The 288,358-nt window shown below is 42.2% G+C and overlaps 2 protein-coding genes across 3 annotated transcripts; one reads left to right on the top strand and one right to left on the bottom strand.

The window, feature by feature from the left end:
* The first annotated feature begins 147,407 nt into the window (after nucleotides 1–147,407).
* Nucleotides 147,408–173,841, top strand: PGRMC2 (progesterone receptor membrane component 2). Its single transcript, XM_074950847.1, has 3 exons — nucleotides 147,408–147,834; nucleotides 171,781–171,936; nucleotides 172,674–173,841. The coding sequence occupies exons 1-3, from the start codon at nucleotides 147,423–147,425 to the stop codon at nucleotides 172,769–172,771; spliced, it is 666 nt and encodes a 221-aa protein (XP_074806948.1). The 5' UTR covers nucleotides 147,408–147,422; the 3' UTR covers nucleotides 172,772–173,841.
* A 10,878-nt stretch (nucleotides 173,842–184,719) lies between these two features.
* Nucleotides 184,720–282,632, bottom strand: LARP1B (La ribonucleoprotein 1B). Of its 2 annotated transcripts, none has more exons than XM_074950842.1 (19): nucleotides 282,188–282,632; nucleotides 270,656–270,717; nucleotides 261,938–261,997; nucleotides 250,878–251,046; nucleotides 239,439–239,582; nucleotides 234,183–234,326; nucleotides 233,721–233,889; nucleotides 229,630–229,774; nucleotides 219,862–220,036; nucleotides 215,009–215,172; nucleotides 213,899–214,273; nucleotides 211,781–211,883; nucleotides 197,198–197,400; nucleotides 196,651–196,757; nucleotides 193,925–194,085; nucleotides 193,055–193,199; nucleotides 188,116–188,225; nucleotides 187,861–187,988; nucleotides 184,720–186,777 (listed from the first exon to the last, which is right to left on the bottom strand). In XM_074950842.1, the coding sequence occupies exons 1-19, from the start codon at nucleotides 282,519–282,521 to the stop codon at nucleotides 186,532–186,534; spliced, it is 3,144 nt and encodes a 1,047-aa protein (XP_074806943.1). In that variant the 5' UTR covers nucleotides 282,522–282,632; the 3' UTR covers nucleotides 184,720–186,531. The 2 variants fall into 2 exon arrangements, with proteins under 2 accessions (XP_074806943.1, XP_074806944.1); XM_074950843.1 differs by having other exon boundaries at nucleotides 197,198–197,367.
* Nucleotides 282,633–288,358: the final 5,726 nt, after the last annotated feature.

Raw genomic sequence — 288,358 nt, 5'->3', positions numbered from 1 at the left:
GTTGAAGTAATTTAACTTTTACAAGTCTATCAATGTCAACTTGGGATGTTTAAGACTAAGAGTTAGAAGGATCAAACTGAAGAAGACTGACTGCTAGGCTGCACCAGCAATTTTGGGAATTTTTCTGGAAAGAGCAGAAACCTTGGATGGAGCATCCCATGTTGTCCTTCTTTAAGTTCCACTTGGTGTTTTATGGAACTGCCCTTGAGTTAGTTCTACTTGTGATCTCTCCTTGCAGCCTCTTCCAAATCCCATGATTCACCCAAAGTTCAGTGAAGTTTAAACTGAGGCCAGACCAGGAAAAGTGACGCCTCTGACAGTGTCTAAAAGATCACAAGTTTTTCATTTTGAGTTAGAAAATTAAGGGGAGTTCATGCTATTAAAACTGAATAAATAGAGAAAATAACAAGTTAAGCAAGTGCTCTAGGAAGGAGCTTCCAAAGTGTGGGGTTTCCCAATGAGGCAGAGTACAGCTGTCCTTTCTGCACTTGTGCCATCACTGCCCATGTCACAGAAAGGTGCACAAGAAATAATCTGCATTAGCCAAATAGTACAGACATGGTAAGAGTCCTGAGTATACAGACCCACGACCAATTCTTCCTGTGCATTACCACAACTCCAGCAAGGATTGTAAAGTAAAAGTAAAGTTCACTCATGATACTAGTGATGAATAACACTTGAAACCAGATTATGACAACTGGAAAAAAGATACAGTACATAACATCACAGGGAAACAATTAGGCAGTAAATAGAGAGAAGGACAGAGGAGAAATTTCACTCACAAAAGAAATATTCCCCACTTCAGCTTGTATATCATCAGCTACCAATACTCTAATCCTCTTGTGGGGATGTTAATGATTCGTTAATAAAGGGGAGAAATCTGCCTGAATATTCAAAAGGTCCTCTCTTGCTCCCATAGAAAACAACAACAAAACTCCCATTAACTTCAATAAGTCTACAGTTTAGCAGCTGTTCTAGATCAAATATTCATAAATTCCAACTCCATTTTACCCAGATGCTAGGTAACTGGGGTCAGAAGAAGCTCTCTTTTTACAGAGGAGTAAGTGTTGGTGTATAAACAGTCTGCTGCACAATTATTTTCAATTGTTGAATGTTTACACAGAGCAGAAATAGCTGAGGAAACAAATCTCTAACTCCAAATAGAGTGCAACAAGGACATTGGTTAGCTTTACAATATGCAGTGGGTTTCATTACACAAATGATCAGATTAATAAATTTTAATCAGCCTCATAAAAAATAAAGGGGTAATCAAACTGTCCTATGAACTTAATTCTTGCTATTTTGTAAGGCATTCAGGGGGTTATCATTTCAGCCAGGCCTCTACCTGGCCTGAACTTGTGCTTTCACAAAACTATGTTCATATACTTATGCCTACACTTTGCTAATAGTCCTAGCACACACATGCACTCGTTAAGTAGTCTAACACCTGCATGTGTACAAATCTCCAATTAAAACAAACTGGCTCCAGTTTTGTGAGTGCAAATTCTAACACTTGGGTTTAGGTGTTGGACTGTTTAAGAGATAAGGACAAGTATTAGAACATGTAATGTAGTCACCAATCCATTCCATTGCTTAATCTGGCCAGGACTAAGACCAAATACTGCAAAAATTTACATCCACTTTTAACTCCAAGATTGGGACTTTACACAGCCCCCATGTGGTAACACCATGAAGCACAAATTGTCTTCTCAATCTGCAAGCCAGTGAGCCCAGGAACTACAGGTTCTGTGTGTGCCCAGCAGCTCAAGAATAAATCACCTTTGTGTTGTCCTGTCTTTTCTCTTTTCTTGCAGATATTTGGTCCTGCAAAGTGCAGGCACAAGTATATGTGTGTGAAATTTTCTACTAGCACAAGTGAAATCCAAAGCATGATAATTCAGCCCTCAAAAAAAGAAAAGTAAAATGCTATTAAAAAAGAAGCTTAATTAGACTGTGTAACTGAACACAACTATTTGACATTACAATTCAGGTCAATGGTATTTTACCAACATTTTGCCAAGTCCTGAAGACCTTATTCAGTTCTTTCTCAGGCAAAAGTCTAGTGTGAGTGAGGTCTGAATGAGAATTTTAGGATTTGACCCAATGGTTGTATGTAATAACCAGAATAATTTGCCGTATGTGTTAAATATGTGATGTATTGTTGATGTCTGGAATAATACAGTATGTGTTTTTGAATGTTTTTTTTTTTGCCCTTTATGATGAAAATACATATTTTTAAAAGAAAGATGCTTAAGGATTTTCATGTAACAGCAAATAAAATAAAAATAATCATAATTAATGATGTCCACTTATATAGCACCTTCCATCTGAACATCTTAAATCAATTTACAGACATTAAGTAAGCAAGTCTCCCAATATCCTTGTCAGATTGGAGACTAGTATTCTATCCATTTCACAAATGGAGAAATTGAGGCACAGATATTAAGGGATTTAATAAGGCAAAGATGAGACCCCAGATACCTTAACTCCCAGGCCTAATCTCTAGCCACAAAATTACACATCCTTTTCCTTCTATGCTATTAAAATAACAGCAGCAGCAACAAACTACGCATGCAGTTACCAAACTGTTAACAATGTAATTCTGTACTGCATGTCTAAAATGGAATCTGTGTTGCAGTTTCAGGAAAAAGAGAACATTTCATAAACCAATGGTCACCTGCACTCAAGCAGACCTAAGGAATGATTTCTTCAAATGTTTCATTTAAGAGAGTATTACAGTGAGAGTTTCAGAGGTAACATGGTCTTTGCATTTAAACCTATGCAAAGGAAGAAACTCAAACAGCTACCTGGTAAATTCTCAGTGCAGATGAAGGAAATGTTCAAGATGTAGATGGCCTTGGAGTCATTTCATACCATTCATAACAGTAATTCTGAAATTATATCACAAAAACATCAGACAGAGCTGATTACTTATTAGAAGGTGCGGCTTCTCTGCTGTTGTTCCAAACCCAGGGCTTCAAAAGATATGTTTAATAATGTACGTAAGGAATGATGAAGACTTGGAAATTAAATTGTTACTCTGGCTCTTGTGAACTTTGATTCAAGTAAGCAAAAAAAGAAAAATCTGCTCTGCCTGTGCTGACAGATTTTGGCACTGGGTAAACATCTGTTTCTTCAGCTGAAATGCCTAAAGCCACACAATTACAAAAGTACCGACCTTTTGCTTCCTATGGTGAACATCTTTAAACACTGGGTATTTTCCATCTGAAATAGTTACATTTACTGGGGTATCTGAGGCAGGCCCTATTCTAAGTGTAGGAGATATTACAAGTGCCACAATAAAGGTGAGCACTGGTGTATGGTAATTGATTTTTAAATGTGTCAACTATATTGGTATTTGTAATTCTCCCCAATGTCTCCAATGGGGAAATTTTGCTGCTGCTGCAAAGGAATGCAAAGAGGAGGCCGGGAGTGGAACAAATTCTGCAGTGAGGATGTGTGTCCTTCAGTAAATATCCAGGGGACAGTTCAATGCTGCTATGCTTCTGAAATATTCAGCCCCACCAGAAGCAGCACCAGCAGGGAGCTAGGCATAAGTACAGAGCCTGCCAGCTCTTTCCCATTGGACCATACTCCAGCTTTCTCAGGGCATTAGGCCCAGTGGCTCTCATCCTGACCACACTCACTCCACATGTAGAAGAGGAGCCTCCAGAAGATGTTTTCAGGGTGGTCTTTAAAAGCCCAGACCTCCCAGAAGGCATGCATGCACTATGATTAACAGCAGCACCAGCAGGTTCTTTTGAACCCCATGTCGACTCTTCCTGGACTCTGGCATCTGCATATAAATTATCCTGACAGAATGGCTATTCAACCATTCCATGACCCAAGGGAAGTATTCTTCAACCCCACTTCTTGCACATCTCCTGAAGCTGTACCTTGGGCCGAAGATTTGGCCCTAACTGTATATAATTTAATTGTATTCCATACGTTTCAAAGACCATGTATTTCAAAGTGCTTTACAACGTAATACTGGTATTTCCAATTACTGTCTTGAAAAATACTGTCATTTGTTTGTGTTCAGCAATAACTGACACACACAGTCTTGGCCACCAAGCATTAGATTCCCAGCAGGCATCCCTGATTTCAGCCATGGAAGAAGTAAGCGGGAATTGAGGCCACCCACACTTTTGCAGGAGGCAGTTAGCAATTTGCACAATCAGGCCCAGAAACCAAATTCGCAATTGCACACTCCCTTAGTCATTCTGTGTGGACAAATGTTGGTTTCTGGAGTATGCAGACAGATGCACCCAGAAATATTGTCCCACTAAAGGATCCCAGTAACCAACCACATCCCTTTCATAATGTGATCATCAGGTCTTCATTTAGCTTGTCTGCTCTGCTACATAGCTAGTTAACATTTTTAATCCTTTTTATGGTTGTTGCAGACAAGTTCGTATAAAGAGTTTTACAGTTTGTCTGGAAAACTTGTGCAGTTGTTCAAGGAAGAAAGCCATAGATCAAGTCCCAAGCAACAAATAAATAATTAAAATAAACACACTCCAGCTACAAAACAATGGTAAGGAAATGCACAAGCCTATTAAGAGAAATTATGATTGTTTTCAAGGTAAAAGGCATTAATATTTGTCTTGTTTTTAAAGTTCCCTAGATTCAACTACACTTTGTAAGTGTCCTTTAAAATAAAAACAGAGACTAAAATCCTATCCTTATTGAAGTCAATGACATTTGAGTCATCTTTAGTATATACAGCAGTAACAATTTAAATTATACTTTACAGGGGATATACTACACTACACCAGTTATAGTCTCATAACAGAAAGTATACCCAGACTTATTTAACTTCTGTTCAAATTTAGGTCCAGATCCTGCAAACATTTAAAGCAGTAAAGTTACTTTTGTGTATTTGGTGGACTGAGCCTTTATTCTACTGCCTCCTTTCCTGCATTGCTATGGATTAAAAGGTACTGCGAAGGCCCCAGTTTAGCAAGGCACAATCTTCAGCATATGTATATCTTTCAGCACATATACTCCCATTGAAAAGCAGTTGAACAACATTTTTTTTAAAAACTTGTTTTAAAAACTATTAATGAAAAGATGGTTCCTTTTAAACGCTCTGGTTAGTGAAGAAGCTTTATTGTCCTGGTTGTGTATTGACTGGAGGTTGTTACACTTCACCCTGTTCAATCACTCAGAATATAGCTTTCATACAAGCCTTTGTATAAACTAATCATAAATTTGGTTTATTTTATATTTTTCTATGAAAAACAACAATGTATTTTGTATTCTTTTGTCATTGAAAGACACTAACAAAGTCAAAAAAAGTCAAAGTATGGCAGAAAATAAAAAGGGGGACTGTCATATTATGCAAACATCCTGGAATCAGCAACCCAAGGTGCATTGCATGACAACATAAAAGAAGAAAAACAACCCCTTCTGCAAAGCAGTTCATTTTTATGTATCAAGATAAACCATATGACCGTGTGATCTTGCCTTTGGGAAAGCAATAGGAACTGGCTTGAGTCTACCAGCCAGCCCTAAGAAGCCTAATTAGCAATAGCACCTTGATGTAAAAACCTTTGCTTTTCATCCCATGTGTTTTTAAGTAATTATTTACTTCCAAGTATGAATACAGGAGGAATGTTTGCCCCGGGACATTCTTTTTTTCTACACTAAATTGTATTTTTTGAAGGAATTTTAAAACTGTTCCTTTACCTTTTTAGGGAGAAAAATTAAATGGTGACTACAGAACACATTAGGCTAACACCTAAGCAGGTGAAACAACTCTGCATGCATGAGAAGAAAATAAAGAAAACAGCATTTTGCAGTGAAATTCCTTATATTGAATTACTAAAGAGTCACATAGCCTTCTACACCTAGTCTTTACATCAGTTTGAGTGCTAGCCGACTGGAAAGCTAGGATGCCAAAAGTTGCCTTGTCAAAACCACTAATTTATTTAATGAATTCCACTTATTGATTTTTTTTCCCATTATTCACCTAGTTCTGTAAACTGGGAGAATAATTAGCAGGTTCATACAAATTTTCCAAATTTTCCTGGTCGAATATTTATAAAGAATTTAGTTCATTTTCCCAGCTCTGAACTAGACCATTATACATCACCATATTTACATGAAAAGCAAAGCCTTACCAATTTTAGTTTGTGTACATCTCACCTTTTTAAAAGAGCAAAAATAAAGAACAGGGAAGAAACATGTTCAGTGCAGCTTTATGCTTCACTCCCTTTTCTGGGAACAGCACAGGCATTTCGTGGATGGGACCAACACAAGCCATTTCCAAGTCAAGTCTTTGCTTTTTATTTTTTAACCCTGGTGAGTGGTGCCAATGTGTTTGACTTACATTTTCCCAGGATTAAGTCATTTTGCAGTGTTGCAGATACAGGGATGCTTTTGTTTTTGGATAGGGTTCAAAATATTGCAGGCATTAGTAGAAACAGATTATAATAATAATAATATATTTTCTGAAAGGTGAAATGTACAGGCATATTGCCCTGATTGACAGGGACAGCAAACCACAAGAATTTCCTCAGGAGGAAAATTTGCACAAGGAGCTAGTAAGCACTTTTCTCATTTTTTCTTGACTTAAGTCACAGCACTGTTATCACTTTAGACCAGATATCACTAATAACCCTGCTGCCTGTACTTCAGAGAAATTGACTCTAAAATAGTTCAAGGAAAACCAACTAGAAGCTGCACAGCAATGCCTTCTCAGTCTTAGGCCTAATTTTCAAAGTGGCCTCAACCCACTTAAATTTGCACTTAAGTTGTGTATCCAAAATCCAGCATTTACATGTGCAATTGGGTAGCTGGACATCTAGCTACTCAAGCTGCAAACACAAAATTGTTGGGGCAAATTTGGGCCCTGCTCCTGCAAAATTCTTAGACATGTGCTTAACTGTTCTCACATGAATCTGTTCTCATGTCTCAGTGAGACCACTCATATAAGTAAAGTGAAGTAAATGCCCAAGTGTTTGGAGGGGTTTAGGGGACACTTAAAAGTTTCTCGACTACCATAAATCGTGAAAAGTATGTCCTATGTAGTTGCTAGGTAGGTTGTGGCTTAAATGAGTTCAGTCAGTTGAGGCTGCTATCATTGAAAGAGTATGAAAGAAATTTTGCTAAACAACTCTTACTGAAATGTTATATGGAGAAGAAGACCTAAGCTTCAATATTGCAGCTGGATTCCTATGGGCAGGACTGTGTGCCTGTGTTGGAGCCCCACTGACAGACAAAGGGGTCTGCCCATGAGGATTCACTTGAATGATCAGAGCTCTATTTGTGATTATAAAACTATATCCAAATCCATCTTGCACCAAGACTGCTCTAGTTCCTACAGAAGTGGGTTTTTTGGCTTGATACTGCAAAACACTGAGATGCTGTACTCCAAGCTATTGAAATCAATGGGCCTTAAGGGCCCTCAGCACTTCGTAGGAGGCATTAACATCTTGCTGGATCAGGCCCAAGGCTTAAGATCAGCCAGAACTGTCCAGCGGGATCCCCATGGTGCCCCGGAAGGCTGAAGCCCCGAGCCATCCCACCACCCCATGGAGCTGAAGCCCTGGGCACCGGTGCCTCCTCCCTTGGGGTTAAAGCCCTGAGACCCCATCCTCGCAGCTAAAGGGGCAGTGTGGGGAGTTCCGGGAAATAGTCTCTGAGAATTTAAGCCCAGATCAGGCCCTTCATCACTAAACCATACAGTGACATGGAAGTAATTCAGTATAATTATTCAGCCCACAAAGACTCTTATTGTTTCTAATAAAACTTTCATTGAATTACTTGCATACATTAAAAAATGAAACGGAAGGATGCACAGAATACTGCTGGGGCAATGAATGGATATGCCATCTTGCATTGCTTCACTCCCTTCTCAACTCGAGAGAGAGAGAGTCTGTCCAATTATCTTATCTTTTTGGGACAGACAGAATTTTAAAAGGCAGTCAAGGGCCTGATCCTGCAAACATACACTCAGTCGGAAGTCTAAGGGACTGTTACTACTATAGTGAAGTAAATGGGGCTATTTTCTCCTTCCCTGCGTCTCATGGAGATTCCTTTATGTTGTTCCTCAGAGCAGTAGCAGCCACACAGGCTGGTGCCATTTGGTCTCTTCTGGCGCCAAGGAGGACAAGAAAGTTATCCTGTGGCCTCTGGCAGGGGAATGGTTGGTTGAGTAGATGCCCTCTTGCTCAATGATCTTTTGGGGGACAGATCTTGATGTGGATGGGTTTCCCACCAACTGTTGGAGGTCTCATCCACCTACTCAGAGTGTGAATTTCCCTGGCTGGTGGTTTTGTGAACATACAATTACAGTTTCTTTGCATTTGTGTTTTCTAAAGTATAGTTATTGCAATATTTGTTGGGGGGTTGGGGTGGGCAACCACCATAGAAATGGGCAACCATAGAAAGAAGTGGTTTTGGGGTTGTTTTTAGGAATGAAAATTCAGATACATGAGTTATAAGGGCATCAAAATCAATCCAAGTGTAGATGGGCTGATCAGAGTTATTCCAACAAATGGAGAGTAATAATGCCCGCAGTATGCCTGACGTTCTTTTAAATTATTAAACTTCACAATTTACAGTGAAAAAAGGTCAACATTTTTTTAAAAATTCTCAAAATTTCTAGGATACCCATGGATAAAAGGCAAGTCAGTTCAGGCCTGCATAAATATAAAAAATAGCATCACCGTACTCCAAGGATCTGCTTCCTTAATACACACACAGTCGTACCTGCTCACTCCAGTGACAAAAATAAAGTGGGTTGGGGTTTTTTTTAAGACTGCTTTTTACTGTTATCTCAGCATAGTCAACACAGCTATGGGAGAGAGAGCTGGATTCCATTTCTTTTTGTACATCATCAACAGAATGTTGGACTAAATTTCAATCATTTACACCAGAAGACAGTGGGGCCATAGGTGCCAACTCTGTGGGTGCTCCAGCTCTGGAACACCCACGGAAAAAAATTAGCGGGTGCTAAGGATACTCCGGCAGCCACCTGCCCCCCTCCCTGCCTTCCGGCAGCCCCGCTGATCAATTCCTCCTCTTCTCTCCCAGCATCTCCCGCCCACCACAATCAGCTGTTCCGTGGCATGTGAGAGGTCCTGGGAAGGAGGGGGAGGAGTGGGGATGGAGCGTGCTCAGGGGAGGGGGCAGAAAGAGGTGGGAAATAGGTGGGGCGGGGGGCAGGAAGAGGCAGGGCGGGGTTGGGGCCTGTAGGGAAGGGGTGGAGTGGGGGCAGGGCCAGAGTAGGGGTGGGGCTTGGAGGAAGGGGTGGAGTTGGGCCTCGGGTGGTGGGGGAGGGTTGAGCACCACCCCAGGTAGAGAAGAAGTTGGTGCCTATGAGTGGGGTTACTTGTACAACAGCTCACCAAATTGAGTAAGGGTTTGCTTACACCACAGAGTAAGCCTAGGTCTGTGGGACCTGGGCTAAGGACTCGGTGTTTCCAAGCCCATGCATGGGCATCCACACTGCATTGTGTAAAGCCTGGTTTTACAGTTGCCGGACCCGGGTCTCACAGCCATGCTAACACATCCATATTGCACTACACAGACCTTCTCAGTTGGGTCTGTAGCTTGATATTTGTCCACACTGCAGAATGACAGGGCTTGGATTCCAGTCACAGCAGGACTTGGGTTTTGACTGTCCCCCGCCAGGGTCCTTGCTGACTTGAATCAGACTAATGTGTGTGTGGACAGAAGTGGGGTTTGGACTCAAACCCAAGTCAGAGCCCAGGTTTAGTGTGCAGTATAGACATACACAAGGGTGGCACAATCTAGGCCCATATGTAGACACCCAAATATTGCAAATAACTTTCACTTTTTTACATCAGGCTTTTCTAACCAATAGGAACATAGTAGTCAACATGAATTCCAGTCTAGCTGAAATGTAGATACCCTGAAAATTAATTTATTCTTTACTACTGGAATAACTTATTGTGGAAAGCACACACACTGTACCTAAGAATTTGAAATCACAGTTGTTCGCATGCACAAAATTCTGCCAGTCAGGTACTATAGTTAGTAGGTGCAAAATTATGGATGCAGATGTAGAGGTCACTTTTGAAAAATAGGGCCTTAATATTCAGATAGAAGCCATGAGGTTTTCACAAAAGGTAGCAGATCTGTAATTTCCTTACTTTCAAATATTCTGAATACTCAGGTATTTCTCAACCTAATTCAATTCTTTTGGAAGTCAATTCTCTTTTTAGCAGACAAGTTCTCTTAAGTATCTTTCCAGAAAGCTCAGTATGATCCTCCATTTTAGTCTCCAAAGAGCTATTTCTGACTTTCTGCTTTTGCCAACAGCCATTAGTTTTCCACAGTGCTTAGCTTCCAGACATAGCCATGATTTTGTTTTCTAAGGATGGCAATGCAGAGCTACACCTTTATCATTGTTTTCACTGACTATTGTCAACGTCATTTCTAAAGTCCCCATGGAGTTTTCTGCAGCCAAAAGGATGTGAGAGTCATGTTTCCACAACACTGTCTAAGAAGCCATGCTACCACATGGGAAGAAACATTAATTTACTGGCTTTATTTCTAATTTTAGGCATTTTGCCAATTGTTGGTGTTACTTTAACACTGGGATATTGTTTGTAAGCTTAGAGGAAAACAGACTGCTAAAGAATTCTTCACTTAGTAAAGTCAGCCCAGAGTTTATCACAGTTGGAACCAGTATGTTCAGGTACTGTCCCCGCTCGCCAAGAGACAAGTTTTCAAAATTCACTTCTCTGGATTGCTGGATCCAGATTACAGCTTGGGTTTCTCCCCATCTCCCATTATTACCCAAATAGGAATCTGGCCAGAACAACAATGCTACTGCTCTTCTGCTTGCTTGCAGAAGTTGTCTGGGTATCCTTAATTACCACAGCTAGTCAGCGTCTGATATCTGGAAGGCATCACCCCAAGTAGGACAGTGCCTCGTAACACTATACTGGGCCACTGATTGAGTACCAACTCATAAGGAAGAGCATGGTTGAGCAAATCACTAAACAACATTTCTACAGAACCTGGGTTTTTCCTTTGATGTTTCCCACCCAAGTAGTGACCAAGCCCAATCCTGATTAGCTTACAGACATTAACAGGATCACAGTCTTAGGGAATATGGCTGTAGGCTTCTCATTAAGGCTCAGATTTTGTCACGGTTATTTTTAGGAAAAGTCTTGGACAGGTCCTGGGCAATAAACAAAATTCATGGAAGCCCATGACCTGTCCCTGACTTTTAACTAAAAATAACTGACAAAATGGGAATGGAGGAGTGTCCAGCATCTACCACTGCTATGGCTCTGGGGTTGCCCCACCACCCGCAGCAGCTCAGAGCTATGGGGTCTGCGGCTGGGAGCTATGGGGTCCACCTATGGTGGCTGGGAGCTGCAGAGGGCCCACAGTGGCTGGGAGATCCAGCCCTGCCACCCTGGGGCCGAAGCAGAAAAGGTCACAGAGGTCTCTGCAAGTCAAGGATTCCATGACTTCCGTGACCTCCATGGCATAATCTTAGCCTTACTTATCATGAATGATACAAACAATGCTGGATGTAGTTTGGCATAGTAGTACCTGCCAGTGCTAATCCCAGAAGAGAGAAATAAAACCCAACTCCACCCATAACTCTGAAAAGTAAACTATACTGAATACAAATGACATCCCAACAGCTGTGCAGTTGCTTCATTGTGAAAACAGCCATAAAATGTGACATAAAATTGTTACAAAATATGATATAGTTCACACAAGTTTAACAATTCCCTTCTATGAATATTTAACTATGGCACAAGAGAAAGGCACTCTTTGCAAACAAGATTAATCTAGAAGAAAAGATTGGATAGTTTAAAGGATTGAAAATGGGCTCCAGATCTTTTGCCTTCAGGTTATTGATGTGAATCTAGACCAGGTTGAGAGTGTCCTTATTCTGTGGACAAACAGAGGATTTAAATTTCTGATGTCAATCTGCCACCTTTTGAAAAAAACTACACTCAATTTTATTTTTTTAAAAAGATATATCATGAAAAACAATCATCTCAAATCCTCGAGACTATGAAACCTACTCTAGATTCCCAGTACTGTAGTGCTAGGCCAGGCAAGGTGAATACTCCCTTTTCTTTTGGAAGCCAAAAGTCCTCACATTCAATGCATAACTTACACAGTTACACCAGATATACATTTATGGAACTCTACAAAAGTCTTCAAAGAACACAAGGCTCTATAATAAGAGCAATGAGAGGGCATCCCCAAAGAATTTCCCTGCAAATTACAAATCTTTCCAAAACCAAATTATTCGTTCTTGCTCTTGTGTATGACTCAGCTGAGAAAGCCTTTAATTTAATTGCAAATTGCTTGCTGATCCAATCATGGATTTGGGAAACTTGGAAAAATAGTGCATTGAGCTGCAATTCAGCAACTCAGGACACAGAATTGTTTCTTTATACTGATCTGAGAGGTGCACTTTAATTTCAGTTTCCTTACTATATTGTAACTATATCCAAGGTCATTTCCTTCTGGCATTACAGTTCCCTTGGGAGTTTCTCCTTTAATTAATCAGGCTCCTTTAATTAATGCTGCTTAGTATTTCAAGGGCTAAAACCCCTTTTACAAAGTTTATTGTATTCATGCATCCATTCAGTAGTAGCTATCTATCTTTACTGTCATATAGGCACCTGACATGATTTAGCTGACCACTGTGGATAGGGACAAAACATGTCAGAATAATCGTGTTTTAGTCTAGGACAATGTCTAGTCTAAAGAACAGTTTTTGAACATTGCCCTAACACACCCAGACTGGCCACTAATTTTGTTTGAGCTTAATTTGGCTACAACTGAATTTAAACCTATAAAACTTTATGGAAAAGTATAGATTAGCCATAATGTCAGTATCCCTCTCTAACAGCTCATTTAAAGATGTCTTTTCAATTGATCTGAATGAGACCAGCAAGTCTAAAAGGAAAAAAATTAAAGAATCAATTAAATTAACTTCTGGGTTTTCCAGACACTGCCTGCATTTCATTCCATTCTGCATCTGACTTCATCTCCACCCATTCTTCTGCAGACTGGACTTCCTCCTTGTCTTTTCTCATAGATTTCCTATAGCACAGTTGAAGCTCTTAAAAAAAAAAAAAAAAAAAAAAAACCCTACGTTGGCCCATTTGTCTGGAACACTTTCCCCACTCTTTTTGCACTATTGAGTCACTTCCCCTTTTTAAGGGCTAAATTCTGCCCTCTAGGTGGTTCATTTGTTCATGTATGTCAATGACTTCATATGCCGGCAGAATGTGGTTTAAATCTTTCCTTAAGACCTTCCACTTCTGTTTGACTCTCTCTATAAAGCATTTTGTATTACCTTTATGAATTACAGTACATGCAAATAGGCATTGTATTCAGATACAGTGAGGCAATATTTAGCAACATACAGTGGAGGTCACCAATAAATTATCTTCTCATGGTAAATTCAACACAAGGCCACAGTAGCACTAGACCAGAATTATCTATTTTGCAGCCTAATGATATATTTACTGTGGGATCATTACACCTGTTGGCAATTCATGTATGGTAGTTTAAATGTTCTTTTTATGTTCAAAAACATAATGAGCTTTGTTCACTAGTCTTAAGATTTCAGGAGAACTGGATAACACTTCTATAAGCACATAAATCTCTCCTGGCTATGGAAGCACTGTATCTATTTCATAATGAACACACAGGCTCCGACTCCATGGGTGCTCTGGGGCTGGAGCTCCCACTCTGGAGTTGGAGCACCCACGAGGAAAAATTAGTGGGTGCTCTGCACACACCGTCAGCCAAGCTCCCCCCTCCTCGCCTCTTTCTCCTCCCCCCAGCGCACCACATCCCTGCTCCTCCCTCTCCCTCCCAGTGCTTCCTGCCCCACCACTGCCTAACAGCTGTTTAGGAGCGCTTAGGACTTTCTGGAAGGGAGGGGGGAGGAGCAGGGACACGGCGCACTCAGGGGAGGAGGCGGGGCAGGGACGAGGTGAGGGGGGTCGAGCACCCACCGGGCAGAGTGGAAGTCGGCACCTATGAATGGACATATAGTAAGAAATTGTCCTGCAGATTTCAGCTACTGTAACTAACTGTAATCCTATGGCTTTGCCGTTACTGCCAAAAAAGGCGGGGGCGATGTTTGTTTTTTTACAGTGAGATAACAAATGCATATTAGCTATCCTGCTGGGGAGGTAGTGGAGACAAGGCACTGTAGTTTTAGCCTGGGTTATTATTAGTGAATGCGTAAGTGATACAATAAAGGTGAAAGAAAAGTTTGAAATACACTATATAAAACACAGTTGTAGAAGTCAAAAATAAAAATGTCAAAGAGTATATCAAAAGGGCTTTGGTAGGTATCACATGTCTCAGCCATTCAATAGCCTCAGCAGTGTGTAGTCAGTAAAATCCTCCTGATAGACCATCACAAGATGAGCAGCCATTCAGTAGGTATGCAGCATCCTCAACCACACCACAGTTATGCAGAGGCTGTTCCAGAGGCATGGTCATCTGTAATGGTTGAGCTTGTACTAGACATAGCTTGGCAACTCAAAACCAGGCAGTCTCTCATCAGGCTTAGTGATGTAGAAGAAATTATTTACAGAGGGAGCAGCTTGTTCCCATTCTACCCATCACAATGAGGCAGTGTCTGCCATAGAGATGGTCATGGCATAGCCCTGACTGGTCTAGCCCAAGGTAAATTAGGTGAGGTCAAAGTGGGTATAAGGGCTGGCCTTGCATTTCTACCTCACAGTAAAAACTATAGGTGCTTTGACTCTACTAGGATTTTACAGCAGGATAGCTAATGTATGTTCATTATCCTGCACTAAAAACACACCATTTCTAATAGTGAAGACAAAGACTGCAACGTCAACCGGTGTTAAAGCTGGTTTTTCTCATGCCATTACCCTGCAAAGATCTCATGCCTACTGCCAAAGAGCCTGTTTTCCTTTGACTGAGACATTGTGTAATCTCTCTCTCCTGGGAAAATATGCAGCATCAAATATAGGGTAACAAGAATGGGATGTCCCTATGCCTATATCTGAATGTACAAATGTGCACATGGTGTAACTTCAGCCATAAGTGAGGTCTTCTCCCTCAGCTCTCTTATGAACTGGGCATACTAAAATGCACATAAATGGACTGAAGAATGAAAATTATTATCTTTTTTCTGATTTGTGTCGTGTGTGTGTGTGTGTGTGTCTTTTCTCTTTTTATTCATGTGTTAAATCTCAAAATGTAGTAAACAAAGGGAACATTTTCCATCACAATTTTTTCTCCATATTTGCATTCTAAAATTAGAATGAAAGTATCAAGTATCCTCTATTAGTCAAGGATATAAAAACCATAAAGAGAAGGGAACTCCTTCAGGTCCCTTTGCCAGTTGTAAAATGGAGCTCCTTAAGTTTACTGACTAAATTGACATCTGTTTGACTGAAACAAGTCTGTCCTGCACCAGTGTAACGCTCATCCTCAGAATGTAAACTGCAGCTATCATCAATGGCAGACAAGATCTGATAACTGATTAGGCCCAGAGCAAATCTGCTTGGGCACTAGAAAAGAAATCATGTCATTTTAAAAGCAGATGTATGTTCTTATTGTTTGCTTGTAAAGCAATAAAACAACTTGCTCTTTCCCAGTCTATCTCAACTGTTAAAAGTAAATACACTTACTGTAGACATGGTGTTTACAGTAGAACTATTTATTTTAGCACCTGCTTATTTTACCACATAAAAAGCTGGCCACATATTCAATTAGAATTATTTTCACACTGCTGGCCAGCCTTTGCTGGGGGAAAATACTACTTGCCTGTTGTGACAAATAATCACTGTAAATTAATTTCCACTGATTTTTCAAATCCCTGAACTTACACAAATTTAAATTGCAAGAAATATCTCCACCTCTGTAGTGCATCACAGCTCTTTGTAATATTTAGCTTGTGTAACGGAGACTGAAACTTAAATTTGCATATAGGCATTTTGTTTTCTCATGTATGGTGTCATAAATATAAAGGAAAGGGTAAATACCTTTAAAATCCCTCCTGGGCAGAGGAAAAACCCTTTCACCTGTAAAGGGTTAAGAAGCTAGGATAACCTCGCTGGCACCTGACCAAAATGACCAATGAGGAGACAAGATATTTTCAAAGCTGGAAGGGGGGAGAAACAAAGGCGCTCTCTGTCTTGTGTGATGCTTTTGCTGGGAACAGAAAAGGAATGGAGTCTTAGAATTTAGTAAGTAATCTAGCTAGATATGCGTTAGATTATGATTTCTTTAAATGGCTGAGAAAATAAGCTGTGCTGAATGGAATGGATATTCCTGTTTTTGTGTCTTTTTGTAACTTAAGGTTTTGCCTCGAGGGATTCTCTATGTTTTGAATCTGATTACCCTGTAAGGGATTTACCATCCTGATTTTACAGAGGTGATTCTTTTACTTTTTCTTCAATTAAAATTCTTCTGTTAAGAACCTGATTGCTTTTTCATTGTTCTTAAGATCCAAGGGTTTGGGTCTGTGTTCACCTATGGAAATTGGTGAGGATTTTTATCAAGCCTTCCCCAGGAAAGGGGGTGTAGGGTTTGGGGAGGATTTCGGGGGGAAAAGACGTTTCCAGGTGGGCTCTTTCCCTGTTATATATCTGTTAGACGCTTGGTGGTGGCAGCAATAAAGTCCAAGGGCAAAAGGTAAAATAGTTTGTACCTTGGGGAAGTTTTAACCTAGGCTGGTAAAAATAAGCTTAGGGGGTTTTCATGCAGGTCCCCACATCTGTACCCTAGAGTTCAGAGTGGGGAAGGAACCTTGACATATGGTATAAGATTAGAAGCCAGCATATGTCTCTATAGTTATAAAAAGCAATTGTTTTTACAGAACAGATACTGTATAAAGAATATTTATATTATTTTCAGTATGAGTCTTCTTTTTAGTAGGCTACAGGTCAAAACTTCAGTGCCTAAAGTTAGGCATCTAATACGGACATAAATCAGAGCTAGCTGTCTTAGATTCAGTCCACAAAAGAGAGAGTTGATGATAGCTGGGGCTAACAACTAGAAGAAATTGCAAAGATATTACCACTCCCTCTCATTAAGGGGAGTCAGGTAAGCAGAATTCTGGTTGGATTCCCACCTGCTACTTGGAGAGCAGGCAGCAGCTATGGCCAGATCAGCGTTCTCCCCATTTCTTGATATCTAGAAGGTGCAACTGTTTCTTTCAGATGAGGAATTGGCAATAGTCATGCATGGCTTTGTTACCTTCAGATAAGACTTTTACAATGTGCTCTACATGGGGCTCAATCCTAAATCTGTCAGCATTTCATTATCCAGAAACTGAAACTGTGGCACAATTAGCTGCTCACTTGTCAGACACATCAGGAAATAAAATTATACTAACTGTTAAAGTGAGTTAGTCTATATGCCCTTAACATGAACATATTTCTCTCACATTTTATATATAGCTATCTATTAGCTAATAGCACCTTGCCTTTTGGGAGGATGTGACGATTGGTACACTCCCTCTCTTTCAGGCACCTCTGACTTTTAAATGTGGCAACATTATTTCACTCAAAAAGAACATCCTGTGGTCAAATAAAAGGATGCTTTTATCTTAATCATCACTCCCACATTCAAAAATACACAGATTTTCAGCCTTCTACTTACCTTTTTACAACTTTTATGTATGAGAAAAACAGAAAGAAGTACCTTTACTGGATTTCAAAACACAGTTAAATTGGCAGACATGGTATATTGGCATCATAAGAGCATACTGTTGCTTGTGCCTGTTCGTAAGTTGCAAAAGTGCCCTACTGGAGGTGTGTAGAATGAGGTCACTTTCCTTATTCCAATCTCTTCCCAATAAAACACACTTCTCAATCATGATCAAACATGCCCAAGAACAGCATACAACTACTCTGCAATTAATGTACATTTTCTAACCTTCTAGGTGAGAAATATTTTTATGGAAGTTTTCTTAACTAAAATGCAATTAAAAGAGCAGGTGACTTCAAATGATCTTCACCTCTCCAGACTGGATATCTGCTTTTCAACATGACTTGCACTTGGAAGACATTACATTTCTTTTTGGACAAGCAAAAAGAGGCTTATTCTCAACACAACAGCATTTCTCTATTTGTGCCTCTCTGTGTATAACACAATAGCTTTGGTATAGAGCTTCCAATCAACTCCAAACTTTCAGGGAACATTCTAGCCATCAATGGGCAGAATCCTATTGATTCTGGTGGAAATCGGAAAATGAGAAGAGGGAAATGGGGGACACACGGAGCTCTTTGCATCTAGTTTGCAGACCCAACAGCTTCAACTACATTTGTAATTGTCTACAGATCAAAGAATTGATTGATGGCAGCCATTAACATCTTCCAGCCTAACATGTCAGCTTTGACCATCCCCCCAGTTCAGTTTTAAAATGTTGAATCCTGAATGACTTACCTTCCAGACAGAAAGAATGAATTTCATAGAATCATAGAATATCAGGGTTGGAAGGGACCTCAGGAGGTCATCTAGTCCAACCCCCTGCTCAAAGCAGGACCAATCCCCAATCAAATCATCCCAGCCAAGGCTTTGTCAAGCCTGACCTTAAAAACTTCCAAGGAAGGAGATTCTACCACCTCCCTAGGTAACGCATTCCAGTGTTTCACCACCCTCCTAGTGAAAAAGTTTTTCCTAATATCCAACCTAAACCTCCCCCACTGCAACTTGAGACCATTTCTCCTTGTCCTGTCCTCTTCTACCACTGAGAATAGTCTAGAACCATCCTCTCTGGAACCACCTCTCAGGTAGTTGAAAGCAGCTATCAAATCCTCCCTCATTCTTCTCTTCTGCAGACTAAACAATCCCAGTTCCCTCAGCCTCTCCTCATAAGTCATGTGTTCCAGACCCCTAATCATTTTTGTTGCCCTTCGCTGGACTCTCTCCAATTTATCCACATCCTTCTTGTAGTGTGGGGCCCAAAACTGGACACAGTACTCCAGATGAGGCCTCACCAATGTCGAATAGAGGGGAACGATCACATCCCTCGATCTGCTCGCTATGCCCCTACTTATACATCCCAAAATGCCATTGGCCTTCTTGGCAACAAGGGCACACTGCTGACTCATATCCAGCTTCTCGTCCACTGTAACCCCTAGGTCCTTTTCCGCAGAACTGCTGCCTAGCCATTCGGTCCCTAGTCTGTAGCTGTGCATTGGGTTCTTCCGTCCTAAGTGCAGGACCCTGCACTTATCCTTATTGAACCTCATCATGTTTCTTTTGGCCCAATCCTCCAATTTGTCTAGGTCCCTCTGTATCCTATCTCTGCCCTCCAGCATATCTACCACTCCTCCCAGTTTAGTATCATCCGCAAATTTGCTGAGAGTGCAATCCACACCATCCTCCAGATCATTTATGAAGATATTGAACAAAACTGGCCCCAGGACCGACCCCTGGGGCACTCCACTTGACACCAGCTGCCAACTAGACATGGAGCCATTGATCACTACCCGTTGAGCCCGACAATCTAGCCAACTTTCTACCCACCTTATAGTACATTCATCCAGCCCATACTTCTTTAACTTGCTGACAAGAATACTGTGGGAGACCGTGTCAAAAGCTTTGCTAGAGTCAAGAAACAATACATCCACTGCTTTCCCTTCATCCACAGAATCAGTAATCTCATCATAAAAGGCGATTAGATTAGTCAGGCATGACCTTCCCTTGGTGAATCCATGCTGACTGTTCCCGATCACTTTCCTCTCCTCTAAGTGCTTCAGGACTGATTCCTTGAGGACCTGCTCCATGATTTTTCCGGGGACTGGGGTGAGGCTGACTGGCCTGTAGTTCCCAGGATCCTCCTTCTTCCCTTTTTTAAAGATTGGCACTACATTAGCCTTTTTCCAGTCATCTGGGACTTCCCCCGTTCGCCACGAGTTTTCAAAGATAATGGCCAATGGCTCTGCAATCACATCCGCCAATTCCTTTAGCACTCTCGGATGCAACTCGTCCGGCCCCATGGACTTGTGCACGTCCAGCTTTTCTAAATAGTCCCTAACCACCTCTTTCTCCACAGAGGGCTGGCCATCTACTCCCCATGTTGCGATGCCCAGCGCAGCAGTCTGGGAGCTGTCCTTGTTAGTGAAGACAGAGGCAAAAAAAGCATTGAGCACATTAGCTTTTTCCACATCTTCTGTCACTAGGTTGCCTCCCTCATTCAGTAAGGGGCCCACACTTTCCTTGGCTTTCTTCTTGTTGCCAACATACCTGAAGAAACCCTTCTTGTTACTCTTGACATCTCTTGCTAGCTGCAGCTCCAGGTGCGATTTGGCCCTCCTGATTTCATTCCTACATGCCCGAGCAATATTTTTATACTCTTCCCTGGTCATATGTCCAACCTTCCACTTCTTGTAAGCTTCTTTTTTATGTTTAAGATCCGCTAGGATTTCACCGTTAAGCCAAGCTGGTCGCCTGCCATATTTACTATTCTTTCGACTCATCGGGATGGTTTGTCCCTGTAACCTCAACAGGGATTCCTTGAAATACAGCCAGCTCTCCTGGACTCCTTTCCCCTTCATGTTAGTCCCCCAGGGGATCCTACCCATCTGCTCCCTGAGGGAGTCGAAGTCTGCTTTCCTGAAGTCCAGGGTCCGTATCCTGCTGGTTACCTTTCTTCCCTGTGTCAGGATCCTGAACTCGACCATCTCATGGTCACTGCCTCCCAGATTCCCATCCACTTTTGCTTCCCCCACTAATTCTTCCCTGTTTGTGAGCAGCAGGTCAAGAAAAGCTCCCCCCCTAGTTGGCTCGTCTAGCACTTGCACCAGGAAATTGTCCCCTACGCTTTCCAAAAACTTCCTGGATTGTCTATGCACCGCTGTTTTGCTCTCCCAGCAAATATCAGGAAAATTAAAGTCACCCATGAGAACCAGGGCGTGCGATCGAGTAGCTTCTGCGAGTTGCCGGAAGAAAGCCTCATCCACCTCATCCCCCTGGTCCGGTGGTCTATAGCAGACTCCCACCACTACATCACTCTTGTTACTCACACTTCTAATTTGGGGGAAGGGAAGGAGAGAAGAGGAAATGGAAACACACACAGGTATGTCTACGCTGCAGTGTAAGCCCAAACTCAGACTTGAACCCAAACCCCCTTCCGTCTACACACAAATCTCTCAGGCTCAGAACTAGGGTCCCAGGACCCTATGGGGGTGGAGGATTCAAGTCCAAGTAAAGCTGGGACCCTGGGCTCAAGTCCTATTACTCTGCCCTGCAGATGCAATCTTCCCAACATGGGTCCCAGGAGTCTGCCAAAAGTATCCTACAATCCCATGGGCCAACTTCCTTTGACCTCTCTATCTCAAGAGTCCCCAGTCGACTGCATGAAAGCACCCCCCCTTGGGGTGGTGCATAAGCTCAGTGAGTTAGCATTAACCATTCCATTGTCTTTTGACTGCTGAGCTACGAACAAACCATCAGAGACCCTTCTGTGTTGGCAAAGGAGACTGAACAGAAGAAGTCTTTTGAAAAGCATGCTGCTTCATGGTCACAAGAACATAGACAGATTTTGTTAAATCTCTGGTGCAAGGCCAGCAAAACAGTGGACTTCAGTAAGAGTACCAGAAATGATCTTGTCTACCAGCAAATAGAGAAGAAGTTGGCAATGTTGCAAATATACCAGATTAGTAACAGTGCAGGGAGCAGATTAAGCCTCTCAAGACTGAGTATAGTAAAACGAATGATCAGATCTGCACCTCAGGCAACTCACTGCCATCATGCCTGCTTTATGAGACGTTTGACCGGTTGCTGGGCATTGCACCGAGCACAGAGCCAACAATGGGGCATGGTGACCTGGTCAGCTGGGATGGCAAGCTCCAGCACAACAACAAATGGAAACAAGCAGCAGGCGCTGAGTGAGGCCAGTAAAGTGACTCTGTTGTTGAAACCAGTCCTAAAGGAGACTTCGCTGCAGCTGCTTCTGCAGCAAAATCCTGGGGCCATACATGGAGGAGCTTTCTGATGCCCCCATGAGGAACAGCCCATCACAGAGCCTTCAGCAGACATGGAGGGGACAGAGCCTGGTAAGTTTCTGGCTCCATTTTAATATTCATTAATATAGAAATGGGAGGGATTTCTGTTCTATGAATGAATGCACGGAGCCCCAGCTAGCAACATGTATCTGCTAGTAACAGACTGTATGGCATGGCATGGTGTGACTCTCCCCCACCCACCCACCCACCCACCCAACCATGTGGAATTCAAAAGGGCAACCAGGAAATGCAAACAGTAAAAATGCCTTGAAAATGAATTTTTACTCAAATGGCACAGATTTTTTGCTAGGGATTCCTGTTTCTTAAAAATAACAATCCTACATTGCCATGCCTGTAAATACACCACTCTGTAACCCCATAACAGTGTAACAAACCACATGGAAACAGTGAGCAGAGGGGGCAGGAGGAAATGTTTTCCATTTACAAATCTAGTCCATTTTAGTTTAATGTAGTCCATGCAGTACATAGGTGACAAAATCATCTGTCCCAAATTCAACTGGGGTTTGAATTTTTGTCCAGACATGTACTGGTGAGGAAGGGGAGTAAGCAGGATGACTGTGGAGTTCTGTGTGTTTGCATGAAGTCAGAATACTCTAAGCCAGGTAGAAGATAACACAGCAGCTTCTTGACACCCTCATGAATTCTGATCCAATCCTGTGGGCTGATAGCTGCAAAATCTTTTCCAAGCAGGAACTCATCGCATCACATGATGACAGACAACTAAAAAGTGACAACTTTTATAAGTGTTGTATACAGGCATCATAGCACCTTGGTGGAATCATAATCAATGGAATTCCGTAATACCAGGGTACAAAATATATATGAATGACAGAGGAGGCCGTGCTGGTGGGGGAGTGGCACTACATGTAGTAGGAAGAAAGCCTGAGACATAAGCCCTTGTATCAGAGGCCTGGTATGAGGTAGGAACTCCTCAGAGAATCTGGCAAGAACAGGGCTACTATTGCAGAAATACACATTCCTAAGAAGTGCTAAGTACAGAGTGTGACGTTTCACTCCATATGCTTTATGAAAACATGCTTATGAATGTGAATATGATGAAACTGGAATATGCTTTATGCAAAAGGTCTCTTGTAAGGTATCACTACAAAGCTTATAATCTACTGAGTGTGTTCATCCTATTTGTTTGCATGTATTTTTTCTATATCTGAAGTTAAGAGGATAAGATATAAACTTGTATTACTAATGTAGACATATTAAGTGGAAGCCATTAAGGATGCTTCAGAATCGATGAACTGTAAATGGCTCTGTTTACTTGCAAACCTTCCTGTGTACATGTGGGTCAGCCCAGGAAGAATGGAGGCTGAGGTCTCACAAGACATGTGACCATGTCACATGATGCTGGAATCCATCTTAAATCTGGTACTTTTCCCATTTAGAAGGAGGGGTGGGGACCCAGAGAGACAAAAGATTCCCGCCTTGTGCCAAAGCTATAAAAGGGGGTGGAACAGGACAAAGGGGCCAATCATGAGAAACCCTCTGCTTACCACCCGAGATGTCTGCTGAAACTAACAAGGACTGTACCAGGGGAAAGGATTGGGCCCAGACTAGAAAGGAGTCTAGTCTGTAAAGGAATCTTATTGGAACATCTCTGAGGGTGAGCTATTACCTGTAATCAGTTTCTTAATGTATTGGGCTTAGACTTGCATGTTTTGTTTTAATTTGCTTTGTGACTTACTTTGTTCTCTCTGTTATTACTTCAAACCACTTAAATCCTACTTTTTAAACTTAATAAAATCACTTTTGTTTATTAATGAACCCAGAGTAAGTGATTAATACCTGGGGGAGCAAACAGCTGTGCATATCTCTCTATCAGTGTTATAGAGGGCAGACAATTTAGGAGTTTACCCTGTATAAGCTTTATACAGAGTTAAACAGATTTATTTGCGGTTTGGATCCCATTGGGAGCTGGGTGTCTGGGTGCTGGAGATGGGTGGCCTGCTGAGCCATTTTCGGTTGAGTCTGCAGCTTTGGGGGCGTGAACCAGACCCTGGATCTGTGTTGCAGCAGGCTAGCATGTCTGGCTCAACAAGGCAGGGTTCTGGAGTCCCAAGCTGGCAGGGAAAATGGGCTCAGAGGTAATCTCAGCACATCAGGTGACAGTCCCAAGGGGATCTCTGTGACCAAACCCATCTGACAGAGTAGTCACGCAAACACATCCCAACATCAAGTGACACCAGAACATCCCGATATCAAGGATGGTAGAAAAACATTCCCCAAGGATAACAGAAACACACTGACCCCTCCTAAAAGATAAGGTCAGGATGACAGTACATAACTTGTTTATATCAGGATATAAAGGTGTATCTCAGAGGGAGTATCTTTGGCCAGCCTGGGGGGCAGTGGAAAGTCCCGCCACTGGCTGAGCTGCATCCATTGTCACAGGCATAGTGTCTTAGTCTCCTCATAGAGTCTGCCAGGTGCTATTCCCATGCTTCGTTGACAATAAATCTGGCTGGGTGCCTTTGTACCTTGGGGGTTCTTTACTGAGTGTAGGTTAAGTTCCAGAACTTTAACCTATGTAACTCCTCATCCCTACAGCTGTCCCTTGATTTTCCATCCATCTGTTGCAAAGCATTAGATCTTCAAAATTAAAAGGGAGAGGGGAGAATGGAAATTTGAAATAAAAAAAAAATAAAAAACAAGAAGAGAAAACATTTCTAACTCACTTTACTTTCACATCTCAGAAGTTATACCAGTTTTATGAAGGAAATACAAAATAGCCATTTGCGGTGTATGTAGAACACACTAATCCAGAGACAAGATGGGTGAGGTAATATCTTTTATTGGACCAACTTCTGTTGGTGAAAGAGACATGCTTTTGAGCTACACAGAAGAGCTTGTCTCCCTAATATCCTGGGATCAACATGGCTACAACAACACTGCAAACACTGTATTATATCATTTAAACCTAAATATATAACATGCTGCTAAACAATGCCCCAATCCTGCAAAAGGACTGAATGTAAGACAGATCCCACAGCCTGTGTAGAGCTGCATTGCTCCATTTGAGTACCAGGGTTTTCCTGAGAACACCTCAGTGTAAGATGAGCTTTTTTCCATAGGATCTGTTTGTATGTTACAGTCAAATTAATCATTTGAACAAAGAAATTAAATTGATAGTTAATTGGCTAAATGACCATTTCACCTGGGTATTTGACTAAATGGCAAAAACTTCAAGCATTTGATCAAATGACTGAGAATTTGACCTAAATTTGCTTACTGAACTAAACCACCAAAAGAAAAAATATTGCACTTCAAAGCATAATGTTAACTATAAAAAATATCTGTCAGCCACTAACTGCAGATGAATTATAGTTCTGTAGCATTCTGTGCCTTCTTATTGGAGCAATTAAGCTTCAGGTGACAGACATTTCAGCATTTTTTAAAGCATTTATGCCTATTGGATTTGGTTTTGGATCCTAAGCAGTTACATTACGGAGGTCCCTTGCAGCTCCATAGTTAAGGTTGTGCTGGGATTTCCACTTAAAGTACAGACTGAATAATAATAATAATAATAAATAAAAAAAGAAAGCTAAAACTAGTCAGTCACACAATAGCAGTAGAAGTACAGCAAGAACACAGCCCTCACATATTTCCCAGATGTCACAATGTAGAGTAGCCCAAGGATCAAGTACAGCCACCTTTGCAGCCCATCCCACCTCAAATTTCACTGAGTGCCAGACTGCCAATCCTAAAGGTTCTGGACCATTCTGAAAGAAGCAATAGCATCTGGACATAAAGATTACTGCTAGGCTGCAGGCCTGATTGTTGGTAGTGGTGGTAACAGTGGTGGGGGGCAGGGAATAAGAGATGTAGAAGGGAACCCTAGGAAGCATCTACATTTCTAAATATTTGTTTTCCTGTACTTACATCAGCACCTGAAAAAATATGATGTACATTTGTTGTGTATGTATACAAATCGTATATTTGCGCACACAAATTGGATAACTGCACACACCAGGGTCAGATTTGTGAGTATAAGTGACTGCACTTGCAAATGTTGGGTTTGTATGCTCATTTTTTGCAGCTGCATCTCAGACTCCTATACCTGGAAAATTTAGTCCATTATATTAACTTTTACATAGTTTACCAATAATGTATTCTGTGTGAAGGGTTTGGAAGGTTTTGTTTGAGGGTGGTGAAAAAGGGTGCTTCATATTTATCTATAGCTACATCAACCTATTTCAGATCTTGGATTCCCCCTATTTGGGGCGGGGGATGGGGGAATTGAGAGATCAGACCATATCCCCTCTCACTCCCCCACAAAAAAGTATTTTCAGTTATCCTTTAATGCACTGTTTATTCATATGACAATTCTGTTCAAAGACCTGGCACCAACCTGAAAAGATCTGAGTTATCCAAGTTCTTTTGGGAGGGCTGGTGTGCAAATACATTATATATGAATGTGAATTAATTTCCCCCCAACAGACATAACATAAAGGACAGGATTAAGAAAATCTCAGGAAAGGCAGAGAGCAGATTTATATGAAGTCCTAAAACAGCACCATGTAGCTCTATGTTATGGCAAGATCATGCAACATGAGATTCATATGAAAATTAGATGCATTGACAATGTACTTTTCAAAAAAAAATTGGAGCCCCAAAAAGGCACTGTTTATGATAAGGATTTATTTATGTGAGTCACTTCCTCTAAAACCACATTTCAGATTCTAAAGCAGATGAACACTAGAGTCAAGGTTTAAGAGTAGCATGAAAGCAAAATCATCTCCTGTCCAGGGGTTCCAAAATATCTTAGGCTGTCATAAATATAAAGGGAAGGGTAAAGCCCTTTAAAATCCCTCCTGGCCAGAGGAAAAATCCTCTCACCTGCAAAGGGTTAAGAAGCTAGGATAACCTCACTGGCACCTGACCAAAATGACCAATGAGGAGACAAGATACTTTCAAAAGCTGGGGGGAGGGAAAAAACAAAGGGTCTGTCTGTGTGATGCTTTTGCCGGGGACAGAACAGGAATGGAGTCTTAGAATTTAGTAAGTAATCTAGCTAGATATGCGTTCGATTATGAGTTCTTTAAATGGCTGAGAAATTAAGCTGTGCTGAATAGAATAGATATTCCTGTCTGTGTGTCTTTTTGTAACTTAAGGTTTTGCCTAGAGGGATTCTCTATGTTTTGAATCTAATTACCCTGTAAGGTATTTACCATTCTGATTTTACAGAGGTGATTCTTTTTTTACTTTTTACTTCTATTAAAACCCTTCTTTTCAGAAACTGAATGCTTTTTCATTGTTCTTAAGATCCAAGGGTTTGGGTCTGTGGTCACCTATGCAAATTGGTGAGGATTTTTACCAAACCTTCCCCAGGAAGTGGGGTGCAAGAGTTGGGAGGATTTGGGGACGTTTCCAAACAACGCTTTCCTAATAAATAAACCCAGATAAACGTTTGGTGGTGGCAGTGGAAGTCCAAGGGCAAAGGGTAAAATAGTTTGTACCTTGGGGAAGTTTTAACCTAAGCCGGTAAAAGTAAGCTTAGGAGGTTTTCATGCAGGTCCCCACATGTATACCCTAGAGTTCAGAGTGGGGAAGGAACCTTGACATAGGCCAAAGTTACTTTCTTGCTAGAAAATAACATTGTGCTGTGAGCATTTATCCTACTATTTCAAATTATTAAGCATGGATATATAATTCCTTGCTGCCAGCACTGTGAAGTTCTGCCCAAACAAAAACACTCCAGGCGACGTAAATCTACAGTCTTCACACACAACACAGAACAGCAGTAGGAGATAGGGGAGCTGTCTGCAGCTAAGCTGACAGTGACAAACTTCAGGTTACACAGAAGATCTTGCAAGCCATGCCAACCAATATTACAAGCAAAGCCAGCAATCTGAACCAGCAGCACTCCAGTTCTCACTGCCTGCAGTATATTCCCACCTTCAGCAAAAAATCCTTCAGGGCAGCAAGAACAGCAGTAAACCTGTCATTAGCAGCCACAGTACTGTCACTTCAGCGACTATCATGTGTCAGCAACAGTCTTTAACTCAGCTGTTTGTTTCATTGGGGAAAGCTTTCTTTGATTGTCAGGAAATAGAACATGTACAATGGCCTTTCATAAACACATACAAGCTCTCCAGAGTACAAACAAATAAAACAATCGTGTACTTTGGTAAATGTGATGCAATTTTTAACCAAAGCAGATGAAGCCTATATGAATAGACCTGCATATAAACTAGCGTGGCATGACTTGCTTGTAATCTGTCATGTACAATACAGCAATTGCCACTCATTTCACTTACTCTGTTCCAACACTGGAAACTAGATTATTTTTAGACATGCTTTATACACAACTGTTTTCAAAGCCCACTGCTAAATTCCTTGAATGGCAGCCAAGGAGTTGGGTGAAAACCTACAAACCTACCTCACCCAGATCAGTACGTTGGGCACTGGCAACTCTAAGCAAAAAAAACAGCTCTTCCTTCATGACGTATCATCTTTGTGCCAGGGTCAACAGCAATTAAAAACACCTCCACCAGCAGAAGTGAAATTTATCTGTTCTGTAGTTCAATACACTATTTCGTTTCTGTTCGAGTGCTTGCACATGTCCATTCCAATGTAGGTGTGTGAGTGCCCTGCACAGTTGCTGGAATTTTTCCCTTAGTGACATCCATTGGGTCGGTTCTAACATGTCCTGGTGCCTCATGCTCAGAGCGCCAGTATAAAGGTCCCTGCCGAGTCTGCACCTTTTCAGTTCCTTCTTACTGCCTGTGAAAGTTGCTGGAACTTCCTTCATTGCTCAGGCAATCTTTTCCGATGGTTTCCTTCCTTATTTTTGTATATATAGTTCTCGTTGTTTAGTTAGTTTGGAAGTAGTTTTGGTAAATTTTGTAGTTAGTGTATTTTAGACATCTCTATACTTATTGGAGAGACTTGTCTCCTCCCTGACAGGGGTATGCCTTTTGTCACTGGGCTTTAAGCTCTGCTCTTCCTGTGGCAAGTCAATACCATTGAGTGACTCACATTCAAGTTGTCTCAAGTAGTGGAATCTCACAGGAAGGATCATTGTCAGATTTACAGGGAATTCAAGCCCACAGCAAGGCTGAAGGTCCTCCTGATGGAAGCAGCCCTGAGACCAGCATAGGAGCCATGATCGGACTTGCCACCGAGCATCTCGGCTTCAGTATGGAGCATGCCTCCCACCAGTAGAGACCCTCAGCACTGCTCCTCCTTCCTGTTAGCATGGATGACTTACCTCTTCTATGCCTTTCCCCCCCATCCCATTAATCCACAAGGTTCTGTCAAAGATCAAGCAGGACCATGCCCGGATCATCCTTACAGCCCCAGTGTGTCCCAGACAGCACTGGTTCACCACCCTCGTAAACCTTTCGGTGGAGCCCCCAGTCAGGCTCCCACTACACATGGACCTGTTCACACAGGACCATGGCCAGCTGCTCCATCCAAACCTCAGCTCTCTTCACATGATGTCCTGGAACCTTCATGGCTGAACCCTGCAGAGCAAGCATGCTCAGAGCAGGTTTGTAGAGTCCTACTGCTCCATAGAAAACTCTCTACTCGGGCAACATACCTGGTGAAGTGGAAACAATTCTCCATCTGATCTGAATGCAGAGTTCCAATTATGCAGTCCTCATTGCATCTTGTTTTGAAATATCTTCTACTCTTAAAACAGACAGGCCTGGCCCTTTGTTCAACCAAGGTCCATCTGGCAGCCATTTCAGCCTTTCATTCCAAGGTTGACAATAAGTCATTTTTCTCAAATGAAATGATCATTTGTTTTCTCAAAGCCCAGGTGTCAAGGTTCCTTCCCCACTCTGAACTATAGGGTACAGATGTGGGGACCTGCATGAAAACCCCCTAAGCTTATTTTTACCAGCCTAGGTTAAAACTTCCCCAAGGTACAAACTATTTTTCCCTTTGTCCCTGGACCTTATTGCTGCCACCATCAAGTGTCTAACAAATATAACAGGGAAAGAGCCCGCCTGGAAACGTCTTTCCCTCCCAAAATTCGCCCAAGCCCTACACCCCCTTTCCTGGAGAAGGCTTGATAGAAATCCTCACCAATTTGCATAGGTGAACACAGACCCAAGCCCTTGGATCTTAAGAACAATGAAAAAGCAATCAGGTTCTTAACAGAAGAATTTTAATTGAAGAAAAAGTAAAAGAATCACCTCTGTAAAATCAGGATGGTAAATACCTTACAGGGTAATCAGATTCAAAACATAAAGAATCCCTCTAGGCAAAACCTTAAGTTACAAAAAGACACAAAAATGGGCATATACATTCCATTCAGCACAACTTATTTTATCAGCCATTTAAACAAAACAGAATCTAACGCATATCTAACTAGATTGCTTACTGACTTTTTACAAGAGTTCTGACCTGCATTCCTGCTCTGGTCCCGGCAAAAAAAAAAAAAAACACAGACAGAGAGAACCCTTTGTTTCCCCCCACTCCAGGTTTGAAAGTATCTTGTCTCCTCATTGGTCACTTTGGTCAGGTGCCAGCGACTTGTCTTAGCTTCTTAACCCTTTACAGGTGAAAGGGTTTTTCCTCTGGCCAGGAGGGATTTAAAGGTGTTTACCCTTCCCTTTATATTTATGACACCTGGAGAGGGTATTCCCTCAGATAAAGGTCCCCCCCAGTACCTAAACCTTGTCCTGTTGAAACTGATGAGTCCACCCTTTGAGTCACTAGCAACATGCTCACTATGCACCTCTCCAGGAAGGTGGTCTTTTTGGTGGCCATTATGTCAGCGAGAAGAGTTTCAGAGATTCGGGCACTTACCTCAGAACCCCCCTATACAATATCTTCAAAGATAAAGTACAGCTACACCTGCATCCAAAGTTCCTCCTGAAAGCGGTTTCTCAATTCCACTGCAACCAATCTTTTTTTTTAAACCAGTATTCTATCCCAAGCCACATGCAGGAAAGAATGACGGCTACCCTCCTTGGATGTCAGATGGGCCCTGGCATTTTTCAGAGGACCAAGCCATTCTGCAGATCGCCACAGCTTGTTCAGTGCGATTGCTGAGAGAATGAAAGGGCTCCCCATCTCCACTCTGAGGATTTTGTCTTGGATCCCGTCGTATATCTGGGCATGTTATGACCTCACAGGTGTCCCCCCTCTGCCGAACCTGACCGCCATCCCACAAGGTCTCAGGCCTCTTCAGCAGCTTTCCTAGCTCAAGTTCCTATTTAAGATATCTGCAGGGCAGCAACTTTGTCCTCGGTACACATGTTCTCCGTGCATTATGCCATCCCCCTACAAGCCAGAGACAATGTCTACTTTGGCCACACAGTGTTGCAGTCAGCTTGCCCTTTAACTACAAGCCCAACTCCTGTGCAACTGTTTGCAAGTCACCTACATTGGAACGGACATGTGCAAGCACCTGAAGAAGAAAAAAATGGTTACTGACCTTTTGTAACTGTTGTTCTTCGAGATGTGGTGCACATGTTCATTTCAAGACTACCCTGCCAGCCCCTCTCAGAGTGGTTGGTAAGAAGAAACTGAGAGGGTGCGCTCTCAGCAGGTCCCTTAGACCAGCAGTATGAGCACAGGCCACCAGGAGGGTACATCACTGAGGGAAAAAATTCCAGCAACTGTGCTTGAGGCACACACACACCTACATTGGAATGGACATGTGCACCACATCTCAAAGAACAACAGTTACAAAAGGTTAGTAACTGTTTTTTCTCTATTACAGATAATAGCTCATTTTTAAACATCTAGAAAGATTTAAGATGCAGTTCATAAAAATCACATTTTGGTACAATTGTAACATTTACACAGAAGCTAAAATGTTGCAGTGACCAAGATAACTGCATTTTGATTAGCAGCATATGCCTTACAGGTACTTAGAGCATCCAGAGAAAAGTACTGAGGGCACTGAGATCTGAGATATTATTCATCAGTCCAGCCACTCAAATTGCAGCAAGTTGGGCCAAGTCGCAATGTGGGAGTGAGGAGGGAAGCAGAGGTGTGGTGGTCAAGAAGCACTGACATTAGGAGTGCAGTTGGTAGTATGGTTGAGAGACAGAAGGAATGAAATGTACTAGCCTCTCAAGGTCATAGTCCTCCACAGTCCTCCAGTATGTGGGAAAGTGATCCCACAGTAGTGACCAAATGTTCTCACCCTCTGTGACTTGAGCTGCTGATTTTAGTCTAATTCCTAGTGTGCAAATATCCATAAAACCCACTATTCCTATTGGCACTATTTACCACCACTAGTGGCAGTCAAAGGCTAAAAACTGAATGGGCATGGGGAATGAGTTACTTCCTCATACTAATGGGTGGTCTTTCCAGCACAGAGCAGGCAACACTGGGAAGCCTACTTTGCTGTTATCCTACTACACCTGTGTGTAGTTAGAGGACTAAAAACTCTAGGGCTGTCAATTCTGTACCTTACATGAGCATTAAAATTAATTTCCCTTAACATGTTAAAAGATAGATAGATCTCACAGAAAATTGGATTAGTCCATCCACTTTTTTGTGGACCTTGGGAAATTTGCTAAGTATTCGAATATTTGTATGTTAGTTGTCAATGAACAACAGTTTTAGCATCTGCCTCTTTTTTTTAAAAAAAAAATTAATTTAATTTTGAATAGGAATATGGAGTGATGTATTTTGAAAATTTCCCCCTGAAATTAAACTGAATTAGCAAAAAAGAATGATAAACATATTTATGTTCTAGTCAATTGCATCTGTATTTGCATACTTGTATGGTGGGCATAATGATTTAAAATTTATTTTTCATTTATAATATAGTAGCACCATTCGCTTCAGTCAGGGTCAATGCCCCGTTGCACTAGTGCTGTACAGATAACAGAAAGATGCAGTCTCTACTCCAAACAGCTTACTAACTAATTTAAAACAAGATGCAAAATATGTTTTGAGCAATGAGAAAGAACGGGGAAGAGAAGACAGGGTGAATATGGGACCACATGGTTACATAGGTTAGCTATTGCACAGCTTGATGGTTTAGGTTAGTTCTGCTTGACTATGAGACTTCCCATACAGACAAATGAGGACTTGGCCTCAGTCACTCCAGCCTCTCTCACTTCCTGGATGGACTACAACAGTGCCATATATCTGGACATGAAGCCTTCAGCGCTTAGGAAACTCCAGCTGGTACTGAATGCTGCAGCATACCTCCTCAGCAATACTAGCTACCATGAACATACCTGTGTTAGTGCTGTCTGCCCCAGCAGCCCCCTGCAGGTCGAACATGATGCTTCAGGTTCTCCCAGCCTCTGCTTTTCATCACCAGGGTTTTCTGTCTCTCCTGGGAATTCATGTGGCTCAGCCCTCTGGCTAAGTCATATCTCAGTTCAGACCACTTCCTGGGTAACACAAGTCACAAACACAAGGTTTTTCTGCCCTGCTTGGGCTCCTCTTTCGGCCACCCTCTGGGCTCAGTTCCTCCAGTCCCTCTGGCTCTGGGATGGAGTCCTGACCCAGCCTGCTTCCCTGGAGCCTGTCTCATATAGTTTCAACCCCACTAGATTACCTTTACACCTTCCCAGCTCTGGGATAGGGCCCTGACTTCCAGGCTCCTTCCCTAGCATCCTTCCAAATGCTCCTTCAGGGTCTTGCATAGAAGCACAACTTGTTTCTTGTGGTTCCTCCCCAAACTAAGATTTCTCATCCCTTTTATGAAGCCCATGTGTTTCAGGCTGGCATTTAACCCCAATTAGTCCTGCCCCCTTAGGCTGGAAGGCAGCTAATTCTGGAATATGTGGGACTAAGTGAACAGGGCTTCCCCCCTGGACCTTAAAGGAGCAGACCACCCTGTCACAACATCAGACCTGCCCTCTGCTCTGTGCACTGGCTTCCCATAGAATTCTGAACCAAGTTCAAGGTCTTGCTTCTTATCTTCAAAGTACTCCATGGTCCAGGCCCAGGATACCGAACAGCTGAAGCCCCTGAATAAAGACTGTGGTTGATAACTTTGCTTCTCATGCATAATGGAACTTTCTACAATAAGTCCGAATAAACTTATCTATGCTTATCTATGCGGGAGACTGAACTTTCTCTAGGGCTGGTCCAAGTCTATGGAATGAACTTCCACAGGAACTAAGGACCATCACAAACCTCACCATTTTCTACTCTAGTGTAAGGCACCATCCTTTGATTTTGATGCTAACAAACATGTAGCAACATGTATAATATATAAAAAATTCCAAAACAAAAACACTACGCTGTACATGTCTTCTCCTGGATGGGGAGGATAAGAGAATAAATGTGTGACAGACATTAGTCATGTCACTTAATGTACTACAGGAAGGCACTCAGGTACTATGATGATGAGAGCAGTATAAGAACCTCTATAGAACAGAATCAATATATTTTGAAAACGCTTTTTTCAATCTAGCCTTTATTAGTTGGCCAGTTTCTTGTAGGTGTCATAGGAAAAGGGAGTTATATAATGAGAGACAAGAGCAGTCAAGTAGGGAGGGGCAGAGTTATGAAAAGCAAAACTTGAAAGACCTTAATTTGATCTGGTAGAAAACAGGGAGACAGAAGAGGGATCTAAAGAAGGAAGTGACATGACAAGAGATGGCCAAACAGTTTCTGTAGTTTATGCAGATCCTGGGATTTACAAAAATAATGTTTGTCTTAGGAATTAACTGGATTGTTCCAAATACAGTAGCAGATATTTTGAAGAAGAAAAACTTTCCAGAAGATCCTCTGCTGCCCCTCCCTCTTGCAAGGTCTTCACTGCAACCCCCAAATTCAAACGACAAAAGCTGGAGACTGGGCTGTGTTATCAGTATGCTTTTCGTACATTTCAAGAATAAATTATAATCCTTTCTAGCAGGGGGCAACTTAAGATAAGTTTGTTTGCGAAATTTTCTTGCCTTCTTGCTTGGCTACAGTCAGAACAAAGGGTTTTTTGTTTATTTGGAAACTCAATTGTAAAGATTCCTCACTCTCTCCCAGAGAAACAGTTATTCAGAGAGTCCTTTGTTAAAACATTGGCAGCACATCACTATTGCAGGTGCAACCAGGCAGTTAGATGCCTAAAGTGCTATAAAATACACCCACAATTATTTCCGGCACAAAATTGCTGACACAGCATGAGAGGTAACTTTTCAAAATCTAGCAGATTGTCTCCTTTTACTGCATCCACACAATTTCCTTTAATGCTACACATACTTTTTTTAAAAAAAGACAATGAACTGACATTGCATTAGCAGATTAAGCAGGCACTACTGCACACTTTGATACTATATTGTTATTTCTCTTTTCAGAAGGCATTCCAGAATTCAGTGGAGTGGTGCCATCAGAATCATCTTTGATTCGCACTGTTTGCAGGAGAAAGTCTGCTTTGTGAAAAGCAGGTAGCTCTGTTTCTTCAACCATGACCTGATTACGAAACTATATATTATATATATATTTTTTTATTCCACTATAACATATGGATTAGAATTTTAAAAAAAGTGTGCTTACCTTATCTTCATCAACATATATCCTTACAGCGATGATTACTGGTGTCACAAGCCAAGTGCATTGAACCAGAGGTCACTGTCTCGAGAGCAGGAACTGTTAAGGAAAGAGAATCAATTATCTTTATCAAGATAATGAAGGAGGGACATTGTTACCCTAAGAGCTTCTCAATGCCAACTGACAGAGTTCACTGTACTAAACAGAAACTCCTATCAGGTCAGACAAACTCACTACACCAAACATACTGCTTTCATGGTATTTATCCAAAAAGAGTCATGTGTCATCCCTAATATAGATTTATATGATTCTGATCTTCATCATCATTGTGAGATGTATGTACAAATGAGATTTAAGGAGTTGTGTGTACATACTGAAAATGTGTTTTTGGGTCTGTGTCCCAGGCAGGGATGACAAGCAGGTTTTGCCAGACATAGGAATGTATAGTCACCTGTCTGCCTTGGTTCACATGTAAAATAAGCATTGTAAGCCAACACAATAGGAACTCATTTGCATACAAAGTCAACATGAAGCCAGCACACCAGGGGATACACCACAGGGATCATTCTAACTCCTAGGATAAAACAGTGATTTTGGGGAATATAAAGGCAAAAAGATACACCTTCGTCCTTCATTGAGGAAGCAAAAAAGACAGTGATTTTTGCATTCATGAAAGGGGATCCCAGCTACTTTGTTTGGAGATGCTGGGAGATTGGTTTAGGTAAAATAAACTACTTAAGACAAGGATTTTAGCCTGTTAAAGTTCAGTTTAGACTCCAGGAAGGGTGATATACTTTGTTTCATGAGTGGTGGGTGAACCGTGGGCTCAGGGAGGCTAGCCACCGGCGCAGCCCTTCTGTCTGTATTAGAGGTTATAATGATTGATGGTTATAATAATGCAGTACATATTAAATGTATTAATGTATGATTTGATTTCATCCTGCCAACCACCCTTTTTGATTTCAAGGCAGGAATAGACCAAAATAGTCCTTATGGCTGATTTTGGTCACCTTTTGTTTTAGGATAAGATTTCATTACAGTATTTGCTATAAGGGAATTTGGGAATGGGAATTTACAACTATAAAGATGGGGTGTTTTGCCATGAAACTCTGGGTTCAGTCCTGCAAAGCTTCAGAGCATCGGATTGTGACCGACAGAGCCCAGCTCTTCACTTGTGCTCAATCTAACTGGCCATTAGATTGACTCAAGCTACGACAGACTGGTACCTATAAAGACCATCTGCAGGACTGGTGCGTGTGTGTTGTGTAATTGAATGTATATGCTAACTGTTGTATTTTCAATAAACGTGGCTTATTGCCTTTTTCCCTGAAAAAGATCCCATGTGCTTCTTATAAACATAACAGCTGAGCCGGACATGAGATAGTAGCAATGTGCTTCCGGTCAGGCCAGTAATATATTACTACCTCCCCAAGAGCAAGAGGGTGAGACACTTACTTCCAAGGGCTGCCCGTGCAAAGGCAGAGATAGACAACATAATGTAGCCCATTATTAAGGATTTCCCAATCATGCAGTTGACAGTGGGGTGTAAGTGCTTTATAAACTATGAAGGGTCAGATGGTTGGGAACACAGAGGAATTACTGGATACTGTTGCTCCTGAACAAGGGAGTGAGCTGGCCAGTTACATAAAAAATAAAATGAACCAAAAATCCAAATGCACTTTGGTAAGCAGGTCTCTCACCCAGCTCCCTAAACATGTAAGACAGCTTGGAATATCTAGCTAGGTGCTAATAGAGTCCCCATTACTACAGAATCTGAGCGTATCCCAAATATTTAAGAATAAAAATAGTAATCATAGTACAGTATTTCTTCTTTTTTTTCCCATTCACTGCCTGTGGGAGAAATAGCTTGATTTGTGCTTTGTGCATGTGTTTGTGTGTGTGCGCACGTATGAGACGGAGAGCAAGTGAGCATGAGAGCGCGCACTGAATAAATTAGAGGAGTTTTGTATTTAGTTCCAAGGTAAGTCCAGGATGATTCCCTCCATTCCTGCAGCTTCTTGGGGGTCGGAGAGGAATATTTGAAGATCAACTATATCAAGTACCTCAGAGAGGCCCAGCAGCATGCACGGACTTTAAAGCTAGAAAGGACCACTATAATAATCTGGTCTGACCTCCTGCATAGCACAGCCACAGAATTTCACCACATGATTCATGCATCAAGTCAGTAACTTGTGGTTGAGCTAAAGCATATCTTTTAGAAATACAACCAATCTTGATTTAAAGACTTCAAGTGAAGGAGAATCCACCACATCCCTAGGTGAACTGTTCCAATCATTAATTGCTCTCACTTTAAAATGTGCATTTATTTCTAGCCCAAATTTGTCTAGCTTCAACTTCCAGGCACTGGCTGTTTTTATGCCTTTGTCTGCTAGATTAAAGAGCCCTCTAAGATCAGAAATCTCTTCACCATGAAGGTATGTTGGGCATGGATGTACTTCCCTTGTGCATAGACAGGTAGTGGTTATCCAAAGCAACACATGCCATGGCCTGAAGCCTGTTTTACAAGGATCTACTTGTAAAGTGACAAGTAGTGCTGGAGACAGTTATTTCGCTATCTTCTTGATTAGCTTGCTTAGAAAAAAGGAGGTTGGCACCAGACAGTAGTTCAGAAGGCTCCATCAAACAACAATGGCTTCATTGGTTGGACTACTGCTTGCTTTAGGGTGTGGTAGATGCTCTAATCAAAAGAAGGTGTTAATCTGTTAGTCTGTGTGTTCTCTACTCTTTTAGCATCTAGGAAGGGCAAAGTCACAGATAGTGGTCTCAACTGCAATCAATGCTTCCATGGCTTTCTTATGTGAATGAGCCACATTCTTGCAAGGAAGGGGCATTGTGTTTCCTCCCTTGTCTTTGCTTTATTATTCTTGGTGCCCTGCCAGGGCATCTCAGATGTGGGTGATCTTCTCGGTCAAATAAGAGAATAAATCCTCACAGCAAATGGTACTGGTTTTTGAGGTTGAGTGGAGGCACTTAGGGTTTAGGAAGCAATCTTCAGTCCAGCCGCATTCTGTGGGGCATGGCCAAAGAGAAGTATGATCTCTTTACTACCCTCATTGCAGTAGCATAGATTTGCAGGAACTCCTTGTGTCTGTTTATAAAACAACACCAGATTTTCCACCAACACTATGTGTGTTTTCTCACTTTTTCTATCACAGTTAATTTGAAAAGCATGGTGGATCTGTGTGGGTGGAAGAGGGTGACTTAGGGCTAGAGGGCTTGCAGCACTAGGAAAATCAAGGAGTGATTTTAGTGCTTGACTAATTCTTCTGTTTGTTAATATCTTGACCAAGCAGTCAGCCCCCAAAGAGGAGATTAACACTGCAGGGTGTGGTGAACCACTGTGCCTCCCTCAAGAAAGCAACATCTCAGGATAGTGCCTATATACCACCGTGATGGCATAATTAGAAATGGAGGTAGAGGAGTAGGAGGAATAGCTAAGGGCAGGTTGGAGGATATGGATTACGTGAGGACTGGGGAGGGAGCTTTGCATACCTTGTTAGGTAGAGGCCAACTGAATATTTGAACTGTCTGATACCTACATTAACCTGAACTCATGGAAATTCTGCCATTAGAAACACTCACCCATTTCAAAGATCTGGGTCTGGAGCAGACTGAAAATCAGCATGTTAAAAATGCAAAAAATACAGTGTGGATCGTCTAGTTCAAAATCTCTGTTACCTACTGTCAGAATTGTCAGCTGCTTTTAAACTCCATTAAAAGTTTTGGAAAGCTGACAAAATAGAGTATTCAATCAAAGCAGATTAGAAACAGGATTAGAATTTGCCAGCAAATTAGCTTTAAGGATAAAAGTAGAATTATTTTTCCTTAAATTGTGATGTACAGAGCTCTAGCTTTTAAGAATAAACCATTTTTGGTATGAAAAAAAATTATATGAGCATTGGCAACTCCATGTATGCCAAGCTTTGGCCTGTTATAATACAGACGAACCAAGATGATCAAATCCTGAAAAGCGAGTTTTGTGAATCATAGAAACATAGGGCTAGAAGGGACCTCAAAAGACAATCTAGTCCATCACACTGGGCTGAAGCGGTACCATGTATACCCACGTCATCCCTGACAGATGTGTGTCTAACCTGTTCTTATAAACCTCCTATGATGGGGATGCCACAGCCTCTCCTTAGAAACCTATTCCAGTGCTCAACTATCCTCATAGCTTGAAAGTTTTTCCTAATATCTAACCTAAATCTCTCTTGCTGCAGGTTAACCAGATTACCTCTTTACCAGATTACTACCTTCAGTGGACATGATGAAAAATTGATCACCATCTTCTTTGTAACAGCCCTTAACGTATTTGAAGACTTGTCATGTCCCCCGCCACCCCACCCCAGTCTTCTTTTCTCAAGACTAAACATGCCCCATTTTTATAACCCTTTCCTCATAGGTCATATCTTCTGAACCTTTTGTATCACTGAAATTCTCCAGAGTCAAATGAAAATCAAGATGTTGAAAATAAAAGCAGTGATAAACCACTTTAGATACAGTCATAAGTGCTCCATTTGTCTGTTCAAACTGCATCATAAAATTTGGAGAATTATGCTGAAATTGACAGGATTCAAAGAATATGACAAGAACCTAAGGAAACTGCCCTGAAAAGAAGAGTTTCAACTTGATACAATGTGTAATGGCTGAAATATCAAACCTGAAAAATTAGCTATTGTAATAATAAAATATTTTAAACCAATACTGTAGTGTCATAAACCATTATTAAAAAATGAGAGCACTATGTCCTGAACATGTTCATATTCTGAGAAGCTTTTTAAAAGTTTGTTTGGTCTTGTCATCTGTATTTGCTATGTGTTCGCATGTTCAAGTGTTCTCCAACTGGTTTCTGAATGTTACAATTCTTGACATCTGATTTACGTCCATTCATGCTTTTGCGTAGAGACTGTCCGGTTTGGCCAATCTACATGACAGAGGGGCATTGCTGGCACATGATGGCGTATATCACATTGGTAGATGTGCAAGTGAACAAGCCCCTGATGGTGTGGCTGATGTGGTTAGGTCCTATGACAGTGTCCCTTGAATGGATATGTGGACAGAGTTGGCAACGTGGTTTGTTGTAGGGATAGGTTCCTGGGTTAGTGTTTTTGTTGTGTGGTGTGTAGTTGCTGGTGAGTATTTGCTTCAGGTTGGGGGGCTGTCTGTAAGCGAGGACTGGTCTGTCTCCCAAGGTCTGTGAGAGTGAGGGATCGTCCTTCAGGATTGGTTGTAGATCCTTGATGATGCACTGAAGAGGTTTTAGTTGGGGGCTGAAGGTGACGGCTAATGGCATCTGTTACATTCTTTGTTGGGTCTGTCCTGTAGTAGACGACTTCTGGTACCCTTCTGGCTCTGTCAATCTGTTTCTTCACTTCAGCACGTGGGTACTGTAGTTTTAAGAACTCTTGATAGAGATCCTGTAGGTGTTTGTCTCTGTCAATGCGATATATGCCATCATGTGCCAGCAATGCCCCTCTGCCATGTACATTGGCCAAGTCTCTATGCAAAAGATTAAATGGACTCAAATCAGACGTCAAGAATTATAACATTCAAAAACCAGTTGGAGAACACTTCAACCTCCCTGGACACTCAATAGCAGACTTAAAAGTGGCAATTCTTCAACAAAAAAAAAAAACTTCAAAAACAGACTCCAATGAGAAACTGCAGAACTGGAATTAATTTGCAAACTGGACACCATCAAATTAGGACTGAATAAAGACGGAGTGGATGCATCACTACAAGAACTAAAAACTAATTTCTCCATGCTAATTTTCCCCCTACTGTTACTCACACCTTCTTGTCAACTGTTTGAAACAGGTAACCACCCTAATTACCACTACAAAAGTGATTTTTCCTCCTATTGAATATAGCCCACTTTAATTGAATTGTCTTGTTAGAATTGGTAAGGCAACTCCCATCTTTTCATGTACTATGTGTGTGTGTGTGTGTGTGTGTGTGTGTGTGTGTGTGTGTGTGTGTGTGTGTGTGTGTGTGTGTATTTTATATATATATATATATATATATATATATATATCTTTCTACTGTATTTTCCACTCCACACATCTGACGAAGTAGGTTTTAGCCCACAAAAGCTTATGCCCAAATAAATGTGTTAGTCTCTAAGGTGCCACAAGTACTCCTCATTGTTTTAGTGAATTTAGTGTTTGTGAAAGGTGCCAAACTGACAGCTCTGGAGAACTAACTCTGTTTGTCCACAGACCAGGTACAGCCTGAATAAATTTAGAGTAAGCTTCTTCACACAACTCTAACAGTGGGCCTGATTTCTGACCTGGAAAGATAGCTTATAGGATAAAAGGATAGTTTCAGTTCAAATATTCACTCAGTATTTGTCCTTTCTGCTGAGACAGCCAGCAAGAGCATCCACTAGGTTGTTTTATGTTGTGGATAACTGCCTATGAAGAACTGGACTGAGAACACAATTCATTTTACATATGTAGCCAGATAGGCTTAGTCAACTTTACAATAAAATGTTGATTGGATAGTCACAGTCTTTAAAATTACCTGGCCAGAATCTGAAACAGTGAAGAAAGCAAGTAATAGGAGGGATTACTTCAAGTGCTGTACTGAACACAAAGTATGCAACAGTTACCTTCCCTGTCAGAACAAATAACTTCAGCTCAAGACACCTCACTACAAATTTTTCATTGGAATCCTTACCTAAGAAGAGACCCTTCAAGAGGTACTGTCCTTCATTCAGTGGAACTAGAAGAATTTGGCTGCATAGACAAACAACTTGGAGGAATAAAAAGCAGGGAGCTTTTTAAAGGAATTGGGTGGGGAGAGAAGGAGAGGGCATCATAGGTCAACCGTATGGGAGACTGGAACTTTCACAAGCATCTTCACTATATTTTTTATTCTGCTAAGAAACCAAAATGGACATAGCCCACAAACCATCCATGGATAAAAATATGAGGGCATGGGAGAAGTTGTGTACTGTAATGTGCCCATCTTTGTAGCATCAAGAAAATGCCAGTGGGGGAAAGACTGCAGCCCCATTAACTGCATGACAAACAATTCCCGATCTGCTTGCACTAGACACTGAAGAAAAATTCACCACTAATAATAAATTTCCAAACTTGAAAGTTGAAACCTCAACTTTAACTTTTGCATGGACATATTTCTAGTGTTTGTTCATTTGATCAATAAGCATTGGAAAAACTATCCCAAGTTGCTAACATGAGAAACCAAGTCTATTTGGTTGATTACATGATATCTTTAAATTTAGATGATTGATCTCATGAGAGACTAACGGGCTACCTTTACTGTCACTTAGACCTGATGATGCAGCGCTAAAGGACACTTTTCCTAATGTGTCAATAGCTTTGAGAATTCTGCTCACGCTGACGGTCACAGTCATGAGTGGTGAGTGCAGCTTTTTGAAGCTCAGGCTCATTAAAACACATCTTTAGTTGATGATGGCCAATGAGAGACTGAAATTGCTTGCTATTTTATCACTTGAAAATGCCATTGGCCAGTCTTTGATCTGACGGCATGCTTCAATTTGCAAGGGCAAAGGCGAGAAAAACGACCTTTGGAACTAAAGGACTAGGGTTAACATTTTAAGGCTGTCACCTACTGTAACACTGTTTAATACTGGTCCACACAATGTTGGTGCACAGTTCAATTTCCTGATGTTAGTACATTTTAGTTATTCTTAAAATTAAAAGGTTTCTATAAGCTTAGAGGAAACTTTTTTATTTGCTTATATATGGCATGAATAAATACATATTTACAGATCCTAGTGTGCAGGTTTATTTTCTTGTATGACAGGGATAAATCATGCATGCAAATAACGCATCGAAGTTGTGAATTGGGCTACAAATGCAATAAAAAATAAGGAATTCAAAAATTTAACAAATGGAGGAAGGGGCACCAAAGATACTCCTCACCTGGGATGCCATTTGATCCAGGGATGGCCCTGGCCACAGGTGCCCTATCTGCACAGTACTCCCACTACTGCCACCACTGGTAGAGCTGAACTAGAGGTAGCAAGAGTCAGACTTTAAGATGTAAAAAGGTTAGTTTGGACAAGGCTTCTGAAGGCTTACCATCGTATGCAGTTTATTCTGAACTCTGTCCGAAGGGGAGGGGACCGGGTAGTTTGAGAAACCATTTATTGCCTTGTTTATTCCTCACCCACAAACATTATCCCTTAATTAATGAAGGCTTCATAATGAAACACAGTTTGCTGCAAAAACATAGTGCCTGATCCAGTGCTTCTTATCTGGGCACTGGGAATTTTGCCTCAAGTAGTAGTGTGTGATCAGCCCGCATATTTTTGCAAATAATTTACAAAGTGTGTGTAACTTTGCACAACTCTTCCTTTCTATATAGTGAGAGCTCAGTTTAGAGAAAGAATTAAAGCTTTAAATCTTAACATATGGTTGAGCAGAACAGCAACAAAGGATTCATAATTAGGTGTATAGTTTTCCGTCATGCATGAACAAGAGTAAGTTATTTGTTGAGCTTGGTTTAGTTTTAAAACAATTTAGGTATTTCAAGCATATTCAGCTCAGAAAAATTTAATGTAGCATCAGGGAGAATTACAAACTCTTTTCTTTATTTGGTCTTGCAGGACAATGAAATGAGCACAGTATTAGGAAACAGCAGTACGTTGAGATAAGCAGTCATTTAAACAGCTACCTTGTGCCGAAGACAAAAGACAGAGAAAGAAACAAGTAACAAATATTGTGGAGTCCCAGTAGACACTTCATAGTTAAGTCTGCAATTGTGTTTCCATAATAGGTCCAATTACCACCCTCTCCTCAAAAATCCACTAAAAATAATCTTTATTTTAAGACTGGAGGTTAGATTTGGGACTCTGCAAAATTTGAAGTGAATTGGACAAGGGATTCCTAAACTAGAACACCTTAAGTAGATTGTATTTGAATTCTGATGAAAACCTTACATATATATAGTACACACTTGCCATTTGAGAAGGGACTGTGCAAGCTGCAGGAGAGGGTATGTGCTGCCACTGCAGAGACACATTAAGCCCAAATGGAGCACTGTAATTAAGAATCTGCGACTGCCCAAAGGGGTAAATCCTGCCTTAATCCAGGACTAAGAAGCTGAAGCTGCAGATGCATTCAAGACTGTTTATTATTGATGGAGTTTAGTTCCTTTAAAACATTTAGGAAATATGTTGTATTCTCACTGACTGATTGTTCTTTTCATTGACACCAAGGTTCTGCCTATGCTAAAAGGTACTGGAAAAGATCTGTGCATCTGAGTAATTCCTGCTTCCCAAAAGGGAGGAAAGAGTTTGGAAGAACCTTGCAGAAAAAGGAATCTTCAAAACACAAGTCACAATTCTGCACCAGATTATGGTGATAGAGAAAATAAGGCAGCTGAGCTGACAACAGGGCAGGGGTCAGCAACGTGTCCATACACAGACACAAGTGTCCGTGGTAAAAATTTTGAGGTCCCATGGTAATTTTTCAAAAAACGTTGAATGACTGAATGACATAACCCCTACAATGTCCATCACTAAATAGGGTAATTTTGTCAAGTGTCCACCACGCAACATGGTGGTGCTGACCCCTGCAATTAGAGTAAGCCAAACTCTACCTTAACACAATGTTCGATTCCAAACCAGAGCAGAAGCAAATGTGCTTGCCTGCGGGCTTCATGCTCACTCAGTGTGATGCTGGTAAACCAGGTGCCAGCTCTTGCAAAGTCTGTAGACATCAGCTGAGCAATGACAAATTCGTATGGAAACCAGACCAGCTCACCTATATGTTAATATTGTTCAACTTTTAAGAATGTGTTTAGTCTCTATGAAATGCTTGTAAGTTGCTGCATGCATTAATCTTAGTTGTAATGTCTGTTTCCCATGCTAAAAGGTAGAAAATAAATTTGTTGTATAATTGTAAAAATACTTGCTCTGAACTTGTGAGCGCAGACAGGAAGAGTGGCTCCCCCTACCCATCCAGGAGGACTATCGAAATTAAGTGGGCCATTATATGACAAAAGCTTTGTTGCTTGCCCCATCCACCCATGGAGAAGTAAATTCAGAAGGCCTCATCCCATTGGTTTGAATGCTGGAAGAAGGAAAAAAAGCTAGCTGACAAAGATTTTTCATTTCTTTAGGAAAATAGGAACTAAACTATATAGTTATCCCACAACAAATTCAATACAAATCACTTTCTAAGAACAAAATTAGGAGCAGAAAACTGTCTTTTTCCCTTTGATATCCAAGAATTTATCATCAAAATACTACAGCCCATGAAATTACTTTTCAAGTTGCACTTTCTGCATTTTCATTCTGTAGTCTCGTAGTTTTATGTTAAAAAAAACCCCACAAACAAACAAAAAAACCTTCCTAGGGCAACTTTTCCACTGGTACAGTGATCCTTAACAGCACAAAATGGGATTACAATACTCAGTGAGGTTAATACATAATCACAAAAGCAAAACTACGTAACTAAATTTAAACATGGACATTAACTTATTAGTATTTAATAAACTAATCTAGGTCGCATTACATCTAAAGGCCCAGTATTCTACATCCACTGTAATCAAAGCACTACAATCTACACTGGTAGATGGATTTTTTTTTTTTAATCACAATTATTTGTTTAACATTAAACAAAGTGCAAAACTAAAAACTGCTATTTTCATCAGATATTTTTAAGCAGTTGAGGCTTCTACCTGTGCAACAGTTGCAACACAGGCAAAAATGTATCTGCAATCATTTTTCCTAATTTACCCCACTGGAAACAAACTTGCCAGATCAAAAAGCAGATATGACCATTTGCATATCATGATCTCCATGATACTTTGAGCAGCAGCATTATTTCCAACCCTCATCTTTATTATTTCACTTGACCGATGTTATAAGGTGTGAAATTAGGAGGTGTTTGGAAGTGCAGCATTGTACTTAGCACAGAAATTGTTCTATGAATCCCCAACTGTCTTTGTGCAATGTGTCTGTATACTGTAATCTCAATTCTTAGCATGCAGATATGTGCAACCGAATTGGAAAGTCAGTTTGAAAACTTGTAATTGTTACAGCAATTAAACCTCAGTTTCCCTTTAAAAAAGCCAGTTGATGAATTGTATAGACAATTCCAGCACATCTGTTTATTATATGGAAGCAAATACAAAATGGTGTGGGTGTACGAACGATAGGCAGACAGTCACAAGAATTGAGAGATGAGACAAACTCACAAAGAGACATACAGGGACAGAGAGATAACTAATTCTGTACAATATGAACTTGTATGAATTTGAACTTCTGCAGGGTCATGATCCACTGGTAGACTGCAGCTCATTTTTTGGGACTCACTTTGTGACACACTGACCCGGGAACCCCTTGCTGCTAACTGGGTTACAAAATATCTTGATTCTGGTATGTATATATGTATTTTCTGGTTCACCAAACAATATCATGTGAGGTCTTAAATAAAAACTGGGGTCACAATGGTCACTAATATCACTGTGAAATGTATGTACAAATACTATATAAGGAGTTATGTTTAAATACTGAAAATGTGATTTTAAAGTCTGTATCAAGGCAGGGGTGAACCACAGGTTTTCACTTGACCAGGAGGTAAGAAACAGCTCGCTCTCTCTCTCTGGCAGATGTAAATTAAGTATTGTAAGCTAACATAATTGATACACATTTACATACAAAATCAGAAGTTAGCAAAGATATGAAGTCAACATGGAAGCAGCACACAAGAAAAACAAACAAGCTTTGAGGGAAAGAAGATACCCCATCATCCTACACCTAGGAATTTAATGGCAGTGTGTTTACATTCATGAAAAACAGGAGCTCTAGACAATCTTGGTTGAAATGCTACAGAGGACTTTGTGGGTGAGATAAACATTTTTGGACAGAAGGTTAGTTAAGTTTCATCTCTAGAAAACGTGATGATTTTGTTTTATAAGTAATCATTTGTTTCTGATATTCTTACTCACAATCACTTGAATATTGAATCTTTGATAATAAAACAGATATATTTACAGTGAAAATCAGAGTAAGTACTGTGATATTAAGCAAGATGCTGATCCTGAGTTGAGTCAGACAAGCTGGTGTGTACACTATACATTTAGAGATAGCAGATCTGGTATTTCTGAGAGCGTTCAGTGGATATGGGGCAGGGAATGCTTCAAAGTACCCCAGTCCCCGAGTCCCACCTATTTTTAATCTGCAAGGCAAAGTAAGGGCTAGCCAGACCGGAGGAGAGTGCTTGGGAACTAATAGGCTAATGGTGTCAGGGAGTTGACACCCAGTTAAGCACAAGCAAGGCTCCCTCACCCTGAAGGCAGGTAGGTAACAAGGGAACTCTCAGGCCTGGTTAACCCAAGAACTGTCACTGTCATAAAATCCATTCTTGACTTGAAAACCTTTGTTGGTATTTACACGTGATAATATGGGGGACTGGAATTGGGTGGGGTGGATTCTTCCAGGGGAGGTGAGGAGGTAAAACTAGTGAATTTACTATTTATGAAAGATACTGGATTGACAACCGTGAAGTCACCTATTTATTCCCAGAACAAGCACATCAGGGGCTGGGGCAGTGTAACCTTCTTCAAAATACTCTGCCAGTGTGCCTCAACTTTGATCTGGAAGGATCACCTCTTGGGAAGATAACAGATAGTGGTCAGAAGATAGTTCATTCTCTCTACCCCTCTTTACTGAGGCTGCCAGCAACAGCTCCACTTAATGCCAGTTGTGGTGCCGCATTTGAACATTTGTCCAATAAATTACAGGCTTAGGCCACTAATTAATTTCATTTCCTCAATTGTTCTTAGATGCTTATGTTGCGACTGTGACCCAGAACTTTTCCTCATCTGTGCCTCTGACCTGGACTCATGTTCCTCCTAGCTGGCTGAGATAGCAAGGAATGCCTTGCTCTGCCGCTGACAATAAAAAAGCTCCCACAAAAGAAGGTCCTCTCCAAACTACACTGGAGCACACAATTGTCTGACTGTCCACAAAGAATGAATGCTTAATACAGATGATCTTGCTAATTACCACGGAGTCTGAAACCTCTTATTCTGGGGCAAGCAACCTTTTTTTGTTTGTTTTTTGGATGCAGACCTTGCTACCAGTACTACCTATGTCTATGCCACCTTGAGGTTACATTACTACAGTGTGCCCTGCTGTGGGATGTGTTGCTCTAAATCTTAGGAGAATTCAGAAACAAATTGACACAATATGTAACTTCCTGCTTATTAAGTAGTGTTTCTAAGAGACACCACTTCAAATTGGTGAGATTTGGGGATGAAGGATGCCAAATTGGTGCTCCCTAATCTGGGAGATTTTCAGCAGAGTTGTCTTTGATTTTAAATCATTAACTGGTATGAGACCTAGCTACCTAAGAGATGGCTTGTGTCCTTTTGTGATACCTACTGCAGTTAAGTGGAGATGCTCAACCCCTTGATTTAAAAGAGAGGTGTTGGGAGGTCATTTTTTGTGAAGGATCTTTGAATCTAGAACTCATTCTGCCTGAGATGTGGCTCATTGTGTTTTTCTGGAATTTGTTTTTTGGAGGGGGGCAGGGAGAGTGTGTTGAGGCATGTTTAGTAGTTAGATATATGTAAGAGGGTTATTGTTTTGGATGAACATTATTTTTGATCTGATTTGATTATTTTTGGACTTAAAAAAATTGTTTAAATATATGTATACATATTTGAGGATCTTAGAAATAGATACTATAAAAAAAGTCTAAATAAATAAAGCACCCTTAAAGTTAGGCTTCCAAATAAGTGTCCTGACTTTAGTGGGGACTTGATACTTCTAAAAATTTAGGAGCCTAAACAAAGTTTAGGAGCTCACATTTTGGCCAAAATAAATAAGGATATTTGGCCACTAGAGACCTGGTCTAGTTTTAAAATCAGTCAAATAGCAAGAAAGATTCTGAATTTCTATTGCAGCCTCCATGACCCACCCTTCCATGGGTATTATTTTTCCCTCTGTCTAAAGTAAGTATATTCTGGCCTGGTCTGGTCTGGTCTACACGAGGAAATTAGGTCAGTATAATTACATCACTCAGGAGTGTGAAAAATCCATACTCCTGAGCCATGCAGTTAAACTGACCTAACCATGGTGTAGACAGTGCTAGATCAATGGACAATTCTCCTGTCTACCTAGCTACCACCTCCCGAGTAGGTGGAGTGCCTATGCCAACAGGATACGTCCTCCCATCAGGGAGGATACGTCCTCCCATCATTGAAGCACTACAATAGCACCACTGCAGTTTTTAAATGTAGACAAGCCCTCTGTATCACATCTCCTGAAGCCTGGAGGACCAGAGATACTGAATGTAGCAGACAAGCCATTTCACACAACATGACTGGTGGCACTGCGGATGAAGTTAAATATCTCTCTCTAGCAGCGTGCTAATGAAAGGCCTGATGAGAATAAAATTAAATGTTGCTCCCAATGCATTAAAATTTCATACAACAGCACATGCTCATCTCTCCTCATGCTGACACCACTTGGCAGCTATTTTACTCCTATATCTGGAGAGGAGTTGGTAAGTATGGATGACCTGCCCATAATAGACCTGGAGTCGTTGGTAGAGGCAGAGAAGACTTTTCCTTGCTTCAGAAGCAGAGCTTGTTGTAATGCAATTGTTTCAAGCTGCTCCATACTGTCAACAGCTAATGCAGTTTGCCTCTGTCTGCAAGACTGGCAATAACATGTCCAGGACATATTTGAGATTGATGATGGTGGACACAAGGAATTCATGAGAGCATTGAAAGTAGAAATAATGTGAGAGGGAGACAGAGATATTGAGACAGAGCAGAGCAGGGCAGAACTAACAATTTCCAGGAGAGCAGTGAAGAGGAATCCTAAATTTAGAACAAAATTCAGAACGGAAGCCAAGATACTGTCACCACCAGAGCTGTGCCGTTACTGTAATAAGAACAACTTCAATAATTCAGCAAATATAGAATTTAGATGGTCATTGCGTCAAAGGTGACCTGTTAAAAGACTTATAGAAGACTGCTGAGATAATTCTGATTTTATTCATATATATACACACACATACACATACACACACACACTTATATACACACACACAAATATATTTGTGCTAAAAAACTGGAAAAGGGAGATTAGGTGGTACTGTGGCTTTAAGAGAATCCCCAGGGTGTGGGAGCTGACAGTGGAAGAAGGCAGCTGGTTTTAGGTTAGACTGAGATTGACCTGTGTTAAGACTCAGTTCGTTTGGGTTTAAAACAATGAAGCTAAACTAACTCCATTTCATGTGAAGCTTGTTTGGGTCCTTTGAATCTTCTCCTCAATCCTCTCTGCCTGTTTTGGAATCAGGGGCACAGAGAACTGTCCCTTTCCTGTACCCAGAACAGGCACTGCAAAAATGTACCTATTTTACTTATATGCATTACAGTAAACTTTATATATGTATCTGGATTTTTTTGTCCTCCAGACATGCATGAGCATAACTAATTAAAGGAGTCCCTCACTCAATAGCTATACTCACTAAATGTGTGTGCTGTACATTACTGCAGTAGAGAATTGAACGAGATCAGTGGTTCACATAGACAGCAATTCTATCTGATGAACGAATAGTGAGGCTCCCTGTGGCTGAGCCATTCTTCTCAAAATATACTACTATATTCTACAGTAATGGCCCAAATAATACCACTTACAAAAACATCAGTATAGTGCAAAGTGTTGTAATAGGATTTTATAAGGACTATAAGAAGCTGTGTTATGCTTGCCTCATGTAGAAGTCATTTTTCATCTTTTAAAGATAATCCATTTGTGTGAATAATTTTATAAATGTGAACACAGTAAATAATATAGCAATATACAATACAGTGGTGTTATTCATCCAAGTAAATACATGTAAACTATAGAGGTTATACCATACTGAAAGCAGCTGTAGATGTGGTAGAGAGAGTGTGAAAGGAGGTGAAAAAGCTAAATTTCAGAGAGAATGCCCAAAATACATGGAAACTGGGATGGCCAGGAATTAGAATTTGATTGTTTCATTAGGGACATGGTTAAGAATCATACATTGGAGAGAAAGAGCTTGAGACAAGATTTGAAAATAGTTACAGAGATTCCAGAAGGCTGATCCAGATGGTTGGGACAGAGTGGGAGACAAACCTACTTCCCGGTATAGAGAGACAAGGAGCAGAGAGTAGAGAATTGTCTGGTATTTGAGGAGCGCAGAAGAATAAATTGTGTGTCAAAAGTGAACACACTGAAAAAAAGCAATGATTGTTCATGTGTTGCACAGTCATATATTGCAGAGAAAAAACTTAGTGCATTGTCTTTATAAAGAAATTGTTCACATATATGATTGGGCAAGAAAGGGGTACTTCCCTAAACCCATATTTTTGTTTCTTTGCATAAATGCCTATGGAACTCATCTAAAACTCACTCACCACCAGTATGAATGAACCCACATAGCAGCAGAACTGTGTATTTTCCTTTTTTGAATCAGACGCCTGGTTCAAGATCCTGAGCCAAGTTCAGCCTTGGGATGAAATCCTGGCCCAATGACTTATATGGCAAGACTCCCATTGACTTAACTGGGGCCAGGATTTCACCCCTGGTGTACAAGTGCAACTGCACTCAAATTTAATAAACTTCAACCAGCTTACTCCAGGGCCTGAACTGGACACTTGATTTAAATAAAGAAATAATTTTCCTGAATTTGAAATTCATCCTTATTTTAAGCCCAGAGATTGACTTTCTAACGATCCACACAGCTCCTCACAGGAAGGTTTACCCCAAATATATTCACACAAATCAGTTTTTAGTTCACTTTTGGAAGCATAAATATAAAATGTGATAACTTTGGACAGCACCATTACAGTGCAGTCAACTGTTGTTGGTTGGTGTTGTGACGTAATTAAGTCCTAGAATATTCTAAGGGCTGTTGAAGTTCTGGGAATAGATACTAAAGATGGTGGCATTGACTAGTTTGGAGGTAGGCCAGCAGGCTGATTTGAAAGTATAAGATAATATGCATGCACAAACGTTTTTCTTAAAATTAATTTTTTTTCTTGCACTTACATACAGCTAATCGTGCAGCATCCAAAACCCCCTTTTAGTTTTTTTCTGCAAGTATTCATGTAAGAAAAGTCTCAGATATACTCATACAGGTCTATATTCACACCAGAAGTGCTCACGCAGCCATCTTGAAATGTTTGTCAGGGAAGACAAAGTGATATCATGTGTCCTAAGCAACCAGTTACACAGCTCAAATGTCCAACTGTGACTATAAAACATCCACCACATATAGTTTATTTGCTAACAAACTTCAGCCTGTGGATTGCTAAACATATTTATTTATTTAACAGCTTCAAATTTGTGTCCAATCTGTTTACTAACAATGGTGGCATTTGCCAAATATGTTGTGTGTTGAACATTGTTCATCCAGCTCGTCTCATAAATAAAGTCACATTTTGGGAGGTATTTTCTCTGTTCCTTCCTATTATTTCATCATTTCCAAAAACAGCCCCAGATCACTTCTGAGCTATTTGCTTATTTGTTGAGAACAGCTTTAAAGATGATGTAATTAAAAGAAACCTATTAATTATTTATTTTCAAATCAATAATGTTGACATAATGTTCAAATAAACCCATCATTTACCACAATCTGTTTTTAGACAAGGCCTCCACTTTAACCTCCAAATGGGAGGAAAACTAAGATTTTCCTCATCTTACTTAATCAAGAACATATGTTCAAAGATAATACTGAAAGCTTATTCTGAGAAGCTCTCTGTTCTTCCTCTGACAGAGATACAGTGAGCTTGCATAGTAACACTGGTACATAATGAAAGTACACATTGCCATAAATCTTATGCATTGTGGAGATCACTTCAGAAAAATAGACTGCTGATCAAATAAGCACTAGCTCAACTGAGGCACACTGAAAAAAACCCTGTCAGCTGCTATAAACACCAGAGTGCTTCCTGTTAGTCATGGGGGCAAGCCTAACAGCCTTCTCAATGCAAAGTTGCTGTGTGATGTTTTTCGGGGTGTTCTTGTCACTGTGAATTAGAATTAGAAAATTGAAATAAAACTGGGAGTGACGTTTTACAAAATGTGCATGATAGTTGTTTTGGGAGAATTCTGGATGGAATATGCCATCAACTGTTAACACTGACTTACATTTAAAAGCACAGACCTATTCATTTTATAATCTTTTGTTTATGGAAAATGCAGAAAGGCACCCAAGATAGCCAGCCACAAAATACAAAGAACTTTGTCAGAGAACCATTTGAAAAACCACAGAACAAAGCATATAGTCCACAGTCTTCCCCAGGTTCTAACCATCAGTTAGTACAAGGGTTTAACCTGCATCTTCATCACAGTGATACCAAAAGGCGACCACAGTTTTCTTTCATAGGCTCATTTTTATCAGGGGCACCGCTGTACTACTGTCTATAACCAAAGGGCCAATAGGTCATTTGGCCGGGGTCACTCAATAGTTTCATTGACTTCAACAGAGGTAGGCCTACTTATCTTATTTGTTTCACTGGTTGATCAGAGGTGTGGACTTCCAACAAAGGATAATCACATATCTTGAAACATATGTCATTTGAGATACCAGCTCTGTATTTTACGGAGAAGAGCCATTTTCCATTCTTCAGCCCAGTAATGAGGATTTAGGGCCTAATCCAACCCCCCTTAAAATCTTTGGTAACAATGAGAGTTGAATAAGACCCTAGGGGATCAGCACTGGCAGTAAGCAACTGCCTTGGACTACACCACCAACATCCACTACCTTGGATCTGTGGTGTTCCCAGCAGATATGCAAATATGAACCCATTCTTCTAGAGTGTTCATAGTTTAATTTATCAGACTGGACTAAAAATATCTAAATAAAAATATATCTGTATGTGCAGCAGAGAAATATAAATGAGTTATTGAGCACATCTGACCAACTTCTGCACTTAACTCCTTTAGTCATCTCTTCCATCAGCTCTGTATTCCTGCTACCAGGAAGAGATTTACCATAAGTAAGGTAAGAGGCAGAGTATGAAGTCGAATTTCCTACAGATCTGTGCCTTGATACTGTCCCAGGTGACAGCCCTTTCTTGTGAACTGCTGAGCCACATTTTATATATTCGCTTATATATCTATCAATCTGCTCTAGGCACATATAAAATAAATTATGAGCACACAAATACTGAGCACCAGATAAATTGTTAATAAATTGAAAATGAAAAGACTCCCCCGCATACAAAAATACCTTGTGCCCCCTCAAGTAAACATCTCAGAAAAAGTAATGGTAAACACATATACATAGCTTTGTGCAAGCCCTATCAATACATTTTGGCTCTGTCAGACAAAGAGGGGAAGTCAAAGCCCATTTAGTAAGAAAGCTTTTCCCCGGCCCGTGACATGCATATGTAGGGACTAGCCATCCTAGCTGATGTCTCTTTCCAGAGTAGAATGGAAGAAAAGAGGCTGTATGGGGAGATTTTGGCAAACCAGTAAAGTGCCTGAAAGTACTATGGCTTATTGCTAAAAGTAGCCAAGTCAGCAGGCTGTAAATTGGCCATTCAGCAGTCTCAGTTTAACCAAGGCGGGGGGGGGGGGCAGGAGGGGGAGCGTGTGCTACATAAAGGGCAGCTTGACCCCCCCCCCGATAAGAATTGTGCTGAAGTTGCTGATACATGCATTTTAGAAGAGCAGGATGTGCCCTGGGAATGTCTATTGGGGTCTCAAGGCTGCAAACTTGGGAAAAACCCACACCTGGTTAATCAATAAGCAGAAGAAAGCCTCTTGCTTGACCATTGAAACTGCTTGCTTGACAAGTTTTCTTTAGGGGACATGTCATTCTATTACTAATGTATAAATAAAGGGGGAAAAGTTTGAGGTGGTGGGACTCTTCAGGACTGGACTCTCCCTCTGGGTGCATCTTGTGTTCTGCACCGGCAGACAGGCTGCCTCTGTGCCACTCGAGAGCCACACTCAGCTTTGGTAATTATCAAGGGTTGGGGGTGTTTTACTAACCTGTTGTGGACATGTGTATAAGTAAAGTTTAGCTTTAAGTGAAAGCACTCGTGTTGTCCAGTTTGTGCCAGCCATCTACCGGTTGGATGGCCATGTCTCCTCTGATTTATTTCCTGACATCACCTTGCACAGAATAAAAGTTACCAAGAGCTTTGGGTTGAAAGAACCCCGGGTAACAAGGCAATCTCCTGGGACACAAACAACAAAGGGCTCTGTAGAGACAAATCAACACCTTTAACCTCACCAGAAACAGACTGGAAGCTGGTTCACTCTATGGAACACCAGAGTAATGTGTTCCCTGTAAGGTACACACTAGATGATGGAAAGCTACATTCTGCATTGGTTCTAAATTCATCCTGAGACTCTCACAAAAGACTCACTCATACCTAAATTAATACAACATTGAGCGTCAGATCTACTTTCAAGGTCAAATATAACAAATGTAGCTACTATACCCCTCCATTTCATGCTGAACCAAGTACCGAACAGGATACAATTGGACCAGTAACAGCCTGCCGCTAGGTCTTGATAACATGAGCCAAATCAGAAAACCAACCACCAGGCGTTCAACTGTGAATTAAATACTGTAGCAGGGTCCCAACCAGCTAACAGCCATCATAACTGTTAGGTACTCTGGAGCTCATTGCAGGATCAGGGGCCAAAGTTAGAGAAGTTTGGCCAAAATAACTAAATATTTAAAAAATTCAGGCGTAGTGAACAGAAGCTCGCAGAGATGCTTATTCCAATATTTATCTGCATATTCCCTTTTTAAAATTTCATTTCATAAAAGGAGCAGATACATTTTTATCTCCACATAACATAATTGCTGCAGGTATAGGTTTGTTAATGTAAAATACTTTTCATAGGTTTCAGATTTGAATGTTAACCTGCTCTTGATGCTTGAAAGTTTTTCCCCACAATTCAATATGCAAGAAATTCTCTGGGATCAGAAACAATTTCCAATAAAAGAAAAAAATTCTATTGCATAAAAACAATATAGAAATACCTCCAGAAGGAATAAGGATGTGTTGCTACATAAGGATTTACTGACCCAAACTGGTTAGTCATAGATATTCCTTCAAACACAAAATTATGTACCATTATACTAGTGCCCCCAGGCTTCCACAAATGTGAAACCTTGACAAATTCTAATAAAAGCCATAAAACCAATCATTTTTTAAACCAGTATGAGTGACATGAGGAAAATTTTGCACTAGTGTTACAGGTCATTTTGAAATGAGACTGTCATAAAGCAGCTCATGATGCTGTAATCAAAAAGGTTACAGTTTGAGACAAGCTCTTGTTCTCATAGGGCTATTCCCTGTCTGTCCCTATAAAATGGATGAGCCTGGAATAAGTAGTAGTTCTATACCATGTGGCAGAAAGACCTATAACATGACAGAAGCTAGCATGAGCTACCCCTGAAAGCAAGTTGAAAAGCTATTTATTCTGTTGTTGTAATTCTGAAGTAATGTTTTTAAAACTTATTGGTAGAGAATGAAAACCTGGACAGTCAGCAATTTAGCTGTGGATGTTTTATGTATGAATCCTTATGTGTATTCTACCATCAATTTAAAATGCACAGTTGAAAATTTGCATGGCACAAAGGCAAGGTGTGAGTGAGCACAGATCTGAACGCACAAATCACATGCAGATATGCAGATGCAACATTAGAAGGACTAACAAGGACATCAACGCAAAGTAAGATTTAAATAAAAAGATAAATAGTGGACAATGCTCACTGCCAGGGTTTAAATGTTCCTGTCGGCTGGGAATACTCAGTGAAGATCATACCTGTGTTATGATCATTGGAACTGAAGTCATAGGGCCCATGTTCCCTGGTGGGATTGTTATTGGGGGACACTATGGAAACAGGGAACATAGGCAGTTGGGCTGGAAGCAACTCAGCCAAAGGACAGAGTGGTGCACAGGGTTTAATAAAGTTCCACTTTTTCAACTTCACTTGCATTATTCACTCTTTCCTAATGAAACATGGTGGCAGCATTGGAGCTGAGAGTTCTCTTAAGTGCAGCAGTTGGCAGTGTGAGCCACAGAACTCTATCTGAAGCCCCCAGGAGCTCTGGATTTTGCAGACACAAACCTGGCGGAAGGAGGAGCTCAAGGTGAACACAGACGTGGCCATTCAGGAGAATGACAACAGCAGGAAAGAAAACGATTTTGCCTTACTGGGGAACAAGTCAGAGAGGTCTGCAGAAGTCTGAAGTTCACCACTGCCTCAAGCCTCACAGCAGTCCTAGGAACCCTGAGGATCTATTGCGCCCCAGCACAGAACAAAACTGTGGCCCAACAAAAGTTTTTCAATGGAGATCAATCCAAAGTTGAGGGGATAGACCCCGGTGTTACTGCCTTACTCGCAATGGTTGCTACATGGAATTTTGGGAAGTTGACAGGCTCCCTGATTTGGGACCGGAGAGTCTGTGGCACATGGGTTCGCAATCAGTGGAAGCGGCTGCTCCAGTAAGGTGATCTTACATTAAAAAAATATTTAGATATGGATAGCAGAAGTCTCAAGGGGAAAGGATGAAAGCCGTAAGAGGCACAACTCTCCCAGAAGTACATGAAGTGAGACAAGAGCAAAGCATAGCAGGTGGCCGGGGTTCCATACTCATAGTGAGATGCATTTACTGTGGGAGACAGTATGAGCAGGTAAAAAAGAAGTGCCCCACTCTAGGACAGCATCATAAGGAATGTGACAAGTTGATCCATTGTAGCAGTATGTGCAAGAACAGAGGAAGGTCCCAGAAGGATTCAGGCAGATTTGTACAATAGGAAGATGGCACATGGGACAGAGGGGATGACATCTTGACTCTCGTTGAATCAAAGAGAGTATCAGGTTTTGGCACTGGAACAGGAAAGCAAAAAGGGGAAATGCCAAACTCTGTGCATGCAAAAATGTTAATAGGGAAACACCCTCTGCAATTTCAGCTAGATAGTGTTACGTCCTTTTTCGGAGTGAATTGGACTCAAACACACCCATTACAAAAAGCAGATGCACTCTAATAATGTACAATAAGAGTATAATGCAGCCCATAGGAAAATGTGACCTCACAGTAACTAACCTGAAAAACAACAGAGGGTACCAATTGAAGTTTGTGGTCGTGGATGGTAAGTGGCATAGACCCTTCTTGGGGAATTACAGCCATATAAGCAATGGGTCTGATCAGGATGCAGCATCAGAATTGTATAGCTGCAGTGCAAGAAGCAAAACAGAGAGTCCATGGATAATGGAGACAATTTTAAAAGCATATGGGAATGTTTTCAAAGGTGATGAATGCCTCAAAGAAAAGCTCTGGAACCTGTGTGCTTACCACAAAGTCTAATTCCAGTGGCACTATGTACTCCAGTATGCAAGGAGCTTGAAAGTCAGCAGAGCAGGGGTATCATAGCGCCTGCAGAAGACAGTATAGCATGGGTAAACAGCATGGTGGAGCAAAGAAGTCAGCAGACAAATTACACATTGGCACCGAACTGGGCATTGAAAAGATGCCACTATCCACTACCCACAATTGATGGCATCTAACCAGAACTTTCCAAAGACAAAATAGGTATGGTCTGTAATGTGAGGAACAGATTTTGGCACATTTTGGCACAAGCCTGGATAAAGAGTCCAGCATGCTGACAACCTCTGCAATGCCATTTGGTCACTACAGATGGCAATGGGCATGAGCACAGCACCAGAGGTGTTCCAGAGAAGACTCACCCAAGTATTGGAAGGAATGCCTGGGGTGAAAATAATTGCAGGTGATATCCTTATTGTAGGTGAGGGTAGTAACAATACAGAAACTGAACAAGACCAATGACAGAAAACAACAACGTTTTCTATAGCAATACAGGGGCAAGTACATAAAACCAAACCCAGAAAAAAAAATGAGACAAACCCTGAGAAGTGATGTACATTGGACGTGTACTCACAGCAAGAGGACTGAAAGCAGATCCCAACAAGGTCAAAGCAGTCAGACATGCCATCCCCAGTGGGTCTGTGTGATGGGGCTTGACTCACCTCTACAGCGCCTCCTGCTGGCCATCCTGGGAATTAGCTCTGGTTTGAGGGTGCACCTTCATCTAGTGGCATCTCACTGCCGTCTCTTCTGTCATCAGGATCTGTGTCACTCTCAGGACAGTGGTGTCCTCTTCTAGACACAGCCCTTGGGGGGTGGGGGAGAGGGGCAGCCCTCTGTCCAGCCACTTGCCTCAGTGGCAGGCTGCAGTCCAGGATCTAGGCACCTGTGTCAGGGGCAACTGGGGCCAAAGCAGGGGGAGCCTGAGCCCGCCCTCTACTCTAGGTCCTGGCCCAGGGACCCTCTAGCCAGTGGCCACATGCTGCATCACCTCCAACTCCCACCGTCTGTTTGCCTGGGCCACTTCCCCACAGCCCTAGCACCTTCTCCGCCCTTATATCAGGGCCTCAGTCTGGCAGCAGTTGGCCAGGAGCTCACTCATGCTCCCCTGACCCAGCCCAGCACTGCTTGGACCATGGTGCCATCTCTTCCCCCTCCTTCAGGGCAGCCAGTCCTCCCTCCTCAAACTCCAGGGAGTGACTCAAGTGCTCTGTTCAGCAGCTCTTCTTATGTGCCCCAACCTAGCCCTGACTGGCAGCCTCTCTAAACCTTGTTCTGATTGGCTGTCTCTACAAGCTCTTTCCTAATTGGCTGCCTCCTATGCAGCCTCCCCAGGGCTGCTTTAACCCCTCCTCCACCAGTGTGGGGTAGACGCCCCACCACAATCTGAAAGGAGTACAGCTCTTCATAGGAATGAAGTTTTGTCCATGTCTGTCTGCAGTAGCAGAACACAAGATCACAAGTCAGTGATTGGCAAACTGGGGTCCCTCTTTGTAAGATATGGGATTCTGGACACTGTGTTCACGGACAATGGACTCCTATTTGTCTCAGAAGAATTCAAGGAATTTGCAAGCAAATGGGACTTTGACCACCACCCCTTTTCCCTCACATACCCACAGAGTAATGGTAAGGTAGAACCACTGTGAAAACAGCTAAGGGACTGTTACACAAGGCCGTTCTTCTGGTTCAGATCCCTTGTTAGCATTTTTGGCATACGGGAATATCCCATCACAGGGGTGCCAAAACAGTTCAGCATAGACACTGATGGGGCAAAGGATCAGAACCCTGTTACCAATGAAAGGAGACCTGTGGCAGCCAGAAGGATGGGGATGCCACCAAAAGGAGATGGCCACAATCAGAGAAAGCAGGCACTATATTCTGACAGATCAGCCAAAGACCTACTAGCCCTGGAGACAGGTACTCCTGTGAATATCCAGCCACTAAAGAGACACCACAAGGAGTGTACTAAAGGAGTCGTGAGGTATGCAGTGGCACAGAGCTAATACAAGTTGATTATACAAGAGAGACAAATGATCTGAAGGAACAGGAGGCACTTTGAGCCAGTAGAGACAACACAAAGAGAGCCTACAGAGACGATTGCAGAACAGAGAAACATCTGGAGGTGAACTGCACAGGGAGGGAGGAAACTATAGAAATAGTTTGTAAGACTCAGAGACAGGGAGACAGACAGAGATAAGTCACTCCCTGTGTGATTGCCTGTTCAGAAAACCAAACTGTCACAAAGACAAGATAACCAGCTGAGTCTGTGATAAAGACTAGACTCCAACTTGGCTACATGCTGGCAACCTTTGGCTGAAAGGACACTGTGTGGGGTTTGGGTGTCAATTATTTGTTTAGTGTTTATATTAAAATGTTTGTAAAATAGGGAAGATATATCATGATCAGTGGATGTATCATGATCAGTGGAGTCAGTGGGCCCATGTTTCCTGGAGGGGCTGTTTATTAAGAAAACACCAGGGGAAAAGGGAACAGGTGGAGTCAGGCTGAAAGCAACTCACCTACATGGACCGAGCAGGGCACAGGTTTTAATAAAGTTCCACTTGTTCAATTGAACTTGCATTCAACTTTAATCTTTGCTAATGAAACAGCTTGAACTTGCTCCATCCAGCAGCCCACCACACCCTAGCTTCCAAGCACAGTGCAAGATACTTGACTTTTTATAATGTTACTCTCGGGAATAATGACAGGTTTCAGAGTAGCAGCCGTGTTAGTCTGTATTCGCAAAAAGAAAAGGAGTACTTGTGGCACCTTAGAGACGAATAAATTTATTTGAGCATAAGCTTTATTCTAGGGAATAAAGAGTTCTGATAACAAACAGCAACAGTACTCTGTTAATTCACGATGCACTATTTCCATTTATGTAAAACGTGTCCAGGCTCCCCAACATTAGACCTTACAAATCTCTATTTTAATTATTATTTTTTAGAATGTGGTAAGATAGATGTTTTTATTATTAAGAATATCTGTATTACGTTCATATATGTATCAATGTTTGCCGATGTGTACGTTTACAGAAACGATGGTACTGTGAGTGAATATTCATTTACTGCATACATGTATGCACACATGGTAGGTAGCTAGGTAGGCAGTCTACTGAAAATATATATTATGTTCCACTTATCTGATACTTTATTTACAGTTGAAGGTGAGAAGGAGTCCATTCAGACTTCCTATTGTTTATATCCTAATACTTTGGATTTATTCAGTGCCTTTCATCTGAGCATCTCAAAACCCTTTAAAACCATTAAAGTCTTGCAAGTACTTCTCTAAAACAAATATGTATTATTACTGGGAGTGAACCAAATGACTTGTTTTAGTGTTTAACAAATACTTGGCAATAGTATTCAGCTAAAGTCAAACAAGTGAATGCAGCAATAAATGATACAGTCACTGGAACTGAATCTGATCTTTTATTGTAGCAGGATGTTATGAATCAGTACAATGGGCCAGATTCTTTGCCCTGCTCTGGCAGTGCAGAAGGGACACGCACAAAAAAAAAGCTAGCTGCTGAATCAGCCCAGCTGTAGACTCCTCTCACTTACAGTCCCAGCTAGTTATTTTTCTTTTGGATTGAATCCTTCTTGCCTTTCTCATTTGCGTAGTCCTACTGAAGTCAATAGGCCAAATCCCATGTGAAAAGTAATTAGAATTTGGCCCTTTGATTTATATGGTCATTCTAAATAAACCATTTTTCTAACAAAAACTACACCTTGAATATCTCTTTGGATGGCTACAGAACAGTCAATACTCCCGAAGAAACAGATTTCTGGCCCCTAGACACAGAATCTAGAATCCAAATTTATAAATTCATCCTTAATCAATATTGCATTATGTGTGTATTTTTCTACATTATAAAACATTTTCAGTGAGATGGTGAAAAAGTCAATAGCTTATTAAATGCCAGTGACTTCATTATAACAAGCTATTAATCACTTTTGTTGCTTCTTTATTCAATTGATACCACAGGACTCATTTGTTTAAACATTATTTCTCTTATTCATTTTATCATATGCCCTTCCAGATTTATTTCACTTATCTGATGGATTACAACAACACATGGCTGCAACACTATTCAATAGTGTTTTTATTTAAGGAAGTGTGCAGGCTTGCCAAATAGCTCTGTCCTTCATATGGCAGGAAATCTTATATGGCCCTAGTCTGCAAACACAGCTAATTGTTGAGCTTATTACCATAAGAAATCCCATTCACTTCACTAGGACTACTCAGGGTAAGGAACACTACAGCCTGCAATAAACATTTGCAGCTTTTTTTCAATGAGTCTTACAGTTTTCCATTTGCCCGGTCTCCTGGGGCAAATAATTTTTTTTCTGGACAGGCAAGTGGAATTTTTCAGATCGCTTTTTCAAACAGCTTGATATTCAGATAAGGTGTGTGAGAAAGTCATGAATCATGCCAGAGTTGCTGCTGCTGGTCAGTGTGACAGTGGCAGCATGCATCTAACTAACCTGGACAACAGGAGCCAGATTCCCAGTTATAGCTGGGCGCCAGTTCTCGTGATGGGGCAAAGGGGAATGAGTTGTAGCATAAAACACTAGAGATTTTCACAGCTGTTGTATATTCTCTTTTTAAGAAAACAACAACAAAGCTTACCTTGGAAGTCCCTTCTCTCTCTCTCACACACACACACACACTCTCTCTCTCTCTCTCTCTCAAACTTCCATCTCTCTGGCCTAGGATCTGATTCTCCACTGTTTTGTACCTAGACATTTACATCTGTGCAATGCTAATGCAAACTGAGTGTAAAAATGCCACCATTCTGATTTAGTAGCACAGCAGTTCTCAAACTGCGGGTCAGAACCCCAAAGTGGGTCATGACCCCAAAGTGGGTCATGACCCCGTTTTAATGGGGGCACCACAGCTGGCATTAGACTTGCTGGGTCCCAGGGCTCAAGCCCAAGCCCAAGCCCCACAGCCAGGGGCCAAAGCCAAAGTCTGAGGGCTTCAGGCCCCCTGCCCAGAGTTGAAGCCTTCGGCTTCAGCTTTGCCGCCAACCCGCCCACCCTCCACCCAGGGTGACGGGGCTCTGGCTTCAGTCCTCCCTCCTGGGGTCATGTAGTAATTTTTGTTATCAGAAGGGGGTCATGGTGCAATGAAGTTTGAGAACTCCTGTGAAGCATTTACAATCATTTAGTACAGCTGTAAATAAGTGCATACGGTGCAGGGCAGTAGAGAATTAGGTTTCTTGTGTAGATAATCCAGCTGTCAAGCCAGCAGCTTTTTTAATGACTTTTTTAATGATAGTTAAATATTCCTTTTAAGTTATATTTGAGGCACACAGCGAGAGATTTAGTCCTCTTTGTAATAACACTTTTCCTTTGACGGAGCAGTTGCACATCACTTTTCGAAAAGTAAGTCTGCAGAAAACAGCAAAGCTTAATGCCAGATTGTCCCATGTTCCCAAGCATAAGGAAAGCAACTGTAAGGCAAGATTCTCTGCATTTTCTACCAGTGTTTTGCAATGGACGATCCATCCCCATTTGAGCAGATTTCTGAGGATTGATCTAAAAAGCACTAAATCCATTAGGCCAGATGCTCATTTGTGAATCAGCATAGCTCTACTGACTTCAGTTTACACCAGCTGAGCTTCTGGCCCAATGGCTTTAGGATCTCAGGTGGACTGGGCTGCATAGGTGAAAGTCCATCCTGTTCTCATGCCGCATCATCTCTTTGTCATCAAAGGATTATTAAATCAGTGTTGAAGAGGCAGAATTAAAATCCTGTTCCAGATACTGATTGTACTGTAGCCCTTCATTAGTGGTCTGCTTAATGAAGTCAGAATAGCAGAGTATAACGTATTCTTGAATATATGTGATATTGATTTCCTCCACTTCACTAGCTGTGGAATATTGACCAGGCTTCTGTGCTTTATCTATCCAGTTCCGAAGAAATATTTTATTTTGCAGACTGTCTTTTCTCTAAAATTTCTTTCTACATAGAGATAGATTAAGTAAGAAGACTGTCTACCACATCTAAAAATCACCTCTTATATCCAGGTGTTCTGCACTCTATACCTCCTAGTGTCATCCAGCTTTCTCCTCATATTATAAAACCTGTCTCTAGGTTCTCCACTGCTATTTGCATCAGTAGTAAATGCTGTAGTCAACACTCACATTCCCTTTCAGGTGTTGCCAGTGAAGAATCTACTTTTCCTTTGTGGCAGGCCAAATCGATCCTCATCCAATTGACTCTGAGGACACTCTGAGCTGTGTACTGCTTTTCTCAAATGCTAAGCAAGTTTTTTTCCCCAGGGAATCTTATCACTAATATCATAGTTTCTGGTTGAGAACAAGTGAGCTAACATCTGTTTATGAAGCCAGCAGAAAGCACGTTCCTTTCTTATATATCTATATTATATAGAATATTCCTTTTGTCAACCCTAGTATAAAATGCACCATGTTTTCACTAAGGGCTTGTCTTCACTATTGGGGTAAGTCGACCTAAGTTACGCTACTCCACCTACATGAATGTAGCTTAGGTAGACTTACTGCCGTGTCTTCACTGTGCTGCGTTGACAGAAGACACTCTCCGGTTGACTTACCTTACTCTTCTCGGTGAGCGAGGGTACTAGAGTCGACCGGAGAGCGCTCTGCCGTCGATTTAGCGGGTCTTCACTAGACCCACTAAATCGACACCTGCTGCGTTGCAGCAGCATCAATCTCCCCAATAATGAAGACAAGCCCTACGTTTCCACAAAATGCAAAAGTAGCTAAGTCCATCCCTTGTTCTGCCTGTCCTTCATCCACTAACCCAACACAAAAAACCAACTGTAAACAGTCACTATGGCTACAACAGAACACAGCCTATAGGGCAATATATCCTTTTTGGCAATAGCTTTTAGAAAATGGAAAGGTGAAAATCAAGGAGTTCTCCTATACACATTAACCTTTGTTCACCCTCCATCACCCAGCCTCTTCAAAACAGTTTGACATTCAGAGTTACCATTGCAAGTTCTGTCTTCCTGATATTTTCCCTAATAGGGGAACACTACAAAGCTCTAAATAAATACAATGTATTATAGCCATCGCCTGCAGTGAACACTATGAAGTTGCAGAAGAGTTTCCATTATGACTTCTTGTTTTAATTCATTCAAGTCTTTCCACAACATACACCTTTGTGCTGAAATTTTCCATTTATGAGCTTTGAAGGTGATTTTAAGCTTCAGCAAAATCCCTTCCATTTGGTTTCAGTGAGTGTGAAAATAATAGTTTTCCTCTTGTGAAAAAATTCTCACCAAATGTTTTGAACACAGCTACAGCAAAAATGGATTAAGTTAGACATCTGATGCTTGTCAGTGACATTTCCCCTTGAGAACTAGTCTCTTCACTGAGATGGAGAAACTATAGAAGTTAAAAACAACTGGGGGGAAAAAAATCACACTGTTCTTGCTTCATTGTCATCTACTAAGAGTTTAGCAGAGTATGATGAGTCTCAACCCATTTGTGACTTAAATATTTTCTCTGCCTAGTCTTCTGTGACATCAGGCAAGAGCGTGAAAATTGAGCAATTGAGAAAGAAAGGGGTGTTACTCAAACTGTTTCAAGCTCTTCACGCTAGTTTTTGTTAACATCAGTAGAACTTCAATAACTAATTAATATCTGGAATAAGAAAGACTTTATTAAAGATTCAAACACCTTCATCCCTTCAAATAAGGTATTAGAGCTCACAATAAATATTCCTTGATCCTCAGAAGAGCCCTCCCACAAAACCAGGGAAGACCAGACTTCACATTCCTGATATTGCTAAGGGTAGAACTAAGCAGTAATATATTTTTTTTAAAAAACAGCTTTTGTTACCTTTTCTTTAGAAATCATAGAGAGGCAGAAAACTCTAGTGGATAGAGCACTGCACTAGGAATCAGGAATCCTAGTTTCTATTCCTGGCTCTGCCACTGGCCTACTGTGAAGGGACTTGCCCAGGGTCACACCTCTCTGTGCGTCTGTTTCCCCAACTACCATATGTCTGTACCATTTACTTAGATTGTCAGCTCCACAGAGCAGAGAGTATTTTACTATGTAGGTGTACTATGGGACCCATATCTAAGTTGGAACTTCAAGGTGCTACCATAATACAAAAAAAATAAGCAAAGAAAGGCTCAGATCCAATTCTTTAAAAATTCTTTACAGCTCAACTTTAACAGAGAGTCTAAAGGAAAACAGACTCCAGCCAAACAATGACACTTCTTTGTTTGTTGCTGTGGCAAATAGATCCAGTTTGGGATAACCTCAGATCTGGAAAATGTTGGAAAGAATGGTGTCGTTGAGTTCCCACTCGTGTTGTATGGGAAACGACTGGCTGAGCTCGTCTGCGGTGGTGTTCTGAGAATCTGGCAGGTATGATGTGGAGAGATAGATATTGTGTTGAAAGCACCAGTTCCAAAGTTTTACCGCCTCCGTGCGGAGGGAATGGGACCGGGCTCCCCCAGTCTGTTGACATAAAACATGCACGTGATGTTGTCGGTCATGATTCAAATTCAGCGGTTTTGGATGATGGGAAGGAAATGGAGGCAGGCATTGCATACGGCCCTGAGCTCTAGCAAATTTATGTGAAGCTTGGTTTCTGAAGTGGACCAGAGGCCCTGAGTGGTGAGGTGGCCCATGTGTGCTCCTCATACTGTGAGGGATGCATCTGTAGTGATGGTAATTGAAGGGGGATCTTGTTGGAAGGGAATCCCAGTACAGAGGTTGATGGGAGAGGCCTGTGTGTGTTTGGCTTGTATACTGTGGCTAGCCAACCCTGAAGGCATTGCATGTACACGCGAGCATTTGCAACCTCCTTGTTCTGTCATCAGCTACCACTGAGAACAGTCTAGATCCATCCTCTTTGGAACCCCCTTTTAGGTAGTTGAAAGCAGCTATCAAATCCCCCCTCATTCTTCTCTTCCGCAGACTAAACAATCCCAGTTCCCTCAGCCTCTCCTCATAAGTCATGTGTTCCAGTCCCCTAATTATTTTTGTTGCCCTCCGCTGGACTCTTTCCAAATTTTTCTACATCCTTCTTGTAGCGTGGGGCCCAAAACTGGACACAGTACTCCAGACGAGGCCTCACCAATGTCGAATAGAGGGGAATGATCACATCCCTTGATCTGCTAGCAATGCCCCTACATATACATCCCAAAATGCCATTGGCTTTCTTGGCAACAAGGGCACACTGTTGACTCATATCCAGCTTCTCGTCCACTGTAACCTCTAGGTCCTTTTCTGCAGAACTGCTGCCGAGCCATTCGGTCCCTAGTCTGTAGCGGTGCATGGGATTCTTCCGTCCTAAGTGCAGGACTCTGCACTTGTCCTTGTTGAACCTCATTAGATTTCTTTTGGCCCAATCCTCTAATTTGTCTAGGGCCCTCTGTATCCTATCCCTACCCTCCAGTGTATCTACCTCTCTTCCCAGTTTAGTGTCATCTGCAAACTTGCTGAGGGTGCAATCCACACCATCCTCCAGATCATTTATGAAGATATTGAACAAAACCGGCCTGAGGACCGACCCTTGGGGCACTCCACTTGATACCAGCTGCCAACTAGACATGGAGCCATTGATCACTACCCGTTGAGCCCAACAATCTAGCCAACTTTCTATCCATCTTACAGTCGTATAGGCGAAGAGCTTGTCCCCATCGAAGGGGAGATCTTCAACAGTGTTCTGTATCTCCATGGGAAAGGAGGAAGAAGCAAACCATGAGGCATGCCGTATCACGATGGCCGTGGGTCTGGCCGCTGCATACACCGCATCGAGGGCGGCTTGAAGAGCTGTCCAGGAGATCAATTGGCCCTCGGACACCGCTGCTTTAAATTATTGTCATTTATCTTCCGACATATCAATAAATTGCATTACTTTAGCATAATTTTTGTGGTCATATTTTGCTAAGAGCGCAGCATAGTTCGCTACTCTAAATTGTAAAGGTGGAAGAGGAATACACTTTGCGCCTGAAGGAGTCCAGTCTTTTGTTATCTTTGTTAGATAGGGTGGATTGGAAGTGTTGGTATTTATTTTCTGGTTGGCCTCATTGACCACTAGCAAATTAGGTGAGGGGTGTGCAGGTGTGAAAGTAAGTCTAGGAACTTATGGGTACAGGGCTGGGCTGGGACCGACTCTGGCCCCTGGAAGGGGTGGGGCCTTGGGCAGAAGAGGCAGGGCTGGGGGAGGTCAGAGCCAGCTCTGGCCCACCCTGTACCTGCAAGTGCCTCCCCGGGGTAACAGCGGCAGCTGGGGCCTCTGGCAGCAGTTTAAAGGGCCCTGGACCCTTTAAATCATCCCCAGAGCCCCGCTGCTGCTTCCCCAGGGCTCCGGCAGGCTCCGGGGACGGGGCTCCAGCCGCCACTCCCCGGGCCCTTTAAATCATCCCCGCCGCCACTACCCCAGGGCTCTGGCAGCAATTTAAAGGGCCGGGGGAGCCGCAGACCCTTTAAATTGCACCTGGGGAAGCCAATCCACCCCGGTATGGCGCACTGGCTCTTGCCAGTACACCATACTGGGGCATACCGGCTTACTTTCACCTCTGGGGGTGTGTAAATAGAAACTCAAAACCCTTAGATGGGACAAAATATTTGCAGTCCAGTCTCTTGCTAGTGGGGGTTATCGCGGCCAGGGTCTGCCGGATAGTTTTAGCAGGTTCCATAATGGCCCCATTAATTGGTAGGATAATTTGGAGGAGGTTGTAGCTTGCAAGATGTTGGTAAACTCGTGGTGTGTTTCAGGTACCTTCTCCAGGGTAATCTTGAGCTCCTCTGCTACTCTCTTAAACTATTCTTGAAAGTGAGCAAGCTTATCAGTAGTGGGAGATGGTGGGGATACCATGGCATATATACTGAATATATATGCAAAGTAAAGGCAACACTGGACTATGAGATTAAGGTGCCTTTACCTGGATTATTTTATGATTATCATAAGTAAACAAAATATTAGTCCTATCCTGTACTTTCTTGTGATGCAGCTAAGTTTTCTTTGCTGTCCTTTTCTTCTTTTAACTTAGACTTTCCTCCATCTCTAAACATTCTTTTACCTGAAAGTTTTCATTCTTTCAATATATCAATGCAACACTTAAACATTCCTCACGTAAATTGCCAAATCATTTCTAAAGATAATGCAGATCCCAAATTCTGTATACAAAAACAGCTAACACTCTCCCCTGAAGAACTTTGTGGCACTGTGGATCTTGACTCCAACTTTGCACCTGGCCCCTCTCTCTCTGAGCAAAACCAAAGAACCAGTCACCGCTGAAGTTTAGGAACATCTGGATTTGGATCCAAATTTGCAGCATCTTACATATTTTAGATTCTTCTTTAAAGATGCATGATAAAATCACAGCACTGTGCGTCACCGTAGGAAGAAGTACCTTACAGCAATGGTTTTTACTTTCCAGTGTCACAATACTAGTACTTCAGGTGCCTTCCTTCTACCTACTAAGTAAGGTTTTTACTAGAGTTTTGTTTTGGGTACCGTCTTGATGGTGTGTATGCCCTTACCACCCCAGGAGGCACTGTGACCCAGACACCTCCTTCAACTCACTATTCCTCCCTAAATTTCTCCTTGTCTCAAAAGGATAGCAATTGCCAGCTGGCCTATCCAGCAGTAAATTGCTACCCCATCTACAGCAGTACCTCAGCTACTCTGGCCAGAGAGAGATGGGGGAAGAGTAAAGGCAAGGCTTGCCCATTCGCCACCCATCTGCTCCAGGGAGAGGGTAAGCATGGGAATGAAATGCTCCACTTATAACTATGTCCCTGACTTGAAGTCTGCATAGCCCATGTAAAGAAGTTCCTACACTGGCATCTGAACTGTTCCACACCATGCTTGTGAGACTAGGATTTAAAGCTCCATTGTAGGTTAGAGTGACCATAACAAAACAGGGGCTGGTGGCACTGGCAGATACAGCCCAAGTCCTGGCCTATTCAACTTGACACTTTTTACATGAGACAAATAGTTGTACCAAAAAAGTTGTAAACCTTATAAGGATGGCAAATGTACAAAACCAAGTGTGAAATCTAGACTTTTTATATTGTACAGTTTTCTATGAACTGATAGCAATATCTGCTAACACTTTAAAAAAAATCCATAACCCACATTCTTGGTGAAAATTCAGGGAATTTTGAGCCTACTTTAGAGATCCTTCCCAGAATATTTCAGCATCTCCAGAGCAATAATCACATATCTTTAAAGCCTAAATAAATAAAAAGGGCTTTTATTAATTAAAAATTTTCAGTCCTCCTCACTGAACATTTATATAGTTTTACCATCTGTGGCTTTCTCCCTCCACCATTAATGGATTTATTTCTTACTAGATTATCCTTTCCACATCAGATATCAGAGTACAAGCTTCAGCTCTGATTTTGAGCTCCCAGTGCTTTCCATTTTCTAGGACTGATTCATATTCCAAAGTTCAAAGGTAGAGGTTCTGAAATTCTCTCTTACGTGACCTAGAATTTTTGCAGCCTGTGAAACAGACAATTGAATTATTCTGAAAAGACAATGAATGCTTGAAAATATCTCCTTTGAATATATTAAGTATACTGAAGATTTATCTTTAGGTAGCAATCCCAGCACCTTCTGCCACTAACCCAAACAGTGTAAGCATTTTCTGCTGATTGTTATGTCACAGAATAATACTTTTTCTCTGTTAGAATTAGAACGTGCACAAATTAGTCTGGGAGATTGACACTAAACCAGATAGTATCTAATACTCTTGTTACAGATGGCTTGCAAGCCAAGTTTGATTAAATAAAAACTTTTACAAAATGTGTTGAAATTCTATAGTATTGTTACCCCCATTAACTACCTGAGCCATTAACCAAAGTTCAGGTCCCAGGGAGTTGTTTCCCATAGGAGAAGAAACTGATGGAGTCAGATAGTTTTGATGCAATCCTGATGATTTACCAAGAACGTACACAAAGTCCTGCTTCCCTGAGTACAGAAAGAATCAAACACAAGCTCACTGCTCCAAGCCCCCTTCAGCCAGCACTCAGCCTAAAGGCTCTCTCTGGGTGTTTCTCAGAACCAAACACTCCGCGCTTTTTCAGACTGACTTTCTGTTTCTTCTCCGTTTCTCTTTCTGTGGTGTTTCTCCAGCTGCTCTCTCTCACACTCATACCACACTACTAAAACTATACTCAGCTAAGCTCCTCTCCCACATAGTTCAAATTCCTGAGTGGCGTCACCTGCATCTTTGTTTTGGGCAGTGATATATGTCTGTGTTTTGGGTGAAACAATAGCAGTCAAGGAGATCTGCTGTTTCTTACAACTATCAGAAAGGAAGGGTGGTGGTTATGACATTTTACACATCCCACAACAGTATCATCACTGCCTTGGACTTCAGATTGCACTGACCAGTTCTACATCAAGGTGGCTAGCAGTGACTTGTTGCCAGAACTCTATCTTGCCAAAGGTGGCAAAAACTGATTTGTCTTATCTGTGGCATTATTATTGATTTTTCTATTTTGGTTGTGCCATAGGCAGACACATTCTCCCAAAGGGATGATGCATGCAAATAGGGGTGTGATATGTGCAAAGGAGTGGCCTGCATATACCCTGCATTTAAGAAGACACCCTGGGAGAATTTATATTTGCCCAAGACTCAGTCTCTCTAATCACCAAGATAAATGTCCATCCACACTGCCCCCCTTACACAGGGCAGTACCTTAAATAATAGAGTCTAGTCCAGTCATCTCATTAGGATAAAGCAGATTTCTCCCTCATGTGCATTGGTTCCACTCTGTTGGCTGGTGTGGATGGGGGAAGGGATAGGACTCTGTCCTCTCCACATCGCTCCCCACACCTTTGCTGCAGACTTGCTCCCCTGGGGCAGGGAGCAGACACAAGCACTTGCTGTACTCCCCAGAGCGCAGGGAGGACAGGGACAGCTAGCATGGTAGGCTCCTGTGCAGCTGCACAAGAGATGGGGAGGCTTGTGGGGCTGAGCAAAAACCATCATAATTTAGCCCTTGTTATTTAATAATAGTAGTATTTTGAATTTCCATACAAGACTGCAGAGTACCTTTCAATCATTAACAGGCCAATCTTGAGGGGCATGAAGATCTTTTATTTCCTGTGTACTGAAGTTCTGTGCTGACTGGCTGTTCCTGAGGTACATCAGAAGAGTCAAATGGGGGACAGGGTGTGCTCCAGAGCAGAGTTTGGAAAACCAGAGGAAGAGGCAGTGAGCCCATGAATGGGACTTCAGTGGGAGCTGACAGTTCTCAGAACGTATGATGTCATGGATCATTACTTTTCTTGAGGCCAGCTTGGCTTCATTCTCACTGGGAGTAGTAAGAGGTGGTGGCCATTTTGAAAGAGGAGTGCACCAGTGGCCTTAAAAGCAATAGGTGATGGCAGCCATTTTGAAAGAGTTCTTTGTGGAATTATCTATAGGCTATTGCAGAATATTAATTGTCAGCCTCTAAAGAAAAAGAAATTTCCATTATGATGATTAATGGTACAAAACAGGCATTAATTCTAAAGAATATTCTTCAAATGTAGCCAGTGCATGAGATTTCAATGAGTTTTAACTAGATGGAAGTTTGAAGAGTCTTAATTATTCTGTGATTAAGATAATTTGGGACAAAAAATGTCAAGCACAAGATGCTACATTTCTTCAATAACCAATATTTTAATTAACTAAAACTAATTAACCAATTTACTTGTAAAGTCTCAGAAAATTTATTCTGTAGTCAAAGATTAAGAGCTGTAATTTCAGTGAATATATGCTATATTCTTCATAAGTAACAAAGTGGTTGAATCTCTTCATAAAGTGCAAAATTCAACTCCACTTTAACTGTGAAATTGTGAAAAGCACTTCCATAAAGTATCTGAGCATAGTATTGAACTCTGCCCTCTATGAATGCCAGCCCTGTGACTATGTGCCATCGTATTATTTTCTAGTGGCAAGTCTAAAGACTAAACTACTGCAGCTAATGGGATTCTCTTTCAGCTTAAATGGTAGGCACCTATGCTTTTGGAACAGAAAGTTGTAGGATCTAAACTTAATGCTCATTATTAAATCTGTGAGCCCAATTCTATCGCCTGGTGTATTGGTACAACTCCAGGTGATTGTACCCTACAAGCAATGGTGAGTCAATTATGCGCTCATATAAAAAGGTGCAATTTAGCATATTGCAGTCTACAATAAAAACTAGACTCTACACTACATCACATTGTTCTATATCGTACTAACTATTGTACTGATAATAAGTCTTTCAGGAGAAACTTATTTGTTTGATACATTTTACACCTTGTACAGTGCCATTACACCTACTGCATGATACGAAAACAACAGCACTGAAGTGATCTACCAGCAAAAAAAGTCAACCTGATTAAATAGCCTACTTTAGAAATTTGATATAAAGGTTTAGAAATCTGAAATTTATCATGTACTCTGTTTACAGTGATTTTGTACCATTTCAAATGAAAATCAGTAAACAGTCACATACATGTCAGTACTAATCAAAACAAATATTCTGAGTACTGTTTCCACTACAGCACGGTGGAACTCTGCCTTACTAAATAAGGAGCTTTCTGCCATAACACAACCTACCACTTCTCTAAATCCTAGATTACAAAAAAAATGAATATAGATGCAAGAGAGTGTCATAGCCAGTACATCAAAAGTTATAGCGTCTTTACAGGAAAACATGTACATTTAAGGAACTACGCCCAGAGAATCATTTTACCACAGTGTTGCCATTGCCTTTGGTTTGGAGAAGTAAAATACATTTTACAGTGCAGATAAAACAGTAACAGTGACTAAGACCAGCAAGTTTAATGCAGCAAATTTAAAAAGATTAATCTTCTGGTATGCTTAATAAATACTGCAAGTGCCACAACTGACTTCATATCCCAATGAGATTAATAAGACTCCTATCGTTGATCAAACTAGATATAGTTCAAAGTTGAATAAAAGTAATACGTAGAATTTCTTTTATATCTAGCCTGAGCACAACTTTTTCTAGGTTAATCAAATTAACGGGCATAAAGCTTGTTTGGTACATGAGAAGTTACGAATGTTGCTCACTGTTCTAGGTTGAAAAGTAGGGGAAAATCTGTGTCTTAAAAAAATCTTTGAGAACTTGATGTATCTGTTACTCTTAAAGCACCATTACAACTAATATTAATTTATATCTTTGTTGGTACTCATCACATAAGCCAATGATAGAATGGGCTTTGACAATGATCTGCTTTTCAGACCCTGGAGATAGTCAGGTTTCAGAGGAGCAGCCGTGTTAGTCTGTATTCGCAAAAAGAAAAGGAGTACTTGTGGCACCTTAGAGACTAACCAATTGATTTAAGCATAAGCTTTCGTGAGCTACAGCTCACTTCATCGGATGCATGCAGTGGAAAATACAGTGGGGAGATTTACATACATAGAGAACATGAAACAATGGGTGTTACCATACACACTGTAAGGAGAGTGATCACTTAAGGTGAGATATTACCAGCAGGAGAGCGGGAGGGGGCGGGGGGAACCTTTTGTAGTGATAATCAAGGTGGGCCATTTCCAGCAGTTGACAAGGCTGTATTTTCTACTGAATGCATCCGATGAAGTGAGCTGTAGCTCACGAAAGCTTATGCTCAAATAAATGTGTTCATCTCCAAGGTGCCACAAGTCCTCCTTTTCTTTTTGGAGATCGTCACTGTAATTCACTACTGAGGTATTTTGGTGTGGCAGTGGGAAAATTGTGCTGCTGCCGCCCACATCATGCCTATTCTGTGATTTAACAAAAGATCATTCATGTCTTCAGGATTGTAAATCCGGCATTTTCAAGGATTTACTTCTGGCGACTCTTCTTCTAAACCTGGTAAAGATCCAAACAAATATAATTTTCATAGGAAGAGGTTGTATACGTAAATTAGATCATTTAAGATCATTGCTAAGGTTCTTGCTTATTGACTGAAACTAGGAAAATCTTTACATCACGGCAAATGTCAATTACTGCTATTTGAACAACACTCTGCCATGTTTTTCCATCTTCTAAAAATGGTATTTTCATCAGTAATGGCACATCATTGAAAACTGGCATGCTATCTATCCTCGGGTATTTTCCTCACACTTCTCAGACTGAACTTTGTTATTCTAAGTAGAAAAATGGGGAGACAAGGACTCCTATGGCAGTGGAAGAATCAAAGTGAAAACTCAGACACTTGTCACTGAAAAGAAATAACTGAGGGAATATTACTATGGAGAAAAAAAATGTTTCAGACCTCAAAAATAACCAATATTCCTTACAAAAGAAGTAATAGTGATAAACAATTTCTGTTGCCATGACCCTGTTGTTAAAACTAAAACCTTAACAAAAGTCACAGAACACCTTCATCTGTGACACTTACAGTGCAAGTGGCAAAATAACAGAATATCTTCTGGACTGGTTTCTCTGCTTAAAAAATAGTTGATGCTTCAAGGAAAAGTTTGAAAAACAAACAAACAAACATTCCTTTAGAAGCAAGGTTTCCCATTTTCTTCTCTTCTCACTACCATGGACTTTGTTAAAAAAAAAAAAAAGATCTTTCTTAAGAATTTATCTGCTCCAGCTACTTAGTACAGATTTGAAATCTATCTTCTGTTTGTGATGTCAGTGTCATTTCCACTGCAATTAAGTGGGATATCAAGAACAAAGATTTCTGATGACTTTGGATTGCCAAGAAGGAGAAGAAGATATAGCACCATGTTTTCATGTACAAGCCCAAAGTGATAAAGAATAGGAAAGAGAAATATAGATAAAACTTAGATGATTACTGTAATGGAAAATCTTGAGAGGTGGAGGGAGAGATGGATAGGTAGACAGAGATTGCTGGAAAATATTTTTATTCTTTGTTATGCACCAACAGTGTGACCAATGCTTTACATAAACAGAGGAAGGTATGGTCCATGCTCCAGAGCTTGCCATCCAGATAGACAGAAAAACAAAAAGCTCTGGATTACAAGAAGGTTATCAAAGAATTTTTTTTAAATAAGTGTGCAACAGTAGTTCTAATTTAGATGTATCAATAACGATAAGCATGGTAGGAACAAAAATAACTAGGAGTCCTTGTGGCACCTTAGAGACTAACAAATTTATTTGGGTATGTGTGAATCTGAATGAAGATATATTGGTAATTTGCACACTACAGGTGAGAGAGAGTTTCAGGCATGTGATGCAGCAGATCTTCAGTGACAGCCACTCATATTTATCACTGTTTGAAAGGCATTATTCATGAAAAGATCAACAAAGTCAAGCTAGGAAAATCACAAATAATTGTGTGGAAAAGAAAAAGAGTTTATTGACGGTGTCAAGGTTCCTTCCCCACTCTGAACGCTAGGGTACAGATGTGGGGACCTGCATGAAAGACCCCCTAAGCTTATTCTTACCAGCTTAGATTAAAACTTCCCCAAGGGACAAACTTTGCCTTGTATTTGAACCATATGCTGCCACCACCAAGCATTTTAAACAAAGAACAGGGAAAGAGCCCACTTGGAGATGTCTTCCCCCAAAATATCCCCCCAAATCCTACAGCCCCTTTCCTGGGGAAGGCTTGATAAGAATCCTCACCAATTTGTACAGGTGAACACAGACCCAAACCCTTGGATCTTAAGAACAATGAAAACATCAATCAGGTTCTTAAAAGAAGAATTTTAATTAAGAAAAGGTAAAAGAATCACCTCTGTAAAATCAGGATGGTAAATACCTTACAGCAGGGGTCGGCAACCTATGGCATGCGGGCCAAAGACAGCACGCGAGCCAATTTTTAATGGCACGCTGCTGTCTGCCTACCCCGGCAGACAGCAGCGTGCCATTAAAAATCCTGCCCTGCTCTTCTCCGCCCTCCGCCCATTGCTCTCTCCTTGCAGGGCAGGCAAGCTTACCCCTCTCCCCGCCTCTTCCCCCAGCGTGGTGGGTTCCTGCCCCTCCTCCTCTCCCTCCCTGCGGCCGATCAGCTGATGCCCCTTGCTACAGAGGGGAGAGGGAAAAGCGGAGCCGCAGTGTGCTCTCTGCTCCAGGAACCTTGGGGAAGGGGGTGGAATAGTCATATCCCCTCCAGCCCCCTGCCATGAGCAGCTCAGGGCAGGGGGCTGGGAGCACCCCCACAACCCCAGCCCACCGCCCTGACCCCTGCACCCCCCCACACACACCCAAGCCCTCTGCCCTGACCCCTGCACCCCCCTCACACACCCCAGCCCTCTGCCCTGACCCCTGACTCCAGCCCCCCCCACGCATACCCAGCCCCCCCCAGCCCTCTGCCGTGACTCCTGCACCCCCCACACACCCCATGCCCTGACTCTTGCACCCCCCACGTCCCCACGCCCACCCTGAGCACTAAATGGGAGCTCCTGCACACATACACACACACACATTCCCACCTGCACCCCTCACACCAAATGGGAGCTGCCCAGGTAAGTGCTCCATACCCAAACCTCCTGCCCCAACCCTGAGCCCCCTCCCTCCTTCTAGCTCCTGGCCTGCACCCCAACCCCCAGCCTGCTCCTTCACCCCTAGCCCTGTTCTCAGCGCAATCCCACCTTCATCTCAGTGCAGAGAGAGGAAGAAAATGGCTAGAACCAGGGATAAGGTAGGTACCTATTCTACGTGGACAGGGCTAGGACCCCAGACCGGCAGCAGGCTGAGCGGGGCTGGCAGCTGGGACCCTGGCTGGCAGGAGCCCATGGACGGAACCCCAGACTGGCAAGCGGGCTGAACGGCAACAGACTGAGCCGCTCAGCCCACTGCTGGTCTGGGGTCCCGGCCGCCAGCCCCACTCAGCCCACTGCCGATCTGGGGTTCTGGCTGCCGGCCCCTTGCCAGTCGGGGTCCTGGCCACAGGCCCCACTCAGCCCGCTGCTGGCCTAGGTGAATGGAACCCCAAGCCAGCAGCAGGCTGAGCAGGCCGGCGGTGTAAAATCAGCATTTTAATTTAATTTTAAATGAAGCTTCTTAAACATTTTGAAAAACTTGTTTACATACAACAACAGTTTAGTTATATAATATATAGACTTATAGAGAGAGACCTTCTAAAAAACGTTAAAATGTATTATTGGCACGCGAAACCTTAAATTAAAGTGAATAAATGAAGACTCGGCACACCACTTCTAAAAGGCTGCCGACCCCTGCCTTACAGGGTAATCAGATTCAAAACATAGAGAATCCCTCTAGGCAAAACCTTAAGTTACACAAAGACACAAAACAGGAATATACATTCCATCCAGCACAGTTTATTTTACCAGCCATTAAACAAAAGGAAATCTAATGCATGTTCTAGCTAAATTACTTACTAACTTAACAGGAATTGTAAGGCTGCATTCCGGATCTGTTCCTGGCAAAAGCATCACACAGACAGATGAACACTTTGTTTCCCCCCCCCCTCCAGATTTGAAAATATCTTGTCCCCTCATTGGTCATTTTGGGTCAGGTGCCAGCGAGGTTATCTTAGCTTCTTAACCCTTTACAGGTGAAAGGGTTTTGCCTCTGGCTAGGAGGGATTTTATAGCACTGTATACAGAAAGGTGGTTACCCTTCCCTTTATTTTTATGACAGATGGTCTCAATTACATAGATATTCTCCATCTCTAATTACAACTTTATGTCATGTGTGCTAAGTATCTATCCACCAAGGGACAGACACAGTGAATATCTTTTATGAAATACATTTTATACAGACATAGTATTATACAGACATTTAACAAATAAAGAGACACTTCCTCATCTGATGAAATCAAAAAGAACCACAAAATAATTGTGTCATTTGCTCACAGTGTCTACAGTTGGATCAATGATGACTTTGCCTCTTTGTGCCTCAACATCAACCAGGGACTTCATCTGTGAGAATTCCATTACAATAGAATACATATTTCTCATGTTTGTAATTTATCCCAGTATAAATTAGAAGAAGAATAAAAACAGAATATCCTCCTCTCTGTAACCAGGTGGTACTCCGTTTATTGTCAAAAGAAACTGCCATATTTATACATATTGGCCCCAATTCAGCAAAGCACTCAGTGGGACTCAAAGTTGTCAATGGAACTACTCATGACTCTAATTGAGCAAGATACTTAAGTGCATGGCTATCATTAAGCCTGTGAATAGTCCTATTGAAGACAATGGGATTAGTCATATGCATACAGACAGGCACACACTTCAGTACCCAGCTGAATCAGGGCTCTCTTGCTTGAAGTTAAATGCAAGTTTACATGCTTTGCTGAATCAGTGCCACTTAAGAGGAAAATAGGTCACCTACATGCTGAAAATAATCATGTTTTCAAAATAAAAATCTACAACTCACCACCACCACTGCATTTATAGACAAAAAATGCCATGTGGAACTCACTGGTTTTACTCAATGTTATTGAAGTCAGCAATGTAATTTTTAAAAAAGGATTCTCTCTCTGTTCAACTAAGAATAGATTCTGGAATATAGGATACAAATATTTAACAAACCTCATATTTCAAGGAATAATATGATCACTAGATGGGGTTCAGGAAGAAAATCTTCCCCGGTCCCAAAGCCCAACAGAGTCAATTGAAAGATTCCTCTTGACTTCACTGGGATTTGGATCAGGCCCTTGACTTGCAGTGTTTCACAATTACAATAGGTGTATTATAAGGATTTTAAGCCTTCTTCAAAAGCTAGATATCTAATTAGATGACACATTGATCTAATCCACTATGGAAGTTTTTATGCTCCACCATATTCACAACTAATACTCCAGCATTTCTGACATCTTTGAAAAAAAGAAAGTAATTTCTTCTTTGTCACTCCACCGTTTAAAAAACAACTTGTACCACACCAATCTTATGGCAGTTCACTCTTACACTATCAGGCTGACCATATGATAGATCAACAGGTCCTAAGGTTAATCTGTGCTTCAGCATTGTGGCTAAAAGAAATAGGGCATTTGGCCTATTAGTATATTTCAAAATCTGTCCCTGGTTAGTTACTGTGAATGCATCACTTGAATTTGTGCCTTTACTTTCATGCACTTCGTTATGCAGTGGTAACACAAGGAAACCAGTCACTGAATACAGAATTCCAATGCAGGATGTAAAATTTAAAGAAGGTTATGGTCAATGAAAAAAGGACACAACAAGCAAACAGAACAGAACATTTTCTATTAAATCTTTCAAGATGCTTTTCCTACAGATTATTTTTAAATATTTCTAATTCTGAATAGCTTTCCAAGGAAGATTAGGACTAAGTCATTGTTCTTTTTTCAGGGGTGGGGGTGGGGGAAACAAATCCAAAGACTCTTTTTCTTTCTATTTGAACTATATGACTTGCTACCTACAATTCATGAGCCAGGATTACATAAAACATATCTGCTAGTATTATATCTACTGGCACTAGTTTTAGCTCTCAATTCCCTGCCTGAAAAGGTCTACTTTTAGGGAGAATTATATGGTTATAGTCAGGCATATCAAAAAGATAAAAACTACACTGAGGCCATGTCTGCACTAGCAAGCTTAAAACAGCACAGCTGTACTGTTGAAGCTGTGCCACTGTGAGATTGCTCATGTAGCTGCTCTATGCAGACAGGAGCAAATTCTCCAGTCAACATAATAAAACCACTTCCATGAGTGGCGGTAGCTATGTCATAGAATCATAGAATATCAGAGTTGGAAGGGACCTCTGGAGGTCATCTAGTCCAACCCCCTGCCCAGAGCAGGACCAATCCCCAACTAAATCATCCCAGCCAGGGCTTTGTCAAGCCTGACCTTAAAAACTTCTAAGGAAGGGGATTCCACCACCTCCCTAGGTAACGCATTCCAGTGTTTCACCACCCTCCTAATGAAAAAGTTTTTCCTAATATCCAACCTAAATCTCCCCCACTGCAACTTGAGACCATTACTCCTTGTCCTGTCATCTGCTATCACTGAGAATAGTCTAGATCCATCCTCTTTGGATCCACCTTTCAGGTAGTTAAAAGCAGCTATCAAATCCCCCCTCATTCTTCTCTTCCGTAGACTAAACAATCCCAGTTCCCTCAGCCTCTCCTCATAAGTCATGTGTTCCAGACCCCTAATCATTTTTGTTGCCCTTCGCTGGACTCTCTCCAATTTTTCCCACATCCTTCTTGTGGTGTGGGGCCCAAAACTGGACACAGTACTCCAGACGAGGCCTCACCAATGTCGAATAGAGGGGAACGATCACGTCCCTCGATCTGCTGGCAATGCCCCTACTTATACATCCCAAAATGCCATTGGCCTTCTTGGCAACAAGGGCACACTGTTGACTCATATCCAGCTTCTCATCCACTGTCACCCCTAGGTCCTTCTCTGCAGAACTGCTGCCAAGCCATTCGGTCCCTAGTCTCTAGCGGTGCATTGGATTCTTCCGGACTCTGGACTTGTCCTTGTTGAACCTCATCAGATTTCTTTTGGCCCAATCCTCCAATTTGTCTAGGTCCCTCTGAATCCTATCCCTACCCTCCAGCGTATCTACCACTCCTCCCAGTTTAGTGTCATCCGCAAACTTGCTGAGGGTGCAATCTACACCATCCTCCAGATCATTAATGAAGATATTGAACAAAACCGGCCCCAGGACCGACCCTTGGGGCACTCCGCTAGATACCGGCTGCCAACTAGACATGGAGCCATTGATCACTACCCGTTGAGCCCGACAATCTAGCCAACTTTCTACCCACCTTGTAGTGCATCCATCCAGCCCATACTTCTTTAACTTGCTGACAAGAATACTGTGGGAGACCGTGTCAAAATCTTTGCTAAAGTCAAGGAATAACATGTCCACTGCTTTCCCTTCATCCACAGAACCAGTTATCTCATCATAGAAGGCAATTAGATTAGTCAGGCATGACTTTCCCTTGGTGAATCCATGCTGACTGTTCCTGATCACTTTCCTCTCATCTAAGTGCTTCAGAATTGATTCCTTGAGGACCTGCTCCATGATTTTTTCGGGGACTGAGGTGAGACTGACTGGCCTGTAGTTCCCAGGATCCTCCTTCTTCCCTTTTTTAAAGATGGGCACTACATTAGCCTTTTTCCAGTCTTCCAGGACTTCCCCTGATCGCCATGAGTTTTCAAAGATAATGGCCAATGGCTCTGCAATCACATCCGCCAATTCCTTTAGCACTCTCAGATGCAACGCATCCGGCCCCATGGACTTGTGCACGTCCAGCTTTTCTAAATAGTCCCGAACCACTTCTTTCTTCACAGAGGGCTGGCCACCTCCTCCCCATGCTGTGCTGCCCAGTGCAGTAGTCTGGGAGCTGACCTTGTTCATGAAGACAGAGGCAAAAAAAGCATTGAGTACATTAGCTTTTTCCACATCCTCTGTCACTAGGTTGCCTCCCTCATTCAGTAAGGGGCCCACACTTTCCTTGGCTTTCTTCTTATTGCCAACATACCTGAAGAAACCCTTCTTGTTACTCTTTACATCTCTCGCTAGCTGTAACTCCAGGTGTGATTTAGCCTTCCTGATTTCACTCCTACATGCCCGAGCAATATTTTTATACTCATCCCTGGTCATTTGTCCAATCTTCCACTTCTTGTAAGCCTCTTTTTTGTGTTTAAGATCAGCAAGGATTTTCACTTTCCAACCGACATAGCACTGTCCACACCGATGCTTCTGTTGGTGTAAACTGTGACACTCCAGGGTCTGTTTTTTCACACCCCTGAGTGACATAATTTATACCGACAAAAGTGGTAGTGTAGACATGGCCTTAGGAAGACAAGGTATTGTCCTAATAGGTTAGTCATTTTCCTGGATGTCTTGGCGAGAGAAGGAATGGTACAGAAACGTCCAACCTGCTCATCCATCCGCAAGTATTTTTTTAAATATATGTCCTACATATGAGTTATACAGCGAGTGGGACTGCTATTTTTAAATTTGTTTTACCACCTTTTGGAAGTCAAGACTCTACTGCTAGAAGTGACATACAATTTCAGTCAATGCTAGACAATACCAAGACATCTAAAAAAGTGCCCAGGCAGACCATCTGGGAATTCTCCCCTTCCTAGGACCCTACAGAAGGTATGAGAAATGCAAGAAGTAGATTATCAGAATCCACAGTAAAATAAAAAATAGTTAGATTTGATTTTGTTGTTTTAATAAGGTGTTATTAGCCCATACAGGAACCGAGACGGAGAGAACTGGGCAAATACAAGAAAACTTTCCATAGATATTAACATCTTTTTTAAAATGAATTTGCATCTGCCAAATTCACACTCCTTTTGTGTTCCCTTTCTATTCAATGGAAACAGGATCAGACCCCCAGGTTGATTATAGCCATTCATATGAGTCAGCCTTCACTGGCTCAGGCGGTTCTACTGCTTGGTCAACCAAATGTTCCAGTCTGGATACTGATCATCCACCCTGTACTTTTCCACACAGTAGGTAGTCAAGTTACCATCATGTATGGGATTTCATAGTGCCCACTGATTGCATGCTGTGTAGCGAATTTCAGTGCCCATGCACCCCTGCCCTGGCCCTGCCCTTGCCCCACCCCTTCTCTGAGGCTCCGCCTCTGCTCACTCCATTCCCCCTTTCCCTCCATCACTCACTCTATCCCACCCTCACTCACTGTCACCAGGCTGGGGCAGGGGGTTGGGGTTATGGGGAGTGAGGACTCCGGCTGGGGGTGTAGGCTCTAGGGTGAGGCTGGGGATAAGGGGTTTGGGGTGCGGGAGAGGGTTCCGCCCTGGGGTAGGGAGTCGGGGGAGGGGGGTGCAGGCTCCGGGGTGGGGCCGAGGAAAAGGGTTTGGGGTGAAGGAGGGGGCTGGGATGCAGTGGGGTACGGGCTCTGGGCTGGGGGTGTAGGCTCCAGATGGGGCCAGAAATGAGGGGTTCAGGGTGAAGGAAAGGGCTCTGGGCTGGCGCAGGGGGTTGGGGTGCAGGGAAGGTGCAGGCTCTGGGGTGGGGCTGGGGATAAGAGGTTTGGGGTGAAGGAAGGGGCTCTGGGCTGGGGGTTAGGGAGGTGCAGGGTGCAGGCTCCGGGAGGGAGTTTGGGTGCAGGAAGCGACTCCGGGCTGGGGCAGGGCATTGGGGTGTGGGAGGGGTTTCAGAGTGCAGGGTCCCAGAGGCACTTACCATGGCTCCCAGGAAGCAGCCACCAGCTCCCTGCAACGCCTAGGCGCATGGGCAGCCAGGGAGGCTTCACATGCTGCCCTCTGCGCCTGCAGGAGCCACACCAGCAGCTCCGATTGGTCGTGGTTCCCAGCCAATGAGAGCTACAGAGCCAGCAGTGGGAGGGAGGAGGGGTAGCATACGGAGCCTCCCTGACCGCCCATGCGCCTCGGCGCTCCAAGGACCTGGTGGCCACTTCGGGATCCATGCAGAGCTAGGGCAGGGAGGGAGCCTGCCTTAGCCCCAGGCCCCTGCTGTGCTGCTGACCGGACTTTTAATGGCTCTACCGGCAGTGCTGACAGGAGCCACCAGGGTCCCTTTTCCCACAGGTGTTCTGGTCAAAAACCACATGCCTGGCAACGCTAATACAGACCTATAGCTATAATAGCACCTGCAGGCACGTTTCCATTACTGCATGACAGCCAAGGTAGGAAGAAGCCACCTTTGCCACCATGCCCTGCATGGAGCTTTTACATGAACTAAGCCCTGGGTCCAGGATTTTGCCTGTGTGGAGGGATCAAGAAGGCTTTAGCTTCAGTAGCTTTTCACTGTGGGCCCAATGCTGCTGCCAACTACCTCACTGGCAAAACTGTCTGGCTTCAGAGGTACAGGCCCTTGCCCTATGAGACAATTGCAGGATGTACACAATGAAGAAATAACACTGTTTTAGAGAAGCATTTTAGCAAAGGCAATGCCTGCTAAAACATATTAAACATACTTCTTGAAAAAACAGATGTAGCCACAAGGGGATTTTTTTATATCTATAAGCCTATAGTTTTTTGGGATGTACTTGAAGAAAAGTGGATGATAAGCACTGTAAAGTGAGACATTTGCAAATAAACAGTGCATGGAGCACTGCCACCTTTTGGTCATTTTCAGTAAAAGCAGCTTTGCTATTTAGAAGAAGAAACAAGGCTATTTAGAAAAAACAAGAATGGTACATTAGCAGTCTGTTCCCACAGTATCTCAAGTTTAATGCCCTCCCCCTTTCCCTTCTCCCCCATTTCCTTTACTTTGTGGGGGAAGGGGCTATTTATCTGTTTAGGAAGAGTGGTTTAATGACTTTTGGTGTATTTGTTTTATATTAAGTCATGTTTTTTTGTTTGAAATTCATAATTTTTATGGTGCTCAGAAAGCTTCAGGTTTGAGTAGTGTGGGAATAAAAAGGAATGTTTTGTTATTATGTTTTCTATTCACATTGACAGGATTTTATTTAGGGTATTGTGATAACAGGGTTTGCCAACAATACTTGAGATGACAAATTTGATTAAAATCTATAGATACATCTGTTATAGCCATAGTTATTGAAAAATGTCTTTTAAAACCACAGCTAATACTCGCCAAAAAAAATGCTTTAAATTCAGAATTGGAAACCATATCCTGTGAGATTCAGAGAGCTTCTCGCAAGATACTAAAGGCCCTCAACTCCTATTGGCTTCTTCAAATCCTTAATGTAGGGAATAATTTTTCTGTTCCAGGTCGGGGCCAAATCTTGGTTTCCTCTGAAGTCAAACCGGAGTTATGCTTGAGAAAAGATTTGGTTGAAAGTTTTCAGATTCACATTTTCTATTTTCCTACATAGACTACTGCATTCACTTCCAATTTTTGTTCAGTGCATGAATATATGAAAACACAACCAAAAGCCATTCACAAAAGTTGTAGCAAATTACTATACATACTCAAAGGAGCACTAAATGAAGCATGTAATCATTATTCCTGCAAGCAAAGGCACTGAAGCCTTTCCAAAAAGTACCATGATCATATTTCAAGTTTCCAAATAAAGGACACTACTGGAGGGGGGAATACAGCAATACCATACCATGCCACCCTTACTTCTGCACTACTGCTGGCGGCAGTGGTGCCTTCAGAGCTGGGTGCCCGGCCAGCAGCCATCACTCTCCAGTCACCCAGCTCTGAAGGCAGTGCATCCACCAGCAGCAGCACAGAACCAAGGGTGGCAATACCATACCATCTCATGACTACACAATAGTCTTGAAACCCCTTTTTGGGTCAGGACCCCCAGTATGAGAAACACTGAGCTAGGGAAAACAAAAAGGCCCAATTCTGCCAGGTACTGAGTGTTTTCATCTTGCACTGAAGTAAATAGGAGCTGAGGGGTGGTGCACAACACCTGACATGATCAGATCCTGCCAGAGTACAGTTGCCATCACATTTCCTTTCATTATACAACAATCAAAGAGAATGCTCGCCTCTCTTTACCTCAGATAACACTTTTGAGGGGGGGGTTCATGACAAATTTTCTCACTAGGAAAGAACCAGAAGTCCATTTCAATATCTAACCTTCCTTTTGTATTTATTTATGATCTCAAATCCTTGGGGGGGGGATGGGTGATTTTAATGTCAGGATTCACCAAAGTGTGCCAATCATATTTGAAAAGTTTCCCATATTTCCCAGAGGATAGGAGGCAGGGGATTATTTTAACTGCTGCATTACACCCTTAGAGTTATTTTTTCAAAGCTTTGCTTGTGGAGTTCTAAACACAAATCCTGTTACTGCTACAGGATTAATGCACATAACTTCCTAACACTGCTTTGATTGTAGCCAAGAAACATTTGTATGTAGTTTTTGGAATTAACATGGGCTGTGATTATTGGCCAGTATTACAACAGCACTGCCACGTACAGAGCTGTTGATGTTCTGTCCACAGTCACTAATTAAAATCTGTTTGTTTGTTAACTGTGTGTGATGAAGTGGAATGTTTATGAAAAATGCACGACAAGACTGAAACTTCCACTTAACTCCTCTGTTGCTGTACAGTCAAATGACCAATCTTCTTTTTGTCAACACTATTTCTTGTCTATTTTTCATTTTTGTCCAGACTGCAGTTTAGAAGTTTAAAAAAGCTTTCTAAAGTTGGAGTGAATAGTTAACACTAAGAACTTCATTTTGCTCACACTCATAGAAACCTGAAGCCTTCCTTTCGGTTCTGGTATCAACCCACTTCTACTGATTCTCCAGCCCTGCCCAGTCTGATTACATTAATCTCTCGCTTTCTGAGTTATTTATTAAAAAAAAAAAATACTCTGAAAATGTCATTATGTCCCTACACAGCACAAGGAGTTAAAAAGCAGACCTAAAAGCAGAATTTGTTGAACACTACCAACTAACATCTATAAGTAGTCTGTAATTTCTTTGTGTAGAGCCTGACTCTTTATGTGATTTTACAGCACTTAGCACAATTGTGATTGTGGCTCTACTGTGGTAAAAATGTTAACTCCTGCCCCAAAGAGCTTACATTTCTCTTCTGTGTTTGTATAGCACCCAGCACAATGAGGTCAGAATCCACAACAGGGCCTCCAAGCACAACTTATTACAAATTATTAATCAATACTTTTGATAAGCAAATATAGGACAAAAATAGATGTTCCATACTGCTTAACATGCAGCACTTAACAATTGCAGCAAAAAATGTGATTTTGTTTTAAAAAGACACCAAACTCTGGAACTGACAGCACTAATATTGTCGGGGAAGAATCAACATGGTTTTGTAAAGGGAAATCATGCCTCACCAATCTACCAGAATTCTTTGAGGGGGTCAACAAGCATGTGGATAAGGGGGATCCAGTGGATATTTATGTATTTAGATTTTCAGAAATCTAGATTTTAGATTGAAATTACAGACTAATTATAGATGTTAGTTGGTAGTGTCCCCCACCAAAGGCTCTTAAGCAAAGTAAGTTGTCATGGGATAAGAGGGAAGGTCCTCTCATGGATTGGTAACTGGTTAAAAGATAGGAAACAAAAAGTAGGAATAAATGGTCAGTTTTCAGAATGGAGAGAGGTGAATAGTGGTGTCCCCCAGAGGTCTGTACTGGGACCAGTACTATTCAACATATTCATAAATGATCTGGAAAAAGGGGTAAACAGTGAGGTTGCAAAATTTGCAGATGATACAAAACTTCTCAAGATAGTTAAGTCCCAGGGAGACTGCAAAGAGCTACAAAAGGACCTCTCAAAACTGGGTGACTGGGTAACAAAATGGCAGATGAAATTTAATGTTGATAAATGCAAAATAATGCACACTGGAAAATGTGATCCCAACTATACATATAAAATGATGGGGTCTAAATTAGTTGTTACCACTCAAGAAAAAGATCTTGAAGTCATTGTGGATAGTTCTCTGAAAACATCCACTCAATGTGCAGTGGCAGCCAAAAAAGCAAACAAAATGTTAGGAATCATTAAGAAAGGGATAATAAGACAGAAAATATCACATTGCCTCTATAAAAATCCATGATACTCCCACATCTTGAATATTGCAGCAAATGTGGTCACCCCATCTCAAAAAAGATATATTGGAATTTGAAAAGGTTCAGAAAAGGGCAGCAAAAATGATTCGGGGTATGGAATGACTTCCGTATGAGGAGAGATTAATAAGACTGGGACTCTTCATCTTGGAAAAGAAACAACTAAGGGAGGGTATGAAAGAGGTCTATAAAATCATGACTGGTGTGGAGAAAGTAAATAAGGAAGTGTTATTTACTCCTTCTCATAACACAAGAACTAGGGGCCACCAAATGAAATTAATAGGCAGCAGGTTTAAAACAAACAAAAGGAAATATTTTTTCCACACAACGCAGAGTCAACCTGTGGAACTCTTTGCCAGAGGATGTTGTGAAGGCCAAGACTATAACAGGGTTAAAAAAAAAATAGAGCAGTTCATGGAGGATAGGTCCATCAGTGGCTATTAGCCAGGATGGACAGGGATGGTGTCACTAGCCTCTGTTTGCCAGAAGCTGGGAATGGGCGACAGGAGATGGATCACTTGATAATTACCTGTTAAGTTCATTGGCCACTGTGGGAAGACAGGATAATAGGCTAGATGGACCTTTGGTCTGACCCAGTATGGCCACTCTTATGTTCTTAATATCCTACAGAATAAGAACCCCATTTTTAGGGATACGAGTCCAAATTTCAGAAGCAAAATATACACACAAGGACACAAACCTGGTGACTGTGTGGGCAAAACACTTCATCGGATGCATACTGTGCAAACTGCAGAAGATCTTTTTATACACACAAAGCATGAAAAAATACCTCATGCTTTGTGTGCATAAAAAGATCTTCTGCAGTTTCCACAGTATGCATCCGATGAAGTGAGCTGTAGCTCACGAAAGCTCATGCTCAAATAAATTGGTTAGTCTCTAAGGTGCCACAAGTACTCCTTTTCTTTTTGCGAATACAGACTAACATGGCTGTTACTCTGAAACCTGGGCGAAACACGTAATGCTATTGAGCAAATGGGTATATGTACATCCAAGTACCTATTTTGTGACCAAACACATGTTCTCTACATACAACTACCTGCTTACTTTCTCCCCTCCCCATACCATGCTGACACTAATTAGACACCAGGGCCGTCCCTACCCATTTGCAAAGTACGCAGCTGCGTAGGGTACCAGGAAATTTGGGGCAGTGGGGCTGCGTAGGGAACCAAAATGGCTAGGGACGGCCCTGCTAGACACCTTTATTTGTTAATGTGGCCCTACAACTTTACTACCTGAGGGCTATATAACTCAGCCCTTTAACACACAAAAGTTTCATTCACTTAAATAGGAGTTAAGGCTTAATCCTACACATGCTCTATTAGCCTAACTCCATGCAAAGGGGCAGTAGGAGAAGTCATATTCAAAACAGAGTGAAAGTTACTCCATATAATATATACACACCACAAATGTTTTTCTATAGCAATTAAAGAGAATTAGTGCCCACCTGGAAAATATAGGTATGTGACCAAGTGCTAGGGCACTTCCAGGTATCAGCAATATAATGTGGGGAGGGGGGATGGAAAGTGTAAGCCAATTGTGTTTCCCAACAGGAAGACATTCTCTCAATGGCTGCTTGGGAGACAGGAGGGAACGACTTGCAGCAGGGAACATGTCACATCCAGTTGCTACACGGCTGAGATAATGGCCCAGACAGAGGGGTTCTGGTTTTGCTTTCTGGAAATGTGTAAAATCAGTTTACTTTGATTGTCGACTCTAAGCTATAGCTCTTCAAAAACCCTGAAGAATAAAAGCCTGAAGGCAGAACCCAGACAGCCTGAAAAACTGGGGTTTTTGTTTTGGGGTTTTTACACCTTATCCACCAGGTGACACTTTGCCTGCTTACAGGGTATATAGTTTCTCTCTTACAGAAGAGATGAAGTTTGAATGAAGCAAGATGTCACACATTCCTTTGCAGCAGCTGTATCTGAAATATTTCAAATGTTTGAAGAACCAGAAAGTGAAACTAGCACTTGAAGTGAAACTAACAGTTGAATAAAAATACAAAAAATAAGCAAACAGCATAAACGGTAAAACACACATTGGATTGTTTGAGGGGTTTCCTCCTGGTTAAATTGCCTGGATCATTTCAAGACTAGTCTTGCAGTTTATACTTTGTTTGAGGGGGAGTTCTCCACAACTTAATTCTATTTGGCTTATGATATGAGGTGCTGCCCTCCAACATATACCCTTGTGGCCTTTTGGGGCCATACAGGTGCATCGCACTCAGGGCCCCTCAGGTTCTTTCAGTTACCCTGACTAAGTTGGTTCAAGATATGTACCCCTGTGTTTTATTAAGCCTTTCTACCAAGTGTAACTCACTTTGGTTAGTTGCCCCAGGTCATTCCCTCTGGGTCCATATAAGAGTCCTGGCCTGCTCTCTCAAAACACCAGTCCCCAGCTCTCCTCCTTGGAGCTGCATTCCTCCTCAGCTTGCTTTTTCCCCTCAGCCACACAATTAGTCCTTAGGATCAGAGGGTTCAGCAGGCCAAGCTTCTCCTGCTAAATTTCTGCCCTGCTATAGGGGAGGAAGCAGTATTTATGCTGGTCCCCTTCTCCCAGCTCATCCCCAATTGGTTGGGTGAGAGAGGAGCCTTACCCTGCTTTCTCTGCAAGGCTCCTGGACCTTAAAAGTACAGTGATGGGATTTCCTCCCAAGAACCACTTATTCCAGGCACCTCTTCCTCTCAGTATCTCCTAAGTCTCTTGTATATATACACTGGACCTTTAGAAATCTTAAAAGGACTATACCACATAACGGGGTAGGTTGACCACCAGGCATCACTGCCCTTAAGAGGCAAACTACCCCATCATTAAAGCACTCTAAGCTGTTCACATGGAGAAGAAGGCACTAAAGCATCATAAATATATATTGATAGATATTATCTGGATATTATTTTGTTATTCTAGCCAAATTACTTTTTCACCTACAAACAATGCTATATTTAACCTAAAAAGAGGCTTTTACAGTGGAACAAACTGAAAAAGGATGCATATACACAAGGTAATTTATTAGCCAGTCACTCCCTATATGCCCACTGCTGCTATTTCACAGATTTGTGATTAGATATGAATTTATTCCGTTAAAACCCTGCTTCTCCTGTTTTTGATCCTGCAATAAAAAGTTAAAATCTAGCACTTTTTGTGACATAAAAGAGCCCATTTTTCCAATAAGAGCACCTAAATGCATAACTTTAGAGGTGCTAGAATCAGTACCATACAGGTACCATAGATAGGTGTTTAACTGCCACTTAGAGCATCCAAATGCAAGATCTGAGTGTCTAACATAGATGCCCAAATTTGAAAACTGGGCTATAGCCTGTTACCCTGAAAACACCTCTGAAGTTATGAGGTTGTGATGTTAACTTTAAAGGCAATATCATCAACTAGGAAGAGAATAAGGAAGATGAAGTTACTCACCTTGTGCAGTAACAATTGTTCTTCGAGACGTGTACCCCTATGGGTGCTCCACTGTCGGTGTACGTGTGCCCCTGAGCCTCTAATCGGAGATTTTTGGTATCAGCGTCCGTTGAGCCTGCGCATGTGCTCTCCCTCCCTCATGGTCTGCCTGGAGGCTATCTAATCCCACTCACTTCCTTCACCACCACAGAGCAGTACTCCGAAGTAGAGGGGAGGAGGGCTGTTGTGGAGCACCTATAGGGGGGACACATCTCGAAGAACCATCGTTACTGCACAAGGTGAGTAACTTCCTCTTCTTCTTCGAGTAGTGTCCCTCTGGGTGCTCCACTGTAGGGGACTCCCGAGCAGTACCCACCACTGGAGGCTGCGACTGCAGAGTACTCTCTGAAGTAACAGACTCCACTTTGGAGTCGAAGGTGGAGTCGGGGGTCAAATCTTCAGTGATCGCAAAATGTTCTGTGAAAGTATGGGCTGAGGCCCAAGTCGTTGCTCTATAGATTACTGAGATAGGGATATCTTTAAGGAATGTGACCAAGGTAGAGATTGATCTCATGGAATGCTTACGGATTCTGGATGGAAGCAGTTTGCGCCTTTGACAACAGAGATTAATGCAACCAGAGACCCATTTGGACAGTCTTTGAGCCGTTATCACAGAGCTTTTGGATCTTTCTGTGGATGAAAGGAAGAGTTTAGGGGATTTCCTAAAGTCCTTAGTCCTGTCCAAGTAGAATGCTAGTGTCCTTCTAACATCTAGCATATGCAGAATCGTCTCCCTGTTGTCACAATATGGTTTTTGGGGAAGAACAGGGAGATGGATCTGTTGATTCATATGGAAAGTGCAGAGAAAGAAGGGAGAAACTTGGGATATGGCTTTAGAGTTACTTTGTCTTTAAAAAAGGCCATGAATGGTGGGTTGGCCATCAGGGCTGCTATTTCTCCGATGTGCCTAGCTGAGGTGATGGAAATTAGAAATGCTGTCTTCATGGATAGATGTAAGAGAGAGAAAGTTGCCATAGACTCAAAAGGGAGATCTAGTCAAAGCCCCGAGAACTAGGTTAAGGTCCCAGGCTGGAGCGGTTGGTGTCACACGCAGGAAGAGATTCTCAATGCCCTTAAGAAATCTACACATCAGCAGGTGAGCAAACACCGAGTACTTGTCTACCTAGCAGTGGAAAGCAGTTTTCACCACGAGATGTACCCTAAGGGAGCTGAGTGAGAGTTTTGATCTCTTGAGGTCTAAAATGTAGTGCAAAATCAGAGGAAGGGAAGATGTGGTTGGGTCTCTGTGTTTAGAATAACAAACTTGGAATAGTTTCCATTTTGTAGGTCAGTATGTCGAATGGTCAACTTTTGGCTGTGTAGCAACACGTCTTTCAGCTCGTCAGAGCATTCTGCCTCTAAGTCTTGGAACTAAGAAGGAGCCAAGCCTGGAGGTGGAAGACCCGCAGGTTGAGGTGAAGGATCAGCCCACTGCATTGAGAAAGCAGGTGAGGAATAGGCCGAAGAGGAACAAGAGGGCATATTGCCATCTGTGTCAGCTAAGGAAGCCAGACTTGTCATGGCCAGGAGGGGCAATCAGAATAACTCTCTTTGTGGCTCACTGAATTCTCAACAGAATCTTGGATAGAAGAGGAAACTGGGAAAAGGCATACAAGAGAGCCATGTCCCATGGGAGGATGAGGGCATCTCCCAGTGAATGTTTCCCCAGACTGGCCCGGGGGCAATAATGAGGACATATCTTGTTCCAGTAAGTAGTCAAGAGATCCATAGTCAGGGTTGCCCAAAGGGCAAATATATCTTGAAGCACTTCTGAGTTCAGTACCCACTCATGGTCGTGACAAAAATTCCAACCGAGACTGTTGGCTGTCACATTCTGTATCCCTGGTAGATAGACAGCTGAGATGAGCACATTGTGATGGATGCACCAGTTCCAAAGTTTGAGTGCTTCCTTGCAGAGGGAGGGAGATCTGGCACCCCCTTGGTGATTTATGTAAAACATACAGGTCATATTAAGTCCATCATGACTTTTGTGTGGGTGTTCTTGAAAGGCAGAAAGTGTGCAGAGGCGTTCCTGACAGCCCTTAGCTCCAAAAGAGTGATATGGAAGGTCACTTCTGTGGAAGGCCATTTACCCTGAACCTTGTGGTTGTGCAGATGAGCTCCCCAACCTATTAGGGAAGAAACTGTCCCAGGATGGTGAGTGTGCATAGTGGGAGGAATGCTCTCGCTTGTACTGCATCAAGGTTGGTGCTGATAAACTCCAGTTGCTGTGCCGGGGTTACTGCACCACTACAATGGAGAGATCCGTGGGTGGAGCAGGCTGTACTTGTAATGGTCCTGCCCCAAAGGTAAACTGCAGGAAATCTCCTGTATGATTGTTATATCGTGATATGGAAGTAGACATTTGTAGGTTGAGAGCTGGAAATAAATAACCTTGCTCTAGAGCTGGAATAATGAGTGCTAGTGTGACCATCTTGAATGTCTGCGCCTTCCTGCATTTAATGCCCTTTGATCTAGAATGAGCCTCCAACCTCCCTTTGCCTTGGGGATCAGGAAATAATGAGAGTAAAACCCCTTGCTCCCAAGTTACACCGGGACTGGTTCAATGGCCCCTAGGCATAACAAATGATACTCCTGATGAAGTAGGCTCTCATGAGAAGGGTCTCTGAAGGGGGACGGGAAAGAAAGGTTGGAATGGGGGAAGGGTTATTAACTGAATGGCGTAACTCTTCAAAATTATCTCCAGGATCCATCTGTCAAATGTGATAATCTCCCAACTGCTGTGAAGTAGGGCCAGGTGACTTCTGAAGAGGCGTGATAGGTGTGTAGGTGACAGCTGATGTTGCAAGATAGAATGGTGCATGACCTCGACCAACCCATCAAAAATGCTTAGAAGAGGCAGTTTGAGAGGACATGGACTGGGGTGCAGACTGCTTCCGCTTTTGAGCCCTGGGCCTCTTACACTGTGGCTTGTAACAGAATTGAGATGGTGGTTATTGAGGAGATTGTGACCTGTGCTGTGGCTGAGAGGTATATCTTCTCTTCTGTCCCGCAGTTTAGATTCCTAGGGAGTGTAATGTGCTTCGGGAATCCTTCAGGATGTGGAGAGAAGAATCTGTCTTCTCCGCAAAGATTTTGGGCCCTTCAAACTGGAAGTGTTCTGCAGTTCTTTGGGCAATCCAGAAAGGTGTAGCCAAGAAGCCTGCCTCAGTACCACTGTCATGGAGACCGGGCGGGTAGCTATATCAGCTACATTCAATGCTGTCTCTAGCACCAGTCTTTAAGAAAAGTCTGAAACTGTTCCTTGTGAGTCTCCAGTAAATGTTCTAGAAATGCACTGAGTTTTCCATAATTAATAAAATTGTATTTGGCCATGACAGTCTGGTAATTTGCGACTCTAAATGGTAATGTCACCGACAAATATGCCATCTTGTCAAGCCCGATCGTATGGGGTCGACTTGCCATTATGTTGCTTGCTTCATGCCTTAACGACATCCACTATGATGAGGATGGGTTGTGGATGCTGAAACAAAGTCTCTCTCTTTGGAAGGGATGTACTTTTTTTTTTTTTTTTTTTTTAATTATTTTTGGCTCTGTTGCTGGTTGGTGCGATGGAGGCTGGTGTCTGCCAGATGACTTTGGTTCTAGAGGATCTAGAATCACCTCATTAATTGGGAGGGCAATTGTAGAGGAGGAGGAGGTGTGCAGAATATCCACCAACTTGTGATGTGTATCTGCCACCTCCTGTTGGGGAATCTGAAGCTCATCTGCCACCCTCTTGGTAAGTATGACGGGTTGGATCAGAGAAACCCCCTGGGAGCTGCCACCTGATGTGCCAAGACTCCTTCTGTTTTCCTGCCCTGACACCTTAGGACTTCAGTGCCCTGCCTGGTTTGAGCCAGACCCACTAGCCTGCTGCAAACCCAGACCCAGGTCTGAAACACGTCCCAACAGCTGTAGGCTTAACTGAAAGCAGCTTACAGAAGTGTTCCTGTCTTTAACACTCAGATGCCCAACTCCCAATGGAGTCCAAACCCTAAATAAATCCATTTTACCCTGATTAAAGCTTATACAGGGTAAACTCATAAATTTTTTGCCCTCTATAACACTGACAGAGATATGCACAGCTGTTTGCCCCCTTCCCCCCCCACCAAGTATTAATACATAATCTGGCTTAATTAATAAGTAATAAGTGATTTTATTAAATACTGAAAGTAGGATTTAAGTGGTTCCAAGTAGTAACAGACAGGACAAAGTGAATTACCAAGCAACATAAAATAAAACATGCAAGTCTAAGTCTAGTACAGTAATAAAACTGAATACAGATAAAATCCTCACCCAGTAAACTTACAGACTAGTCTCCTTCTAGTCTGGGTCCAGCAATCACTCACACCCCCTGTAATTACTGTCTTTTGTTCCAGTTTCTTTCAGGTATCGTTGGGGGTGGAGAGGCTCTCTCTTTAGCCAGCTGAAGACAAAATGGAGGGGTCTCCCAGGGGTTTAAATAGACTCTCTTGTGGGTGCAGACCCCCTCCTCTCTCCTATGCAAAGTCCAGCTACAAAATGGAGTTTTGGAGTCACCTGGGAAAGTCACAGGTCCATGCATGACTGAGTTCCTTACCAGCCAAGCCACATTCCTGGGAATGCCCAGATGTGGATTGGCATCTCCAAATTCATTGTTGGCTTAAGGGCTTCTTGACTGGGCACTTACTGAGAATAGTCTGGTTCACTAAAACCTACTCAGAATCACACAAGTATGCAGCCAATATTCATAACTTTGAATACAAAAATGATACATGCATACAGATAGGATTAATAGATTCAGTGAATCATAACCTTTACAGAGATATGTTACGTGGCATATGTGGCCTAAAACACATTCTAGTTATGTCATAGATACATTCATAAGTATATTTCCATAAAGCCTTATGGGGGGCACCGTCACAGTCAGATCCAGAAAGTTCTTAAAATCATCACCTAGTGATGGGGGCGAGAGAGGCAGTACACTCTCATCTGGTGGAGATGAGGAGAAATGTGCTGGAGGGCTAGCTTTCCCTTCCAGTCCTCCTTCCAGTTCCAAAAAAGCTTCCTCCTCCTCTGGCTCAGGGGCTCTGGACAGCCAGGCAGTAGGAGACCATCAGGTGGACTCTCTCAAAAGACACTGGATGGCCGCGACACGTGTGTGTACATCACCCAAGGATTGCAATACAGACATGGGGAGGAGGGTGAGCATGGGTGGTGGGCTTACCCCAGGGGGCCCATACCACAGTTTGTGGGTTGGCTCACTGGAATTGGGGAGGACCCTTCTATTGTGACAGTGGGCCACCATGAGAGGCCAGGAAAATGACCACCTCCTGGCTACTGTCAGACTCGTCACTGGGTAATGGCGGTGCTGACTGGGCTATTGGTGGTACACAGCCCGTTGCCAAGAGTGATTCCAGATGCTGGGATGTACTTGGTACCAGGGCCCTGGTACCTAGTAATGGGGATTGCAGTTCTTCCCCAACCTCTCCCCTCCCAATCAGGTCTCCAAGATACCAGAGACCATGCAGTACCTTGGGCTCACTCGGTACCAAGGAGGACTGTCCATGGTACTTTATCAGTACTGATAGTTGAGAAGGTGCAGAGCACTCCCTAAATGAGAGTTTTGTTGTGCCTGGTACAGAAAGTTTAGTCAGTGCCACTCTTTTAGAGATGGTACAGTAATTGTTTTTCCCTGGGTACTAGGGACACAGGTCTCCAGGGTACCAGAGATCATGTGGTACTGTGGGCTCACTTGGTACCGCAGAGGTGTGTCTGTGATAGGTTGTCAGTACCAATGGTTGGGAAGGTGCAGAGCACTCCCAAGATGGGAGTTTTGTCGCACATGGTACCAAAGGGTTTCTCTGTGCCTTTTTTTAGAGATGGGTATGGTAATTGTCTGTCTTCTCAGGGGGCGGCACCATTGCCTCAGAGCCTGATTGCAGGAGCCCCTGGCTTCTCCAGGTGGTGCAGTGCAGAGTGGAGATCACAGCAGAGGCTCCCTTCTGGGTACCCTGCTTCTGCTGCCATCGGTACCCAGGTGGCCACACTGGGGAGCCCCTCTGGCTGGCCAATGACTCGGACCCCTTTTTGAGCCTTTACCAGGAGGAGTCTGCTGGTTTTTCCCCACTGCTCTACCCCCTTTGAAGTTAAAGGCTCCAGGGATGATCCGGGGTCAGCACTGGAGTCCCCAGGAGATTGAAGGGCTTTCTCCATAAGGGGGAGTTTTAACTTCAGCTCTCAGTTCCTGAGAGACTGCTTTCATTTTAGCTGTGGCAGGTTAAGCACTTCTGTGAGGCTCCCCCAGGCACAGTAAGCGTGTCTAGCCCTTACAGGAATCGACTCCTTGCAGCAGGAGAGGCACCTCTTGGAGAATGGAGAGCTGGGCATGCCCTTGGTGGGGGCTAGCAGTGAGGAATGTCTTTACTCTTTTTTTTCAGTTGAAGGGGAAAAAAAGGAACTTAGGGTCTACTAAATGATGGGGGGGGGCGCACTAGACAGGGCAGGAAACTTTTCTTCTTTGTCTCTTTTTTTAATCCCAAAGGAGTTAAAAAAAAGACACCTAACTATTAATGAGAACAAAAGAAACAAAAAAACTACTACTTATGCTAACAACACAGATAAGGAAGGGACGGCTGCTCGCTCCCTTGGAGGCCAAAGGCAGTGGAGAAGAAAGTGACGGGGGTTTGCTGGTGCAGTGCTAGATAGCTTCCAGGCAGACTAGGAGGGAAGCCTTGGGGCAGACCACCAGGGAGGGAGAGCACATGCGCAGGATCAAGGGACGCTGCTACCAAAAATCTCCAATTAGAGGTGCAGGGGCGCACATACTCCTACAGTGGAGCACCCATAGGGACACTACTCGAAGAAGCAGCTCTCATTCAGTGCAAGCATCTCCAGTGTGTCAAGAAACATCACAGAACACATAGGAAAGATAAAAAAAGATTGAGGTCTTAAAATCAAATACATGTGCAAGTTCTCCTCAATTTGAAAGCCAATCTCACTTAAAAGCAGTTCATCTGCTATTTAGAGTATCCAGCCGTCTCCTTATTAGTACTTTACCACATATTTTTGTCAACTGAATCAGAACATCTAAAGGCTAGTCCATTTCTTCAAAAAAAAGATATATGATGGATGAAATTCTAGCCACAGTGAAGCCAATGGGAATTTTGCCATGGACTTCAAAGAGGCCAGGATTTTACCTGCTGGGATTAAGATAAAGATTAAATTACATCAGAGTCTAATGCAGTGGCAGGAGGAACATGAGAACACAAACTATCCAATCAAGGGCCACACAGGTAACTTGCCAGAAGCTTAAGGACCAAACCTAATTTTCATAAAAACGAGCAGACTACAACAGCTCTCCTCTGTGATACATAAGTGCAACCAACACAGTAACAGTGCTGAAGTGCAGTCCATAGCTTATACAGACCCCACCATTCAGTGCTCAGCCTTGAGCAGAAAGGTGTGGTCACTTGATTCAAGATAGAGATCTATATTGGAACCTGCGATAGTCATTGGTCACACATCTATATTAAAGAGAAAGTCTACAGCAGGCTAGCAGCCTATCCTCATCCCACAAGCCACATTTTGGCTACCTCCAGACTAAATCTATCTTCCTTTTCATAAAAAATAGAATTTAAGCATAATGCAAATAGAAAGAACAGAGATTATTCCTTTCTTCACTAAGTAATGATAATTTTCTTTTTGTGCTGGTGGAATAAATATGGATTAAACGTCAAATAGTTTTTGAAGTATCCACTTATAAAATTAGAATTTCAAACACTTATTTCACTGTTGAAAATCCTATATTATTTTCAGACAGCTAAGCTATAATTCCCCACAATCCTTAAACCGCAGTGGCCAAAGTCCCACCATCATCCATTAGTCAAGGATAGTGATTATGTCATTTGTAATAAGCCTTGACAGACAGGGCAGGAGATGGGGAGAGTCTTTTCCCTTGTCAAGTGAGACAGGAGTGCTACCTACAGGAAACAGTACTGAGAGGTGGCAGATATTAAAGAAAAGAGGAAAACATAAAATGTACAATGATGACTGTGAAGCAGGCCATTCAGAACTTTGAGGCAGTATTTCTTGCTTGTTGCTGGGATCCAGAACAACCAAAAATACTGTAACTTGCAACCCATTACAGAATAGAGTCCAAAACAGAATACATCCTCACATGAGCCATTAAGAAGGCAGTTACAAGCGGGCACTTCTAAAGAGTTTACTGTTTAAGCCCAAAGTAATAATTTAATTTCTAATCTTGCAAAGACTTATGCACATGCTTATCTTTATACAGGAGCAGTCCCATGAAATCAATGGTACCATATGAATAGAGTTAAGCATGTGAATAATCTTTGCAAAATCAGGACCCTAATGTGTACGAAGTACAAGAGTAGATTCAGTTTTAGGACAAACAGTGGAATGTGACCATATGTATAAAGGTTGCATACAGAGAGATACATTAAAAGAACATTAATGTTACAAAGTCAAGCATTCAAAAGTAAGGAATGCCAGAGTTAAGGTTCCCTGTGCAAAATAAATAGCCAGAGTGACATTTTCAATTCTCATCATCTTCATCAGCTGCTTTATAGTAAGTGACAGAAGATGATCAGATATGAGGATATTCAAAGCCAAATCCAGCAACTATCTCCATCAACACGGCTTTTGTTTTGGCAACTTTATTGGTAAGGACATATTGTTAGAATGAAAGACCAATGAAGCATGTTTTCCAAGAAATACTGCTACACTGATCACATGTGTGCCAAAAGCTTTGGTGGCATGATAAGATTGCCAGTAATAGATATAACCGGAATATCCAGCTAGACCATCTTGCGGACCTAGCCAGAGATTGAGGAGGTGGCACTCAACCTGCAAGGAAGCCAGATCCCTTTGGGATTTGCCATGATGGCTTACGGATGCTTTTGCAGATCCCAGGCACCTGAAGTTGGGCACCGAGAAAATGAGGCACACACAATTAGGGGCATCTATAAAAGTTTGGTTTAAGTAACTTGCTCAGCATCATCTAGAAACTCAGTGGCAGAGACAGGATAAAATTCACTTCTCCACAGTGATATTGAATTACATAAACCACAAGACTATTCTTGGTCTTCTTCACTATGCACTTTCTAACTTCTGCAACAAATTAAAGGGGTCCTACAGCCAGTGCCTTTAGCTACACAACTCTGACTCATTTCCTGAGCACTGTCCATACTGACAGGTTTCAGAGTAACAGCCATGTTAGTCTGTATTCGCAAAAAGAAAAGGAGTACTTGTGGCACCTTAGAGACTAACCAATTTATTTGAGCATGAGCTTTCGTGAGCTACAGCTCACTTCATCGGATGCATACTGTGGAAACTGCAGAAGACATTATACACAGAGACCATGAAACAATACCTCCTCCCACCCCACTCTCCTGCTGGTAATAGCTTATCTAAAGTGATCATCAAGTTGGGCCATTTCCAGCACAAATCCAGGTTCTCTCACTCTCCTGCTGGTAATAGCTCATCCAAAGTGACCACTCTCCCTACAATGTGTATGATAATCAAGGTGGGCCATTTCCAGCACGAATCCAGGTTCTCTCACCCCCCCCCCCACACACACACAAACTCACTCTCCTGCTGGCAATAGCTCATCCAAACTGACCACTTTCCTTACAATGTGTATGATAATCAAGGTGGGCCATTTCCAGCATAAATCCAAGTTTAACCAGAAGGTCTGGGGGGGGGGGGGGGAGGGGTAGGAAAAAACAAGGGGAAATAGGCTACCTTGCATAATGACTTAGCCACTCCCAGTCTCTATTTAAGCCTAAATTAATAGTATCCAATTTGCAAATGAATTCCAATTCAGCAGTTTCTCGCTGGAGTCTGGATTTGAAGTTTTTTTGCTGTAAGATAGCGACCTTCATGTCTGTGATTGTGTGACCAGAGAGATTGAAGTGTTCTCTGACTGGTTTATGAATGTTATAATTCTTGACATCTGATTTGTGTCCATTTATTCTTTTACGTAGAGACTGTCCAGTTTGACCAATGTACATGGCAGAGGGGCATTGCTGGCACATGATGGCATATATCACATTGGTGGATGTGCAGGTGAACGAGCCTCTGATAGTGTGGCTGATGTTGTTAGGCCCTGTGATGGTGTCCCCTGAATAGATATGTGGGCACAGTTGGCAACGGGCTTTGTTGCAAGGATAGGTTCCTGGGTTAGTGGTTCTGTTGTGTGGTATGTGGTTGTTGGTGAGTATTCGCTTCAGGTTGGGGGGCTGTCTGTAGGCAAGGACTGGCCTGTCTCCCAAGATTTGTGAGAGTGTTGGGTCATCCTTCAGGATAGGTTGTAGATCCTTAATAATGCGTTGGAGGGATTTTAGTTGGGGGCTGAAGGTGACGGCTAGTGGCGTTCTGTTATTTTCTTTGTTAGGCCTAACATTCTTTCAGCTATTTTGTGTGTAATTTCCAAGGTTCTTAAAACAAAACAAAACCCCTGAAAACAGAGAAATTCCATCATTTGGAACCATACTGACTCCCATATATTTCCCAAAGTAATCTTAGAACTCTTAGATACACAGCACAGACTTCTGCCATTTGGGGCTAATGCAGTAACTGATAGCAGCAGTAGGTTATTGTCCTTTATGTGGACCAGCCACTAGTGAGAGATGATGAGGCACACGTTTTTCCGGGGAGTTTCACAGAAATTTGCTGACAGCAGAGGGATGTTGAGACTCAAGAATCCTTGGTTCTATTCCAAGTTCTAAGAGGATTGTATCCAGTGGTCACAGAGATTTTCACCCCGCCAGCTCTTATAGCAAATTCTTCCACCCTACACCCTTGAGTCAGCTCCGTATCTCTGTCCTAACCTACCGGCTCTCCCTCAGCTCTATGTCCCATTCTCTGCATCCACATCTCCATGGCTCCATGTCCCACTTCTTATTTCCCTCCCCTTCATCCCAGTCCCCCCACTTCCAATTGTCCCAATCTCCTCTTATCTCTACCCCAAGGCCTGGGTCCTCACCCCTCTGTATTCTAATCAGGCAGCTTCCTCCTCCTTCTCCATGCTGCCTGGCAGCGGTCCCAGAAGCAGAGGGAGCACTGAGAGCACAGGAGAGACAATCTTCCTATTCCCAGAGCTGGTGCCTGGCATCACAGCAGCCCCTGACTGCGAGATGCATCAATTGCTGGGGAAGTCCAACTCAACCTCTGCAACCACGGGGAGGGAGCATGATCAATGAAAATTTAATCTTCTGAGAATTTAGCTGCCAAACTAACAGATATTTCAAAAGTTTATAACTTGGCCCAAACTGGGGAGATTTTCAAAGGATACTAAAAGACATCCCTGATACCAGGATGAGCACCTCTAGCACTACCAGAGATCAATAATATAAGGAGAAAGAGCTAGAAACTATAGTCAAATTATGTTTCCCTACAGGAAGGCATTCTGTAAGTGGTTGCTGAGGAAACAGAAGGAGGGATGACTTGGAGCACAAAATCCTCCTCATCCACTTACTACACAGCTGAGATAATGACCTAGACAGGCAGGGTGACCAGATGTCCCGATTTTATAGGGACAGTCCTGATATTTGGGGCTTTTTCTTATATAGGCGCCTATTACTGCCCACTCCCATTCCAATTTTTCCACACTCTATCTAGTCACGCTTTTGACGGGGTGTGGTGGTGGTGGTGGTCTGTTTTCACTTTCCGGCAATGTAAGACCAGTTGATAAAGTTATAGGCAACTGAAAACTGGGTATTATACTGGAAAGCGTGGAGCAACCTTAACTACAGACTTCACTACCTGCACCACTTAGAACAGGAGTTGGATGACCACATTATACAGTAACGAGTATAGTAGATAGAGGAATAGCAAAGGTAGCTGAGGGCTTCTTCAAGATGGGGATGGGAGGAACAAAATATGGCCTTTTAAAACATTTGTAAGTGACACTAAAATTATTTTTATTAAATATTTTAATTGTGTCTTTTACTTTTCATTTTCCCTTCCAATAGTTTCCATTTAAAAAACAAGAACAAAACAACAACAACAACAGATCTGGTTAGGTTTTTTAACAACAACCTCTCTTTCTTTTAGTGCATAAGCTAATATGACTATTAGTACTCCCCTTTGCATGTGACCATTTTCAATAGTATAATAACTGTTAGTGATCTCTGATAGCTCTATATTCAACTATAATATTGTTGCTTGGCCATATAATATACTACCAGGAATCAAGAGCAGATTTTCAAAATTATTTCTCAATATATAGTTTGAGAGGAGATTATTAAAATGTGGAATCTTTAAATAGCTCAAATTTAAGCCCTAAACTAATTAAGGTTATATATTATAAACACACTGCAACCATAAGGTCCAACCCTACTCCCACTGAAGTCAATGAGAGGTTTGATCATTAATACCAATGGGAGCAGAAACTGAACCACAGTATAATTAAATGGGTTAACAGGCTGTCTCTCAAATGGCCCTCACCTCCAGGGATATCATTCACATAAGTCCCAAAGTCACTAACATTTCACACAAATGTGGTGTCCTCATCCTTTTATCACTGAAAATTGATACACAGACTCACTGGTGGTTCACTACTCTGTGTCAGTTACTCAATGGGGGGTGGAAAGGCGGAAACAATAAATGGAAAAATGTGGAAATGGCAGAAGTGCTAAATGACCTTTTTGTTTCAATTTTCACCAAAAAGTTTAGTAGCAACTGGACACCTAACAATGAATGCCTGTGAAAATGAAGTAGAATGAGAGGCAAAAAAAAAAAAAAAAAAAAAAAAAAAAGAGAGAGAGAGAAAGAACTAGTTGATTACTTAGACAAGTTAGAGGTCTTCAAGTCACCAGAACCTGATGAAATACATCCTAGAATACACAAAGAGCTAACTGAAAAGATATCTGAGCTATTAGCAATTATCTTTGAAAAGTCATGGAAGGCGGGTGAGATTCTATAGAACTGGAAAAGGGCAAATATAGCACCAATCTATTAAAAAAAAAAAAAAAGAGAGAGAATGACAGCTTGCGGAATTACAAACCCAGTCTTCTTAATTTCAGCACCCAGAAAGTTAATGGAGCAAATAATGAAGCAATCAATTTGCAGACACCTAGAGTCATAGAATATTAGGGTTGGAAGAGACCTCAGGAGGTCATCTAGTCCAATCCTCAAAGCAGGACCAACACCAACTAAAACATCCCAGCCAGGGCTTTGTGAAGCTGGGCCTTAAAAACCTCTAAGGATGGAGATTCCACCACCTCCCTAGGTAACCCATTCCAGTGCTTCACCACCCTCTTAGTGAAATAGTGTTTCCTAATATCCAACCTAGACCTCCCACACTGCATCTTGAGACCATTGCTTCTTATTCTGTCATCTGCCACCACTGAGAACAGCCTAGCTCCATCCTCTTTGGAACCCCCCATTCAGGTAATAGAAGGCTATCAAATTCCCCCTCACTCCTCTTTTCTGCAGACTAAATAACCCCAGTTCCCTCAGCCTCTCCTCATAAATCACGTGCCCCAGCCCCCTAATCATTTTCGTCGCCCTCTGCTGGACTCTCTCCAATTTGTCCACATCCCTTCTGTAGTGGGAGCACCAAAACTGGATGCAATATGCCAGGTGTGGCTTCACTAGTGCAGAGTAGAGTGGAATAATCACTTCCCTTGATCTGCTGGCAATGCTCCTACTAATACAGCCCAATATGCCATTGGCCTTCTTGGTAACAAGGGGAGTGGACTAGAAGACCTCTCAAGGTCCCTTTCAGGCCTATGATTCTATGACAAGAACTCCTTTGTTATGCACCACTGAGGAAGCACAAATGACAGTGGTTTTTGCATCCATGAAAGCTGGATATTGGCCTCAGGGGCTAGTGATGCTGAGAGGTAGTTTTAGATGAGAAGCTTATCTTAGACAAAGCTTTCAGCCTGCTAATGTTATGTTTAGTCTCTTAGAAGCGTGTTTTACTTTTTGTTTTATTTGTGACCATAGTGGTTTCTACTATCATTGCTCAGTATCACTTAAATGTCTATCTTTGTTAATAAACTTTTGTTTTTATCATAAGTAGATTTCAGTGTTGTAATATTAAACAGAGTATGAAGTCTCAGTTGAATGAAAGAAGCTGGTTTATATGCTGTCTCCTTGGAAATAGCAAACTTGGTAATTTCTGTGAGTGTTTATTAACAGGGTCTGAATACTCCAGGGGACTGCTGCAGGGGGAATCAGGAACTGGAGTGCACTAAGTGTTACCTGTAAGGCAAAGTAAAGGCAGACAGAGCTTGGGAGGAGATTGTTTGGGTGGCTAACTAACAGAGTATTAGGGAACTTGAACGGACATACAGTTTACCACAAGCAAGTCTCGCTTGTGCTAAGGCACAAGGGTAACTAGATGACCTATAGTTCTGGGCACCCCAAAAAAGTATCACAATGATTTACATCCAAAATAAGTAAGCATGAAACCGAGATAGACTGAATCCTAAAATCACATTAAGTTTACCGCACGAATAATGTGTGTCCTTGTCACACATTGCATGGTGCATTTAGACCTGAGCAGGTTGGGAGGCATGAAGCAGGGTGTGTGAATGAAGCAGTGTAGTCCAGTGGTTAGGGCACTGGACTGGGATTCCAGTGACTAGTGTGACCAAATTAACACCCTACATACTATTGTAATCTTTGTACAAAATATGCATTGTGAGATATTTAAAAAGTAATAGCTCGCTGGTCAATAGTATCATGGTGAAATGGGTGTAGCAACATCCCATGTAAAGTTATGAACATAAGCTGAAATTATGTCTGAAATGTGTTTATCAGACAAGTCTGGGGAGTGGGTAAACCTATTCCTCAAAGACAAAGGACAAGCTAACACCTCTAGCCAGGTGTCATCAAAGTTGACTGGCAATCACCGATCAAGTGGCCATTCTTTGGTGGGGGGTGGGGGGGGAATTAGGAACTGACCCATCTGCATTTTAACAAATGACAACATGGAACTTTTCACCACAACACTCCATGTCTCCATCCTTACATCAAGGAAGGAACTTTATGCCTCAGGAAAATGCATTTCAAAGGGTGACTGGACTACAAAGTGAAGGACAAAAACACCCCTGTATTTTCTCTTGCTCGTTCTCTCTCTCACCCACCTGAGAAGACAAAGGAACCAGACTTTTGACTTTGGGAGGGTTCCTGACATAAGAATTTGATTAGTGATGTTGCTGGAAACATGTGGTGAGGATTTTACCTTGAACCAAGTTTTAGTTACTAGAAAGCATTTTATCTTTATTTCTCTTGTAACCAATTCTGAGTTTAATGCTTTGTACTCACTTAAAGTCTTCCTCTTTATTTAACTACAAACTAGTTTTATTCTTTAAATCAAAAATACAGAAGTGTGTTTAAACTGAATTGTTTGAGAACTCCAACTAAGGTAGCTTGTTGTCTCTTGACAGCTCGTGGGGCAACAGACCTCTAATATCTGAATTGTCCTGAAGAGGGCTGGACCCTGCAGAACACACATGGCGGAGGAGGGGAAGGGAGGAGAAGAGAGAGAGTTGGGACTGGGAGTTTGTTGGGGTCACCCTGCAAGAGGTAACAAAGGTGGGTGGAAGCCAGAGTGTGACTGAAGCATTTCTGGCAGGCTGCAACACACACACACAGTATGACCTGCATTTTGTTTGTAAGGGGCCCAGGTTGGGACTTACAGCAGCAAAGCATTACGAGGCACCCAAGGTTGTACAGAAGGTGATCAAAACCCCTCACTAGTCTGGAGTGCACCCCAGCATGACACACCCAGGTCCTGGCTTTCCTGGATGCCCTTGAGCAAGTCATTGCACCTGTTTCTCTGTTTCCCTCCCACCTTTTGTCTGTCTTGTCTATACCTGTCAGCTCTTTTCTTTCTGGGTGTGCATAGTGCCCATCACAATAGGACCCCCACTTTGAGATGATAGTGGTAGATGCTACTGAAATATAATAGCTTTCAAGAGAGCTTCAGGCTGGACTTTTTTTTTTTTTTTAAGTGTATAGTTTTCTGAGTTTTTCCCTGATGTCCATATTAAAGTGTATAATCTAAATGACAAATGTATGTTGGTTAAAAGTGTGTTAAATTTTATGGAGCAGGTACAATTTCAGTTATTGTTCTAACTCATGTCCCCACAAGTATGAGTTACTGCAGGCTGAGTGTGCAGCAGTTGATTAAATACATCATGGCCAACTTCATGTACAAACACTACAGTGATCTGTGGGGATTGAACCTCAGGACCTTCATCACCAAAACCAGGAGGTCTCTATAACCTGAGATAAAGGAGCTCCTTCAAGTGTATAGTCATTAGAAAAACAATGTTTATAGTTGGGAGGCAGCACCCAGGATCACAGATACGGGGGGGTGGGGGGGAGCCAGATTGCTGATGGGTGTATTTTAAGCGCTGCATTACCAAAAAATTGCTGCTTCCAGATTATAGACCCAACCCCCACCTTTTTCTGACTATTTTAAGCACTGGGGAAAAGCAACTAAAGGGAGACACACTCACAATATGCCAGTTTCTTAGATTTACACTATTTCTCCCACAGCATTGTAGAACAGGGGTGGCCAGCCTGGGCTCTGGAGCCACGTGCATCTCTTCAGAAGAGAATATGCAGCTCCTTGTATAGGCACCTACTCCAGGGCTGGAGCTACAGGTGCCAACTTTCCAATGAGCCAGGGGATGCTCACTGCTCAACCCCTGGCTCTGCCACAGACTCTGCCCCCACTCCAGCCCTGCCTGTCCCCTCCCCTGAGCCTGCAATGTCCTCACTTCTGCCTCCTACCCCCAGAGGCTCCTGCACACCATGGAACAGCTGATTGGGAGGTGCAGGGAGGAATGGGGAGGTGCTGATCAGCAGGGCTATCTGTGGGTGGGAGGCACTGGGAGCAGGGGGACTGCTGACTTATTACTGTGGCTCTTTGGTAATGTACATTGTTAAAATTCTGACTCCTTCTCAGGCTTGCCACCCCTGCTGTAGAATGACCCCATGAAGTTAGTATCACAAATGGCAGACAGCAGATGACAAAGAAACGGGGGATCTGAACACTGGAAAACTGGGGCCTCCATGCAGATTTCCCTTGCTTCCCTCAGATCCTTGAGATCCACAGGGATAACTGCAGGAAGTTCTAGCCTTTTATTTATGTATTTAAGGCACCTATGTAGATGTTAAGGATAGGGAATAATGGGGCCCTAAATTTATTACAAAAAATTCAAAGATTAATTTTCTACATTTAAACCAATTTCTCTTTCTCCCTTTCCATATTAACAAACTCTTATCAAAGAAGATAAACCCTGTACACACTAGAAAGCAAAACAAGAGTAAGTGAAAATGAAAGCTACTTCTGTCGCACTTACCTGATGAGACAAGAATGGTAATAATTAGGGCTGTCAATTAATTGCAGTTAACTCATGTGATTAACTCAAAAAATTAATTGTGCTTAATCAGTTTTAATTGCTTTGTTAAGCAATACAATATCAAGTGAAATTTATTAAATTTTTGGATGTTTTGTACATTTTCAAATATTTTGATTTCAATTACAACAGAATAAAAATGATAAAGTGAGCACTATACTTTGTAGAGTGCAAATGTTAATCAAAAATATAAACAGTATTTTTCTATTCACCTCATACAAGTACTATAGTGCAATCTCTATTGTGAAAGTGCAACTTACAAATGTTGATTTTTTTTTGTTACATAACTGCACCCAAAACACAAAATAATGTCAAACTTCAGAGCCTACAACTCCACTCAGTCCTACTTCTTGTTTGTCTTGGCAATTAGCTGAACAAGATTATTTACATTTATGGGACATACTGCTGCCTGCTTATTATTTACAATGTCACCAGAACGTGAGAACAGACATTTGCATGGCACTTGTGTAGCCAGCATTCCAAGGTATTTGTGCCAGATATGCTAAACATTCATATGCCCCTTCATGCTTTGGCCACCATTCCAGAGGACATGCTTCCGTGCTGATTATGCTCGTTTAAAAAAATAGTGTTAATAAAATTTGAGAGTGAACTCTTTGGAAGAGAACTGTATGTCTCCTATTCTGCTTTACCCGCATTCTGCCATATATTTCATATTATAGCAATCTCAGGTGATGGCCCAGCACATGTTTGTTTTAAGAAGACTTCACTGCAGTTTGACAAAATGCAAAAGGTGGTACCAAAGTGAGATTTCTAAAGATAGCTATGGCACTTGACCAAAGGTTTAAGAATCTGAAGTGCCTTCCAAAAATCTGAGAAGGACTAGGTGTGGGGCATGCTTTCAGACATCTTAAAAGATCAACACTCCTAAGTGGAAACTACAGAACCCGAACCACCAAAAAAGAAAGTCAACCTTCTGCTGGTGGCATCTGACTCAGATGATGAAAATGACCATACCTCTGTCTGTATTGCTTTGGATCATTACTGAGCAGAACTTGTCATCAGCATGGGTGCATGTCCTCTGGCATGGTGGTTGAAGCATGAAGGGACATATGAATCTTTAGACTATCTGGCATGTAATTATCTTGCCACACTGGTTACAACAGTGCCATGTGAACGCCTGTTCTTACTTCCAGGTGACATTATAAATCAAGCGGGCAGTATTATCTCCCGCAAATTTAAACAAAACTTATTTGTCTGAGTGAATGGCTGAACAAGAAGTAGGACTGAATGGACTTAAAGGCTCTAATGTTTTAGACTTCTGTTTTTTAATACAGGGTTGTTGGTTTTTTTACATAATTCAATGTTTGTAAATTCAACTTTCATGATAAAGAGATTGCACAAGAGTACTTGAAATGGGAGAATTGAAAAATACTATTTTTTACAGTGCAAATATTTGTAATCAAAAATATATACTGAGCACTGTACACATTGATTTCAATTACAACACAATTTTAACATGTAGAAAACATCCAAAAATATTTAAATAAATGGTATTCTACTGTTTAACAGCACGATTATTTTTTTAAATCACTTGACAGCCCTAGAAATAATGGAAGGATGTACACTGTCAGTGGGTGGGCTAGAACAGGAACAAAAAGTCTATTTTAAACTCAGGATGAAAATCGGGGCGGGGGAGAAAAACTGGTGGTGACATGCCAGTCCTATTGACAGATCAGAAATATTCTGGCTACATGCAGGTCTTTGACCATGAAAGATACTTCAGGAAGTATCTTTAAAAAAATAAAGTTAGCTGGCAAATATCCTCTATTTCTTCCTTGATCATTGCTGGACTGAAAGCTTTATGGTCAAACGTGCACTATTATCTTTACCATCTATTCTCAGTGTGAATTTGAAATAAACCTTCAAGGAGGTTGTAATCCAGACAGAAAAAACTATTTTTCTGCACCAGCAGGCCAGGTTGCCCAGGGCTGTCAGAGGTAAAACAAAAGGCATCTGGGTTTAGTGATGAAAACAGACAGTGCCTATGACTTAATTAAAGCAACTGAAAAAAGATATAGGGACTGATTTTGCCTCCCTTATTCATTACCTTATTATGCAATAGTTCCACTGATCTCTGAGGAATGCTCAGTGAGAGTAAGGGTGGCAGAATCAGACTCATGGTTCATTAGTAGCCATATAAGCAAATCAAGGTGAGATTAGACTCACGTCTCCATTGTGTGTTTCTGCCATGTTATTTTAATAGCATGCATAAGCTTGCAAAATCAAAGCATGAAGCTAACAAAGCCTAATTTATTGAAGAGATACCATTTTTCCTGACTGTACAACTTCAAACACTGTATAGCACTTGTACAGCCAAAAAGACAAATGAGCTTCCAGTGTGTTTCTGTCAGGTATTTTGATAGTCATGTAAGAAATTACTAGGGCAATTTTCAAACCACAAGGTCTACACCATGATTACACACACACTCTATACAGTTCAACTCACATTCAGGATAAATATATTTTTTTTAAAAGATATGGGGGATATCCTTTACTGTAAGATGTATTTCGACTTAGGATGCAGCAACAACATGGAGAAGTTCTCTTCAATACATTCTAAAGATTGCTGCTGTGAGAACTCTTTAGCATCGGTCCCTGTCTAGCAGAAAGCAGCTCCCCCACAAGAGCTAGTTGACAGAATCCCCCTTCTTTTGTCACGTTTCACATCTGTGAAGGTTACTTCCTGTTCCAGAAGGCAGGGAGTTCTCTGCCCCACAAGCTGCTGGGGGGGGCAGGGGAAAAGAGTGTGAGTAGGGCCTTGCATGAGATCTCTCTTGATTAGATTGATCTCCTGTACACCGAGTTTTGTTGGGCATGTTGGACTGAATAGGGCACTTACAGTTACGTAGCAAACTTGACAGAAATTCTCTGAGACCCAAATCCACACAATTATTGAATTCTTTTCATTTTAGCCAGTGACAAAATTGTTTACTTATTAAACTTCTTAATATAAGGCAAGGACATATCAAATGTAAAAAATAGAATACTACAATTAGATACAGAAGTCCTGATCCTGGGAGGCACTCAGGCCTATTTGTGCCATTAGCACCAAACAGCCCTAAACTGAGTCAATGCAACCCTAAAGGATTTCCCTTTGTAATGGGATACTCTGATGGTTTAAGCCAACCTTTTCTGTACTATGACCTCTTTTCTATACTGACACTTGTGTGGTTCTCCTATCCAGCTGGGCCACCCTTCCAGTTTATCACCATATGAAGGGCAAAGTAGTCATGACCTGGAGAATCAATAATTAAACCAATCCCTGCAGTTGGAATAGGGGAAAAACCGCATGAGGGACAAGATCTAGCTTACATTTCCCTGTACCCTTGCCACAGCATATAGCCATCTTGCAGACACCTGATGGCTGTGACAGAAAGTGAAATAAATAGGAGGCCCAAAAGAGACATGGAGACAGACACAGGTTAGTGGCTCCTTGAATAAGGCTAAATCCAATTTTGTCTGATATGTTCTTGTAAATAGTTCATTAAAACAATTTATAAGAGCCTGAGACTCCATGAATACTACTGCACAAACAATCCCTGGCTGCTTTCATGTTCTCTTCAGGTGGCACCTACCTGAGCCATGGGACTCAAGACCTTTTTCTAGTGTTACAAGTATTACTTGTATTTTGCTTGTCATCTTCCAAGATTTATCCACACAACATCACTAGGAGTTGAGCATCAGAACATTTAGGAGGAAATGGATAGTTTTACTCTTGAAAGTTGTGTGTCTTTGTTTTCTAAAAAGATGACTACAAATGAGCTCCAAATGGAGTTATTCCATTCAAAATCATAAAGAAAAAAAGAGAAACAATTGTGATTCATAATGACTAAAAACACCAACTTACATATGGAAAGGAAATCTGTCATTCTGTATTCCCATTCTTGGCTATGGATGGGAAATACTTTGTGGGTCCAGGCAGGTGTTACTTATCATACTTCACGAACAACCAACCAACCACAAAAAACCAGCTACTCCAGCATCTAGTCAAATTATTTCTGTCTCAAATACAGCAATTAAAGGAGTACTAGTTAACGAATCACTAGTTTGTTTTTCTTAGATAAATAAAACTCCCTTACAGGGCTGGATAAACTGCTTACAGTCTGTGATATGGTTGGAGACTGTTGAAGGAAATACATTTGCAGTTATCAGATTAAGATTTGGCACCATAAAGTAACTTTTTACAATCTATCATATGACATTAAGACTTAAAGCTGGTCACATTCCTTTCGTTACACATTCTTTGAGCTGTGCACAAATTCTTCCATCCATAGCAAAACTGAAGCATTTTTGATTTACAGCCAGTTCTGTATGGGTGTGAAGAGCTCTAGCATTTTATTTAGTCAGAAATGTTTAGATCATTTCAAAGTAGCAAAAGCACTTTGTGAGCATTCTTCCCAAACCAAAATAGCCCTTTCCACTTTCCAGATACATTATCTGAGTCTCAGTGTTTTTAGATCTATCTACATAGTGTAGTCTTGAGAAATAAACACTGGATTGAGAGTCAGGAAGTTCTGCTTTATGAGGCCCTGGTCATGCAACACACAACACAGATGTAACTTTAAGCATGAGAGTAGCCACATCTCATTAAAAACCGTCATATTGGATTACTTATGCACTTAACTGCTTTGGTGGATTGGGTCCTTCTAATTTGCTTTGTGGCCTGGGGCAAATCAATTTAATTTTGCCTCAGTTTCCTCATCTGTAAAATGAGCATAATACTTATCTGCCTATCTGACAGGGGTGTTGTGAGGATTCTTGTTCATGTTTATACCGTGTTTCTGATACCGGTAAATTGCTATGTAAGTGCTATTATCATAAGTTTGAGACAAACTCGTTCACAATGCCATGCCATGCGGCACATTGCGATGACCCGTGTTGAGGTTGTATTAAAACATTGTGATGCAGTATAAAAATGTCACGACAACATTGCACAAACCCAAGATTGATTTCATGACTTGTGAATGATGATTCCAAGAAATTCAAGATGGCTGACAATTCTTATCCTACCCCAAATAATATTTTCCAAATATAATCTTCTCTAAAAAGATTTAAACAGTTTGAGATTGTAGCACCAATGACCAGTGTTGTGCTAGAAAAATGCCATGGGACTATGGGAGCTACAGACAGATGTTGGAAATAAGTGCAACTCCATGATAGCAGAATGCCATCTTGATCGATGAAAGTCCCTATATAAGGTTCTTTGTTTTTCTTTTAGGCCCCTCAGTATGAAAGTCAACTGTGGGCACAAAGGTCACCAAAAAGACTCCCTTTACAAAGCTTCAAATGGTAAAATACAGATCATCATTCCTACTCTAGACACTGGGAATATGCATATCTGTTTATCCTTTAATCTCTTCCTCAGTACTAACAAGGATCCAACCCTACATCTTATTTTGGATGACTTTTCTTATTATGAGACTTAAGTTCTTTCCAGCTTTGACATCAATATAGATTTGGGAAGAATCCCCCCCTCTCCCCCCAAAAATTGGGAAGTTTGTCCAAAATTGTGCGTTTAAAAAAAAACAAAAACAAACACAAATATACTACATTAAATTCAGAAGCTTAGGTTGGCACCATGACAGAGACTGTTTTATAACCTGTTCTGCCCAGAAACACCACAAATGAAGTCTTTAGATACCTTTTGGTCTCTAAGATGTCATTCCAGCAGGAAGTCATATGTTAAAGCAAGTCAAACTGCCAGAATTCTTCATTCACCCTCTATAATAGTGGGAAAAGCAAGCACAGCTAGTTCTAGCACAAATCTTGACAAACATGTTTAGATAGAAGAGGGGAAAATATATACATATTAAGCTATTTTATTGTTATGACTATCTACTCTTTCTAGAGGAGATACAGGTACATGAAGATTTGGTGTAATATCAAATTTTGTTATAACATTTTTCTTTTTGGTATGACTATTTGTGTATTATTGCAGTCAAAACTCCTAAAAATATTGAACAGATATGTCTATTAGTTTCCTATTATATCTGTTAAAGTACATAGGTAACTATGTATAATCTTACACACTATACTTGCATAACTAGGGTGACCAGATAGCAACTGTGAAAAAAACAGGACACGGGGTGGGGGGTAATAGGCGCCTATATAAGAAAAAGTCCAAAAAACAGGACTGCCCCTTTAAAAAAATGGGACATCTGGTCACCCTATGCATAACAAAAAAAAAAAAAAAAAGCCACCTAGAGTGAAAAAAATATAGTGTGGAGGAAAAGAAGAAGAGTGAGAAATCATACCAGACGTAAGCCAAATGTTTATGGAACTGTTGCCCAGTATACTTATATATTCAGGATCTGGCTAGTTAAGAAACTGTAGTTTGCCAATGATACTGTAATGGGTACGCAATCTAATCAGGATATGAAAACATAGCCACATGTTGGCATCTATGCTCCAGATAACTTACCAGACTGGATGACTTTTATTCTGATGGATCTTGTAAAGGCAATTTTTTCCCCCCAAACCCTGATGTTTCCATCAGGGAACTGATCAATAGTTCCATATTGGGATCTATTAATCCAGATTTTTATGGGAGAGAATGAATATTTTGGCCATAAAAAGTTAGCTATTAGAAAATACTTGTATTCAGAGTAGGACATTTTGTATAGCTATGACACGAGAGTCAAAGCAAAATAATGCAGGGTAAAGTAAAAACATGAAGAGTTCTATCCAAACCAAGAGTGAAACTAATCCTTTTTAAAAGGTCCTTTCTTACACTTGCACATATGGAGTGTGTTTGATATAACATTTTCATAAACCACAAAGTTTGAGGTGGAGGGGTTGGGAATCACCCTTAACTCTATTCTGTGGCTATTGTTATTCAGATATTGTAAACACACACTGCTGGAAGAGCCTTTTGAATTGCAACAGATAAAGACACTTTTTACTTTGCTTTACATAATAATATATTTGACACAGGTGAGATCTTGTCAAATCTCTCTCTCAAAACAGTCTCTCTCAAAAAGAGATCCCAGTATCTGTCAGAGCACCAACCACGAGGCCTGAGCATTTTCTAATATTTCTTACAACCAAACTTAGTAGTAACCTTCCAATTTCAGGGCCCAGTCCTGCTCCCAATGAAGGCTGTGTGTCACCTTTACACTCCTGAGATGCCTGAGGCTGTCTGGGGTCATTTAGGCTTCCAGCAAAAGTTAGAGCAGCCTCATGGCTTGACATGTAAATCATGACTAGTGTGCACACAAAAGGGATCATAGGTTTGACAATCTGGACCATAATGAACCTAATTCCCACCACAGAAGTGTACATTTAGCAACCCCATTATGTGACATCCTATGTAGTACTACAGAGCTTTATAGAGCTAGGTATGGGAGTAGGATGGTGAAGCACAATAACCATAGCTCACTAAAGTCATAGTCCTTAGCTCTGATTTTTCCAGTTCAAAAATCAGATCAGGACCACGACAGGCTATGGCCCTTTGCCAAGATAAATATTTGGGGCCAAATTCATCCCCGATTCCAGTGGTATATCACCAGGTCATTTGGCCCATAGTCTTTTTTTTTATTATTATTATTATTATTATTTGCTACTTTTATAGACCCCTCCCCACACAAACTTCTAATGCCTTTCTAGCTGCCTCATGGTCAGATCAGATATTACATTATTTCTGCCTGAAAGGCCTCATTTTTCAACACCTTAAACCTCTAACAAAAATACTGCATGTTTGTTTGGTACTTACAGCTCTCTCAGACTATGAAAATACCCAGCACCTTCCAACAATCGGAAATGCCTGCTTATGAGTACTCTGTTGCACAGTCTATACAAATAGATATTCTTTAGAAACAAAATTATCCTTAAAATCCATACTTATTTTGGAAGAAGACTTAAGTTAATACACAGGGCATGCTGCTACTTTGCCTCTCCTCATTCATACCAGCTCTGCCCCCTGTATGTTAGAAAGTGTGGCAGAAATCAATATAGTTGAACACCTGCACTTAGGTCCTTCCACGTGTGGGAGTTATGTTGCATTGCTGCCTGCCAAAATTTCTTATTTTTTCTATTCAGAAGTAAGAGCTCACTTCCACATCTTTCTTCTTTGTCTAAGGACCCAATGCAGATAGGAGATGAGCTCCTGTGACCATTTTTAAACTTCAGTAGGTGTACCAGGTATTCAACACCTCTTTGGGTGACATTCTAGTGGAGCGCTGGCACTGTCTACTCAAGGAAGGTTCTTTTTGAAGAGTGATATGCCCTCTGTTTAAAACACTAGAAAAACATTCTTACTCTTAGAGAAGTGGTTTTCAACCTGTGGTCTGCAGACTATGTCTAAGATTTCCAAATGGGTCTGCACCTTCATTTGAAAATTGTTTAGGGGTCTGCAAACTAAACAAAAAAGGTTGAAAACCACTGTCCACGTCTGCATTACAATCAGGGGTGTGACTACAGCACATGTAGACATACCCTATCTAGCTTTCATCTAGCTAGCTTGAACAACAGTAGCTGTGAAGTTATGACAGCATACGCTATCCACACAGGCCTTGGATGCATATTAAGCAGCCAGCTTGTTCTGCCACCCATTCAGTTATGGCTTCATTGTTATTTGAGCTAGCTAGATGAAAGCCAGCTCAGATACGTCTATGCGTGCTCCAGTCAAGCCTCGGATTACAATGCAGACATACTTTAAGTGGATGAACTACTAGTTTTGGGGGCCACCTGTCTCCAAAACAATTTGCATTTCACAAGATCCAACAGTTAGGTCGATCCCTCGTTGACTGAGGATATTGCTTCTCCTGGTTTCTAGTGGGTTACCATTATGTGGGAATCTTTGGCACTTTAAAAAAGAAGTTCCTTTCTACTGCATTTGGTTGAAACTTGAACATCTGGCTATTCTTCAATATTATATTTAGTACCTTGTGAATTTACCTGTATCCGTTTTCATCTACAGAGATATCATCAAGTTCTTTTGGACTCTAATTTATACACCAATAAGATTTTTAAAAACCATCTGACTAAGCAATGTATAATTCTGACAGCATTCACCAAAAAATTCACAGAAGTGAATCATGAGTTATATTTGACATGCTGACAATTCTTTTTAAATTAGTTTAAACCATGAAATACAGCCACATATATTGGACTCTGATAGCGATAGATTGAGATGTTTGGTAAAAATGTTGATAGTTATAATTTTAGCATCCAAGTTTAATTCCTCTGTTAAAGTAAGTTGTTCCTGTTGCAGTTTGTACTTGGACACATTTTGTCTAGAACAAAACAGCAAAACTGAGCAAGACAGTAAATACATCTCAGGCTTCTGCTGATATCATAAACCACTCACGCTTTGCTTCAAATGACTCCTGATGTACTTATAATCCTGTAATTTACAGTTACCGCTCATTTATTCTATGTACAAGTGATCTACCCAATGTAGGTAGGAAAGTCAAAACGTGCTCATTATATGCAAACAAACAGTGAGCTGGCTGATGTTAAGACCACACCTTAACAAGGTCTGCATATGACTCTGAGAAAAGCATTTATCATTAAATAAATACCTCTACAACTATAGTGGCAGACTACTAGATTCTATCCATACAAATCAAATTTAAAATTACTGCAAAACAAGTCTACCGAGATAAGATAAAGCCCTGAGGTTTTGTACTTTGAGGATTCTTTTAGACAAATAGCTTCACTTCTCTTTGTGAAGACTAGACTACTACTAATTTGGGGTCTGAGCATGCTCCTGCAGAAATCAGTGACAAAAATCTTTAGGCTGGATCCTTGGCTTTTTCTGGTTCCTTTGCATCACTCTAGTGATCCATGGCCAGCATAGTAGACGCTTAACAGCTACTACCGTCAGGCACAAGCTAGAACAGCCAGAGTAAAGGGCCCTTCACGTAGATAAGAATCAGGCCTTTAGTGTTGTCATTAATTTCCATTAGCAATTTGACACACACAACCTGATGCCAGGGACAGTTTTGGATGACAAGTAAATGAACAACTAGCATCATTTGGGGGTAAAAATAAGAGGGGTCTACAGAACTCTGGCTAAGTCAGAATTTGATTGACCAATCAGGGTTTCAGGAGATGCATGTATCCAAGCATGCTCATATGCGTTATGTCTCAATGGTAAAAATTTTCCATCAGCTACATATTTACAACTCTGCTGACTGCAGTATGGTTACAATGGTGTGACTAAGGGCTGGATCTGGCCCATTATCCAGATACTCATGATGAAAGACTACAAAGGTTTGTGATGAACACAAACTTTTTCCAGAGCATTGTATCAATGCATTACTAGGATCACTTGATATTAATTTTAAGAGTAAAATTATTAGTTTTTAATATTGAGTAAAAATGTGTGCTTACCTGGGCCTGCCCCTACAGCTTTTGTAGCTAGCAGATAAACACTTGGCACATACAGTTTTTGGAAGAGGCTGCAGCAGAAATAAGTCAAGTGTCATTGAACCAAGCATCATTTTATTTTTTTGTTTAGAAAGATATTTATATTAGACTCAGCCTTTAAGGCCAGAAGGGACCATTGTGATTATCTAGTAGGACCTCCTGTACATTGAGGGCCACAGAACCTCACCCACCCACTCTAGTAATAGATCCCTAACCTCTGGCTGAGTTACTGAAGTCCTCAAATCATGATTTAATTACTTCAAAAGTGACAGAGAATCCACCGTTTACATTAGTTTAAAGCTGCAAGTGACCCTGTGCCCCATGCTGCAAAGAATGGCAGAGACCATGAAGTTTTTTGCCTATCTGACCTGGGGGGAAATTCCTTCCCCAATCCAAATACAGGGATGTTAAAACAATGCTTAGGGTTTGGGGTTTTTTTTTTTTAAATGAATAATTCTTCCACTGCAGCTAGCCCTCCTATTTCAAAAGGCAGGCAGTTGCTTTAATAAGTAGATCTAAATCCTCCTTGGGAAGAGAGTCAGTCTTTTGCTATAATGGTTTCTCTTTTTGTAACTGCTATGGAGTTTGGGCTATGAGAAATAAAGTGGCATTTAGTAGCTAAAGCCTAGAACGGAGAGTTGGGATTCCTGGGTTACAGTTCTGGATCTACCACTAATAAAGCATAGCACATCATTACTATTGCTCTGCCAGTTTCCTTAGTGTAAGAGTTAGAATATTGTTGCCCCTTTTTGACCCAAGTGGCAAGTCAAAGTCTGAGGGGGGAGGGATAGCTCAGTGGTTTGAGCATTGGGCTGCTAAACCCAGGGTTGTGAGTTCAATCCTTGAGGGGGCCATTTAGGGATCTGGGGCAAAAATTGGGGATTGGTCCTGCTTTGAGCAGGGGGTTGGACTAGATGACCTCCTGAGGTCCCTTCCAACCCTGGTATTCTATGATCTCCATTCCAGTTGGGAACAGAAATTGGAGACAGTCTGGTAATTATCTATTTTATGTCCAGGATTAACCTTACAATTATGCTAATTGAAGGGTACCTTCACATCAGTGTCAAGAAGATTTTAACACAACCCCTAACAAGGTTTCACCCAGATCATAACAGACCACCTAACTCACAGGGAGAGAAGGGGGGGTGTTTACTGAAGAGTTAACTAGTGTATGTAAAACACTGTGGCCCTTGAATGTAAGATATTAGAATAAGAGGTTCTCTTAGTAGATTGTTATTACAATAAAACTAAGAAAACCTTAGAAAAGTTACTGGAACCCAGAAAAACTTTTGTTGCTTAATCCTCATTAACCATTTATCAGGCATCACTGTGTGGAGGAAGGTGTCCACCAGGTTTAGGGGAGAGTGAACATCTTTTAGGATTGCATACAAATAATCCTTCCAGTTGAGTCAAGAGTTTACTTCAAACAGGAGAGCAGGGAACTACATAAAAGACACTAACAAACACACACCACTCAGTTTAGTGTTCCACCCAAACTGAAATAACCAGCATCGACTTATGACTCATCTACCACATGCTGCCTCCTCAATTTGTACTTTACCTCATGAACAGAGGGACTAAATCTTCAAGAAGGAAAGTCTGCAAAAAACAGCCTTGGAACCTCAAAACCAGAAATACAAGTGGATGAATTTCTATCAAACTAGGACTCATACAGCTCCCTGGATGTACACACAGGCGCAATACAGTATAACATTGTAAGCCCTGTCTATGCAGACAGGGATATAAACCTTGAGGATCGTTTAGCAGTTTGAACCATAATGTTTTAAATTACATAACTGTTAAATTCATCCATTTTTGCAATCAATTGAAAATCCAAATTCTGTGCATTGTAAAGCACAACTGCAGGACTAAAAAAAATTAAGAATGTTTAGTTTAGAGATGAAATGATAAAGATTTATAAAACAACAACAGAAATAAGGTAGGTAGATCAGGTACTTCTGTTTACTCAGAATACAAGAATAAAATTCAATAAAGTTGAAATATAGCTATGACAGATTATTATATTAGTCTGCATATGACTATATCAATCTACAAACTCCATTCTGTTTTGTGAATGCCATTTTCATTGTAAATGGTACTGTATCCTTCACGTTTGCACTGTAGCCTCCATCTTGGGCAGGAGACACCCAGGAGGTGTTAAAAGAAATCCTTATACCTAGAAGACAAGCTAGCAATGGGAAAGTCATCAGCCTTGATGATACCTCATTCAAATGGTTTCAGAGTAGCAGCCGTGTTAGTCTGTATTCGCAAAAAGAAAGGAGTACTTGTGGCACCTTAGAGTTAGTCTCTAAGGTGCCACAAGTACTCCTTTTCTTCATTCAAATGGGTCCACCCTAAAACAGGCTGGACTGTGGAGCTGGAGCTAAGCAGCTGATTGCCTGACAAGTGGCTGAACTGCTTGCACCTAAGAGAGAGCCAGAACTCTAAGAGCTGGATCTTCTCAAGCCAAGGGCTCTCTCACCATCCATTCACTGGATGATAACAGGAAGACTGAGCAGAGAAGGGTGGTGCAGAAGGATCCTGGAATCCTGAAATGATACTAACCAAATTCCAAAAGACTTTTGAGTGGTGAGGACATTGAAAGGAGGGGTGTGTGTGCAAGTGTTATTTTTGCCTAAATCTGTAACTCTTGTGCTTTGTCTAGGAATAAAGGGTATCTGGTTTAAAAGTTCCCTTGCAAAGTCAGAGGAACCGTGTGATAGGGAGGAAACAGAGTTAAACTATGAACTGGAGCCAGGGGTGGCTCTACCAATTTTGCCGCCTCAAGCAGTCGCCACCGAATTGCCACTGCTGCAACAGCAGCGCAGCTGCCACTGAATTGCTGCTGCACCTGGAGGAGCAGCGGAGCTGCCGCCCAAAAGCCGCCATGGCAGGAAGAGCAGCGGAGCTGCCGCTGAATTGCTTCTACGGGACATGGACTCCTGCCCCATTCTGAATGCCGCTCCAAGCACCTGCTTGGAAAGCTGGTGCCGGCCCTGACTGAAGCCATACAAATGGAAGTCTAGGGTTTGTGCTAGACCTACTGATGAGACTTCAGCTGGGCTAGGTCCCAAGACCAGTGCTGGTGCCCCTGAACTGTGCGATACCACATCCCATGAAGGGTACCAAACAGGGGCCTGTATCTTGGGAGTTTGCCTGAGAGGCTGTATTTAGATATAGTGTCTGGTCAGTGCTCAGACCCAGTAAGCCTGGAAACATAGGATCCAAAGGCTGGGTCCAATACTGCAGCCTGGTGACCATCCACAAGGGGAAGCTCAGTCAAGGCCATAAAAACAGTACCACATTTATAACTGTTAAAAGGATATTTTTGTGCAGTGTCCAATTAAGCTGTGGAACTCACTGCAACAGGATAATTGAAGCCAAGATGTTAGCAGGATTCAAAAAGGTTTAGACATTTATATGGAGTTTACATTCTGAATAGCTAGGGGCCTGGCTCATATACTGTAACTAAGTTTCAGCCAACAGATTTAGGTTTTGCATACATTTAAATGCAGTAACACTTCCATTTACTTAGGTTTGTGTTTTCTTGCACACCCCTTTCTACTGGTTTATCTGTGAATATCTATAGATTTCAAACATTTCTATTGGGATATTCTTTAATTTGTACATAACTTGGTTAGAAATTATTATTCAATTTCTGAATGAAATGGATAACAGTCCCACTCTAATTGCATGTTCTGTACTACGGTCCTGACAGCACTGCTTAAAGAGGTATTCATTCAATGCAGTGGAGAGACAGCCAGCCTAGAGGAATCAGTTGGTGGCCTTTTACAAGTCAAAGATTGATTTTTGGTGTTGAAGGATCAGGTACAGTCTGTGTCTGAGATACTTGTGGGGGCAGGGGGTACCCAACTGGAACTCTGCATACTAGTATTGTGACCTTGTTGTGCTACCACTGGAGCTTTATGTTACACTTTATTGACTATTACTACAATAGCAAAAATTAAATATCTGGTATACTTTCTGTGCAACAGGGAGCACGTGTATCATAGTTTATTATCTATTTGGCTGCATTGCTTCTTGCAAACACCTATATCTCAGGAGTCCAGAATAAAGTGTAATTGCTGCCTCATGTCTCACCGTCTTCTGTAGCACAAAGAACAAAGCAGTAGGAGAAAAAGTACAAAACAGATTTTGCAAAACTCAAAAGGTTGGACCACATTGTTACAGATTTGGAAGTACTGATACTAATAAGTTGTGTTTGCTTTGTTCCACCATCAGACCCTAAAACAGGTCAATATGACTAATTAAGAAATCCTAACATTGACATGTACAGACAATAGAAAAGAACAATGGGCCATATCTTCCAGTTATGCTTAGCATAATAGTAATACCACCAAGCTCTTATATACACCACTTTTTATAAGTAGATCTCAAAACGCTGGACAAAGCAGCGCAACATAGTTATCTCCATGTTACAGATGGGGGAACTGAGGCACACAAGGAGAAAGCGAGCAGGCTAGTGACAGACAGGAATAGAACCCAAATCTCCTGAAACCCACTAAGCCACAATGCCTCACATACTGTGAGCAGTTTACCTTTCAAAAAAAGACCAGAGGGGGGAGAACAGGACAAAGGTGACTTTATAATCTGGAGGCCTACGGAGCGGAGCGCTGATAAAGTCCCTGACATAAATTAGAGCAACTCTGGGGATACTTAGGCTATGCTTCCCCTACTCCTGCCCCTCTCCCTAAATTGTAGAGGGCAGGGTAAGAGATACTTCATTGGCTCTAAGCCACACAGGTATTCACCACTGAAGGGGGAAACTTCAGACAACCACTTCCAGCAGCTTCAGGCCAGCTTTGTGATGCTGGAGCAGTGAAAGATAGCTGGAGGGTCTGACATTTTTCTGCTTTGTTTTTATTTCAGAATGTTCCTATATTACCTGCAGCAATAGTTTGTTTTTTTTGTTCCTTTGCAATTTTACATGTAAGATTCACTTTTTTTTTTTAAAGTGTGAAAATGAACATTCAAGTCTGCACAATTCTCAGCCTAACAAATAAGATTATTACTATAATTAAATGTAAAGCTATGGCTACACTTGTAAAAAAGTCTCCACAAAAAAGAATCCCCAGATCCACTGTTCTATTTTAGCCACTAAAACTTAGTCTCACAATTTTTATAGTAATCACTGTAGCAGGAGAGAAATATTCTAAATAAAGACGTTATTGTTAAAAAATATCATGTTGAAGAGAAACATTGCAAGAGGTTGCAACCACAATGTTAGTGGTGGCAGTTCCACACAGAAAATAAACAAAGACCTGTAATCTATTAAAACTATACACAGAAAAACGTAACTATACGACAGCTACTCTAATTTTATGAGGTACTGTCTCATGTATTTATAATGCATTCAGCCCCATAGGATTTTATTAAAAAAAAAACATTAAAAAAAGTTATTTAGGTTGCAAATTCAAGAACACAAAAGTTAGGTAATGCCTGATTTATGGTTGCTTAGGCAAATTTAACTCTGCTCTCTTGCCCATCCAACCACCAATTGAATGAGGCAGGGTCCTGTGGGGGAAAAAAAAAAAAAAGCATGTGATGAAAGACTATAACGCATATGTGCACAGGATCGAGTTAAGGATGTTTTTACCTCTGCAGAAAGCATGTAACGATGGTTAAGATTTTTAGCAGTCTATATTTGTCAAGAGTAGAGATGGAAAGCTTAAGCTCCGAGGTCTTATCTGCACTAGCAAAAAAACACTAAATTTGTCTGTGGCTTCAACTCTAGTGTTGTTTGCAATGATGGAAGTTTAGTCTAGACTGGACTCAGGGCATTAAGGTTTATTAAGATGATGCTGAAGTAAAAAGAAAACAGTACAGAGTTTAAGCACAGAAGTTTCTGGTTATCAGGGAATAAGGTACAGATTATCAAGGGGTGCAAAATTCGGTTTAAGAATGGGTGGCATAAGGAATATATAATCTGCAATCTCCCCGATTGGGGGTAAAAGTTTAATGGGTCAAAGTACAGACATTGAGATATGGGGGTATGTTGTTCATATTACTATCACCACCACCACCAGTGGGGGAAAACAGTACATGCCCAATTTTTGCTAATGTAGGTGCACCTAACCAGTCAGACAGTTCCATCCTAGCTACACATCAAGTGAGTAATAATATTCAACCTATGTTTGATATTCTTGAAACGTTGCATACATTTAGACCTTGATATGACCTAGAGAACATATTGTTTTATTATGATCTTTATACTCAGTTTTGTATAAATGCTTTAAAAATACTAGGATAATTAAGCAGAAAAACACGAAAACTCCTTGGTAATCAGCTACAGACAGCCCCCCAACCTGAAGCAAATACTCACCAACAACCACATACCACACAACAGAACCACTAACCCAGGAACCTATCCTTGCAACAAAGCCCATTGCCAACTGTGCCCACATATCTATTCAGGGGACACCATCACAGGGCCTAATAACATCAGCCACACTATCAGAGACTCGTTCAACTGCACATCCACCAATGTGATATATGCCATCATGTGCCAGCAATGCCCCTCTGCCATGTACATTGGTCAAACTGGACAGTCTCTACGTAAAAGAATAAATGGACACAAATCAGATGTCAAGAATTATAACATTCATAAACCAGTCGGAGAACACTTCAATCTCTCTGGTCACGCAATCACAGACATGAAGGTCGCTATCTTACAACAAAAAAAAACTTCAAATCCAGACTCCAGCGAGAAACTGCTGAATTGGAATTCATTTGCAAATTGGATGCTATTAATTTAGGCTTAAATAGAGACTGGGAGTGGCTAAGTCATTATGCAAGGTAGCCTATTTCCCCTTGTTTTTTCCTACCCCCTCCCCCCCAGACATTCTGGTTAAACTTGGATTTATGCTGGAAATGGCCCACCTTGATTGTCATGCACATTGTGGGGAGAGTGGTCAGTTTGGATGAGCTATTGCCAGCAGGAGAGTGAGTTTGTGTGTGTGTGGGGGGGGGGGTGAGAAAACCTGGATTTGTGCTGGAAATGGCCCACCTTGATTTTCATGCACATTGTGAAGAGAGTGGTCACTTTGGATGGGCTATTGCCAGCAGGAGAGCGAGTTTGTGTGTGGCGGGGCGGAGGGTGAGAAAACCTGGATTTGTGCTGGAAATGGCCCAACTTGATGATCGCTTTAGATAAGCTATTACCCCAGCAGGAGAGTGGGGTGGGAGGAGGTATTGTTTCATGGTCTCTGTGTATATAATGTCTTCTGCAGTTTCCACAGTATGCATCCGATGAAGTGAGCTGTAGCTCACGAAAGCTCATGCTCAAATAAATTGGTTAGTCTCTAAGGTGCCACAAGTACTCCTTTTCTTTTTGAGAAAATAAAATGCATATCAATGAGCATTTAGACATTAAAAATTCAAACATGAAGAAATATCATAAAAGGCTGCATTGACATGATCCTTAATTGTGGCAACTACAGGTTCAAAATAAACCATAACCTATAATTTATAAAATTAGAAATGGGTAGTGAATTCAAAGGCTAATATGTTATCATTAACCTATTAACTCCCCCCCCATTACTGCTGTAACATTGTTTTAAAGCTGAAGTTGAATCCAGACCTCAACTTCATCAAAATTTTGGAGTGTTCAGATTCTGGGTCATGGTTTGTGCCTCTTTCTTAAAGAAAGAATATGAAATTTAAAAAAAAAAATCTAGCAGTAATTGTTAAGCAATTGATTTATTCCTTTGGGGATATGCAATTTCCCCCTCATAGCCACTGGGTGGAGCTTGAGGAACTAGTAAATTTTTTCAGATAGCAGCCAAGACTGAGGTATGTAAGCACCTGAGTGAAACATGTATTCTGGACAACAGAAGACATTTTCTGAAGAAAAGATCTGAACTTAAAGAGCAAGAGAGAGGAAAAGATTTTATTAAAGTTTTTATTTAAGACTTTCACTAGAACTCTGGTGCATTCTATGCAGTTTGAATATTGTACTGTGAAAAGAAAGCAAATAATTGTGGTATAGAAACAGATTTTGTAGGAAGAAAGTAAACCTGTGATTTAGCAGTAGAACAGAAAATATATTTGGTATAGAGTGCTGAAGTTCTAAGGTAGAATTACTAATCATTAATACTATTCATTGAGTTTTATGCAGGTAATAAAGCCAAAATATTTACTTTGTTGATCATGTTTGGAAATAGAGATGAACAATTAGAGTTCTGTTTGAATTTAAAAGGAATATTTACCTATCTTTAAATTGTTATATACTGTAAGCATAAATTATAGGACTATTTGTTCTAAATATAGTAATTCTGCCACAAGAAACAAGAAAAGAGGAATTGCTGTATATAATATAAAAAAATCATAACACTAAGTAAAAAATAAATAAAAATTAACACCCCCTGCAAACTCTGGCTGTTGCAATAGTACTTGGGATTTAGTATGGCAGTATTTTTGGTTTAAGAACAGCCACTATTTCAGTGTTTGCAGCAGTTGATATTCTATCCTGTGTTGCACTGTTGTGTTACAAAGAGATGTAAATGACACAGTTATATGAGGGAATAGCCACTAAATTCACCACTCACCACACAAAGTCAGTGTGTGGATTTGGAATGAAATTCATACACCTCAATCTGCAGGCAGAATTCAGAGGCATAACACAGCCCTTTTATGACTGCTGTTCCAGTCTAGAGGCTGAAATAATGGCTGATAAATACCCTTAACACCCTCTCTATAGATATACCCAAAATCATGATCCAAATGTGGATCCTATGGCTTTATCCTACTGTCAAGAGCCCCTGTACCATATTATTGAAAGCTGGGACAAACCTATCCACAATCGACAAATGTTGTGGAGGTTCCCCTGTATGCTTGAACTTTGTGCACCCTTGCCTTACATTACCATCACATTTAAGTAACACAGATCCATAAGTAGGCTCCACCCACTGGGGTCAATGTCACCCTGCTTTTTTATATCAGGAACTGGGGTGCTCCATAGAGTCCTGGGTATTGAGGGGTGAGGCATGTTGCTATGGCAGTGATAGAGGCCCACTTCAAAGGATGAGTGAAATCTAATCAAAGGGCATCTCTGTGGGTGGAGCAGGGAGGTTTGATCTGGCCCAGAGTCAAAGGCTGTTGCTCTCAGACTTCTACAGGAACAACATATGGGAGAGACATTGTAAACATGTGACAAACATGCACCACCAAAAACCACTCCCCTCCTTGAAAACCTCCTACCTTAACATCAAGAACTCTGGATAAAACTTCCAAAAAGATCAGATCCACAATTTTAGAATGTAACAGCTTTTCTGCTTTCCACAATATGCTGCAAATTTTAACCATTTACACCTGTGCAAACTCACTGTAAAACATTACTAACAAGAGCCCCAGCTCAATACCCAAGCACACGTGTAATTTTAGCATGAGTAGTCAGTGGGACTACTTGTGTATTTAAAAGTTATGCACATACTGTGCTGAATCAGGGCCTAAAAATGGGTCACTTTGCACAAGTGTAAGTGACCAAGCAATATGCAAAGGTGTGGAGAATCAGGTCCTGCATCCCCCATCCTTAGCCCCTGTTTTCATGAAGGAAATTCACACTGGGGTAGCTATATCTAGACCAGTGCATATTTCTTTAATGTAGACAAGGCTTTCGGCTCTCCTTTCTCTATATGGTATCTACTAGGAGTTTAATGTGACAACCACTAACTCACGTAAATCACCCATCTTCTTACCAATCCATAAAGCCTCTTTCACACATATGGCACTACATAAATAATAAGACTGCTTCTTTAAAATCTAATTCATATGATCCACACAATGTGGAAAGATTATGCTTCAGGTGTACAAATCCAGTTACTCAAAGACATACTGTATTTAGGAGTGATCCTCTTTTAGGCAGAACATGTAGGTAATTATTCAACACAGGCTGCTGAACAAGAATTTGCAGCCCCTTATAATTAGTATATTTGCTAAGCTCAATTAAAAACTAGTTTCCAGAGGAGTTGCAGAGTAACCTTATGATCCTGCTGCTATGACTCATTTCTCAGCCTGTTCTAAGGATAGGAAAAACGTGCAAGTAAATATTTTATATTTAGGGTATAAAGTATCAGACAATTTGTTGCTGGGTATACAAGTAGTCAGTATAAAGCTTTGAAATCTCTTCAAAGATTTTACAGGCAGCTGGGTTTTTTCTTCTTTTTTGGGGGGGTGGGGGGCTGGGTAAGCTGCTAGGAGACTTTACAATACTGTAACCAATCTGTTCCTGTTGTAAATTTAGATTGCATTATACTTGCAGTATTGAAGCAAAATATAAATAGCAAAAATCAAAAGGCTGGCAAGTGGTCACCGTTATCTATATGAAGGTCAAAGGGGGAGGAAAAATCCATCCTCATGTTGTGCTGTTCAGAATTCACTTGCTATACTAACAATCCCAGAAATCACCTGCGGCTATGTCCAGAATCCCAGCATCCCCTGCTCACCATGCCCACCTTTGTCAGGGCCACTATGAGGCACACATAAAAACTCTGCATTAAAAGATTTATACTGGAAAGGGGCGTAAGTACTTATACATGTTTATTGCCCAGTCACATTTGTTCATTTATTTAAAATGTATAACAATGCTAAAAAGGGCACTTATCCACATGCTCCAGGTGTCCTTGATACACTGTAAAATGCATCCTAAACACAGTAATTTAAAAATAACCCCCTTTGCCTCAAACTACAATTCCACTCCCACTTTTAAATGCCTGAGGGAAAAAGAGGAGTCTTGCAATGTGTACATTTGTGTATTGAATACAAATGTATTTATATGTATTAAAAATTGATATAGCAGGTATTGCTGTATTTTTGTAAATGTACAACACTTACATTAAAGTTTTTCACCTTTGCCTCTCTCATTAACCCCACTGTTCATTCCCCTGGTTTCCAGAACAACTAAATATTTATACTGATTGTAATTCCCTTACTGTATACTCCTTCCCCCTTATATGTACACTGTCCATTTCCCTAAACTCTAATGTATATACTGCTATCCCACTGTCAGGTTAAATGTGTGTCCAGAGTGAAAGGCATGTCACAGCCTTATAACCTATGGGCTGCCACTGTGCAATGTCATTGCTAGATTGTATTCTCTGCAGAAAGGGATCTGGGGATTGCAGTGGACAAGAAGCTGGATATGAGTCAGCAGTGTGCCCTTGTTGCCAAGAAAGCCAATGGCATATTGGGCTGTATTAGGAGGAGCATTGCCAGGGAAGCGATTATTCCACTCTACTCTGCACTGGTGAGGCCACACCTGGATTATTGTGTCCAGTTTTGGTGCCCCCCACTACAGAATGGATGAGGACAAATTGGAGAGAGAGTCCAGTAGAGGGCAACAAAAATGATTAGGAGGCTGGGGCAAATAACTTATGAGAAGAGGCTGAGGGAACTGGGCTTATTTAGTCTGCAGAAGAAGAGTGAGGGGGCCTTGATAGCAGCCTTCAACTACCTGAATGGGGGTTCCAAAGAGGATGGAGCTAGGCTGTTCTCAGTGGTGGCAGATGACAGAACAAGAAGCAATGGTCTTAAGTTGGTGGGGGAGGTCTAGGTGGGATACTAGGAAACACTATTTCACTAGGAGGGTAGTGAAGCACTGGAATGGGTTACCTAGGGAGGTGGTGGAATCTCCATCCTTAGAGGTTTTTAAGGCTTGGCTTGACAAAGCCCTGGCTGGGATGATTTAGTTGGTGTTGGTCCTGCTTTGACTGGGGGATTGGACTAGATGACCTCCTAATATTCTACAGCCCAGGTGAAATGCCACATAGGCATAGCAAGTCTGGGTGACATGACAAATATGTGAGATACCTTCAGTTCATTAGCCTGCATGTATTTTCCTTGGCATGCTAAAAAAAAATTCAACAAGCTTTCAGAACTTAGAAAATCAGTTTTATTCCACTGTACTGTTCTGAAGGAGTAATAAGAATATGGTACTCAAGTCACTCAGCCCAGGCAGTTGGAATTTGTAAAGCTGATGCCAAGTTACTTTCCCACATACAATATGTTTCTGAGTGCACTCATGCCAATAGATATTTCTTATCTCCTGACATTTCAGAGTGCAGATTACAATTCAACTTTTTAAAAGCATGAAAACTATAGGAGCATGTTTCCATGGGTCCTGTAACTATTTCTACTGGGTTTAGGATTTAACTTCTCGTAGCATTCACATAGCCTTTGTTCATTAAAAGTAAGTGTTCATACAAGGAATGCAACTTCAATAGCTATAAAAGTAGTTGGAAAGAAGAACTTGCATTTACAGGAATCTGGATATTCATAATCCTTTTACCCTGGAATATGTTTTTGTTCAGGTATAATCAACTCCCATAATTAGAGAATGCACACAGGCACACAGAGTTTTAGGGACAGAGTCAACGCTTAATTCCCTAAACAACGCCTAATTAGAAAACCATCACAACTGCTGTGGTGCTAGTTTTTAGTTCATTGAAAATCTCCTAAAATTACTTGACAGTTCTTATAGCTTAAGGCTGTAAGGGCCAGATTCTGATCTTCATTACACTGCTTTTAAAATGGAAAAGCTTCAACAGATTAACTCATGATTTGTGTAGTAGGAAGAGAGCCTGAGACATAACTTAACTTGCTTTACATCAGCAAAGTTTTGACTACTTTAGCCCAGGTCTCAGGCCTCATACCAGGCCTCTGATACAAGAGCTTATGTCTCGGGCTCTCTTCCTATTATAAATTCTACAGAGGCAAGTGTGATCAGGGACATCACTGAAGTGAAAGGCATGTCTCAGAACATTTTCCATTAAAATACATAATTGCTGTCCATGGCATGCCTATTTACTCACTAGATTTGCCTGTGGCGTGCCACAAAATGTTGTGATCCTTACTGCTTTCTTTCATAAAGAAAGTTCTTGGTGACAAATAAAATTTGAGAGATGGTCAAGCACATTATTCAATATTTGGCCCTACTGTGATTGTGAGCCTTGTATGTATTTTCAAAGAATATTTCTCCTGGCATATATTATTTCAGATCATTTAATTGAGGCCCTGGTCTTCCTGGGGAAAAATAACTGCACTTCAGATATGTTATTCATATATATTGATAGGGACAAAACTAGTGCACAGGGAAAGAGGATAAAGAAAAGAACAAAACACAGAAGGAACATCACATACCAGCAAAACGCAAGTGGGAAAAGTGATGCTGTCCATGTTGAACTCATGGAAACTCAGGAATACGGTGGTGATTTTGAAAATCCTTACTCCTGAAAATAGCCCTTATTCACATGAATAACCCTGTTGACACCAATGGGTTGTGTGAGAGTGAGGACCATTCTCACAATGATAGGATTACATCAAAAGAAGCTTCACAACCATGATAAAGCAGCCCACTCTAAACTGAATCTCCTTGTACAAATGTTGGATCATATTAAAGAAGTTCTGTATTAAAATCAAATGAGTTTTAGAGTAACAGCCGTGTTAGTCTGTATTCACAAAAAGAAAAGGAGTACTTGTGGCACCTTAGAGACTAACCAATTTATTTGAGCATGAGCTTTCGTGAGCTACAGCTCACTTCATCGGATGCATACTGTGGCTCACGAAAACTGCTTAGTCTAAGGTGCCACAAGTACTCCTTTTCTTTTTACAAATGAGTTTGATTCCCCATAGTTTAAATTCCAGGGTATTACTAATTAAGAGGTCTCTTGGTTTTTGGTACTGTTTCTCTCCCTCTATGTGTGAGACTTGCAAGCTGCTAATTGCGTTAGTACGTTCTAAGACAGAGTCTGTTCTCAAAGCAATTCACACAGAGAGAGACTCAAAGCAATACTCTAACAGAAACAGCACCCAGAGACTCCCCGCCCTTTTGTTGTATTAACAATTGCAATTAAAATAGAGATAGAGGATGTATGTGGATGGATGCTTGGTGTGGATAATAACTGAATGATCGGGGAGGTGCCAGCCTAAGAATCCAGTGTCCATCGGCTGAAGGCGGCATCAAGTGGAAATAACCAGAGGACCCCCGGAGGGCAGACTGGAATCCACCCAACAGCCTCAAGAATGGGAGAACCAAAGAACAAGATAACATCTAGCAGCATGGAGCCGTCAGGAATGTGCTATCTGCCGATTGATTCAGCAACAGCATGATGAAGCAATTCCCATAGACTGGCATAGGAAGAAATTCCTATAAAAATGGACTCTAGAAAGTGAGAACTTTGGGGTCTGATTCTGCAAACCCACTTCCAGGAGCATCAGATGACCATCTGACAAGGCCCTGCTCCCTCCTCCTGTCCAGGCCACCTGGCCAGTGGCTTGGCATGAGCAACTCTAAGACTGGGAACTATGATAAAAACCTTGCAGAACCTGTGTGTGTTTGTAGGAATGAATGTGTGTCAATGAGATTGAATGGAATGTTATAGCTATAAGTAACTGCTTACTACGATTCTGTATTCACAATAAATGTGGTATTTTGCCTTTTTCCCCTTTAAGAAGAAGATCCTGCTGGTTTTTATTTTATTGGTGTAACACAAATAGCACTAAACAGCCCCCTGAAATGGTCCTTTTGAGTAGTGTTATTTAGAAATCCTTGAATACAATGTATTACATAAATAAAAAAAAGTGTCAAATTAAAATAGAAATTGCATCCAAATATGGATATGTACAGACAAACTGCCAGTGAAGGTGTAGTATCATTCACTAGTTCAGTAAGGCCTAGAAGTCTTGATTTTTAAAAATGCATCTAGGCGTTGCTGCACTCAGCATAGCTATGCCCAACTGATTTATGAATCTAAATCTCATTTTCTAAAGCGACATATTGGAGGCAAAATTCCATTACTGTGAATGTAAAGAATGATTATTTTTCTAAACTTTGTGGCTCAAAGACAGAACTGAAGAAGCAGAAATCACTGAGACCAGTATCTTTATTTGCATGATAAACCTTCAGCATAAAGATGAAAATCCCTTCCAAAAAGCTATCAGTGCTACCTCAGAATAAAAATAGAGAGCAAAGGGAAGAGTCCCAAAGATTAATCTGGTAGAGCATTTGATTTCAGAGAGCAAATCTCCAAAAATTCCCAGGAAGAAAAACCATGTGAGTGCATCATAATAGGCAGGTATGCAGCCATTGACTAATCCTGGAGCCAAAACTTCAATATCTGAACAGTTCAGCAGAGAAAAAAAAAGTTACTTGCACAATAGTATTAAATTGCTAATAAAATACTAGAAAGCCATAATTCTAAGGGACACATTTTAACATGCCTTATTTAGAACTCAAACTGTGCAGCCAACCAACACAGCAATCTGTCAAAATATACAGCAACGTCTGCTCAGTGATTGATTTCAATGAGGTGATTGAAAAGAAATTCACCAGCACCACCTCCCCTAAACTAAGCTTTATGACCTTGGGAAAAATCATTTGATAATTAACCTCTGAGAGTCAATTTCCCTACCTCTGAGGAACAGTTAGAGATCCTGGTACAAAAGGCACTAAACATGAAAATTAGTGCCTAGCTTAGGCATGTAGTTTCTCCTTTCTATACATATTGTGGTTTGTATTATCATTTGCTAATTATGGATGCCATCCAACTCCTAGTGGAGTCCATGGAAACATTCCTACTGAGCTCAAGAGGATTTTGATCAGAACCATGACATTCTACTTCTATTCACAGCTCAAAGACATGTGTGTGGTTTCAGTCCCCATATGTAGACTGAAACCACAAATAAATCATTGAGTATGTTGCATGTAAGGTTAGAATCCAGAAGTAGTTATATGTTTTCCTTCTAATACAATCATTTGTGTTGTGTGGAACACCACAAGGCACCGATTCAGCTGATGTAGGGTGTGTAACTGAATTAGTATAGCTTACCCTCCAACCCAACTGGGTACTGCCCACACCAGCTATAAGAGAATACAAGTGCCTGTCAGTGTCTGCTCAAAGCAGTAGCTACCTGGCACCTTACCAGTTAAGTGCTGAGTTGCATTTTCAGAATAGAGCCTGACACTGCCTCAGCTGACCCAGAGTCTCTTGTGAGTGTTATCTTGTTCCAGGACAATTGCACTATTTGGTTAATCTTTTATAGTTGAGATGGGACAAATTGTCTGGGACCTTGAACATGCTGCAGAGCAAAAAAAACACGTTACCAGTAAGAGATGGTAACCTAATGAAATCTCAAAAGGAGGTTGGTGTTATTTTATAATTTTGTCATAAGTATTATTAGGGCCCCACCAAATTCACGGCCATGAAAAATGCGTCACAGACCATGAAAGTTGGTCTCCCCTGTGAAATCTTTATAGCATAGGTAAAAGTACACACAAGAGCAGATTTCACAGGGGTAGACCAGTGTTTCTCAAACTGGGGGACCCAACCCAAAAGGTGGTTGCAGGGGGGTGTGTGTGTGTCACAAGATTTTAGGGGGTTGTGGTATTACCACCCTTACTTGTCTGCTGCCTTCAGAGCTGGGCGCCTTGCCCCCAGCTGCTGCTCTCCAGCTCTGAAGGCAACTGCACAAAAGTAAGGGTGGCAATACCATGCCATTCTTACTTCAGAGCTGGCCGATCACAGCACAGTGGCTGCTGGCCAGAATCCCAGCTCTGAGGCAGTGCTGCTGCCAGCAGCGGCACAGCCTTCAGAGCTGGGCTTCCGGCCAGCAGCTGCTGCTCCTCTCTGGTCCACCCAGCTCTGAAGGCAGCACAGAAATAAGGGTAGCAATTCTGCGATGCCCCTACATTAACTTTGTGCACACACACCCTGACCCCTTTTTGGGTCAGGAGCCCAACAGTTACACCACTGAAATTTCAGATTTTTTAAATCTATGAGTGAAGTTGACCAAAATTGATAGTGAATTTGGTAGGGCCCTAAGTATTATACACCTGTGTGATGTTGGGGGGGTGGGGAGAAGGACACTGTAAAATAGTCACCTATGACCAACTACCATGCTGGTTGATGCCTGTAACAACTAAACTATAATGTTATAGTTTGCAGAGGAATTGGGGATGGTCTTGACAATTTGGGTCCTTGATGTCATCCAAGACAAGACTGGTTTGTGCTCTACTTGCCATAAAGAATTTACAACCATCTTGTGTAGGTTATTCTGCTCTCCACAGCAAGTCATGTCAACCAGAATTAGTGGGTTCCTCTTTAAGGCTAGAAAGAACATGAACTCTGAGACAGAGCAATATGGTTATTAGGTGGTTTAATAGGTAGGCCAGAAGGAATTCAAGTGAAATGAACAGAAACTGCTATGTGACATGAAGGATATTCTAATCCCTATAACTGCCAAGAACAGTATCACCCTCCCTCTCACCCCCCCCCCCATATTTGGGGCCTATCAAAAAACCCACACAAACAAGAAACAGAAGACATCATCCTATAGTGTGATGTAGTGTAAGTTACAAACAGGAAATATAGTTCTGCTTTTAATGAGAAAAGCAGAAATTTAATTTTTTTTTTGAACACAGAATTTGCCTTACAGTAACAGAGTTTCTCTGCTTTTCTCATGTATTCAGCTAGAATGCTGCATGGCATACACAGTAATCATTGCAGCAGAAACTCTCGTCCAAAGTATCTTTAATATGAAAGCTTCCCTATTCACACCCCTCACAGTTAAGCAACTGAGTGACATTTCTAAAAAACCTAGTTTACATGTTATGGAGATACATTTATATTTTCTTGGACAAAACATTTGTTTAGCTGCCTATAGTCACTTTCATCACTAATTTTCCTTTAAGACATGAGAGGCTGCAACTGTACATGGTGCAATATTTTATGCAAATTTAGACAATTTGCATATTTCTGGATAACATTTTAAATTTAATTATATGGTCCACATTTTGCCCCAAGTCATAGTGGAGTTAGACAATGAATCTTCAAGCTTTGGCAATCCCTCTCCTTCGGTCTATGCTTAAGAAGTTTTACTAACATAGTTGTCACTTAGGAGTGTGATTTTTTTGTAACATCATTATGTTGGTAAGATCCCTAGGGTCGATGCAGTTATACTTTCATAACAGTGTCTTAAGGCTGTATGGTTCGTTTTAGCAGAGCACTTTTATACTAGTATATCCACATCTACACTAGATCTTTGCTGCTTTTACTATGCCAGCATACTTCATTGTACAGGGAGAGAGTCTCAAATACTACCAGTTAGCAAAGTTAGATTTTTTTTTACCTCTATAAAATGGATGTAAACGCCTACCTAGACCACAAGGAAAGGTTAGAAGCAGAGGTAGAGCCAGGAATGGAACCCATGACTTTAATCTAAGTACTATACCCAGTGCTTAATTTGAAATGAAAGATGTGCTGGGGCTCAAGCAATTAAAACACACACACAGGTACAGATGAAGCAAGCCCAGGAGGTGCTGGGGCTATGAATGGCTAAGCCCTGACACAAGTTAAGCAGAGTATACCCCACTACTGTGGTTATAGTAAACTATTAAAAAAATTGAAGAATCACCACTTAAATGGTCAGGGTGGTTTGGTTCTGTTACCAGTTACGGGGCTCTGGAGAAGCTTGCAACTAGAGTCAGGTCAGCAGCAGACAGTGTAGAGTGCAGGTAAGAGTCAATTGTGCTTTGGTTTCAGGGAGCAGGTGGCTGTGATTTTGGGGTAATTGTTTAAGTACAAGAACTAAAATAGGGAAATGCTGAAGCCTTCTGGCAGAAGTATTTTTTTATGTTTATTTAACATCCATTTCTGTACAGCAGACATAAGTTACCTTTCAAGTAGTCATTAATCCACCAAACAGGCCTGTTCCTAAACCTGAACTTTGCAACAGTTCCATTCCCAATTGCTATTAACACTTGCTTCCTCCACATACCACCCTATTCCTATTTTTCCTCTACATAAGTGGATTGGGAGTTCTCCAAAAGTCAGATTTTTAAGTATTTTAAAATTTGTTTAGGGCATGAAATATAATTTGCTTTTAGGACTCCCTTCTCTGAGGTTAGAATGTTATTAGTTAATTTACAATGCAAGACAAGGTCTAGTAAAAGATAATCCTTCACCCACCAACTTCTATTGGAGGAGATAAGCTTTTGAGCTTCACATAGCTCTTCAGGTCTGGAAAAATATAGCCAGACAAGGTTAATACAAGGTCAAGCTCATATGATCCATAATTCAGTAATTATGTTTAGGAATGGAATCTATACTTACCTCTACTGCAAGTGCATTTGCTTAGAGATGTGTATGCTGCCAGGCCTGCTTATTTTGGCTCTCATTTCAACCTTTACTCAGTTTTGCTAATTGATACACCTGCAATTGTAGGTATGTTGTTGCATTTTCAAGTTACCTATTGTCAACACTACATTTTGCAAGTTTATAACAGAGTCTTTGACTTAATAATGCCAACCAGGAATAATGTAAACATTTTACTATTCCTTAAGGCTATGATTTAATCATGGTATTTTTAGTAAAAAAAGTCATGGACAGGTCATGGGCAATGAACAAAAATTCAGTGCCTGCGACCGGTCCATGACTTTTACTTAAAAATATTAGTGTTTAAATCAGGGGGTTGGGATAGGGGGAGAAGAGGAGTGCCACCTAGGGACTGCTAACTGGGGACCACTGTTGTAGTAGCAGCTAGGTTTCTTATTCAGTAAGAAAATTTAACTATTTCATTCTGTGACAGTGTGAATGGAGTCTTTAGAAGAAAGTTAAGTCACTGTAAAAAAATATTAGGATGCTTATCAAATAAGTTTTGTTGAAAGTAATTAACACCACTTAAGATATGGCTAGTATCACTTGGTTACAGTAAAAGTGATATTAGAAAAAAGTCAGATAGGGTTCTCTTGGAATGGTTGTATAGAAGGCCAATATATTCAAAAGTACTGCATCTGACTAGCAGCAATAAAACAAAACTGAAATGAAGTTATACCAGTCTGTTTTCCCCAGGAGTTGAAATTCAGAGGGGGGGCAGAGGGGGAGAAGGATCAGGGCTGATGAGGGGTAAGACAGAGTGAAGGTGGGCTGTATGGCACCATAGTAAAAACTGAAAAGTTTGACCATTTTATTAGAATTTAAAAAAAAAAAACCACACAAATTAAAGTTGTCTACTCAAGCCTTCTATGAAGCACTACATCTAAAATCCTTCTTGGTTTCTTGTTATAGATTTTGCACAACTCTGTTAATGAGCTTCTTGAATGCAATGCATTCATCTTTGGTGGCTTCTCATGTGTCCAGTACTTCCATTCCTTCAACTGATATGGTCATTAATTCATTCACAGGATCAGGCAGAAGGCAACTTTTCAAAACAGAATTCTATTCAATGTTGAAAAAGAATGCTCAACTGTAGCTGTTATGACTGGGAGTAGCAAGAGATGAATTCCTACTTCTTTCAGCCCAGGAAACGTAGCATAAAGAGTGGGTTGAGCCACTAGTGAGGATAAAAAACCTTGAAGTCAAATCTTCATTCATTTGTTTTAGGATATTCCACTCTATGTTCAAATTCTCTGTTCTGTCCTGAGCACATGGCAGCCCCAATCCTGGTAGTGCCTCACTCCACTCAACTGTTGGTTTTTTATAAGACAGGGATCTTTAAAAGCTACATAGAGGTTGAGTAGAACCTAGAAGTTGCTGTTGTAGATTTAAGAATCAAGTCCACTTTCAGTTGTCTTAAGGATTCAATATAAATGCCTTCATTAGTCAACTTCTGGACTGAAGTCTTTGCTTCTTCCAGTACTTTCAATGGATAGCTCTGATTGATCCAAATGTAGCTTCTATTGCTGGATCTTCTACAAAGATCTACTACTGTTGTAGCAGATGCCTGGATGGCATTGTTTAGTGACCCAAGTGGTTTCAACAGTAAACTTACAAGAGAGAGAATGGCAATAGTCTTCTCTGAATGTAGTAGCAAAAAGTTATCGACCAGCCTCACTACTTAGATCCATCCCATCTTGGATGATGCTTTCCAAAGCCAGTAGTAATGGCTGGAGTAATTTTAAGACAACAGCCAAGAAGCACTCTGAGAAAGCCATAGCATTTTCCCAGAGAAGTTTGCAGCTCCATCAAATGCACAAGCAGCCATCTGTTTGGTGTCCAACTGACAAGCATTTAACTCTAATATGTGGGTTGTCACAGATGCAGCCAATGTGTCATCTAGAAATGCACATACTGGCCTACCACTGACATCAAGATTATGTACACAATGACTTAATACTTGATGACCCTTTGCATTGGTGCATTCTTTAGCTATGTATGCAATTTTTTTTGCATGTGGTGAGAGAGGTCTTCACTTTTTCCACCTGTTGAGTCTCACTGTTGCACCACTGACTGGCTAGATGCACGTGGAGTTTCTTGCAGAAAGATAGTGAGCATTTACTGGTCTTGTTCAGAACCAGTGTTCAACTTCAGGATGAACAAGTGACAATGCACTTAATATTGGCCTCCAGTTTGTAGTGTGTGGTATCTCTTGCCGAAATAGAAAGTATGATGCCACAGCGATGTTTGTTCACATGAACTGTGTTGTGTCTCCAGCATTCTTAACAGCCTCATTAATACTCACTGGTGTTATCCTTGGTCAGTGTAGACTCAGAGTTCAGAGGTGCTGTCACATGAGTTCACCTCCCAGGTGGGGGGGCAAGAAGGCACCTTGCTTGTTCCTCCAGCTGCTCACTGTTCACTCTGGCCATTGTTTGTTGTGCCACTGTTCACTTTGTTGCTCTGTTGCCAATGGCCCTGCACTGTCACCTTCTGCTGCCACCATGTCCTCTGCAAGTTGGTCTCTTGAGGTTCCCCCAGCCCTCAGTGATTTCAGCTGAGCTCTCAGTGCAGGAATCTTGCTGAGAGTGCAGACTGGGCAGTCTCTTCCACAGAAACACTGTCCCACAGCAGGTCTAAGTGCTCAGACCTGATTGTCAGGAATTTCAGCTGTAGTGGTCACTTGGAGTCTTAGAATTTTTTATCTTCACAGAGAGAGATTTGGGATGTTAAAGGAACCTGATTCACCAGTGCATTACTCTAGTTTTATTGTGGTCTAACAGTGAGTTATACTGGTGTAAGTTAAAATGCAGTGGTAAGTCAGTCCCATAACCAGAGTATACAGATGTGCTGTGCATATCATAAAATAGTGCTTAGTGTCCTGCCGTATGGTGGTGTAATCCAACCTTATGCTATTAGCAGAATGGGAGTTCTAACATGACAAAACTGACAGCAAGTGGGGCAATGTCTTCTCAAGGCATCATCAAGCTTGGGGCTGCAACAGACTACGTAAAAAGAGAAGCCCACTCCCATTATCATTTAGCAGCCCAGACCTAAACAAAAAGTGGTACCTCCACGCTTTGCTACTTCAACTTGCTGTCCTCCACAGTGAGCGAGGGGATTTTACCAGATACTTTGTCCAGGCCTACTTTACATTTCTGATTACGAACATTGTGGGGGGACAGGGGGAGAGGGATTAGTTGTTGTTTCCCCCCCCCCCCCCCAATCATTTAACTGTACTGTTCTCCAATTTTTGGATCACTAGTTCCCCCTCATTTTACAAACAGATCACTTTCTAGTTCTTATCTTGTGTACCAGTAAGAAGTGACCTTTTCAATCATACATATTGGACAGCTATACTTACAGAGCTCATGATGATCAGCGTCCATTTCCTCACTAGCAGCTGTTTCTCTTCTGGTGACCTGCTAGAAGCTGTTAAGAAACTAAGTTCTGTGGCCAATGTCATAGCCTTTTAGCATTTATTGACCTCCTTTCATTGATCTTTATCTACAAGTCCAATTTAAGAGCTGTAAATTAGTCCATTACTGTTTTATCCTGGAAGTCTTCATTGGTATCCACATATACCAACAAGACAAGTCTCCACCAGTCCTTTGTCGGTTCTTTCCCTCTCCTAGCTCTTAGCTGTGCTCTAGAAAAAGCCATCAATCTGTGGTTACTATCAAGGGTTTGTATCAGATCTGGATAATTCAATATTTTTCATGGTACTGGGGTGGATCGGCTTCCCCAGGTGCAATTTAAAGGGCCTGCAGCTCCCAGCAGCGGCTGGAACCACCAGCCCTTTAAATTGCTGGCAGAACCCTGCTGCTGGAGCTCTGGGGTAGCAGCAGTGGGGCTGGGGCAGCGATTTAAAGGGCCCAGGACAGTAGTGGCAGCCAGAGCCCCATCCCTGGAGAAGCGGCGGCGGGGCTCCAGGGAAGATTTAAAGGGCCCCGGCCACCGCTACCGCCCAGGGCCCTTTAAACCACTGCCAGAGGCCCCAGCTGCTGCTGCTACCCCAAGGAGGGGGAAGGTGACAGCACTTGCCGGTACAGGGTGGCACAGGGCTGGCTGACCTCCCCCAGCCCCATCCCTTCTGCCTGAGGCCCTGCCCCTTCTGGGGGCCAGAGCCAGCCCCAGCCCAGCCCTGTACCGGTAAGTCCCTAGACTTACTTTCACCTCGGCCACACCTGGTATAGAGCTATCCGTGACTGCAAAGTAGCTGCTTTTTCAGCACACTAGAGGGAGTGTAGGAAGTTAACCACATGCAGTAGGAATTTTGAAACTAGTGTGGAAGGTAGAGCTGGATTAAGGTCTCCAGGGCCCTAAACCAGAACACATGGGGGCCCCTGGAACCATGGCCCTGCCCCTACTCCACCCACAGTGCTGTACATGCTCAATAGCATGGGTGGTAAAGCTACTGATCATGTGGAAAGTAAAGGTTTCATTTAATTGTCAATATAATACGCAGGGTGAGCCTACATAAGAGATCTCAAATTGTCAGAAATCCCAATCCCTGTTATATATAGGTTTAGGCCCAGTGTTATATTCTTCATTTAAAAATGAAATGAACCTCTATTTAATGATGTTAGTCTAAGTAGGGTGCATTGTAACTGCTGTGCTGTAATGGTTTCTTTGTAGTATTAGTCATAAAGGAATTTAAAATTGTAGGCATGCATAACTAACTGTCTGATAGTAAAGACTGGCTCTGGATTCCTAAAAATGAAAAAAGTGAATCCTATTATTTTCACTTTTAGTATTTAGTAATATTCCAATAGAAAGTCCCACTATAGTCTCTTGCAAAGATAGGAGCTCATGGTCTGTGCAAATACTTTAAGCCAGAGAGGAACTCTGTAGCACAGAATTGTTGAGTAAATAGACTTACCTTCCTGCTACATAGGTTACACATTCATCAGTGCTTGAGTTCGGTTTACTCAGCTAGGGGCTGATCCTGCTTCCACTTAATTAAATCTTTACAGGGTTGCCACAAGCAGCATGCTTATGCATGAGAATTGATGATGAACGTATGTTCTAGTTAAGACACTTATTTGCTGGTGGCAAAAAAAAAAAAAAACCCAGAAATTCTTGTATCTTCTCTTTCAGAAGAAAAAAAATTGTAAATGCAAGCAAAGCAGGTATTAATCAGTCTTATAGGAAGGTGATGGAAGTGACATAAATAGAGTATCATAATATATGTAGCATACGATAATTCAGAACAGAGAAAGCTGTATATCAGAAGAAAATACATACCTATCTGGAAAAATATTGATCTAATGACAGATAAATAGGAGAGATACTACTTGTAATAAGCTAGCCTTACTTGGAGCACCCTCCTGGGTAGTTCTCAGCATGCCAGTCACACTTGCCTCAGTTTCCACTCCTTCAGAGTTCCCCCAATAACCTCACACAAGCTTTGTCTCAATAATATCCTTCCTTGGGGTCAGTTTATGATCAAGATAGTACAAATCAGTCCATATCACACAATGCATATAATCCTTAAAATCTTATTCTGTGATAGGCCATGTGCTACCATCTTCCACCACACATCAGCTCTTTTATCCCTCTGCCAGGATGGCCACCTAAGCCCTCCAACTGAAGTGCAATTCTACACTGAAGTGTAATCCTCACAGCCTCTCTGTAGGGAGATTATTTTAACCAGAGGAGCATTCCTCACAGCCTCTTACTCTATATTCAGTTCTCCAACAGTAGAGGGTTTTTACTCTGCTGCCTTCAGCCCTAGGTCACTACTTTAGGACAAGGAGGCAACTAACTCAACTGCTTTCAGGCAGCCATTTCCTACATATAGTCTCTAGCTTGGCAGAAGTTAGCCAACAAGCCTCTCTTGCTACTGTCCTTACACTTAACATTCCTCCAGAAAACACCTTCTACTTCCCCCAGGAACCAAGGCCATCTCCACTCCCCTGGTCTCTGTCAGCTTTCAACTACCTTTCCTAACTGACCAATAAGCCCTAATTCACAAGCTTTCTTACTCACCCAATACTTCCTCAGCCAACTCTGACTGAATGGCTGGTTCACTCTCTGACCCTTTATAGCCCCAGGTACAACTCTATCCCCTTAATTGGGCCAACTGAGAGCACCTGTTCTGACACAAGGGAACTGGACTTATTTCAATTACAAGAGCTAGCCACCCTATGAAACTGATTTTCCCCTGCCCCCTACAAATTATTCATGTCAGCAATGGCAGGGCCTTTCATAGATGAAAGAGATTGTCATGGATGTTCATGACCACGAACCCCAGCAATGGGAGAATAGTAACAAAAGACATGTTTTGGTGTGAATGTAACAGTAAATCTGCAAAGCTTAATGAATGCCTACAAAATGAAATAATCATCAAAGTAAAAAAGCTGCTCAGCAATAACATATGTAATTAAAGATATTATATTATTCTAGTATGTATGTAATTTAGATGTTCATTAAGATCTTCCTGTAAAACTACTATGAAAGCATTCTCACTTTACCATTCTCCTCAATCCTGTAAAAATAGATGCAGATTAATTTCTGAATTTATGAAGACACTGAAGTTCTTTCCACAGGAAAAGGCTCACATCACTCGCATAGGTATAACTCCATTGATTCATGAAAGGAGCATCAGAACCTCCATCTCAACAGCCATGATCCAAAACTTCAGTAAGACAAGTTGGTGAAATATCTTTTATTGGACCAAATTCTGTTGGTGAGAGAGACAAGCTTTCAAGCTTACACAGAGCTCTTCTTCAGTCAGGGGGAAGAAAGAAAAAAAATTGGGGGGGAGGGAAGGTTGAGTGAGTTACAGATTGTTGTAATAAGCCATAAATCCAGTGTCTCTATTCAGTCCATGATTTTCAGTGTCTAGCAAAGCTATGAATTTAAGCTCACAGGTTTGTCTTTTGAAGGCATTGTGCAGGTTTCCTTTGAGAATGAGGACAAGAGATCAGATATACTGTGAATGCTTTGTGAAAAGTGTTCACTCAGCGGTGATATGGTGTTTTTGTCAATTATCATTTTTCTGTGTGAGTTCATTTGAGAGTGTAGTGATTGCCTGGTTTCACCCACATAGTTGTTATTGGGGCATTTAGTGTACTGGGCAATGTATACCACATACTGTGATAGGGGTATGTAGGATGCATGAATCTTGAAAGCTGTCTTATAGGCAGTGTTCATCATCGGAACAGTGGCGCTAGATCTATTTACATGTCTGGCAATGTCCTCACCTAGCTCTACCACTTAAAACTCCCCAAGCCCGGCCGGGCCCTGCTCTGCTCAACAGGTGCTAATCTTGTGCTTGCCTTTTGCCAAGCCCTGGAGCATTAGCCCAGCCCCTGGAGTGCTAAAGGGGAGATTCAACAAACCACCTCATGGCTAGGGAGCCGAAATCCAGAGCAGAAAAGTTACCCTACACCTTTATGACAATGGAGGGTGTGGGGGAATGACTGCAATACACCTTTAAATAGGGGGCTCAGTGTAGTAAGTGCGCCACCTTAAGAGTCCAGGGGAGGCGGCAAATTCTCAGCGACTTTATTGCCCGCCTACGGCTCGCGCACTCATTCGACGTTTCGCGCGCTCCCTGCGGCTCGCGCAGTAGCTCAGACTCTCGCACGCGCCCCAGCGAGCTGCACGAGCAATGCCAATGCCAATCTCTCTCTCTCTCTCTCTCTCTCTCTCTTGCGCGCGAGCCTCCTTGGCCGGCTGTGTGTCTCGTGCGCGTCCTCGCGCCCTGAGCAGGATTCTCGAGGCACGGCGGTTAAGCAGCTGGGTGTGTCTGAGTCTTATTCGTGGGTTTGGCGCGATCTTGTGAGGGTGACGTATCCTGCCGGTGACCAATCGGAGCGAGCAGAGGAGGTGGCAGAATGTGCCTCGCCCCCTCGCTCTTCCCTCATGTCCGTATTGGGCGGAGCCGGCGCTGGCCTGGTAGTGATGGCGGACGATGGGGATGGGAAACTAAGAACTGAGGATAACAGCGGTGGCGGCCTGGGGGGCGGGGGCGTAGAGGAGCCGCCCGCGGCGGCGGCGGGAGGCTGGGCTGTGGGCGGTGAGATGCTGCTGAACGTGGGGCTGTTGGCGTTGGTGCTGCTGGCGGCCTATCGGCTCTACCTGCGCTGGGGGAAGCGGAGCGGCCCGGGGGGCGCGGCCCAGCAGAGCCAGGCCGCCTCCCTGCCCCGCATGAAGCGGCGGGACTTCACGCTGGAGCAGCTGCACGAGTACGACGGGGCCCGGACCCCTCGCATCCTGCTGGCCGTCAACGGCAAAGTCTTCGACGTGACCAAAGGCAGCAAGTTCTACGGGCCTGGTGAGGAGCCGGCGGGGGCTGCGGGCGCGGCTTCGCCGCTCCGGGTTCCCCCCTCCCCTCCAGCTGCTCTTCGGCTGGGGTGGGATCGTGCCCCTCACCCAAGCGCAGCACTACCCCCCGCCCCCTCAGGCGGGGGAGCCCCGGCTCTGTCCAAATCCCCTTCCCGGCGGGGAGCAAGCGCTCCGTGTGCTTCCCCTCCGCTGTCTCGGTCTGTCAGGTTGCTCGTTGTGAGGCTGGTGTGGAAATGGGAGGGCTGGCAGGGCGTGCGCGTATCCATGCGGCTGCGAGGGGTCAAAACTGCAAGCTGCCCCCCATGCTGCTTATCTCAGCCAGCTGCCCACCCGTGGGTTGCGTGCTTTAAAATAACCCAGTGCTGTTTTGGGACGCCTACATGTGAAAGGTTCTTGCAGACCCTGCTTTCTCCCCTTTCCTGGCCTTGCAGCTACAGCCCTTGCTGTTAATACTCTTGCTCACTAAACTCTGACTGAAATGTAAAGGGCTATCTGGTTAGAAGTCCAGTGGCACCTTAAAGACTAACAGATTTATTTGGGCATAAGCTTTCGGCAAAACCCACTTCATATGCATGGAGTGAAAATTATAGATGCAGGCATTATTATACTGACACACGAAGAGAAGGGAGTTACCTCACAAGTGGAGAACCAGTGTTGACAGGGCTAATTTGATCAGGGTGGATGTAGTTCACTCGCAATAATTGATGAGGAGGTGTCAATTCCAGGAGAGGGAAGGTTGCTTTTGTAGTGAGCCAGCCACTCCCAGTCCCTATTCAAGCCCAAATTAATGGTGTTAAATTTGCAAATGAATTTTAGTTCTGCTGTTTCTCTTTGAAGTCTGTTTCTGAAGTTTTTTTGTTTAAGTGTGGCTACTTTTAAATCTTTTAAACTTTTAAAATGTCCAGGAAGATTGAAGTGTTCTCCTACTGGCTTTTGTACGTTACCATTCCTGATGTCCGATTTGTGTTCATTTATTCTTTTATGTAGAGGTTTGTTACCCATGAAAGCTTATGCCCAAATAAATCCCTTAGTTTTTAAGGTGCCACTGGACTCCTTGTTGTTTTTGTGGATACAGACTAACACGGTTACCCCCGATACTGTGAAATACTTGAAATTCTGAGTGGAACTGGGACTAACCATCTCTGTTCATGTTTACCTTCGTGTAGGTGTGTAGTACTTCGTTTCTCAATCTGTCCTAGTGGAAGGTGGGTCAAAGTGAAAATTGATGGTGTGTTATTGACTTCATTTTAGCTTTAATGGCTTGAAAACACATGGAAGATTTGCTTGCTTATTTAATGGTGCAAGTGACCACCTCTGTTCTTTACGCTACAAATTTTAACCTCAGGATAATTGGCTTGTAAGAGAGTTCAGGTATCAGCACTACTTGCGTAGCGTTTAAAAGTTTAAACTTCTCTCTTGGGGCAGAGATTGCTTGAAAGGTTTACTTCTCAGGAGCAAAAAACTTACGAAATTAAATGTAGAGGTGTAGCCGTGTCAGTCCCAGGATATTAGAGACCCAAGGTGGGTGAAGTAATATCTTTTATTGGAACAGCTTTTGTTGGTGAATGAGACATGCTTTAGAGCACACAGAGCTTTTCTTCAGGTCTGGAAATCAGGTTTCAGAGTAGCAGCCATGTTAGTCTGTATACGCAAAAAGAAAAGGCGTACTTATGGCACCTTAGAGACTAACAAATTTATTTGAGCATAAGCTTTTGTGAGTTACAGCTCACTTCATCAGATGCATGCAGTGGAAAATACAGTGGGGAGTTTTTATATACACAGAGAACATGAAACAATAGGTGTTACCACACACACTGTAACCAGAGTGATCAGGTAAGGTGAGCTATTAACAGCAGGAGAGAAAAACCTTCTGTAGTGATGATCAAGGTAGGCCATTTCCAGCAGTTGACAAGAACGTGTGAGGAACAGTGGGGGGAATAAACATGGGGAAATGATACTCTGAGCCTGACAGCTAAATGCAAGGTGGAACAGGTTGTTTAGCATAACTACTTAGCACATATTCTAGGGACCATTCAGGGTATACTGGCCTGTTAACACCTCTGCATGACAAAAAGAGGGGATTAGTGGGTTACAGATTGTTGTAATAAGCCCTAAATCCAATGTCTCTAGTCAGTCCATGATTTTCATGTCTAGCAGAGGTAGGAATTTAAGCTCCCAGGCTCATTTTTTGAAAGTGTTCTGTAGATTTCCTTTGAGGATGAGGAGTGAGCACTTTGTGAAAAGTATTCACCCACAGGTGATAGAGCGATTTTAATCTTTTATCGTTTTCTTGTGGGTGTTCACTTGAAAGTATAGCGATTGTTTGTTTTTTCACCCACATAGTTGTTTTGGTGGCATTTTTACACTGGATGATGTATATCATGTGTTGTGATAGGCAAATGTAGGATCCATGGATCTTGAAAGGTGTGTTTGGGGGTGGAGTGGGTTAGATCATTGTAGGTTTTGCATCTGTTATTCTGGAAGGGTCTGATGCTGCTTTGAGTTGGTGTGTCCTGGTCTCTGGGGAGCTTGACGCTGAGGTTGGGGGGTGGTGTGAAGGCCAGAAGAGGGTTCAGGAACAGTTTCTTTCAGGATGGGGTCCTCCTTGAGTACGAGCTGTAGTTGATGATACACCTATGGGGTAGTAGGTGACAATGAGGGGCCACTCTACCTTGAATGCTTGTTTCTCTTTCCAGCAAAAGATATTACCTCACCCACCTTGTGTCTCTAAGGGCTAGTCTACACAGGCAACACTAAAGCGCTGCCACGGCAGCACTTTAACATGGCTTGTGACCTCTTGGCTTGAGAGGTCTCCCAGCGCTCTAAAAAACCCACCTCCACGAGAGGCACGGCTACCGGCGCTGAAACTTGCTGCGTTCGGGGAGTGTTTTTTCACCCCACTGAGCAAGAAAGTTGCAACATTGTAAATTGCCAGTGTAGACAACCCTAAAGTTAGTGTTGAATTTCTATATTTACATTGAAGCTTGTTTATAATAAACACATCCTGTGCTTCCATACCATTTTTTGCCAGTGAGGTGGGTAACTTCAGCATAGTTTGAATTGCCTTGTGTACAATGTTAAAGGAATGTATAGTTGTAATCAATCAAAAAAATCATCGGTAAACAATGGTATGTTGGAAAAGCTGGGCCAACATAGCACCTTGAGAATTTTTTAAAGTAGGTATGACTCTTTCTTTCTCTGTATGAAGAGATGAGAGAGGCCCATTTTCTTCAAAGGGGACAATGTCAAGTTAAACAATGTGTATTTATTTTAAAAAAATAAACAAACCTTGTTACCTCTTTTACTACTAATCTGATAAACCCATTTTATAAATCTAATATTCCTTTTCAGCATTCCCAGTGTCTACTCTTGAATTTGAGACCAAATAACGAAACTAAACTAGTCAACTTCACTTTCTTGTTCTTATCCGCTAATAGTAATATAAAGTCTGTGCTGCAAATACTGCTGTATAGTGTATAAATCCAAACCTCTTTAATATACTTCAAATGTCCTCAAATTCTGGGCCTATACTACGTGATCATATCCTCTGTCTAATGGGCAGTAAATAAAATGAAGACATCTTAGTACAATATGTCATAGATATATGAATTTTCTTTGTTCTGTTTTTATCCCAGCTTAATAGTTTTATTTTTGTGTATTTCTTTGGTTTTTTTTTTAAACTGACAGCATGGGCATTTAAATATAGTGGATATGTGCGTAGAATCTACATGCTGAAACGTTAGGAAGTGTTCTGTAATCAAAATAACTGCATGTAGTAGTTTAAAAATAATCTTCCATGTTCCTAACTTTTCAGCATCTAGATTCTACGCACATAAGTAATACGATTAGTCCATGCCATAAATCTCTATTAATAATGTGGGGGGGGGAAATAAAATGCTATCTTTCTTGGAAATTGGACTGTTCTTTGACCCTGTCAGCAACCACTGTCTCTGAATTAATACTGATAGTGGATTAATTCCTACTGTAGATGGACCAAACCATTTTTTAGCACTGTTACCGAAATCTATCTGTCTCTAATGGTGCTGAACACACTTTTGTCCGTCATAGTAGTTGTCAGACCCCTAATGGCATTGGTTCAGGGAGAGAGGACTGGCAACAGTAGGAGTCCAGTTTCAAACTAGAGGTAAGTTAAAGGGTGTCAAACTATCTGTTTTTTACATTAAATATAAAATGTCCACTTATGAACAAGTTTATCAAAACAGTCTCTTGTACTGAATAAGTTGAGAGCATAAGCATAGATCAAAAGGTGACCTAACTACTGGTGAAAATGATTTGAAGGTTACAGGAATGGATTTTAGATAGCTAATTCACATGGTCAGCATTCTTTGGTGAACAGACTTTGTTCCAATTATATGTGCAGAAGTAATGAACACTAAATTTGTTATTAAATTTATTTTGATAGGGTACCCTGTTTAGATAGCATGCAAGTTTCAGATTGTGCTACTGATAAACAAAATGATAATTCATTACAGTCAGCTAAAATACTACATACCTTGAGGGTGAATAAATCAATTTTACCATAGTTGTGAAACAGGTTTAATTGTTGCTGGGGCAGTGTATTTTTCCTGTGCTTAAACAATAATTCACTTAGATGGGAGCTCCTAATGATATTTCAGAAGGGGCAGAGGGTGAAAGCTTGGTGATGTACTTTTATTTTAATGCTCAGTCAAATCAGTACACTTGAAGTGAGTTGACTGGCTTCTCTAGCATTTGTTTTGTTAGGTCTGGGGTGGTGCTTCTGTGAATAATAAAAAAGGAGTCATGCTTCACCTGAATTTTCATCTTAATGCTATGGAAAGACAGTAAATTTGTAACAATTAAGGTCACACCTTTGGTTTATCTCAGTTAAGGTTGTAACTGTCTTTCTCTAAAGATACCGTATTGACTGGGTTCCTGCTCTTGGGTATTGTGCTTCTAGTTAGAGACAAGCTGGAACTTCTTCACTCTCAGGGCAGGTCTATGCTATAGCCGGGATTGACACTCGGAGATTGATCCACCTGCAGTCGATTTAGCGGTCTAGTGAAGACCCGCCAAATGGACAGCAGATCGCTCTCCAGTTGACCCCTTAACCCCTGATGAGAAGAATAAGATAAGTCTCCCGATGACCCCCCGCAGTGTAGACCCTGTGGTAACTTGACCTAAGGTACGTCGACTCCAGCTACATTATTCACGTAGCTGAAGTTGCATAGCGTAGGTCGACTTACTGCGGTAGTGTAGACATAGCTTCAGGCTCATTGAATAAGTGTGTCTTGAGCACAGATATTCTGCCTGTTTCATTTCACTGTAATTCTTTTGTGACTCTTACTGGCAAAGTTTTTCCTTTGTTGATACTGCACCATTTTGGTCAGTTCTAGCTCTCTGCTGGATTTATGAACTTAGGTTTTGTTTAGGGTGGTACTGTATCTTCTGACTAATTTTGTCCTGTTCCAGTTCATGCCTGAGCACTTTGAACCATGTCCTGGTAGTGGTGGTCTAAATTAAAGCCACTTGATTTCAGAAGTGAGCTTCAAGCCACTGACCTTTATCTTTAGGCTGGAGTTTCTGCTTTTCCTCAGCTTAGGTGCTTCGAGATTGCTTTTAGGATGATACCCCTGCATGGATAAGCATTGAAGCAACTCCTACCTACTGTTTCCTTCAAATGTGTTGATTCTCTGTTGAATCATGCCGAGTACTGTTTTGCCTCTGGTGACGTACAGATTGTCAGAATGCCTTGTCTTGCTCCTATTTTTTCCTTAGATTTGACTGAAAAGACTTTAGAAGTTGATCTGGGGTATCTCCCAGTTCTGGAAATATTACCTGAAACTCTGTGATTGGAAGCAGATTGTTGTTGAGACCTCTAAGTGAGATGGCTCAGAATACTTCAGAAACACCTGGCTCTAAGTAGATTTCAGGGCCCCGAATCTAGAGAAGTTATGGTCTTGTTTGTATGCCTACTGGATGAAAGGTTCAACTCAAAGTGCAGAGACTCCCAGTAAAACCAAAGTTTGGTACATGCTGATTTCTCTCTCTCCCCCCCCTCTTCCAACCCCAATGAAAGAAGTCTTGAGGCTATAGTGTTTTGAGCAAGTGATATCAGTGCAGACCTGCACCATTGAGCCATTTACCATCAACCCTATGTTGAGATATTGACTTATTGTCCTTCAGTGCAGAAGGCATCTGTGGTGAATTGGCACACGGTTGCCCTGCAGAACTTAAGTATTTGTATACTGCACGCTTAATGTTGATTAACATGGCTGTCTCTCAAGATGGTACAGTTGCATTTAGAATCATAGGACTGGAAGGGACCTTGAGAGGTCATCTAGTCCAGTCCCCTGCGTCATGGCAGGACCAAGTATTATCTAGACCATCCCTGACAGGTATTTGTCTAATCAGCTCTTAAAAATCTCCAATGATGCAGATTCTACAACCTCCCTAGGCAATTTATTCCAGTGCTTAACTACCCTGACAGGAAGTTTTTCCTGATGTCCAGCCTAAAGACCATTAGTGCAATTTAAGCCCATTGCTGCTTGTCCTATCACCAGGGGTTAAGGAGAACAGTTTTTCTCCCTCCTCCTTGTAACAACCTTTTATATACTTGGAAACTGTTATGTCCCCTCTGTCTTCTCTTTTCCAGACTAAACAAAACCAATTTTTTTCATTCTTCTCTCACAGATCATGTTTTCTAAACCTTTAATCATTTTTGTTGCTCTTCTCTGGACTTTCTCCAATTCATAGAATCATAGAATATCAGGGTTGGAAGGGACCTCAGGAGGTCATCTAGTCCAACCCCCTGCTCAAAGCAGGACCAATCCCCAACTAAATCATCTTTCCTGAAATGTCCATCTTTCCTGAAATGTGGCGCCCAGAACTGAACACACTACTCCAAGTGAGGCCTGAGTAGAGCAGGTTGCAATATTCCTGCTAATACATCCCAAAATGATGTTTGCTTTTTCACAGCAGTGATAAACTGTTGACTCATAATTAGCTTGTGACCCACTATGATCCCGATCCCTTTCTGCAGTACTCCTTCCTAGGCAGTCATTTCTCGTTTTGTATGTGTGCAACTGATTGTTCCTTCCTAAGTGGAGTACTTTGCATTTGTCCTTATTGAATTTTATCCCATTGATTTCAGACCGTATCTCCAGTTTGTCCAGATCACTTTGAATTTTAATCCTATCCTCCAAAGCACTTGCAACCCCTCCCAGCTTGGTATCATCTGCAAACTTTATAAGTATGTACTCTATGCCACTATCTAAATCATTGATGATGATATTGAACAGAACCGGACTGCAAACGGATCCCTGCAGGACCACCCACTTGATATTCCCTTCCAGCTTGACTGTAAACCACTAATAACTACTCTCTGAGAATGGTTTTCCAACCACTTATGCACCACCTTTTAATAGCTCCATCTAGGTTGTATTTCCCTAGTTTGTTTATGAGGAGGTCATGCAAGACAGTATCAAAAGCCTTATTGAAGTCTAGATAGACTACATCTACCACTCCCCCCTCCCCCCACAAGGCTTGTTAACCTGACAAAGCTATTAGGTTGGTTTGATACAAATTGTTCTTGACAAATCCATTCTGACTGTTGTTTCACTTTATTATCTTCTAGGTGTCTGCAAATTGATTGCTTAAATATTTGCTCCATTATCTTTCCAGGTACTGAAGTTAAGCTGACTGGTTTGTGCTTCCCCGGGTTGTCCTTATTTCCCTTTCTGTAGGTGGGCACTATATTTGCCCTTTTCCAATCCTCTGGAATCTTACCTGTCTTCCATGACTTTTTGAAGATCTGGCTAATGGCTCAGATATCGCCTCAGTCAGCTCCTTGAGTATTCTAGGGTGTATTTCGTCAGATCCATGGTGACTTGAAGACACGTAACTTGTCTAAGTAATTTTTTAACTTGTTCTTTCCCTATGTTAGTTTCTGATCCTACCTCATTTTCCCTGGCATTCACTATGTTAGATGCTCAATTGCTACTAACCTTTTTGGTGAAAACTAAAACAAAAAAGTGTCTGAGATCAAGACAGGCCTTATTGCTATATAGTTTTAGTACAAAGATGTTCCCTGAAGTGGGAGTGTCAGTGCTGAGAGCTTTCAGCCTCGTAACTTGTCCCTTGAAACCTTCAGGTTTGAGCAAGTAATATATTTAGCACATCTATTTAATTTTTCATCAATAGGTCTGTGATTACGTTCCCAATATGGGTAAGCATTATCACGTTTTTGGCATATGGGGTAACAGAGGTGAGAAGTAATTTGCCCAATCATGCAGCTCTGCCACTAACTTGCTGTCAATAAAACCCAAGTCACCTGACTCCCACTGCTGTTGGTACCTTGCAGATGTGGCTCTGGTGCAAAAAAAAACAAACACTGAATCAATGTTTTATCACTATAGCATTAGCACAGATTTCACCAAGGCACTCATCCACTGGTGCAAGACAGTGCAGCATTTTTGTCCTGCACATCCAAGTCTCGAAGCTGTCTGTACAGGAGACTTCTGACACTTGCACTGTTTACGTAGCATTTATTCTAAATAAAACTTGTGTGCAGAATTCTGCGTCCATGCGGGGGCGCAGAATTCATATGGCCTGCATATTTCTCTGCCCCCTGCACAGAAAAACGCAAAAGAAATCTGCCGGGGGGACATGTCTCTCTTCCCCTGGAGCAGCTTCAGAGATGTAAATCACTACTGGTGGAGAGGGGCTGGGCGTGTGTGCCTGCGGGGGAGACATTTATCATGGTTGGGGTGTGGGGCTGGCCAACAAACGAGAGACACCTCTGTCCCTCTCTCTTGATACTGCGGCTCGAGGGGCGTGGAGGAAGGTAGGTCTTTTTTGTTGTGCAGGAGGAAGGCTCTGTCCCTGATGCAGAAAGGTAGCTGCCTGCCTGCCTAGTAAAATGGAACTTCTTGAGAATTGAAAAAACTCTTACTTAAATATTAGTATGATTTTACTGAAAATTATTTGTTTTTAAGTTAAAGAAAATAGCTTTTGTAAAAAGCCTCCACATTTTGTTAATGTTGCTGTTGATGGTTAATTGATCTCGTTCTCTGAGGCAGAAATGTAGCAACCTGTGTGCATAGTAACACTGCTATTTTATTGTTAGCTAACTGTTCCTATTCTCAGTCAGTTCCCCCAGGAGCATAAAAACCTGTAAAAGTTTTAAGGCCCCTACATTACCAGAGTGATGTAAAGCCTTATAAATGACAGTAAGGGAATCAGCTAGGAAGATCTATGTGCTTTCTCAGTTTTTTCCTGTGCCAAAGTGGCACAATGGGGTTAGATTTTAACTTACCCATTTAAAAAAAAAAAAGACTTTTGAGGGCAAATAAAACATTTACCAAGCGGTCAATAAAATGTTGGGAAAATAAGAACCAAACACTTCCCAAAGTACCCACGTAGGTCCAGGACAATGATTACCAAAACTGTATGACTTTCATGTGTGAAAGTCTGAGTAATTTAAAATGACATTCTACTTTTTTTTTCTTTCCTGTTTTGGTGTTCTGTAATGTAATTTAAATGAAAATCCAGGATTATAACTGGAATGCAGGGTATTTGTTACCAAGTATTTGTAACTTACTTTTAATGTGTTTTAGAAAATGCTGAATAGTTGTGACTTTTTCTGTATTGTAGTTTAAATAACTTACCAAAACAATTGAAACTGGTGTGATTCCATTGCATTATTCTGACAAAATGTGCAGACTTTTTTAAAAATTGTGCAGAATTTTTAATTTTTTGGCTTAGAATTGCCCTCAGGAGTAAAAGCTTTGCCCTGTTATCAGATATTCCAAGATGGAGTTGTAAGCATCATTTTTGCAAGTTTCAGGCTGACCCAGGCCTGAAGACATTAAAATGAAACTTGATGTTTAGCATTGTTGGTTTTTATGGCTTTTATTCCATTCAAGGTGCCTAACCACACAAGCTTGGGAGGTACCCTGCTTTTCAGGGATATGTATTTTACTACTCAGATCTACAGAGTCAGTGAGGATGGTATTGTATTTCTGACTATGTACTGTGTTGTACAGTGAGGTGGAAACAGGATCAGAATTTGAAGACTCAACCCTCTAACGTCTGGTGGAATGACCAGACTCTGGGGTTGGTATGAAGCTATCAATTGGAACTTGCTCCAATCTGTGACTGAAATCTGTGTAACATAAAATTTCCTTGTCTACCAACTTGTTCTAATTTTAATGTTAGTCAAACAGTTACAGCTTACAGTGGTAACATAAGCTTCCTGTTGGCAAACACAGCATCCCATTTGACCTCTTGCAACAAACTGCTACTGTCCACTGTCATTCTGCGCATACTGACTAATTTTAATTTCGGTTTCTGTTGCCAGCTCAAATTAGGACTTCAGTCTACTGTCAGTGTCAGAGTTTGAGGGGACAAACCATTAAGGTACAAGACTTAAGATTTCAGGAAATTGAATTAATTGCATACATGGGTAGTGTACAAAGTGGTAGTGTTATCTTTTGAATAAGGTGAAGTACCCCAACAACTGCATTTCCATAAACTTTTTTAAATATGCCAACTTAAATAATTAGTGTCAGGAAATTCTAAGACTGACACTAGTGTCTTCTCTGGTAAGTTACAAAATGAAGTTGTGAATACAAATTGGTATCTTAGAATTTGTGGTCAGTCACATTCAAGAAAAAATAAAAAACAAAAACAAGGTTGGAATTTTGCATCACATCTTTTTTTTTTTTTAACTACTACTTTATTGGAGTAGAAAAACATCCATTGCCAGAAACAGAATGCTTCCAAGTAAAGACTTAAATTTAAGTGAGGCAACTTCTTTTGTGTAGCATCTTTCATATAAACTGTATCTGAAAATACTTTGTTAATTTCTCTCACCAGTGCAAGTAGGCCGGTACGCTGTACCAGCAAGCTATAGCCGGTACAGCGTACCGCACAGCAGCAGCCCTGCCGGAGGAGAGGGCTGGGGGGCAGGGCTGAGGGTTCTGCTCCTCTCCCTGCTGGGAGTGGCAACAGGGAAAGGAGCAGAATGCCAGCAGCTCCTCTGGCGGCTGTACCACTCCCAGCCTCGTTCCCCCCCCCAGCCCCGTCTCTGGCAGGGCTGCTGCTGTATTATGAGGAAGAATGGAGGCACAGCTCTGTGCCTGGAAGCGCAGGAGGTGGGCTGGGAGTTCTGCTCCTTTTCCCGCTGTCCCTCCCACAGGAAAAGGAGCAGAACCCCCAGCCCCACCCCCTGCCTTTCCATGAAGCTGCATCTCCATCTATGTACCACAGCAGCAGCCCTGCCAGAGGAAAGGGTTAGGGGGCGGGATTGTGGGTTCTGCTCTTTTCCCTGCTGGGAGGGGTAGCATAGAAAGGAGAAGAACGCTGGCAGCTCTTCTGGTGGTTGTACCGCTGGCCCCTAGCTTCGCCTCCTCAGCCCAGTCTCTGGCACAGCAGGAGGAGGACAGAGTCCCATCCGCCCCAGCTAACATGGGATGGATGGGGGAGGGAACGGGGAAAGCATGGGGGCTCTGGGCTGGGTGGTGAGGAGTCACATGGAGGGTCATGTGGGCAGGTGATGTACAGGTGGGCAGGTGATGTAGCTGGTGGTCCCCCCATACCTGTAAGACATGGATTTTACGTGCACCACTGAATTTTCTTCTCCTTACCTATGCCTGTTAACTTGTCTTGCCTGCTAGCTTAAGTTTTCATTTGATGCCGGAACTGAACTTGGCAGATGTAGGAAACCAGTTCCTGACAATAGGCATGTCAGAGAAAGTAGTATTCATGCTGAATGTGAAGGGGACAGGCTAGTTCTCAAACTCCCTCAATTTGTTTGGGAATAGAGAGAGATTGATGAAAGCTCATGAATTTTTGTTTTTGTTACATTTATATATGTATAGCTGGGATTGGAAAACATAATCCCAACTATACATATGAAATGATGAGGTCTAAATTAGCCATTACCGCTCAAGAAAGAGATCTTGGAGTCATTATGGATAGTTCACTAAAAACATCCACTCGGTGTGTAGCGGCAGTCAAAAAAGCTAACAGAATGTTGGACTCATTAAGAAAGGGATACATAATAAGATGGAAGATATCATATTGCCTTTATATAAATCCATGGTATGCCCACATCTTGAATACTGTGTGTCGATCTGGTCGCCCCATCTCAAAAAGATATATTGGAAAAAGTTCAGAAAAGGGCAACAAAAATGATTAGGGGTATGGAATAGCTTCCATATGAGGAGAGAGTAATCAGACTGGGACTTTTCAGCTTGAAAAAGAGATCGGCAATCTTTGGCACGCGGCCAGTCAGGGAAATCTGCTGGTGGGCCGGGACGGTTTGTTTACCTGCAGCGTCCGCAGGTTTAGCCAATCGCAGCTCCCACTGGCCGTGGTTTGCTGTTCCAGGCCAATGGGGGCTGCGGGAAGCGGCGTGGGCCGAGGGATGTGGTGGCCGCCACTTCGCGGAGCCCTCGTTGGCCTGGAACGGCGAACAGCGGCCGGTGGGAACTGTGATTGGCTGAACCCGCGGATGCTGCAGTTAAACAAACCGTCCCGGCCCACCAGCGGATTTCCCTGATGGGCCAGGTGCCAAAGGCTGCTGATCCCTGTGATAGAGGTCTATTAAAATCATGACTGGTATGGAGAAAGTGAATAAGGAAGTGTTCTTTACTCTTTCTCATAACACAAGAACGAGGGGTCACCAAATGAAAGTAATAGGCAGCAGGTGTAAAACAAAAGGAAGCATTTTTTTTCACACGATGCACAGGCAGCCCGTGGAACTCCTTGCCAGAGGATATTGTGAAGGCCAAGACTATAACAGGGTTCAAAAAAGAATTAGATAAGTTCATGGAGGAAAGGTCCATCAATGGCTATTAACCAGGATGGGCAGGGATGGTGTTCCTAACCTCTGTTTGCCAGAAGCTGGGAATGGGTGACAGGATGGATCACTTGATGATGACCTGTTCTGTTAATTCCCTCTGGGGCACCTGGCACTGGCCACTGTCAGAAGACAGGATACTGGGCTAAATGGACCTTTGGTCTGACCCAGTATGGCTGTTCTTATGTAAATTTATTTAAAACGGTGATTTTTTTTTTTTAAACTGGATTCCAAAATGAATGTGGGTGAGGTAATCACACTTTTTAGGTGGTAGAGGGCAGGCAGGAGCATTTGGCACATGCTGCAGCTTAAATAAATGGGATTAGAGAAAGTCATAGAAGTTCAAACACTCAAGGTGAAGAGATTTCAATATAGGGAGACAAGATGCATAGCTATTTATGGCCATATAAATACTCCATGGGGGAAAAAAAATGTAAGGAAACATCAACTTAATCACACTTATCAGAAAATGTTACCTACAAATGTAACCAAATGCGTTGACTGGCAACTAAGCTATTAGGAGAAAGGAAGAAAGTAGGGCTGTTTAATTGCGATTAATCGCAGTTTTAATCATGCTGTTAAACGATAATAGAATACCAATTGAAATTTATTAAATGGTTTTCTACATTTTCAAATATATTCCAATTACAACACAGAATACAAAGTGTACACTGTTCACTTTATATTTTTCTTACAAAAATTTGCACTGTAAAAATAAGCAAAAGAAATCACCTCATATGAGTATTGTAGAGCAGTCTCTTTATTGTGAAAGTGCAACTTACAAATGTAGATTTTTTTTTGTTTGTTTGTTACATAACTGCACTAAAAAACAAAACAATTAAAACTTTAGAGCCTAAGAAATCCACTCAGTCTATCTGCGGTGGTAAACTTGAAAACAGAAATTGGCTCTGTTTTTAAAGTCCCATCTCAACAAGAGTTTGTCTAATATGAAGCTTGTCCCCAAAAATCTTTTATAGTCACTATATGAGAAAGTTTAGGTGGAAAACTTTTTTAGGGTCTTAAGAGGGATCCTCAAATTCTGGCTTGGAATAGAAAGCAAATTACAACCTTAATAGAGGAAACTCTAGTATGACAGTCAAATCCATTTTATTTGGCAATTGCTCGTTTGCTCCCTCACTATAACCCTATATTATCATTTCTTGATTAAAAGAAATATAACGTGTCCTACAGGTAGTAGTGATGCTGTAGCCTATTCTTCCTTCTGACCTGTCAGCATTTCATTAAGGAATTCCATCCATTCAAATTTCTTAAACTCAGTCCTAGATCAGGCTATTTCAGGTGGCTGTATACAATGTCTAAATGCCAAGAGTATTTTCAATCTGGAATTTTTGGCTACCAATGCTTTAGCTAAACAAAGCTTAACAGAAAAATGGAAGAATGTATATTGTGATTAAAATTTAACAGAACTTGTATCTTCTTCCTTGATGGTTGGTAACAGCACTTCAGCAATTGCAGATATGGACACTTATACCTGAGCTGTACCACTTCCTGTATTGCTAGTTGGAACAATCCAGGGTTACGCTTAAAGCGTTGGTCCACATTAGTGGTCTGGGAGCGGTAGTCTAGTGCATTGTTACATTAGGTCAATGGCGTAGGACCTATTTGTAACCCTTGATGGCCTGTCGTGACCTAGAGACCTTAGGTCTGCCTCCCTTCTGCCCCCACAGGGGGTCCACAAGAGGGGGGCTTGGAGCTAGGATTCTAGACACCCCAGCCAGATGTGAACAACTTGCGGGAGTGGTGGTGAGCCAAGACACCACCCACAAAACACAGCCTCCCCACTGAGCCCATGTGGGCAGAGGGTAAGGGGTGGAATGAATTTGAGGGTCTAGCCATGATGTGAGGAGATTGGGGGCGTGGCAGTATAGTGAGGAAGGAGTTGTTGGGGGAGGGACCTGGGGAAGGAATTTGAGTGAGAGCATTGTGGGGGTGTCTGGAGAGTGAGGGGGCATGTAACCAAAAATTATAACTCAAAGGGGGCAGGGGGGCTAGGCTCAAAAAGTTTGAAAACCGCTCAGCGTGCAGACAGCGGGTAGCTAGGTGCTGTGTGAGGCAGAGGGTGCTGCAGGTAATGGGGTAGCGAGGGGCCGTGTGCGGATAGCTCAGGGTGCAGGGAGAGAGGTAGCTAGGGGCTGTGTGACGGGAGGGACCCCCCCATGGTTGCTGCTCCCCTGAGTGCTCTGCTGGCCCTGGAGCTAGGTTCCCCCACCTGGGTGGCAGCTGCATGAGCAGTCAAAGGGGGCTGGAAGCTGGGCACCAGCAGCAGCCCTGGGCACCAGCAGCAGGGGAAATACCGCATCTGCCTGCTCTATGGCACCAGCTAGAACAGGAGCTGCCCCACGCTTCCCGGCTCCAGCTTTCAGCCTCCAACTGGGCTGGTGGGTTATGGGAGAGAAGGAAGTGTGGGGGTGCATGTGGGGCTGCCCCACTCTGGGTAAGATGCTGCAGTTTGGGGGAGGAGGGCGTGCCCCCTGTACCCTGAACTCCACCCATGGGCTTGGGGCTTTAGCCCCACGGGGAGCACTGTGGCCACCTGGTTGGGAACCAGTGTTCTAGAACAAGCATATGTATATCTTCATTTGTATACCAGGTGATCAGCATATGTGGTGGCTTATAAAGCATGTTAAATGAGTTAAAAGACGTGCTTCTTGCCTTGAAGAGTTTATAATCTAAACTAAGTAGACAAATATACAGACGTTATGAAGGAGGGCAGGGGAGGGAGAAGAGGGTTCAATCATTTAATCTCCTCTCCAACACAAAAAGAGAAAAGATGTACAGCTGTTAAGTTGCTTGAAGACTTGTTCTGATGCCTACCTACCATAAGTGTATTTAAAAATGACTTTTTATGTTTTGCTGATTAGTCTATTTCTGTTTCATTTTTCTTTTGTAACTGTTCAGTCTTGAATAACATTCACATTTCAATGCTAATATTGCTAAAAAGGTAATTATTTCATTTTTTTTAGAACTTCATTTAATTTTCACATTTTTCTGAGTTAAAATAACTCAGCTTAACTGTTTTGTAATTGGGTATAATTATGTAAGGCTAAGCCCATTGCATACCATAAACTGTTGCTCTTTTTTGTTACTGTTATTCTAATAAACTAGTGCTTTAAAATATTTGACCATTTTTCACTTATTTAACAATATTTGACTAATTTACCAATTATTTTTGGACCAGTCAAATGCCCAGCATTGCTTCCTGTCTTGTCTGCCTTTCCATGTACAAGTTATTATACAGTTAACATTCACAAGAGGAAAAGACTAAAACTAGTTACAACTGTGGATTGTTCAATCCCGGCCAATCTTCCTTGGGTCATATTTTCAGTAAGCCCAAATATAAACAAAAATGTCATTGATTTTGAGTGCCCAGCCATGACCCTAGGATTCTGATTATTTTCAGAAGTGCTGAACACTCACAAATCCAAAATAAGTCCAAATGGAGCTATTGGTGCTCAGCCTTACTTATTTCAAGCTGGTTATCTAAAATTAATGAACACGTCTAAATATTTTGGCCTTCGTGTTCATAGTAAGGTAGGTGCCCCTTGCAAAATAGCCTACACCACTTGTGACCCTTTATCTTGTTTTGTTTCTTTAGAAATTAGGTTCTTGAGACTCTTAGCTATATTTGATTAGTTTTTTAGGAAATCTTAGTTTATGTGCTTTCGGTATAAAATAACTAGATCTGAATTTCTAGATGTCAGTCTGCCCATCTGGATTCTTATACTGAACTCTTCACCAGACGTCAAGCACGTTTTTGTACTCTTATATACCACATTACATTGCAAAGGACTCAAAAGAAGTATACAAACTTTTACTGAAATGATTGGTTTGTGACTGGTATATAACTTTCTCTGAGAGAGAGAGCTTGTTTTGAATGAATTCCATTTTGTACATAAATTCGTATTTTACAGGAAAGGATATTCAGGTTGTAATATGCTACTCTAGATGACTATAATCATCCACTTTGTATGTGTCAAGTTTCAGCACCCAATTTGAGGCGCAAGTCTTAATGAGAGTTCTTGGCTGTTGGAGCGTGCTCAGTGTTGTACCTCTTGTGTGCATGAGAAACACAACAGTGGTTAATCTGATTCAGTATTTTTGTGTGTAGACCAGGTCACAAATGTCTCTTTGTATACACTTTCTTTTTCATATCCTTCCCGATTTAGGATTACTGACTTGTACCTAAATAGAGCAGGGTTGTGAATAATATATTTTATTTAAGAGAAGCCTTTTCGGGCTTGGAGGAGGTGATGTGGAAATACACGTGCCCTTGCAATGTTGGCTTGATGTTACCCTCTCACAAACTAGGCCGTTATTTCAGTAAAATAGTACTGAAGATAAGTACATTCCATGAAATGTATTGGAAATAGCTAGGTATTGGAAATAGCTCCCTCAACATTTTTCTGTTCAATATGTCTACAGTGTGTCCAGTGGGACCTCTAGTTGCTTATAGCCCTATTGTGCAATGTTCAAACACTTACACCCTGCCCTGAATGATTTACAGACTAAATAGAAAGGACAGAGAAAGCATGGGAGAAAGGAAGGATTATCATCTCAGTTTTACAGATAGGGGAAATGAGGTACAGAGTAAATTTTATAAGGCTACATGGGAACGTGGTGGTGCAAGACTGACTTAACACAGACCATTCTGATCAAGCATCTTTCCCGTCCCTAAGTTGAATATACTTGCACCTTCCTGGATGACTCTTCTCTGTTAAGTATAAGGAAAATTGCTCCACAACCTCTTTAAAGTTGGAGTTTGAAAAAATATTTTAAAAATATAGATGGGTGGCAGCCTATTAAATCTTGTAACTGGATAATTGCCACAGAGGGGCTCAGCAAAAGCGAACAGTGTAATCCAGTATTTGATATAAAATATTGTTTACTCAGAAATTTACATTCAGTGGATCCTGGTGTAAAGAACCAGAATTAGAACGTTTTGCCTCTTACTCCAGAAGAAATTGGTGCCTCTTCAGTAGATGTTTCAGAATCACTTGGGCACACGGTGATAGAAGCCTTATTTCTAATGAGTTCACTTTCTGGAATGGTCAATGTACAGTACCTTCACCTGATCTTTCTTCAAGGAAGAGGGAATATGGTAAATTAACGCTGGCAACTTTAGGTCAGTTAGACTTGAAAGACAGCAATTTGAGTTCCCTTACAATGACTGAAGTCCTATTTCAAGGACTAGTGATTTAGACATGACCTTGCTAGTTGTAAAGAAACTCCTTTATACTTTCGTAATGAACATGTTAAGTCTCTGGCAGAACATTAATATTTGACCACTTTATTAAAAAAGAGGGAACTAGAAATTACAGGTCTTATTACTCATCTATAATCCTTACTTTTTGTTGTCAGCAAAACTGGATGTATGCATAATTCTTCACAGGTTGCAAAGCAAACAAATTCCAAGGGCCACCCTAAATACTTTGAGATAGATCATGAAAACATAATTTCAGTATCATGTAATCTACCAATATTCTAGTTTATTTTTAACAGAAAATTTTCTTTAAGTAATCGTAATCTAATTTCCTGTTTCAGTTAGCATGGTGGACTAGCAGAGAAGTTAATTCTCCTTAAGGAGGGCTTCAAACTGGAATAATATGCAGCAGGTTGAATATTACATTAAATGCAGCTTTCCAAAGAACCACACAACTTCCCAATTTATAGAAACAGCTATAAAGCTTGTAAAATCTTGGTAAGTTTTTACTCTAGACATATGGAGCAAAAGCCTTTTTGAGAAATTTTTGCTTAGACATATGTCAGTCCACACGTTCCCATTAGCAGACCTTGACTTTATATTGGAAGCCTAAGTTATTTAAGTAGGTAATGGCATTTATTGAAACATTCCGTATGGGAAAGGAACATTGTTTTAAGTGCTTTGGGAAAGAAAAATCTGAAATGAAATGCCATTCCATTCTGTAGGCTGTAGTTAGTAATTGCTTTTCCTAGAGAGTTATGACACCATATGGTATCAGGCAAGGAATGAAATTTGTGTAGTCTAGTGGCTTATGTTTTTCTAATTCAGAACTTCAAGGACTAGGTGATGTTATAAGTAGGTGTATTGGAGTACTGCAGAATGACTTCAGGAGCATCATCTTTGTTTAAAGAAATTGGTTTTGGTGCTACTGCTTCAGTGACTAGGGGCCTTCCTCCTATTGCTCTGGCCTTTTAAGTTACTATCAATCTTCATACTCCAAAGAGAGAGTCTGTAAATAGAGCTGAAATGATGGTGACTAATACTTAAAATGCTGCAATAGGCTAAATGCTATTAATAGATGATATATTGAGAGTTCTGCATACTTCTTGGATAGCCTGCAAAATATTAATCATTCAGTTTTTAGCCATTTCATTTGTTTCAGTGTTAAATCTAAACTGACTGTTGAAAATGGTGAAGGTGCATGTTGAATTGTTTTTTCCAGGGTACAATTAAAAAATTAAGACATGCATTCTGGAATATATTTGGAGTAATGTTTTATTTCACACTGAAATCTTTATTTTAAAACTACACTGTTTTCCTTTGTGCCATAAAACAAATAGATTTTTTTTTTCCATTCTGGCTTACTAAATGCTTGTACTGCTTTATGTGCACAGTTACAGACATAATTGCTTAGGCAAAGCTCCCTGAATACCCTCTGTGCTGAGATTCATAAGCTTCAGCCAATCAGTACATATAGAACTGGATACATAACAGGAGTTAATAGGCTATGTGACTTTAATAAAGAACTAGCTTTGCATGTAGAGTTTCATGATCACACTCCTCCATTCATATGCAACTTTTATCTTCTATTCGCCAATGTTCTAGTAGTGTGGGATTATAAACAATTCAAAGTGCATCTTTTAGGGTTTAGGTTAGTTACTTATTGCCATTTGCCTATTAGCACTTATTAGTTAAGATTAAATAAGGGCTGAACTAGTTGGGTCTCTCTCTAATCAGTCTTCGTATTCTATCAGAGTGCTCATACTTTCACAAAGAAGTGTGTTAGATGAAAGAGTACTGAATATCTGGTCCAAAAGGACTTGGTTTTTTAGCTACAAGATTGGTAGCTAACCATCTGTAGCATAAAAAATTGGGTGGTGGTCCCTGTTTCAAATACCTTGGTGCAGAAAGATTTCTTTGAGCTGGTATGTGGTAATGCTGTACCGGCATTTATCTGGCAGCATTACCAGTTTTTGAAGAATCTAAGGTTTCTTTTAATTTTAAGTTTCTTGCTGTTATGTTTGTGAAGAGAACCATGTGAATGTGAACTGATGTCACTGCTATGTCTTCAGATTGACAGAAATGAGATCTGACTGGTGTGAACAGCTCCATGATTTAAATGTGAATGTTTTATTGCTGATCTAGTTAACAGAAACATCCAGCAATTTTTGGGACTGTAGGCAGATATTGGGTAGAGTAGTTCCATCACATTTTCCCCCCCTCCACTCTTGGTGCTTGAGAAAGGGTATATATTTGTAACCATGTACAGTAAAAACTTTGTTGTTCAGCATGGTGGTGGTGGGAGCGGGGTTTGCTGGTTAATCAAATATTCCGGTTAACTGCAAATTATATTTTACCAATGGAATACCAATTTTCAAAGTATTAGAATAAAATGAATAAAGTATAAAATACAGTAGTACAACATACAGGTATTCACTAATCCAGGAGTAGTACTGCACTGCAGAGTGGTTGGTTTCTTGAAGCACTTAGGTGTAAACAGGTAAAGTTTTCTATACAGTAGGTTATTTTATGACACTACATATCCCTATGGGCAGCGCATAGCATACACCCATATCACTAAAAATATACTTAACGCTAAAACTACTGAACATAATTTAATCTCTTTGATTCAGAAGGCACTTCAGGATCTTACAGTGCCTCAGGGTCGTCATCATCAACATCAGTTATCATTGTAGATGTAGAACAGGGGTGGGCAAACTTTTTGGGCCGAGGGCCACATCTGGGTGAGGAAATTGTATGCAGGGCCGGGGAGTGGGTGCGGTGTGCAGGGACAGGCTCAGGGCAAGGGATTGGGGCAGAGGAGTGGTGCGGACTGCGGGAGGGAGCTCAGGGCAGGGAGTTGAGGTGCAGGCAGGGGGTTTAGGGTAGGGAGTTGGGGAGGGTGGGGTGCAGGAGGGGTTTGGGCTCCGGCCCAGTGCTGCTTACTTAAAGCAGCACCAGGATGGCAGCAGCACGCACCAAGGCCAGGGCAGGCTCCCTGCTTGCCTTCCCTGGCCCCATGCCATTCCGGGAAGTGGCTGGAACCATGTTCCTGTATGGCCCCTAAGGGGGTGGGGGCACAGGGCTCCATGTGCTGCCCTTACTGTGCCTCCAGTTACCTCCCCCAAAGCTCCCATGGGCCACGGTTCCCCGTTCCCGACCAATGGGAGCTGCGGGGGGCGGTGCCTGGAAGCAAGGCAATGCCCTCTGCACTGCACACACCCCCCCCCCCCCCCCGGGCTGCAGGGATGTGGTGCCACCTGCTTCTGAGAGTGGGGCGGGGCCAGTGGCACCATGGGGTCAATCCCCTGGATCTGGCCTGTAGTTTGCCTGCCTCTGATGTAGAAGGTGTAGGAGATGGGGCTGAATCTATAATAACCCTATGACACACCCTGGAAGCTGCTTGCTTTTTTTTTTTTTTAAATAAATCCCTGATATCAGTTTGCTTGCTTGTCTTCTGTCTCTTTTGCATAAAAGTAGAGTGTAGAATGTGCAACTGCATAACCTCCTGGGCAGTATACTAGTCTCGGTTACTAGATTGAATATTTGCATTGGGAGATATCAGAAATGCCGCTTAACAGAGCTTTCTGGTTGATAAAGTGCCAGATAACAGCTTTTACTGTATATTGTACAGTACTTGCTGATAACGTATTAGCAGGATCATAGATGCATGTTAGGAGCTCAGAACGAGCATAATGAGTGCAGATAGGAACCTCAGAAGGGGGGAGAAGCTGGCCATTCTGGTTTATACAACTTAAAAAATGTTTGTATTTTACATATGACAGTACACTATTAGATGAGATCTTTAGTATACCACATGGCTATACTATACAAAGTAATGTCACAGCATCCATGAAAAATAAATATATTGAATAACTTTTTACATTTTGGTTTGTAGTTTTTTTTGCTTTCTTCACATTAGAGAGTTGGTGCTTCAAACTGTAGTATGTAACTGTTTTTTAGTTTCTACATCTAACAATTCCCAAAGGTTACGTTAAGTGTGGTGGTGTGCTTGAGGAACTTGGCAACCTAACTTTAAACAATTTGCCATCAAAGTTTTTGTATAATTCTATTTTAATATGTAATCATGCAACATTTGGATTACTTCTCTATGTATGTAAAGGAAACGTATGGAATTTTTTTTGACATGAGGCATAAACAGAATTTTAAAGTGTAATGAATTAAGATAAATTCTGGAAAGCTATTTACCAACCTTAACAGGAAATCATATCCAGCAGAGAGTCTCACTTGCTTTCCATATAGTAACCCTCTATTTGATAAGTTTGAAGTTTCATTAGCACAGTTGTGTGTTTCCTTGGATCATCTAATGGACTAAGCGGTAATTACCTGCACTGCTATGCTACAGACTGATTCAACTGCATTCATGCAAGTGTGTCAACTAGCTTTCTGGAGGGAAAAGGTTATGTCCATGTTTGTTCTGGTCAAACTCCAGATTGGGTAACTGTTTGCCTGTCTAAAATTCCTCTTATGTTCAGTTGGATAAACTATTAAAAGTAGAGGCAAGATGTTTATGACTGTTAGTCTCCCCACCTATTTCAGAATAACAGACCAACTTGCCTGGTAATCTCCACAGAAATAATAAAAGGGTCAGGGGCAGGCAACTACAGTCTTCAAGCGTACTTATAAAAGCTAAGATTAAATTGGCAGTTAAACTTGTTACTCTTCTTTTTTTTTTTTTTTTTTTGAAAAGTAACTGGCATTGTTCTCAACTCAGTTTTAATCACAAACTTAGATTTGCTTTTAGAAATAAGGTCAGTAGATCAGCGTCCATGACTGGGAATAAACAGCTGTGAATGGAAAAAAAAAGTAAGACGCTATTGCAATGTTTGAAACCCAAGTGTGGCAGAATGGAGAATCTGAAAATAAAATGGACTTCCATCAAGTTTCATTACTCTGCCTGAGAAATAAAAAGTAAACAATACAAATGATAAAGTAAACTCTATTAGAAAACTAGTAAACTTTAATATAGGTAAGAATACTTGTTTAAAATAAACAGTTGTATGCCCCTTTAAACACTGATATGCTTTGACTTTGAGTCTGACTCCACTTTGCAGTAAGCTGGTTATTAGCCTTTTAGGACTAAATGGTTAACTGATTTACACCATCAACATTAGACATCTTGCAGTACAGACCTTCATTACAGAATAACTTGGAATCAGACCAGTGTAATTGCTTCATTTCATTGTGTTTAAGGTCAACTTTATAAGAATACTCTGAGTTTGATGGTTCATAACGCATTTCTTTAAAAGAATTGGGTGACATGGTTGGACCAATACCCTGGTTTTACAATAAAAAGCTGTTCTTCCACCCTTGGTACCACAGTTGAGTTCAATGACCTAACATCAGGGAACTTAAGTTGCAAGTCCATAATGGATTTCCATTTTAAGATATTGCCAGGACTTGAAGTAATAGGGCTGAGTCAAAGTTAAATGGTCTCTTTTGTACGTATGTAGTACTAGTAGAAAAGTTTTTCCTTTCTCATTCTGTTCTTCTCTGCCTTCACCCTCAGACTGCAGAAGCACTGGAAATGACTCTCTCACATAAGATGACGGTTTGACTTGTGATTTGGTCTTGTCAGATACCTGTGTAAAATACTTATTTTTTCCTGCCTTTGCTTTTCTTGTCAGCCTTCCCTGTCCATCTCATAGTGATGCCCAGTGTGGAGCTGCAGTGCCACTAAATGCTTCTCAACATTACAATACTGCTGTTCCCAACAATTCCTCCAGAAATATGGGATGACGTAAAGTCTTGTTTTCCCTGCTGTTTCTGCCACACGCATCCTACTCAAGTGTTGAGGTCAATCACTATAAATAAACTTTGAAAATATCAATTTTGTTTTCTATTTTCAGAGGGTCCATATGGAATATTTGCTGGCAGAGATGCCTCCAGGGGACTAGCAACTTTCTGTCTAGATAAAGATGCACTCAGAGATGAATATGATGACCTATCTGACTTAAATGCTGTACAAATGGAAAGTGTTAGAGAATGGGAAATGCAATTTAAAGGTAACTTTTTAAACTAGCAAAACATAATTGTTTACTTATACTACTGAATCTGTCAAAATGACAAATGGGTGGGGGCTTTTTAAAAGATGTTTCTTGCTCACTGTACAGAAGTTGTGGCAATATTTTTATCTTCTTGGAAAAGGAATTCTGACTTAGAGTTTTGGCTCTAGAAGGCATTTTAATAGTGGCCATGTATGTATTTTTAATTACTTTTGTTTTTATAAATAGCTAAATAGAAAATGTCATGTTTCAGACTTGATGTGTTAAAGAATTTCACTCCACTGACATAACAGCTCTCGGAGTGACTGACTAATAGAATATGGCACCTTAGTCATAAGATGTTCAGGGTAGATTCTATTTAATCTTTCTTGTTTGGGTGTAGTACTGATCTGTTTTGTCTTTAAGCTCCTGATGAAAATGCAACTTTTAAGTCAATTTTCAAACCACGCTAAAATTAACAGGGTTGCAAAGGGTTCAAGGATAGAACTTTCACCTAACCATTGATCAGTTGTGGGAAAGAGTGGTCAAAGAACGGACAAGTGGAAAATCCCTATAAAGATAGTTCAGGGTCTGATCTTGCTGTCAGTCAGTTTTTAAAATTCCTTTGACTGCAGTGATGTAGAATCAGAACCTTAGCATGAAAGGGAAAAAAAAACCCTGATATGTAATGCACAGTTACAGGAAAGATTTAGTGGAAATAGCTGAATTTGATTGTAATTGACACATATCTTTTCCAGAAAAATATGACTACGTAGGTAGACTCCTAAAACCAGGAGAAGAACCATCAGAATATACAGATGAGGAGGATATCAAGGATCACACTAAACAGGATTGAACTTTGCAAAAACCAAAGTCGGGGCCTTCAGAACTGAAACCTCTTATTCCCCCATCACAATGTCTTGCATCTTTGGGTACAGTTCATCTGCTGCAAAAAACATTCAACAGGTTTTGTACAAAGAAAATAACACACAATGAAGATTTGAATACTAGGCATCATTTGTGCTGCCAAATTTTTTGTTGCAGTTTATTTGTAATGTGTGGTAAGGCTTCATTTATGAAGAGGGGCTAGGGATGTAAAAGGTTTAAAAAAAAACCCTACTCCTTTTTATCAGTAAGATGAAGCCTTCACATAGTCCATACTTACAGGCTCTAAGTTTAAGAAAATGAAAGCCTTCAGTTTTGTTTCACATGTTTTCTCCTGCAGTAAAAATATTTACTCACGTACATCAATACTAAAGTCTGGGCCACTGAAACTGGTGTTAAAATGTGAATTTCCAAATTTGTTTTGTATGTGGGCACTAGTGGGCCTGGCAGAAAAACTTCAGTTTTCTTGAGAGACATCTTTGCAGATTTGAAGGACGTACCAGTGACCTCTGTCTCTCAAAAGGATCTGGCAAAACTAATTTCTTTACAACTATCAGCTGAAGCCTGCCTTTTACCCTTCCCCTAAATCAAATCAATATTAATTGTGCCTTATTTCACTTAAATAGACTTGAATTGTTTTAAGGGAAAGCCCCCACTATGTGGTTTCAAAGTCACAATAAGCACCATTGAGACTGAAGTTAGAATGTTCTGTTGACTTGCAAACCTTGATATCATTCTGTATATAGAATGGAAAAGGACTACTCAGTGTTACTGCCATATGTTAATATACATAAACTTAATTAGCATTGTGATGGCCAAATGCATTCCCTCATGCTTCTTTTTAAATAATTAAACCACCCCACCATGCTCCCCCACCCCCAGGAGCTGCCTAATTTTTGGGAGCCTAGCCTTCACAACGTTGTAGTGAGGGTGTGTGCATCTCTGGGTGGGTGTCTGACTGCAAGACTTGGGAGGGATTGTTTCTGCAGATACTGTAAATACAAGTACCATTTTAATAAAGCATGTACAATACCAAATGTGCTGTCAGATTTTATGTGTAAGCTATTAGTCACTACATTAGAATATAGGGGGGAAAAAAACCTAGGGCATTAAATATTTTTGCACTGCCATTGAATAAAACTATTATACCCTCATTTATGAGGAATCTTAAATAAGATTTATTCAGGTAAACTTTGATTTAAATAAATGTGTGAACTATAATGCATTATGGTTCAAGAATATAAACTAACTGACAACACTGAAGCATTCCAGAGAATTGGTATAATACCCACTAAGTTAACAAGATATGTCCACCATTAGCTGAAATAACTGATCAGTTTAAGAAATTTCATTGTTTTTAATCCCTTCTTTCAGCATATGCAGTGCATGGTTCTTTTGTTATCCAGTCAGGGGCAAGTTGCACCAAAACTAAACATTTAATTGGATTGAATTTTATGAAAGCCTGTCTTGCTTTACTGATTTATGGGGCATTAGTAGACCCTATTAAGGGAATAAGTAAACCCTAATCAGTTGTTACTTTACTGTGTCTACCAGAACATTACACACGAGCAGGGTCCTTTTGTCCAACGTTGCAGGACAACTCTAAACAATGCTAGGGGTGGATGTGAGTATGTTTAAGTCTCACTTCCCATTTTTTGTGTGATACTTGTTCCTTATAGAAATCAGAAATCACTTAACCTTCCATTCCACAGTTGTAAGCCTCAGTTACAACTTTTTCCCACTCCAGTAATTAAAATTATGCAGTCTGTTTGAAAAATGAGCAAATTTGTGTTCTGTAGGTAAGTCTGTTGTTCTAACTACTAGTGTATTTTACACAATCACAACTAGCATTCAGTAGGGCTACTCAGAGGGAGTAGAGTTCATGCTAATCCAGACAACGTGCTATAACACTCAAGACAAGAAGTTACAAAACAAGATGCTGTTAAAGCTTCTGTCTGTCTAAGACAGAAGTGTTAAAGGGAGTTCATTGCCAGCACTAGCATGGTCCAAACCCACACCTTGAGTGTAGATACTAACTGCTCTACAAATCATTTGCAGAAGCCTGTTGAGGTAGTGCAGTCAATTTGTTTAAAATGCAAGTAGGTAGTGTAGCAAATTCCATCATACTTTATTACTATACAATTGAGAATATATAAACCCCTTAAATTGAATTCTGCTCCTAAAAACTCTCCCTTAAACTCACTTGATCAGAGGCCTTAATGTAAACAAACATCAAAAGTTAATTTATCACACTGAAGACAACTGCAGATTTTTTTTTGTTAGTGGCTGTTAAACACCAGTTGTATGACAGTAACTTTCATGGCTCTTGGATTTTTCCCCTTTTTCACTTGACTAGAGCTCTAGACTTGTCATAAGGTACATTAGCACTATTCATCTTACTTAAAAAAACTGCATCCCTGACTTTAAGTCAATAAATCCATGTTTTCATTATAGGGAAGTCCCCTAATCATTTCTTTAGGCACCAAAATTACTGGCCTATAATTCAGACCTTACAACAACTGTTCCTCTGTGTTACCTTACATGAATGAGAATTTCAATTAACTTGTATCTAGAACTGGGTAGGCTTAAATTGTGTAACCCAATGGTAGGTGGATCAGACCCCTGACAGGTACCTCAAGTTGTTTTTTTGTTTTTTTTAAAACCACTTGGGCAATGCTTGTACAGTTTGTCATGCCAAAAAAGTCATCTGAATAAAATTGTTCATAGTGTACAAGAGGATACAATAGAATGGTTTGTACTTTTCACTCACAGCATTTCATTTAGCAAATACTAATGAATCAAGCCACATTACCCCCACCATTTAGAGAAGCTTTAACTGTAGCCACCCTGGCACAGGCAGACCTCCTGTGTAACAACTGCAAGTTGTCTCTCCTGTTTCTAAAGAGCACCTACATGCTGCACATAAATTGGTCCATATAGACCCTATATAATTAACATTTAATGTTAACAGACCAATTAATGCAGTCTGTTAGACTTTAGAAATCACACCCCAGTAAAGTCCATTACCCCATCATGTGGAAAACCCTGTGATTTCTTGCACCAGTGCTTCAGTAGATTTGGCTCCAGGAGTGGATGCTGTAGGATGTTTGTCAGCATTGTCTAACCCTGCACAGTGGTAAAAACAGTTCAGCTAGTCTGTCTTGTATACAGTACAGCTACCACTCTTGCTCTTTAACATGTTGCCTGTACACAAGCAGATTGATGCGGTTTAGTTTTTTTCCTGTTGCAGAATACTACATGTGTACAGATACTAAAACTTTTGCCTTTTTTAAAATTTATATATAGTGAACTAGATTCAATTCAGTTTTTAAAGCTGCAAGAGTTCACACTGCAATACATGGTGAAACAGGAGAAACATTGCAAAAACTTACAAGCTAAAAGTGGTAACCTAAAAACTACATAATGGTCCCACTAGGGCAGAAAGATACCCAATTCCTAAAAGCAAAACTTAAGACTTTATATTTGTCAATAGGGGATTATACATCCTATACTACCATCAGTAGACAGTGCTCTGTTGCATTAGTGCAACTTCATGTACTTCAGTCGATATAATAGGTGTAAGAACAATTAGATCCATTCTGTTCAAAGTGATTAACATTGGAAACTTCTTAAAAGGTATCAAATTCATAGCTCTTAAAAAGTGTTTAGTATGTTTTTCATTGAACAACTCTAACAAACCACTGCAGGCATACAATAATTGGGAAATGTAAAAGGAAACATTGACATCTTGGAAACTTAACTCAGATCGCTGTTTAGCCTACTGTAATTAAAGAACCTGCAGACTGCCGTTTTGTGAAGTGAGTTTCCTACCTCTTGTGACAATGGTATCCATGGTGCACCGTATCATGTCATCCAGGGAGAAGAGCATGTGGAATATGATTAAAACTGACTGAAGAATAGCAGACCCAAATGTAGCATCCACTCCAAAGCATAGTACCTTGAACATGGGGAGGTTCGTGGCAGATTTCTGCAATAGGGATGCCATTCAATGGGGCAAAAGAAACAGACATCTTGTAGAAAGAGCTATAATTCTTCAAGTGCTTGCACATGTCCATTCCAATAGAAGTGTGTGCACGCATGCGTGTGCACCCCACGCATAGTTGCCAGAATTTTTTCCCCTAATGGTATCCATAGAGTCTGCTCCAGTGCCCTCTGGTGTGTCATACTCATAGCATCGTTATAAAGGGCCTCCCTGACCCTGCATCCCCTCAGTTCCTTCTTACTGCCTGATGATTGCTGGAACAACTCTTGCTGCTTCAGGCAAATTTCCAAGTGGTTTTTCCGTTACTTCTTTTCTTTTCCAGTTTATATAGTTATAGTAGTGATGGTTGCTGGACTCCTTTGTGCTTAGTTAGCAAGGTTCATCCACTTCTGGGGGTGGGGCATGCCTCAGTCACCGGGCTTCAAGCCCTGCACTGCCTGCAGCACATCGCATTTCAATCCCCCAGAATATTGGATTCTGTGTTTTCAAGCTGCCTGTCCCACTTCTTTGATGCCTGGACTTGCATTACTTCAGACTGTTGGGTACCTCAGCATAATAGCAGTGGGATGTACCCTCCAGTTTCTGTCTACCCCACCTTCCCCGCATTCCTCTTCAGGGACCCTTCTCACAAGCAACTGTTGGAAGAAGTCATCCAATTCCTCCTTCGGGTGGGAACCATAAGAGAGGTTCCGTGTCACTTAAGAGGAAAGAAATTTTATTCCCATTATTTCCTAATATTGAAAGTCAAGGATGGTCTCAGACCTATCCTAAAACTGTGTCATCTCAACCACTATCTCAAACTAAGTTCTGGATGGTCTCCCTGGCTTCCATCATTCCCTCTCTGGATCTGGGCGCTTGGTATGCCGCCCTCGATTTAAAGGATGCAAAGTTCCACATATCAATTTTCCACCAGTTCTGTTCCCTGCGAGGCAACAGCCCAGGGTCTCTTACAGACACCTTCCTGCTATCATGGGCAGATCACCTGTATTACGCTTTTCGTCCTATCCCAATGATACACAAGGTTCTAATGAAGATCAAGCAGGATTGGGCACGGGTCAGTCTCATAGCCCTAGCATGGCACAGGCAGCATTGGTTCACAACCCTGTTAGGCCTCTCGATGGAAACCCTGCTCCTCCTTCCGCTACACCCAGATCTGATCTCCTGAGACCACGGGCAGCTGCACCACCCTCTTAATCTGATGGCCTGGAAACTCCATGGCTGAATCCCAAGGAGCAAGCTTGCTCAGAGCAAGTCTGTAGAGTTCTTCTAGACAGTAGAAAACCCTCCACCGGGACCACTTACCTTGCAAAATGGAAGTGATTCTCCCTCTAGTCCTGCCAAGGTGGAGTTCTGCCCAATCCCCACTGCAATTTATATTGGAGTATCTTTTGCATCTGAAACAGGATCTGGCTATTTCTTCAGCCAAAGTCCACCTAGCAATGGTATCGGCCTTCCATCCCTGGCTCGACAACCAGTCTGTCTTTTCACAGAAGATGGTAATCTGTTTTCTTAAAGGCCTGGAGAGGTTATTCCCCCACTTAAGAGAGCCTGTTCCTCCCTGGGATCTAAACCTCATCCTGTCAAAACTTATGGGTTCCCCGTTCAAGCTGCTGGCAATGTGCTCGTTGATGCACCTCTCCTGGAAAGCAGCTTTCTTGGTGGTCACCACCTCGGGCAGAAGGGTTTCGAAGATCTGTGCCCTCGCATTGGAGCCCCCATATACAATCTTCTTTAAGGATAAGGTGCAGCTGTGCCTTCATCCGGAATTCCTCCCAGAAGTAGTTTTGCAATTCCATTGCAGTTAAGCAATCACCAGTTGTCTTCCCAAAGCCACTTACAAATAGGGAGGGGCAACCTCTACACTCCTTGATGTTAGATGTGCCCTGGCGTTTATATACAAAGAACCAAGCCATTCTGCAGATCAATCCCGTTGTTCACAGCAATAGGAGAGAGGATGAAAGGCCTTCCCATCTCCGCCCAGAGAATCTCATCCTGGATTACATCATGAATTCATGCATGCTACAAACTGGCAAGCAAACCTGACAGCTCATTCTACAAGATCACAGGCCTACTAGTCTGCTTTCTTAGCACAAGTCCCATTCAGGACATCTTCAGGGCAGCAACCTGGTCTTCAGTGCACATGTTCTCAATGTACTATGCCATCACCCAGCAAGCCAGAGAGAATGCCAACTTCGGCCCCACAGTCTTGCAGTCAGCTTGTTCCTGAACTCTGTGCCCACTTCCTGTGCAACTGCTTGAGAGTCACCTACACTGGAACAGACATGTGCAAGCATTCGAAGAAGAACCAGTTACTAACCTTTCTGTAACTATTTTTTGAGATGTGTTGCACATGTCCATTCCAAAACCCACCTACCTTCCCCTTTTATCGGAGTCAGAGGGTAAGAGGAAACTGAGGGGGTGCAGGGTTGGCAAGGCTGTGTATACCAGCTCTGAGCATGTGGCACCAGAGGGTGCTGGAGCTGACCTGACAGATGCCACTCAGGGAAAAAGTCGACCAACTGTGCTCAGGACACGCACACACCTGCATTGGAATGGACACATGCAATACATCTCGAAGAACAGCAGCTACAGAAAGGTTAGTAAAAGTTTTTGCTCGCAGGCTGTTGGACACCAGCAATTTGTAGTGGGACAGAATACAACTGGAAACCCGTTTAGACTCTGTGGACACAGGTGTACCTTTAACCATGTCCAAAATGGGGGGAAAAAAAATCAAATAGCTCTAGTCCTGTCCAAACAGAAGGCTAAAGTCCTCCAAATAGTCAAGGTGTGAAGGTTCTGGATGAGGTTTAGGGTGAAAAACCAGAAGATGAATAGTCTGATGTGATGTTAGGTAAGAACCCAGGATGTGGGCAGAGGGATACCTTGTCTTTAAAGAAAAGAGCATGGAGGGTGATGGTTAGCCATCGAAGTACTTAACTTACCAACTCTCCAACCAGAAATGATATAGCCACAAAAAAAGTGGTTTTCAGGGATAGGTGTAAAAGTGAAGACACAGCCAGAGTTTCAAAGGGAAGCTTCATCAGAGAGGTGACAATTAAGTTCAAATCCCAGGTTGGGATGAGTTCCTTGATATGTGGAAACAGGTTAGATAGCCCTTTAATAAATCTAGAAGCAAGCGTATTTGATTGCCATGAGCATCAGCAAGTTGATATGGAGAGTAGATTGTGGTCAGACCATCTGCCCTCAACAGTATGGTCCTGTAGGGGAGTTCACCATCCTAGAAGGGAGGCATCTGAAGCTATGGGATGACAGGAAATAGATAGTTGAAAGGGACTCCTCAGCAGACCTTCTGTGGATTTTAGCACATCCTGAGGAATGGAGAGCACCTTTCAAACTGTCTCTGTTGGGGTATAAATGTCTTGAGCCAAACCTGGAAACAGCAGAAGTGCAAGTGGGAATGTAGCACGATGAAGACAGATGCCACCATGTGACTGAGGAGCTGCAAAGGCTCAATGGGACATGTGTAATCAAATGTGTCAGAATAAGAAATCTGTCTTGCAATAGGTAAGCTCTGGATGTTGTATTTGCTGAGCACATAAGAGAAGACTTCTCAATGTCGAATTGAAGTCCTAGCATGGTGAACAGGGCTCAAGCTCTCTTGATGGCAACCTGGACCTCAATGCAAGAGCATCCTTTAAGCAGTCAGTCATTGAGGTAAGGGAAGACTGACTCCCCAGCAATGAAGCAGAGTGGCGACAATTGCCATAACCTTTGCAAACGTCCCGGGGGCAGTAGAGAGCCTGAAGGAAAGCACTCAATACTGAAAGTGCTTTTGACTGATGACAGATCACAGAAACCTCTTGTGAGAAGGATGGATCACAATATGAAAATATATATCTTGTAGTTTGAGGGTTGTGAACCAATCCCTAGGATCTGGAGATGGTATGATAGCTGTGAGTGTTACTATCCTTGAGTCTTGAAGTGTCCCTTGAGGAAAAAGCTCCAGGAAAATCTCCAGGCTGAAGTAGATGAACAACCTTGGATAGAATATTTTGAATCAGAAGAGCTGTTGTCTTCTGGACAATCCAGAAAAGGGGGCGGGCATAGACACAGGTGGAGGAGCAGATTATCTGACAGTTTGCATGGGTACCAGGGAACCACAAATCTCTTTTGCACAATAGTCAAGAAGGTGATCGAGCTGCAGAACTAGACAGTGTGTTGAGGTCACTTAAACTGATATACAGTGGGGTATCTGGGCTTGGATCTGATACAGGTTGGAGGGAGTCCCTGTCTGTCCTGTATGTCTCCGTATGTCGCTGTCTGTCCTGTAATGACTCTTGAATCCCAAGCAAATCTTGCACTTAGAAAGTACATAAGTATCCTCCGAACAGTGGATACGGTGCAAGTGGCCATCACTAACTGGTATGGACTTCTACCAACTGAGGCAATAATTACATCCTGGGAATTTAGGCATACCCCTAGGAAAAAAGGTCTTCAGTAAAGGAGAGGGGGTACAGCGTCCCGGAACTTTTGCCCCCTTTAACTAAACTAAACCTATTAAAAATAAAACTTAATCTGTTTAATCTCTAGTAGTCCTAAGTAAAGATTCAATAAACACCTGGCAAAGCAAGTGAGCACTACTGAACGCTCTGTCTCAGGCACAGATGGCTGAAAAAGAACTGGGTCTGGTTCATCTGTCATAGCCCTTAATGCCCTTTGTATGGGGCCTGAGAATAGCTAGGGTGTGCGTGGATCCCACAGGCAGTGCAGCTGAAAATTTCTGATCCAAGGCACATGGGAAAATTAAGATTTAAAGACTACACTTGAGGCTTGATTTGCAGATTTACTCTTTGCTCTCACTCTGTGCAGAACATTAGCCTCCTTTGTTTATCAAACAGCAATGCTTTTCCAACTGTCTCTTTCCCATCCCAAAATGTTTTACAAGTCTTCTGAACAACATTCATGCAGGTACTGGAATGAGCTGATTTTTTAAATGAGTTTTTTAATACTTCTAACAAATTTCACAGCGAGTTTCTCCATGATGGGCCAAATTCACTGCTGGACTAAATGACTAAAGTTTTTTCTCCAGCTGTGAATTTGGGCCCAGGGTATACGTTTGAATTAATTCAATCGCTATTGAGTTAATAGCCCTTGTACCCTCCATGCATCCACCATTTGATTATAGATGGCCCACATTTTAACTGCTTATCCAACTCATTCTATTCAACATGCCATTACAGCTCCGTTCTATGCAGGGAATGGGATCTTTGAAACTGATGCTGCTCAAAGTAAGCCAAGTAAAAACTCCCCAGGAAAAACAAAACGTATCTACAATTTTACAAGATGCTAAAAGAGTTCTAGTTTCCTGCTTCCTCAAAACCCTTGATTGTTTTTCTGCATAAAGTTTAAATTCCTCATCCTCATTTTCAAAGTGCTGTTCCAACACTACGCTTGCATTCCTCTTTAATTAACTTCCCATCTCAGGACCTATAGTCCCTCTTCTTGCTTGGATACTCCTTTAACCCCTCCCACTTGGATCCTGGTGCTCTTTTCAAGCTGCCTGTTGACTGGAATAACCTTTTCCTGTTCGAGTCCTGTGACAGAAGGGACCATTGTGATGAACTAATCTGACCTGTGGAACACAGCCTGTAGAACTTCCCCAATATAGTTCCTAGAGCATCTTTTAGAAAAACATCCAGTCTTGATTTTAAAAGTGCCAGTGATGGAGAATCCATCACAATCCTTGGTAAATTGTTTCAGTAGTTAATTACTCTTGCCGTTAATAATTTACACCTTGCTTCAACTTCCAGCCACACTGGCACATGTTACACCTTTCTTTGCTAGACTGAAGAGCCCATTAAATATTTGCCCCCAATGTAGGTACTTAGATTGCAATCAAGTTACCTCTTAACCTTCTCTTTAAGATAAACAGATTGAGCTCTTTGAGTCTATCACTAAGGCCTGGTCTACAATGAGGGGTGGGGTGGGGGAAATCGATCTAAGTTACGCAACTTCAGCTACGTGAATAACGTAGCTGAAGTCGACGTACTTAGATCTACTCACCGCGGTGTCTTCACTGCGGTGAGTTGACAGCTGACGCTCCCCCATCAACTCCGCCTGTGCCTCTCGCTCCGGTGGAGTACTGGAGTCGACGGGAGAGCGCTTGGTGGTCAATTTATCACATCAAGATTGGATGCAATAAAGAGACTCTTGCTGGATCGATCGCTGCCCGTCGATCCTGTGGGTAATGTAGACAAGTCCTAAGGTATGTTTTTTAATCCTTTAATCATTTTCATGACTTTTCTCTCTGAATCCACTCCAATTTACCAACATCCTTCTTGAATTGTGGACATCAGAATTGGATACAGCATTCTAGCAGTGGTAGCAGCAGTGCCAAATACAGAGGTAAAATAGCCACTTCTCCTACTCAAGATTACAGTTGATGCATCTGAGGGCTGTGCAGTAGCCACAGAATCACACTGGGAGCTCATGTTCAGCTGATTATTCACCATGACCCCCCAAATCTTTTTCTGAGTCACTGCTTCTTTTGCAGAAGGTGTCTGTCTCTACTTTAAAATCCTCCCTTTAAAACCTACTCCCCTTTGCCTGACTTTGCACATCTATTTTACTGTTGCCACATTCACAAAAAATGTTTAAAAGAAATTTTAGATATCAATATCCCCCTCCCTCCATTTTTTTTCTTATTTGTTCTTTTCCTTATCCCTACTGTGTAATATCATTTCCTGCACTTGTCTAATATAAATGAAAGGCCTTTGGGCAGTGACTGTGAATTAGTTCTGTACAACACTAGAGAAACTTATGTCACTACCTAAATATTAAATAGTAAACTGGATTTTTAAAAGTTATTGATTTTGTACATCAGAGCTGCAACAACTTCAAAGGCTTCCACTCAGTGCACAGAATCAAGCAGGAATAGTTCTTTGAAAAGAAGTGCTGCAAATTGAGCTAAGTAGGCATTTTGGGCTAGCTTAATTACAGCATTAAGCCCCAAGCAGCAGCATGAGCCAAAAGCTAACATCTAGACTGAAAGGCAGATTGCTGTTGAATTAGTTTGAGAAACTTTTCTTTCAAATGAAGAGGCAGAGTTTGAAGCTTTTCATCAACTACATATGATTCAGTCAACTCACAATATTCTAAGAGCTGGAAAGATCAGAAATTCAAGAGATGGCAGATCCCAGGTATGTATACTAAATTGCGAGATTATTTACAACGGGGATTTGTAAAAAAAATAGCACATTTGTCTAAACAATTTAACTACTTGGATTCCTACATTTTTAGGAATTTTATAAACATACCATACTCCAAGTTACACAGTCAGTCAATCTCGCGTTGAAGACAGTAAGCTACATCTTCCACCTCAAGAAAAGTAGGTGTACTGCTTGCTGCTTACAAAAAGTCATATCCACTTCTGCAACAGTGCTTTCTTACCATTCACACATTTTCTCCAGGAAAAAGTAACTTTAAATCATGGAATTCCACTAAAATATATGCAATACATTTCAACTAAGAATTATTTCCAATGTTGGGTATTATCTAATACTGGTGACGGTGTATATACTGGATACTCAGAAGGAGTTATGGGGAGAGATATGGTGCTGCAATTATAGATGGTTGCAGGAGGGAGTTGTATTGGTTTTTGAGGGAAAAAGAAGAAGCTAATCCATATCAAAGTCTTCTGCTTAGGGCCATGTTTAGCATGTTACCTGCCTCTGTTTTAAACCAAAAACAGGATGATATGAAAATGATGCTATCAAAACTGCAGAAAACTGGTTATGAATTGGAGAATCAAGCCATTCCTAATTTTAACAAGATTAAATTTCATAACAAATACCTTCACTCACCTATAAAAGTAAAGTTGATACAAGTCTACAATCTTCGCTTTAAACAAGGTTTTCATGTATAATTTTACAGATCACAAACAACACAACTGGGGTTTTTGATATTTTTATAAAATTTGCAAAGATATACCACAAATTACACACACTGAATGCTAAATATTCAAAGTCTATTACTTGTATATACAGTTTCAATCCAAATTTACATTTGCATCATTTTCATGGATAGAAAGAGGCATGGATCAAACATAGGTATGAGATATATGACTAGTATGTTGAAAAGATGCTATTTAAAATGTTCATTTGTATCAATTCCTATTATGTTAGTTCCTATTTTCCTTTTAAAATAAGTTACTTCTAAAAGGCTCAATTTTGTATTGAAATTACTCTAACTACTAGGAAGGCCACTGCTATATACTCATTTACAAGTGCGTGTGTGTTCATAATTGTTCTATTCAGATTCACAAGCTAACTTGACTGAAATTTTAATGGACTTGAAGTTGCATCAACTTCTAAAATCCACTACAAATTTAAAACTCATTCTTTGGATGTTGAGTCATTTAGGACACCTCCCTCCCAGTATTAAGGCATCAGTGTTAGACATTACTTCTAGTTATAAAGTTAACTGAAGGCTGTTTGGCAGTTAACAAGTATAGCAAAAAATAACTCATTCCTATCTTCCCACCTACCTTAGAAAGAAGTCATTTCCTCAGTTATACTAAATCTTTAAATCAAAATAAATGAAGTTAGTAAGTAATTACAGGTGATAAAACTCGTGATTTTACTCGTATCCCAACACTAGAAATGAATGTTTATTTCAATTGGTTTACATTTAATGAAACTAATGTCTTGACCAGTTCGTTGAAATCTCATTTAGTCTTATAGCTAGCAGAATTTTAAATTATAACTTCATTTACATACATTCTAAAATAGAAAAACAAATTTAGAATGCATACTTTAATTTTTAAATTTGTCTCAAAAGTAAAACGAAATATTTGAGTTGAAATTAAAATCTTTAAAAAAACTGATCTGCTATACCTCTCGTAGCACACTTTATAACCATGAAATAGAGAGAAATGAAAAAACAAGAACTTCTATGAAACGGAGGATGATTTGAATGTTATTTGCTACTTTAGCAACCTACAAAATCTGCAGCTATTTAGTGAATTTAGGACAGTACATAAATCAACATACCCACTTTCCCCTTCTGCTCACAATCATATAAAAACAAGTGTTGAACACTTCCTTAAAACTAAACCAGCTGATGTCCACTCAGAAAACTCCACACCTAACAACACACTAACTATGGAGATCCTGAAATAAAAAATAGAAAGCAAAATAATTAAATAGAATCCAGAAGCGCACACAGTTCCGTACAGCTTCACATCCGTAAAGGTGCTTTTACTTTTTACAAAAAAGCAAATGTTTTTTATAGTTATATATGTAAGAAGGAGCCTACAAACTTAGATCCTTTCTGTAATTTTAAAAAAATATACACTCTTTTGGCTTTGATACGTACAATTAATAATTCATAATGGGGAAATTAGGTGAAGAAAGCTCAGTAAGTAACACGGATATGTAGTATCTTCTTTAAGAAGTATGAGCTAAAATGTAAGGCATCCCCAAAATATTTTCTGCATATAGTATAAGAATGCCGTTTTTGTAAACAATAGCTCAAGGAAAGCAATACTGAAACCAGACATTTTCCTAGAAACCCTTTGATGATCTCAGAACCAGCCACCCCCAACCATTGGAAATGTTTTTGAACTTACTTGTGAAAGAGAAAATGCAATCCTTTGTCTTCCCATACATTTGTTTTTTAATCAAGCATTAGAACAGTTCCCCCTGAAAATTTCTGAACTAAAATATTGATGTAAAAGTTGACCTCAAGAGCACTAACTTGTCTTAAGTCTATTTTTCAGATATGTCACCTTCTGTTGATTTTGTGGCAGCGCTGTTCTTGCTTAACTTGTCAATTGATTCCTGCGCAGTATTCCCATCATGAAAGTTTACTGGGATCTGAAACTGATTGTCAGCTGTGGTTTCAGAAGCAATTAGAGTCTTAGAAGAGGATGTAGGCTGATGTCTATGCCAACCACTCTCCTCACCTACTGAAGCTGAAGGTCTTTTTCTCCCAGATATTTCACTAAGAGGAGGCTGAAAACATTAATTTAACCAGTTTAGTATTTTTTCTACAAGTATGGATATTACTACTTTTACTTTCATTGTGGAAGATCCAACTAGAATGACATGTTTAAAACGTAGGAAAACTAACCCACTAAAACTTAGTGCCATTGTTATGAAAACATCCTTAACTCTTAAACTCAGTAGTGTTCTAGGTTCTTTATAGACAACATCCATGCCCCCAAAGATTATATAGTCTAATTGAATTTCAAGATAGGTATTTGACTGTCCTGGCATTTAAAAAAAAAAAAAAGTCAAGCATGAAAAGAATAACCCACAACAAAATGTGCGCTAACTGTTAAGAGAAACATGAATTAAACAAAACGTTCACACACTAATGCTCTGGTGGTACATAAGGTCCCCACCCTGTGCACTGAGCACCATCACCTACCCCCAAATCACTGAGTTGGGAGCACACAGCACCTACAGGAACATTAATTGGCTACCCAACATCACAGTCTTAATGCCCAGCCATTTATGGAAAACTAAGATTACATGAAAAAGCACAGTTTTCCTTTATACCAGGGGACAGACTCACAAACAGCAACTGAAGTCAGTAAACACTAAATAGTAAGTGTGATGGCTGTCAGTGCAGTTCAGTGACAACTGCTCAGTGGACATTATTGACTACTGTATTCTTATAACTAGCTGTTGAGAGATTACCTACACTAAGAGCACTAATTACAGATACAGTCAGGTAATTAAAAACAAAAATGTCCTTACTTATTAGCTTAAGTTTATTAAATTGAACATTTTCTAAATCTATTTTTTCCCCATTAGTTCTATTTAGTGTTGGCATTTCACTCATCCTAGACAGTGAAAATGGATTAATTGGTTTCAATTTTGTTTAGTTTCACATTCTGGCTTCTTGTACTATGCTGCAAACATTACAAAATTAACAAATCTAAACAAAACTATTTTATTTAAATGTAAAAAAATGAAAAAACATATCAGTTTAAGATTTGCAGAATTTTGTTTCCACAAACCCTAAATTAACCTGATAGTGTTCCTTTAACAATAGTACACTGAATGCTTTAACAGAGCTTACAAACTTACATCAACTCTGAAGTCCTCCAGTCTCTTAAAGTTACAAAGGTATTCCTGCAGTTTGGGGTCAATGGGTGGAGTTTTGGATTGAGAGTATTTCAGATAAGCCCAAAACTTTTCTAATCCATAAAGCTGACCTAATAGCAGAAAAGATCATTGTCAGTTTTACAAGTTATAAAAAAGTAGTATTAAGTACCTAGCTGTAAATAGGTAATTTCTGACAATTCCCCCTATCTTTAGAGAGCCTTAAGAAATGGGAATTACCAGATTCATAGTCTTTTTTTGTTTCTTCTTGGAAGTCCTTGAAGATCTCTTGTCTGAATTTTTTTTCCAAACCATAGCTGTAAAATCTAAACAAGCATTCCAATCCATACCTGCAAACAGAGAATAATGATTTAAAGAAATAGTCTAAATGCATATTACACTTCCTCAAGGGATGTAAATGTTATTGGAGTTCTGTCCTTCCCCTTTATACTTGAGTAAAAATTAAGTACCATGGTTTAAATTTCTTTCCTACCCATCTAATCCCTTCGTTCCCTCCATCCATTTTTACTTCTAAATTTTTCTCAGTGTTGTAAATATTCAAGGAGTCAAATAAAAGAACAGCTCTTATAAAAACATATTACTGACAATGGGTCTCAGATGGTCCGTCAGCTCCCACAACAATTGTGTGTGCATCCAAGTGGAAGACAGATTGATGCTTTGTTTTCCTGTCGATGGATATTTTTAACTTTGCAGTGAGGAAACGGGCAGAATACTTTAAAGATGCCATGAGCTGGTTCACTTCATTCTCTACACATTCTCCTCCACTTTGAACCAAGCGCTTTGTGGAATAATCTCCACTCTTAACACGTCAGTCACTTGACTCCTTGAGCTTCTGGAGAAGTCAAACATATGGAATCTGTAGATGCTAAGCAAGGACTTCAGATTTGCTTTACTCCTTCGTTACTTGGAGACATTCTCAACAAGATTTTGCACTCAAACCTGCCATGACACACTCCCTTGAAATACAGTGTAATCATTTATTAAATTCCAACAATATACCCGTCACTGATACTAGACAAATAGTCTCTGCCTTCTTGCTTACAGTCTAAAAAATTAAGACAGCATGTCAGACAAGTTCCTTGAAACCAATGAACTGCTGTTTTGTACATTTTCACTTCTCCCAAATCCAGAGAAATCTATCTAAACTCAAAATCCCAGTTTTGAGTAAGTTATACCAGAGAAATATTATTGGAGTATTTTTCTGTTTTTTTAGTAGTCTGAGCACTGAACTAACAAGTTTTTTTTTTTTTTTCTGACTCCCTATATAGCCGTGGGCAAGTTATCGCTCTTTTTTTTTTTAAAATATAGTCTACCTTAAGCAGAAGTTATGAACCAGATCCAGAAGTCACTTGGTGAAATTCTAGATCCGTGTTATGCAGGAGGTCAGACTAGATGATCCAAATGGTTCCCTCTGGCCTTAAAAAAAAAATCTATGAATCTAAGCAGCAGCAGCATCTCTACCTCGTTCCACACAATCAGTAAAATGGGTAATACTTACTCTACCTACCTTATTGTGAGGATTAGTGTTGATGTAATACTTTCCAATTACAAATGTGAAGGAATATTATATACTACATTAAAGGATTTGGATGAAGCACTATCATGCGCAGGGGAAAAAATCTTTCATGGATAAATCACAACTAGCGTGATCAGATCCTACATCCTACCTTCAGTATTATACCAAGTCTAAGCACTGCAAAAAATATGAAGACCACTGTTAGAACAAATGGAAAAATGAACTTTTGACTGTTAAGCTACATGGAAAGAATGAGCCAAGAAACTGCTTATACCACAAAAACTATCATCATGCAATTGTGCATTACCTGCAGAGCGAAAACATGCCGTAAGTATAAATATCACTAACTCACTAAACTGTTCTAAATATCAAAGTATCTGAACACTTAACTTTATAAAAAACCAAACTGACAGTCTATTTTGTCATACTCTCTATTCTCTCCCCATTTCCAGGAATAGGAGGGATGTGGTTTTCTTCTTCTATTATCTCTATTATGGGAAAGGGCAAAGAAATGTGTTTTGCATATTTTCTTTAGGACCTGTAGGGTTTATAGTCATTTTAGATCCTTTAAAAGGGAGTGTGGAGAGTTCCACCATCCTTGCAGTTATGTCAGGGTCAGAGGGAGGAAGAGAGCACATGCACCAGGCCTTGGTTATTTAAAGCCAGAACCTTAAAACCTGACTGATAAATGAGCACTCAGTGAAGTGACCAACACACCAGATGGATGTGTTCTTGTCAGCTTGTGTTGCTCAGTAGGCAGGCTGCTGTGTTCAGGAACAACTGCAGTTTCCTTAGCATCTGCAGTTTCTCTTCCTGTATCACCGTGTATCTGGGAATGACTGTACTTCAATGTACAGGTTGCTGTGGCCAACAATTCATAAATCAAGATGAGGTGGAGTGTCCTGGACAACAGTAGGCAGAAGCAGTTCATTCTGGTTGTTGCTATTTGGGTAACCAGCATCAGCAAGTTCACCAAGACTCATGCTGCATACCAATTTGATGATGGGAAAGCCTCTCGCTGACTGGTAAGGCATTAACTAGTTCCTCAGAACACTTCACTCTCCTCATTAGCATCATCTACTTGTCCAGTTTTGCTTCAGTCAGCTGTTCTTCATCCAACAGCTGATCTCATTCAGGCTCGAGGATAGCTAGGAAACAGTACTTATCTTTATTTCATAAGCACACAGTAGGGCTGAGTGTCTCTCCACACTGCTGGCATTTTAAAATCATGGTCTGACAGACAATAAATAGGATTTTGGAGAGCATGGAGCTTTACGGATTTTCACGTATAAGCTCTGGATGTGCTCTTTGCATTTCCCAACACAATCCTCTGAATTCAGAGACTGAGGAATAGGAATCATACTAGCATTCTAATGCCCTACTATAACTTTGAGAGTGGGCTAGCAACATTCCATACAATATTCTAGGATTGCATGTTCCTTCTTCTGCCAAATATTTTGAAGAACTTGGGAATTACACTAAATTGTGGTGGGTGTACATTACACCTAACTCCCCATACATCAGAGACATCTGTCACCAAATTTAAGAGCACCCAAGGACCTAGCAGAGTTTAATTACTTCTGGTGTTGTATCTGATAGCAAAAAGATCCATCACTGGATGACCCTTTCAAAGATTTACTTGGCTACCAAACTTCTGCTCATGGTGGCCTATGATTCTGTGACTTATTGGGCAGTGTGACTGGTCAGAGGCACCAATGAGGAAGACATTTTTATCTGAGATAAACCATTCCCAAAGACTTATTGCCTCTTGATATAAAAACAGAAGACCAAATACTTCTGGGATTTTAACAGTACATTACCACTATGTTACCTGTGAGAACTTGTCCCAACTTACATTGATCAGAGGAGCAACATTCAGAGAGCAATTTACAGGCCCAAAAGTTGTGTGCCATATGACCTCCATTAGTCTTCAAAGGTCTTGAATAACCAACAGGCCCAGATGAGTATCCCACAACCTAAACTGCGAATGTCCATTTTAATGAAGACAGAATTGATAGTGCAAAGGAAATCTCCAGCAAAACATGATCTAGATGGGACCATCACACCAGAAAAATGATATTTTCCAGAGGAGTCCAAATCCTGTCTAGATTGAATTTCCTCTCTCTATGCATTATTTCAATCAGCTTTTCTTTTGCTCCTTGAATCACTTGAGGGCCTACTTTTTCTTGAGCCTTGATGATAGCAGCAAAGAGGATACCATAGAGAAAAGATTACACAGATATCATCCAAGGGAATGTATTCAACATCAGATAACAGACAAATTAATGGATTTCATTGGTATGACTTAGATCAGATGTTGGTATTGATGACTCAAGGAGTTTTTGGTCAGACTTAGCTGTTCCCTCCTCTTCTAAAGAACCTTGAGATTCCTATCCCTCTCACTTCAGACTTAGGGTGGAAAGAGTACAAAAAGCAAACAGCTGTGAGGTGAATGCCCAGATCTCCAAGGCATTTTTGGCTTTGGGCATGTTGGTCCATTAAAGGACTACTGCTGTAGTGAATAATGTGAAAAGTGATTACCTTTCCACTTGTACCATGACAAAGACCCAAGTTTACCAAGGCTTAGGATGTCATTCGTTTACCTACACTTTAACCTACTGTACAACTGAAAGTATAATATAAAAAAATAGAAAACAATGTAAGTGTTGAACAGAACATAATGAGAATGTGCTAGGGGACAGACCTTTCTATACCCACAGAATGCTCAGATCTATGATAAATGCAGGGGTGTCCCTTAACAGTTTTACTTCTACCCATGATTTTGTGGCTTGCGAGGCATTGGACAGGATTTTTAGAATATGAAATGAAGACAATTTCATGAAAATGAAACTTTTGATCTTTTCCAGATTAAGACGACATATGTTTTGAATCATAGCAATGTCAAGTCAAGGGTATTGATGGTCACAGGGCGATCACTCCCACAAAAGAGAATTCTTCTGTTGTGCAGAGCCAGAATAGCAAGTCCTCCGTACCTCTGGCAAAGAACGTGTGACCAGAAAAAAAGGAGACATGGGTGGGGCTCTTCTACCCTGCTAATTCCCAGTTGCCATGTCAGCCTCTAGTGCCACTGGCATCCAATATAAAACTTATAGAAACCCTTAGGGTACTCTAATTTATACTGGGGTGATCACACCAGCACACAGACAGCTCAGAACTGGGAGGAAACAAAAAGGTATTAAAACCATACAGTGGCAATTTTCTTTATTATGTTAACAGTACTCCTGGAGGAGAAGAAATAAATTTTCACTAATTGTAATTAACCAAGAGGTTAAATAATTAGGTTGGCTTACAATTCACACAATACCCAAATTTGAATAAAATTTATTTTGAGTTTCATAGAGTCTAATGATCAATAATTGGGGATTTGACATCATGGCATATCTAATGTCTTCTACAGCAGCATTACTATTTGATTGTTTACACTTCTCTAATTTGCTAAAACAGTGTTTGTTATTAGAGAAACTTGTGAAGACTAATTTTGAAAATGCTACGAAGAGTCAAATGGATACTATAAAAAGTTCAGGTTCTTTGAAGTTAGTCTGAACACATGGACCCCACTTTTTAAAATGAAAGATAGAAAGAAACCCAAATTAGTCATAACTTACAGAATAAATGTAATACCTGTAGTGTTCTTTTGCATCATCTAGAGCAAGCTGTCTGAATTCCTCGTACATTTTCTTGTTAAAGTGATCTCTGAGAAAAAAGGACCAGAAACGAAAGAGTGTATTCATTTCCTGGGATTGGCCAATTCCCAACCGTTTTCTCTCTGAAGAAAAAAAAAATACAAATCAATGACAAAACAGCTAGTTTTAACTATATAAATATACCATCTCAAATATAAGCTGTTGGAAAAAAAACTGATTTTATATTAGTCGAATATTCAATAAAAGCTCAGATGGTATAAATTTAAACTCTCCCCAAAAAGCAGTTCAAAACAATTCTAGTTAAGTCAATTTGAATGAAATTTGTAAATTCACCTAAATCAGTTAGATATTACCTGTCAAGCTGATATTTATAAGATCAGTTGTTCAAAATAGTCACTTAAAAAAAATAAGCAAACTCACAGCCTAACAAATTTTTTTACACAAAAGTTTAACCACTGACATGAATATTTCACAGTGATACATCAAAGAACTGATGTAAAATGTATAAACGTTCCCCCCCCCCACAAACTGCCACTGAATTTAAAAGAAAACCAACCAATCGTATATAGATTGCCCCAAATTACTTTCTTTTACAACAAATAGGTGCTTATGTGATCAAAGTTATATGGAAAATAAACATGCTCACAAAATCTATTGAAGATAATTTGGAATGTCTTTCCAAGCAAAATTAAAGTGGGCACCAAATAATCATATAGACATTTTTCTTAAGAATACTTGGTTTACTATATAAAAAGCAGGCAAAGAAAAAATAAATGTGGAAAAATAGTATTATATAATAGCTGATTATTGCCAGGTAAAATTTCAGAGAACACGTTTGGCATCTTACCAACGAGGCACCTTCGACGATATTTGTGGTACACTTGTTGTGTAAAGCCATTTTCCTTCAGAAGTTCATGAGAAGGATGCTGGAACTTGGGAAGTGAGTGAGGGGTACACCCATAACTTCCTGCCTTTGGAGCACCTTCTGAAGGCGAAGCATTTGAACTGCTGTTGAAACAAAAAATGTTTGTGTTATTGCACGAACACTACATCTTTTCAGGCTTAACGTAAAGAATTGTCAGCCATCTTGCATTAACTATTCCCAAAGCTATTAGAACAGCATAGTTACCAAATGGCCACCACCACATTTGCATTGGCCCCAAGACATGTCCTTCGACTCCCACCACCAAAAAAAAAAAAAAAAAAAAAAAAGGATCACCAAACTTTGAGATGAAGTGCACAGGAAGAAATCTAGGATGCCAATGGCACAAAACTAAATACAGATCTATATGCCAAAAGCAAGGGAAAGCAGAACAGCAGCCTAGGACAGGGAGGACCAAGGATTAGGGTTGCCAACTTTCTAATCACAGAAAACTGAACACCCCTGCCTCACCCCTGACCCTGCACCTTTTCCAAGGCCCCACCCCCCACTCACTGTCACTCGCTCTCCCCCACCCTTGCTCACTCACTCATTTTCACTGGGCTGCAGCCATGGCATTTGGGATGCAGGGGTGTGCGGGCTGTGGTTGGGGTGCAGGCTCTGGGGTGGGGCCGGGGATGAAGAGTTCAGGGTGCAGGAGGGGGCTCCAGGCTGGGACCGAGGGGTTCGGAGTGCGGGAGGGGGCTCTGGGCTAGGGCACAGAGTTGGGGTGTGGGGGGAGCTGCAGGGGTGTGAGCTCCAGGAGGGAGTTTGGGTGCAAGAAGGGGCTTGAGGTTGGGGAGCAGGCTCCAGGAGGTGCTTACCTCAGATGGCTCCTATGCAGACAGGTGGCCGGGGGGCTCTGCACACTGCCCCTGCCTGCAGGTGCCGCCCCCACAGCTCCCATTGGCTGCTGTTCCTGGCCAATGGGAACTGTGGAGCCCCCGTGCCCGCCCCTATGTCTAGGAGCCTAAGGGATATATGTCTCCACTTCCTGGAGCTGCATCGAGCTGGGTAGGGAGCCTGCAGGTGCTACCAACTGGACTTCTGGTGGCCCGGTCAGTGGTGCTGACTGGAGCCACCAGGGTCCCTTTTGACTGGGTGTTCCGGTTGAAAACTGGACACCTGGCAACCCTACCATGGGTCAATTGCGAAAGGAGTGGAGGGAGCTGGAAGCTGAAGTAGAGATGGCGGGGTGGGTCAAGAGGAAACCCCTGACCACCTTCAGAGCTTGTTGGGTCACCTAAAAAGATAGCAACAAGAGCTAGAGGATATAAGTACCTCCTAGCAGAAGATTATTTATTAGTTGATAGAACTGAACAGGAATTAGTCCAATTAAGGTGTAGACAGACAGCGGGAAACAGCTGTGCTTAATGCTGAAGCAGGACTTTAGCCAAGCTTCAGTCAGACAAGGAGGCCAGGAAACAGAGGCTGATGGCAGAGCTGTGAGTTCAAGGGGATACAGTGGGCACCCAGACAGAGCCTTGAACTCAATGGGATACAGTGGAGACTCAGACAGCACATCAGCAGCAGGCCAGGGTGCAAATATTGGCCCCTCGGGGAAAGGGAAATAGGACACCTGTTTTATGGCTCCCATCATGAGGACTGGAGATCAGAAGTACTGGAGGCCGCAGAACGAGAGCTACATACAGTTCAATGAGGGCAAGTCTATGCTAGAGTGCTGCAGCAGCAGAGCTGCACTGATGCAGCTGCGCTACTGTAGCAAGTCTGGTGAAGACGTGCTATGCTGACAGGAGAGCACTCTCCCGTCGGCGTAATTATTCCACCTCTGCAAGAACGCAGAAGCTATGTCTGTGCGAGAGTGTCTCCCACCAACACAGCACTGGTGTGGACAGTGCTTAGGTCGATGTAACTTATGTTGTTCAGGGGGATGTCTTTTTCACACCCCTGAGCACAGAAGTTACATCAACTTAAGTGGTAGTGTAGACCAGCCCTGAGAGAAAGAGCCCTGACTGTGGAAGATCAGGACACTTACAAGGAAAGAGGTCACCTGATCTTGATAGTCAGTGAGCCTCGGAGAATTACAGACTGCATGCAGAGACTTTGAAACCCTGGAGAAGAAAATGAGGGTCTATATAGACTGTGATTGGTCTTGAAGATATGAATTGTAACACTGGCATTAAGGACTGTGCAGAACTTGGGAAATTCAGGTACATATGAATGAGTTTATACAGAATTTTTTTTGGTTTGGGTTAGGGGTGAGAGCAGTCCAGATGTGGCCTCACAGCTCAGGGAAAAATTCTGCCTGTGAAAGAGGCAGTTTTTTCCTGAAAAAGGGAGAGAGGTATGTCATAGGGTAGCTGGCCCTAAAACTGAAGTAGGTCCAGCTCCCCTGTGTCCAAACAGGTGCTCCCTGTTGGCCCAATTAAGGGGGCAGTGCTGCACCTGGGACTAACGGCTGATATGTCTCCTTGTATTCTCTCTTCACTGTTTCCCTGATATTCTTTTGTATTTTATTCTCACTTTTCTTTCCCCAATCCCTTTTTCCTTTCTTGCTGTATTCCTTCTGTCCACCAGTCCTCTTCATTTGTAAATACATTTTGCATATTCACATACTTCTCACCAATAACTGTTCCACAGGCTCTATGCACTGAATAAATCACAGCAAAATTATTCCATGATAAAAATTCTACCTCATAGAAGATGTTCTTGGCCTGTGATCTCTGGAATCCATTACCCAACCAACATGGCATTCTAGCGGAGGGTTTGTACTATGTCGTGTTTTTCTTTTTCTTGGAATCTAAGAAAACAAATGCAACATTGCAAAGTATTTCACTGATGTAACTGCAGTCACTTTCTGAAAACTGGAAAATCACAAGTGATCAGGTAAGCTGCTATTTCTCCCAAACTACAGCTCAAGGTTTCATGTAGCGTATAACACATTGTGAAGTCATATGAAGTCAAAACTCCAGCATCATAACCCAAGAACCAGTCTTAAACAGAAATTCAATGTCTTAGGATATTTTGCCTTTTCATTATGGAATTCCTAATGGTATTTACCCAACTCAAAGATGCCATTTCTCAGAACCGGAGAAAGCATCAGTAAGGTAAGTTGTTTAAAACAGAATAAGCCATCCCCCCCTTACAGAAAGAAATGAAGATATCTAAAAGTACTGTTTCATTATGTTAATAAAAACTTTTGACCTGATGAAACTTTATGCACAAGGTTTGTCTGTTTACCTTTACATCAATGGATCTTGTTTCTTTAACAACAGGATAGAATCTTGGCGTTTTGTTGGGGTCTTGTAACCTTGGGGTACGAGGTGTTTTGGGTGTTCTGGCAGGATGAACTCTTGGAGATTCAGGGACTGCTGTTGGCAGTGAACGAGCCATTGTTGTTGGAGGTACTTCTATAACACCAAACAATTTACAAGCTAGCTCATCTGTTAAATCCATAAATAGAAAAAGATTGCTAACATACATGTATGTAGAAGTGTTTCATTTTCAGTTGACATTTAATGGACAGACACAGAATATCTTTGAAATTCATTTGTATTCCGCCTAAAAATTTCTACATTAATTAACAAAGGACAAAGTAGGAGTTTGTTGATGCAACCCATATTGCTTAACCTCAATCTAAATTAACCCAATTTATGTAGTTTGGGTTTTAAAAGCTCCTGTTAATCAAATTATACAAAACTCACTGGAAAACTATTATGACTTATAAAGAAAGTTAAGAAATTCAAAATTTCACCTCTAACTGCCTTTCCTAAACTATATTTACTGTTAGAAGTCATGTCTACATCTTGCAAATCTCTTGCCTCGATTACTGTAGCCTTCTGTCCGGACTACCAACTCCAGCTTATCCAAAATGGTTCAGTTAAATCAACCCAGGAGATATCCAAGATCAGAAAAGGCCTTTATAGGAAAGGGAAGACTGGTGATTTTAGAAAAGAAACAGTAAACAGATTTAGCAAGAGACTAAGTTAAGGGAAAAAAAGGAATAAAAAATGTACTACAAAAATAAGTTGAACATATTTTAAGAAAACAGAAAAAAAACAAACAGTCACTTTCTTGTAACTGTTGTTCTTCGAGATGTGTTGTTCACGTCCATTCCGCATTAGGTGTGCGCGCGCTGCACGTTTGTTTTCCCTTAGCGGCTCCCGTCGGGCCCCCCGAGTGGCGTCACTGCGCCCCGCATATATATCCCCCCTGACCCGACCCCCGCCAGTTCCTTCTTGCCGGCGACTCCGACAGAGAGGTAGGAGGGTGGGTGGTGGAATGGACGTGAACAACCCATCTTGAAGAACAGTTACGAGAACCGCTTTTTCTTCTTCGAGTGCTTGTTCAGATCCATTCCACATTAGGTGAATTACAAGCTTACCTCTGGAGGAGGGTAGGAGTCACGGAACAACTGCTCGAAGGACCGCTCTGTCAACTGCTGCGTCCTCTCTGGCCTGCTGGTTGACCGCATAGTGGGTCGTGAAAGTGTGCACCGAGGACCAGGTGGCTGCTCTGCAGTTCTCCTGGATCAGGACCTGTGACAGGAACGCCGTGGAAGTCGCCTGCGCCCTGGTCGAGTGGGCCGTGACCGCTGGGGCCGGAACACCTGCGAGTTCATAGCACGCCTGGATGTAGCTTGTAATCCAAGATGAAATCCGCTGCGCCGACACTGGGAGGCCTTTTACCCTCTCGGCTACAGCCACAAACAGCTGTGCGGATTTGCAAAAGGGCTTGGTGCGCTCCAAATAGAACGCCAGCGCTCGACGCACATCCAATGTGTGCAAGCTGCAGTGACTCGGGTCCGTATGGGGTTTCGGGAAGAACACCAGCAGACAAATGTCCTGGCCCAGATGGAATTGGGAGACCACCTTAGGAGGAAACTTGGGGTGCGGCCGGAGCTGCACCTTGACCTTGTGAAATACTGTGTACGGTGGCTCAGAGGTGAGGGCCCTCAGTTCAGACACCCTTCTGGCCGAGGTAATGGCAACCAGAAATGCCCCCTTCCAGGAAAGCTGGAGGAGAGAACAGGTAGCAAGGGGCTCGAAAGGGGGTCCCATGAGTTTAGAAAGGACCAGGTTAAGGTTCCATGGAGGGACTGGGGGGGTGGGAGTACGGGAACACCCTCTCCAACCCTTTAAGGAACCACCCCACCATTGGGTGGGAAAACAGCAAGCCCTCCGAGAACCCCGGGCGGAAGGCGGAGATGGCCACCAGGTGCACTCTGAGTGAGGATGGGGCTAGCCCTCGCTGCTTGAGGTGCAGGAGGTACTCCAGAATGGCCTGCACCGGGGCCTAGCCCGGCCGCACCTGTCGGGGTTCACACCAACACGAGAACCTTTCCCACTTGGCCATATAGGCCACCCTGGTAGAGGGTTTTCTACTGCGAAGCAGAGTCTGCTACACAGGAAGGAAGCACTGGCTCTCCAGGGCGTTTAGCCACAGAGCCTCCACACCGTCAGGTGCAGTGACTGCAGGGCAGGGTGGAGAAGCCTCCCCCCGTCCTGTGTAATGAGGTCCCGGTGTAGGGGCAGGACTCCTGGGGCCTCCACCGACAGTTCTAGGAGCGATGTATACCAGTGTTGGCAGGCCCAGGCTGGGGAGATGAGGATCACTGCCGCCCTGTCCCTGCACACCTTGAGCAGGACCTTGTGCACCAAGAGGAGCGGTGGGAAGGCATACATCAAGCCCCCTCTCCACGGGATCGCAAACGCATCCGCAAGTGAGCCCAGGCGTCAGCCCCGGAACGAGCAGAACCGCGGGCACTGGGCGTTGGCCCTGATGGCAAACAGATCTACCCAGGGAAACCCCCACCTGTGGAAGTGCGAAAGCATGATGTCCGCCCTGAGCGTCCACGCGTGCATGCAGTATGACCTGCTGAGGGAGTCCGCCAGCTCGTTTTGTACCCTGGGAGATAGGATGCCTCAAGGTGAATCGCATGGGCTATGCAAAGGTTCCAGAGGAGGAGAGCCTCGTGACACAGTGGTGAGGAACGAGCCCCGCCCTGCTTGTTTATATAAAACATGGCAGTAGTATTGTCTGTCAAAACTGTTATGCTCTGACCACTCAGAGTGGCGTTAAAGGTCTGGCAGGCGAGACGAACCGCCCTGAGCCCCTTCATGTTGATATGGAGCGACCACTCTGCTCCAGACCACGACCCCCACGGCATGAGGTCCCCCAGTTGAGCCCCCCGTCCGTGGCCTGATGCATCTGTCACCAGCATCAGGTCTGGAAGTGGGGTGGCAAAGGGGATGCTTTTGCAAACCACAGGCTGGGACTGCCACCACAGCAGGGAGTCCAGCACATCCCTTGGGGCTATCACTAACAAGTCCAGGGGGTCCCTGCCTGGGCGGTACACCCAAGCGAGCCACGCCTGCAGAGCCCTGAGTCTCAGTCTGGCATGCCTGACCACATGCGTGCATGCTGCCATATGGCTGAGCAGCTGCAGGCAGCACCTGGCCGTTGTTGTTGGAAAGTGGCGCAGGGAGGCAACTGCTTGGTGGATAGCCTGGAATCGGTATACCCGAAGGCTTGCCCTGGCCTGCACTGTGTCCAGGACCGCCCCTATGAATTCCACTCTCTGTGTGGGTACGAGTGTGGACTTGGGGACGTTGACCAGGAGCCCCAGTTTGCGGAACAATCTCAGGGCCACCTCCACATGGCCCCGCACCTCCATCTCGGATCGGCCCTCCAGGAGCCAGTCGTCGAGGTACGGGTACACCCGGATGCTCTGCCTCCGTAAGAAGGCCGCCACCACTGTCATGCACTTCGTGAACACCCTTGGGGCCGTGGCTAGACCCAATGGGAGAACCGCAAACTGGTAAGGTTCTCGGCCCACGGTGAAGCGTAGGAACTGCTGATGTGCTGGGAAAATGGCGATATGAAAGTACGCATCCTTCATGTCGAGGGCGGCGTACCAGTCCCCCGGATCCAGGGAAGGGAAGGGATGATGGTGCCCAGAGAGACCATGCGGAACCGGGTCTTGACCAGGGATTTGTTGAGCCCACGCAGGTCTAGGATTGGGCGAAGACCCCCTTTGGCCTTGGGGATGAGGAAGTATCAGGAGTAGAACCCTTTTCCCCTTAGGCCGTGAGGCACTGCCCCCACCTGTAGCAGCGGGCGGACTTCCTCCTCTAGGAGATGCTCATGAGAGGGGTCCCTGAAGAGGGATGGGGAAGGGGGGTGGGAGGCGAACTGTAGCGAGTACCCGTTCCGTACCGTGCATAAGACCCAACGGTCTGATGGAATGGTAGACCACGCACAGGAGAAATGGTACAGGCGGTTCAGGAAACAAAGGGATGGATCCGGTGACTGGTCTGGTACGCTGTCCTCGAGCGCACCTTCAAAAGCCTGGCTTAGTGCCTGGCTGGGGTTTGTGCTACTTGGTTCTGGCCCGGCACATTATTGTTATTGCGCCGTCGCCTGCCTCGCCTACAGTAAGGCTCATGCCTGTGGCGAGGCTGGTATTGACGTTGAGGGGGAGGCTGCGGCTTAAATGGCTTCCTCTGCGTCGCCGGGGTGTGCATACCCAGCGACTTGAGAATAGCTCGTGAGTCCTTGAGGCTATGCAGCCTCGCTTCTGTCTGGTCCAAGAAGAGCCCAGACCCTTCAAAGGGGAGATCCTGGAGCGTATTCTGGACCTTGGAGAGCAGGCTTGATTCCTGGAGCCATACCAAGCGCCTCATGACCACCCCTGACACGATTGTTCTAGCCACCGCATCTGCCGAATCCAGGGAGGCCTGGAGAGAGACCTTGGCTACCGCCTTGCCCTCGTCCACCAGGGCCGTGAACTGCTGTTGGGAACCTTGAGGGAGGGTGTCCTTAAACTTCCCCACCGCCGTCCAGGAGTTGAAATTGTGCCTGTTGAGCATGGCCTGCTGGTTAGCAATCCTCAATTGAAGGCCCCCAGATGAGTACACCTTTCTACCAAAAAGGTCCAGGCGTTTTGCCTCCTTGGCCTTAGGGGCCGGGGCCTGCTGTCCATAGTGCTCTCTATCGTTCACCACCGAAACCACTAGGGAGCATGGACTCGGGTGGCAGAATAGGAAACTCACAGCCCTTAGATGGGGCAAAGTATTTACGCTCCACCCCTTTAGCCTTTGGAGCACTGGAGGCCAGGGTCTGCCATATAGTCTTAAAATTAGACTGAATGGTCTTAATGAGCGGGAATGCTATTCTGGATGGACCTTCGGGGCTCAAAATGTCCACCATAGGGTCCTCCTGCTCAACCGTCTCCTCGGCCTGCAACCCCAAATTTTAGGCAACTCTGCGCAGCAGTTCCTGGTGGGCTCTATGGTCTATTGGTGGAGGGCCAGACACCTCTGTACCCTCCACCGCCTCATCAGGGGAAGACAATGAGGTTAGCTGCTGCTCGACCCCCTCTGGTTGGTCCTCCAGCTCCTCATCTCCCGTGGTAGAGGCCCCTGGCTCAGGCTGGGGCGGGAGTCCATGGGACGACACCAGGCTCGGTGCTGGACTCTCTGGTCTATGCTGGGGGGATGCTGGAGGCCTGGATACTGTTGTCTCCAGTACTGTCTGGCGTCGGTGTGGGTGCTGGGACCGCTGCACCAAGTAACTTGTGCCTGACGGGGCCCCTTGGTGCTCCTGATAGGCCCAGGGGGTCCAGAAGGGCCAATGGCCTGGGGGCACCCATTGGGGTTGGCAGCTCCTGAGGGTCCCTGCTGTCTGGGCCCCGCTGCGGGTAGCTATAGCAGCCGGAGCCAGCGTCAGACTGCGGCGACACCAATCGCGAAGGCCATGGTGGTGCCAACGATCTGCGCAGGCGGGAGAACGAGCGGCTCCTGGCTGAGCGGGACCGGAAGCAGTACCGGTATCCCCAGGACCCGTGCCGGCGTTCCCTGGACTGGGACCATCTGCAGGAGACCTCTGGCGAGGGCTGTCTCAGCTCCTCCTGGTGCCAGTCTCTGGGCAGTGCCAGAGAGTGGCGTGCCCTTTCTCGTGCTTCTTTGCATCGACCCGCTGCCGGTGCCACAAGCTCCTTCTGGGCCGCTGGCAAGTGCGAGTCTGCGGAGTCGGAGCTTGACTGGGACCAACTCCGGGAGCGCGTCTTCGAGGGGTAAGCTGGCAATGGTATGCCGTTCAATGGCACCCGAGGCATGGGTGCGGGAAGGTTCTCCCCATGCGGGAGGGGGCTTGCTGCCGATAGCTCGATGAAGTCCTTTGCAGCTTCAAAGGTGCCGGGCATAGAGGGCTGATCCATTATGCCCTCAAGACCATTGTCCACACTGAGCTCACTTAGGTCTGGGATCAGTGGGGCTTGTGCTGCCGGGACCGCCTGTGCCAGCGCCGGTCCCGCGGCCTTCCTGCTCTTGTCAGCGCTCGGTGCCTTGGGAGGCAGCAGCCTCCTGTGTGGGGAACGACCACGCACTCCTTTAGGCTGTGCCGGGGGCTGCACTGGGGAGGACCATCGGTGCTGGGGTCTAGCCTGGTGCTCCGGGGCCGACAGTTTACGGTGCTTCGCCGGTGCCGGGTCTCCCATCAGCTCCGGGGCACTACGCACCGAGGAAGGCTGAGGCAGCGTCGGGCACTCCGGACCCGGCGGCTGCAATGCGGCCTCCATCAACAGTTGGTGTAGGCGAAAGTCTCTTTCTTTCCTTGTCCTTGGCTTGAATGCCTTGCAAATCCTACACCTTTCAGTTTGATGTCCGTCCCCCAGGCAACGTAGACACGAGTCGTGGGGGTCACTAACTGGCATAGGTTTGCGGCACATGGCACAAGCCTTGAAGCTGCGGGCCTGTGGCACGCCCTGCGGCCCATGCTGGAGGCCTCCAAGCACCTAATCACTTAAGCATTCACAATCTATATGTAAAACGAACCGATAACAGCTACTCTAAAGGTTAAGGGACTGCTTTTCTACGAGAGAGAGGTTATTCCAACACCGCCACAGACCATAAGAAGGAACTGGATGGGTCAGGCTGGCGGGGTATATATGCGGGGCGCAGTGGCGCCACTCGAGGGGCCCACTGGGAGCCGCTAAGGGAAAATGTTTCCGACGCTTGTGCACGCGGCGCGCGTGCACACCTAATGTGGAATGGATGTGAACAAGCACTCGAAGAAGAAATGTCAGTGATTTTCTATCAAGCCTTCTATAAACACTTCTTAAATAAAATGTTTAAAAGATAACATTACTTAAATGCTTGTTGAAGTCCTAGTATTTCTATGGCTTGATCTCATTACAAGAAAGCTGTCATGCTGCTAACTGTCATGAAGATAAATAGGATGGGGAAAAAAATTTGCGCACACAGAAAAAAAAAAAAAAATCTATGGAGAACATGGTGACTAACCTATGTACATTTTAACACGAATGCTTTAGAAAATTTTGCTTTCTATTAGACCTTTTTGCTTAAAATGCAAACAAAAAATTTTAGAATCAGATAATCTGTACTACTTTTCCCTAGGAGCCAATGTTTTCTTGATTTCATTTCTGTGTGTGCGCGTGTGTTCCTCTTTTTGCTGCCAGATGGAATTAGATTTACCTGTAAGAGGCAAGTTAGGTGCCTAACTTGCGAAGGCCCTTCTGAAGTACCACTAGGACCCTATCTACATCTTTAGGCTCCTAAAACGTTTGAAAATCTGGCCCTACGTGGTTTATAAATTGCAGCCACTAGATTGCAATGTGGTCACACACCTGAACAACGGTAAAATTGCCAAAAGTGCTTCAGTGAATTTGGTGCCCAAATTCTATTTTCAAACCTGACTTAGGCACTTCCTAAGTCTCAATGACTTTTGATGAGCTTCTCGTTCTCCTCAGCACCTAACTAATTTTGGACTCCGAAGTCACCTAAGCTCTTTTGACAAATTTTCTCCAAATCTAATTCTATCCAGAGGCAGCTATGGTGTATGCATACCATTGTCTTACACAAAGAGGGAGGAAATTAATTAGAAAAGGTCTTTCTTGGGGCAGATGGGTATAAATTCTATCTAAAATTCTTAGACATCTCAAGCTAGACAAGTACAAGTTGAAACACAGGCCTGTATATATTATTGAGATATTTAAAATCAGTGTCAAAACACACACTTTGATTTTCAATATTATAATTCCTGATGTTTCTGTAAATTACAATAACAATTTAATGGAAATAAAACATTCATAAAACAAATTTTGACGCTTTGATAACAAACTGTATTCATTTATGGAAACAGTGAATTATCTAAAAACTACATAACAGCCACAATGGTTCAAACCTATAGTCATTCTAACCAGTATCCTGTCTTCCGACCACGGTCAATGCAAGGTGCCTCAGTACTCCTGGTGGAATTCTGCACTACTGCACAGGTACAGAATTCATGTTTTCCGCCGATTTGTTTGCTTCCAGAAGAAGCCACAAGAGCAGTCATTCGCCCTGCCCTGGCACCCCAGAGCAGCTGGCGGAGACATAAATCAGTGTGGGAGGGAGGCAAGAGAGGCATGGGTGTGCTTGTGTGGAGAGATGTCAATCACTGCTGGGGAGGCAGGACAGAGGGGCATGGGAACAAGAGAGAGACTGTCCCTCTTGCTTGCTATTGTGGTGCCCCCAGTATGGAGGGGCAGGTCTAAGGGTTATTTGGAGGTAGGCCTGAGGCAGGCTTGTCCCCTCAGACAGAAGAAAATGTAGCAGTTTGCCTGCTTAGTTGTTCCCACTGTGTTAGTGAATTGTTCCCATTCTTCGTGAATTTCCCCAGAAGCATAAAACGGGTGTAAAAGTTTTAAGGCTCCTTTACATTGCCAGAGTGGTGTAAAGGAGCCTTATTGTAAAGGACTGTATAGGCTTATGGTGGTTTAGTGATTAGAACTGGTCTAAATTTTTGGACTGAAAAATTTTCCTATTAAAATGTGCTTCATGAACGGTTTACTACTGACCTTGCTGGAGATGGTCAGTAGCCAATATAAATTGCGAATTTGATTCCCCAGCCCTTACTTGCTCTTCAGTTGCCTATGATGTAATACTGAGCATATGGCTGCATATATTAGTTGACTAATAACTAGAAATAAAGGATCACACCTAGCTACGTTATTATTAGATAAAGGGGGTTTGGGGATTTCCTCCAATGCTCCGCATTCCCATTCTTCATCCAGATCAGCTGCATCCCTGCCTGTGTCATATCTCCCTGTGTACCATCACAAAATAGCAGAGATCATCCTGAGGCACTTTTGCCAATAGCTTAACTTTATCGACCTTTAGAGTGGTCGAAGACATCTTTTTGGTCAAGCACATGCTTGATTTAAAATCCTCAGTACATTATTTATAGTTGGTTAAGGAATACAGGGACAGGGGCTGTTATTCTGAAATCTGCCAGCTAGTGGGTCTCCAGCGGGTCATCTTTAGCTGAGAATGGCAAGAGAGTAGTGTGCTGACCATGCTCTTTTCCCCACCCTTCCTTGTTTCCTATGTAGGGATTGGCATAGGACAGTAGTCAGGACTCTTCCATACCAAGGGAATCCTGAGCTAGGAAAAATCTATGTGCTTTCTCGCTTTTTTCCTGAGCGAGAGTGGCACAAAGAGGTTAGATTAGAGCTCAAGATCTATTTTACTTATTGTGACTTTTTCTGTATTGTAGTTTAAATAAATTACCAAAATAATTGCAACAGGTGTGATTATAGTGTGTTATTTTGATGAAGAAAACATGCAGAATTTTAAAGTATTGTGCGCAGAAATTTAAATATTTTGGTGCAGAATTTCCCCAGGAGTACTCAGAGTGAATGAACAGAACAGGCAAATCATCAAGTGATCCCTCCCATCATCCACTCCCAGCTTCTGGCAATCAGAGGCAAGGGACACAGAGAGCATGGGGTTACATCCCTGACCATCTTGGCTAATAGTTATTGATGGACCTAACCTCCAACTAATAAAATTAAACTTTTAAATGGTTATTGTGAGCCTCAATATTTCCTACACAAGATAGGAGACTGCCCGGTAAGTTTGACTCTTTGATGTTTACTGTATAGCAATATGATAAAACCAAATACAGTAATGTGACAAATCCAAATTTTAAATGTCTGTATCAAATGGAAAAATCTTCGGATTGTAAAATATTTATTTTTTCCTTAACATCTACATCCTAGTGACCATAATGCCTCACTTCAGCAACAGCTTTTGCTTTGCATATTGTAATGGCATGTTACACCATAGAACACTTTGTTGGTCTGTAGCAGTAGTGAAATAACTGAAATTCTTGCTTATGTGTATTGATGCTGATGCACATTCATTTATTTTCCTGTATCAACATACAGTATACTCGAATGGAGTTCAGGCTAATCAAAATATATTTTGGATAGAACTTTGGTTAAAAAAACCAAACCAAAAAAACCCCAAAAGACTACAGTCAGAACCAAAATTAAAACACATGAAGTTTCTTTAATGCAGGATTTCTTAAACACCCCCTCCAGCTTTCTTTGGGTGCTCTACAGATCTCGGTCCTTGGTTCCTTACTCTTCTCCTGCTACACCTTATCACTGGGTTCTCTCATCCAGGAACAAATTCAACTACCTCACAAATGATTCAGAGATCTATCTGTACTCCAGACCGGTTTGCTGCTGTCCAAACTAAATCTCAGCCTGTCTCTCTGACATCTTTTTGAGGATGTCTAGCTGTGAGCTCAAGCTCAACATGGCTAAAACAGAGTTTTACTCTTCCTCCCCCTAAGCTGTCCACCCATGCTAACTCCTTTCTGGATCACTGACAACACCACCATTCTACTCTGACTGAGGTGTATAACCTGGGTGCCATCTTTAACTTGGATCTCTCTCTAGGGCCTGACATCCAGGCTATGTCTAAGTCTTGCTGATTCTTTTTGCATTTCTCAGATATGGCCTTTCCTATTCACCACACAGCTAAAACTTTCATCCAGGCTCTCATCATCTTATGTCTCAATTACATAACATCCTTTTCTCTGGCTTTCACAAAAGCAATCTTACCCTGCTGGTAATGTTCTTTACAGCAGCATTCTGAATGTTTTTTTGACTACGTCATCTTTCTCTTGCAGGACGGATTGATTTAAATCAAGGAGATATAAATTGCTGATTTCAATAATGATTTAAATCACCAAGTGGAAAGCTTTAATTTACATAAGATTTTAAACACTTTTCCATTATTATTTCAAGTATCGGGGGTAGCCGTGTTAGTCTGTATCCACAAAAACAACAAGGCGTCGGTGGCACCTTGAAGACTAACAGGTTTATTTGAGCATAAGCTTTCGTGGGTAAAAACCCCACTTCTTCAGATGCATGGAGTGAAATTTACAGATGCAGACATAAATATACTGACACATGAAGAGAAGGGAGTTATCTCACAAGTGGAGAACCAGTGTTGACAGGGCCAATTCGATCAGGTCGATGTAGTCCACTCCCAATAATAGATGAGGAGGTGTCAATTCCAGGAGAGGCAAAGCTGCTTTTGTAATGAGCCAGCCACTCCCAGTCCCTATTCAAGCCCAAATTAATGGTGTTAAATCTGCAAATGAATTTTAGTTCTGCTGTTCCTCTTTGAAGTCTGTTTCTGAATTTTTTTTTGTTCAAATATAGCTACTTTCAAATCTGTTATAGAATGTCCGGGAAGATTGAAGTGTTCTGCTACTGGCTTTTGCGTGTTACCATTCCTGATTTCCGATTTGTGTCCACTTATTCTTTTACGTCAGGACTGTCCGGTTTGGCCAATGTACATGGCAGAGGGGCATTGCTGGCACATGATGGCATATATAACATTAGTAGACATGCAGGTGAATGAGCCTCTGATGGTGTGGCTGATGTGGTTGGGTCCTTGGATGGTGTTGCGAGAGTAGATATGGGGACAGAGTAAGCAACAAGGTTTGCTATAGGGATTGGTTCCTGGGTTAGTGTTTCTGTGGTGTGGTGTGTAGTTGCTGGTGAGTATTTGCTTCAGGTTGCGGGGCTGTCTGTAAGCAAGGACAGGCCTACCTCCCAAGGTCTGGGAGAGATAGGAATCGTTTTCCAGGATAGGTTGTAGATAGTTGATGATGTGCTGGAGAGGTTTTAGTTGGGGGCTGTATGTGATGACCATTGGTGTTCTGTTATTTTCCTTGTTGGGCCTGTCCTGTAGTAGGTGACTTCTGGGTATCCATCTCGCTCCGTCAATCTGTTTCCTCACTTCCCCAGGTGGATATTGTCATTTTAAGAATGCTTGATAGAGATCTTGTAGGTGTTTGTCTCTGTCTGAGGGATTAGATCAAATCTGGTTGTATCTTAGGGCTTGGCTATAGACAATGGATCATGCGATGTGTCCTGGATGGAAGTTGGAGGCATGTAGGTAAGTATAGCAGTCAGTAGGTTTCCAGTATAGGTGGTGTTTACGTGACCATCACTTATTTGCACTGTAGTGTCCAGGAAGTGGATCTCGTGTGGACTGGTCCAGGCTGAGGTTGATAGTCGTCTCCGACTTAAGGAATATTTTCAACACACCACTCAACAGTGCACTGACCCACAGGAACCCTCCTACCAACACTATAAGAAGAAGAATTCTGCGTAGACTCCTCCTGATGATCAAAATGACAGACTGGACTTCTGCACAGAGTGCTTCCACAGACGTGCACAGACTGAAATTGTGAACAAACAGCATCACTTGCCCCATAACCTCAGCCGTACAGAACGCAACGCCATCCACAGCCTCAGAAACAACTCTGACATTATAATCAAAGAGGCTGACAAAGGAGGTGCTGTAGTCATAATGAATCGATTGCATTATGAACAGGAGACTGCCAGGCAACTCCCCAACACCACATTTTACAGGCCACTATCCTCTGACCCCACTGAGGAGTACCAAGAGAAACTACACCATCTGCTCAAGAAACTCCCTGCTACAGCACAGGAACAAATCTACACGGACACACCCCCCAGAGCCTCGACCAGGGGTATTCTATATGCTACCCAAGATTCATAAACCTGGAAACCCTGGACGCCCCATCATCTCAGGCATCGGCACTCTTATAGCAAGATTATCTGGTTATTTGGACTCTCTCCTCAGATCCGATGCTACCAGCACTCCTAGCTATCTTCGAGACACCACTGACTTTCTGAGGAAGCTACAATGCATTGGTGATCTTCCTGAAAATGCCATCCTGGCCACCATGGATGTAGAAGCTCTTTATACCAATATTCCACATGAGGATGGACTACAAGCTGTCAAGAACAGTATCCCTGATGAGGCCACTGCACACCGGGTGGTTGAGCTTTGTGACTTTGTCCTCACCCATAACCATTTCATATTTGGGGACAACTCACTGGGGACAACTCAGTGGCACTGCTATGGGTACCCGCATGGCCCCACAGTATACCAACATTTTTATGGCTGACTTAGAACAACGCTTCCTCAGCTCTTGTCCCCTAGCACCCCTCCTCTACTTGCACTACATTTATGACATCTTCATCATATGGACCCATGGGAAGGAGGCCCTTGAAGAATTCCACCTGGATTTCAACAATTTCCACCCCACCATCAACCTCAGCCTGGACCAGTCCACACAAGAGATCCACTTCCTGGGCACTACAGTGCAAATAAGTGATGGCACATAACCACCACCCTATATCAGAAACCTACTGACCGCTATACTTACCTACATGCCTCCAGCTTCCATCCAGGACACACCACACGATCCATTGTCTACAGCCAAGCTCTAAGATACAACCACATTTGCTCCAATCCCTCAGACAGAGAAACACCTACAAGATCTCTATCAAGCATTCTTACAACTACAGTACCCACCTGCTGAAGTGAAAAAACAGACTGACAGAGCCAGAAGGGTACCAGAATTCACCTACTACAGGACAGGCCCAACAAAGAAAATAACAGAACGCCACTAGCCGTCACCTTCAGCCCCCAACTAAAACCTCTCCAGTGCATCATCAAAGATCTACAGCCTATTCTGAAAAATGATCCCTCACTCTCACAGATCTTGGGAGACAGACCAGTCCTCGCTTACAGACAGCCCTCCAACCTGAAGCAAATACTCTCCAGCAACCACACAACAAAAACACTAACCCAGGAACCTATCCTTGCAACAAAGCCCGATGACAACTCTGTCCACATATTTATTCAAGTGACACCATCATAGGAGCTAATCACATTAGCCACGCCATCAGGGGCTCATTCACCTGCACATCTACCAATGTGATATATGCCATCATGTGCCAGCAATGCCCCTCTGCCATGTACACTGGCCAAACTGGACAGTCTCTACGCAAAAGAATAAATGGACAAATCTGACAACAGGAATCAGAACATTCAAAAACCATTAGGAGAACACTTAAACCTCTCTGGCCACTCAGTAAAAGATTTAAGGGTGGCAATTTTACAACAGAAAAGCTTCAAAAACAGACTCCAAAGAGAAACTGTTGAACTTGAATTAATAAGCAAACTAGATACCATTAACTTGGGTTTGAATAGAGACTTGGAGTGGCTGGGTCATTACACATATTGAATCTATTTTCCTATGTTAAGTATCCTCACTCCTTCTTGTCAACTATCTAAATGGGACATCTTGATTATCACTACAAAAAAGTTTTTTTTCTCCTGTTGATAATAGCTCATCTTAATTAATTAGCCTCATACAGTTGGTATGGCAACTTCCACTGTGTATGCGCGCGTACGCACATGCATGTATCTTCTTACTATATGTTCCATTCTATGTATCCGGTAAGTGGGCTGTAGCCCATGAAAGCTTATGCTCTAATAAATCTGTTAGTCTCTAAGGTGCCACAAGTACTCCTGGTCTTTTTACCAACTACAACGAGGTCCTGGTCCATGACTCGAGTTCTTAGGCGCGAGAATAATACAAGTAACAAAAATAATAAAGAAAGTACAATTATATTACCTTGTTGTGACCTTGGAGGAACTTCCTGGTTTGGCTCAGGTGTAAGACTGTCAAACTCTTCTTTACTGATGAGATTTAGTTTCTTAAAGTTTTCAACCTCTTGCTGAATTTGAAGAGAGAATTTCACAATTACATAATAGAAACGTGACCACTGTATATCAATCTTAAAATGACAAGTTCACACAACTGGGTTGCACCAGCATGCAACATGTCAAGCAGAATTCATTCACAATTGATCCTACACAACCACAGTCCTTTCTGTTGAATTTAAGAGGCTGGGAGGTTGCACACAGCAAGCTTGTGAAAGAAAATGGAAGATGAAGCAGCCCCTGGACACTGAGCAACGTGCAATGAGCTTGGCTTATAGAAGCAAAGTGTGCACCCCTTAGTATGGTTTGCAATGACCAAATTCATGAAAATAAAAGTAACACCCTACTTTCATAAATGAGGAACAGAACCCCGATTTTCCAAGTTTCTGTCCTGTCCAAAACAACAAAACCATCTTTCCTCTACAGTAAGGTATGCACAGGAAGGTTATGGCATTTGGGGGTGAGAGGACGGACAGAAAGAGTAAATAGGAGATCCCCACTCCATCCCTCCTCAGCCCAAACCCCCGTCTCTCCCCCTTTCAACATTAAAAACAAAGAATTTCGGGAGCAACTAGTAATTTTGAATGCCCAACTTGAAATTCCTTAAAGAGACCTGCTTTTTCAGAGGGTGGATGCTAAATACTTTCAGAAAAATGAGGCCTCTTTGAAGCATCTCAAGTTGGGAACCCAAAAATCAATGCACCCCAAAAATAAACCACTAAGCACTTTTGAAAATCTTAACCAACATTTAAAAGGATGGGGTGGGAGAAAACATTTACCCCTCTATTTTTTTCTACTGTCCTCTTCCAGTTTACTGTACAGTCGCCTCGCATTTTCTAGCTTTTTCTTCTTTTCCCATCCTTTTATCTATTTCCCCCTTTCTTTACTAGCTCCCATCCTTTTGTCCTCTTTCCTTGCTCCATACTGAAATAGGGTCCTGCCACCATGATTTGCCTCAATCCAGTGCTCACCAAGGGTGGAAGAAGATGAAAGTACAAACACTATCCTAAATAGGATGGTAATCCAGCTCAGCTGACTGTAAACTTGCAACTCACAGCACTGCCCAAAGTCAGAAGTGGATCTGACAATGAGCAGGGAGGACTAACTCACAAAGAGAGGTTCCTTGGAATGACTGATCAGGGAGCAACATGTGACGGGGCAGGAGTGGAGAAATCTGGGTTCCTGAGGTGCCAGCAGCTCAGCTAGCTTGCTGCCACATTCACTGGCCAGCCACTTGTTATAAAATACACAAAAAAGTGGTATAAAACCACCAGTGTGTTTAAAAATCCTTTGGTTCTAGACTGAGATGTTTGTCCTTTAGGGACACAGGCCACCTTAGTAGTATTCCATATTATAGTTTGTGGACCCACAGAAGGGCAAGGAAATAGAAATCTAGACTAAAATGAGGTTGTGGGTATTAAATCTGGCATTTTACTTACACTTTCATGCCAACTAACTTTAGAGATGACAAAAAATTGAAGATAAATTTACAGTGTAATGACTTCAGTTTCATTCCCTCATACTCTACCCTACCCCCAAAACAGGGAAATCAGTTTGTCTTTCCTATGAACACATTTCAAAATTTTATTAAATACAAGCTGCCTGAGCACATGTACAGCCTAAATTATCTACTGTATACGCTTAGCATTCAAACACTACCCCACCAGCCTAAAATACCCTAATGTTTAAAACAATAAATGTTTAAAACAAACTATTCCTTCACTAGCTTAGATCTAAGTTTGAGGCTGAAGAGATAAATGTATCTTGAATTTAGCAACCTCTGCTACACCTAGGGTCTACAGCAGAAAGCATGACAGATGATATGCAACTATTTGCAAGTAATTACATTGCAATCAGAAGTTAAAATTAAACAAAATAATTACAACACATACTATAGGTATACATATGATAATTATTTTTTATTTTTTTCCACAATTAGATTTTTGATAGTATAAGTAGCAGCAATAACAGTCAATTTTAGGCTTGTTTGGTCAAGCATCTGTTTAAGTTGTATGACAGAAAAAATTACCTTTAAGGCTGCAGAATCATTTTCACCCTGCTCCATCCACAAATCCTGTTCATAATAGTATAAACCATCATTAATAACTTTAGCAAGTTCCGATGTAATTTTTGCACGAGACACATGGTTGCCTGTGCGATCTCCACCAGGATGTTTTCTCATATAAGGTGGTGTCTGTGTTACAATCAAAATTTTGTTTACATCGCGGTCATCAATTTCGTAATCTGAATCATTGTCTGACCAATCAGTAAATGTATTTTTGCGACCTTCTATTTGTTCCATCTCCTCATCAAACAAAAAATCAAGCTCTTCTTGTTCTTGTTCCTGTGAAGGTGGGGCCTGCTGTTGCTGACTTGGTGTGTGATCAAGTGTATGCACAGACTCCTGAATGAGGAAAGATAACGTATGACATTTGGGAAACAAATTACTTGGTTATTCTATTACTTCTTTTAATGGATACTGACAGGATCATCTGAACGGATGAAAACAACAAACCTTAAGAGGAACATTTTGAAAGGTATTTTCAAAGGCACAAATGGCTGTTAGCCATTTAACTACCGTTGACTTGCAAGGGTTTCTTAAGCTTAGTACAAAGGCAAAAAATCACAGTGCTAAGGTCCGTAGAGAATTCTGATGCCAACTTTTCACTAAATTCTCTCTCACACTGTAAAACATACAATTTCTCAACAGAACCTAAACACCTCCAGCTGTGCCACTTTATTTGGGCCCTATTTTAAGGCCTAATTAGTTTTCCAAAATGAAGAGTAGACTTTCCTTCTACTTGGAGCAGACCTTTAAATACTCTTAAGATTCCAAATTAGGATAAATTATTACACATATATTATGTGTATTGTAATATCAAGTGAGGTGATCCATTATAATATAAACAGTTTTGTTCAATATAACAGACAGTTTTACGATGTGGACTAAATTTAGTTCATTCTGCTCATACAGACTGCAAGTATCCTGAAAGTGTTAATTAGGCTTATGTAAAGGTATCAGCACTCCCTCTCACTACATAGCAGTGATATGCTGTAGTATTTCAGAAAATATACACACACAGAATTTTTTTTTGGGGGGGGAGGTGTTTTAACACTTATAAAAGGTAGCTAACAGTACCTTTAGTTTGACTGGGGATGGACGATGCCTCTTTTTCACTTCTATCCAAGGCTCAGAGTCCAGATCTGGCAAGCTTGTCGACAATCCTTTAGACATTGTTTGAAGGTTACTTGTTTCAGTGCTTTTCTTTGGGCTTCCCATTCTTGGAGAACTTGGTGCAGACTCTAAAATTGTAAATTAGTTGTGTATATAGGTTTTCCTTTTTTTTGTTGCATTAGAGATTTTTAACTTTCATTGTAGCTATAATTCCTATTCCTAATTAAGGATTAAATATGACACTGATCAGAAAAAAATAAAAAAAGACTCAATTATTGCTATTCTATATTTTAAAGAACAGTATACATTGGTGACTCCAACATAAATTAAAAGTGCCTCTGTCTGCCTGAGAGATGGAAGTTATCCACAAAACAAACCGCATGATTAGTGACAAATTCTCTCAAACTGCCTTCCACCGCTTGGGGTGGGCAAGTAATTCACTTTCAACTCCCATTCTTTCCTTGACCTCTGCCAACATTGCCAACAAATGTTCATGATGTACAGTTGCAACAGTAGGGTTTTAATGTCACATGGACACCTCTTTACTAGGAACTTGAATGCAACTCCCAACTAATGGCCAAGACCGTCAAATAGCCAGATAACTTTCTGTTTACTATGAACTTGAACAAGATTCTAACAGGGGAGAAGTTCTCTTCCATTAGCAATACCTTAAGACAAACTGCAAAATGTCTCCATATAAACACAAAAAAGGTTAAGAATCCTTTGGAACCTTATTTCCTTTAACAAAACTTATAGCCATAGCACATCTAAGAATTATAAACACAAATTGTCTATATTTTACCCTCTGCCACACCAGACACATTATCTATCAGCCCCTTTCAGTACAGGATGTTGTCAGATAACTTATGTGTTGGAAGAGGCTCTATTCCTTGGCTCCTTCTCACACACTATTTCTCTCTTGTGCCCCAAAGCTACTTCAGTTTAAAAGTGATCTCTGGAAGCTGAAAGAGTTAGGGCACAAACTAGAAAGATGGCTGAGGAAACACCTATGATCTGAACTGTACAAAGGACTTAAAGTGGTCATTATGAGGTCAGGAAGAGTTACTTGTCTTGAGTCACTAGCAACACAAGGCACCGTCCAGTTGAACAATTATTACTAGTGAAGTTTATTAATCCAGACTGTCTTACCCCACCAATTGTACTGTCAAGTGACCATTCTAAATTAAATATATATATTTCTACTTAAATGAACTCTTATTTCTCCTTCAAATTAAGTTAAACACATTGAAGGATGGGGTGGAATTTGGGAGGAGAATATATATGGATGGGATGGAGAAATGCTTGCACTGCTCAGGGTTCTAGGCCCTTAAGACACTCACCTCTAACAACAGAAGTGATAGATTTCCAACTGGGGGACAGACTGGGGAAAGCAAAGGGCAGCATATGTAACATACAAGGGGTTGTCTTAAAAACAGTCAAGAAAAGGTCAATTGAAATAAATAGGATTTGCTGCATGCCAAAAAGCAGTTATATCAAGGGGCTCTGGGAGAGTTTCACAAACAAGGATTCTGGATCAAGGGTGTCTTACGCCCAGCCTGACCCTAATTGCATCTTCAAATTGAGGCCAAAAGTTACTGCGAAACAGATATAGATAAGACATCATCACTCTTGTACATAGGTATTAAATAATGAAGGGTGTATACTAATGCTAAAAACATAATGAAAAAATTCAAATCCATCCAAAGAGGGGAAAAAAGACAAGCAGTTATTAGCTGTTGAGCTTCAAAGATTGGTAGGAACCTAGCTCCTGCTCGTAAGGCAGTTCTGGAAAAAAAAAAAAAAAACACACCATGACACAGTCTCATTATATGGACATATCACTCTTCCTATTCCACTAGTACAGGGGTTGGCAAAATTTTTGGCCTCAGGGCCACATCAGGTTTCCAAAATTGTATGGAGGGCCGGTTAGGGGAAGCTGTGTCTCCCCAAACAACCAGGCATGGCCCAGCCCCTGCCTCCTATCCAACACACCCCCACCCCCGCTTCTCTCCCCTGACAGCTCCCCCGGGACTCCTGCCCTTCCAACCACCCCTGTCCCCTGACAGGACTCCTACCCCATCCACCAGACCTCCCAGCCGACTTCCCCCTGCCGCCCCATCCAACCCCCCCCCCCTTCATTCCTGACTTGCCCCCCGGGACCCCTGCCCTATCCAACCACCCCATCTCCCTGTCTCCTGACCGGCCCCAGAACCCTTGCTCCTGACTGCCCCTCACCGCCCCTATCCTTCCTGACTGCCCCCCCCCCCGGGACCCCTGCCCCATCCAACCCCCCTGTTCCCTGCCCTCTGACCACCCCGACCCCTACCCACACCCCTGCCCCTGACCACCACCCTCAATTCCCCTGCCCGGAGCACCGGTGGCTGGCGGCGCTACAGCCGCACTGGCCAGAGCACCGGGTCAGGCCATGGCTCTGCAACTGCGCTGCCCAGCAGCCCAGAGCATTGCGCTGGCAGCGCGCTGAGGCTGCAGGGGAGGGGGGCAAGCCTCCCAGGCCAGGAGCTCAGGGGCTGGGCAGGAGGGTCCCGCGGGCCGGATGTGGCCTGAGGGCCGCAGTTTGCCCACCTCTGCACTAGTGTCTCTGGAGGATGTTAAACAGAAGCTATGAAAGGCAGGCATTATTAAAATCAACAGGTTCAAAAAATTTGCATCCAAGACTTAAAAATTGCTGGAAGAGGAGCTCACTGGACAGTTCATGTTGATTTTCACTAAATATTGGAGCTCTAGGGAAGTTCCTGAAGGCTAAACAAAGCCAATGTTGTGCTCATTTTTTAAAAGGGTAAATGAGATAACCCAGATAATTATTGGCCTGTCAGCCTGACATTGATCCCAGGCAAGATAATGGAGCAGCTAACTGGGGACTCTATTAATAAAGAATTAAAAGAGGCAATATATTAATGCAAATCACCCTGGGTTTATGGAAAACAGATCCAGTTTAACTTGATATCTTTTTTTTTTATGCCATTACAAGTTTCATAAAGGTAATAGTGTTGACATAATATAGAATTCTGTACTGTATTTGACTTGGTAGTGCATGATATGCTGATTAAAAAAATAGAATGATACAAGATTAACATGACCCACATTAAATGGATTAATGCTAGGGAAGTGATAGGTCTCAGGATGTAACTGTAAAAGGGAATTGACATCAAGCAGGTCTGTTTCCAGAGGTTCTACAGTCATTGGTTCCTGGCCCTACACTAATGATTTTATCTATGACCTGGAAGAAAACAAAATAATCACTGATAAAGTTGGCAAACTACCCAAAAATTTGAGTGGTAAATAATGAAGAGAACAGGTCACTATTTCAGAAGGATTTGGATTGCTGCGTAAACTGGGTTCAAGCAAAGAATACGAGTTTTACATTCAGCCAAATGTATAAATCTGGGAACAAAACCATGCTCCGAAGTGTCCCTAGCCTCTATTTGCCAGAAGCTAGGCATGGGCAACAGAAGATGGATCACTTAATGATTACCTGTTCTGTTCATTAACTCTGAAGCACCTGGGTTTGGCCACTGTCAGAAGACAGGATACTGGGCTAGATGGACATGGGCCTGACCAAGTATGGCCATTCTTATGTTCAAAGCATGTAGGCTATGCTTACAGGATGGGGAACTATCCTATGAAGGAGTGACTGAAAAAGATTGATGGATAATCAGCTGAACATGAGTTCCCAATGTGATGCTGTGGCCAAAAGAGCTAATGTAATCCTGGGATGCATAAACAGGAAGCTCAAGCAGGAGGAAAGAGGTTACTTTACCTCTGTATTTGGCTCTGGTTTGAGCACTGCTAGAATATTGTGTGCAGTTCTAGTGACCACAATTTAAGAAGGATGTTGATAGGGTTCAGAGAAGAGCCACCAGAATGAACAAAGGATTAGAAAACAAGTCTTATAGTGATAGACTCAATGAGCTCACTCTATTTATCTTGAGAGAGAGAGAAGGTTAAAGGATGACTTGATTACAGACTTGATTAAGTACCTATGTTGGGGGTGTATGGCAAATATTTAATAGGCTCCTTCAATCTAGCAGAGAAAAGTATAATAATACAATACAATACAATACAATACAATGGCTGGAAGTCCAAGCTAGACAAATTCAGACTGGAAATGAAGAGTAAAATTTTAACAGTGACAGTAATTAACCATTGGAATAATACGCTCAGGGTTGTGGAGGATTCTCCATCCCTGACAATTTTCACATCAACATTAGATGTTTTTCTAAAAGATATGCTCTAGGAATTGTTTTGGATAAGTTCCATATCCTGTGCTATACAGGAGGTCAGACTAGATGAACACAATGGTCCCTTTTGGGCCTTAGAATCTATGAATTATTCTGAAATCAGTTTAAAGTTATCAGTCATACACTAGAGATGTAGTCCTATAGATAGGGATATATTACAGCTGGCTCCTTTGAGGAAATATATGTTTTAATAGAGTTAATGTTATAAAATATGACAAGCAAAAAAATTAGATATTACATCTGAAATTTTGATGACTCTCTACATCTTTCCATTTACCAAAGAGAAGGTAATTCTACAAAACATGCACATCTCTTGGAAAAACATGTTGGATTAAAAGACCAAACTGCAACCTTAACCACAAGTTTACTGTCTTCTGGCACACTATGCCTTTCTAACTGCCAGCCTTGCAATTCCCATTCCAACTAGCAGAGTTGAATTTTATACTTACAATTCCTATGATGAAATCAAATATTAATGAAAAATAAAATGAAGACTTGTTGGACTAGACAGCAATTTCTGTCCTAACATTTTATGTTTCTATGAAAGAAATCCTTTACCAGTATGTGAGCCAAAAGCTTTGCCTGGTATAAATTCTGGGCAGTTGATGAGTTGAGAAAAGTCAGTTTGTGGCTGATTTCGTGAAGGTGGACCAGGAATTGGCCATTTTTCTGGGTCTGCCCTTTTTCTCATCTTCTGATCCACTATTTCCACCTCTGTACTGTCCTTTAGGGCCTGTGAGAGAAACATGTTTCACCATTAAAAATATACACATCGCCAACACTGCTGCTAACCATATCTTTTGTGCATCTCTCAGTGAAATTAAAACACAATCCCATGAGTATCTGGGAGGGAATTTAAATTATGTTGCCATCTATAGATCTTGACATTACTTTCCGACTTGAGTAGGAACATTTTCAATGCAAATGAGCATTAGGCTCTCAAACACCGGCATGCCAGAAATTAGTGATTATTTTAAAGAAAACTTACCTTTAAATTAAGACAACCTAGAAGAGTCAGTATAAAACTCAGTACCACTTATTTTCAGTACCATAATTTTGATTATTGTGGCATACAGTTTCAAATATTAGCTGCTAGTTATATTTTTGAAGTCCAAACGCAGAGCACTGATTAACCAAAATTGATGATTCTTTATAATTCCATATTTAAAGGGACAGTGTTCAGTCGGAACCTGAAGCAAACTGCTTTTCTGGACAATTAAACAATGAAATGAAGTTGAAGAGTTCAGCAACTGTCAAAGTAGTTTTTTGCAATTATTTTCCAGTGTTAATGTTGTATGACAAAGTTGCAAGAAACAATACCAAAAACAATATTGCTTCACTTACAAGGATTTCGAAGTTGTGTAACTTTTTTCTTCATTTCTGGCATTTGATGAAAGACAGGGAGCCGAATCAAAAAGTGAGTAATTTTACGTAGACTGTATAATGGAATGGTCTGTCATATGGAGTTGGTTAGTGTAAGGCTGAATGGGTAACTGGTATTAATCTCCTCTAAACTCCAAGGGAAATGGAAGGATAGAAACCAACTGCTGAGTGTGCCCAGTGTTTCTCTTTCCCTTTTTGCTAATAGGTTTACAATTTGGGTAGCTGTGCTGCTTGCTGGTGGAGTTCTCATTTGACATGAGGGAGGATGCGATGATTGCTGCTAGCTGGGAAACTCCATTCTGAGTCGCAGGGAGAGAGCTAACTGGCCACAGCCTTGTTGACCTTTGAAGCCTATAGGTTACCTATGAGGCAAACTCCCACAGTGCTTTGCGAATCATGCTAACAGGAGGGAAAATAACTTGTTGAGAAATACTAGAAAAGATCTGACAATTTACAAGAACTGTTAAGCAAAATATATTATTTTTAGTGATGCATTAACAAGAAACATATGCTTAGGTTAGAATTTAATATGTTTATCTCTTTTCTGTAAACATTTAAATATACTGGAAATTTATGGGAAAAATAAGATGCTATTTCCTCTTTTCCCATACAGAGAAGAGAATTGTAAACAGGCGGGCTACAAGAATGTCAATTCATAAGCCAAATTCAGAACAAAAACAGTGCAAGCAAATAGTCATCGGCTGCAAAAACAGGTTCTCACAAATTGTGGTAATGTATCGGTTATTCACTGTCCAGTCTAATAGACTAATAAAACTCAACCAAGCTGACTGATCTGACATCTCTTTAAATTACTAAGTAAATTCAAATCCTTGTGGGGAAACACTGGTGGCCCATACAGGGACCTCAATAGCCAGTATTGACTGAACCTGACAGAGCAGGATCACAACCTACTTGCCAGGAATAAGATCAAGCAGTTAGGAAGTTGGAAACACCGACTGATAGGCGCCTAGAAAACTCAGCACATCCTGCTGCCAGGAGCCTTGTGGGGGATATAAAAGTAAAATAAGAAACAACAGATAAAGTGAAATGCTAACCTGTGAAACGCCGTAAAAAGTAAAATGCTGACTGCTAACAGCAATAAAGGAGCTCTTAATTCAATTAGATACTAAAACCTTTAGTTTTGAATTACTTGGCAAATTCATTCAATATTATTTTAACAAGGTTAACTCATCTAACCTTTATAAAGATTTTTTTTCAAGGGTGAAATTACCCAAGAAGAACATAACGTTTGTTATCTACGTCCTGGCATGTCCAAAGTAAAAAATTCCTAACTTTTCTTTTTGCAGGTTTTTGAAATAGGACCACATAAATAGTTTTTCTTTACTATAATCTGTGACCAAGACACTTAATTATCGAGGCAAGTGGATTATAGTAACTTTTAAAAAAGTTAATTCATTTTGTTTGCCACTAATCCTTTTGCTTTATGCCCATAAAAACGCAGTGTAGTCAGACGCAATAAAACATGTACAGATTGGGAAGGAATTGTCACAGGACTCACCTTTAAATCCTCGTGAGCCAAAATTAATCTTAGCAACAAGGAGCTGTTTGCCCATGTATGGAGGAAAAGTACCGGTGGGGTTGGGGCCAGAGCAAATTCACAACAATCTGATTTATTTGATACATAATGTCCCCCATCATAAAACCACGCAAAATTGGAAATGGTCTGCTAGTGGTCACAAATGAGGAGTTTGTTTTTTGGAAAGTAAGTTCCTACCCATCTATGGTTGCAAAGAAAAGCTTTAAAATGTTACCCCTATTACATTTTAAAGACTCAACCCAGAAGGCAAATAAAAGAACCCCATTTTTTAAATCTCACTTTAAGCCAATTATGATTTGAGGGTCTGATTCATATTTTAAAAAAAAACATTTGAGGTGGCGATACAGTGATGTTATGAGAAGAGGAGTACTTGTGGCACCTTAGAGACTAACCAGTTTATTTGAGCATGAGCTTTCGTGAGCTACAGCTCACTTCATCGGATGAATTTCTGTAACTTAGTTCCCACAGGATTTACAGTTATTTAAGAAAGTACTGTAGTATATTTTGCCCTACATTTTTTAATGCTTGTGAGTAGTCTTCTGCCTCTTTTCCCTTCAATCCATAGTTCCTGGATGTTGGACTGCCGTGAGACAATGGTGCGAAGTGGCTAGACACTGTGTGTGATTTCAACGTCCCATAGAACATCTGATTTTTGCAAGTCGAGAATACTTTTTGATGTATACACAAATATAATTTCATGGCAAGGTCTTAGTCCTTCATGGAGTAGTGAGATGACAGTCCTCTCTCCATAGCAGAAGTCAGCATTGAACTCTAGGAAGAACTATGTCCTCAACCCAGAACGGATCTCATTTGATGGACCCTTAGAATTCCTCCCCTCAGCCTAAAGCACCATTTGCCTATGCCCCATAAAGGCATTTTCTTCTCACTAACAACTGGACAGAACTTCCCTGGACTGGGTCACTAATACTTAAAGTGATACAAGGACTCCGGTCTCTTTTTCATCAAACAAGACTAAGCATATTTAAGATTTACATTTCCTACCTTCCATGTAAGAAAGCACTTTGAGGCATGGTCTACACTTAAAAGTCGACTGACCTATCTTGCTAAGGGGTGTGACTTTTTTGCTGACAAAGTTATGCTGGTAAAAGCCCCATGTGCAGACAGTTACACTGTTATAAAGGCACTTTATTCCAATATAGCTTTATTTTGCTTCACAAAATTGAAATAATCTATATATAGAAACAACACTAGAGGTTGTTTTTTTTTCTCCTGCTTTAACTATGCTGGTGTAGTACAGAAAATACAAATACATTTAGTTAAATGTAACACTAAGTTACACATAAAATCAGGGAAGTAAGAGTTAATCTTCCAACTGTAAACTTAGCATCTTTTAATATACTATATGCTTTATAGCAGCAGTTCTCAAACTATGGGGTAGGCCTCCCAAAGGAGGTGAAGGAATGTGTCAATGGAGGCATGAGTGGTATGCTTTTTTTTCTTCTTCTTTTTTTGAAGAGCTCTGGCTGTCAGCCCTGAGTGGCTGGGGCTTGTGCAAAAGAACCGTGCATACCTGGGAGGCGGGGATAATGGGGACAGCCAGAACCTCGCCACCTGGGCTCAGGATTTCCTCCCTCCCCACCCCAATCCTTCACTGGGAGGCAGCCAGGGCTCAAGCTCTTCTTCCCTCCCCCTCAATGGGAAGCGGTGGGGGCTCTGGCTGTCAGCCTTGGAATGGCGGCAGCAGCGCAGAAATAAAGGTTGCAATGGGGTGCTAAATCTGCTGTGAAAAGTGATATCAATGTACACTTCAGAGCTGGGTGGCAAAATATGTACTTGTGGTGGTTGGGGGGGGGGAGTGGTCGGGAGGAAGAGAGAGCGAGTGCATAAATGACTACAGACACAAAGAAGGGTGGCCTGATTAAATAAGTTTGAAAATCACTGATTTACAGGACATTTTGTCTACTTTATCTTAAGAGTATTATTGTTCATATCACAAATAGTATGTGTATAGTGCTGTTGAAACCGTAACAGAATACAGCCAGCTTAATCACACTTGATCCAATTCATACCGACTATTACCAGTAATGACTATGATGAAAAATAAATAGAAATTTACAGGAGGTGATCCTTCCCGTTTGTCTACTTTGACTATGGAGGCTGAGGAATGAAATGCACGTTTTCTCATGTTGGTGGGGCTCTTTAACACAGCAACAGAAGAGAAAGTTTAAGAATGGGAATTTAAAAAAACCACCACAAGAAAGGTCCAGAGCATGACCATAAGACCAGTGTATATTAGTTAAAATTATAATCTAAAAATGTTTAGTAATGCCATCATGTCTGAGCTATGTTAAAAAAAAAAAAGCTAAAAATATGAAATTACAAGATCTATTTGCATTCCTTTATCCTGATGCCTATATTTAAATTACCATAACAAAATTTTTCAATTATTGCACTGTTCTATTTTTGCATATTCTTAAAAAAAATCAAATTTAAAATGTGTGATTCTACAATCACAAAAACTGGCAGGATGACTCAGATGGTGAAGTACCTGAAACTTTAAATTCTTATTTTACACTTACTAGAATCCCTTACATTTCATTTTGTGACTTTAATTTTAATTGAACAACTTTATGTATGAAAGATTTCACGTTTGTTTTTAAAGAAAGATCATTCGAAACAGGTATAAGTTGGCAGTAAGTTTCCAACCAGTTCCTATTTAGCTGCACGCACATTTTCAATGAATCTCTTGTGAAGCAAGTACATTACAACTTAAATGTTTTAACAGTATGCACGTTAAACCTTCATACCTAATCAAAACCAACCGTTTTGAAATCTACGAAGACAGTACTCCTCTCAGTGAGCACCATTTACATGCAAAATTTCAACTTAAAGTTTACTCAGTTCCCTCCACCCCCCACAAAAAGTTGTTAAAAAAAATATTCAATCAAATATGGCTCAGAATTAGCTCAATTCTTCCCCTTCTGCCCCAAAAGGAAACCAAGAAACCGAGCATGGAAAGTTTTAGCAGAAAAGGAGTTTTCTGAATATTCTGAGAAATTTTAAACCGAGGATCAATGAAAACCATTTTGCAACCTTAATTATAGCAAATGCTTTGGAGCAATTGTTCTAGTAAAATGAAGGTTACTAACCTGAAACTGCAGTTCTTCAAGATGGACTCCACACAGTCACGCTTTTGGGAAGTGCTAGCAATACAACTCATAATGAAACCTTCTTGTAGCAGTGCCCACTGAAGAGCTCTCACACCTCCCCCAATCCTTCTCTTCATTGTTCCTGAATGTTCTGAGGGCAGAAGTATAAAAGGGGACATGGCCCTCTGGTGAGCTCAGTTCCTTCCACTGCTTTCTTAGGTCCAAGATTTTAATTAGGAGTCTGAAGTAGAGAGGAAGGTGGGAAGGGAGTGTGAATGTGTAGATTCCATCCTGAAGAACTCCAGTTACAGGGGAGTAACCTTCATTTCTTCTTTGAGTGACCTCTACACATTCCCACTCTTAGGGTAGTTTGATGAGCAGTACTGTCAACTGAAGAAAATGGTACACTGCATCCTATTTCAACAGTGAGTACTGCCCTACCAAATAAACATCACATATCAAGACCTAAATCAAGCAGATAACATTTCGTAAATATGTGTACAGAGCACTCTGCAACTCTTCAGATTTCAATAATGAGAATATGTTTAAGCCTTACTATAGAAACTGACTTAGCCTCAGTGGAGTGTACCCTCACCCTTGCAGGAAGAGCGGCAGAAGCTAGTTTGTAACTCTCCTCCATATTTAGTCTAACCCATTTGGAGAAGCATTGTGATAAGATTATTTTTTACAGAGATAATCGTAATAGGCAAAGTGATCTGAGGACTTTAGAAAGTCTAGTTCTTTTTCAGACAGAAGGCTACTGCCTATTTAGCATCTGATGTGCACAGTTTTGATTAATCTGAATGTGCAAGAAGTCTGGGAAAAAGACTGGTAGACTGACTAGTTAAGATGGACGACATTTACCACCTTGGGCAGAAATTTTGAATGTAGACAAAAGAACACTATTTCTGTAGAAAACTGAACAATGGCTCTGCCTTCAAGGCTTGTAGTTCGCTTATGCTTCTGGCAGATGTTATTGCTACAATGAATGCTGTTTTGATTGATAGATAAAACCCTAAGCACTCAGTTTGAGATGATGGTCTCATAAGTTGAGTAAAGACTAAGTTAAGGTCCCATGATGACGAGGAATCCTTGACTGGCACTATACCCTTCATAAACCTTTAAAAACCCTCCTTAGACCTTTAACACTATACCTTTCATAGACCTTCTCCACTTAAGAGTAATAGCACTTACGAGTAGATTGCTTACTGGAGTTTACCAGGATGTGCTGTACATCTGACAAACAGGCTCTCTAAATCAGTGAGAGTGTCCTACAGACCTTGCTGCCAGGTGTACCACAGGTCTATATCAAAATCCAGCCATCCTGCTGAGGATAACAGATCTCTGGTCACTGGTAGAGAACAGTATAATACACCTTGAAGAGGCGAAGGAGATCTGGAAAGCACTTTTGTCTTGACCGCGCTTGAGCAACCGGAATTATTCTGGTTTTATCTTCCGTTTTATTCTTTGGATTAAAAGGAAAATGGGTAAAGGTATGGAAAAAGACCTATTCTCCAGCTGAGTAGGAATGAATCTGAAATAGAGCAGAAGCTCAGGTGTCTGGCATCGTGTCTCATTGTCACCAGATCTACTTTTGGATGATGCCAGAAAGTGAAGATTTTCTTTGCAACTGATGTATTTAGAGACCAACTCCTTTGTTAACTCCTCTTTGTTTCTGCAGAGATAATCCACCAACTTGTTTTTTCCCATTAGGTGAAGAGCTGTCAGTTAAATATGAGGGATGGACCAGCTCTGTAGCATTGTAACATCTTTACATAGTTGTGAGGAATGAGCTCCTCCCTGTTTGTTCACACTGAACTTAGTTGTTGAATTGTCAGTGAATACTTTGTCTTGTGAGGCAGAAATGATCTGAGAGCTAGACTGATTGCCTTCAACTCTAGTACACTAATATGTAGCTGTTTTTCAAAGTGCTTCCAATGACTGTGGGTTATTAGGTCATTGAAGTGCACTCCCATTCCAGAGTGGGCGCATCCAGCTGATAGTTGCTGATAGGAGTGGAGGCTCGAATGCCACTCCTTTCAGGATGTTGACTGTGTCCATCATGTAAGAGACGGGAGCTCCTCTTTTGGGAGAAATAACTTAAGGACATGCTGTCTGAACTTGGTGGGTAATTTTTCATTAGCCTGTTACAGAGCTCTCATTCTGAAATGAGCATATGGAGTTATATAGATTGTTGAAGCCAGCTCAGCCTGAGGAAGAACATTATTGTCGGGTTGGAGTTCCCCTGAAGTCTGATAATGATATATTGAGTTAAGGATCTTTTCCTTTGGAAGGAAGACTTTTCCTGTTTAGGATTTGCAGATCCAACTTGTCCTACTGACAGCACAGATGCATTGGACCAGACATTCAGAATGGTAGCACTCGTTACAGAAAGAGTATAACATCTTTTTAGGGATTTACCCTGACCAACGACCTTAGGCTTCGGTCTAGGATCTAAGGATGTTATAGGACACAATCCAGAGGAATAAGAGCAACTTGGAACAGTGACTGGACCTACTGACAGAGGTACTGAAACCAAGAGTACTGGATTCAAGGGTATTCCTAACATGATTAGCTCTGCTGAGACTGACACCTGGACCATTCTACTACATTAGGAATGAGACTCCTTTGGTACCAAGGGCTTTACCACCCTGCTTCCTGGATCAGAGGATGGTATCTTGAACAGAAAATTAGGATGCTGCCTCTTAGTTCCCAAAAGAATGGGGGCCAATGCAGGCCACTCTTTACTCCTGGAACCAGATTCATCAGCACTAGAGGACTTGGTCTATAGGACCTCCTGCAGCAGGAAGGCTTGGAGCAGATTTTGACACTCCTTACGGGCTCTTGGAGTAAAAGTCCTGCATAGTGTGCACTGGAAAGGAAAATGTCCCTAGGATAGCATATGAGACACCTCGTAAGAGTGATGGAGATAGACAATAGGTGAAGAGGCACATCTTAAATCCTGGCCACCTTCCCTTCAGATCTGCCTCAGAATATGGGAAACCACCCTGGGGTGCAAAACCTATAAGTATCCTGATAATTGTAAAACAAAACACATTTCAATAAAATAAAACAATTAAACTACTCCTAAAACTAGCTAACAGCACGGGGTTACTTGAAAAGGTGGACCTGGAAAGGTTCCAATCTGTTTGCAACTGTGGTTGGAAGAGACAGACAGCTGGAGTGCCACCTACTTTGTAGCCTCATCCTCAGAATATGCACAGCGAAGGTGGGGGCAGGAAGGAGTGCAAGAATGCTCCAGTGGGTATGGCTATGAATCGTTCCACCATCAGAGCTGCACTGCTGGTGCATCCCGAAGTGGGAATGTGTAGCGGTCACTCAAAGAATTAAAAAAACTTTTCCATTTGTGGTCTACTTATTGGATCCTTATCAGTGTAACCCAATTCTTGTTAGCATAGATTGACAAACACCTAGTAGCTGGAGGACTAACTGATTGGAGGTCTACTAGACTGGAGGTGGGTGGGGAGGAGAGAACATACCAATAAGGTTTAGCACCAGTGAGCAGTGCAGTTTCCAGGCTACCTCATGCTACAGTGATTTCTACTAAGGTGCTTTCTCTGGCTTGGCACTCCATCTTTTGGATCAGTCTCTGATAGTAGGTATCTGATAAATCTGAAGCTCACCACACAACCCCACCAGCTGCTGCGAGAAGCATCATTCTGGTCTTCTCCCTCTAGAATGCTTCCTGGATGCTGAAGGGGAGGCATGAAAAGGAAGGGCTCTTCAGTCCTCTAACCTTCTCCCAGACTCTTGGCTGCTGCAAGAAGGGGAGAGGAAAGTTTCTACTACCCTGCACCTCCTCCAGTCTCTGTTTTTTGAAATTTTCCCCACTTTGTGAATACTTGTCTACCTGTTACTATGCAGCTTTGCCAACAGCAATGTGAAACAGACATAACTGACAGTTTCACTACTGCCCACAGATTTCTGAAAAGCAATAGTGAAGCCCTTTTGTTAGTTTTACTTTGCCACTTCTTGGCAAAGCTATGAGCAGCAGCAATGCCATCTGCTAGCAGACAGCACTGCATCAGTTTATACTGTTCACAGCTGGAAGGTTCTTGGTGTAGCCTTAATTGGCTGGCAACTTTAAAAAAAAAAAATTATATTCTGAAGAAATTGATTGTTTAGGCCAGCCACACTCAACAAGAAATACTTACACCCTGCCACTTGCAAATAGGTGAATGGGGTTTTCAAGATTTGATTGTAATAAATTTTAAAACTATGCAAAATTGTGTACATGCATTTAAATCACTTTACCTCTAAAATTAGGTTAACATTTGTAGTCAGAGCTTGCACACGATGGAAGCTGGCAATTAAAGAAATCGGCAAGAATCCTTGTTGGTCCATCTTTCTCCTCAGAAAAAAGTCTCTTTCCAAATTTTCTATGCTGAAATAATACTCACTGGAGAGAGAAACATGTAAATGTGAGCCCAGTGTAGGGTATAGTTTCTTGAATTATTTTTAATCCAAGTTCATCCTTAGTAAAATATACCAAATTTTGTAATAAAGATTTTGACACCAAAAAGATTGCTATTTATCACTGTATGTTTGTTACTTATGAGTTAAAAGTTATAAAAACAGACTAGGTAATCAAATAAACCAAATGAAACAGTACTTTAACGTGATCAGTATAGTACATTCATCCAAAGTATAATTGAGGCCTCATTTCTCATTCACCCAACTAGCATAAATGAATGACAAAAGCAAAATAGAAAAGTAATATTCATTTTCTGATCCTTCTTTTCTCCTTCTTACATGGATGAGAGAGTAATGGTATTCTCTCAGCATGCATGTGGATGATTCCCCATATAGTTGTATCAATATCTCCATCCTGATCTGTATCTTTTTCTCCTACTCAGGTACCCAGCAGATCAGAATGTTTAGGTGCCCTATCCTAGGTTGAAGGCATAAGCACGGGCATGCAGTCTAGATCATATCTTCATGCAAGCTCAGGTGAGAAAGAAAGAAGCAGAAAACACACACTTTCCATTGTTCAGTACACTGAGGCATAGTGCCTGAATGCTCCCAAGGGTACTTGGCAAAAGTTAAGTTATTCAAAAATAAAGGGTATAAAGAGGGTGAGACGTGGGAGGAAAAAAAAAAGGTGCAACAGGCTGTCTAGGCACCCCAGGTCAGGGGAGGGATAGGTTGAGGGAAGAGGAAAGTCTCTAGGGTGATTAAGTTGCTTTATGAAATGATCCCAAGATGTCAAGTTCTACCAAATCAAATGATGGTGTAAAGGAATGAAGGAATTATAACTGGGAGCCACTACAGAAAGATAAAAACCTGAAGACACCCTGGAAGAGGTATGGAAGCTCAAACTGGCAATGACTACCAAACAGCAGGACCCCTCAGACAGATCCTGCGTGAGACTGTTTACATGCTCCCTAATTTCTTACAGTGGAAGATACCTTGTATGAATGTGGTCCTTTAGGAACTGGATACTTTAGGAAAAGAGGGAGTTGAGAGTAGAATGCTGAGAGGATCTGAATGCTGAAAAGGTAAGGCATTAATGTAGATGAAAGCCTCTCATGAAGTTGGACTCAAGACAGAAGGTACCAAAAAGGGACTGCAATGTCACCATTGACTCTGAGCTGTAAAGGAGAAACCCAATTTATTCTTTCTTTATAGCCTTCAGTACCAAAGAAGCTTGAAGAGCTAGCACTCTTCATGAAAGACTTAACTCCAGCAGAGAACAGTCAGAAAACTTCAGAACTGGAAGAGATGTAAGCCGCCACTTAAAAGTCTGAACCAGCACAGAAGAGTCTTTATGGCTCTTTTCGGCTGAAAAGCAGGAACTTCTTCAGCATGCTGTAAGCAAAGTAAACTTTGATCAATGAAGTCCCTATGCACAACTGAATAGGACCCAACCTTTATTCCCCCCAATAATATTCCACATGCTATTCTGAAAACCTAACATACTTTTCCCAGATGAAAGACAAACAAGTACAGACACGCTAACACTGTTAACTAAACTGTTACCTTTACATCTATAAGGTATAGGTAAAACCCGAGATGTGTTCGACCTAATCTCCAAAGTTCCAAAAGCAAGAATGAATAAAGGAAACTGAAGTTGACTCCAACTCTTAACTACTTTACTGGTATCCACTGATCTGGAAAAGGGAATTTGAAAGAACATTAATGAACATGCAGCAAAGAGTCCTGTGGCACCTTATAGACTAACCGACGTATTGGAGCATAAGTTTTCGTGGGTGACGAAATGCATCTGATGAAGTGGGTATTCACCCACAAAAGCTTATGCTCCAATACGTCTGTTAGTCTATAAGGTGCCATAGGACTCTTTGCTGCTTTTACAGATCCAGACTAACACGGCTACCCCTCTGACTAATGAAAATGTTTATTTTTATGTTCTTCCTGTCTTTCTCTGAAGTCTTTTGAACTTATTTTCCCTCCCCTCCAGAGATGTAAGTTTGGATATACTCCTGTGATAACTTGAAATGTAATCTACTTTTCGATGTGAACCAAAGCATTTTTGAAGAATCAACACAATGTTTGAAGTAAGTCTGACGCAGTATATACTTAGTCACATTTGCTTTAAAATAAATGTTAATATACATACCTATAATAATCCTTCTCCCCAATCAAGTTGGTCCCCGTTACATGTATAAAATCACTCTTGACATTTTTGTTCTCAGAAATAGATTTAACATTTTTCATATTAAGAAGTTAATAGTTCTAAAACTCATTTATATAAGGATACAACCTTATTTGTCCAAAATATCCTTACTTCCTTGGACTCCAAAAAGAACTCCTCTCTGGAAGGCTAAACATTCTGTACAAGTTTATTTTGCATGAACTTCCCTCTTTCGCATTCTAGCTTTCATAATTTATAATTAGAAAAATATCAGAAGCAGAAGGTTAAACACTTCCACAATTATTTTTTAAATGTCATCTAAAAGGAAGAAAGGTAGCTTTCCACCCCTTTGTTCAAATACAATGAGAAAGGAAAAGATTATGGAACCTCACAGATTCCCAGAACTATTTGAAATGAGGGGAAAAAATGAAGAAGTTATATTCTAAACCTGCTCAACAGTATCTCTTGTGAAAGGCAAATTGTATAACCAATGAATCTTAGAGATTTTGAACAGGCCAGGTGACCAATGACTCTGGTTAACCAGCCATCTTAAGGCTTTAACTGACACTTGCCAACATCTTGTGCTAAAAGAAAATACAAACAACATCAGAAGTCAGATGTGACTGGTGTGTGACATTTTGCTGAGCATCAAGGGGGACATCAATGTGTCCTACCTTAGGAGACCTGGACACTGCATGCCCAGCAATCTGACCAACCGTGGAGTGTCTGTGCTCCTCCCTCACTTATCTTGAGGACAGTGGAGGCTGATTATTCTGATAAGGAGCTGCACGTCCACTGTCAGGTCTCAGAGGGGCCTGGCAGCAAGAGTTACAAAAAGATTGCAATATAGGCTTGAAGTTGAGAGCCATATGTCAGATTCTTTCTGCCCTTAAAGAGGCCTTTTTCTTCAAAAAAAAAAAAATTTTTTTTTTTGCATCAACTGTTACAAAAGAAGCCAGAGTAAAATAAGCAAATCGCTTCATGGAATACAAGGGCAATATAATCCACCACAAAAGCATCACAGAGAAATGCCACTGGCAAATGTAGAATATCAGCCAGTGGTGGAAAATGTCCCTTTTCTGTAGTGACTTAGCGTGTTCCAGGATTTTGCATGATATGCCTCTTTGCGATAATCAGCCTTCCAAATAGTTTCTCGCTCCTTAATGGTGTACATGAGAAAGTAAGTATTTCAGATTATTGAAAAATCAAGTATATGGCTCATTTAAAAACATATTCTTATTTGGTTCTTTCAGGTGAAACACACTGATAAAATAGAGCTGAAAAGATTGTTTTTAAAAGAAATTGAGAACAAATGGGGGAAAAGTCCCTTCAGAAATTTGAGCTACATACCCAGGAAAGAGTCTTACATGCTAACAGACCAACAGTACTCTAAAGGACAAGCAGACAGACATCCATACTTCAACTTCAAGACCAAGTAAAGGAGGATATGTACCATAAATAAGGAAGGTACATGGATTAAAGGCAGACTACAGTGCCGGAAGATTGAAGATCTTTCTCAAAGTTCCCACTTCTCAGATATTCAGGGTTTTTTCACCCCACTACTCAGCATAATTAAGCAGATATTTACTAGTAATGAATAAACCTCAAATGGTTGGTAGCTAGTATCTTCAGTGCTACTTACATAGTACACTGAAGACTGAGAGGTCAAATGTTGTTTGAAATGAATTTTATCTTAAGTAGATTCCTGACTTTTGTCTAAAAAAAAAATTCATACATTATGCAGTGTACTTACATTTGACGTTTAATGTATTCTTTGAGCAGTGCTTCATCCACAGAATACATTTGTACTCCTGTTCCATCGTCATAGTAATACATCATACTACTATTAAGGTCTGGTTGAAATGGCTGATTGGTCCTTTCACCATATAGTTCTTGGTAACCATACGAATACTCATAGTTCACTTCAAAGAGAATGGCATGAAGAGTAAGGGAAAGGAAAAGAATTTAAGATAAAGAGAAAAATCCAATACAAAAATACTGTAAGGGATATAAACGAACTGTATTATTTGTGCAACAGGCATTCAGTATCTGTTCTCAGTAAAAAGTGTTCAAGATATACTACTTGCAACGTGACATGCAAACCACATGGATTTATATACAGGATTTGATTTGTGGCAAGGGAGAGTTGTACAACTTAAATGTTTAAATCTTAATATTAAGCTATATTTTCCATCTTTAACATCTACTCTCATACTTCGAGGGTTTCCTCTGCCACGCCCTCTTCCTCTGCCACGCCCTCTTCCTCTGCCTCTAAAGAATCCTCGAATGCTGCCACCTTCACTTCTCACACTGGAAACTTCATCATGGTCATCTCTCTTCTCTCTATCACGGCGCCAAGCTTTAAAAGAAAAAAAAAAGTAGTGTATAGACAATCAATTGAGAGGTTCCACCATGAATAAATAACCTCAGAGAATTATTCCATGGGTATTAGGTACATCGGTTTGCACTGTAAAGCGTAAGTCAAACATCACAGAAGCTGACTAGTAAAGAAGGAAGTGATTTTCAAGTATAACTGATTTCAAAACAAAAACTTATGAATGGCCTTAGCCATTCCATATTTAAGGCTAACATTCGCTCTTTAACAATATTTTGAAATGTTTTAAAGTCCACAGGCACACTCGGATTCTCTTGGAAACTGTACTGCATCATCAGGGCCCTAGGGTTGTTGTATTAATTTAGTTGGAATATGAGCTCTCTAAACAGCTAATATTTCTAAGTGGTCTCAAATCTACATTCATACTCAGATTATTCTGAAAATTTCCATACCTCATCATGACTAGGGATAAAGTTAGCAGTGAAAGTTTGGGATCATTTGACCAAGGTGTTCTGCAGATAAAATCAGCTCCCTATGGGGCAGCTGTAACATTCAAATTGCACTAAAATTCACATATATATGGTGTGACGTTGCACTCCATATATTTTATGGAAATATGCTAATGAGTGTGAATAAAATATAACTGGAATATGCTTTATGCAAAAGGTCTCTTGTAAGGTATCATTCCAAAGCTTATAATCTACTGAGTGTGTTCATGCTATTTGTATGAATGTATCATTCTTGTATCTGAAACTAGGAATATGAAGTATAACTCTGGGGTACTACTGTAATTATGCAAAGTGTGGGCCATTAATAGTGGTTTGGAACCTAGATGGCTCCCACTGACTAGGACAATTGCCTGTAAATGGCTCTGTTTACTTGCAAACCTTCCCTGGTGCATGCGGGCCAGCCTCTGGGTAATGAAGAATGAGGTCTCATAGGACATGTGACCATGTCACATAATACTGGAATCCATCTTAAATCTGGTGCTTTTCCATTTCGAAGGGGGGCGGGGGAGGGGAGGGGAAGACCCAGAGATAAAAGATTCCCGCCTTGTGACAAAGTTATAGAAGGGGATGGAACAGAACAAAGGGGGCTGCCAGTCATGAGAAAACCCCTAGTTACCACCTGAGCTGGACTGTACCAGGGGAAAGGATTAGGCCCAGTCTAGGAAGGAGTCTAATCTGTGAAAGAAGCTTATTGGAACATCTCTGAGGGTGAGATATTACCTGTATCAGTTTCTTAATGTATTAGGCTTAGACTTGCGTGTTTTTGCTTGGTCACTTACTTTGTTCTGTCTGTTATTATTTGAAACCACTTAAATCGTACTTTTTATACCTAATAAAATCACTTTTGTTTATTAATTAACCCAGAGTAAGTGATTAACACCTGGGGGATCAAACAGCTCTGCACATCTCTACACCAGTGTTATAGAGGTCAGACAATTTATGAGTTTACCCTGTATAAGCTTTATACAGAGTAAAAAGGATTTGGGGTTTGGATCCCATTGGGAATTGGGTGTCTGGGTGCTGGAGATGGGTGACCTGCTGAGCAGTTTTTGGTTAAAGTCTGCAGCTTTGGGGGGTGTGGACCAGACCTGGGTCTGTGTTGCAGCAGACTAGCGTGTCTGGCTCAACAAGGCAGGGTTCTGGAATCCCAAGCTGGCAGGAAAAACGGGCTCAGAGGTGATTCCAGCATGTCAGGTGACAGTCCCAAGGGCATCTCTGTGACCAAACCCGTGACATACGAACAGTGTCTTGAAGACAGATGTACCACAAGGGGGCCTGGAGCAGACTTTGTGGTCCAAACTTAGGTCAAGAGATTCCTGAGATATAGTGCCTCCTCTTCCAAAAGTGAGCTATTTATAAAATGTTCAGATTCTTATATTTTTATTGGTGCAGAGCTAGAAAAAGAATAAGGCTTCAACTCTCAGCTATGTATATAATTTGATTGCTCCCAAGCTCAGTTACTAACACTACCATGGATAATTTTAGAAAATTTAAACTTTATTGCACTATAAAAGCTTAAGCAACTCTACTTAGAGTTTGTTTCCCTGTAAGCTAATGTTTCTGCAGGAAATTCTTCCTGAGTGCCACAGTACTGTACCTAAATGGTGGTTTAGGGGAACAAGCACTGACTGTCCCCTGAACCCAAGGGTCATGACTCTCCTCTGGAGATTTGAATGATGTGCACATTAGTGCTCTCAACGTGCCTTTGCTTGGTGTCTGCAGCCACAATACAGTTCCTTTTAGAAATGTGAGAGGTGTGTGCAATTTTGATGAAGCTTGGCACCCCATAAATATACCTATCCCACCATGGGATAGTATGGTGGACACTACTGTGTCTGGGATATGTATGGTAGTATGGGACAGGCTGTTACAGGAGGCACTAGCTGCCAAACTGAGACAATCAGACCAGAGAGGCCAGTGGAAGAATCCCAGCCAGGATAAATGAGGTCTATTGCAAAAATGTTGGCTGAACTCCTGTGGAGAAGCACTAGACTTGATAAACCAGCAATGTGCGGGGCATAGGAACAGGCATGCTTGGTACAAGCACCAGGCACACAATGCTGAGGCCAGAGTGCGAAGTTCTGAACAGGCATGCTCCATGGACAGCACAGGTGTAAAAGCAAGGGAGGGAGGATGAAGACACCCACTGCAATGAATTAAGCAGTTCACATCTTTCAGAGCTTTTGTTTTAGGCTGTATTCATTACCACCAGAATCAGCTGACAACACTGAATTGAGACCAATAGGCCACTATATACACCTCCATGAGCCTCCTATTCTAAAGACAGGTACGCACAGCTACTTCTCCATACACACACTAGACCCAGATCTGGTGTAAGGACTCTGGAGTTCCATTCTACTCCCCCTTCCTGCATCCAGCTGGCACAAGTACTCCTCCTCACAGTTGCACCATCTTTCTTTTTCCCTAGATCTATCCACACTCACCAGAGCATGGAGAGAGCCATGAGGAAGGTGGAACTGGTAGCTGAATGGTGAAGAGGTATGTACAGAAAGCCTCATTGTACCCACCCCGCAACCAGGGCCGTCCTTACCCATAAGCGAAGTATGCAGCTGCATAGGGCACCAGGAAATTTTGGGGACCCAATTTCCTGGTGCCCTGCGCAGCTGCGTACTGCTCCAGCCCCTGCTCTGCCTCTTCCCCATGGCCCCCGCCCCTGCTCCGCCCCGGCCCCGCCTCTTCCCACCCCTGCTCTGCCCAAGCCCTGCCCCCAATCCACCCCTTCCCCAAAGCCCTTGCCTCTTTCTGCCCCGCCCCAGCCCTGCCTCCTTCCACCCCCACTCCCCCGAGGAGTGCAGCAGGGACAGGCCTGCACTCACCAGCAGAGGGAACTGCAACAGCCCAGCCCCAGCCACGCCACCGGTGAGTGCTGGGGGTGGTACCCCCCTGTCCTCCAAGCCAGCCCCCCCCCCCCCCGTGGGGGGCAGGGGGCTGTGTAGGGCCCCAGAATAGCTAGGGACAGCCCTGCTCACAACCACCCCTTGATCATTCCTGCCTCACTATCACCACTTTCTCAAAAGGGAAATTCACTACCAAAAACTTTATCAGAGTGAAAGTGGCTTAGCACTGCTTCATGTCCTTCCTAGGATACTGAAGTAGGGCTAAACTGAGGCCTCAAAGCTAAGAAATATAGAAACTTCTCCTCCAGCACCTTAATTCTGCCCCGCTGGAGCTGGCAGTAGGCACTGGGACCAAACCAAACCTAACATACCCCTAAGAAAAATCTGTGATTTTCTGTTGTGTGCTGTGTTGTGTCCAACACAATTCTCTACCATCATTCCTCTTGACACACACTCCATGATTCTCACTAGCTGTACTGATTTAGGGATTAGTAGCCGCAAATTTCTAGATTCCTATTTTCTGACGCACATTTGCAGGAGGCCTGAGCAGATGATTTAAAGCAGATGGCCCTTTTACCTCTAAAATATCATATATTAAAGATTTTAAAATATCTGTTGCGTTTCAGGGTTGGTGGAATAACTGCCACTGTGTCCTACAGAGGCAGACATTCCAGTAGATATTTCAATAAGATTGGGGAATACACGTTTGTTTCAATTCATTCAAGCGCTCTTACATGTTCATTGCTCACTAGAATTTCACATCTGCACTGGCACTCTCACTGCCATGCATCCTCTGTTCCATGCTATGGCTCGGGGAGGTCAAGTGGTCTTCTGGCATACATCATAGTGTACTATAAGGCTCAGTCAGGGCTAACTGAAGGTAAGGTGATGTCTCCGAGGAAATGCTTAGGACAATGAACAGGTATTAACATCTGACAAGTCTTTAGTGGTTTGTCTGGAGTCAGTAAAGTGGTCAAGAGTTAGCTAAATCCGACCTACGCATATTTGCTAAACTGGACCTAAACTCAACATATATCCTAGTCAAGAAAAGTTTAAGATTACCCCCCTCTCACACTAACCTTCACTCTCTTTGCTGTGCTCCACAGGCTCAAGAAGGGTACCATCCTCTAATCTCTCACAGGCACCTCTCTCAAAGGTCAGAGTTAAGATTGTATGGGGGTGTGGTAAGACATCACCGTAACTTTTTATTTTCTGGTTTTGAGAGGTTAAGTCTGGCCACTCTCCACATTCTGAAAGGGCACGAGTCAGTGCTCAACAACCTTAACTATGTTAACAATGTATTTGGCAGTGATTTATTATTTGCAATTGTGTGCATGTACACACACACACACACACACACACACACACACACACACACAGCATAAGTGAAAATCCTCAACTGTTTAAAAAAAATTTTTTTTCCGTTCACTATTCAACTACTCAGAGTAACTAACTACAATTTAGTTCTTTCAGATAAATTATTGCATTGTTAACACTAAAGTCAAGCTTCTGCACAACCAACCATATTACTAAAGTCTGTTCAGGAGACACTCAGTATTGGAATAGTAGGTCAAGAAAAAAGGCCCTTAACAGGTCACATGGACAGGCTTTAACATCCAGTCTCACAACATACCGAGTTTCTATCAGTGTTTTACTTTAACTGACATGAATATTCAATGAACAAAAATGTTAAGTTATACTTAGACACTCAGATACCACAATGATGGGAACCACTGTAAAAGCCAGAGTTAGGATTGAAAACCACTTACTTCTTGACTCGTTTCGTCTGTTGTTGTATGGCACTACTTTGCTTGTTTCTGGCTGAGATCTTGAACTATTTTGAGAGCCTGTTCCTTCTTGGCTATCTGGTCTTACATCATCTAAATGAAGTGGTACCCACTTCTGCTTGTTGCCTTAAAAAAGTGAAAAAAAAATATTCTCAACCTTAACTACGGTGCAGCTTGGCATTTCACTATAATTTAGCTGTTTAGAATATATTGTATAATTCATTTTTAAAGGAAGAATTAGTAGCTCTTAAATAATTAACCTAAAATATTTAAACAATAGGAAAGATTTTAATACCAATGCTGTAAGTAAAAATAAAATCAGAAAATAGTAACTTTTCAGTTTTACAGGATATATCTTAAGTAAACCCTGAATCTAATAACTGAAGTGAGTTTGGTCAAGCTTAAAGGAGGAACCGCAAAGGGAGGTTACTTATTGTAACTGGAGGTTCTTTGAGATGAGTGGTCCCTATCTGTATTCCACATGTGGGTATGCATGCAGGCCATGCGCCCAAGTCCAGAACTTCTTCAAAGCAGTGTCTGTTGGCCCGCACACATGCAGTAGTTCTCCTCTTCTTCCCGACCAGGGGCTTAAGGGGCAGTGGGGGTTGACGCCTCTTCAGTTCCACCTCTTACTGCAAATCCAACAGGATCCAAAGCATAGTAGATGGCAGGGGAGGGGGATAGCGGAGTACAGATAGGGACCACACATCTTGAAGAACCTCCGTTACAGTAAGAAACCTCCACTACTTTGAGTGATGGTCCCTGTGAGTATTCCACACATGGGTGATTGGCAAGCAGTATTCTGACTAGAGGCTGGTAAGAGGAAGCTGGTAGCAAAGATGCTTGCAGCACTACTGATCCCACCACTACATCAACAGCTGAGGCATGAACCAGAGCGTAGTGTGTCACAAATGTGTGAATCAAACTCCAGGTGGTCTCTCTGCAGATGTTCTGCAGCGGAATGTCTGACAGAGATAGAGTGAGCTGTGACACCCCCAAGGGGAAGAATGTTTGATATCTTGTAGCACTTTAAGATGCATCCTGAGACCCACTTAGAAATCCTCTGGGATGATATGGCTTGCCCATGCAATATCTGCTATGGCAACAGAGTCTGGGTCATTTCCCAATAGGCTTGTATCTTTGTAGTTAGAACACCAGGGCCTGCCGGACATCAAAGAAGTGAACTCATATCTTCAGAGGAAGCGTGAGGTTTTGGTAAAAATAAAGGTAAGTATTATTTGACTGTTGTGGAACTCAATCTTTGAAGAAACTTGAGTGTAGTCAAAGAGAAATCTTTTCTTTGTGAAACGCTTTAACAGGAAGGTCCACCATGATATCTCTGAGCTCACTGACCCTCCTACCTGAGGTGACAGCTACTAAGAATGCCATCTATGTGGATAGGTGGACATGGCACAAGTCGCTATGGTGTTGAAAGGTGGGCTAGTGAGCTTGGACAGGATGAGGTTAACATGCCATTGAGGGGTAGGTTTAAGCACTGGTGGGAAGGTCCTGATCAGGCCTTTCATGAATCATACTGTAGCTGGGAGAGTAAAGAACACGGAGGAAGGAAGGCACTAATCACTGCTAGGTATACTCCTAAGAAGCCAAAAGAGACCCTGGAAGTCTTTAGGGACAGGATATACTGCAGCCATTCCAGTTCTAGACTCTCTGGAGAACAATGATTTTGTTGCTGAAAAGCGTCTCCATTTAGCCTGATGATAGGTTTTAGTAGACTCTTTTGGACTGTGGTTAAGGATCACCTGAACTGGGGCAGAACAGGAGCATTCTATTTCCAACACCCATCCAAAAACCAGGATGGGAGGTAAGGTGGCATGAGCCCAAACTGGAATGCTTGGTCTTCCCCCTCTCTGGGTTCAGGAGATTCAGGAACAGGCAGATCCTGATTGTTGGGGGGCAGACATCAATAGAAATTCTGTGAACCAAAGCTGTCTGGGCCAGTGGGGTACAAGGAGAATGATGTTGGCTTTGTTGCGATGCATCTTCCCTATGAGTTGCAGAAGCAGCGGAATGGGAGGCAATGCAATCTGAGGCTGTTCATCCAGGACATCAGCAAAGCGTTACCTTGAGAGTCACAATAGGGGGAGCGTTCTGTTCATTTGCGACTCAAAGAGGTCCCATAGCAAAATAACCTGCTGTGTAAAATCTCACTTAGGACTGCATCACGAACCTGCCACTCATGGCCTATCAACAAGATTCTGCTTAATTTGTATGCCAGGGAGTTGTGAAGACCCATAAGATACGTGGCCTGTATCGCAATGCAGTTCCTGACATCCCTTTTCCAAAGTCTGACAACTTCCTGGCAGAATGGATGAGACCTCCCTGTGTGTTTATATAGACCACCATGGTGATCATGTCCAATATTATGTGTATACAGAGTGAGCATATAAGTGAAAGGAAGACCTTGCATGCAATGAGGATCAACCTCAGTTCCAGTAAGTTTATATGTAGTCTGGCTTTTCATAGGGACCTAGTGCCCTAAGCATCCCACCCCAAAAGGGAAGCTTGTCTGTCATACTGGTGGCCCTGGAAGTGGCATTGTTGAAGGTAACTCCCACTATGACCTTTTCTGGGTTTGACCACTAAGACTATGGCTACACTTGCAGATGTAGAGTGCCAAGAGTTAAACCAGCCCTCAGAGACCGCAGCAGGGAAAGCGCTGCCATGTGTTCACTCTGTCAGCTGCAAGCACAGTGGCGTGGCCACATTAGCAGCTCTTGCAATGCCACAGATGCCAAGTGGCTTCAGCGTGTAGCAAGTGACTGCAGCCTGTTTTTCAATGGGAGGGGGTGGGTAGGTCAAGTGTGACAGGGAGTGTGTTGTGTGTATGTGGGGGGAGACACTGTTTTGGGGGGCAGAGAATGTGTCAGCATGTGGTCTTGTAAGTTCAGAGAGCAACAGGGGGAACCCTGACATCAGTTCCCCCCCGGCCTCTCTCTCTCTCTCTCTCACACACGCCTGCCTCTGCAGCTGGACCATTCCTCAGTAATGGTTTGCTTTGTGTCCCAGAGCAGATAAGCATGCCGGCTGTCAGAAACAGAGCTTTGAAAGGGGATATCCGCATGCCTGCAGCAGAGTTCAAAACAATGACGAGAATGGCCACTTGACTTCAAGGGATTATGGGACGTTTCTGGAGGCCAACCACAGCACAGTTATGCAACACTTCATCCACACTGACACCCCAGCATTTCAGCCAAGGCACAGCGAGCTCTGTGCTTCTGTGGAGGTGGACTACCAGAGGTGCTCCAGCCGCGGACTCAAGGTGCCTTGCCAGTGTGGACACCTCAGGCGCCCAGAGCTGATTTAATGTGATCCAACTTCCAAGTGTAGCCAAGCGCTTAGTTAGGGAGGTGACAACTCTAACGGGAACTACCACCTTGGAGTTGATGTGGTCCTTGATGGTTGATAGATCAAGTGGAGCCAAGCCTGCAGGCACTGCAAGTGAAGTCTGGCAAAAGGAGTCACACAGGTGCACGTGGGGGCCTAAAAGTGAAAGGCACCTTGTGTACTGTGGCTCATGTTCTGTGGATGATGTGTGACATCAAGTTGCTCATTGCATGAAACCTTTTGTGAACACTTTCATGGAAACAATCCAAATTTTGCCCCTATAAAAAGTTTATTGACTGGTGGGTAACAAAACAGACTTTTCTTCATTGAGAAATGCTTGGGCATTTAACACTTGTATGAAAAACCCTGTCACCAACCTGATGAAATCAGAGGAAGTAGTGACCACCTTGTCCAGTGAAGAAGCACCCAGTGAAACCATCGGATCCAGTTCCACCTCTTCCCTCCTTGTACACTGATGGAACCAGCTTGTGAGAGGAAGAGGCGTGCTATAACTTGAGAGGGGTCCAGATGCCTGCCATAAGGATCCAATGAACCCCAATAAGACTCGAAAGAGGGATCAATCAGTTGCGGGGAACTCCCAAGAAAACCACTACCAGCGGTCCCTGGGGGGCATATCCAGTGGAACAGCAAATGTAACCCCTCGACTGTCTATTGGGGCTCAACTGCCTCCATGGAAATACCCATGTGGCCATCTCCTCTGATTCATCTCAGTTCGAAAATTGCTCCATCGGTAGCAGCAGTGCTGTCGGTGCCGGGGCACTCCTTCCAGAAGGCTGGAGGTGAGACAGCTTCTCCGACAGTTATGTACCTGCCTCCTCTGGATAAGGACATCCCTCAGGAGGGCCAGGCCAGAAAGAAGTGGAGACCATGGATAAGGAAGGAATATATCCTCTGGTGTTACAAAAGTCCTGGTATGCTCTCATGCCTGAGGGGTTCCCACAGTTAAAACGGACAGATCCAGTGCATCTGCAGCAAATGGACAGTCTTTACATGGATGAGGCAGTACTGACAATGGGTCCAGACCATCACTTGTAGACAAAACCAGCGAACATCTATCCTGATGATTCACAGGACCATAACCAGGGTGGGGCGAACCCAGGGTGCAAACCCGGGGGGTGGGGGGAGAGGGAGGGGGAGAAACGTGCAGAAGAGTAGAAAAATGGGGTGGACAAATAAACGATAGGAGGTAGAGCCCTACAGCAGGACTGGGATCCCACAGGACCCACTGCCACAGTAGCAGGAGTAGGATAATTTTTTTTTTTAAATCAAAAATGCTGTAACAGGTGGGAGTGGGAATTGTGGGGTGGGAGGGGATCAGGATTAAAAAAAAATAGTCCTCCTGCACCACAAACAACATGAAATGCTCTGGCCAGCAGCCACTGCTCTCTGGCTGCCCAGCTTTGAAGGTAGCGCCGCTGCCAGCAGCAGTGCAGACGTAAGAGTGGCAATACTTAATACTGCAGGGTAGGCAGCATGACTGGGATCCTGCAGAACCTGCTGGCATAACAGCAGGTGCAAGATAAAAATTCAACAAACAATGCAGGAGCAGGTGGGAATGGGTACCGCAGGGTGGGACTGAATTAAAAAAATAGTCCCTCACAGGTCTCTAGTAAGGGGTGGAAATATGCTTGCTCGCCCCAGGTGCTAAAATGCCTACTTACTGCACTGATGATTTGGCATCAAGGTGACAAATGCAGTTTGTTTTTTTTTTTTTTTTTACACACATCTTGCCCTCCAATCAGGTGGTCTTCATCGGAGCCTGTTCCTTAGGTTCCGTATGTGACGTTTCACCGCACCTGCACAGGCTCAGAGGAAATGTGCTTCTTATGGATGGTCCTCAATAGGGATTTGTCCTTGCTCCCATGAGAGCGCCCTACAAAGATGGGCTTAGATGGTGAGAGCTCCACTCCAAGGCACATGCTTGGAGAGATACTGCTGGTCAATTGAGGGGTCTGATGTACATAGGGGTCCCGATGGCCCATATCAGAGAGAGACGTCATAGTATTCTCCATCAGGGCTTCCATAGGCAAAGCTCCTGGGCAGGAAAGAGCAACAGATACTGCACTTTGCAGAGATATGCACCTCACCCTGACAGTACAGGCTACATTGATATTTGTGACTGATGGAGAAGATCAATGGCAGGAGATGCAATTCTTGAATCCCAGGACCCTGGGCATAGTCCCAGAGCTGGGGAAAGGCTTCCCAACTGGGGAGAAAAGTACTCTATACATTTTAACTAACTTAAGAATTCAACTATTTACAATTTTTTTTTTGATAAGTTATGCAATGAAAACAAGGACAATTGTAACTCAGGCCATGCATCAGGAAGGAACTACAGAAGCATCGACCCACACTGCCTCCTATACCCTTGGTCAGGAACATGAGGTACGCTACTGTACATATGTGGGCCAACAGATGCTGCTTTCAAGTATTTCCAGACTTAGATGCATGGCACGCATGCATACCTGTGTGTGGAATATACACAGGGACCATCATTAGAAGAAGAACGTGGGACACTTTCATAACAGAAAGAAAATACCTTAGTTCCAAGCGATGGAGATTTATGTTCCTGACAACGTTAAGTTGTGGTATGCTAAAGTATAACAAACACTAAGATGAAGCATATAAGAAAAATATCTTAATAGCAAAAGGGTAAAAAGATTCATAACGCTATCTAGCTCAGGGGTAGGCAAACTTTTTGGCTGGAGGGCCACTTCAGAGTTGTGAAACTGTATAGAGGGCCGGTTAGGGAAGGCTGTGCCTCCCCGAACAGCCTGGCCTCCGCCTCCTACCACTTCCCATCGCCTGACTGTCCCCCTCATGACCCCCAACCCATCCAACCCCCTCTGCTCCTTGTCCCCTGACAGCCCCTTCTGGGACCCCCGCCCCTAACTGCCCCCCTGGGACCCAACCCCCTATCCAACACCCCCCCCCCCCCCCGCTCCCTGTCCCGAGTACCCCCCCGACCCCTATCCACACTCCTGCCAGGCCTCCTGGGACCCCACCCCCTATCCAACCCCCAACTGCTCCCTGTCCCTTGAGTGCCCCGAGCCCTATCCACACCCCCACCCGACAGTCCCACCCCCCCCCCGGGACTCCCATGCCTATCCAACCCCCCCTGCTCCCCGTTTCCTGACTACCCCCCCCTCAGAACCTCCCGCCTCATCCAACCGCCCCCTGCTCCCCGTCCCCTGCCTCTTATCCAACCCCCCTGCTCCCCACCCCCTTACCATGCTGCTCAGAGCAGCAGGAGCTTGCAGCCCTGCTGGAGCCAGCCACACCGCCCAGGAGGAGCGGCAGGCCAGAGCGCTGGCGTCGCTGCGGGGGAGGGGCCGGGAGCTCGCCTCCCCGGCTGGGAGCTCAGGGACTGGGCCGGACGGTCCCGCAGGCCGGATGTGGCCTGCGGGCCATAGTTTGCCCACCTCTGATCTAGCTCTTTAACCATAACATCTGCTATTCTGCAGTTGGTTGGGAGGTGGCAGAGGCACCTTAAGTCTTATGCAAAAAAAAAAAAAAAAAAAAAAAGCAATACGGATCATGAATAAAAAATATCAGGTAACATATGAATCAGATAATTCAGATTTAAGTTCTTCAGACTTCCGATGGAATATATATTTTAAAGTTGACAAATATTTTTTTGCATCAACACAAGGCTAGAAGATTCACCATTATCATTACAAAAAATAACAGTTTCGTGCGATAGAACACCAAGACCTTTTACCCTATAGTGGAGACTTCTGTTTTAACAAGTCTTGTTTTTGTCAGTTTTTTAGGTATAAATGATACCAAACTGTGTTCCAAAGCATAAGATTCTCTGTTAATAGAACACAAATTTTGTTCTTGCCTGGCATATTCTATAAAAAGAGCCAAGAATACGACGTGTTATTCACTAATAAAAACTCAGCTGTCTTTGGAATTTCCAGTTTTGTGCATTATCCACTATTTGCAACTCTAGATCAATATTTTTAGAAAGTGTTCTCCAATTTTTGGATATATTTGCCTTAAATACCAGTATACAACCTATCCAGAACTTCTTAAAGCTGAAGGCTTATAGATCTCAAGTTATTTTCCAACTTCAGACTTATAGTTCTCATTATTTGTGCTGTCCCACAAACTGATCTAAGTGTATGGGTTATACTTTATCCATCTGAGTTTTTAAAATGTGTCTTTGCAAGATACATACAATACAGTATCCATTTTATTTTCCATATTTTACTGTGAAGAAAATACTGTTTTAAATCCAAAAATCTCAAGTGGCCCCTCCTAAACTAGCTTGTCCAGATTTAGACAGAAGCGGAATCAATAGATTTAGCAAAACTTCTTTCTGTAAACAGCTCTCAGGAAGGACAGTAGACCATGGAGCACTCTCTTACAAGTTTACTCTTCTTTGACAAGTCATGGGCACCAATGATACTGCCAAGAATGACCTTAAGTGGGACACTGCAGACTACATGGCTCTGGGAAGAAGGATAAAGGAGTTTGAGGCGCAAGTTATGTTCTCGTCCATCCTCCCTGTTGAAGGAAAAGGCCCAGGTAGGTACCGTCGAATTGTGGAGGTAAATGCGTGGTTACGCAGGTGGTGTCGGAGAGAGGGCTTTGGATTCCTTGACCATGGGATGTTGTGCTGGGAAGAAGGATTGCTAGGAAGAGATGGGATCCACCTAACTAACAGAGGCAAGAGTATCTTTGCAGGCAGGCTGCTAACCTAGTGAGGAGGGCTTTAAACTAGGTTCACCAGGGGGACAGTGACCTAAGCCCTGAGGTAAGTGGGGAAGTGGGATACCGGGAGGAAACACAAGGAGGAAGGTGCGGGGGGGGGGGGAGAACGCTCCTGATTCATACTGAGAAAGCAGGGCAATCGGCTAGTTATCTTAGGTGCATGTACACGAACGCAAGAAGCCTGGGAAACAAGCAGGAAGAAATGGAAGTCCTGGCACAGTCAAAGAACTACGATGTGATTGCAACAACAGAGACTTGGTGGGGTAGCTCACATGACTGGAACACTGTCATGGACGGGTATAAACTGTTCAGGAAGGATAGGCAGGAGAGGAAAGGTAGAGGAGTTGCATTGTAGGTAAGAGAGCGGTATGATTGCTCAGAGCTCCAGTATGAAACTGGAGAAAAGCCTGTTGAGAGCCTTTGGGTTAAGTTTAGAAGCAAGAGCAACAAGATGTCATGGTGGGTGTGTGCTATAGACCAGTGCTACTCAAAGTGGTGGTCCGCGGACTGGTGCCGGTCCGCAAGCCATCAGCTGCCAGTCTGCACGCATATTGGGAAAAAAAATTGCCGGTCCCCCAGATCAGATAGCTTGAGAAGCACTGGTATAGACCACCGGACCAGGAGGATGAGGTAGACAAGGCTTTCTTCAGATAATTAACTGAAGTTTCCAGAACACAGGCCCTGGTTCTAATGGGGGACTTCAATCACCCTGACATCTCCTGGGAGAGCAATGCAGCAGTGCACAGACAACCCAGGAAGTTTTTGGAGAGCGTTAGGGACAACTTCCTGGTGCAACTACTGGAGGAACCAATCAGGGGCCATTCTCCTCTTGACCTGCTGCTTACAAACAGGGAAGAATTGGTAGGGGAAGCAGAAGTAGGTGGTAATCTGGGCAGCAGTGACCATGAGTTGGTTGAGTTCAGGATCCTCACAAAAGGAAGAAAGGAGACTAGCAAAATATGGACCCTGGACTTCAGAAAAGCAGACTGACTCCCTTAGGGAACTGATGGGTAGGATCCCCTGGGAGGCTAATATGAGGGGGAAAGGAGTCCAGGAAAGCTGGCTATATTTTAAAGAAGCCTTATTGAGGGCGCAAGAACAAACCATCCCGATGTGCAGAAAGAATAGCAAATATGGCAGGAGGCAGCTTGGCTTAACAATCAAATCTTCAGTGAGCTTAAACACAAAAAGGAAGCTTACAAGAAGTGGAAACTTGGTCAGATGACTACGGAGGCGTATAAAAATATTACTTGGACATGCAGGGGTGTAATCAGGAAGGCCAAAACGCAACTGCAGTTGCAGGTAGCAAGGGATGTGAAGGGTAACAAGAAGGGTTTCTACAGGTATGTTAGCAACAAAAAAAAGGTCAGGGAAAGTGTGGGACCCTTAATGAATGGAGGAGGCAACCTAGTGACAGATGATGTGGAAAAAGCTGAAGTACTCAATGCTTTTTTTGCCTAGGTCTTCACGGACAAGGTCAGCACCCACACTGCTGTCCTGGGCAACACAGTATAGCGAGGAGGTCAGCAGCCCTCAGTGGTGAAAGAACAGCTTAAGGACTATTTAGAAAATCTGGACATGCACAAGTCCATGGCTCCAGATCTAATGCATCCGAGGGTGCCGAGGGAATTGGCTGATGTGATTGCAGAGCCATCGGTCATTATCTTTGAAAACCCGTGGCAATCAGAGGAGTTCCCGGATGATTGGAAAAAGGCAAATACAGTGCCCATCTTTAAAAAAACGGAAGAAGGAGAACCTAGGGAACTACAAACCAGTCAGCCTCACCTCAGTCCCTGGAAAAATCATGGAGCAGGTCCTCAAGGAAACCATTTTGAAGGACTTGAAGGAGAAGGAGGTGATCAGGAACAGTCAACATGGATTCACCAAGGACAAGTCATGCGTGACCAACCTGACTGCCTTCTATGATGAGATAACTGGCTCTGTGGATATGGAGAAAGCGGTGGACGTGATATATCTTGACTTTTACATAGCTTTTGATACGGTCTCCCACAGTATTCTTGCCAGCAAGTTAAAAAAGTATGGCTTGGATGAATGGACTATAGGGTGGCTAGAAAGCTGGCTAGATAGTCGGGCTCAATGGGTTGTGATCAACGGCTCGATGTCTAGTCAGCAGCCGCTATCAAGTGGAGTGCCCCAGGCGTCAGTCCTGGGGCCGGTTTTGTTCATCATCTTTATTAATGATCTGGATGATGGGATAGATTGCACCCTCAGCAAGTTCTCAGATGACACTAAGCTGTGGGGAGGTAGATAAGCTGGGGGGTAGGGATAGGGTCCAGAGTGACCTAGACAAATTGGAGGATTGGGCCAAAAAAAATCAAATGAGTTTCAACAAGGACAAATGCAGAGTCCTGCACTTAGGAAGGAAGAATCCCATGCACCGCTACAGGCTGGGGACGACTGGCTAAGCAGCAGTTCTGCAGAAAAGGACCTGGGGATTACAGTGGATGAGAAGCTGGATATGAGTCAGCAGTGTGCCCTTGTTGCCAAATTGCTAATGGCATATTGGGCTGCATTAGTAGGAGCATTGCCAGCAGATCGAGGAAAGTGATTATTCTCCTCTATTCGGCACTGGTGAGGCCATATCTGGAGTATCGTGTCCATTTTTGGGCCCCCCACTACAGAAAGGATGTGGACAAATTGGAGAGAGTTCAGCAGAGAGCAATGAAAATAATCAGGGGATTGGGGCATATGACTTATGAGGAGAGGCTGAGGAAACTGGGCTGCTTCAGTCTGCAGAAGAAGAGTGAGGGGGGATTTGGTAGCAGCCTTCAACTACCCGAAGCGGGGTTCCAAAAAGGATGGAGCTAGGCTGTTCTCAGTGGTGGCAGATGACAGAACAAGGAGTAATGGTCTCAAGTTGCAGTGGGGGAGGTCTAGGTTGGATATTAGGAAACACTATTTCACTAGGAGGGTGGTGAAACATTGGAATGGGTTACCTAGGGAGGTGGTGGAATCTCCATCCTTAGGAGGTTTTTAAGGCCCAGCTTGACAAAGCCCTGGCTGGGATGATTTAGTTGGTGTTGGCCCTGCTTTGAGCAGGGGGTTGGACTAGATGACCTCCTGAAGTCTCTTCCAACCCTAATTTTCTATTTTATGACACCTCAAAAATGACAAGGGCAGGGGGGAAAGTAGTTTTAAAACTTTACACTGCAAACAATGTATCCAGTCTCATGCACATACTGAAAGGTGAAAATAGAAAAGCATAAAGCATGTCAAGTCACTCACCTTCCTATCATCTGGAAGGTTTATTATCGAAAAATTTTAGTAATGCAATAAATCAGAATTGTTATAATTTTGCGTAGTGCCTAGGCCAACCTTTTTTCCTTTGATTGTTACACTGAGCCTCATCTTCACTGACATTTTCTCCAGGACCCTCTGGCTTTGCTTGCAGGTTCTCAATTTCAGTGGTAGCTCTCTTTTCAGTTTTCTCCTCCTTTTCTTTTTTATTTAGTGGCTTTTTATTCTGATGATTTATGGTTTTGCACTGCAAGACATATTGCTAAATATTTAACATGATTTTATGGATTCTGACTGCATAAAATACATTTAAAGCAAGTTTCTGTACTTATTAACATGACTTAAGATAAGTGGTTCTCAATCTTTGAGCATGATAAGCGCCAAAGTTATGAGTTGTGTAAATTATAAAAAATTATTATTATAAGGGAGTCCTCAGACTTATGATGCCTGACTTACATTGGATGCCACTTACAATGCTTTTCAATTGACTGCCCGCTTCACCCCTACGACATTTGTTTCGCCCTTACGACAAAAGCTGGCAGGGAGAACAGAACACATCACATGTGAGCCTCAGCCAATCATGGATTTCACTGTTCAAGCTTTCTGATTGGCTGAGCCTTGGGCTGGGAGCCAATCAGAAACAAGCTACCCTGGCCGTGGAAGCCAATCAGACAAGCAACTGCAAGGGACCCCCTTCCAGCTTCATTCATTATAACGCAACCATGAAGTTATTTACAAGCAATTCTGTTAAAAGCAAGCCCAATTCCGAGTAGTATGGTGCCTGCATTCTGAGCAGCCACCTGTCTGCCCAGCCAGCCCAGCTGCTCCAGAGAAGACTCCAGGGAAACTTGCAGCCCAGACTTCAGAGAAGCCCCCAGCCAAGAGCCCTCCAAAAAGTTCTGGAAAGTCAAAGCATATGTGATTTTGTGTGTTTATTTGAATGCTGTTTACCAAGAAACTACACTGATGTTGCTACATTAGTCATCTATAATTCATTTAGTTCAAAAATCTGGGTTATTGTGGTGAAAACAGTGCATCAAGCCTTGCTTCAGGAATAACCGCCCCTTTATACCATTGATTCCTATGGGAAAACCAGTTTCGACTTACAATGTTTCAACTTACAACGCAATTCTGAGGAACAAATTGTGTCGTAAGTCCGAGGACTCCCTGTATTATTAAACAGATTCTAAGTTTTCATTTTAAAAATGTTTCCAAGTCTTCCTGGTTACAAAAATTAATTTTAGAATGCAAACAGTTATAACAATTAGATGTACTAAATATGTAACACTGCAGAATGTACAATTATGGTATTTTCAACAACAATGTATAAATGATATCTTGTTAAAGTGAAATTATCTACATTATAGCAAAACATAAGAATGGGAAGTTACTTATCTTATTGTATTCAAAATGTGTGGTCCCTATCTGTATTCCACTGTGGGTAAGAATGTGGACCACACGCCTGAGACCAGAGAATTCTTGCAAGCAGTGTCTGTTGGCCCATGCTTTCACCTCTGCTCTCCTCATGCTCCACTGTGAGGATATAAGGAGTGAAGTGGACTGACCACCTCCAGTTTCTTCTGTACTGTGAATCTTGTCATGATCCAAAGCAGAAGGAAAGGAAGGTGGGTAATGGAATACAGCTAGGGACTACACATCTCCAAGAATTCCACTTACAATAAGATAAGTAACTTCCCTTTCTTCAAATGCTGGTGCTTATGTGTATTCCACTGTAGGTGACTGAAACAGTACTCAAAGGAGGAGGGCGCAAGAATGCAGGCGATATAACTGCTTATAGAAATGCTGTCCCAAAGGATGTGTCAGAGTGTCTTGGACCAAGGAATAATGTCTCCTGAATGGGTGGATACATCTCCACACAGCTACCCTGCAGCTATCAAGCTGGGACACCTCATGAAGTGATACTACAGAGGTTGCTTGTGCCGTTGTAGAGTGAGCCCTTACCCTGTGAGGTGAATGAATCTGTGCCAAGGATACAGTCATAGATCCACTTATATTCTTTGAAAGGATATAGCTTGTTCTCATACTTGTTCTGCTATGGCAACCAACAGTCTAGATAATTTTCTGATCCGTTTCATTTTCTGTGGGTAAAATGCCAATACTCACCAAACATAAGGGAATAGTCTTCTTGTCTGAGGCATGGGGCTTCAGGGGGGAAAAAAAAAGCACAGGTAAGTGAATTGACTGGTTTATGTGAAATTACAAAAAAGTCTCTTAGGAATGAATTTCAGGTGTAATTGTAGTGAGACTTGGTCCTTATGGACTATTATGTATAGTGCATCGGTTATTAGGGCCCCAAATTCACCTACTCTTCCGGCTGAAGTGATGGCAGTGAGGAACATGACCTCCTCTGACAGGCAAGACATGGAACACATGATTAGTGGTTCAAAGGGGGATTTAGAAGATCTCAGTGAAGGGTTGGTGACTTTACTGCAAAGTTCCTGAACAGATCCTTCAAAAGAGTAGACTGTGTAAAACGTCCATTGGCAGGAGACACGCTGATATGCAGCCAGATGAACCTGTAGCGAGCTAAGGGAAAGGCCCATTTCTGTTAAGAGTAAGAAGATATTCCTGCCATTTTGTACTAACTGCTGTCTCTGGAAATACATGGTTTTGCTGGGCCCGGATAGAGAAACATTTCCACTTGGCTAGGAAACATTTTCTGATGGAGTCCTTTCTGCTATTTTTAAGAATAGTTTCCAAAGCTTCAGGGTGGGACCATTCTAGGCTTGATGCTCTCCAAATACCAAGCTGTGAGAAGAAGAGCATCTGGGTTGGGATACCTGATGCTGCCATTCTCTTGGGTCAAGATGTCTGGGATGGTCGGAATGCTGATAGGTTGTCAGGATGACATTTGTAGGAGACTTGGCAACCAGAACGGTCTGGGCTGTTTGGGGGTGATGAGGATGTCTCGTGCCCTGTCCAGTCAAATCTTACGAAGAACCTGAGATAATAGAGGGATGACAAGGAAGAAATAGCTCAAGTGATCTGACTAAGGTAGTAGGAGACCATCGCCTCTGGCGTACTGTCTTTCAGCTCCCCTGGAGCAATATATGTTCCCGATTCCTGTATGCCTGGGGGCCAACAGATCCAAAGTGGGGGTTCTCCACTGATGGAAGATCCTGTTTACCACTAAATCATGTAGTTCACATTTCTGATGGGTGGCAAAATGCGGGCTGTTTGCCAGTGAATTTTGGGCTCCCGGGAGGTACACTGCCAATAGGATGCCATAAGCTGATCACTTATATAAACAAGGGGGATGGATCTCACCCCTCCATGCTTGTGACAGACAAACAAAACAGAACAAACAAAGTCTGACATTATCAGGACATTCTGGGATTGTATGAGTGGTAGGAATGCTTTGCAAGGTTCTCATACAGGTCTCCATTGTACAAGTTGTGTGTGGATTCTGGCTTCCTTAGGCATCCAAGTGCCTTATGCTGTATGATTGTCCATGTGGGCTCCCCAGCCTATCAGGTAGACATCTGTAATTATCATCTTGTCAGATGTGCAGGACAGAAAGAGAACGCCATGCACATATGTACAGGGTCCCTCCCCATTTCAGTGAGACTCTCAACTCAGTGGGGATGGTCACTAAGGTGTTCATGTTGTGCTTGCTCTGTTGTATATAGTGTTCAGAGCCAAGCTTGTAGGCAATGGAGTTGGAGTCTGTCAAATGGCATCACATAAGTACATGATGTCATCTGCTTCAGAAGAGTGAGGCATATCTGAACTAATGATCAAGGGCTTTGCATAGCTAGATCTGAATGCCCATGTAGTGAAATCGGTCCTTAAAAAGATCAGCCTTTGCCCTGATTGAATCCATGGTAGCTCCTATATATTCTATGCTCTGTGTTGCAGTCAGGGTAGACTTCATATTTATGCAGATTCCCAGGGATGCTAGAAGGTTGAATAGCAACGAGGTTGGCATTAAGACTTCCAGGCAAGAGCTGCCCATCAGAAGCAAATTGTGCAAGCACGGTGGAGTTGCCTCATCTGAGCTACTACTACTGAGAACACTTTTGGGAGGACTCTGGGAGGTGTGGCTAACCCAACAGGAAATACCCTGAATTGATAGTGCTGGAGGCCTACCACAACCTGAGGAATCATCTGTGGAGTGAATAGCCAAATGAAAGCACATCTTTCACATCAAGAGCTGTGAGCCATGTGTCCTTTTCTGGGGATGGTGTTATTGATGCCATTGTACTGTTGTGATAATTGGGTCTATAAATTTACCTTAATTGGGAGCTCAAGAGTTAAAAAAAATGAACGCTCATAAGATGCCACAACAACCTACAAATGTTGATGTCAAAATTTATGAAAGGGAGACAAAGCCTGAATTAGTCCAAACAAAAAGACCTACTGATGTAACACGAGGACTGTGTTAAGATCATGCTTGGTAAATACGAGAAATCTGTGAACCAAAATTGGTGTGTCCGAAACCAGGCTTAACTAGTACATAAAATAATGACAGGATGGACTATTCCCCAACCTTTCTCTGTGTGGGTCCTTAAAGAGACTGAAATACTGGCTCCTGGAGCCAGCTTTATCATTCTGACTGCCACTCCCACCATCTTGTGGGACGCTGGACCTTCTTCATCCCGATCCTGAAAGATGACCAGACTGGGCCAAAGGGAGGGAGCCAGATGACATTGCAACCTTCACTAGCTCTGGCTGAATCTCAACCACCATGTGGGACAAAATCGGATTAGACTGTAACAGCAATAGCAGCAGCTGTAACCCATAACTAATTTCTCCTTTCCTCAAAAGGACAGTTATTTGATACCATTTTTATACCATCTAAGTAACTGTCACACAAGCAGTTTCTCCCAAGTCTTCAGATAAAGGGAAAGGAAACAAGGGATGTTTTTAAAATGAAAGCCTTACTTATATTGCAAATATTTTTTCTTTATCCTTTTGTAAAAGGTGCAAAGGATTTTTAATGGTGTTTGTGCAATAGTGCTAAGCAAGCTCAGAGCTCTGAACCTGAGCCTTATTTAAACACTGTTTAAATGTTGAGCAGTGGCTGGATTAACACCTTTAGCCCATATATTCCATCTAAATCAATATAATGGTACCCATATGGGATTTCAGTTTGCAAAAAAAAAAAAATGTTGAATTAATGCAGCTCGAGAATGAGTCTCCAGCCTCCTTTCTTCTTGGGAACTAGGAAATATTTCCCCAATGTTGAGGGGGTACCTGCTCTATTGCTCTCTACTGGAGAAGAGATTCAAATTCTTGGAGGATCCCCTCATGAGAGAAGTCCTTGAAAAGGGATGAGGAAGAAAGTTTTGGAGGTGGGGAGAGAAACGATGGTATAGCTAGAATGGGTAATATCCAGCACCTACTTGTCTGTTATCAACCTCCAATTGTGACAAGTTCTCTAAACATTGCCCAAAGTGTATCTTGGTGCTGGGTGAAGATGGCATCAATATTGGTTCGCAGCCCTCGATGGTCTTGTCAAAAATATCTCTTGGTTGGGTAGCTGCAGTTGAAGTGGAAGATGCAGCATTGTGACAGTCTGTACCCTTATGTTCACCTCTTCTGCGAGGTTATGATAAGTTTTGTACAGAGCATGCTTTGTGAGGTATCATTTGAAAACTCATAATTTGCTGCTCATTATTGCCCTGATAAAATGTGTGGCAACATAGTATGTATATTTATAAGACTCTATTGTATGATATTACTAAGACATGTTCCAAGGCTGGGAGAGCAGTCACAAAGCGGTTCCCCAGAGACAAAAGGCTAGACGATGCCTCAGCCAGCTGTCAGCAAAATCAAATGACCCATCACCTGGTTAAAGTGGCCATTCTTTTGGCAAGAAAGAGGACGTGGATAAAATCTACATATTAACAAAGAAACAGCTGGGGGGTTCCTGTTTACACAGACCTTTCATCTCCCGAACCTCAACAGGAACCTTTGATTCTCGAAGAAGAGACAGCTGTAAGAAGGGGGAGCAGATGCCCCAAATTATTCCTCCCTTTCTCTCTACCACAGCATGCACAACACCTGAAGAACAAAGGAAACAGCTTTGGACTGGGGGAGGGATCTTGACTGAAAGGAATTCAGCCAGTAAGACTACTGAAACACATGGTGAGAAAGACCTTTGCTTTGAATTCATTTAGCTTGTTAAGTTAGGTGTTAGTTGCAATTTACTTTTATTTTCTTGTAACCAATTCTGACTTTATGCCTCTTTATTTCTAGTCACAATCTAGTCTTTTGTAGTTAAATTTGTTTTCTTGTTTTATTTAGACCCAGTTTATTTTGGACTGACGTGTTTGGGAACCTCCATTTGGGATAATGGTATTTGTGCATATTATTTTCCACCAATAAAATGATGGACTTTATACGTGCTGACATTGTACAAAACGTACGTTTCTGATAGGAAGTCTGGGACTGGGAATTTGCTGGTGTAATTAAAGAGTGGCTGGCTATCGCACTCATACTATAACTGGCAGTAACTTACAGGCTGGAGGCTGTGTGAGAGCAGACCAGGACTGACAGCTCTCAGTGAAGCAGTGTAAAAGAAACCCCACGTTGGAGAACTGAGGGGACGCAGCTATTCATCCGTCCAGACTGTACCCTGGACAGTATCACAAGAGTATGTTGGCCTTGGCATTTTTCTGCCATTTCTGAGGTGGCTCATAAAATTGCTGGTGATAGAAGGGTTGTGGTAAGGGGTTCAGCTTGTAGGGGTGTTTATAGTATTTTCTCTTTGGGTCTGATGTTTATATACCCAGAGAGCAGAAGGTTGCCCTGGAGTCCTTCAATGACTGCAAAGAGTTGTCTGTCTTCTCACTGAAAATATTAGCCTAATTAAATATTAAGTCCTCAGCAGTGCTTTGGATCTCCTTGGAAAACCCTGAAGAGGGCATCCACAATTCCCATCACAGCACAATGGTGGTTGCCACAGACCTTGGCTGCACCAAGCACAATTTGCAATCAAGTTCTAGCCATCTGTTTGCACTTCTCGATAAGGGCTTGAAATTGAACCCTGTCCCCCTGATGTAACTTGTCCCTAAAGTTCAGGAACTTAGAAAAATTCAGAAAATCATATCTGGCAAGAAGAACCTGATAGTTTGAGATTCTAAACTATAGATGTTTACATCTTCCTCCCCCTATGGTCTAGATGCACAGCCTACTTATCTGTAGGGGTGTCTGCTGGATGTTGTGTGGATCCTTTTTTTTTTGGCCATATAGAGTACCAAGGAGTTTAAGGTAGGATGGGTAAACAAGAACTCCACTCTCTTAGCTAGAACAAAGTACATCTTTTCTGCCTTCTTTGGCCTAGGGGTACAGGTAGTCAGCATGTGCAACACAGCCCTTGCTGGTTCTAGTATGGCTTCATTTACTGGGAGTGCAGGATATCTAAAAGCTTATCTTGAGAGTCCTGAACCTCGTTTAAGGAGATGTAGAGCTCTTCCATGACTCTAACAGCTCTTGAAATTGTTTATGATAGTCTGGGGGAAGACTGAGGCTGGAGCAACCACCTCACTGGGTGATGAGGACCTACCCCTATTGGTACCAGCCATGCCAATGGATCTGACTCATCTTCCTCTTCTTCCATGGCCTCGAGGGAGGTTTTGGTTGACCCTTTGGAGAAGAGGGGTGGTAAGGCTCCTTATTGGATCACATGGATTCCACGTACCACACATAAAGGTACCATGGGACCCAATAAGGCCAGTATGAGGAGTCAGAAGTAGGTCACAGTGGTCTGAGGCATTTAGTACTACCCATCTTCTGGGACAGGAGGGTGCCTGTTTCTGTGGCCAAGATTGGAGCCAGGAGATTCTCAATGTCCTGCCTGGACTTATCCCTCTAGGTGGAAGTGAAGCTGAATCTCCTGACCATGGAAAAGTTGGATCTGGTTCCACTGGCAGTACTGTTGATCACACAGAGGGGAAACCATGGCTAGTGGACAGGACGGCAGATGGGAATTCTGGAAGAAGTCTAATTCCTGCTGCTGTTAGATCTCCCCGGGGAGGATCAGACTTGGTAACAAGGGAAATGCTGGGTCCAGGAGGAGGAAGTCCCCCTCCCCTCTCCTTTGGAGGTTATGTCTTATCACTCCATACCTTCAGAGTAGGTATAGATGGCTGTTCCTCACAGGACCATGACAGTACCATCAGTGAATGAGTCTCCAACCCAGTTGTTTTCAAAAGTACTGGTGATTCCTGGTATGTCATGTTAGTAGGTACTGCAGTCAGTATCGCAGTCAATGTGGAGGTTGGTACTGAAGGTACTGAAGAAGCATTGCTCCGATGTGGCTTAGGAGGGATGGGCGCTCTAACTCCATATGACTTGGGCCTGAAGACTCACCTGACTTGGACAGAGTCAAAAGGAGGCATCCCTCCTCTTAGAAGGTCAAGGAGGGCATCTGCCTTACTCTCATGATAGGGCCCAGGTGAAGGGTCCTTCCTTCTGCTCCTATCTGCTTAGGACGCCAACATAATACTAGGTGGCATGCTTCTTGATGACTCTGGCCAGTGTATGGGGGTGGAACCCCCTGGCCTAGGTCTCGCTGGGGCCTCTTTCTATGCTCAATAAGGTGCTTCCAAAGCTGGAGTTCTCACACCTGCTGTGTTCAGCTGGGAAAAGAGCAGCAGATACTGCACTTAGATACTTGAGATATGAGCTTCTCTGAGGCAGTAGAGCACTGGCAGTTGTTGCTCTCCAAAAAGGAGTGGGGCCAGGAGAAAGTTTTTTGAAGACCAGTATCCTGGGCATAATCTAAGTTCCACTGTGAGGGTTCCTTGGGGTGGGGACTCTAACACTAACTAGGGAACTATTAAAAAAAATAAATAAAACCTAAGAAAACATTTACAGAAGACGAGAAAGGATCAGTTCCGAACTGTAGGATTCTGACTCAGGCTATGCAGCTGTAGGAAGGAAGGAATTGGAGAGGCAGTTCGTTCTCCCCCACCTCTTATACCATCAGTGTGGCGCTTGAGAGCAGGGGTGCAGGTGCAGACCTTCGGACACTGCTTGCAAAAATTTCTTCTTCTTAGTTGTATTCACAGTGCAATACACAGAGACCAGCACTCAGAGATTAACGTTTACTTACCCGTAACCAGAGTTCAAGTAGACTGTCTTTATATAGCCTCACTTCGAGGACACAAATTTGCAACTCTATGGTGCAAAGCTACTACTGAGCACATCTTATGATACAGTTAAGTTCATCATCTTTGTCTCCTTGTCAAAGGACGTAGCAAGTGGCTCTCTTCATATCCTTGACCTCTCAAGTGACTGCTGAGAATGCCATGGTGTTTCATGAGTATATAAATACTCAAAATCCAACTAAGGAGCCTGATAAAATCTATCCACCAACTTGTATATAGGTGGCATGAGTAACAAGGGTGGTATGCACCTCTTAGAGCTGTTGTTTCAGGCTCTCTGCAGACCCACATGGGTCATTGGTTTACATCCTGTTCAGGTTTTCTCTGCAGCCATAAGGGCCAATAACAATTCTTAAAAAAAATGGAAGTTGAGATCCTGAAGCACAAGAAGTGAATTCTGTGGCAGACACTCAGAATACACATTGTACGTTTCCATTGTTTTTAACTGAATCTGAGAGAACACCCAGATTAGCGGTGCTGCTTCATCTTACACTCCTCATATGCCCTGGTATCACAGACCCAAATCCTAGAGTAGTTTCTTTAATATTTTCATAATTTTCAATGTTGATGTCATCAGTGTAGTCATTGGTGTCAATGAACTTGGCTGGATCTGGCCCCAAAAAGAACGCTGACAGTAGAGGATGACAGTTCCATGCAAAATGCCTTCAATAGACTCAGCTTCCCAGCACAATTGAAGAGCAAAGGTTGAACAGATTTTGGTCTGTGAATATCCCTAAGAGACACCCCTAAGGTGGTTCTTTGGCTCATATCAGACATTGTACCACTATAGGAAGCACGAACTGTAACACTTGAACCTCAAAAGCCTTGGATTGGTTCCAGCATCAAGAAAATCATGATGGGGCAGGGGAAAGATAGAGAAAGGCCAGAATGGAGCCAAAGATTGAAACAGCACTTGCTGAAGTCACAAAAACTAGTATGAAGCCTATCTAAATCCAACAATATATTATTTTATTATTAATGACGAAGAACAGTCATTGGGCCAGGGAAAGAGAGAATGATTCCACAGCCTGCTGGCTAGGGCACTCACCTAGGATGTTCAAGTGCCTGCTCCAATGACTATTTATAAAGTGGAACAGCTTCAACAGAAGAGACTGAGCGATGTCTGTCCCAGAATACCCTCTTGCCCAGCAGTTAGGGCACTTTCCTGCAATATGGAAGATCCAAATTCAAATCCCTTCTCCACATCAAGCAGACTCGGGGATTGAAGCTTTCTCATCCGCATCCAAGGTAAGTGCTCTAGCCATTCGGCCACCCAAAATAACTTGTTTCAGGCCAAAGAAAATGTTTTGTTTAACCCAAAACAGATCTTTTCAATTCACCGAAAGTTGTCACAGTACTTGGATTTGGTTTGAGCTGAACCAAAGTTGGTTTTTCTTTTGTAGTGCCTGTGGACTAAAATATCAGTTATTAGTCCAGCTCAACAAATCATGGTGACAGGCAGAGTAAGAATTTGAATGTAACAGAAGTTAACCAGGGATTCAATGATCACTCCTGAAGCAGGATGGAGTCATGGCCATGGCTGCTTATAGAACCTTGCACTGAGCATTTAGATCCATGAGAAAGCATGTACACAGCCCCAAGGGTTATAGTGTTGCAAAGGATTCATATTCCATGCATACACATCCCAAAAAGGAAGATCCATGCTGACACTTCTTAAAGGGGAATTAAGATATAAAATTATGGGGTAAATACTGTACACTTCCATGTACAGGAGGGTCCTGAAGTCAGCAGAACTGGTGCTGTTCCACCTCTGTGGGATGGGGAGGGAATAGGCAATATCACCTGAACCATAAAGAGCTGTACTCAGTGAACTCTGACTCATACCGCAAAATCCTTTTCAGTGTTTCTGCTGAAACCCTAAAATGCTTAATCAGATTCACCACATGAGCTTGAAACAGGGGGGTCCACAAGCTTTGTAGGCTTATAAAAAAAATATAATTCAGACTATTATATAAAAGTATATAAACAACATAGTATACTCACTTCATTGTTTGCTATTTCACTTGGTGTCGGCCAATTTGTGATATCATTGAAGTCACTAGCCTGTAAAGTTACAGAATATATGTTTTATATGTTTACCAGAACAGCATTTCAGAATGAGTGGATGAGGTCTGGCACACTTAACAGTGATGGTCAGAGATGGACTATGTTTCATAGCAATAATCAGAATAAATCAATCACTTCTCATTTGACATGTGAGAACTGTAAGGGAAATCAGGTACAACATTACTTTAACCAACAAGAAAACAGTGTGCAATCCAGTCAGCTACTCAGAGTGGTTGCCTCCAATGCAAAGTTCTACACAACACTAAACTAAGATTTAAAATAAAATTATGTTAAAAAGGGGATCCTAATGACAAACTTCTCCAGCTTATTGTTACCGTAATTGTCAGCCTAACTCCTTGATGGACAGAGTTCTATTTAATGGATATGGCCATAAAAAGCACTCAGCAACTAATTAAAAACCCTGTATGTCACAGTTAAAATATACTACCAGACAGGTGTATTTCATTTGGATACAAATCTTTTAGATGAAAGCAACTAGGCTGCTAAATGTAATATAAACTCTTTTCCCCATCTTTAAATCTCTAATAATCTCCCCTCTGCCCACAGATCTCTTAGCAGCTACGTTAACAGTCCTAAGAAAAAATTATGTTAAAAAAAGGTTACTCACCTCAAAACTATTTGTCTTTGAATTGTGTTGCATATGTTCATTTCACTATAGGTGTAATATGCACTTCGTGCACTGGTGCTGGAGAGTTTTCCCATGCTGCAACTGTAGGGCTGCCATGCATGCTCCCTGGTTTCCCTCATGTTCTGAACAGAGAATATGAAGGATGGAGCCTTCTTACCAGAATGTTAGATGAGGACTCCAATGCACTGGGGAAAGAGGGTGGGTCTTGGAATGGACATATGCAACATCTCAAAAAAAACCAACAGCTACAAAAAGATATGTAACCATTTTGTCTTTTGAATGACTATATATGTCCATTCTACTGCAGATGCCCAGCAAGCGGTTTTCAGTGAAGGTGGGGCTACGAGTCTCATGTGAAGACAGAATATAGGACTGTTTTTCCCACATTCTCATCTTCCCTGGATGGTACAGTAATTGCATAATCTAGCAAATATGTTAACAGAGGACCACATTGCTGCTGTACAAATGTTGATGATAGGGGTGTTTCCCATAAATGTAGTAGAGGACAAATGCACCCTACATACAATGTGCTGACTTTTCAGGAGGTGTTCTACCTTTAACAGAATAGCATACAGCAATGCAGTTGGTAATCCATCTCAAGAGCCATTGTGTCATAACAGGATGACCTCTTAACCATTCTACAGAGGACCCAAAGCACTGTGAAGAAACCAAAAGGGCTTTGTTCTACACAGATAAAAGGGTAGGGCTTGGCAGACACCTGAAGTGCGCAGCTTTTTTTTAAAAGTTTTGTGAGCATGTGGCTTCAGAAAAAAGACCGGTAAGTGTATTGACTAATGAAGTGGAAATCAGATACTACTTTGGAAAGAAACTTAGGGTTTCACAGATTCTAAGGCCAGCAAGTTGATAAATGCCAAGTTCAATGCTGACAAATGCAAAGTATGCATAGTGGAAAACATAATCCCAACTACACATATAAAATGATGGGTTCTGTATTAGCTGTTACCATTCAAGAAAGATCTTGGAGTCACTGTAAATAGTTCTTTGAAAACATCGACTCAATGTGCAGCAGTAGTCAAAAAAGCAAACAGAATCTTGAGCATCATTAAGAAAGGGATAGATAATAAGATAGAAAATATAAATCTATGGTATGCCCACATCTTGAATACTGCATGCAGATGTCATTGCCCTATCTCAAAAAAGATATATTGGAACTGGAAAAGGTTCAGAAAAGGGCAACAAAAATTATCAGGGGTATGGAATGGCTTCTGTAGGAGGAGAGATTAATAAGACTGGGACTTTTCAGTTTGGAAAAGAAATGACCAAGGGGGGATATGATAGAGGTCTATAAAAATCATGACTGGTGTAGAGAAAAATAAAATAAGGAAGGGCTCTTTACTTCTTATAAACACAAGAACTAGGGGTCACCAAATGAAATTAACAGGCAGTAGGTTTAAAATAAACAAAAGGAAGTATTTTTTCCACACAACGCACAGTCAACATGTGGAACTCTTTGCCAGAGAATGTTGAGGGCCAAGACTATAACAGGGTTCAAAAAATAACTAGATAAATTAATGGAGGATAGGTCCATCAATGGCTATTAGTCAGGATGATCAGGGATGGTGTCCCTAGCTTATGTTTGCCAGAAGCTGGGAATGAGCGACAGGGAATGGATCACTTGATGATTACCCGTTCTGTTCATGCCCTCTGGGGCCCGGAAGACAGGATACTGGGCTACATGGACCTTTGGTCTGACCCAGTATCGCCTTTCTTATGCTCTTAGAAGGGACCCTTGTGATCATCTAGTCTGACGACCTGTAGAACAGGCCAAACCCTATACAGCACCGTGTCCCTGTAGATTATATTACATGAAGAATCTGTTACCAGGGCATGTAGCTCCCCCAATCTCCCCACAAAGGTGATGGCTAGCAAAAAGGCCACCTTCACCAAGTGGTGTAACATCAAGCAAGAAGCTAAGGGCTTGAATGGAGGATCCGTATGACCTGACAGAACTAGAGTCATATCCAAGATGAACCTGAATCCTGAACAGGTGGGAAACAGTCTATCTAGTCCATTTAGGAACATGGTTGTCATAGGATTAGCAAAAACAGTCCTTTCAGCAATATACGGGTGAACCGCTGAAATTACAATCAAATGCACCTTAATGGCATTGAATGCTAGACCTGATTCTTTAAGATTTAAAAGATAGTCCAAAATCTTTTGAATTGTAGATTGTGTAGAAGACATTATGGTTAGCCGCTCAGGTAGAGAAGCACTTCCATTTACAAAGGTCAGGAGCTTTCATGGATGGCTTTCTGCTGTTGAGCAGGACATTCTGGACTGTCACTGAACAGTGTGGCTTCTCTGGTTTTAAGCACCGAGGAACCAAGATGAGAGGTGCACCACATGCAGATTCAGGTGCAACATGTGCATGTAATGCTGGGAGATCAAGTCTTTGCCTTGCGGCAGAAGTACAGGTTCTCTGATGGACAAATCTGTACAGATCCGAATACTAGAGTTGCCTCAGACAGGCTGGTGTATGAAGATCATTCTGTCTCGTTCTTGCTTTAATTTCACTATGTCTTTGGAATCAAGGGTGCTGGGGTGGTATGCACACAGCAGGTTTTTGTCCCATGAAAGCATCTGAAATGGACTGTGGCCAGCTCAGGAACAGAACTGAGGACATTTCCTGTTCTGCTGAGTTGCGAACCAATTCATCGTAGGAATCCCCACTCAAATCACTAACCTTAGAACTGTCATGTTGAGAGATCATTCATGATCTAGGCTGAACAATCTGCTCAGGCGGTCTCCCAGGCAATTCTGAACTCCCAGCAGGTATGATGCATTGAGAGTTAAGGAGTTCCTGATATACCATGAGTGTCTCCTGATACAGCTTGTTTGATCTGAAGGTTTAGAATGGGCCTGAGATCCCCTTTGGCTTTAGGAAATAATGCTAGTAAAACCCCTGCCTCCATGTTGAGGAGGCACCTCTTTAGCTCCTGAACACAGAGTCTCGACTTCTTGCCTCAGCATGGACTTGAGAGAGGAGTCCCTGAAAGGGAAGTGGGAGGGGGATATAAAGGAACTACTGGGTATATCCTGAATCCACCATGTTTAGCACCCATTTCTCTGTGGTGATAGTCTGCCACACACTTAGGAAATTGGATAACCTGTTCCCAAAGGCAGAGAAAGGGCCAGTGAGAGCTGCACTGATGGGTATGCTGTCTCAACAGAGAAGTCAAACAGGATACTTTGAGGCCTGTGGCTGCCTTGACAAAGTGACCGAGGCAGATAGTGGAAGCCTCCTTCTTCACAGCCTGTGTTTGTGCCTGGTTTAGTCAAACTGCCTGGAGAGTTGCCTCAGCTGAAACTGAGGATAATGTTTTGTCCCCCTGGGGGCTGGTGTATAAAGACCTAGAGACTTTAACACTGCCCTGGAGTCTTTCAGGGTATGTAAAGCCTCACCAGTCTTGGTGGAGAATAATTCACAGGCCTTAAAAGGAAGGTCTTTAATTGTCTGCTGCATTTCTCAAGGAATCCCTGATGACCACAGCTATGAGAAATGGTGCATGGTTATTGCCATCACCATGATCCTTGAAGCTGGGACTGCAGTGTCCTAGGAAGTCTGCAGAGCTGACATATGGACCAGATGACTTCTCACCAAGAGGGACTGAAACTCATTCCTAGAGTCCTCAAGTAACTTGTTTAGGAATTTAGACATTGGTCCAAGAGGGCATGGACTACTCAAATGGGGAGGGGCAATGTTAAACTATAACTATAACCCCTCCACTGAATACGCCTCTCTCCTTAAAAGGTCTAGCTTTTTTGCATCGTTTTCCTTTTGGGTAGCCTTAATTCAATCTTTGCAGTGCCATTCATTCGCTGCAGCTACCACCAGTAAGCCCGGTGTAGGGTGCAAAATAGAACTGGTCAAACCCATGAGACAGTATCTGGTATATATTCTCTGGGTTTTGCCACAGGTTGAACAGATGAAGGGATTTGTGAGTGACTTAGTAGGCTGCATTATCCCCTCATTTTTAGAAAGGGCTACCTTCACTGCCATAGTTGGGTGTAATATATCTATAAATGTAGGAGAATTTTCCTCCACCAGTTCTATCTGAACACCAAAAGCTATAGCCATCCTTTTCAGTTCTTGGTAAACTCTGAAGTCATCGGCAGCAGAGAATAAGCTTCTGTTACCAGAAGCTCATCAGATCCCTCTTGAGGCAAGTCCTGCACAGCCAAACAAGAAGGTAAATCCAACGGAGGTTGAGGAATGGCCTTTCGTATAGTGTCTGTACGTTATTCTGTATTAACGATCGCTGGTCTACTGATACTAGGCAGCGAAGCCTCTTCTTTCTCAGAGACCTGCTTCTCTGAGGAAGTGGGGATGACAATCTTGATGCAGAGAAAGGCCAGTGAGGAGACTGATACAGTAGGAGAGTCAAACTGTGTCAAGACCAGGCCACCCAATTCTTCAATCTGCTCTTGTTGAGTGTTTTCTGGAGAATGAATTGGACTGTCTGTAATGGGAGGCATAGGAACACACTCTGGATTCCAATGGGTAGGAATACATTGAAGTTAGATCAGTGCAGTTCTGGGAAAAGACAAGGGACCAGGCCTGGGATCTATGGTGAGACTGTGGTACCACAGCAGCAGCAGCGGCTTCCTGGCTTTCAGTACTGAGCACAGAGGTGGAGCAGGTACCGTAGGCCTAGATGTCATCACAGAAGAAGCTAAGGAAGATGGTACTTGTCCTCAGAGAAAGGGTGCCATAACAGACACCAATGCTGGTAAAAGTCTGCGCTGCATGCAACAATACCAGTAAATGGCCTTCACCATAAATAAGTGGTGATGCAAACACTGAGAGGCACAACAGGTCATTTGTAACTATGTAGCTTCAGTTTTGTTGACATTAAGATAGACAGTTGATCCACAGTAAGCAGAAGTGCCAGATCCATGTAGTCACCAATAAAGTAGCCTGCCTCAATGGCCCCCATATGGGTACCAGAGTCAACAGCTCAGTCTTATGACAGTCACTGTGAGATGGTACCAGGGACCTATGAGACAAAGTAGGTAACCTTTGGTACCAGAGTGGCTTACTTCTGCTGTAGAGGAGTCCTGCACCAAGGACTTTGAAGAAGTCAGTGCAGTCTTCTTTTTTGGCTTCAGGTAAGAAGTGCGTAGGCTTGCTGGAGGATGGCTCTGGTGAAGGAGATCTCCTTTGGTCTATGTCAGTTAGCAAGGTTGCAGGAGCACTTGCGAAGGAGTGGTCAATGAGCTCCCCTGCACCAACTGAGTCATGTGAAGAGTGGCCTCTGAGAAAATATATATAAGGCACTTCCTTGTTCTTGATTTGTAGCTGCAGCAGATCAGATGCCTGTCTCTAATGTGGAACAGTGAGAGTGGGGGTTACTAATGAGCCATTGGCTTTTGACACTGGGAGCAAGGCATAAAGCCAGGGGCCCTGGGATAGGCTCCCCCACTACCAACCGAAGCTTGGAGAAGCCTACTGACTTTAAGCAAATAAATTAAAATAAAGAAACAAAGGTCCAAATGGACAAAAAAATGAGTACTACTAGTTAAGAATTATAACTATATAGAACCTGTGTGTGTTCACAGAGGAATGAGGGACTGTACCAAAGCGCAGTAACATGCTCCAGCCACCAACCAGACAGTTAAAAGGAACTGAAGGAAGGGAGAGGCAGGAGAGAAACGAGGGTGCATGCGTAGCCATCCCTTCAGGTACTGCTAGGGAAAACACTCTGCACAGCTGCATGAGCCATGCAACACCTACAACGGACACATGCAATCATACAAAGAAGAACTCATAAAATTTAAGAATCTTAGGCTTTCAATTAAAAAAAGCATTTGATGCTAAAACAGCCCTGACAATAGCTTTTTTTGAAAAACAAGAAACGTTTAAAATGTAGAAAATTTTTCACTGGAACCAATCTGTCGCTGCTCCTAAGGTCAACATCACCAGACATTATTTTGAAGCTTCAGAATCATCTCATTATAAAAATGAAATATAATTGACCCTAAATAAAATTCAATGACCTTTTAAGTCAAAAATATTTTAAAACCATTGAAAATTCTTCTCCAACATTAGATTACAAACATAACTGCTGCTTCATATTTAAAATTAGTTTGCACACTTGGAGTCAGATACGCAATCTACTCTTAGAAATCAGACATCAGAAATCTGAAATGTTATATATACACAACGTAATATACAAATTGATTTTATTCTTACTATAAAATGGGGGGTACGGGGGTAGAATAGCTCAGTGGTTTGAGCATTGGCCTGCTAAACCCAGGGTTGTGAGTTCAATCCTTGAGAGGGCCATTTAGGGATCTGGGGCAAAAATAAGGGATGGCACTTCGTCCTGCCTGTGAAGGCAGGGGACTGGACTCGATCTTTCAAGGTCCCTTCCAGTTCCAGATAGGTATATCTCCATATTAAAAAACAACAAAAGAAATATAAGAAAACACTAATCATCAGACTCCAAAGATTACTCCTGAGAGAATTCTGTGCCAAAAACTTACAATATTTTAAAATTCTGCAAGTTTTGTCAATAAATAAATGCAGAAGCTCCAACGTGGCAGTGGTCGGGAGATCACCCTACAGCACCCCCTCTTCCCTGGGACAGGGACTTGGCGGTGAGGCTGCACCCAACCCTGACACTGTGCAAGGGCCGGCCCTGCCTCTCTGCACCAGGCACACCAGATGTGGGCAGACAGATTCTGCTGGGCTGAGTTTAAGTGTGGAGGGGCTTAGTGTGGGAGGATCCAGACTTGGAGAAAGAGGGGTCTGTGCGGGGCAATCTGGGTGCAGGCAGCTCAGTGGGGGATGTGGATGCACAGGGGCTCGCTGGGGGGTTGCAGGGGCAATGGGACGCTGCAGTGGGATCCAGGTGAAAGTGGCTGGAGTACAGCAGGGGGTGTGGGGTCTAGGTCTCAGCAGGAGGGTCTGGGTGTGGGGAACTTAGTGGACAGGTCCAGGTGCTGAGAGAGTGGGGCTTGGTAGGGTGGGAGTCTAGGTGCGGGGGGCTCAGAGTAGGGGTTCAAAGGGTCTGCTTAACGGGGAGCTCCAGCTGCAACTGCTGTTGAGGGGTTGCTGCATGCCAGGCCCCCGCTCCCCCATCCCAATTTCCCTATTCCCTCCTCATCTCTCCCAATTGTCCCCTGCCCCATCCCTCTCTCCTCACTCCCTCATCCCACCCTTTCCTTCTCCAGTGCCTCTCCCTGCCTTTGCCCTGCCACACTGTGGGCACTCACTGTTGTACAAACAGAAAGAGCACAACTGGCACTAGGACCCAGGAGGCGGCATCCTGCTGCAGAGTGGAGCAGCACCCTCCTACAGCAGGGCAGTTCTGCACTTGCAGAAATTGAGGGAGGCAGTGGCAAGTGACCCCGTGTGCCCACCCCACACCTTGCATGTTTTGGGGGGGCACTGCCTGCCCCCAACTATGTTCATGGACATCCCAAGCCTCCCCTCCCCACATGGCTTCCGTTTGCTTTCCACGCATGCACAGGTGCAGAGAATTCCCCCAGGAGTAAAAGATACCACCACAGACCAGTCTAGCTTTGCTTCTCAGGTTACCACCCCATCAGAATCTTGTGTGTTTATGAGTACTACTGTTTCTGCATAGTATCCTCTATATTTGTATACCAGATAATCCTATACCCTTTACAAAAATCTTTCTTTGCTGCTTCCGATGCTACAGCCTTCAACTCTTTCTAAATTTTTGACCATGTCCCTTTTTTTGAACCCCCCGCTGCCCCCAAACTATCACCTGAATTAACCCATCATCCAGGGAGATCATAAAATCTTAAAGTTTTTTCCAGCAGACTAAAAATTTACTTGGATACCAGATACTTATACAGATAAAAGAGAAAAAAATATTTCTCTATTGACAATTTACACTTCTTATATCAACAGTGCAGTTATAATGTTAGTTCGAATCAATAGATTGTATTAAATGGTCTCAATCTAATCAAACCTGAGATTCACAGGTTAAACTGCTTTTCTGGCAAATACAAACCTTGCTGGGTTTCCTGGTCTTCGGTTTCCCCGCTTTTATAACTTTAGTGGAACTTGGCCGTTCTAAAGGGAAAGAGGAAAAACATTTCCAGATAAGAAATTACATTTTGATTATGCTTTTATATTAGAAAAACCAAATGTGGAAGAGTATATTCAAAAATTTTGCTCCCTAGTCCTTAATACAATGCTAAAGCTCTTTTCTGTGGCCCCAATACAGCCAAGCATGTCACTGTATTTTTAAATAATTGAGACTACTCATATGCTTAAAGTTAAGCACATGTTTAAGTGCTGTGCTAGACTGGAAGCTTATATTTTTTATTTTCATAAATATTCACAAGTTTCTACAGATTTGAGGGATTTCAATATTAGGTAAATTATACTATGAAAATAAAATCTTTGACAATTGTCTGCATCATAAAATGTTGGGATCTTAGGCCCAGATTTTTAAAGGTATTTAGGCATTGCAGCACTCAGCATTGCAATGCCTAACTGATTTAGGAGCCTAAATCTTATTTTCAAAAGGGATTTCGGAGTCTATGGGATTTCCCCCTTCTGGGGGAGGGGGGAAAAAAAAGATTTAGGCTCTTACATCACTTAAGTGCTACCTTTAAAAGTCTGGACCTAAATCTAAAAAAAGGCAGATTAAAAAATTAGCAAATCTGCAAAACAAGGTATATTTTATCAGAAGCTATAATATTTTAAAGATCGAATTTTCATACCTACAATTGTGTAAATGTACATGATAAAGAAATTATTACACGTTCATAAATCCCTAGTAATCTTTTTTTGCCCTAATAACTCATATGCTAGTTTCACCAGAGAACATTGCCTGGAACATAAAAAACGAGGGAAAAAAAAGATACACACAAACTGCGTATTAAACAGAAGCTAGGTATTTCTGTGTAAATGGGCAATTTCAAACACTGATGACTGCAAAAAAAATTCTGTGCAGAAAACAATTGTTGCTCATAACCAAGCCACAGTCAGTCAGCAAAGTAAATAAAAAAGCTGAGAAAAGCAGGAGTGAAACCCATTCAACAATGCTACTTTATATCCAGGCTTGGAAGGATTAGATTTTTGTCAGTGAATGTTGATTTCTCCATATACACATACATGTGTCAAATTTCAGATAGGAAGAGAAAGAAAAATGATTCTTGAGATCTTAGTTTGATTTAAGGCTGTTTACTTTGTATATTTTGACATATGGTGTTGACAACTATCTGATCAATCACCTGTATAACACGGGCCATAAAGTTTCATCCAGTAATGCCTGTAATGAAGGGAATTATTTCCCCTTACTATCCAGGAAAACATCACGAGAGCCAATAATGTGTGGCTGACCCAGAGAACATCTTTCAGAAAGATATTACAGCAGACCACTCAGCCTGCTTTAGTTAAAGTTCAGACCAGCTTTCTATTTAAAGCTTGACTCTAAGGGTATGTCTACACTGCAATTAGACACCCATGGCTGGCTTATACCAGCTGACTCGGGCTCAGGCTGTGGGGCTGTTTCATTTCAATGTAGACTTCCAGGGTCAGGCTCGAACCTGGGCTTTAGGACCTCACAAAATGGGAGAGTCCCAGAGCTCAGGTTGTAGAAGACTGCACTGCAATGAAACAGCAGTAGCCAGCTGGCATGGTCCAGCCATGGATTTTCAGTTGCATTGTAGATATATTCTAAGTGCTCTAAAATCTGCAGGCTTACTCAGATTGCCTTGAAATTTGGTGTGCCTCTTAGAGGTTAGTGACTCCAAATTTGGTGTAATTTGACAAAATGGTTCCTGAACAGCCCCCAAACAGCTTTAAAAAAAAAAGATTAGTTAATACACTCTACAATGTTTTTTGCCCAGACCTGGAGATCAAACTAGGGCTCTGATCCTGGCCCAGAAATCTCAGGTGCTCAAGAGTTACTCCCACCTAAAGTTTGGCACCCACTTCCCCTTTGGGAGGGCACATTTCACAATAGTGTTCACCAAAGAGTTTAGCTCTCATGCCTAATGCTCATGAGTTAACAGTTTACACCAAGCATGTTCAGAGAGAGGAGCCAGGAGGGTTTGCATCACATCAACAGGATAGCTCAAGGAGATGAAAAATAGCCTGACCAATCCAGCTAGTGTCAGTCTGAATCCCACCTAGAACAGAAATCTGGAAAAGGTTTGTAACCACACTGCTAAAACCCATCCGTCAGGTTATTATTTTGGGGGAAATAAAATCAAAATATTTTTGAAAACAATTATATATGTGAATAGTTGCTGGGAAAGAAATGAGATTCGTGAGAATGGGGAAGAGGAATTTGGAGCTGCAGAAAGGGAAGGAGAGAGAAATTGGGATGGGTTGTAGGGGTGAGGGATTGGGGGCAAGTGGCAGGCAGACTGGTGAAGAAAAGGGGCAGGGCCAGCGCCACAGGAGCAGGGCCAACCAGGAGTTGGTTGGGAGGGGGCAGGCAGGAAATGCCACTTCTTGCAGGATCTGAGCCCCTCTCCTCCAGGTGTGTGCCAGTATCTGTGGGCCACCTGCCCCCTAGGAGCTAAGAATTCCCTCTTCCTACCCTCCCACAGGAACTAGGAAGTGGGGGGCCTTGCCCTTCTGGGGTATTTGACTCTTCCTGCCACCCATGTGTGCTTGGATCTGGGGGACACTGCCAGTCTGGGGGGTGTCTCTACCCCTCTCACCCCCACAAGCTGAGATCTGGAGGACCTTGCCCCTTTGGCTGTTAGCCCTTCTTATTGCCTCGGTTTTCTCTTTTTTGGTTACTGTTTACAGTTTTGTAGCCATGCTGGTCCCAGGATATGAGAGAGACAAGATACATGAGGTAACATCTTTTATTGGACCAACTGCTGTGGGTGGAGGGGACAAACTTTCAGGCTAGCCTATACAGAGATCTTCCTCAGGTGACCTGAAGAAGATTTCTGTGAAACTTGAAGCTTGTCCCTTATGCCCACAACAGTGAGTCCAATAAAAGACGTTACCTCACCAAGCTTATGTCTCAATTTTTATTTTATTTATTTATTTAACTTGTGATTGTGTCTAGCTCTATTTGGATGAGAACTCAAATTCCATTAAAATGCACAGAAACAGTCAAAATTTTTTTTATTAAGTAACATTCTTAAGAGTGATGGATACATAAGAAAAAAGTTTATCAAACTAGGTTTTGTTTTTAAAACCGAGTAAAATTAAACAAAAGCTGTACAGTATACTCCTGATTATCTGAACAGCACGAGAGAGATATTTTATCTGGATAACAGGGAGTTCAGATTTGGAGAGGGCAGGAGCCATTCAGCAACAGAGTGGCCTCCCCCACAGCTGGGGGTCCTGTCCGCTCTTCACAGTCCTGGCCAGGGGATCTCTGATCTGCCCGCGCTCACTCACTCCCATGACAGTGGGGCTGCAGAAGACTTCTTTACACTGCACAGGGCCAGTGACACCCAACCCCAGCAGGGGAAAGATGTGGGGCAGAGCAAAGACCCCCAGACGGAACTCTGCCCTGTCAGGATTGCAGTCTTCCCTGAATCTTGTACCTGCAAGGATCAGGTGTCACCAGCCCTTCTACAGCACAGGGAGCCCTCTGCAGCTCTACCGCTTCCTGCACTGCCACATAAGCCATTCAACCTATTACATATATATGTAGTTAATTAACTGAACTGATAGCTTCTGGTCACCATGTCCTTCAAGATATTAGAATTAGAAAGGTGAAACCCCCCCCCCCCCAAGTGCTGCAAGTTTCAGCACTGTAAAGTGCTAATGTAGACAGTGCACAAGCACTAGTAGCTACTTCCCTCGTGGGTTTTTTTTTTTTTTTTTTTAATAGCACTGGAAGAGCTCTCTCCCAGCGCTATGCCGTGACTATACAAGCCACATTAAAGCGCTTCCACCAGTGAAGACGTGCCCTCAGTTTTTATTCAGAGACTGGAAGAACATAAGTTTTCTTGTTTTTTTTTGTGTCTCAACTTTGAATGAATTAGTCACTGAACAAGTTGAAAAAGTTGAAAAGAAAATATTGTCCCTGAACCTGAAAAAGAGGGTACGGTTATCAAACGCTGGTTCAGCACTTCAACAAACTCAGGTTCTAGGTGCTTAGCCAGTAACTTCCATAGCTTAATGGTTTGACTCTTTAAAACTTGGCAACAAACATGTACCACTTAATTTTTTTTTTAAGTAATTTTAATTATTTTAATAGATTACAGCGAGTTTAGGCTTTAACATATGTTGTCCATTTCAAATTTAATTTTCAACTGTTTATTTTAAAAAAACTAAACCTGTATATAATTTTAACTACAAAAATCCAATTTACATTAAAAAAATCAGATTTTTGATGTTTTAAGAGCAATCGATTTTTATCCACCCTGCCTATTGTATCAGAGCCCCAAATCAGAAGTCAACAAAAACAACAGCACACAACTATATGTTGAGAAACTGAAACCTGTCCTGAGAATAGGTAAATAATGGGAATATTTTAAATCCCTTTAAGGTTGGGAAACTGTCAAGGTTATGTCCCCCGATAACTCAGGAGTTTAAAACCATAAACTAAAGCTAAGTTGTTCTAACACCCAATGAACTCAAGGGTTCATGCCAAAATAAGTGTCTTGTATTAGTTATACCAGTGGAACAAGTGCAAGCTAATCAGACTGCTAGACAGACACTCATTTACTAAATACAGCCAGAAAACTCAAGATTGCTCGAGCACAATATAGCTTTTAAGAAATTACTTTTATAAACTGCTCACTTGCATGACACACAGCCCACTTTATAATAATTAAGAACACAGTTATTCAAAAGTAGTTACAGTGAACTGGTTCTGCTACAGAAACAATCAAATGAGTTATTCAGAAATGCACAGCAGTAAGACAAATAGAATACAACATAAAACAGAATGAAGTGTGCCATAATACAAGTTAACTGTGCTTCAAGAACTCTGTGAAGCACAAGGCCAAAAGGTTTTAACCACTTGAGAAGCACAGATATTCAATATAGTTACTTTGTGAAGTGTTTTTACTGCTTTCATAAGCTATTTTCAAACAATTAGCCAGTGAATCATTGGTGACCCAGGCAGTTATACAAAACTTTTGAACAGTCAGAACTTATCAGTGGATTCTATCCTTCATGCCAAATTTACAAAAGAGGAAATATCCTATTGAAAAGTTTTAGTGGTTTTCTATGAGCATGAAGTGGGAGTAGTTTTATGTAATAAATTCCATAATAGAAAACAGTAAGTCATTGCAACCGTTTTATAAGGGCTGCATAAAGATTTACCCCTTCTAAGTGTTCTAATGGATCACCAAAATTTCTGGACACAAAACAACCAATAATTGCAATAACTATATTACCATAATTACTATATTAAACTAGATAATGCAAGAGAAAAGCAATTTTAGTCACTGCAATAGCTGACACTGTAACAAAGGGTATTTTAAACTAAAATGTTCAAGATTATTTTCTATTGCACCATTCATGTGTTGACAGAACTTAGTGTCAAGCAGAAGCTCACTGTGGCTCCAGGTGAGTGCAAGAATCTGCCAATATGGAACAAACTGCAGATCAAGGCCTAAGATGCCTGAATTTTCCAAAAATCACTATAGTGAATAATTCCAAAGGCTAATTTTTTTTTAAAAAGTGATTTTCCTCCAAGACATTAAACAAACTCCAATTAAGAACATGCTATGAGAAAGTCACAAATTAATTTTTACACCTAAGTGATCATCATACAAGAATGGTTTACTGTGAAATTACATATAAATTATTTTTGCCTGTTATGACAGGATCAATATCTTACTTGAAAATAAAACTTCAGCTTTCTTAGAATTTATTTTCTTGTAGTAGCAGACGAATTTCCTTTCCCTACACTCCCCGAACACGTTCCTATTTCAGTATTGGGTCAAATTCAGCCCTGACACAAATAGATACCATTAATTTCCAGAACTGAATCTGGTCCAACATCTTTTCACTTTCTGATGTAATTATCATTGCAAAGATAAGGTAACTTTTCAATCACCCGTATCCATACAACTTTGGGCCAAGATGTACAAGGTAAACAAGGTTGGGCCAGGTCACTACTTTGATGAGAGACTGTTTTATATTTTATCAGATTGCTTATGGCTATTGTTTCGCATCTCACCCTAATTCTTAACGTCAGTGACAAATTTCAAATAAATAAGCTTGATATGGCTAATTACATTCTGCCTACAAAAAAGTTACATCTGGAGTTGCAACTGGAAAATAATTAGCTTCCTGACCTAAACTTATTTAAATATAAACAAAACCGAATCTAACGCATATCTAACTAGACTGCTTATTAACCCTTTACAAGAGTGCTGACCTGTATTCCTGCTCTGGTCCCGGCTTCCTGACCTAAACTCATCCCGGGCCAAGTGCAAATCACTGACATTAAAGGATCTCTGTTTCAAACTGAAATTTTTGACACTGGATTGATTTCAGGTACAGCACTTGTCCCTGAATCCCCCTGCCAATTTTTTGTCGTCTTACAACTGCAATTTAAGTTTTGTTTTGAATAAGTGTTTTCTCCATTTCTGCTGTGTGAAAAAAGATGAAAAAGGGGACTGTATAAACATTGTGGTCAAATACACATATAGGGAGAAGCTGTTTCTGAACCTAATACGGTGGAGTGTTTTGCAAATAACTCTGGTCTCAAAACCAGAATCCTTTACCCAAGTTTAAAGATCAAACTTGTGGGCACTCATTGAAGACTGTTGGACATACTATCTTCTGTCTTTTAGTCTGTTCTTTCTTTTATGCTGTCAATGTTCCTTCCCCACTCTGAACTCTAGGGTACAGATGAGGGGACCTGCATGAAAAACGCCCTAAGCTTATTAGCTTCCTGACCTAAACTTATTTAATTTAAATTTAAACAAAACCGATTTTCATCTTACAAGGGGCTTATATTTTAATGGTGGATGAAGTGAGATTTACACATAGCAATATACAGTGGCATCCAGGGAAGTCTTTACAATTGTTTTTGCAAGTAAATAGTTACTATGGTATTCCCTATATTAAGTAAGCTATACACTGGAAAAGCTGTTCCAAACCTGCAACTCAGAATGACACTAATTTGAGGGGCAGTGACATTACTCTTCACTTATTTTATTTTTGCATCTTATCTTAAATGGGAAAGTAAGCACTTCATGGAAACAAGTTTTTGTATTTGTACAGAATCTACCTCAACAGTACCCCAATCCTGACCAGGGCCCTAGAGCACTACCACAATAAAAATAAGAAGTTTCCTTGGTGCTGTACCAGTACTGTTACTGGCTTAGCCAGTGAGGAAACTGAGTGACTGACAGGTTCCTGAAAGAGAGAGAAGGAGAGAAAGATGTGTCCAATTGAAATTTCCAGGGTAAGTGGGCAGGCATAAGCCTGGCCACGGCTAAAGGACCCTCGCCCAGCCTTTGGGGAGGATCCACTGAGCCCGGGAACTCAACTGATTACAGGAGACAACAAAAAAGAAAACGAGGGTAGGTGTGAAGGTCATAGGGTCAAAAAGAGAGAACCTAAAGGGGACACCGAGCAGAAAACCCCAGACAGTGCACACTGCTCCTTGAAGGTGTCAATGAAGCCAGTGGACGCTGCTCAGAGGAACTCCGCCTGGATGCGTGAACGGAGGCGGGACCAGAAATGGGCCCCACAGTCACAGAGGACCACCTCAGCCAACATCCTCTCCCTGGTGTTACAGATGGCCATTTTGGCCATTGCCAGGAAGAAGCGGACAAGGAGGTCCCACAACTTCGTGTGGCCACGGATAGGGTGTGCATAAATGAGAAGATGGGGAGAGAAGTGTAGCCAAAAATGTAATAAAAGATCAAGGAGCCAGAATAGGGACTGTAACCTAGCATGCTCCAAATAAACGTGCGCCAGGGTCTCCCTCAGGCCACAGAAGGGACAGGCATCAGGGACGGGGTGAAACACGCCAAGTACACGCCTGTGCTCATAGCTCTGTGAAGGAGCCGCCAACCAATATCCCCGGCAGGGTGGGTGTGTGCGCGGGGCGGGGGCATATTTATAAGGTTGCAAGCTGTACATAAATAGGAAAAATTGGAAATCTGCATATGTCATAAATATAAAGGGAAGGGTAAACACCTTTAAAATCCCTCCTGGCCAGAGGTAAAACCCTTTCACCTGTAAAGGGTTAAGAAGCTAAGACAATCTCGCTGGCACCTGACCAAAAGGACCAATGAGGAGACAAGATACTTTCAAAGCAGGGGGGGGGGGGAAGGTGCAACACGGACACACAAAGAGTTCTCTGTGTGTTGTCTTTTGCCGGGACCAGAGCAGGAATACAGGTCAGCACTCTTGTAAAGGGTTAATAAGCAGTCTAGTTAGATATGCGTTAGATTCGGTTTTGTTTAAATGGCTGACAAAATAAGTTGTGCTGAATGGAATGTATATTCCTGTTTTTCTGTCTTTTTGTCACTTAAGGTTTAGCCTAGAGGGATTCTCTATGTTTTGAATCTGATTACCCTGTAAGGTATTTACCATCCTGATTTTACAGAGGTGATTCTTTTACTTTTTCTTTAATTAACATTCTTCTGTTAAGAACCTAATTGCTTTTTCATTGTTCTTAAGATCCAAGGGTTTGGGTCTGTGTTCACCTATACAAATTGGTGAGGATTTTTATCAAGCCTTCCCCAGAAAAGGGGGTATAGGGCTTGAGGAGATTTTGGGGGGAAAGACGCTTCCAAGTGGGCTCTTTCCCGGTTATATTTGTTAGACGCTTGGTCGTGGCAGCAATAAAGTCCAGGGACAAAAGGTAAAATAGTTTGTACCTTGGGGAAGTTTTAACCTAAACTGGTAAAAATAAGCTTAGGGCGTTTTTCATGCAGGTCCCCTCATCTGTACCCTAGAGTTCAGAGTGGGGAAGGAACATTGACAGCATAAAAGAAAGAACAGACTAAAAGACAGAAGATAGTATGTCCAACAGTCTTCAGTGAGTGCCCACAAGTTTGATCTTTAAACTTGGGTAAAGGATTCTGGTTTTGAGACCAGAGTTATTTGCAAAACACTCCACGTATTAGGTTCAGAAACAGCTTCTCCCTATATGTGTATTTGACCACAATGTTTATACAGTCCCCTTTTTCATCTTTTTTCACACAGCAGAAATGGAGAAAACACTTATTTAAAACAAAACAAAACTTAAATTGCAGTTGTAAGACGACAAAAAATTGGCAGGGGGTTTCAGGGACAAGTGCTGTACCTGAAATCAATCCAGTGTCAAAAATTTCAATTTGAAACAGAGATCCTTTAATGTCAGTGGTTTGCACTTGGCCCGGGATGATACTGACTGAAAAGTGCTAACCTCTGAAAGCTGGTAGTTTGCGTTATACAAGTTTGTAATTTCAATCCAATTCCCCTTCTAGCAATCTGCACACAGAAATCGAAGACTCTGTAGTGACTAAAGGCAGGCTACACTTGCAGATATAGAGCACTTTGAGTTAAACCAGCCTTCGAAGAGTACAGTAGGGAAAGCGCTGCAGTGAGTCCACACTGACAGCTTCAAGTGCACTGGCGTGGCCACATTTGAACCACTTGCAGCGGCACTGGAAACAGTGCATTATGGGCAGTTATCCCAGCATGCAAGTGGCTGCAACGTGCTTTTCAAATGGGGTGGGGTGGAGTGTGACAGGGAGTGTGTTGTGTGTATGTGGGGGGAGAGAGAGAGTGGGTTTTTGCGGGGCTGAGAGTATGTCTTGTAAATTCAGACAGCAGCACACCTCCCTCACCTCCCCCTCTCGCACACAGCATTCCACACTAATGGCTTGCTTTGATTCGGAGCAGATAAGCAGCTGGCTGTCAGAAACGGAGCTTTCAAAGGGCATTTCTGCATTCCTACAGCCGATTCCAAACAATGACAAGAAGGCCACTTGCCTTAACAGGATTATGGAACGTTTCTGGAGACCGATCAGAGAGCAGTAAACCAACACCTCGTTCACACTGGTGCTGCGGCGCTCCAGCGAGGGTGCAGCGAACGTTATTCCACTCGCCGAGGTGGAGTACCACCGGCGCTGTAGCTGCGGAGTCAGAGCGCTCTACGTGCCCTGCCAGTGTGGTCGGGTAATGAGCTAGTGCGCCCGGGGCTCCTTTACTGCACTGTAACTCACAAGTATAGCCAAGCCCTAAGACTGAAATAACTTTATCTCTGCAGACAGAGAGCCCCTACATCTTGAAGTAGGCTACTGTCTGCACTATACCTGTGCTATCAATGAACAGCTGAAATCCCCAAAGCTACCAAGTCAATTGCTTTCATTAATATTTACACTTAAAAACTATTTTTTAAAACTTTAAACTTGAACCATGGATTTTATTAGGTGCTTTATCATGTAATTATGTAAAAATTATCTAAAAAAGTCAATTGGGTTAGTTACTATTTGTTAAAAAAGGGAAATGAAGTAAACACATTACAGTATTTGTCTTATTTTGTTACTGCTACACCTCAAAAATTTCTAAATCTTGCAACTAGCACTTTAAAAGCTGTAGCATAATCTATCTCCCAGCTAGTAAAGAGGAGCTACCTGAAATTCACAAGAACTATTTACTCAATATAAACAGTAGTACTGAATCTACTACCATCAGCTCCATACCCTAATTAACTTTGACAGTAACTCTTTTCTAACCGCAAAAAGGAGTATTTGTGGCACCTTAGATACTAACAAATTTATATGAGCATAAGCTCAGCTGTAGCTCACGAAAGCTTATGCTCAAATAAATTTGTTAGTCTCTAAGGTGCCACAAGTCCTCCTGTTCTTTTTGCAGATACAAACTAACATGGCTGCTACTCTGAAATCTTTTCTAATCAAGTAACTTTTCATTCACTTCCTTGTAACCACAGTAAATATTGGTATCTAGTTTAAAATCTAACAATTCCTTAAGAAACATATGGGTTACAAGGAATTATGGGTAATATCCTTCCAAACTGATTTTGGAACCACTAGAATTTCTAAACAAAGAGGCTCCAGAGTTTGGGAATTTGCAAAAGAGAAACTAAAGCTTGAAAAAATTAAATATTAAATGTTTAAAACAGTCAGAACAGGATTAAATTACGGACAAAACATTTGAGTTCACTCACGCAGTCACCCACATGGTTTGAGTAAATTTGAACTCAGGAATAAAAAGACATCATGCTGTTTTAAACTTCAGCTTGGCTGTTCTCCCCAACAAACTGTAATACGACTACAAATCCACTCTCTTAAATGCCTCCCTGCCCAGAGTAAACGGACGGGGACAGACCACACCTCTCCACGCTCATTTTCCTAATGTGTCCATGCATGTAAAATGCGAGCGTGTGAACGCGTCGACTCCTGGAAACAAATACCTCGGCCTGACATACGCCAAGGCGCTGGCGCCAGCGATGTAAGGCAACCGCTGTTACGTTGTACGGCCCAGGGACAGTGTGTTTTAAACAAACAAGTTCCCAGCCCGGACAGATTCAGCCAGCAGCAGCGAAACTATTTTCCCTTCGGACGCTGGGAGCGGCTCTCCCAGCTCGTCTTCCCCATCCCCGCCCGGCTCCCTTCCCCCCGTCCCACACCTGAGTCCTGCGGGACGAGCTGGGTGTCCGCTGCTGCCGGGGACGGGCTTCTGGGGACAGGCTTTCTCCTGGTCCAGGGGTTTTCCTTGGGCAGGGGGGCCTCGACCACCTGCCACTGCCGTTGCTTCTCGTCCTGCCCTGGGGGATCCGCCTCTCGGCTACCGCTGCTCTCCCCGGTTTCATCCACCTCCGGCAACACCTGGCTGGGCTCCGGCAGCTCCTGTCCCGTCTCCCCCAGCTCCTGGGAGCGAGTCTGTCCCGAGCCCCCGCCAGTCTCTGGCCCCCCAACCTGCTGCTCCGGGGGCGCTACGGACACTCGGGCGGCGGCAGACATGCCAAGGGGCCGGGCCGCTGCCGGCCCCCCGGGCTCCAGCTGGGCTGAGGCGGTCGCTGCGCGGCTCAGGCGTGGTGACGGACCGCCTGCGCTGGGGAGCCGTCCTCGCCGCTCGGCGCCACCCGCCGGCCCCGTCAGGTCCCCGAGGGTGGGAGGGGATCGCTGTCAGCCTTCCCCGCCCCCGCAGCGGCCGGCGTCGCTCATTCACCGCGGATGGTTCAACTGCCACGCTCCGGTCCCCGCCCGATACCGAGCCGCAGCCAGGAACAGCCGCTGGGCGGGTCGGGCGGGGGCGCCTCCGCCGCTCCCTCCTCCCGGCCCGGCTGTTCCCTTACAGAGCTGCCGCGGCCGGCCCTGCCCCTGCCTCGCCTGCGGGGGGCTGAGACAGCGGCGGGGACGAGGAGGGAGGTGAGAGCGGCAGGCAGCGTCTGTAACACCAACGCTAGGCTAGAGCGGAGCTTCCGGCCACTCTAGGGCGTTATGACCTCACAACGGCCGGCGTTGGAGCCGGGCCGCGCGTGCTTCCGGCGCTCTAGGGCGGAGCAGCCCGTAGCGGCCCCACTGGTGTTCGGGTTGCGAGGGCCCGCCCGCCTTACAGCTGTGATAAGGTAAACAGCGGACGGCGCTAGTGGGCTGCGCCCGCGTCATCTTCGGGAGCGGAGGGATGGAGTCCTATCCCGCCCCCTCCGAGGCGTGTTGCTGCGGTAGCTCTAGGGGCGCAGCTGGTGCCCGGCGAGACCCTTCACGGCAGTGCCAGAGGCGGGCCTAGCCACATGACCCCTCCGTACCCGGTGATTCCTGGAAGCGGCGCTCCCCAGAGGAGCGAGGGGGGGCCCTGCGCTCCGTCCTGAAGGCACCAAGCACTTCCTGGGATACCCAGCGCTGCACCGCGGCATGGACACAAGGCTCGGTTCGCTCCAGGAGCAGATCTGTTCCCCCGCTGCGGGCGCGTGGTGGTGATAAGCTAAGCGCACTGACGCGTCCGTTTGTTACGACCTTAGACCTACCCCGTGAGACTGTGCTTACCTTAGCGCTGACAGGAGTGGGGCTAAGCTAATGGTTGCGTCTTAGGAGGCACCAAGACGCTGGGCTTTCTCCATTTAAGCCCCAACTCTGTAAAAGGATTCACAGGGGAGCGCACTTTGGCTTTTTTTGAGTCCTGCTGAAGTAGATAGAGGCTTCTGGGGTCGCCTGCATCCGCCGTCCTAGGTCTGAGAGCAGGGCCCTATTTACTTTGTCAGCACCTCACCTCCTCCGGAAGTTTTGACTAAACTTATCCAAAGGCTGTACTAAAACCACGTTGGACTGATACGCAGTGAGCTGGGCAGGACTTTAAAATTGAATCCAATTCTGATTTCAGCTTTCCTGTTTTCTATAACTTTAGTTTGAGCTATCCACTATTTTGATGCAACAAACTATTACGGGGCTTCTTTGCAAACAGCTTGATAGTAGAAATCTGCACCGTGTGTTATATGGTAGGTAGAAAATAAGGAAGGCAAGCGAGATTACATTGTATCGCAGCATTTTATCTCTGAGCCCATCCCATGACCTCTGTATTTTGCATCAGCCACAACAGCTATATAATGGACATATTCTGTACCTTTCTGTTAAGTTTTTCACTCTTTATCCTTATGTGGTGCTAGTTTAGGTTATGCCCTAATTTAAGTAACACTGCAACAGTAGCACCAGCAGGCTATTAAGCAACGAAATCCCTCTAAAATCTCCTTCAATTGCTTTTATAAGATGAGTAAAAAGAAAAGGAGTACTTGTGGCACCTTGAGACTAACCAGTTTATTTGAGCATGAGCTTTCGGGAGCTACAGCTCACTTCATCGGATGCATAGCATATCGTGGAAACTGCAGAAGACATTATATACACACAGAGACCATGAAACAAAACTTCCTCCCACCCCACTCTCCTGCTGGTAACAGCTTATCTAAAGTGATCATCAAGGAGGGCCATTTCCAGCACAAATCCAGGTTTTCTCACCCTTCCCCCCCCCTCCCCCCCCAGACACACATACAAACTCACTCTCCTGCTGGTAATAGCCCATCCCTCTTTGAAACCTCTCTTTATAATGCGCATGATAATCAAGGTGGGTCATTTCCAGCACTAATCCAGGTTTTCTCACCCCCCCCCCCACACCCCTCCAAAAACCTCACACAAACTCACTCTCCTGCTGGCAATAGCTCATCTTACAATGTGCACAGCAATAATCCAAGTTTAACCAGAACGTCTTGGGGGGGGGGGGGGGGTTGTAGGCTACCTTGCATAATGACTTAGCCAATCTCCCCTTGTTTTTTTCCTACAAACCCCCCCCCCAAGACGTTCTGGTTAAACTTGGATTATTGCTGTGCACATTGTAAGATGAGCTATTGCCAGCAGGAGAGTGAGTTTGTGTGTGAGGTTTTTGGAGGGGGGTGTGTGTGTGGGGGGGGTGGTGGTGAGAAAACCTGGATTAGTGCTGGAAATGACCCACCTTGATTATCATGCGCATTATAAAGAGAGGTTTCAAAGAGGGGATGGGCTATTACCAGCAGGAGAGTGAGTTTGTATGTGTGTCTGGGGGGGGGGAGAGGGGGGGGAAGGGTGAGAAAACCTGGATTTGTGCTGGAAATGGCCCTCCTTGATGATCACTTTAGATAAGCTGTTACCAGCAGGACAGTGGGGTGGGAGGAAGTTTTGTTTCATGGTCTCTGTGTGTATATAATGTCTTCTGCAGTTTCCACGATATGCTATGCATCCGATGAAGTGAGCTGTAGCTCACGAAAGCTCATGCTCAAATAAACTGGTTAGTCTCTAAGGTGCCACAAGTACTATTTTTCTTTTTACGAATACAGACTAACACGGCTGTTACTCTGAAACCTACAGTGAGCTGTAGCTCACGAAAGCTTATGCTCTAATAAATTGGTTAGTCTCTGAGGTGCCACAAGTACTCCTTTTCTTTTTGCGAATACAGACTAACATGGCTGTTACTCTGAAACCTATAAGATGAGTGCCATCAGTCTTTTACTTTGCAATTTTGTATCGTTTCCTGTCAGTGACCCCGTGGTGATAAACAGTAGTTGCAGGAGCGTTTTTAAATTTCTGCAATTATTAAGACTCTTAGGTGTGACTTTTGGGCCCAGGTTTAAAAAAAAATGCTTTATATCTCCCTGTTAGATACTTAGGTGACTGCAGTGAGAAATTCCCACTTTTTAATTTGTCTCCAACTAAATAGCCATATTTCTTTGTGATCTTGGATGGCAGCTTCAGCAGCTTGAACTACATTTTCCATTGTTTGATGGTATGAACTGATAGAGTACATAACACTATACAGATGTCAGTTTGAGTGCTGAAAGAACCATCCACTTTGACACTGTTTTAAGTGAATATACCAATTTCCACATCAGTTGTAGGCAATTCTGGTATTTAGACAAGATTAACATGAAGGGATATTTTAGTCACTTTATCAATGTACCCAAGTACATTGTGATGGCTGTCTATTAGAATTGATGTTCTGCTGGAAGCCAGTAAATATATATTTTTGCCTTGGTCTCTAGTTAAGAAATCTAATTACTAAAGTTAGATTAACCTTTGCAGAAATTGCTAACTGATGCAATTGTTACAAGCATCTGAATTAAAAATGCACGCTTTTACATACTGCAATACATGGATCAGTCCCAGATGCTGCATAGGTTTCAGAGTAGCAGCCGTGTTAGTCTGTATCCGCAGAAAGAACAGGAGTACTGGTGGCACTGTCGAGACCAACAGATTTATTAGAGCATAAGCTTTCGTGGGCTACAGTCTACTGCATTGGATGCATAGAATGAAACATACAGTCAGACGATATATACACACACACACACACACACAAAGAAGGTGGAAGTTACCATACGAACTGTAAGAGGCTAATTAATTAAGATGAGCTATTAGGAGAAAAAAACTTTTGTAGTGATGATCAGGATGGCCCATTTAGACAGTTGACAAGAAGGTGTGAGGATATTTAACATAAGGAAATAAATTCAATATGTGCAATGACCCAGCCACTCCCAGTCAAACCCAAGTTAATGGTATCTAGTTTGCATATTAATTCAAGCTGAGCAGTTTCTTGTTGGAGTCTGTTTTTGAAGCTTTTCTGTTGCAGAATTGCCACCCTTAAGTCTTGAATTAATGTACAGAATCTAATCTGGGATGTAGGAGTCTGAAGCATCTCAAAAGTGGAATAGAGTGGGTGCTGTAGATCAGAAATGGAGTTGATTAACAATTTCAGGGAAATGTGAGGTGCAGAGGCCCTATTAACTAGCAAGCAGGGAATTAGCTCTAGCTCACTTTCCTCCTCCCCTTCACAAGGGCAATGTGGAGATCGTGAAGTAAAGCCACAGACTGTTAAGGAACAACATGGTATAAGAACCGCTACAGAAAAGGAAAGAAAGTAGGAAAATGCTTAAGAGAATATAATTGAAAAGTATTTTTTAGATTGTACCTCCTTAATGAAAGCAACCAACAGTATGCGCACTACTGCAATCTAAATAATATATTTAAGTTATTTCATTATGTTTTTATTTTAGAATCTCAAAGTTATTTTTCTAATTTTGGTGTGTACCAGTGGGAAGTGAGAACAGAGCACCATTATAGTAGGTCATGGCAATATTACATGATAAAGTGGCATTTTATTCATATGTCTGATAATCACTTATGCATGTAATTACATAACTAGAGAATATGTAAAGCTCCTTTCAAGTTCAAGCTGACACAGAACCTGCAAATTTAAAATAAAATAGAGCCCTGTCATGATCAGTTTGTACTAACTGTAAATAATTAAGATCTGTTTTAAAAAAAAAAAACACACAAAAAAGCAAAAGTGCTGAATTTAGTGGGTGGACAAAAGCCATTAAAAAGTGCTTGTAATGCTATGATAGTCCGTCAAAGTAGTTTAATAGACCAACACAATTTAAGTTTATACACTAGTCTTTCAAAGTGATGATAGGCTGTGAGGGCAATAACCCATTTCAGTGGAATAACAGTAAGATCTTGTTAATTCAAGAAGTCACCACTATTCTGTGGTTTAAATACTGATTCTGTAAGATTAATGTACAACACAGTACAATTTGTCTTATTAAAAGAATGGATGTTTTTAGTTACATATCCAAATCTTGATTGAATTGTACAGAGAAAAATCCACAAAACTTGCATCTTACAGACTGATTAGACCTGTTTTATCACAGCAACTTTTAGGAAATGGCAAAAGTCTAAGGAATACAAAATGACATGTTACAGATTTTTTTTTTATATTAAGTTTCCATTTTTGACATTTTACTGCAAAAAATAGAACTGTGCACTACCTGCTTGCATTGCAGGTCATTTTGAACCTCAACTGCTGTGCCAGAACTTTCTTTAAAAAAAATTCTCAACATCGGATATAATTAGTAATTTAAACAAACATGAAAGTCAGATACTTTTATTCCCCATGATAAATTTATACGTGATGGCTCCAGTCTACAATTTGATCTGTGCTGATGGATTCCCTGCACTTGTGTGGAGCCCTAATGATTTCACTGTATAGAGACATAACTGTCCTAGTGGAGCTGGAACACTTTTTATAGTGGGGGTGCTGAAAGTCAGCTAATGAAACTGTGTAAACCATGTATGTTCAAAAGCAAGGTGAAAAAAGCACAATTCCCGCTCATATCACATAGGTACAGCACAACTCTGGGAGTCTCAAGAATTGTGAAATACTACTGGCTTACAGCACCAGCAAACTTTTCACAGTGAAAGCTGGGGGTGCAGCAGCACCTGCCATACCCATAGTTCCCATGGCTATGAACTGTCCACCCATCCAGACCAGCTTGGAGGAT

This window comes from Natator depressus, chromosome 4 (assembly GCF_965152275.1).
Source record: "Natator depressus isolate rNatDep1 chromosome 4, rNatDep2.hap1, whole genome shotgun sequence".
In the NCBI taxonomy this organism is placed as follows: Eukaryota; Metazoa; Chordata; order Testudines; family Cheloniidae; genus Natator; species Natator depressus.
This window is presented reverse-complemented; position numbering and strand designations above follow the sequence as displayed.

Excerpts from the sequence above, each read along its gene's own strand:
- LARP1B (XM_074950842.1), bottom strand. The coding sequence starts at position 282,521 with ATGTCTGCCGCCGCCCGAGTGTCCGTAGCGCCCCCGGAGCAGCAGGTT. Across the intron at positions 196,758-197,197 it reads CAAGATCCATTGATGTAAAG|ATTCCAAGAAAAAGAAAAAC; the intron begins GTAAACAGACAA and ends TTGTTTTCTTAG. Across the intron at positions 186,778-187,860 it reads TGGAGGACTTCAGAGTTGAT|CCTCCTCTTAGTGAAATATC; the intron begins GTAAGTTTGTAA and ends TAATGTTTTCAG.
- PGRMC2 (XM_074950847.1), top strand. The coding sequence starts at position 147,423 with ATGTCCGTATTGGGCGGAGCCGGCGCTGGCCTGGTAGTGATGGCGGAC. Across the intron at positions 147,835-171,780 it reads CAGCAAGTTCTACGGGCCTG|AGGGTCCATATGGAATATTT; the intron begins GTGAGGAGCCGG and ends TTCTATTTTCAG. Across the intron at positions 171,937-172,673 it reads ATGGGAAATGCAATTTAAAG|AAAAATATGACTACGTAGGT; the intron begins GTAACTTTTTAA and ends TATCTTTTCCAG.